The sequence below is a fragment of the Sturnira hondurensis genome, unplaced genomic scaffold (genome assembly GCF_014824575.4).
Source record: "Sturnira hondurensis isolate 20B ecotype Veracruz unplaced genomic scaffold, ASM1482457v3 Scaffold0007406, whole genome shotgun sequence".
NCBI lineage: Eukaryota > Metazoa > Chordata > Mammalia > Chiroptera > Phyllostomidae > Sturnira > Sturnira hondurensis.
In genome coordinates, this window is record NW_028080037.1 from 9415310 (window position 1) to 9703667 (window position 288358).

Below are 288358 nucleotides of genomic sequence, written 5' to 3' on the forward strand. Positions count from 1 at the left end.
AGAAACGTCTCGGCCCTAACAACAAAGGCATGACTAAACAATTCACCACGCCATCACACGAGGCAGTCGTTAAAAAAAAGAAATGGGAGTCATGAGTTCTACGTCTATTGTCAGAAACACGGAAATAAATAAAACTTTGTGGAGGTAGGAAGGTTTGGAACCAAACGAGAGGGTAAACCTGGTGGATCACTAGGTTCTCTTTTGGCTTAACAATTGATCAGCCACAGAGGACCCTCCAAATGTGGAATCTGGCATCCCAAACTCAAAACATGAATGTTCTTCGACCCAGGAACTCCCCTTCTAGGATTTTATCCTAAGGAGAGAAAACAAACAACCAAGTAAGTACTCGTAAGGTGCATGTAAAAGGATACATATTATAGAGATGTTTCCAGAGCATAACAGTGAAAACGCCTTCAGTGTTGCTAAATGGGAGATTGCGTTCGTAAACGAGTCACAATCTACACAACAGAATCCTGTGCAGCCATTAAGAATGTTGCTATGGTGCCCTGGCTGGTGTGGCTCAGTGAGCAGAGTGTCAGTCTGTGAACCAAAAGGTTGCTGGTTCGATCCCCAGTCAGGGTACATATCTGGGTTGTGGGTCAGGTCCCCAGTTGGGGAAGTGATCAATGTTTCTCTCCCTCACTTTCTCCTCTAAAAAAATCAATAACATCTTTTAAAAATATTGCTGTAGTAATTTATTTATAGGTATAACAAGAGGGAGTAAAGAAAGGCAAATTGTACAACATGTATAATTGGACCCAATTTGTACTGAATAGTACCTATTTTCATATATGCATATTCCCATTTATATACATAGAAGGAAATCTGGAAGGAAATACAGCAAGATAGTCATTGCGTCGGGGTGGTAAGCTTATTAAAAGTCTCTATTAGTTAATTTTATGTTTGCTTATTTACATTTATGAGTTTTATACAGTGTGCATGTAATAACAGTAATAGCTTCCCACTTAGAGGTGCCAGGCTGTGCATGAAGCACATCTTCTGTGTTTCATTTGGTGTTCCCAGTGATCATTTCAGGGCTGTTAGTAAACCCATTTTAGAGAGGGGAAAACTGAGGCTGAGGCTCAGGATACGTCATACACTGTATTAGTTTCCTACTGCTGCTGTAACAAATCACCACAAACTCAGTGGCCTAAAACAACACCAATTTATTACCTTAGACTTCCAGAGGCCGGAAGGCTGAAGTGGGTCTCACTGGGCTAAAATTAAGGTGTCGGAGGATCTGCCAGAGTGGCCTTGTACTTACAAGCAGAGCACAGTAGCTGGGGCCCTGCCAGATTTCTCTCTCACCAGTCTGATCTGAGAGGTGCACTCTCAGGGGCGCCACATAGGGTTACCTGGTGACTCACCATTTAACACCATCACTAGTGGAGAGCTTTCTGGAGGGTGGGGCCTGTGTCAGCCTCTATTCCCAGCACTCCTGGCGAGGGTGTGCTTAAGAACTTGGCATCTGGCCTTTGGAGCTAGGCAGACTTTTGTCCTGCTTTGCTACCTATACCTTTCCAAGCCTCAGTTTCTTATTTGTCTATAAAACGGGGATAAAGCAGGACCTCCCCCATTGGGTTGGTGTGAGGACAAAATAAAATGCTCAGTGTCAGGCCTTCGGTCAGCCTGGTGCGTGGCAGCGGTACCAGTGTTAGCTTTCTTCATTGGAGCACTCTGACCTGCACACAGGAGGTGCTCAGTAAATGGTAACGGTTGTCATCGGCACATACATTCACTCAGTAGGCGCTTGGTAAATGGTATGGACGTTATTGGAATGCGTACAGCATGCACTCCGTGAGCAGCAGTGGTCAGAATCGGAGCATGCTGACCCGCACACAGTAGGCACCCAGGAGATAGGGTTTGCTTGTTTCCAACCCTTGTTTTAGCGGAAGTGGTTCCAGTGCTCTCTCCTCACTGGAGACAGCAGAAAGCTGCCCAGGGTTAATAGAGACAGAAAAGGGTGCAGACACAGCCAGACGGTCCCAATCACCCCCTGAGCAGCAAGGAGAATAAATACCGCCTTTCGAGGACAGCAGAGGTGGCTAAACGAGGCAAGTTAGAACTCTGTACCCCATAGGCTCTCCATGAAGCCCCTCCCACCTCCCAAACATCCAATGAGCTTCTGTGCTTAGTCGCAGAGAATAGCTCAAAGCAAGTCTTTAAAACGTTTCTTTCTGAGCATTTTCTATGAAGCTGCAACCATCATTTCTGACCCAATAGTTTTCTTTTTTAACACACAGCTCGTAGGATGGAGTCTACTATCTCACGACCATTTAATGAGAGCTGTTTAATATAAACAGTGAGAGGAAAGGTGTTCTGCTTTCTCCAACCGCTGATAATTAAGGAGGTGCTGTTGACACTGGAATTACAGGTGAAATGGCCTTTTCTGGAAGGTGACATTTTCACCAAAAAGTTAAGCTTTGGTGATATGAACCTAAGATTTCCACCGAATGAAACACACCGACAAGGTGTGTTTAAAAATTCATTTATTTTCTGACATGGATGACACTATCATGTCCCAAGTGTGCCAGGCACTATTTTAAGCGCTAGGGATAAGCCCAGTGAACACGGGAGATAACCCTCATGGAGTTTATATTCAAGTGGGCAGTGGTGTGTTTCAGACAATAAACTTGTAATCCCAGGTGCTCTGAATAGGAGGAAAGAGAAAGGACAGAACAGGTGTGGATGCAGAGAGCAGAGAATTTTCCCAGTCTTGATGGATGGGAGAAGGCGGGAGTGATCTTTGAGATGAGTGCAGGTGAGCTGGGATAAGAGTACAGTGGGGGTTGAGGGGAAAGGGGAATGAGGGGAAGGATGTTCCAGGAAGAGGGAACAGCATGGGCAAAGTCCCAGAGGTAGAAAGACAAATCAGACAGAAGCAAGTTTAGAACCTTGGGAGAAAAGAATGCAAGGGAGGTGGGAGAAGTCCACAGGGCCTTATCAAGGGTCTGGATTTCATGCTGAGGCAATGGGGAGCTGGAGAGGGCTGTAGGAAAATGGGAGGGGTGAGGTATAGACTGATCTGATTTACATGTGAGAAAGATGAATGGACTAGAAAGCAAAACTGGAGGCAGTGGCCAGGGAGAGTACTACCAGAGACAGTACGGGCAACGTGGGGGCTTGGGAGGAAGGACATGGAGAAGTGGGCCCTTTGGAGGGGCGTTAAAGAGGCAGATTTCACAGGCCTGTTGCCCCTTTGTTGGGGTAGGAAAGGGGCAAGATGGTAGCCAGGAGCGGAAACATCTGGAATTTCTTTCCACCTTTCCCAAGAGGTTTTGCATGCATCCCTATCTTCTCGAAGCATCATCCCTGCCCTGAGCCTGAAGGTGGCTTTCCTGAGGTCACATGGGGAGGAGGCTGCAGAGCCCAATCTGGTTGCTCTCCGAGGCTCATCAACAATCTTGGCCTGGGCTCTCTCTCTCCTTGGCGTTTGTCACTTTGTAATTTTACCTCATCGACTGACATTATCTGATCACTCTCTCTCTCTACTGTGAGTCTATACATTTCATGAGGGCAGGAGGTTCACAAGGTTCTCAAAAAATGCATTTATAGAACAAATGATGGAAAGAACCCATAATCATATCAGTGCTTTGTCTGAAAGAAGTTGCTTCCAATTGGGACTTGACTAGACACTGAACAAGCTGTGACTTGTCCCTATAAAATACATATTCTTTTACCTAGCTAGCCCCTATCTAATAAAATTTTCATAAAAACTACTACCCACCCAGTGTTTAAATATAAATGTTCATTTTAGCAATATGTGTTCAAGGAAAAAACAAAACAGTATAAATGTCCAACATGAAGAAGTTTGTTTAGGTCCTAGCTCAGTTGGTTAGAGCATTGTCCTGATAACCCCAAGGCTGTGGACTTGACCTCCAGTCAGGGCACACACAAGAATCAACCCATGAATACATAAATAAGTGGAACAACAAATCCAATGTTTCTCTCTCTAAAAATCAATTTAAAAAAGTATATATCTGGCGATTTAATACACATATGGTAAAATGGTAGAGTATAAGAATTATTTTGTGAATAAACAGAATAGTATCTATACTCCTAGTTTTATTTTTTTAAGATTTTATTTATTTATCTTTAGAGGGGAAGGGAAGGAGAGAGGGAAAGAAATATCAATGTATGATTACCTCTCGCGCACCCCCTGCCGGGAACTGGCCTGTGACCCAGGCATGTGCCCTGACTGGGAATTGAACCACGATCCTCTGGTTCGCAGGCCTGTGCTCAATCCACTGAGCTACACCAGCCAGGGCTCCTAGTTTTATTATTGGAAAGATATATTAAAAATTGTTAATGCTATTTATATCCAAATAGTGGAATAAAAATGACTTTTTTTCACTTCTTTGACTTTTTTCTCTGAATTTTCTACCATGAGCTTGAATTATTTCCTAATAAGAAGCGAAAACAACACTAAGAAAATAGCATTAAAATGAAAAGAGAACCAACCATATGGGAAAATGTATTTGCTGATGATACCTCAGACAAGGGTTTGATCTCCAAAATGTATAAAGAACTCACATGACTCTACTCTAAGAAGACAAGCAACCCGATTAAAAAATGGGCAAAGGACTTGAACAGACACTTCTCCAAGGAGGACATACAGAGGGTCCAGAGACATATGAAAGGATGCTCAGTATCACTAGCCATCAGAAAGATGCAGATTAAAACCACAATGAAATACCACTTTACACCAGTCAGAATGACCATTACAAATAAAGCAACAAGCAACAAATGTTGGAGAGTGTGTGGAGAAAATGGAACCCTAGTGCACTGTTGGTGAGATCGCAGACTTGTGTGACTACTGTGCAAAACAGTATGGAATTTCCTCAGAAAACTAAAAATGGAAATGCCTTTTGACCCGCCCAGCAATTCCATTGTTAGGATTATATCCTAAGAACCCTGAAACACTAATCCAAAATAATTTATGCACCCCAATGATCTTAGCAGCACAATCAACAATAGCCAAGTGTGGGAAGTAATCCAAGCATCCATCAATAAATGAATGGATCAAAAAACTATAGTACATCTACACAATGGAATTCTACGCAGCAGAAAGGAGCTCCTGCCCTCTGAGACAGCAAAGACGGAACTCCAGAGCATTATGCTAAGTGAAATAGGCCAGGCAATGAAAGACAAATACCATATAATCTCACCATTTAACAGGAACCTAATCAACAAAATGAACAAGTAAACAAATTATAGCCAATGACACTGAAATTGAGAACAGGCTGTCAGTGATAAGGGAGAGGGGAGGGGATAAAAAGGGGAAGGGTGAAGGGTTTACAGGAATAATTATAAAGGACATGTGGACAACAAGGGGGGTGGAAATGGGGTCTGGGGTAGGGAAGGCTGGGGTGGTGGGGAGGGGTGGGGGGAAAAGGCAGAAAACTGTACTTGAAAAACAAATTTAAAAATTGTAAAATAAATTAATTAGTTAAAAAAAAAGAAATGAAAACAACAGACAACTTTTTATTCCCTGGGGGGAGTTATCAATGTCAAAGGCTGTCTTAAGATCCAATCGGATGACTATCAACTAGTATCCATTATATTTAGCAAAAAGAAAGCACTCCGTGGCCACAGTGAAAACAGTTTTGGTAGAGACAGAGCCAAGTGTCCACGGAATAGGAATAATAATGGCTTTAAAAAACCATTTCCCAAGAAGGTTACCTGGGCCAAACTATATAATTTAAAATCAAATACCAATGTGTCTATCCCTATAGAAAAATGCTCGAAAGTTCGCTCAGGCCCTTCCACCGGGCAATTACCGAAACAAGTGAGCATGCGCGAAATCACAGGGCGGCTAGGGCAATCCAACTTGTTTTAGGAAATGCAGTAGAAAAGCAAGGCCTTAGCATTTCTGAATTTAGAAACTGGTACAACGAACCACGCAAAAGAGAAAAAGAAAATCAAAGGTGGCTCAACTGCATTTCCTGAAACAACTGCCTTGGAAGCTGAGCCATAGCTTCAGGGGAACTCGAGGACCACGGGTTGCAGATTCCCTCCGGGCAAAAACAAAGGCAAAACCCGCAGCACTGGCCAAGAAGCTCAAGCCACCGCAGGCGTGCAACCAATCAGAGAGCAGAATGCGGGGGATGGGGGGCGGCGGCGGCACCTGCGCATGCGTTTCCCCCTGTAGCGGGGCTCGCGCCGCCTTCAGCCAGTTCTTGGACCGCTCTGAGTCGGTACTGTCGGCCTGGGTCTGGTCTGCAGCGTTTCACCAGTCGTGCTCCCTGCTGCTCGCTCGCAATGCCGGTGGATCTCAGCCAGTGGTCCGGGTCCTTGTCCCTGCAGGAAGTGGAAGAGCGGCCGCAACATCCGCTGCAGGTCAAATACACCGGGGTGGAGGTTGACGAGCTGGGCAAAGTGCTGACGCCCACCCAGGTACTCTAGGGCTGGGTGGGGGTGGGGGGCCCGCAGGCCTTCGGGCCAGGGACTGGGCGGGGGCGGACTTTCCAGCCCGCGTAAGCCCAATCCACAGAGGGAGTGGCGTCCTGGGGCCCACGCTGCCTGCCCAGGGTAACATTGGGAATTCCTCACCTGGAGGCAGGGTAGGGCCTTCGGGAGTAAGTAATCCACTTTCACAGGACTTCTAGGCCTGGTCAGGGTTCTAGGCCTGGAATCGGCCAGAATTGCAGGAGTGAGGGCAGGGGCTAGGAAGGGGACCATGCCCAGGAACCAGTTGGCCTTGGTAGCCCACGCCTCCCCAGAGCCTCCTCTCTAGTCTCGGGATTTTAGGTCTCATTTTCGGGGTCAAACGCCCTACCTGAGGACATATGACGCATTATGTAACAGTGGTTATCAGTGCCCAGCAAGGACTTCTTTGTTTTAGCGGTCAGGGACTTGGTGCTGATTTATGCAGCTGGTCGGCTCCAGGGCCACAGGCCTTGATCGCTGACGCTGGTGGTGGAGGTGGGACCAAGTCCTGGAGGCTGAAATTGGAGAAACCAGAGTGCCTGACATTGAAATTGGAGAAACCAGAGTGCATGACACGGTTGTGAGTTGGTCCGGAAGGAAGCTCGGGGACAGTGGTGTCAATACAAGTGCTATCTGTGACGCTTTTATTGTTTTGGTGGTTTTAATAGGAAGTGCCCGTCTCTCAGCCTCCCTTTTCCCATTTTCACTGTCCAAGTCTGGCCTTTTTGTTTTCTGTGCACTTGAAAGTATCCAGTTAATTACGATTTCACTTTAGCAGGCCCGTGGTGACCTGGTCACCGAATCTGGAGACCCTGTCATTCCAGATCTTGTAAGGTTATTGTTAAGAGGACTAAGTCAGCACCAGGGTTGAAGTACCCCAACTCTTTCTGTGAATAACACACTTGGATACCAAATTTGTAGTATTGTTGGCACTAAAATAAATGATGTAAAGAGCGTACTAAACTTCAGCTCCTGGCTCTTAGTTGCATAGATACACTTTAGCTTTTATTAATAATCTACTCTGTTGGGAACCTGAGTGTTGGTTTCTTTAGCATTTTTGGCTTTTTAACTCAGCTGGTTCCTTCTTGCAGGTTAAGAACCGGCCCACCAGTATTACATGGGATGGCCTCGATGCAAGTAAACTCTATACCTTGGTCTTGACAGACCCGGATGCTCCGAGCCGAAAGGACCCCAAATACAGGCAAGTTGGGGAAAGTTGGGGAACTGCAGGTCATCCAGATAGGAGCTGGTGCTTCTTGCACTTTTTAGTCTTCCACTGGACGTGCTGAGGTGGCACACTTGGTTTGGGACGTTCCCATGCATGCTTTAGCCTGAGCACACGTTTCTGGTCTCTTTACTCCCTAGAGCAGGAGACTAGAAATGTTACCTGAGAGCCAGATCTGCCTGAGGCCCCTTCCTAAGTACAGCCCCATGAACTAAGAATCGTTTTTCCATTTTTTAAGAATTGGGAGGGAAATGGAAAGAAGCATACTTTGTGACAACTGAAAATTGAATGAAATTCATATTTCATTGTCTACAAAACAAGGTTTGCTGGGCCACAGCCACGGTAGCTTGTGTTAAGTCTTGTCTTTGGGTTCGCGCTCCAGCCAGGAAGTGGAGGTGTGGTGACTGTATGGACTGCCAAGCCGAACGCATTGACTGCCTGGCCCTTCGCAGAAAGTTGGCTGGCCCCTGCTCGAGTCTGTTGCAGAGGGAGGGGGTCGCTGGGTCCTCTCTTCTGCAGACACCTGAGGTTTGCGCAACTGAGAAAGCCAACTGTCTGTTTCATCGCTGTGTCCTGGCACAGAACAAGGGCCTTGTGCCCCTTTTCTGGCAGCACAGGGAGTGTTCACTAACTTCCTGTGGTGTTGATGGGCCTGTCTTCTCTCACAGGGAATGGCACCATTTCCTGGTGGTCAACATGAAGGGCAACGACATCGGCAGTGGTACAGTTCTCTCCGATTATGTGGGCTCTGGGCCTCCTAAGGGTACAGGTCAGTAAAGGCTGCTTTTACAGGGTGGTGGGAGGGGAGCCTGGGTGCACATTAGGATTGGCCTAATACCCTGCGAATTTTAGTCTGATTCTTAGAGCTTTATTCTTGTATTTATGAGAGCCCTTACCCTGGTGGAGGTTTCAGGCAGTGGCGTTCACCTCCAAGGCAGTCGTTAGGTGGCTAGAACCTTGGGTTCTGGTTAGATGGACTTGGTTAGTGTTGCCTCTGAGCTCTTAAGCCTTTAGTAAGCAGGGAGGTCTGTGAGGCGACCTATGCTTGAAACAGCTTCCTAGAGAGGGGCTGCACGTGGCGTGAACTCAGTTAAACCACCTAAGTTCCGGGTTCTGCCTTGGCCCTGTGGGATCTTTGAGCCGTTAGTTCCCATTAAAGCTGTTAGAAATGATCATGGTTTCCAAATTAGTTATTAAAAATTGTTTCTTTATCTCGATAGCTTCCTTGTCTCTCAAAAATCTAGCGCAGTGTCTTTCATACATATGGAAGACGTTAAGAACTCTGTTGAAGACACACACACACACACACACACACACACACACACACGTTGTATTGTACTATGTTCTACATGTAGACCAAGTTAGATAAATGTCGCCCAGGCTCATGATGGGACAAGGAGGGAGTGGTTAGTGGAGCGTGGCAGCATTCTTGCTTTTGTGTGCATTGTCCAGCCGTGAGTTGGTTTGCAGAAGTCCAAGAAGGTCCCTGAGGAGGACAGTTGGCCATAGACTCCTGTGTTACCTGTAGATCCCAGAAGCTCCGGGTGGCTTTGGCCTTCTCATGCATTCATAAAGGAACGTAAAGGTGCATCTTTCTCAAGGCCCTATTAAGTTCTCTAGGGCAGTTATGAAATGAGGCAGTTTAATTGGGAGGAGAGTACACATTGGAGAATAAAGCAATTCCCTCAAGTAGGAGCTGTGTTCTCATTAACAAAAAAAGCCTCAGGAACTCACTTTTTTTCTTCCTTTTCCTTCTCATCGTATTCTTTTAGTAAGGTATAACTTACGTGTAATAAAACACAGATTGTAAATGTGTAGCTAGTGGATATTGGTGGATGCACACACCCCTTTAAGTTAACTTTTCCCAGCACTAACCATTTTCTGACACCTGTCTCTGTAGATTACTTTCATATTCATATAAGTGATATACGGTATGCATTTGTTTTTGCTGATTAATCGTTTTCACTCGAGATAATGTCAGGGATTCATCCATGTGTTGTTTGTAGCAGTAATTCATTCCTTTTTATTGCTAGTGGTATTCCGTTGTGCAAATATACTACAATTTGTGTAGCCATTTTCCTGTGAATGGACATTTGGGCTGTTTCCAGTGTTTGGATATTAAGACTAAAGCTGCTATACACATTCTCATCATTTTGTGGGCATAGGTTTTCATTTTTCTTGGGTAAAACCTAGGAGTAGAATTATTGGGTCATAGAAATTACCCAAGAGTTCTCCTAAAGGATGGGAAAATTTTATACTCCCATTAGCAGTATGTGAAAGTTTCAGAAGGTCCGTCTAAGATTCATGTAGTTCCATATCAAACGTCATCCATGTTGTAGCATGTAACAGGATTTTTTAAAAAATATTTTATTTATTTATCTTTAGAGGGGAAGGGAAGGAGAGAGGAAGAGAAACATCAATGTATGATTGCTTCTCATGCATCCCCTGCTGGGGACGCACCCCTGCTGGGAACTGGCCTGCAACCCAGGCATGTGCCCTGACTGGGAATCGAACCGCTATCGTCTGGTTTGCAGGCCCATGCTCAGTCCACTGAGCTACACCAGCCAGGGCCTGTAACAGNAGGATTTTTTAAAAAATATTTTATTTATTTATCTTTAGAGGGGAAGGGAAGGAGAGAGGAAGAGAAACATCAATGTATGATTGCTTCTCATGCATCCCCTGCTGGGGACGCACCCCTGCTGGGAACTGGCCTGCAACCCAGGCATGTGCCCTGACTGGGAATCGAACCGCTATTGTCTGGTTTGCAGGCCCACGCTCAGTCCACTGAGCTACACCAGCCAGGGCCTGTAACAGGAATTTTAAGGCTGAATAACAGTCTGTTGTGTGTGTATACCACGTTTTGTTTATCCATGCATTTATCAATGGATATTTGCGTTACTTCCACCTCTTCACTATTGTAAACGATGCTACAGTAAACGTGGGTGTGCGGATACCTAAATCGCTTAAAAATACAACCCGTGGCACCTGTTTGTGTCCAGTACCTGATGCTGCGAGGTTCATAGGGCACCTGCTGGCTCATTTTCAAACCGTCTTAGCTACTTCGCTAGTTGAAGCGATTTGGGCTGCTTCTTTCCGACCAGGTCTCTTGTCGTCCAGGGAAGTGAGTTCTGGTGGTAGAAAGCTAGTGCTCCCCCTTTAGCCCGTGTAGGTGTGATTGTGGTGGGATGGGTACCTGGTCCGTGATTGGCTGGTGCCCTTCATCCACTTCTCATAGATTTTAGCACCTCCTGTGTGCCAGGCACTGAGTCAGGTAGGTTCTGGGGTGATAATGGTCAAGGAGACAAACACTGGAGCTTTGTGGGGCTCTCTCTCCAATGAGGCGGTGAACTTGAAAAGAGTTTTAGATAGCCATGTCACTGTAATGGAAGTGGAAGGGGCGCTCTTGTGGGAGTGGTGGGAAACGACTGGCGATGAGCTCCCGTCGGAGCTGGGCGGGAGTCGGGGTGCAGTGAGTGGGGAGTGGGTGGGCAAGGGCCGAATCCCACAGGTCTTTAGAGGCTGTAACGCAGGGTGTAGACTTTGTCCTGAGTGCAGTGGAGTGACATCGGGTGATTTTCATCAGGTGAGTGACCCCGAGTCCTTCTGGGTTCTCAGTGTCCTTACGAATGGAGCGGTCCGGGTCCCTCTAAGTCTGCACATTTCTGTGAAGACGGGTCATGTCTCCGCAGATGCCTGGCCGTGGGTATATCTCCCTTCCTCCCTTTCCCTCCAGGCCTCCACCGCTATGTCTGGCTGGTTTACGAGCAGGACAAGCCGCTGAAGTGTGATGAGCCCATTCTCAGCAACCGATCTGGAGACCACCGTGGCAAATTCAAGGTGGCATCTTTCCGCAAAAAGTACCAGCTCGGGTCCCCAGTGGCTGGCACGTGCTACCAGGCGGAATGGGACGACTATGTGCCCAAGCTCTATGAGCAGCTGTCTGGGAAGTAGGGGGAAGCCAGGAGACAGGTACCACCCCAGGGGCCCAAGCAGTGTTCTCAAGTTCAGTGATGCATGTAGATTTCTCCTCTTCCCTGTTCCCATTCTCACAGGCAAGACCTGAGCAGGTAGTGGTGTAGGGTGCCGTTTCCTTCTGCCTGTGCTTTGTAACTGTACAGGGTCACACAGCCTGGTTTATATGTTTTGATCAAATTTGGATTCCGTTTTGGGGCTATTTTGGTACTGGGATGTGGCCATCAGATTGGTCATGTAAGAGCAACCCAGAATTTAAAGGAGAAAAAGTTTTGGTAACAAGAACAGGTCTATAGTAATAGTGCAGAGCATCAAACAATCTTTAAGGGAGACTTAAAAAAAAAGAGAGAGATTCCTTGTGTCTGCCATTGCAAACCCAAATCCAAAATTGTGCATGGTGGCGCATTCTGAGATGTTTTCACAGCCCCGCCTCTCCAGGCAGCCAGAGGCCGGCGTGTCCACTCCCCCCCAGTGTATGCACACCTTGGGTTGGTTGTTAGGTGTCAGCGTTCTGCTCCAGCTCATGTAAGGAGCAGCACTGGAAAGAGCAACAGGGAGCGTCGCTTTCCTGTTGGGGCGCAGCCATCTAGATGAACGGCAGGGCTGCGTGAGAGGTTACCCCAAATCCGTGAGCCTGTGTCTGTTAAATCGACCCCTCTGCGTTGGTGTAACAAAAGCCGGTCTGGAGTTGCTGAATGTTGTGTTAATTCTGCTGTTTGCTTATAGTTGAGTAAAAATAAAAACACTCTGTGGACAAACCGAGCCTCCAGATATTTTGTCCTTTTGAATATGGAGTTTCATAAATGCGGAAAGTCAAGAGACTATACCTCAGAGGGTGAATATCCCCTTTCCTGGACCCACCAAAATGACCGGGACTTGATTTGGGGACCATACACAGGGTCCGCATTTACACAAATGCCAATAAACTATAGCAGGAACGACCATTCTTTTCAATGGGTGGTTTTTAAAAAATCCTAACACTTCAGCCAAGTCTTCTTGCCCAGAAAGCACCTTTGCTTTTTGTAAGAGGTCCCCCGTGGTGTAGTTGGGTACAGACACCATAAAGGTCTGCTAAGAAAGGGCCCACACCTCTCTCCGTTCTGACTTATAATCCACATAGAATCAGTACCAAGGGGAGGGGGATGTGGATGGATCACCCTCCACCACTGATGTACCAAAAGGAAAGGAAGCCGTTGGAAGGTCTGCATCACTGACCTGGTCTATGGTGGAGACGGGAATCCTGGTCAGGGCTGGCAGGTGCTGGGCAAGGCTGGGCTCTGTCCCACCTTTCGCTGCTATACTTCGAAAAACTTGCAAATGTTGCCTCATGGAACCTCTAGGGGCAGATAAGGTAGAAAGTAAATTTTTTTAACTGTAGGGTTATAAAATTCATTTTTAAAATACTATTTTATCCCCGGCTGGTGTAGCTCAGTGGATTGAGCATTGGCCTGCGAACCGAGGGGTTGCAGTTTGATCCCTGGTTAGGACGCTGTGCCTGGGTTGCGGGCCAGGTTCTCAGTTGGGGGTGTTGAAGGAGGCAGCCCGTTGATGTTTTTCTCCCTCTCTCCACCCGCCTCCAGTTCCCCTCTCTCTAAAACTAAGTAATTGTTTTAAATTTAGGAAAATATTTTACGAAACAGTAAAGAAAACAGCTACCCTGTTGACCTTAAAAATAAATGTGAAATGTAATGCCCGTGGTTAGACGAAGCAAACAGTGTAGGAAGACAGTGCTTTTCTCCCTCTCTCCCACCCACAGGGACCAATTTTCTTTCAGAAGAAAATGTAAATACTGATACCGGTATTCATTTATATATTTACCCTTAAAAGTTAGAGTTTGGCTCTGTCTTTCCCCAACTGTTGTACCTCCATGCCGTGTATCTTCAGTTAACAGGTCAGCGCAGTTCATGTCATTTTGAACAAATATTCTTGTTTTATGGGAGTTTTCATAATTAACCAATCCAATCCCCTACTGTGATTATATTATTTCTTGTTACAAATGGTGCTTCAGCAGACTTTGTGTGTGTGTGTGTAAAATGTTTTTTGCAAGTAATTTAGTGGGATAAATTCCTAGCACTGAAATAATCAGTTCAAAGAACATACACATTTTCAATGCTGATGCTGACAAACCACTCTCCAGAAAGGTCATTCTGATTATATTCCTGGCAATGGTGTATCGGAGTAACTCACTCTATACCCTTAGCATTTTCTCCAGCTTTACACATTTGACAATTTTGTGTGTACGTATTTAAAATCATTCACTCTCTCTGTAAACTGTTTTCTTTGAGACTTGTATCTTGCTAACCACAGTACTTTTTTAGTTACGGTCTGAAGATTTATGAGGAATTATAGCAGTCAGTTTCCTTGTCTAAAACGGGTATAGACTCTTAAAGGACTCTGGAAAAGGTCAAGAACCCAACCAAAAAAGATGAAGTGTGTGCACAAGAAGTTCACGTAGAAAGAATACGCCTGGAAAGATATATTCATAGCCTTAGAAACTGGGATACCATGTTTCACCTATTAAATTGGATGTGAAAATGACCTTGCCCAAGGGCACATCACTAGGAAGCAGGTGCTGCAGGTTCAGAATAAATAAGTTTTATTTACTTATTTTAGAGAGAGGGGGAGGGAAGGAGAAAGGGAGAGAAGCACCAATGTGAGAGGGAAACATTGATCTCTTGCCTCCAAAAAAAAAAACCCCACCCAGGGACTAAACCCAAAACCCAGGCATGTGCCCTGACCAGGAATCAAACCAGCAACCTTTCGCTTTGTGAGATGACACCCTACCAGCCGAGCCACACCGGTCAGGGCTCTGTGTATAGTTTTTTATGTAGTTTTATCTCCTCTATTAGGCCGGACCCTTCACAAACGCAAGGACAACTAATCTCTGCCTTTTAATCGACTGTTTATAGAGACTGTTACTATTCAATTGAATACTGGTGAGGTTTAGGTCTACCATTTTATTATGTTTTCTGTTTGCCCTTCTGTTTCTCAATACCCGTTCTTCCTTCCCTGCCTTCTTTTGGAGTAGCTGAATATTTTAATTCATCAGATACTTGGGTATTACCTCTTTTGGTTTTCTTTTGTGGTGGTTGGAGTTACAACACACGACTCATTGTTCAGTCTGCTTACAGTAAAGATTGGACCACTTCATGGGAAATGCAGAAGCTTGACAACCTATGGGTTCTTTAACCCCCAATCTTTCTGCGATCGCTGGCATAGGGGTTCCATTTACATGCGTTGAAACCCTCACCAGACAGGGTGACAGTTTTTGCTTTCAACAATATATATTTCAAGATAGTTCAAAGAATATGAAAGGGAAACTCTATTTATCTAGGGATTTACCATTTGCTGCTCTTCATTCTCAGAAACCCAAGTTTTCTTTTGGAATCTCCCTTTGGCGTGAAGAATTCCCGTAGAGTTTCTCGTAAAGTCTGCTGGCAGTGAACTCTCAATTTTTCTTCACCTCAGAATAGTTTTATTTCACCCTCATTCCTCTGTCTAGGCTGCTTTTCCACAATGCACCTGCTTTTATTCTTCAGTGTCCTCAGTTTGTCTAGCTTTTAAATTGTATTCAGCAGGAAATAAATTTACACTGCTCTGCCAAACTGGAACCACAAAAATGTACTTTTTAAATATCATTTCTACGGCAAACTATATTATGAAATTAGAATTGGAGGGTCACGTGGAGTTCTTACAGGGGCATGTTTTCAGTTGCCCAGGAATATACCCTTTTCCAACTGAGGTATAAACAAATAATTACAGGTAAATGCAAGAAATAAACGTGGCTTCAGTTAGACAGCACCGAGCACTCTCTGACACCCTCTGTGACTGGTTGTTGCAGCTTCTCCCAACTCCCATAGCACCCAGTCCTGGCCTGATCACGGCTCGTCTCGGCCCATCGTTGGTTGACCTCGTCTGCTGCTGCTCTGTGTGTTTCAGTAGAGATTTAAATCGGTGACCCCATCCATCTTATTTACTACTACACCCCCAGGCACACAGTAGGTGCTTGATGCATACTTCTTGAATAAATGTATGCTGATCTGGCAATTCTAATCCCTTTTCCCTATTTTTTCCTTTATCTAGAGCACTTATTACCCTGTAAGATCATTTATTGTAATTTACTACATTTTATCAGATTCCTCCCACCCCTAAGGTAAGCTCCGTTAGAGCAAGGGTCTTTTATCTGAGATACACTGATGTATCTCAGGCATCCGGCCTGGCATCTCACTTACAAGGTACTCAGTAAATATTCACTGAATGAATCATTGCAAATCAAAGGTCAGCAGCCCTTACTACCATGTGTGACAAACTTGTAACGATTCTTTCCTTTTCAAGTTGGGGAGTTGGGTGGATGCTGGGGTTCTCGGACACTGGCTGTCTGCTGCTGCCCGGGTACCTCCTTCATACCTGTTTTCTCACTGCCATTCTGGTCCTGGTCTGTTCTCACTGCCTCCTCATGCAGGTATTAGAGGTTGGAAGACAGTCCCAGGTGTTCAGAGCAGGGACCCTGGCTCCTTCCTTCTGGTAACTCTGCCTTGGAACACACCGCTGACAAACTTGTAGAGAGGGAAATTTTGTAAAGATCAGCACCTGTCATCTCAGACACAAGGCCTTTCCACAAGCTAGCTAGACACTTTTCACTGCAGAGAAATGGATGAGAGCCTTCATGATGTTTTTCTGTCCTACTGAAGATACGATGTTCCGAATGGCCGTTAACTATGCCTAGGAGTGTTTTGAAGTCAGACAGGTTTGGATTCAGTCTCCACCACCACCACTTACCCTGGTTTGTGCTTACTTCCTCACCTATAAAATACTTAGTGTAGTGTCCCATCACATGGGAGGCATAAGGATGAAATACAGGGTACCTGTTTTTCATGGGTAATTGAGTCTTCTTTCCAGCCCTTTGCAACATTATTTTCTGTTGCACCCAACAGAAACTTCAGTGAACTAAGCTGCTTAGGAAACCAGGTGATTACGGTTGGGGTTAGCCCACGTGAATAAATCATTTTGTAGTTTTGGAGTCCACCTCTCTGCTTTAGTCTGTGACAGTGAATGTGACTGGCCAACATGTGTCTGTGATGACTGAATATACCCTGGAGGATACAAAAGTGACCTTCGGGTCCCCCCGCTCAATTAACTTTCAATGTCCAGGACTTAGAACACTAAGAATATGCCATCTTACTGAGATTGTCTTAAACCCAAAGCTACATCCTAGAAGTTAAATATTTTACCACCTCAACGATATGCATGTAAGATTCTAATGGAAGTAGAATGTGTTACAGTGGGATCACTTCAAATATTTGGCTATAACTTCTTTGTAGCCTGCCTTTAAGGATGTCCATCTCCTCTCCTCAGCCATAGACACTACTAAGCACAACTGGCACATTGAGGGGTGCGTGTTTGCGGGTGCGTGTTTGCGTGTGCGTGCACGTGTTCCTTTTTCTATTAAGGGCAAAAAGGAGCTGTTGACCACTTCAAACAGTGCACCACTATCTTCAATCCCATGGAAGAACTTGGAAGACAGCTTTACCTGGAGATGGCGAGTGGCTCTTCCGGGAGCAACTGGCGTGCGGACGGGAGTGTCTGGAGGCGGCTCCGCGTCTGAATTCGGAGCCGGTAAACCTAGAAGGGAAACTTCCTGCTACAATAACACAGCAAGGCGATGTGATGAACACTTTTATTTACAAATATAATTAAAAGCTCTGACAGTTATCATGCTCTTCCTTGGAACCTGAAAAATGTTTTTTTTTTAAAGTGCATGCAAAAGAAGTAAAGCCTTTTTTTTTTCATCATTTTTTATTGTAAGAAAATACACAGTTTGAAAGTGTGAATAATGCAATATTTATGACCAAGATATGGGACTTAGGGAGGGGGAAGGGAAATAAAGAAAAAGATCAAGATGATCTGATTGAGAGACAGTGTTGAACTCCAGATACTGAACTGGAAAAGGAGGGGGGGGGTGGGAGGAAGAGGAGGAGGAAGTAAAAAAATTTGATCAGAGAAACAGTTAAAATACAATATGAAAATAAGTAATACCTCTCCTTAAATTCCTTCTATACACAAAATACACGATTTGCCAAAGCCCAATTTGTGCTACTGGGATTCTGTGAGCTCCTTAAATGTATTCACATCCTCTGCAACAGCAGAAAATGATTATGATACAATCAGAATATGCTGAAGACAAGTTAAACTCTTGCCAGCAGGTTCTTAAAAATCACAAGATCTCTTCACCCCACCCACCCCCCCATCCCCAAAAAAGTAATAATATGTCACCACTGATATGTACATCACAATTAGTTTCTGTAAAATGTATCAAATTTTCAATCTTTAATAAAACTTTGTTTTTTTTAATTCCTGATGAATAAATACCAAAAAAATAAAATAAAATAAAATAATGCAGCAGCTAGTTAAGGTGTAAGGCTGCGGATATTGTGTCTCTCTCCCCCTTGGCATTTATTATTATTATTATTATTTTTTTGCTTTACTTTCACAGATTGGTGGTAATGAGTGATTGCTTAGAGCAACGTACGTCCACGTTTTTGTTGTTGGTTTATTGGTTTTGTTAAAACTGTCTCCAAGTTTTCACTGAAACATTTTGAATCACATCAATACTGTGACGTGTACTGTGAGTAGAAGAGGTGGCCGGGTTTTGGCCAGCACTGAAAGTTGACACGGGGGGAGGAAGGGGGCCCCTGATGGAGTAAGAATAAACAGGCACTAGTCCGACACGATGTCAGTAAGAGTAAGAGAGAGAGAGAGTGAGAGCAACGCCCGTTAAAATGGGGAATGTGGTTTTGCGGGGTCTGAATTTTTTTCTGTTTTATTATTTTTTTTGTAAATGGCAAAAAAATTTAATCTCATCTATAGTCCTCCTTAGGAAAATCTAATGTAACCAAATTCCCAAATCCCATTCTGAGGCTCTCCATGTCAAAAGTTTCAATCTCTCGCTCTTGCCTTTCCAATAGATTCTTTATTCTCTCGCTGCGTTCCTTCTGAAGGGCAGCCAGCTCTTCTTCAATCTGAAATAAGCACAATGAGCAGATCTTAATGGAGAGGGTCTCCCAACGGGTACCCAAGTGCACACATGCGCACCTATAAGTACACATAGACACGAACACAAGAGCTAAGAGTAGACCAGACGGGCGGGTGGGGAGGATGCTGGGATAAATGTCTTGTATCTAACCCATTATATTTAAAATTTGCTCACAAGAAGAAAAATGTCTGGGGCTCACTGGGGCTAGCATTACCACTCCAGTGAGCCAAGCAGCTGGGCTGATCTAGGTCAGTGTCCTGTCTCAGCAGGAGATGGCTCAGGAGAAGGGAGAATACACTGAAGCACAATTAGATTGTGCCGCTATCCCCACTGAGAGCCAGACGCCCCTTGGGTCATTAGCAGTTTAGTTCTAGAACAGGAGCTGGGGCAATAGCCTCGTACTTTGGTATCAGGGAACTACCGGAAGGAAGCACAAATAACTGGTTAAGCAAATAAATGCTTAACAGCTTTGAGATGCTTTATGCAATCTTTTCTACTTCATAGTCCTCGGCAATATTTAAAGCAATGAATATTTCACTTCCGATAACATTTATTATGCATGGCAATATCAACCTCTCTTCATTTCAAATTTTTAAAACAGCCCTGCTGGTGATTTCTTTTCATTTAGAAATAGCTAAAAATAAAAGGCAGATATGCACTTGGCTTCCTCATGCCATTTAGCAGTCATGCTACCAGCCTGTAGTACCTTTCACATGTCATATCAACTACCCAGCAAGCCATGTAAGCCTCTGGCTGTGAAGGTGGAGGGTTTCCCTGCAGAGGCATAGAAAGAGCTTCGGCTCTGGGGTCAGACTTATGCGGGTAACCTAACTGTGCTGAGCCGCAGTCTCCTGCCTGTAGAATGGAGACCATGCCTACCTCTGGGATACTGGGAGTGTAAAAGCAGGTAAGAAGTGAGCAGTGCCTACTGTCATCGCCAGGTACACAGGCAGGGCTGCACAGATGGCGGTTGCCTAGGCTGTGCCCCGTCCTCCACCCAGCTGTACAGGACACACAGGACACACAGGTACACACAGGACGCGTACCTTCTGCTCAAGATGTGCTCTGCGCAGAGACACCCTCTGCTCTAGCTTCTGGAGCTCACGTTCATGTTGTGCCTCTGTTTGCATCTTGATTTTGCTCTGATAGGCATTGAGCAGCTCCATTTCCTGCTGGAGCTGTAGCCTCAAGGCCTGGCATTCTGCTTCTTGAGCCTCATCTAGCCGTAACTGCGGGCACAGAAGACATACACTGTAATTCACTCCTAGCTCACGGCACTCGGGGACGACTGGAAGACGTTTCGGTGTTTGGCCTACAACAGGTTCCTTCAGAAAAGGATGCCCTGGGTACCTCCAGTTAGGAATAAAAACAGATAGTACACTCTGCCCAAGGGGCTACACAACTCTAAAAACATGTTAAAACACTCTTTCCTAAAAAAAAAAAAAAATTCTTAAGAAAAACCATACTAGCAGGAGTCAGAAATGCTACCCACTCCAGTGATTAAACTGGGGATTGTTGAGGCAGACTCTTGAACTTGAACCCTAGCTCCACCATTCACTTAGCTGTGTCACCTTGGCGAGTTACTTAACCTCTCCCAGTCTCATTTTTTTCTTTGTCATCTTAGGAAAATAAGTCTAAACCACCAGTGTCTAAGATTAGTGTGAGGATTAAATAAAATAATTCATATAAAATCCCAGGCATCATTCTTGATATATACCAAGTGTTCAGTAAATAGTAGCTGTTATCATTATTTTGGTTCTCACTAATCATTTCCATATTTAGATGTCTTTAACCACAAATCCATAATACACCTAGATATCCTCAGCTCTAAAAGAAAAAAAAAATGAGCCAATCTCCTAACACTTGAGGGACTCACCACAATACTGTTATATTCCTAGCAAGGAGTGTCCGTCCCTGTTTTTGGCTACATGTTATCCTGCGGGCCAGACAACCTAACACTCAAGAGTCTCCAAATGTCTTCCCACACATAGAAGCTAGCTTTGATAATCGTAAGGGGCGTATTCTGGTTTGAAACAGTAAAGTCCAGATTACAAACCCATCCGATAAAGTTCCACTCGCTTCCCAGCAGCCCCTGAACTTCGTGTTTGTCACACACCAGGATACCGATCCTGCGTGTGGCCGAGCCAGCCAGCAGAAAGGCCGCGCTTTCAGTGAGCGTAGCTGACCGTGTGCCGCCCTGAACAGGAGTGTGTTTAGGGATGACGACGCTCCTGTCCCGGGCTTGGTTTTGTCCAGATTTAGCAGACCCTCAGTTCCACTGGGAATTCTGAGATTAGAACCCTTCAATCAGACAGTACTACCTTGAGTTTATCTGCATGTTTCCACGTATACAGACCACTTTGTCAAGATAGCTATTTACCTATGCTTTCTTCCTTATCTGGACAATACTGAGAATACACAGATGGACAAGGCAACTAACAATCTACCTCAATATGTTGATCGAGAACCGACTTTTTGAAATGTTATTAGAGTAGTTTTTACAAGGTTATTTGCATAGTGTCTTCTTTAGTACTTTCGGGCAAATGCCCTGTAACAAATGAACAAAAATATAACGGAATCACACATCCAAGGTGCTTTCCTGTAAGTGATCTTAACCAGCTTTCAATGAATCCCACTAAGGAGGAGCTCTCTCTTCCCATTTCCCCAGTGAGAAAGGAAGGCGGAAGAAATTTTAGACACAATGAGCAGCTCATCTGCAGCAGGAACAGCAGCCTTACAGATAAATGCCACAGGGTTTGCTGGCTCTCAGTGAGACTGTTCTCAATTTCCTCCTGATATGGGAGGCTCCTTACAACAAAGGGAATGAAAGTCTGCCCGTTTCTACTAGGCCCTGGCCGAGTGGGTGAGGGGCTCATGCTGTGCAGTCTAGACCCCTAAAGCAACTTCATCTCCTCCCATTTCTGGCATTCTATTATCAATGACAGTAACTACGTTATTCCCTATTGGCTCCCACTCTACAAATGTGCCAGTCTAGAAATCCGAAGATATTCCAGTATTCGGTATCGATCCCCCAAAAGCTGCACATACAAAATCCATCCACAAGTTTTAGAAGTAAAAGTAGAGGTCAATATCACATCTGTTTTATGAAGTGGATTAAACTGCAGAGAAGGATGGGACAGGCGGCACAATGTAGCGGGGGCGAACCACCCAGCTTCCTAGCTCCTCTGAAAACAGGCTCCAGTCCTGGCTCCGTCTCTTCGTCATGTGACAACCCAAGCCCGAAGTGGGCACACTACAGCCCCAGGGCTAAATCTGGTTTGCTGCCTATTTCTGCAAATAAATTTCACTGGGACAAAGATATGCTCATTCAGTTGTGCGTTGTCTGTGGCTGCTTTTACAATACTGCAGTGATAGGGTTGAGGGGTTGTGGCATAGACCCTGTGCTCCTCAAAGCCTAGAACACTTATACTGTCTATCTGCCCTTTACAGAAAAAGTTGGCCAACTTCTGCCCTAAGCAAGCAGCTTTACTTCAATATACCTTAAGTTTCCTCATCGGTAAATTAGGGTTGACATAGTAACAACTTCAAAGGGGTTTCACAAGAATGAAATAACACTTAGAAAATACTGAAGACAGTGCCTGGCGCATGGTCAGGAAAGGACAGCTGTAATTATCACACACACTTTCATCTCCTTCCTGCTTCAGAGGAAAGGGCCTCTCTCTCGTTTTATCCACTGGCAATCGTTTTATCCACAGGCAATCGGGAACCTACATTCCTGACCCATTATCGCCCACTTCATGTAACAAATGTTCACCGCACACCTGCTGTTTGCCAGGCATCCATGCGGAGGCTGAGAATGCGGATGAACAAGACAGAAATCCCATCAACGTGTCTGTCCCTACCAACTCCCTCCCCTTCTCCTTGCCTGCACCCCTTCTCTGCACACCGCCCCACCTGGCACTCCTCATTCTGATCCTGCTCCCCTACTTCTTTGCTCCCATTAAGGTCACTGAGGACCACCCTGAAGGGGTCTTCATCTTACCTGACCTCCGAAGAAGGAGGTCTTTCTTCCCGCAATCTTTGTCTTGACTTCTGAGATACCACACACCCTCCTGGTTTTTCCCCTCCCTTTCTCTCCTTTCCCAGCTACTCCCTAACTGGAACATTACATACGGGTGCTTCTCGGGGCATCGTCGTGGGCACTTCCTCTAATCTTGCCTCCTAAGGACTCTCACCTATTTCAAAGGCTTCAGTTACCATCTGCAAGCAGATCGCCCCCACATCTGTACCTGTTTCAGACTTCTCTTCTGAGGTCCCCACTAGCTGATCCAGTCCACTAGAGACACCTTCACCTGGGTGTTTCCCAGGCCTTCAAGCTCAACAGGACTAACACTACTCATCTTTCCCTTCCCGCTTCCCCAATCTGCTCCACTTCCCTTTTATTTATTTTTAACCCTGTAGGTAGACGGTACTACCATCTATCATTTTGTTCAAAGTAGACACTGGGAGTCATCCTTAGTACCTCACTCTCCACCATCAGTCTGTCACTAAACGCTTTCAATTCCATCTCCTGCCTATCTCTCAAATTTAGTCACTTCTCCTTTATCTCAATTGCCCTGTCTCTAGTCTAGCCTCCACTCCCTCCTGCCCTTATCTTTTTATCTCTCCCTCTCTTTATATCCGATCTTGCCATCTCTCAGGCCACTCTCCACGCGTCATTAGTGATCGTTCAAAAATGCAAATCTGACGTCAGTTCCCTCCTTAATACTGGTCAATGCTTGCCACTGCTTAAGATAGAGATAAAAGCCCTGGCTGGTGTAGCTCAGTGGACTGAGTTCGGGCCTTCGAACCAAAAGATTGTAGTTTAATTCCCAGTCAGGGCACATGCCTGGGTTGCAGGCTAGTTCCCAGCGGGGGACGCACCAGAGGCAACCATACATTGGTGTCTCTCCCTCTCTCCTTCCCTTCCCCTCTAAAGATAAATAAATAAAAGTTTTTAAATAATAGAGATAAAATTTCTTAAGAAAGTTTGCAAGCCCCTACACAGTCTAGTCCGTGTACCCTCTAGACTTAGTCTCCTCCAGGTTCTCTTTATTCCAAGCATAATGGACTTTTTGGAGGTCTAGAAAAGTACCACCGTCTTTACAAATGCAGTTACCTCCCCCTGGAATGTGCTCCCTGCAATTCATCTTCAGTGGTCACTGGGCATCTGGGAGCCCTTTCCTGACCCCCAGGTTTACTCGGTAAGCACACTGCACTCGCTCTGCCATCACAAGTAGACTTTTCAACGCCTGTTCCCTCCACTTTTCTAGAAATTCCATGATGGCGTGACTGATGCCTGGGCACCATATATAGACTCCATATTTACTTAGTGGATAAATGAGTGAAAGAAAGAAAGAACGAATGAATGAATACACTGGCTCCCATCCTCAGCCTACGGACATGTGTATTAAGACTTTCCCAGTGAACGAAGTCTTCCTCTACCTGTCCCTTCCTCTAGCTAGAGTTCTCTTTCTCCTTTCCTTCACGGATGGATAGCTGGGAAAAGCGATCTCACTTATGGTTTCCATCTGACTTACACTAACTTCTTCAATGCACTCTCACGCCTTCCATTTCCACCACTCCGGTGATGGTGACAATCACTGGACAAACCCACTGCTGGGTCTGACTGGTCTCTCTGCAGCATCTGAAGTCACCTAGGAACTTGTGTTCTGGCTTCTGCCACATGCTCTTTCAGGTTACCATTCCACGCCGCTAACTATTCATCTTCTCTGGTCTACTTCTACTCAGCCCTCACACAGTGGTGTCCACAACTTTGTCCTTAGTCCCCTCTGATACTATCTCCTGTCCCTAGAAGATCTCAGGTTTTCCTAAAGCTACCACTGCTACCATATAATAATGGTATTGACTTTCTGTCTTTAATCCTGATACTCTCTTGAACTACAGGTTTCCATCTCTGCACTTCTTTACTTGGATACCTGTGAAGCTCAGGTAGCACATACACAACTTAGCTAATTATCTACCAGGCATCCAAACTCACCTCTCCTTTTATTTGTCTTGGTAAAATGATGACCCATTTCACTGTAATCAAACCTATTTTCCAAATGGTCACTAAATTCTATTTCTTAAATATTCCTACCTCCTAAACGTTTCTCAAATCTTCCTCCTCCCTCACTATCTCCATTAGCATGTTCTCTCCTAGTTCTGGCCTTTATTCCTCTTTTTTCCTGGATTATTATAAAGAGACCTTGACAGGTCTCTACCTACATTTGCCGCATTACTGCCGGTATCTTTCTATAACACAAATCTGAGCCTGTCACTTTCCTCCTTATTACAGGCCTCAGAAGCTCTCCTTTGCTTCTTCAATAATGTCCAAACGCCTGGCCTTTGAGGATCTGACCCCTGACCACACTCCTGCTTCCCTTGATATTCCTGTCACATCGCCGACTCGTTGTACCTCAATGTGCTATCTGCTCTCAGAGTTTTGAATCTTTGCATACACAGTATCCTCTGCCAGTAATAACTTTTCCTTCTCTGCCTGCTTGGCAAACTATTACTCTTTAAGACTTATCTCCTTGCGAAATCTTCACAGATTATTAGGCAAGCTCCCATCCCTGGCTGACCAAGACCTTTGTGATCTCTCTATCTGGGGTTCCCACAATCCTCCTCCTTTACATCTGAGCTCATGTCAAAGTTCTCTGGGTCCCCAAATGCACACTTTCCAACTTTTGGATCTTTGCCTCTCTATGTAGGTTCCTTTCCATGGAACCTGTCTACTGAAGTGAGTTTCTTCAAGCTTCTTGGCTCTTGCTGGGAAGCTTTCTCTAGACTAGATTAGTTGTTCCTACTTCTCCTCCACAGCCCTTGGACTCTCACTTCAAAGCACTTACTATGCTTTATTTTTATCGCTTAATTATCTGACCTTCTTGCTTGCCTGCCCGACGTGTGAGGACAGGGACCAACAGTCGTCTCTCTAGCTCACACTACCTCTGAGCCCAGCAGGTGCTGAACGCAGATACTTAGTACAAGTTTATTGAGTGAACGCGTCTGTGCATCTTATTTGTTCATGTGCGACATTAGCTGAGCACTCTTTGACGAATGAAAATATGATATTGTATGTGGAATCTATCACATCTTGCCCTCAAAGCCCCTATGTGCCACAAGTCTGATTTAGAACGGTACTCCTTGAGTTCCAGCTCAGAAGACACACTCCAGCAACTATCCGCATCGGCGTGGCTTTATTCAGCGTCGTCACTTCCTCAGTTCTCTGGGCAGAAAAACACCAACACCCTAAATTTGGGCAAGAATCATCCTGGGAACCAAAGGCTGGATCTTGAGTTTTCTTGATTCCCAAAGCTCTTGAGGCCGTGGCACGGAACCTAACCACTTACCGCTTGAGAGGCCATCATCTCATTTATACTCTGTTCATACTGCTCTGCCAAAATGGCAAGTTTTCTCGTCTGCTCATCTTTCAGTGTCTTTAAGATTGTTTTGTGCTCATTCTTTGGAGTAACTTCCAACTGGTGATTCTTGAGTGCTTTATACTGTTTGGTCTGTACTTTGCAAGTGTCCTGAAACTGTTTTTTAATTTGCATTTCCATGGCCTGTGTGAAAAAGTGACAAAAAAAAAAAAAAGACACATCAGTAAGTACGGAAAGGTTCCCATTGTAATAATGCAATACAGTTGCGGAGACGATCTGTCTTTTGGTGCAGTGACCCACATTACTGGTCAATAATATGGAAAATAATACACATGACACAGACAAGAGTGAAGGCTACCAATACGTTTGGTTTTATGTTGAATGAGTAGAAGTAATTTTGCATTTCTGAGTGGGTTAAAAATATGAATGGTCACCAGGGGACCACGATTCTAAGCAGATTGGGGCACACTATGAAGCTCAGTTTGGTAAAAGTTTGCTCATTCTTTTAAGTTTCCTACTCAAAATCTTCAGTGCCTTCCATTGTTTGTTGTTCTACCCCATGCCCCCCTCAATTTCCAAGTGAGAAAAAGGATGGCAGTGTATGAAGCCAGCTCTCACTGCTTGAAAATTCTGTCTCCTCCTTGAACATTCTATTAAATTTCAGCCTAAATAGGAAGGAAAAGTGATTGTAGCCATGCCCCTCCCATTAAGAGGCTGTACTTGCATGTGATCGTATCAAATATGCACTTTGGCGAGGGGAAGTGGGTGTGTCATGAGTCCAGCAGGCGTTCCACCAGCTCGCCTCACAGTCACATGCACACTTCCCAAGCGCTTGGAGGCGCTGTGATGACGGGGATCACGGAGGACATGGGTTAGGGTTTGGCTAGAAAGGAGCATGCCAGAGTGATGGAGGCTGGCCTGATGTCTGTGTCAACACTGCCAATGTCTCCCTTGACAGAGCGACAGTTCAGTTTGCATAGTGCAGAGCGTCCCTTGGCAGCCAGCTAAAATGACCCGAGGCAGCGAGGGCGAGAGGAGTTCCGGTCCCCGGGGCAGGGGTATAAATGCCCGGCACATCCAGAGTCACGCCTGATCCCCATGCCCAAGACGGATGTCGCTAATAGATCATACTCTTTCTTAAAAGCTTGGCTGCGGCTTTAGAGCCTTTCTCAATACAGTAGCATCCAAGGTAGTGCTACTACCAGTCCTGAGACCGGCAGGACAGATGCAGTTGTCTGCCCTATAACTACCAGGGAACTCTCTCATTGCCTGGTTTTATGTTGTTGGTCCATACATTACAATTTTTAAAAGGGCAGGTCACGAAGGGGTCAGAGAAACTGCCTAAGGCATATAAAGAAAAAGGGAGAGATCATCTCGTATAGAGGCTGTCAAACCAGCTTGCCCAGCGGCGTCTCTTAGGGAGTTTGTGATGTACAGAGTCTTGTGCTTCACCTCTGAAGAGTCTCATTCAGTAGGTGTGGGGCCCAGAAAGTGGTAATTTTGAGAAGTCGCCCAGGGGACTAACACCCATCCATACGTAGGAACCACTGATTTGGTCCAACTCTGTGTGGGAGCACAGACAGGGAAATACTTCAGCGCCCTCTTACCTTTAAGTTTTTTGGCTGTTGCCGAAGTTCCATGACATGCTTTCTGTGCAGTTCCCTTTCTCGCCTCTTATTGTACTCCAGCTGGTTTTCCAGCTCAGTCTGGTGCTGTAGACGGATCAGATCCATGCGTAGCTTCTGTAGCGTGTGCAGCTGCCTGTATTCTAGCTCTCGGGTGGACTCGTCGTGCCGGATAAGCATGGCATGCTCCATCTCCTTCTGGGTCCTCTTCTTATTCAGTTCCTGCGAGCAGGAATAGAAAGAGATAAATGGAGAGAGATGAATGGAGATGGGCTGGATGGAATGCACAGCTGAGGGATGGCAAGGAAGGGCACGACCAACCCTCTTAATTAAACCCGAGAGTTTCTGGCAGCACAACCTAATGAGATTAAGTTAACGATCCCTTGAGATCTAGGTTCTGTATGCGGGTCCACCATTGTTAGAGACGGGCAACCTCACAGCCATTACAAGTACTCTTATCTATGAAATGGGATTACAGTGGTACCTCAGCACTGGTTAATTCATTCTTACGAGTGGTGAGCAAGTGATGACTGATGAAGCACCTTCTCTTGTGGGCTGGCGTTGTGACTCATACAAGTTCTAGCAAGTACAATGAGTGGTAAGCAAGCACTGAGTGCTGAAACATCTTTTCTCGTTAAAATGGGACGAGTGCCGGGTTTGACGAGCTCTAAAGCCAAGGGCTAAGGCACCGCTGTAGTTCTAACTGAGCGCTTCCCACCTTCCAGAGCTGCCGTGACCCTTAATTAAACACTGTGTTATGCACAGGCCTAAATAAGTGTTTCTTCAGGGAAACCAGTGGTTCTCCACCCTGGCCGCCCATTAAAATCACCTGAGGAAGCTCGTAAAACATAAGACGACCAACTCCTACAACGTGAAATTCAGGTAATTATCTGAGGTGGGACCGTGACATCAGTATTTTTAGGGTCCCCAGGTGATTCTAACAGATAGAGCTGAGAATTGCTGAAGCAATGCTCTTACGGGAAAATACCCTGTTTTGTTTTGTTTTGATATGTTTCAGAAGTAGGCCAAGTGTCTATTTTTTAAAACCTCAGAGTTCACAGCATGCTGGGGAAAAGCAGAGACCTCTCTCCTTTCATCTTGTCCATTATAGTCTATTTCATCATCTCTAGTTCTAATCATTCTGCTCTTTCCAGTTCTACTCATGTCTTTCTCTCTCTTTTGTTGAAGGGGGGAAAGGAAGGAAACCAGAGAAAAAAGGGAGGAGGGTGAAGTTGAACGAATTTTTTTTTTCATTCACCACTTCAAGAAGATTTCCTGAATGGCACTGTATTAAAAAATCTGAACCATGTACTCTGGGTGTATAACAATATTTACTAAGCCATGACTTTGTCCTCAAGTAGCTAACACTCCACTAGGGAATTACAACAGACATGTGTTGAAGTATCTGCTCAGCTCACAGGTACATGAATCAATTTACTGTGTCGCTACTAGAAATTTGGAATTGGGATTCAGAGACAGTTAATCTTTACATACAGCTAGAATAGAGGGTCATATAAAACCTACATGTGGTAGCCATTCACTGCTACGAGGGCTGAGTGATTGGAGGAAAGCTGACTTGAGACCAAAAATGAAAAAGAGGGAAGAAAGAAGTGTGGGGGGTATACTGAGGCCCAAGTTCCTGACTGGTTCAAAGCAGCCTGTAGCTTCGTCTGTGTCATTGAAATTGGGTTCTATGAAACATCCTTACATTTCTGTAGCAAATTCCCTGCTGTTGGCTTAAGCTAGCTCAAATCAATTTTAGTAACATGCAAACAAAGAACCTTCATTAACACAGGGAAATAAGCTTTATGTATACATTTTAAAAAGAGAGAGCAAGGTTGGAAGTGTTTGTTGAGTGCTGTGAAAGAGGTAGAGATTTTATGCTGTTAAGAGTTCTCAAAAGGGTGATATTAAAAAGGGTGATATGTGTATTAAAAAGGCCAATGAAAGGAGAAAGCTGTTGAGCTGGGCATTAACTTAGAATAGGGTGCCTCTTCTCTAATGGGATCCACTATGGAAGGAAAACGCAGCCATTCACTCTCATAGGATTACCAGTAACACTTCTATATTGGTATGGATGAGAATATCTCGCATACTTAGGCCTTCTATCCATTTGAAGAGAGGCCCTTTAAACAGACCAGCACCTATTACTAGAGCCAAGTTGTTAATGACTGTGTATTTAGCAAGTCATTGTTAAGCGTGTCCTATTTGCCAGAACTGTTGTAAGCAGAAGGGACAGAGGAGTGAAGAAGTAAACCCCCTCATGGAGGGGTTTTCTAGTGGGAAAATATCAGAAGTGCAATTTACATTTGCCTTAAGGAATAAAAGATAATATCCCAGAGCATCTCCTTCCATCTCCTCCTGCATTTTTCTTTTCTTTGCTTTATTTTTCCTCTTTACCTGGGCCATCAAATGTCTCCTTCTGGAAGTCACTAACTGGCCCCTAGGTGGCACTAAAGGACAATGAGCCCTTCCCAGAGGCTAAAGCTCTTCCGTCCAGTCCAGTGACCAAGGGAAAGCCAAGGAAAGCCCTTGAATTGGGCAAATGTCCTGTTCCTAGGTCACTATATCATTGTGAACCCCTGAGTACCAGGCCTCTCAATAGTGGGCATTTATACATCCCACATTGTCCTAAACTGAGAAGTCCACATGTGTCTGAGCTGCCCAGAGCTTTGAACCTCGGGGAAAAATTAAAAGATCGAAGCAAACAATACTTTCAGAAGAAATCAAATGCTTCTTTTCACACGTAATGGAATGCTACCGGATGTTGTCCATCATAACTACCTGGGTTACAAACCACCCAGCTAATTCTGACATGTACTAAAGTTTGAGAATCAATGGAAAAATATTCAGGGTGTGAGTCAGTTTCAGCTCTTCCATTGACTCATATATGGCTTTGGGCAAGTCTCTTCATCTGTGTTTTAGTTTCCACAGGTGTAAAGTGAGGGTAACTTTTCCACCGTGAGCTACCATTCTTGTGAAGTTGAAATGAAAGGCCATAAGAAAATGCTTCATAATACATAAACATGTCATTATTATGCTTCTGTATTCAGAAGTGAATGTCTAAAAAATAGTTTCTATCAGCTATTAGAAGAGTGAAAAAAATGATATTGAAATGGCTTTTCTGTTATAATAGTAGGCTGTTTCATTTACCTTTAATTCCCACATCTGAGTTGCTAAGATGTAAGTTGGTGAAGCTGCCTATAATATCGTAAACCATGGGAAAAAAAATAACTCAGCTTATTAAGAGCCCAGTGCTGTGCCTACATAATAATGTGAAATGTGCCTTCAAGTTTTAAAAAATGACTTCATATATTTTAATCCTAGTTGCAACCCAATGTAGTGGTAAGATTATAGGAATTTACCCCTTTTATATATGACAGTAAGAAAGTTGGGAATTGCAGAAATGAGGCTAAAACTCAGGTTTATAGATTTTCAACACTTTCCATTAAAAGATGTCTTGGTGAAAGTTTCTATTTTTTCTGTTTTATGCCTTTTCAGTCTGTGATACATTATTCTGAAGAATTCCTCTGCTCTAGGTAGACACTCTCCAATGGTTACTTCATCTGTACAATGAACAATTTATGGTAGAGCCACACCATGTGGCTTATTATCTTATACAAACTCAACAAAGTGAGCTGAGAAAAAAATACAAAAACAGATGCAATGGTACAGGTGATTCTGCCCACCAGTGTACGCTCAGTGTGCCCTGGAAGGGTTGTGAAATGGAGACATTGTGTGCTTTGAGCATCTTGCCAAGCGGAGTGTGAGCTCAGTATCAAAACATAGGTATTTTCACATACCATGGCCACTAAGCACATTACCAAACTTTATGGGGACCTCACCTCCTGTGTAAGCTGTGGATGCAGGGCGTGCCCCCTAATAAACCCGTCCGACTGTGACCCATTCCTTCCATTTCAGTGGAAGTGTTACTGACTTCTTTAAAAGCAGCTGACCTCACTCAAGTCAAGATTTTTGTTCCAGTGCCCACTGAGGTTGAGTAAGAACTAAAATTCAAAGTTTTAAGTGGTGATGTTGTTGGCCTAAAACATTGCATGCTTTCTTAGTTTCAGTTCTTAGTTTCACAATTGCTTAGAAAAGAGTAGGCATCTGTGTGCAGAGATGGGAGTGGAAGAGGCTCAACCCAGTCAATGCTGATCTTTCAAAAATGTTTTTGATTAATTAGAGGATTGCTAATACTCAATTTTGGCAAAGCTATAGGAAAACAGGTACTCCTTGTTGGTGGGAGGATGAATGCTTTTAGAGGTCAATTGGCAGTATCTATTAAAAATCTAGCCCTGGCTGGTGTAGCTCAGTGGATTGAGCACAGGCCTGCGAACCAGAGGATCGCGGTTTGATTCCCAGTCAGGGCACATGCCTGGGTTGCAGGCTGGTTCCCTGCAGGCCAACTCCCAGCAGGGGATGCACAAAAGGCAACCATACATTGATGTTTCTCTCTCTCTCTCCTTCCCCTCTAAAGATACATAAATAAATAAAATCTTTAAAAAAAATCTAGATGCATATGCTCTGAGCCAGAAATTTCACTTGTGAGAAAGATCTCTGTACAAAGATGTTCTCCATAGCATTGTTAGTAATATTGTAAACCTTTAACAAAATATCCACTGAGAAGTATGTCATTAAATAAATAATCTTAGAGCCAAAAATACTATTAATGGTTAAAAAAAGAATGAGGCAGAGCCGCATGTCCTAGATAGATTAAAAAAAAAGTTACAAAACAGTATAGTAGATATCTGGATTTTTTTTTTGTAGGGTCAGTATCCCTTTCCCCTCCTTTTGTTAACAGGCTTCTCTTTTTCTGAGAAAGGACTCCACCCTTTCTGGAATCAGGAATTAAGGGAGTAAGCATGTTACCCAATCACGTTCTATCTCTCCTGACAATTTGGATCCTAAGCAGCAATGACACAAAAATTAAACATGGTTGGAGGAAACACATTCAGAAGCGGTGGCTTGACCAGTGTGCTTTGGCTCTTGCTCTCTGGGTCATGGAAGTTGCTTTTCCAGCTTGATTCTTCATCTTTTCCAGTGTGGTTCTTCAGCTCCGTCATCTATCCTGTTAACCGTCCAATAAATGCCTCTCCATACTAAGTCAGCCAGTTTGTTTCTGTTGCTTACATATCAAATAAACCACTGATACCTTACTTTGTAAAGCTAAAGTTCTACATAATATATAAGCAGTATTATGAATCTATAGAGGGGGGACCCCAAAACCTGGAATCTATTTATAAAATTTTGTGTATTTATTCTTATATGTTTAAACTTCAGTCACCTTCAAAGTACTCTCCATCTGATGCTGTGCACCTATTAAGACATTTTTTCCACTGTTCATAACAGTTTTTGAACTCATTGATTTTGATGCCTTTTAGTGCTTCTGCTGTTTTTTGTTTCACCTGTTCCACATCGGCAAAACATTTTCCTCTGAGGACCCTTTCTTATCCGAGGAAACAACAAAAAGTTGCCCAGGATGAGAGTGTGTGAATAGGAAGAGTAGGGCATGGGAGTCATGCCGTTTTTGGTCAAAAACTGCTCAACACTCAGCATGGTGTGGACAGGTGTGCTTTAAATCACCCACCATGAAATGGGCAAACACTGTGAAAGAGTCTAAAAAAAAATTCTCTGAAGCCGAACACAGCCTCTCACAACAACGCCAGCTGGCACACTGATACACATGAGTTCCTAGAACACTCACCTAGCAGAGGAAGCATGTTCTACATGGGGCCCACCCTTCAAAAATTAATTCTTTTTTTTTTTTGCGGGGGATCTCTCATATCTACAGAAAAAAAGCCTCCTGGAAATATGGAAATAGATGTGCCAAATTAATGGTGACTGTGTCAGGGTAGAGACCGGATGGGATAGGAATATTAAGAACTTTTACTACTGAACTTTGTATTTTTCTCTTTTTGTCTTTTTTCAATGTTCTTTGATTACTTTGGTAAACAGAAAGAAAAACTGCACATTTTCATGAAGAAGGCTCTGGAATAAGACCAAACAAAAGAAAATCTGGATTCTTAAGAAAAATACTCTCACAGAGCTCCTCTTTGCTCATTTGGTTAGGACCAACTGGGTATTAAGTCATGAATGTAGCTTCTCTCATTTTGGGGGAATAATGGTCGCCTAGAGCATTTATGGGCATTAACTGTCCCCGCAGCCTCAGACTTTTTCTAAATATGTGCTGTCAGAGTGACAGTAATAATTGCCAGCTGAAAAGAATCCCAAACGTGTTATTTCTAACTGGCTACTGGGCTTTCTCATTTGGACTTTTTTGTCTTCCAACACACTCACCATGTCTAGTACTGAAGTAACTGGTTTCTTACCAACGCCTCTCTCTAAGCTTCTCTGTTTCTGCCCCAATCTGCATTTCCCCAAGTCTTAAGCCCTGGAAATAACTTTGATTCTGCCTTCATCTTTTCTCTCATATCCTCTCATATGCAAGTCCTGCTTCCTTTCTACTTCAGAGTATGTTTCAAACTCACCATTCTTTTGATAGCTACCACCGCCATCTTTGTTTATGCCTTATTTCCTACCTCCTGATTTCTTTGCTTTTCGTTTCTTCCCTTCAATCCAGTGTTTCTCAACATTTCCCCCCACGAGTGTGCTCATCAGGAGCCCTTTTGGAGTTCCCCCTTCCCTGACCGTCACCCCTGAAATGTAAATACACATACAGACTGTGTCCTGTTTAGCACATGGCCCTTCAGAGGGCCCCCAACTACTGTGATATGTAAGACTCCTCCTCTACAGGAGCCATTTCACCCCCCTGAGAATTCCTGCTCTCTCTAACCCCTGTGTGTGTGGCCACCAAACTGGGCTGATCTCTCTAAAGTAAAATTTTAGCTGTGTCATTGACCGGTTCAAAAATGTTCAGCAGTTTCCCCTTCCAATAAGATGAGATAATATGGATGAAGTCTTAACCTGGCCCATAATTACATGTGGTCAATGAGTGTAATGAATTGGATAGGGAAGATATGTATTGTAATGCAATGAATTGTACCACCCTTTTGCCTTCCCATTTGAACACTGCTCTCCAAAAAAGAATGAGGCATTATACCAATTCACATTCCCATTAAATGTACCTGAAATGCTTGTTTCCCGCATGCAGGAGAACACTGGGTTTTATCAAACGTGGTGTTTTTACCAACATGCTAGCTCATTTGTGAGGCTTCTCTTTCTCTGATTATTCCAAGTTACAGAGATTTCCTGTTGAACTTTGTATCTGAAATTGATTCACATTCCCTATTCCTTAGCTCAGTGACAAACATCCCATTCGTCCAATTTCCCAAGTTAGAAACTTTGAAGTCATTTTTGACTCCTTCCTCTTCTGAAATTCTCGTACCAGTTCTGCTTCAGGAATGTCACTCAGATCTAATCTCCAAAAACTTATATTAATCTTACAGTATTGGGTAGGGACGATATATGCTAATTAAAACAACAACAACAACTAATTTCTCACTACCTTCATTGCCCCTTCCAGGTGGAACTGGGGAAAGAGCATCTGCTGATTTCACTGGACTTGACCTCTCATCACGCCCGCCTACCCCACACGGATGCATGAATCCTCCGAAATAAAGACAACTCATCACTACTCCCCTGCTCGAAAACCTCTGATGGCCACGCAACTGCCTTTGGACTAACATTGAACTGCCTTGGCTAAACAAAAAAGGTTCTCTGCATTCTGCTTCCGACTACTCTTGTGACGCTGCAGTCCCACACCCAGGACACGCAACCTCTCATCAATCACTGAATCCTACAAGCCTTTTCATGACTATAGGCCCATGATACTTAATTTATAGTCTATTATTATTACACCTAATATATTCTATTGTCATTAGTCTGTTACATGTCTGTTTTGCCTCTTAGACTTAGGGCTACTTGAAAGAAGGAGGGCAGCTTCTCGGAAGCTCTGGTGTCTCTACCACGGGGCCTGGCACAAAGGAGGCATCTGTAAGTGTTGGCTGACTGAATGAACGAACTTAACTGTGGGGCACCACATCGTTTTTTAAGTGTTTGATGTGGAATCACAAAAACACAAGTCTTTGAAAAGCAGGCTGAACGCAAAAGTTATTCTACTTCTTTTGGTTCTCCACCGCATGATATGGCTTATGAGTATTCAATAAAACTCCATAACATTTATATGGAAAAAGCTGATTTCTTGTTTTGTAAATGGGCTTTCTCTTATCGGTGGCAAATTCATTCCCTGGCTCTTTGTACACCTATTTTAGGTCAGGCCCTGTGCTTAAGACCATAAAGCCCATTTAAGAATGGGCGAAACAGACGTGGTCATGATCCTCCCAAGAGTTGTCCCATGAGTCAGCGACAACAGTTAGAAACGTAAGTACCTCCCGAATGTTCTGCTGCTCCACCTCGTGCCGCTTGATCATTATTTTCCGCTTGAAGAGACGACAGTTTTTGTCGTAGTACAGTCTCTGCTGAGTGAGAAGGTGGGCTTCCTCTTCAGCCTGTGTGTGCTGCAAGTTCTCTTTATGCTTGGATATCCGCTCCTGCTTTTCTTTCTTAGGTGTGCTATGGTCCTCGTTCATCTCCTTCACAGAAAAGAAAGGAGGAGGGAACCCATGCCAGTCTCATTAGTCAAAGGAACTATTATAGTTTACTACAACGGTAGATTAAATTATTGAGAGAGCAAATGAGAATGTAAAAACAGAAAGGTTTGGTGTTGCACATCCCCTCCCCAACATTTTAAAAAAACCATTAATTGAATATTAAGTGAGAGGGAGACTTGTTAGCTTCCTAGTCTCTGCATTCTCAACTCTCAGACGTTATTTGTTCACCTATTCAATCAAATACACGTTTACTGAGTTTCTATCTTGTGACAGGGACTGTGCAAGGCATAAGGATGCAGTGGTGACCAAAAGAACATGGTATCTACCACTATGGGGCTTTTCAGTCTAGAATAAAAAATTAATCAAAGAACCATTATAAAGGAACTAAAAGTACTGAGATAACGACTCTGAAAGTGAGTTCCTGGTTCTACAAGAATGTTTAATAGAAAACATTGGGCCTTGGTAACAACTAAGCTAAAATTTAAAAAGTCATAGCATTAATCATCAAAAAAGGGAAAGGGAAGAATACTCTGGATAAAGGAAACCACATATGCAAAACACTTAGGGTGGGTTCATTGAAACATGGTGCGCATGCTCCAAGAACTGAAGGGCCAGAGTGTGGTGGAGTGTCGCCTGAGAGGAGGCTGGACAGGACAGGACTATCAGAGGTCTTGTAGGTCAAGGTAAGGACATTGACCTTTAGGACAGGAGAAACGGGTTTTATATGGGGGGGGGGCATCATAACAATGAGATGCATTTCAAAAAGATGCTGGCTGCCTTGTGGAAAACAGAATAAAGAAGGTAAGAGTGTGTCCATGGAGACAGCTAGGAGGCTAGTACAAAGGTCCAGGTGAGAGATGATAGTAGCTTGGACAAAGGAGGAGGCAAAAAGACCAAGAAGTAGACAGATTTTAAAGACAGGAGGTAATTACAAATGTTACTCATCTGAATTTTAGGGGAAAAAACAGTCTTTATTTGGGATTATAAACCGCTTATATTTTCAAAAGGACAAAATTCATAATTGCCCATATGGGTAAAGGGAAGAAAGCAGTGAATTAGAACAGTTAAAATGTTAATCTATGAGGAAAGCGAGATGACTACTTTTAGAGAACGCACAGTGTACTATTCTTTGTCCATACTGTTCCTGTGGATAAGCTTGACCTGTAGTATCTGGTTAACTACTTTCTCCATGAAATCACCTTTAATTACTAACACCTATTTTTAAGAAAGATTTTATTTTATTTTTTTAGAGGGGGAGAAAGAGAAGGTGAGACACATCCATTGGTGGCCTTTCACATACCCCCAATTGAGGGCCTGGCCTGCAGCCCAGGCAAGTGCCCTGACTGGGATTCGAACCAGCGACGTTTTGGTCTGCAGGCTGGCACTCAACCCACTGAACCACACCAGCCAGCGCTAACACCTATTTTATTTAATGTTCTGTAATACAGACATTACACACTATTTTGGTTATTTCTGTACTTGGCCAAGAAGTCCTTGTAAATTATCTTTTCTCTTTCAATAACGTCTTAAGTGAAATACTAGAATCAACAAGAGCGTGAGCTGTTTCCGGCATGGAGGAAGCTGAGTTCACACTAGGAAGGCGGGGTGACTCATTTCTCGATGCCAGGACTCTGCTACTAGGTTTGGCATTAACCACTATACTGCACATCCAACTTCAAATACTATAAAAATTCACACCAAAATCAAGAGCAAATTCTTTCTGGACCATCCATCACTCTGTACTCTCCACACCCTGTTATCTATCAACAGTGAAAATAATGTGTTTTGACTTCTCTAGGACAATGCCTTTCGGTATACCGATACTAAATATACATGGCCCTTTAAATAGTTTCAGAAGGAGTAATATTAGCTTTGCACAGAAAGGCCTACTGAGGCTATCTCAGACTGGGTTTATGCTTGTTTTCCTCCATGAGCGTGTGGAAAGGCTTGTGAGTTTAGGCCTGTAGTCTCTTCCACTCAGAAGTCTGAGTGTGGTGAACCAAAAACAGCCGTATGCCTGAAGTCTGAGTGGGGACTCTTGGATGCTGTTCTGTGGGAGACCCTCCTAAAGGTGGAGTTCATGCAACCTCCCAAAACTTCAGGATCACAAAAGCTCAAAATGGTGGCGGCAGTCCCGTTGTGCGGCCTCCAGAGTGTGAGTAAGCACAGGGCGTTAGAAGTAAGAATGCATTTGCAGCTGAGAAAAATCACAAAATTTCTTCATGAAAAGTTAAGGTTATCTCTGTGATCCAGAAGCACCGTTCTACTGTGATCTAACAATTAGACTCAAGCAGTAATTAAGAGAAAATGGAGAGTGTGTGATTCCTATTCATTGAGCTATTTTTCACTACAGCTTGGTTTTCTAGACCTTTTGGGTGTCAGGCATTCTTACCCTCAGACTGTGCGGAACAAATGCAAATTTCTGCCAGGCCCAACAATTACCAGCGGCGCATTTGGGCAGGGCAAAAGGTCCTGAGACCCCACCCCCAGACACTTGCTTTCACTTCCTAGTTAAAAAAAAGATATGAAGAGGAACCTTGCTAAGTCCCATATTGTTAACTTAGAATCTGAGCCCGAATGAATGATTTCATATACTGGAACAATGCCCCATACTGAATTTTATTAAAACTTAATACACTAGTGGTGGTTAACAAATAAGAAATCCTAGTCTTATGGGAGGGATAGACTAGGGAACCAGGGGCAAAGGCAGTTCACCCGTAAGTACTGGTAAAAGGAGAGCTGAAGAAATTGGAGCTGCTTTCAGGTCAAACTGCAGTTCCCCAGGAGGCATTGCTAAGGCCACGAGTGGTCTTCAACCCAACACTGAAGAATTCATCATTCATTTAGCAACCATTCACATGTACCAGACGCAGGGATCAGTCATGGGCAGACCAAAAAAAAAAAAAAGGAAAGAAAACCCATGCCACACACAAACCACCCCCCAATCCCTGCCCCAAACTATCATGGTCTCTGCATATATTGCTTTTTTGGCCAGCAGGCCAATATGGAAAGTAGGTCAAAGAATCACTAAAATATGTATAATTGAACCCTGGCTGGTGTGGCTCAGTGGATTGAGCGTGGGCCTGCAAACCAAAGGGTGGCCGGTTCGATTTCCAGTCAGGGCACATGCCTGGGTTGCAGGCCAGGTCCCCAGTTGGGGGCACATGACAGCAACCACACATGGATGTTTCTCTCCCTCTCTTCCCCTTTCTCCAAAAATAAATAAATAAAATCTTTAAAAAAATAAAGATTTTATTTTAAAAATGTATCATTGAAAACTAGTATTATGAAATCAGAGGCACCTGTCTTAGTTGAGGCAGTTAGGAAGGCTTCCCTGAGGAAGTGATATTTAAGGTAAAGGACTAACAAACAATGGTAAATCTCACAAGGAGGAGGAGTAGAAACAAACAGCAGAATTGTGGTCAGGAGGGACTGAAGGTGAGGGGTGGGGACAGCATCCTGGTGGAAGAAACTGTACGAGCAACCTTTGGAAAGGGCAGAGCATGATATATTCGAGGACCCAAGAGGTGACAAGTGTGGAAGGAGCGGTGAAGAGTTGGGGGTGGAGTAAGCAGGTGGGGAGAACAGTGACGTGAGGTGAGACTGGAGGGGAGGCCGGCAGCAGACCACGTGGGGACTTCTAATATTTTGATCTATAAGAGCAATGGGAAGCCAGTAAATGTTAAAACCATGAAGCGACAGGACTAGACGTATGGTTTGAAAAGATCACTCTGGTTGAAGTGTGGGGCATAAACTGGAAGTGAGCAAGCATGGCTTAGAGTTAGAACAAATGGTCCCTGAAGCGTGGTGCCTGGACCGCTGGCATCAGCATGACCTGGGGACTTGTTAGAAAGGTCTATCTCAAACTCCACTTCGGACCCACTGAGTCAGAGAGTCTAAGGGTGGCTGAGCAATCTGTTTTAATAAGCATTTCAGGCACCTAATTAGAGTCTGAGAATCAGTGGGTTAGACTACACATTGATCAGAATGTGAGATGAATCAGTTTTAAGTTCCATCCGTCCTAACGGCAAACTACAAATATGGGTACTCTTACCTCTTTTATTTTTTCCTTACAAATCTTATACTGCTTCTTCTGACTCTCTAAGAAAGTTGTCAAATCTTTCTTCTGCTGGGCCAAGATCTGTTGCTGGAACTTCTTCTCATCTGCTGCAGCTACCTTTGCCTGCAAAAACAACACATGTGACCTTGGATGAACTGTTCTTCACACCAAATTCAGCGATATATTCTCCAACGCATTATAAGTGTCCATAAATGCTGAATTAATGTAATTCTTGAGCAAAGAGTTAATTAAAAACAAAATGAGAAAGTGCCTGCTCTGATTTTCCTGTATCTTAAATAAAAAAATCAAAAACTTGACCACTGAAAAATATATTCCCGATTATGGGAAAAATGAGGAGGAAAACCACACACAGACAAAAAAAAAATGACATGGGATGAAATACAATCCACAACAGTTAGACACCAGGCCATTTGGGGGGCTCCTAAGTGGCTTGAACACAGACCAATGAAAATATAACCTGATAAATGTTGGCCCCTGAAAGTGACCAAATCTAAGTTTTAGGGAACCCTTCCATGAAGCGCATATGTAAATGAGGTGCTTAGTGGCTAGAGAGGGAATTATGCTTCGTGGTTCTTTTTTATGTATTTTATCTAACGTTTAGCATCCATTAATAATTCTTCCATCACGAACAACAGTCTTCACATATTTACCAAGTCAAATTCCCAAGACAGAATCTGACTGGTTTATTTAATCGACATCATTCCCCTTTGGGCTAAGGTTTCCACGCCAGACTGCCTCACAGATGGATGGCTGTTGGGGGAACGCTTCTTCCACAGTTCTGAAGTTTCCCCTCATGTGGAGAGAATCTAACTACTGAGACACCTCTGGCGTCCGGTCCCCAGCCACTCCGTCCCCAGGGAGCACACGTTCACCCTGCTTTTCTGCACTACGTGAGTCTGACGGGGAGTGACTGGTGTAGCACTGCCAATGCCTGGGTGGGCAGGTCTGGTTCTGTTCAGTAGGATCAGGCCAATTTTTCTTNGGGAACGCTTCTTCCACAGTTCTGAAGTTTCCCCTCATGTGGAGAGAATCTAACTACTGAGACACCTCTGGCGTCCGGTCCCCAGCCACTCCGTCCCCAGGGAGCACACGTTCACCCTGCTTTTCTGCACTACGTGAGTCTGACGGGGAGTGACTGGTGTAGCACTGCCAGTGCCTGGGCGGGCAGGTCTGGTTCTGTTCAGTAGGATCAGGCCAATTTTTCTTCAGACAGAAATCAGTTCTCCCATCTAACTCTTATCAGTAATAAACGTGGTATTTTGACTCTCCATCTACCTCACCCTCTTGTGTGTTTTGAGTATCAGTTTAGCACCTAAATGGGGAAGAGAAATGTTCTCTAGAATACTCAAGCAACAGCCAGATTAATTACTTGCTGCAAGTGGTCAGGTGACCATCCCTAGTCCAACCAGCTATAGGCAGGGATTGTCCCACTAACAGAGACTATCTGTAGAGCAGTTTTCCTGCGAAGAGGACGGTGGGGGTGGCAGGCACAGTAACAGACCCAGTGTGCGAGTTTTCATCGAATAGAAGCATCTCTAAAAAAAACTGTATTCCCTGGGCAAGGGCTGATGCTTGATAGACAAGAATGTGATCCACACCTTTAGTTACTATTTTAATTTTTAATGATAATTTTAAGCAGCCCCATAAAACCATCCTCATTCCCCCACCAAAGCAAGACTGTTCCTTTATCACCCAAAATCACACTGCTCCGGCCTCCTGCCAATATGGTGCCACTGGCTGGACCAGGCCTGGCATGGCTGAGGCGCGAAGGCACGCGTGCACACACTGACCTCCTTTTCTATGATAGCCACTTGCTTCTTGGCCAGCTTCTCCAGCTCGATGGACGAGTTGTTGGCATGCGTCTCCACCTCCTTCTGTAGCTTGAGGCGGTGCTCGTCCATCTCAGCCTTCAGCTTGTTCTCCAGGGCGATCAGCTGCTTCTGGTGCTGGCGCCGCATCCGCTTATAACCTGACATCTGTTCCCGCAACTCGTTCTCCTGCTCATGCTCATGGATCTGCCGTGTAACCTGGTTGGGGGTGGGGGACAACAGGACTCAGGTAACCAGGTCCACGGAAGGCAAACTTTCAGGCAAAGGAGGAGAATCCTCCGGCACAGTTTCATTTATCGTTGTCGCCATCAATTTACCTTCTATTACCTGAACACCTACCTGTACCAGGTACTGTGTTGGGTACTCTTTATACACTTGATCTTGCATCCTAAAACCCATCTCATTCACTCAGTCATTTTACTCATCCATGAGGTAGGTGTCACCACCCACATTTTGTAGATGAATTGAGACAAGGGAATTAATTTATTCTTTCAGCCAAAATATACTTACATGTTTTTGATATATCATTATATATAGGGGGTGGGCAAAAGTAGGTTTACCATTGTGAGTGACATTGCTTTGAGTTAATAAAGCTATTGTACTAATCATAACCTGCACGTCTTTTTTCATACGAACAACTGTCAACCTACTTTTGCCCACCCTGTACATGCTCAAGGTTACGGAGCTAAATAGCAGTGGAGGCAGGATTCAGGCCCATTTCCATCTGGCTCCAGAGCCACACTATTTCCACTGCGCTGGGGCTTCTCAACCTTGGCACTATCGACAACGAGTCGGATAGTTCTTCGCTGTGGGGGCTGTCCTGTGCAGTGCGGAACATCCGGCAGCATCTCTGACCTACCCCCCCACTAGTGTCCAGCAGCACCTCTCAAGTCAAGGCAACAAGAAGTGTCTGGGGCATTGCCAAATGCCTCCTGGGGGAGGGGCACAATCCCTCTGACTGGGGACCACTGCACTGCATTGTACGACTTGTTTGTTTGTTAAGAATCACGGCTAACAGTCGCAGGAATCTTCAAAATCCTCTTGAAAATAGTTTGAACAAGACTGCTTGTCTATTACTCACATGAATCAAGACAGAAAAAGAACCCTCTCCCTTTAAATCATGTCTCCCTCCTCCCCTTCCTTCCCTGAAGAAGAGATGTTAAAAAATTACAATACATCTAACTCGCTCTCCTAAAGAGGCACAAGACACTTCTGTGATTTCTGGACCGTTATTTTCTTAGTAGTTTGTCCCGTGGCCCATTCTCAAGTGACCAGCCAACAAACTGAAGATTGCAGATGTGAATTTTGATATCTCGTTTCTATCTACTAAACCTTTTCTGATTGTTTCAGTCCTTCCTTCAATTTATCACCCTTCTTTATTTTCCTTTCAGACTCTCTGGTAACCTCCTTCTCATGTTCACTATTTTAGAAAAAATATATAATTACAAAATTATAACTTAGTTTTGTTTGTCTCTTAGAAAGTAATTTAGTCTCTCTTATCTACTCGAAGCCACTTCCCCTCAATCCAAACCTTAAACAAGTTTTACTGGAAATTTGCATGCTGCTATTAATTCTGTCTAACTATTTTCAGTTTACGGGTTAAAGTGTATTTTGCACAAAGGAAAGTTTGTTTCTCTGCTCTTTTTAGAAGGTGACCCCGCATCCTTACTGAGTCCTTAATATCAAGAGAGAGCTGTTCTGTAACTGGATAGTATTATCAAAGTACACCACTAAACATTAGCCGAACTTTGAAACCTTTCCAGATGAAACTAACTCTTGGTTTCATATTCATTTCTCTTTTCCAAAGGACAATCGTCTTTAAAGTATGGTGACTAAGAGTAGACAACATTTCAAGGCCAAAAAGAGATATCACCACCAAAGAGACACCTAACACTTTAAATATTATAAATAATCTATGTTACCATCACAATGATGTGTTTCCTAATGGACTTATTTCATGACAAAAAAGAAAGTAGTCGGAAATATATGTCTATATTTCACTTTCTTATGCTTGTGCCTTCCCAAAGTTCAACTATAGGGATTAAAAACAATTCCAATAAAAAAGGAAGGATACCATTTAGTTCTTCCTGAACTCACTTGTTTTTAGACAAATATGGCAGTAAAGTGTCTGTTTGAGGGTAAGTAGTTTGAGAGATGTTTTTTTATCAGTGGGCTTGTTTTTCCTTATTTTAGTATTCCTTCTTTATTCCGATTCCCAGAGCCGAGGCACGGCACACTCTAAAGCTATCAAAACACATCTAAACTTGCCTACAGAATGTATGACTGGTTCATGGTCAATAACATAAAGCATGGCCATTTCCCTGAACCAGACAGCCTGAAGATAAAACAGAAATGAGTTGTGTCAAGAACAATTTTCTATCTTAATTGGTGGGTGAGTCTCTGGGAAAAGGGTGGTCCTACTGCATACCAGATCATACAATTATGTGGCAAAAAAAAAAATTACAAAGCTCAACACGCTAGCATCGTACATCATTACATTCCAGGAGAGACACTTTGCTTTTAAACGCTTCCCATAATTTGAACAATCACCTTAAATTCCTAATACCACCTTCCATTTATACAACTGAAGTTTCTAAGTTTCGAAGTAATTGTCTTCTTAGATACAGATAGTGATAGTGAGTTTTATATTTCCAAGCTCAAGCTAGATAGACAAACGTGATGTAGAACCAGATGTTTCATTTGTGAAGTCTAACATGAAATTTACTTTGAAAAAACGTTACCTATAGTTATGTGTGCCTCTATTATTTGTTTAAAATTCATGTCTTTATGAATACAATTTTGTCAATAAAAATAAAAAAGAGCTCATAACTTGCACCAGGCTTTATGGTTTACAAAGTACTGTCTCATGTAATTTACCTCTTTAATTTTTATGAAGCCTGGGACTTGAACTAAAGTCCTAGGGTCCTGAAATTGCCTGAGAAAATTCATATTACCAAGGCAGAAATGAACGAAACTTTCTGTTATGAAGTAATGAAGGGAATCAATACCCCAAACAATCAAAACTGAGCAGAGTGCTAAGTCCAAGTTACAAACTGAGTAAATGTGAAAATGAGAGAAAGTTACAGAAATATAGGAATTGTAGTTTTCACAATCATGATCTCAAAAATGCGATCAACTAAAGCAAGCAGTTTATTATCTTGTACAGCCAGTAGTTGCTTGGAGACCAATCTCATTCCACTCCTTACTATATAACTGACATTGGGCAAATTGCTTAGCCTTTGAGTTTTTTCAGTGTTCGAGTGCAAAGAGGAACTACGCCCAGGAGGGCACCACTGATAACACCTGTGCCTAGCAAGGTGTTTGACACGCAGGAAACATGGAATAGATGTCCCTTCCCTTTTTTCCCCTGCCAGGCTCTGAGTAATCTGTCTTTTTCCCTCCACTAAGCATTTCTGCTAATGAGAATGTAAATCAGAAGAAGCGGATCTAGGAGAAAGGGCGGGTTTAAAACAATAAAACTGTACTTGTACCCGCGTTGTGGATTATAAAAATAAGAATGTATCACTTCTAAATTTGAATTATTAACTATTGCCATTCCATTCTACCCGATTTAATTTCAGTAAAATGTGGCCTTAAAACATACCACATCACGCAAAGTGCATTATATGCCTACCAAGGATTTACACAACACTGCACTAGAAGGCTAATAAGCAACTTGCCGAACATAAAAGAGAAGCATCATGGCTGATAATGTTACCCTCTTAAGAGATCAAAGCCAACTTCCAAGATTAATTATATGTATGAATTAAAAAAATACTTATGATAAAACTGGCTACCCTGAGAACTTAGAACAAATAAAATGTATATCAAGTTCTTAAAAAAGAATACAATGAGCCACATTTTGGTGTTAGAGTTTTGACATTCCACTCTTTAGAATACCTAGGGGAAACTGTTTTAAGTTCGCACGAAAAGTATGACTGATAACAGGCAATTCTGCCTTATACAGGAAAACTGACACAAAGAACTCTGAAATGCACACTTATAAATCCAAATTCTGATGTGGTAGCAGGGCCGGAAGAGACTCCATTCATTCATTTGCCCACTCATTCATTCAACACACATTTACTGAGAACCTTGGGTTACGTGGGATGGGCATACAGATTGGGCAACACAAGTGAAAAATGGTATCAGCCATGATCTTCCTAAGATTAAGAAGTTAACAAAAAGGAAAGAGGAAATATGCAATGTTTTGATAAGTACGCTCTGATATGCTATCCAGGAAGAGACCTTGGTCTTATGCATTTGGAAACCAAACAGTAGGGCTCATGGAGGTGAAACAGTCGCATTCATTGCTGAGACTCTAATATCTTTAGGCTTATGTATCAAACTCAGTCAGGCACCCAATTTCACAATTAGCTGAATAATTAGGTTGCATTTTAAAAAATCCAAACGAAGACTCCATTTTTATAGGAGCTTTTCTACTGAATCTGTAAAACCAAAGTCAAAGAGTCTATATTTGCTTAGATAGAACAATAATCATTTTCTCCTACATGCTTTCCTGGAGACTGGAAACGAAGTTTTGTGCCCTTCTCCCTAAGGTGTATTCTAGTATGAATTCACCTGGGTAGCAGCATTCTAATGAGAATTCCTTCATAAGGTGAAAAGCAGAATTGTCGGATAGATATAGTCATGGAGCTCTGTATTTTAACACTTACTATGGGAACAGCCAGTGACACAGGACATTATGAAATTTCAAGAAGAAATGACATCAGCTGTAGTATCAGCTGAAAACACTCTCATGGGTGACTAATCTAAGTAAAATATCAGGATCTCCATCCACCAAAAATAAAAACCCCAAAGGCACATCTCAAAGGCCCAAGAATTCAGTAATTCTGAATAACTGTATGAACAATTCCCTTCTCCAGATAATGAATCAGCCAGATATGAACTTTCTTGTAGAAGAAGAAACAATGAATTTAAAAGGTGTCACAAAATACCCTTACTTTTCCCATGTTTTCAAAATAAGGCCAATAATCTTTCCCTTAAAGGATTATAATTAAATACAGAGTTCTAAAATTTCCCTGGGGTAGCCTCTGGTATCAAGGTTGGCAGTCCCTGCTTCTCCTCTGTTGCAAATGCAATTGTGTAGGGTGCATAATAAACTAAAAACCTCAGTTTTAAGGTGCCACAGTAATCAAAATATCCGGCAGTAACAGCCTATAGCCCACGGGCTTCACAAACTTGCCAATGACCCCATTCAAGCGCACAATATAGAAAAAAAGAAAGAGATGCTAGAGGGGAAAACCACAGAGCTAGGCCTCTTTTAGGCTACGTGGAAGAGACAGGCTGATAAAACAAATTTCAGAAACTATATATATATATATATATATATATATATATATATATATAAACCATAAAAATATATATATATTTTCAGTTTGCAAGTCTATTTAAAACATACATTCCTCACTTATCTAGTACCGTATATTTGCTAAAAGTGAAGAACTCATTTATGAATTCCTCTTTTTGCTGTTCACTTTTGGATCACTCTGTGGCTTGATAGCACTTCTACTAGAAGATTGTAAAGAAAGAGTAAAACAAAAATAGATAAATAAATAAATACGGCACCGCTACCAATTATGAGAAGTGGAGAGAGGTTTCAACGGTAATTTGACTATTACAGTGGCCCTTCATTTTCCCATGGTCTTGCCTTTACTTATTCTTGTGTCATTTAAATAATTTTAGCCCTTAAGATTTCATTTTCAGTGGGGATCCACAAAAAACAGTGAGATTCACAGCATAATTTAAAATAGACAATCCTTCTTGCTACTCCAGTGTCCTGATTTATAGATTCCTAGTGAAATTCGCCTTTCAAATAATGGTTAGTACTTGATAATATTCATTAAAATATTCATCCCAATAGTTAGCTTGTTCACAATGGAATGTGAAATCATACATCATATCACTTTTCTCTTCCATTAATTATTTTTTCCCTAAAAGCCACTAGACACAAATACCACTGAATGCTGATAAACTCCCACTGAATCCCAGTGGGATTCCCAAAACACTGAATTTGGAGAGGGTTTTTCACAAGAAAACAACTTATTTTGTGGCTACAGCAGCAGCCTATCAGCTACTCTGTTTTTAACTTGATAGAGTGGCAGGGGCCTTTTGGCAAATCCAAAGTCCGCCAGAGAGACAGATCCCAGCTGTTCTCAGAATGGGCACTGTGAAGCCTGCAGGATTCAGAGGGTTCCTGAGGACTCTGCCCACAGCCCCGAGGTGGCCTAGTTAGGGAAGCAGCTTTCATTAGCCACAGAGAGGAAGACTGTGATGGCTGATATGCACACACAGGAGCCCTGGGTGAGCTCACAAATGCAAGCGTAAGGTCACTGTGGCATGGTAGTAGTAGAGTATCTTACTTACTAGGAGGCAGGAGAGGTCATGAATATATGATGTGGGAATGAGGGTGTGGCAAGTGAGAAAAGAGGAGAATGTGTCCCAGAGAGGGGAAATCCACGGGGTATGATGTGTGCTGCAAAACCTGCCGTGGTGCTCAGACTCCCGGTGCTTGCTCATCTTTTCTCCCCTCATTTCAACATGGACAGGTCTGAATAGAGGTGACAAGTCTCAAAGGGGTCAGTGGTAAGTAGCAATATTCCATAAATACCGTATTTCTTCTTCTGTCAGATATCATGGCTTGAAGATATTTAGTATTTTATATTTCATGCTTTATTTAGACTCAGAAGCACGTTTTTTAGGTGCTTAACAATCACTAGCAAATACATAGTGGACATTTTAAGGCCTCCATTACACACTATAGCATTCATTTAAAACGAAAAGCTGCCCATTAAAGAAATGACAAAAAACTTCCATACAAAGGAACTTAAAGGCAGGCTTATCATTTGTAAGGAGGCTGTGTTCAATTGCTTGCTTTTGCACACCAGCAGGCACAGCAATAGGTGGGTGCTCTAACTCCCTGCTTCCTCCTATTTGGGGTTTTAAAAATTACAATCCATTATCAATTCCAAAAGGTAACTGAAGCCATCTAAAGACGTGAGGAATAAAAGTGGAAATGGGGTTTAAAAAAATAGGGCAAGAAAAATCATCATTTCTGGGTCGGCCTCGGATGATGTCATCATAGGTTCTAAATGTAACAGCCAGGCAGTGGAACTCTCCCTGAACATGTAACCTCCAACATCAATTTGGGCACACTCACTAATACTGCAATCATTTTTTGGCTGAGAAGTGAGATCCAGAAGCAAAAGATTAAAGAGAGTTTAGAGTGCCAAGGAGGAAACGGTGTGAGTGTGAGTGAGTGTGTGTGTGTGTGTGTGTGTGTGTGAGTGAGTGTGTGAACGCGCACGCGCACGCGTTGGGGACCAAGGGGAGGAGGCATGAAAACTAACTCTTCCAGCACACACCCCTTTTGCTACTACAAGGGCATCCAGCAATCACATTTGCAATAGTAAAAATGCTGAAGGATCCTACAGCATCTTTCCTTCCGCGACCACCCCTACCCTCTCCTACAAAGCCCTTCTTGCTTTACTGGTGGCAGGAAATTCTTCAGGGGTTAAATGGGGAAGTGCAGCCACTACCATTGTTGCAATAAATAAATGAATGAACCAGAACGAACCAGCAATCCATCCCTGGGAAGCAAGTAGCTTATTTTCTACAGTTACATACAGTAGCCGGCAACCATACATTTTAAAAAATTGTGTTTTATCTTTTGATGGGTATGTATACATTACAGATACACATGAATCTATATAAAAGAAGCATAGTGCCCAGCAAACACATACATCAAATACCTTTAAAATATTTTTAGCATTATTATTTTCATGAAAAGACAAAGAGCTTTTAAAAAATTAGATATGTTAGCAACTTCATCCGAAAGGCCTTTTATTTTGCACATACAGCATATATAAATACACACACACACACACACACACACACACACAAAGGTTTTTTCCCCCATGCCGTAGACAATGCTAAAATATCTGAGATCAGGTTGCTATGCCAACAGATTTTTTCTAAAATGAATAAAATTATTAGGAGGGAGAAAACATTCTTGACTCCTTTCCTCCCATCCATGAAGCCGAGAGAGGCTCAGGGAAGGCGAGAGGCTGCCAGATGGGGAGGAGGGGAAGGAAGGGAAGGTGAGTAGAGGGGTGTTTGCTTACCAAAGATGCTGATTTGATCGTGGCAAAGCGCTCTCTGTTCCGGTAGTGGAGGGCCTGGCTCTGAACTGACTGGGTAGGCCGTGGCTCAGGCCTGGGATCGCCGTGGCCCGCCTCATCCCTTATGAATACATGATCCTGCAGAAATGGATAAAAACAAGGAGAAAGTCCAGCTGTGCTCTTTCCTCGCCGGCTGCCTCTCTCTCACCCCTCTTTCTGCACAAGCACTGCTGTTTGAAATGCATAGTTTAGCTCTCTGCTAGTCCCCGCAGCTCCCACGGTACAAAATGAATAAGCAACACATTGCAGCCTTCAGTTAGGAATGTCAGCTGATCGCTAGTGGGATGCCTTCTGAATCCCTGGCAGGCTTTTTCTTTACCTCCAGAATCACATATATGCAAAAGAAAAAAAGAATAGAAAAAACAATGCAATGTACAGACTCCTTAGAACAGTTTGTTTCAGACGCTGTAACCAAATAATTCCTTTAAAAATGTCATGTCCATGTCTAGCCAGGAGGATGCTGGTTGCTTTTAACATAAAAGCGAGCCTCCGCCTCATTCCCTTGAAAGATCTGCTTTCTCAATTTAATTTTATTTGAGATCTGTTCGGAAGGATCATCGTTCTGTCTAGAACCAGTGTAGTCTTGTGCTGAACTGCCTCTCTATCTTGTGCTGGGAAGATTCGGCAGTCACTGAGGGATCCTGCTTTCCAGTCATGATCGTACACAGTTCTAGCACCTTCTCTCTACAGCTTCGGAAAGGATTTTTTTTTAGATTTAAAGAGACAGGCATACAATTTTAACCAAATGATACTTTCACAAATTCTTCCTCAACTCAGTCTCGGTATGCTCACCAGAGTGCGGAAGGCTGGAATTTAATGTCCTTGACTGATTTAATCAAGTATATGCTTCTTGGTAGGCAAAGATGATTAATCTTATTGTAATGCCCAGTGAAAAATAACGCTCCCTGGAAGGATAGTAATGGATGTTCCTTAAATGCAATTGGAATGAATTTAAAGGGGAAAAGGCTTTCAAAGGGTGTTGTGTCTCTCTATAAAAGATGGAGTGGCCGGTCAGTAAGTGGCTCTAACCCTGCAGAAAAGAAGAGACTATGATAATTAATAGCTCAAAAACATGTACAACCATGGGGGATTTTTAAATGGTACATGTTCAGGGCAGTGAAGGAGAAATTAATTCTCATATTTCCCTAGGGTTTTAGGAGATACCATTTGTGAGAAGTCAGTTTTGCATTTTGCCCATGACTATTTGAAATTTTTTATAATTGCCCTTTCCTTCGTCAGCAAACAAAAACTAGAGGTTTAGAAAACATAAGATTTTATTATATAGTCTAAGATTTTTGTAAGTCAAAACACATCTATTTCTTGAGGGATATTAAATTTTACATCCAGGTTTTTATGTTAAAGCCAAAAGCCAAGATTAAATTTATCATTGGGCTGATTTTCTTCTTCCTCTTATAAATTTAGAATGCTTCAGAATGTTGGGATGGTACCTCCCATTGTATCTATATTTAGAGATTTTTTTTTTCAATTTACTGTATTGTGGTCTATTTTTTCAAACAATGAAGAGACCCTACATGCCATTAAGGGCACGTATGTAAAATTTAAGGGATGTTCTACTACTGTATTGTGTCATAAGATAGCCACTAGCCACATGGATATTTAAATTAAATGTAAAATTCAGTCCTTCAGTCACACCAGCTATGTTTCACCGCAGACACGATCATGGCTACCATATTGAACAATGCAGATAAAGATCATTTCCATCATGGCAGAAAGTCCTATTAGACAGTGCTGAAGGTGAAAGATGCATCTCAAGCCATATTTTTCAAACTCGTGAAAAAATAATAGGTCAATTAAAGTTTTTCGACATTATTTTCTGGGCAATATAAACTCTTAGGTCACAGGGCAAAGAAAGATTAGGTGTGGGTCTGGAACTAGCTTTAGGCTCTAGAGATCTGCTACCAGTCACGTTGCTGAATGTTCATTAATAAATTACATGCATCTCCAAAACTGATCTTAATATTACGGTACCAGAAAAGCAAGAAGCTTGTCAATGCCAGCAAGCCCAAGAAATAAGACTAGGTAGAGGCCTGAGGAGTTATAGTTTTGGTGAGAATTAGCTAGCTAATATTAAGATCTCAAATGATGTGGCAGCTGCTAAGTTTGAAATTGTTATAACTTGATTTACAAAGATAACCAGTGCCACTGGAATTCACACTCTTCACATAACAGAATAAATAAAACATATTTATGCAAATACGTATAATTTTAATATTATTACTTTTTCTCTCACATAAAAATGAAAACTTTTGGGTTAGGATTCTGCTCATGAAATTAAAAGCCACATTATATTAGCTAAGTTTTTTTAACATAAAGATCTTAAAATACACAGAAAAATTAAAACTCAAAAGTATAGTGACTTTAGTTGACACATAGTTAATTTTAAAACCCAATAAGGTATATTTTAAAAATAATGCTATTTTAGGAGTTAGTTTGAAGAACAGGTCCAAAACTTTAACCCACTTTGAATATAATATAATCCTAACAGTATAATCTTTGCTTTATACCCTGAATATTTTTCCCTTTTGAAAAGACTTTTTGGTTTTCCATAGCAGCTGCGTAACAGAGATCACCAAGACTAACTTATGTAAGAGAACACAAAATGGGGAAAATTTTAGTCCCATAGTGATACCCATTTCAAGTACACTGGAAAATGAATTTTAAAATTGTTTATTCCTTTGTATAAAACAAGGTCTAAACCCTGAAGACAACTTAAATAACAGAGCCATTTTAAAATGGGGAATGTGACTTGAGAAGTACGAACAAACAAATTAAACCATCAGCGTCCCTGGATATACTGTCTGCTGGTTGTACTGCCCCTTTAAGAAGCAGTCCCTCTGAAAATGACTATACTTGGCTCCCAGAGTTTCTGAACTAAACACATTTGAAGATTAACAGTGGAAAAGGCCAGTTTGCTATTTTATACAGTTGGGCACTTACGAAGATTATGTATGAATAATGAGAGGGCCATCTTCTTTGATGCTGAGGAATGATTTTAGAATATGAAAAACAGTGATCATGTTCTACTTTACCAAGACAAACTATACGACTTGGTTATAATTCATCTTTAAAGCATTAGCATCCAGGAATAAACAAACTAGTTCTTTGAAATACCAATATGATCAGGGACCAGTTTTAAGCAAATCTCTGTGAACCTGGTAAATAAACAACGTCCTGTCCTCATGAGAAGTAAAACTTCAGGTGGAAAAACCAGCTGTAATATTTGTTGCAAATGTTTAGTCAAAAAGAATTGAACTTACATACAATACAGTGAAGTGTGTAAACCATGAGGCACAAACTTTTTACTATTACACTACAGACAAGACGTTTTACTTTTATTTAGACGTTTTTCCTTAAGTGTCTGAATAGTCATGTTCCTAAAATGGAGATTTACGGTATAGCCACTTGTATATAGTTTCTAGCTTAACTTGAAATTAATCCTGGAAATCACTCCTCTGAATTCTGTTAAGTTTTGGATATACCGTTATCATACTACTCATCACACTTACTGGTCTGCCTATGCACGAAATTGTGGGATTTTGGAAGACGGTGACTGTGGTCTGAAAAGTCTCAGTCACTCCGCACTTAGCATAGTGCTTGGTACTTAGTAGGAATTCAGTAAATGTTTGCTGAGTAAATAAGCTCTAGGATATAGGTCTGAGACGCGAGGGTAAGGTCATCTTCTCTTATATTATTATAACGGAATTCAAATCTGTATTTCACAAAAATCCTGCCACTCTGACACACAGGCACCCCTTTCCGTGGGGGGCGAAGGGAATCCACAGTTGGCCCTCATTGGGCTCATCGGGTGATGAGAAACCCTTTTATAGATTCTAACGTTTTTCATGCCATGGAGAAAGGACCAGCAAACTACCATCTCTTTTGTTTTGCTCATTTTGAAATTAGCCAATTATTGCCTAAGCAGGTGTAACTGGCAAAACCTCAGGGTGTCAAACCCATGGCCCTCGGGCCCCATGTGGCCCAGGATGGCTATGAGTGCGGCCCAACACAAAATCATAAACTCACTTTAGTTAGTGTTTGTGTATTTAATGTGTGGCCCAAGACAACACTTCTTCCAGTGTGGCCCAGAGACACTAGAAGGTTGGACACCCCTGGTACTAGAGGAGAAGATGGAAAGGATACCTCAACCTGGAAGGATAGCCATTAGGGAGAAAGAATGACTAGCAGAACACTGAGAATAAAGATATTTCTACAGAGAGGGGGGCTCTGTTTAAGAAACACTACCTTCATACATTAATTTACTTTTACTTTGCCAAATGTAAGCTGAAGAGTCAAAGAACCCGCCCTGCTCTTCAGCAAAAATAATAGGAAAGGCCACTGAAGCAAGTGAAAATTAAACTGGAACATCCTATCCCCTCAAGGACATTTCTTTTTTTTTTCCTCCCCAAAGTTGGCGAAAGCTGTTCTTTTTTTAAAGAAGAAAAAAAATGACTAAATAGTGGGTGCCAAGTTAAGCTTTAGGAGTTAGGATAGAATGATTTTTAAAAACAGTTGCTAAAAGGGGGCCACCATGATGACAGAGTCCTTTAGGGACATCTAAGATAACAAATAAATGAAGAAATAATTTTAAGAAATGAAAGTCTAATGATTTGTATAAATAGATGGCGGCAGCAGGGTAAAAAACACTAATTTTAGACTTCAACAAGATAAAGTATACCTTTTCGTTGACAAATTAATAAAGTAGACTTTGTTGCTTAGGGTGACATTAAAATCTGTTTCCTACCGCTATATATATGCCATGATTTTAAGGAGGCGAGCAGAGGGTCAGAAGCTGGCTAGGGGAGAGGAAGAAAAAATGTACTCTGGATTAAAAGTCGGCACTGGAACCACTTGTGAATAATCAAGNTAGTTAGCCTGCAAGGAACCGGTTTGCAACCCAGGCATGTGCCCTGGCTGGGAATCGAACCGCGATCGTCTGGTTCGCAGGCCCGCGCTCAATCCACTGAGCTACGCCAGCCAGGGCTATATGCCATGATTTTAAAGAGGCGAGCAGAGGGTCAGAAGCTGGCTAGGGGAGAGGAAGAAAAAATGTACTCTGGATTAAAAGTCGGCACTGGAACCACTTGTGAATAATCAAGAATTGGGCTGCAGAGTTGTGTCCTATAAAAGTCCCCAAAACATTTATTGAGCGCTTACTATGTGACAAGACACTACGCTAGGCAGTAGGTGAAGTGAGATGTCGAAGAGCTACACATCGAAAGAAATGTGATATTCTAGTTATTGGAAAAAGCTGTGTGGCAACGCCAGTAAGGGGAAAATAAGTGCTTAAAGTTTATTTTGTCAGAATATACTTTTAGATTTATCAAATCATTCTTGCTCAAAAGGAAGATTAGATCAGGATCCCTTCAGGGCTTGGGAAGGACCAGAGTAGAGGCAAAGATTGGAAAGAAAGAAGTAACCTGAAATTCTGATGTCAAAGGAAAATTTTCAGTGTCCCACTTTACATTTTTGGGGCTTGATCTGTGATAGAACCATCCTGCTAAAATCAGGGCATGTTTATTCTGGATGGAGAGCAGTTAATTGCAAGTCACTCTCTTACTAGTTACACATGGCCTTTAAAAGTTTATTTCCTATATAAAATGGTAATCTGTTCCGTAGCTATGATTGCAATAATTTAGGGTATGTCTGCTTAATTGCAACAATCTAGAGGTGCAAAAAATTCCCCACCATTATTATTATTTTTTATCCTCACTGGTGGAAATTTTTTTTCATTGCTTTCACAGAGAGAGAGAAAGAAAGGGAAAGAAAGAGAATCAATGCAAGAAAGAAACACTGACTGGCTGCCTTCCTGCATATGCCCTGGCCAGGGATTGAACCCACAACCCAGGTACATGCCCTGACTGGGAACTGAACCCACGACCATTTGGTTGACTGGACAACACTCTAACCAACTGAGCTACAGCAGCCAGTACCCGACCCTTAATCTTGTATGTTCATATTTATTAAGCTTGCTCTTATTGTCTAGAGCATTATTATTGCAGAAACTATTTAAGTCTTCCAAACCATCAAGATAATAATATTATTTAACCCCTTTAATCCATTACAGTCAATGAACCAACATAACATGATGCTTAATATCTGGTAATTAATTCATTCCCTGTGGGTTTTTTTTATTCACTCATTCCATAATTATTTACTGAGTAGCTGTGCTGTGCCAGGCACTGTTACAGGTGTTGAAATACAGTGCAGAACAAAGGAGGCATAGTTTTTGCCCTAATAAAATCTACATTTTACTCATAAAATAATAAAAAATTCAAAATGTAATTTTAGATAGCAACAAGTATTAAACAGAATATAAACTAGGACAATGAAGTAATGGGTAGAACATTGTTTATAATATGATACTTTAGTAATATTATAGGCTTTTCTAAAATCCTGGACCTGGACCCATGCAAAAGTGATAAATGTTTGTATGTCAACATTGAATGCTTTCTTTCTAACATGATCTTTGTGGCTGCAAAATGAAGACAGGCTCCGAAAGGCACCACATCCTTTAAGATAAGGCATGCTGCCTTTGGCTGTCATTTGTTAGGAACTGCCTTGGCTGTAGAGGGCAGCCTTGCTCAAGTTCATAACCTTCCCAGGTCGCTCATCTTCACTGCCTGATCTAGTACGGGGATCAAGGCCTGGCTCTTCCGGCCCAACTCCGAAGGACCAGTTTAGCTCCAGAGCTCCCTGGAAGGTTGCTTGAGGCTGCCATTGGGCCTACATCTCAGTTCAGCATTGCCCTCTTATCCATGTTGCTGCCTTCCCTTCCCTTCCATGGGTATTCAACCCAAAGGAAATTCCTAATAATAATAGTAGTGATAATAATAATAATACCTGCTGTGGCAAATCATCTCAACTCCGCTTCCGAGAGAATCCAACCTGCAACACACATGTTACCTACACCTACCTACATGTACTGTATCGCACTTACCATCCCATCCGCATGGAGAAGAGGAGACTGATCAGGGCAGTGACTTTCAGAAAAACAAACAAAAAAACCCCCAACAAAAATCCAACCCTTCTGCAAGTGAAATCTTAACTGGAATTCAAATATATAATGTAAGCAATGAAGCAGACCTTGTCCTGGGGGAGGCATGGGGGAGGCTTGCTCCTGAGGTACCTCCCAAACCAGTTTGAAGGTCATGTTGGAGATTTGCCTCTTTAATTATTACAGTAATAGGAGCACAGAATTTTAGAGCTGGAAGGGATCTTTGAAGTCGCGTTGAACTCCTAATTTTACACAAGGAGGAACTGAGGTTTGTGACTTGTCCAAAGTAAAGTATGACCGTCAGTGGCAGACAGAACTATAAACTGGGTTCCTCATTCCTATAGTCCATTATACAAAAATCTTCCACCGAGACTTTAAGATCCTATTTCATTTATGTTCTTAAGTAGAAAACTTTTTCAAATTCAAGTGAACCAACAATATAAGTATCAAAATATATTTTGTTTGCATTGTGTTTGAAGATGATATTTTAAAGCATAGGTATACCATATTTAACATGAAGTTTTCATATATAATATTTTTATAGTCTGCTTATATTTTTTCCTCTTTGTATTGTCATAAAATACATATAAACGTGCATGTGAATCATTTTTAAGCAGACAGTTCAGTACACTGTACTGAAACTCTGCCTCCACTAAACAACAGCTCCCCACTTCTCCCCTCTCCCTGGCCCCTGGCAACCGCCATTGTCCTTTCTGTCTCCATGATCCCGACTGCTCTAAGTACTCTACATGTAGAGGTGCAATCATACAGTATTTGTGTCTTTGTGACGAACATGTTTCACTTGGCATAATGTCCCCAGGATTCATCTATGTTGGAGCACATGTCAGAATTTCCTTCCTTTTCAAAGCCAAAGAGAATTCCGTAGTACGTATAGACCACATTTTGCTTATCCATTCCTTCGTTGATGGACACTTGGGTTGTTTCTGCATTTTAGCTATGGGGAACAATGCCACTACAGACATGGGTGTGCGGATATTTCTCTGAGACCTGCTTTCAGTTCTTTTGGTATATACCTACAAGCGGAATTGCTGGGTCATAGGGCATTTCTATGGTTAGTTTTTTAAAGAACGTCTGTACTGTTTTTCACAGCAGCTGTATCATTTTAAATGCCTCCCTACAGGGCACAAGTGTTCCAATTTTTTCCACATCCTGGTCAACACTTGTTATTTTCTTTTTTGGCAGTAGACATCTTAATGGGTGTGAGGTGGTATCTCAATGTATGTTTTGATTTCCATCTCTCTAATGATTAGTGTGTCGGACATCTTTTCATGTGCTTATCGGTTATCTGTATATCTTCTCTAGAGAATGTCTGTTCAAGTCCTTTGCTCATTTTTCATTTGGGTGGTTAATTTTTGGTTGTTGAATTTTAGGAATTTTCTATACAGTCTGGATAGTCATCCCTTATTAGATATGTAAATGTTTTATATGCAAATATTACAAATGCAAAACGTTAGATGTATAAATATCATTTACAAACATTTTCTCCCATTGTGGGTTGCCTTTTGACTGTTCGTAGTGTTTTGATTAGCTTGCTTATATCTTAAAGTTAATTTATTCAAAGTTTTTTTTGCAAAGGTTTTTCAATTTTCTTCCAGCACATTTCCTTTATCTCATAATGAAAAAGAAATACATTATATAAGTTAAATTCTTCCCTACAAACAATTTTTTTTGTGTGGATCAAATACAACTACCTTGTACTTCTTAAGTGTTTGCACCAGGGAGGAAAAAAAAAAGTAATGAGAGACCCATCTCATCACAAGAAAGCTCTCCACCCGCATGTCAAAATTAAAATGAAAACTCTCACTAAATCTGAGACCAGGGTCATCTTTCTTGTTGATTATTCTAGCAGCATCTTTCTTGTAATTCTGGGTTCCCATTTGAGAATGCCTGGGATAAAAAGATCCAACAGAATGTGTCTTCTTTTGCTATCTATACCCTTGGAGCCCCAGAGGGAACGGAAAAGAAAGCCAGATGTCAGCATCCGCAAAAGCTCCTTCGAAAAGGGAGCCTTGCAAAACCTTTCCTACCCTTCATATACGTATATGATCACTTGCCTGTATTCAAAGAAGGCCAGCTGGCAATGCTGAACGCAGCACATTGCTGCATCCAACTGATACCACTTCTTTCCATGGCTTTCTGACAATCTGGGTCCTTGCTGTCTTTCTGGTCTCAATTGACTGTCTACATAGCTCACCTCTACACTCTAACCTCTCTGACCTTTCCCCTCTTCCTGAACATACAAATTTCTTTTTGTCTCAGGTTCTTTACACATTGCTTGCTGTGTGAAGAACAGCACACCCACCTTTCGCCCCAAGTTAGCTACCTTCCACTTGTCTTTAAAGTTTTATCTTAAATGTCACTTTATTGGGTAGGCTTTCCACAACTGCCTGCTAGATTAAATCCTCCTTTCACCCAGAGCAAGTTTTGTAACTACATGATATAATTATTAGTGTGATTATTTGTTTAATCTTCCCGACAGATAATAAGCTCCATGAAAACACACCATGTCTGTTTTATTTCTCCGTGTTCACAGGGCCGACCATAGTTCCTGGCACATAACAGAGGTCCCTTCACTAGTATTAGTTGAATAAATACTAAGTTAATCAGTTCAGAAAATAAATATGTATCCTTCCACTATTCACAACCAGGGACCAATATATTTTTTCCTGCCCTTCATCCTTACCTGTTAAATTTCTTTTCTTCTCAAGAAAAATGCACAACCAACAGAAGTCTAAGTGAGAGAAATTCTATTCTTCAACACGATCTCTCACTGGAACTAGAATGTGAGCACTGATATTTACTAAAATAATTACAAATACGCCTCATATATACCTAATAAGGACAAAATTATAAGGGATTTGTTTTCTATAATTCAATTCTACATCTCCTTACCTATGGTCACTCAAGACAATTTTTGGAATTCTCTCAACAAATTATTGACAATTCTGCAAAACACTTATCTTACAGAAATTGCTTTGAAAGAAGCTTAAATTTTTTCATAAAGTATTTCAATTTATAAACCATGATAGGCTTGTAAGAAATGAGGATATTTAATTGGAAAAATTAAGTAAAAATTAAAAACCCCATAATCATTCATCCAAAAGTCAGAATATTTAAGTCAGAATAAAAAAGTCAGAATATCTGGTAACAGAGCCAGTCTTGGAAGAATTAGAAACAGCAAACTCAGGATTCAACAGGAAAGAGTAGAAAGTGTTTCTAAAATAGTACTTTGGGAATATATACTAAGAAACACACTCTGAAAAAGTATACTTCCAAAAGGGCACTCCCAAGGAGTTTTACTCAGGAAGCTTTTAAGGTCTATAGCAGCGATTTTCAACCGGTGTGCTGCAAGAATTTTTAAAAGGTACAGTAAGTGACTGTTTAGTCAGGGGCACTAACTTCTATTCCCTTAGATTATCAAATGAAAAACTGACAGCAGCCAACACAATAGCCATCTGGTGTGAATGAATCAAAATAATTCTGAGCATGGCTCAGCTGGCTGGGTGTTGCACCACAAAGTGAAAGGTTGTAGGTTCAATTCCTGGTCAGGGCATATGCCTGCGTTGGGGGCCAGGTCCCCAATTAGGGCTTTTGGCTGGGGTGGGTGCGAGAGGCAACCGATTTCTATTCCTCTCTTTCATAGTATGTCTAAAAATAAATAAATAAAATACCCTTCTCCTCCCAGTTGTATCTATTTTTTTGTCAGATTGGCAAAAAAATATTATTTTTTGGTGTGCTTCAGAATTTCAGCATTAGTTTATATGTGCTATGACATGAAAAAGGTTGAAAATTGCTGCTCTACAGTATGAAGGTTATTGATTGACAGAAGGACTTACTGGTTTATTTGACTTGGAGATTTATGGATTTTTACCATTTTAACTTATTGATGGCAGTAGACACCAGAGTAACGAGAGAAGAAGATGAAGAAACAGGCACAGATGTGGGTTACACAGTCCTTCATTACCTTTTGGCTGTAAGAGAGTTTACCTAGTGCTAGGTTTAGTCCCATATTTCAGCTATAAAAAGGTAACTAAGTGTCCTGGCTGGTGTAGCTCAGTGGATTGAGTGCGGGCCTGCAAACCAATTACCTATCCCAGACAGTAGAATTAATATCTCTGATTAGATATGAAGTTACTCAATAATGACTTGCAAAGGAGTATATTGCTTGTCAAATCTCTGAAAACTCTTTTTACTTTATTTTAGTTTCAAGCGACCACTGCCGTGTTTGCAGATGTCCTAGAGGTCAGCTGCCCGGTGGCCGGCCGAACCACGATCGCGGTTCGATTCCCAGTCAGGGCACATGCCTGGGTTGCAGGCCAGTTCCCAGCAGGGAGAGGCAACCATACATTGATATTTCTCTCCTTCTCACCTTCCCTTCCTCTCTAAAGATAAACAAATAAAATTAAAAAAAAAACCAGCTTAAAAAAAAAAGGTAACTAAGTGACCTGAGCTGGCTTCACTATGATTGACAAAGGCTTGGGCTCTGAAGGGGATGGCGAAACCTACCTTCTTGTGCACGATAGAGGAACTGGAATTTACTGTGCTTTCGTTATCATGTATCATCACAAGTTCAGCGCTGCTCTCATCCATGACCTCCTGCATGCTATTCACACTGCTGCTCTGGCTGCCTGTGCTCACAGACACGCTTGGGATAGAATGGTTGCTGCCCAGGCTGTCCAGTTCCCTGCGCAGGCTGGTTCCATGTTCGCTGTCCTAGAAAAATGAGACACTTGGGTCAAAACAAAAAAAAAATGACTGGAGATAAAGCGCCAATCCATTGACTAAGCTGTTAAACACACTCAATTTTGCAGTGCCAGGTTGCTTTTCTGACAAATCTGCAAAGGTCAACTTTTTCTGTAGTGGCTCCACTACTCCCTCGCCATTTTCAGACATCTCACATTCCCTTCCACGCCTTCCCCAGGGGCCATTCTGGACGTGAGTCATAAGGCTCCGAGTGCTGCTACCCCAAGGCTTTCCCCTGCCCTGTGCAACTATCAGCTTATTGCATTGCTATTCGGGAAGCCGAATCAGGCCAGGTTGGTGAGAGACCTTCAAGAACATCAAGGTGCCAGAGAAAGATTGCCGGCCACTGGGCAGCTGACCTCTAGGACATCTGCAAACACGGCAGTGGTCGCTTGAAACTAAAATCAAGTAAAAAGAGTTTTCAGAGATTTGACAAGCAATATACTCCTTTGCAAGTCATTATTGAGTAACTTCATATCTAATCAGAGATATTAATTCTACTGTCCGGGATAGGTAATTAAATTCTGCCTCCCTTAAGCAATTCTATCGTGCTCACCTCTGTAATCTCATTAAATATATCTGTTAAATAATACCGTTATTCATCACTACTAGTCTAACGACTACTATTTGAGAAGTGGTAAAATAAGCAGAACATACAATTTATCCATCACGGTGGGCTATCTTTTGATAGAAGATTAAATAATATAATTAAAGCAACTTAGTTGCAAATAAACCTTATTTTCAAAAAATCGTATGTACATATATAACTTCAAAGAACTGTTACTTGGTAATATAAGGAGTCACTGGCATAGGCAATTGGCATATTTTAAAATGCTAGAGGATACATTATATTTTTAACAGACTGATTTTCCCAATTAAAGGGGATCATTGGTATATATGCAATCAAGAGATTTTATAGTCCAGTTCAGCTTTCTAAATTTCATTTTTATAATTATTAATAAAATAATCTTGTTTTATTTTCTTTGATGTAAAAAAGCTAAAATAACATCCATCATTCCTTTCCTCCTTCTTATCGAATTTTAGATAGGCTAATCTGTGCTCAAACACTCTTGTTCCTACCCTAAGCACTTCCTGAAATCTCACTTCTTTAACTGTATCTCTTTCCTCTAACTTTGATAGCTGGCTCCTTCCGCTCTGTACAAAAACCTGAAGAGGTCTGGCCATATTTATATACCTCTCTCCACACTACCTTTTGCCACTTTTCCTTCTTACCCAAATTCATGAATCTTAAAATAACACACTTTTGCTATCTCTATTTTTTCATTTCCCATTTATTCTAAAAGCCACAGTAATCTTACTATTCACCCTAACTATTCCTGTAAAACTGCTTTTACTAAGGTCCCTGAGAACGCCCTCCTTATAAGGCACTTGACATTTCTTTTCTGGTCTAACCTGACTCCTTGGTAGCATCTGACGGTATTGGCTGCCCCCTCCTCGAAACTGCGTACTCTCTTAACATCTGCAATGCCTTTCCCTCACAGGTCTCCCTTTTCTTGCACAGCATTCTCATTCCACGATCAACTCCTTGGTTCATGACCATTGTAGTACTCTTGACCTCCAACCAACTGCCCTTGACTCAGACCTCCTTCCTATGTTCTGGATTTGTACATTCCAACCAATTGCTAGACATCATTCAGGTGTCCCGACTATCACTACCCTTGCCTCAACCAATCCTTCTCAAGTTCTTTGAAAGAGAAACCAGGAAGTCTTCTCTCCTTTGAAACCTCCATCTGTATCCTATGTCAGAGGCATACAATGCTAGGGCCTTGAACCCCATAGGCACCAAACTGAAATCATCTTAGACCAACTCTTTCTCCTTGGGTCTTTTTCTGTTCTTAGTATTGACGTACTCTCGTTGAATCTAGTTGTATTATTGAATCTCCCTCTACAGTGTTTCTGTGAAGTGTTCCTTTCCCCCCCATGCCCACTGACACTGCCCTTTCTACCTCTTGCATAGACTAGTCCCCACCCATCAAATCCATCTTCTATTTTGTTGCTAGGATAATCTCTCTAACGCATACAGCATTTTCCTGAGTCTAAAATGCCCTATGCCCTTCTGTCAAAAATCACCCACGTACTGTCCTGCTTATAACTTTCACGAATCCCCACTATGCACCCCCGCGTGGTGATGTACCTCTGTAGCATTTATCATATTCTGTTTTATGTAAGAGTTATTTCACGAATGTTTCTTTTGCAATTCTCTGTGTTTCTTAAGGCAGAGAGCACCCACTACCCTTTTATCACCCGAAGCATTTTACACAGTGCCCGGTCCAGAGCTCCTTCACGTAGTAGGCACTCTACAAGTGCCTGCTAAAAGAAACTGAACCTACTTCTTCGTCCTCCTGGGACTCATTCAAGGGTCCGTTTCGTGTCTCTTGGAAAAGGATTTTTTTCATTTTTCGGTACTGCAGGTTATCCAGTTCACGAACGGCATCTTTTGTCCTCTGTATGAGGTCAATTAGGACACGTAGTGGCTGGTCTCGTCGGACAAAGTCATGCTAGCGGAAGGAGGAGAAAATAACAAAAACCAATCATGAGAAACATACTCTTAGGTGCAAGATAGATAGAGTAGTAAAGAGACATAACATGGTTGTATGGATTTTTCAGCATTAACAAGATATGATTTTCATACCATGTAGCTTCTCATAGTATATAAATCTCATAATGAAATAACGAAAATGCTTTTCTACCTTCAAGCCCCATTTTGTGGACTTTTTCCTAGGGTTTACATGAGAACTCTAGAGGTTTACCTTACCTTTCAAGTAGTAACGGTGACTACTTGAAAGATGTAATATTAGAAGTTAATATTAGAAGCTAATTATATTAGAAGCTGCGTGGCTCATAACTTCAAAATTGAAACTATATAGTAAAGCAAAAGCAATGCAGAGTATACAGAATATTCCTGCTATAATATGCCTCAATCCTCCTGCTCACCTTACACTATCGTTGTGTATATTTTGTTTTCTATTTTTCTGGTCATATACAGCGAATGACTAAAAATGTTGAGAACTGCTGGCAACTTCATTTTTCCTTATAAGGAAAAATATATATATATATCTTTCTAAGTTTAGAAAGATACAAAAGAGGAACAGGACCATTGTGAGAAAAAAAAGTCTACATGTTTTGTGGTTCTTCATCCTGACAGCAAAGTAGGGGTAACTGTGGCTTTTGCTCCCGCTTTTATAAAATACCGCTTCTTCTGCAAAGACCCCTTTCTGAAGACGAGCTACCATCCCCGGAAGGAAGTGCAAGCCTGCATATTTCAAGATGAGAACGAAAGGGAGAAAGGAACTTATTTGGCGACTCCAGTGCTTACAATTAAACGAGAGCAAATGGGTTTTCAGTAAACTTGCAGTTATAACTTAGGTTCAAACCTAAAACTATGTAACAGCAAAAGCAATGCAAAGTATCCAATATTCTTGTTAGAATCTGCCTCAATCCTCTTATTTTTTCTCTATTCCACACCCAACACTCCTTATCCAATTGCCCTGTCACTCTTTGTCCCTGGGCCTACTTTATTTTTCTGTAAATAACTTAGCACCCCTGACATTACACCATCACCTATTTGTTGGTTTTCACTCTCCTTTATTAAAAATTAGGTTGCATGAGTGCAGGGACTGTCTCTTTCTTGTCTGTGTACTTTTATGTTACTTTTAATGTTTAAAACAGTGTTTTTGCCCACAGCAATCAGCAGATATTTGTTGAATGAATGGTGGGCTCATTTGTGTTGGGTCACCAAATCAAATAAACACTACATCAAATCAACTAAAATAAAGATGCAAACGTGAACTGACAAAAAAAGTTTTCTCCAGGTTTGTCTTTATATAGCTTCTGCTCCGTGTGTTTTGCTTTGCTCCTCGGGGATAATAGGTTGGCCTATGTTAGTTCTCTCTTGTCCTTCTACATGTATCATCTTCTCCATAATCATCTTTAGAATTTTTTTCATTTGCCTTTAACTTTGTTTTACTTCCCTAAGACTATCTACCATGGGAAGCATCCTAAATGGATTGGCTTATTGTATTAAAATGTTGCATACAATTTTTATCTGTTGTCTTAATTTTTGTCTTCCATTTCTTTCTTTACCTCTGCCCGCTTGCTTTTTATAACCTTCTATTGTCTATTGCCCTAAAATTCATCTTTGTATCCTTGTAGTAACATCTTCTTGGAGGTCCCCCCTTAATTTTAATATGGCTAAAATTTATTATTTTTCCCTTTTATAGTTATGCTTTTCATGCCCTTTAACAAATCTTTGCTTCCCTGGCTGGATGGCTCAGCTGGTTGGAGCATCCTCCCACGCACCAGAAGGCTGTGGGTATGACCCCCAGTTGGGGCACATACCTAGGTTGTGGGTTTCAGCCCTGGTTGGATGAAACATCGCCTATGGGAGGCAGCTGATCGATGTTTCTCTCTTGTTGATGTTTCTATCTCTTTCTCCCTTCCTCTCTCTAAACTCAATAAAACACGTCTTTGGGTAAAAATTAAAAAAACAACTTTGCTTACTATAAAGATACTTTATCTTGTATTAGTGTTTTGCTCTGGCTGTCATTTTTCTCTCTAGAAATGTGGAGCTGTTGCTAAGGCATACACATAGTTCACATCTAGAACACGTGACGGCTCCACATCTAATGAGAATTAGGTGGAGTGCTCTTCCCTGTTGATTCTCTCACCATATTCCTGTGGCCTGAAACTCACGACAAGAAAAAACTTACTTTTCGGTGGAAAAATTACTCCGCTTTAGACCTACCTCTTCAAGGACACTAAAAGCCAGAACATGATAGAAAACTGTTTACAGAGTTCTAAGAAAAAGAAAATGGAAACCAAGAATTTTTGACCTAGCCAAAGTACTCTTCAACTACAAAGTTTGCTGACATTTTTAAGTGTCACCAATTTAGGCAATACAATTCTTCAGTGCTTCTTAAACCAAACAAACGAGAGTTAAGAAATATGCATACAAAAGAGAGTTAAAGAAATCTAGACTATTTTGTGCCAAAGAAAAGATCTACATTTTAAAAGATTCCCACATACTTCACTGATATAGATGGAACATATCACTTATGTATAAGTCTACAATAAAATGTAACATGAAAAGAGATGCTCGAGAATATGATGTTTAAATCAAATCAATGCAGTTAACGTGATACTCTTCTCACCAACATGTCTGATGATCTGACAACAACCTAAGGGAAAATCTCCGAGTTGTTATTTTTGGTAGACTCTGCCGGAATGTTCATACAGATACTGGTCATAGGAATATCACAGTAACGGCCAGAGCGAGGAGAATATTTTTTGTCGTAAATCAAAAACAGGGTGGGTGGAAGCAAAAGGAAAAACTACTCACAGGGCACATATGTACAACCCATACATTGGTATCACCGCGCTATTTCTACGCCTTCCTACTGTCTCTGGATGAATGACAAAGCAGTCCATGCTCATCCAGTTTGCCAGGATGAGCCGCTGCAGGAACGATTTACTTTATTTCACTACAACATGACTTTAAATCCCCCTCCTCAAATATAAACTTGAAAAATTATTTTACTGACCAATGTCACCCCGTTAAATAAATAAATGATGGGGGAAGAAAGGAGAATTACCCGTAAGAGCTCTGCTGCTGTTGGCCTTTCCTGGGGTATTTTCTGGAGGCAGTAGTCAACGAACCTCCTGAAAGAGTCTGTCCTATGGTGCAAACAGATCAACAGAAAATAAAATCAGGGTCTACAGAACACATGGATTACTTAAAATAATTTTCGTTTCAGGGAAAAGTTTACATTTTAGGCTTTTAATAAAATATTTTTTGAATACCAGGAGAAACGTGAGCCATTTTCCAGTTTATGGCATCTAGAATTAATTCTTTTGGCTAATGAATGTGAACAGTTTAAATGAGTCAACACATAAACATATCTTAATATATAAGCAAGGTCAAATTATAATATGCATCAGAAAGTAAAAATAATATATTTACATATAATAGTTTAAAGATGATGACTTTCATAGGTCTGAAGCCTATATTGTTCATGACCAGTTGGTGACTCTTCCATCACCCACAACCTGTAACCAGGTACTAAACTTTGAAGCGTATAAGTCAGAGAATCTAGGAATATGCGTCCTGAATGAAAATACTTCCAGTCTTGTAAATTCCATTCTTCTTTAAAATTCTCCTTTTTCTAAAGCTTTTGTGGCCCAAATGTTTATTAGAATGTCATAATGTTCAGCAAGGAACACTACATTTTTTTCATTAGATAAGTATATGTTCTATTTCAAGACATTCAAATATACATATAATTAAAAAATGACACCGGAAAAATGATGACATCAGAGAAGGTACTTCATCTCTTTGTAGAAATGTTAAGAGCTGAGATGGCCACTATAGGACTGTCATGACTTGAGAATAAGCTGTTACAAGGGTGGCAGGGCATGTTGCCTGTACAACTTCAGTTACTGTACATGCTAAGAACACAGTGCAAGCCATAGTGAGAGCTGAAATGAAATGTGTGTGTGTGGACAGTTAATGCTACCATCACTCTTTACATAGTGCACAGTGAAGAAATGGAATGCTTTCCGGGTCAGATACTTCAAATAAAATTTAATGGCAGTGCCAAATACATAGGGTGATTATATTAGAGATTTGAAATTGTAACGGGGTCTTACCATTCATTAGACTGCAATGTTGGAGAGTCATTCTGGGCAATGTGATATAAGGCACTCATTGCATTCATGTTAAAAAGAGGGGGCTTCCGTTCGGCTGAAAGGAAAAGAAACACGATAAAGCCGTTATTAAAAGAAATCAGGCAGACAGAGAAATAAGGAACTATGAGCAAAGCATTGCTCCTAAATCAATAGCTTGTTACTGTCATCATGTCACATAATCCATTTATTTTAATCTCTTAGAGCAGCCCAGAACAGCCATTCAAAAGAAGCTGCTGGTCATCTTAATGTACTTTGGCAAAGCTCCTAATAGACCGATTTCAAGAAAGTGAAAGAAAAATTTCATGTTTTTCATGTATGTTCAAAAGGCTAGTCTTTGCCTATCTTCTCATATGAGGTACGGACACCATGAACCAAAAAGGGGCTATGTGGGAAAATCTGACAAGTTCAGGGGGCTATGTGGCAGGCCTGATAACTCCGTGACCAAAAGTTAGCAGCCACAATGATGATCGGATTGCCCCACGCGGGTGGGGCATGGTAGGTAGTCAGGCCCCAGGCTTGTAGCTGCCTTAGTAAAAGGCTACTTGCCTTCAGTGAGCCCTATTGCCCTGGCTGGTGTGGCTCAGTGGATTGAGCACCGGCCTGCAAACTGGAAGTTTCATTTCTGGTCAGGGCACATGCCTGGGTTGCAGGACAGGTCTCCATTTGGGAGTGTGCGAGAGGTAACTGATACGTGTCTCTCACTGCTTCTCTCCCTCTTTCTTACTCCCTTCCCCTCTCTCTAAAAATAAATCAATCAAATCTTTGTTTTTAAGCGAGCCCTGTCCATTGTTCTTGTGCAACCAGGTTGCTGTCACCTTCACAAGAGTAGGTGCACCAAAGCTCCTCATTGTTATATTGTTGCCCCCACACCATCTTTATTTACCGTAAATGTTAAATATTAACCATCCGATAGCCACCAGTGTAAAAGAAGTACGCGTTTCTCCATTTTGCTTTTTATCCAATCCTAGGGATTTCCCTGCTTTGCTTTCTCCTGCCTCCTTAACCTAACACCCAAGGGATTTCATGTGACCTTCTTTATGTTTTCCCCTTTGATTCTAAACGTATAATAAGAACTGCCAAACTGCCATTCTCTGGAGCATTTTCTTGATCCACTGAGATTTTGCTTCTGGGCACGTCCTCAGTTTGCTTCTAATAAACTCGTAAAATTTTTCTATAGGTTTGGATGTTCTTATGTTAACATCTTCATGTGTATGTGTTTTAACTTAAAAATGTGTATTCATTGAAAAAATTCAGAAAGCACAGAAAGGTAAAGTAAAAAAAAAATTATAAAATGGAACATCTTAGACATCACTGACACAGTATGGGACGTAATTCAGTTTGATAAATACGGAAGGATTCTCCAGGCCAGGGAACAGTACGGGTGGGGGTAGAGGGGAAACGGGAAGGAAGAAGAGGAAAAGTAATAGTCAAGGCTTGGGCCATCCCATTCTAAAGAGAAATTCAGTGAATCGACTATTAATGGAAGATTTACTCCACCCCAGCCCACCACGATCTCTTCTTTGAAGTTCCAATAGCTGTCTTAGTTTACAGCTCATTTGGTATGTGCTCACTACTGTATTTACAGAAACATAGTAATCTTTTCTTTTAAAGACAATCGAAAGTTCTAAGAGTGAGATCTTATAACCCAAATATTCTTAGTATTTATTCTCCAAGAATATGTATTAAGATTCTGTTCACCTATTGGGTGCTCCATTTGTTTACCAAAGGAAAGAAACAAGGTTCTAGCTCTGAGTACAGTTAATTTTATGCTATTTATTAGTTATTATGTCACAGGAGATAAATCACTATCTCATTCTACCATGCTTATCCTAATGGATTCTTTATACAGTCCCAGTTTGTAATTCATAATCTGGTCTCCGGTTTCATCAGAGCATCTTGGTTTTTAAGTAAAGAGTCTTTTATTAAGAACTTTGAAAACGGCAAATTGGGCTTTTTTAATGCAATTCTAAGAAACAGAACAAGAACTAAGAGTGGAACAAAGAAGACATTTTTACACATAGAAGGAAGAACCAGTGAAAAGCCAGAGTAGTACAAAACAAGACACCCTTCTCCTAATTTGACATGAAAACCATCGAGGGGAGTGAACTTGAAGTTAGCGGCAGTGCTCACGCAGAAGGCAACTTCACTTATTCATCTGTGATGCATTGGAGGGGCCTCTTGCAGTCCTGACTAAATGATCTCTGATACCTTTGAAGGTATCTACGGATTCTACAATTATTTATTAACTTCAGGATACATTGTACTCACTAAACAGCCACCAGTATTACAAGCACATGAACTGTTAACAAGGGGACGTTGGAAAGTTGCAGTGTGGACACATGAATTTATATCTGTTTCTAAGGCATAGAAGAAATTCCTGGGTCAGGTTTGTTTTAGTTTTCAGGCGATAGACTCTATAAAGTGTCTGGAGCTTGGCCTTCTGAAAACTTCAAGTATTTAAAGCCATGTGGAACGAGGAGCAGATCATGTGTCCATCAATGGCTTCCCATCATTCTTAGGACAAAGGCTCCTAAACAGAGACTATTGGCCTTTGCTAACATGACCCGGGGAGCTCTAGCACTTCTGTCTGGGAGGCGATCTCCACCCGCCNGCCGGGGGGCGCCCCCCCCCCCCCCCCCCCCCCCCCCCCAGTGTAATCTTTTGCTTCACTGAAAGAACAAAGCTCACAGCCTCTCACACATGCTGCTTTCTCTGTCTGGGCTCCTCTTTCACTTTCATTCCCTAAATTTTATCTGGTTCATTCTTGCCAAGCCTCCAGGCTTTATCTTAAATACAACTTCATTTCTGCATTAATTTAATAAATATTTACTCCAGGCTCGTTATATGCTTAAAATAACTTCCTCAGGAAAGGCGTTCCTGACCTCTCAGACTAGGTCTCCTGTTGGATTTTTGTCATTCCTAATTTTTCTTTCTACCACTATCACAACCATAGTTAATTACTTGTGTAATTCTTGATATAACATGTGTCATCTCTGCTTAATTTCATGAGGGCAGGGACAATGTCTTTTATGTTCATCTCTGCATTTCCAGGGCTGCACACAGCACCTGGTATTTATTTTTAGTGGCTAAAAATAACTATAAAATGAGTAAATGAAGATAAGGCAAACTAAGGCAAAGAAGAAACGTTGTCAGCAAAGGATCTTTGTGTGGCCTAATGCCACAAAGTGACTGAGAAAAGACTGATTTGGGGGGCTTACGTCAGATACTATGGGATGACTTCATTCACTACCAGAAGGAGAGAAGCCCTCTCATTCACTGGCAAAAATATAAAACGTAAGCTGTTCAGAATAACACTGCATTGTATAGAAACAGCAGGAAAAGGGGACTAAAGAGAGAAGAAAACAGAAACTTAGCAAGAGGAAGTAAAAGGACAAAAAACACTACAACCCAGTACAATGTTCCTGAGGTCTGAGGCAGGAATGAGGAGCACATGTAACAGGTACTCTTTCCGTAAATAAGACGGAAGAGAGCTGACCACACGATGGTAGATTAAGTCTAACACAGGGAAGCATGTGACTAAAGGTATAACCAACACACACAATACAGCTCTATGGTCTGGGAAGCTTTTGCTAAATACTAGTTTCTGGGAAGCTCCGGCTAAATATTAATTTCAGATGGTCTCGTGCAGGTTCAAGTCCCTTGCCAGATGCAGTGCATAAATCCTCTGAGCCATGGTGACAGGACTCATTGCTAATCCAGAATACTACAGAGCAAGGGTTGGCAAACGATGGGCCAAATTCACATAGCAGCCTGTTTTCATCAAGTTCCATTGGAACACAGCCACACCCACTCATTAACATATTGCCTAGGACTGCTTCCACGCTTTGCAGCGCAGTTGAATATCTATGATAAATACAATAAAACTCTTTACTCACCCATTTCAATACAGGTGATCCCAAGTGACCAAATATCAACTTTCCCATCATACTGTCCTTCGTCCATAGCTAAGATCACCTCTGGAGCCATCCTGCCCAACATAACACGTAAAAGCCAGGTTGTAAACTAAAAAGCAATCCACCTAATAAAGTGACTCAATGTCATAATTGTTTTTGAGGGTATCATACAATTTTATCTGATCAAGAGATTACTTCCTTACACAAATCATTTGGAAAAAACACTATTCAAAATGGAAACAACATGCTTACTGAGTTAGATGAGACAATATATTATTTTCAATAAACCCTAGTTCCACTATTTAAGTTTGATTTTCAGTAAGTTACTTAACTTTCGTTTACCAGTTTTTTCATCTATAAAAATGGAGAGAATCCCCCCTCAGAGGGATTTATAAAGTATTAATATGTATGAAACACTTAAATGAATTACTTTAAGAAACATGATGGACAGCCATGCTATGGATGTGACGTTGTTAGTTTACAATGGATTTCATTAGGAGGCAGGGGTCCTATCAGTGTAATATTCTTTGTTCTCTATTAGTGTATGTAAGTAGTTGCTTAGAAAATGCTATTTCATAATGATGAAAACATTTCAAATAGCTGATTTTTTTAGTAGGTAAGTAATCTTCCAGGGACATGTCATTCTCCAAGGTATAATAAAATTCCAATGTATCTATGAAGGGAAGGGAAGGAATCATGAATAGAATGGGATAAAACTAAGAATGATAAGCTAGGCAAAGTACCAGAGAACACAACAAAGACAAGAACCTGGATTTCTTTCATTGGAAGACAATATTTATACTCATCGGCTAGAGGAGGTTAAAGAAGTTATGTCCTTGCCTAGAGACTCTGCCTCAAGAGAAAAGCTAAAAAGAAACTTTAAATGAAATCTAAAACCTGAGCTTCGACAGTGTGTTGATAATCCTGCTCAGTTTATACCCAGTGACATCAACCTTATTTGAACAATTTAAAGTCACTGGAAATTTTATACTAAGTCAGGGTATTTCTTTTTGCTACTGAATTTTCTATCCTTCTCTAATAAAATCCCATTTAAAGAGACATGGTGAGACACTGTCAAAATAAAACAAAACCAAACCTTGTTCATGTATGCATATTTTTAAAACTATGTCATGTTTTCTAATTCTACATACCAGTAAGGTGTGCCCACAAAGGAGTTGGCAGGAGAAGCCATTGAGGCAGATCCAAAATCAGCTAGTTTCACCTGACCTGGCTCTGTTAGAAGAATATTTCCTGCTTTAATATCCCTGTAGGAAAAAAAAATAAGAGGGTGAGGAAATTACTTTTCAATTTTGATTATGGAATAAGGTCAGAGCATGCAATTAATAAGACAAAAAGTTTATTTTAAAAAACCTTGCTCAGATAGCCAGAAGGGCATTGAATAATTACTGCATGTTGTAAGGGGGCCCAGATTCCTGGGTGTACTTATAGGCAGGTCATAGTAATTACACTAAAAGGTAGAGATTTCTTTAGAGAGAGGGCAGACAAGGAAACCTGTTCAGCTGCTAAACTTACAAAATCACATTCTTAGGCGCTAAATCCAGTCATCAACAGCATTCTTTTGCTGGGAAAATTCCTTGGGCTGTGTGGAACTGCCCTTTTTTTTTTCTTTTCCAAATGACGCGACATTTTTTGGAGCCTAAACAAACCTTCCATGACTCTGTATTGACTGCCTACCAATAAACCTCTTCTATACACATACCTTTTCTTTTCTTTTTTTTAAATTTTTTTATTGATTTATCTTTAGAGGGGAAGGGAAGGAGAGAGGGAGAGAAATATCAATGTATGGTTGCCTCTCGTGCGCCCCCTGCCAGGAACTGCATCCCCTGCTGGGAACTGGCCTGCAACCCAGGCATGTGCCCTGACTGGGAATGGAACCACGATCCTCTGGTTCGAAGGCCCACGCTTAATCCACTGAGCTACACCAGCCAGGGCCACACACCTTTTCTTTCTTGCCTGTGACCCTTTCTCTCTGCCTTTAATTGTAACTGCAACTCTAAGGCATTTGAGGGTACATGCTATAGAGAAGATGTTATTTTAAAAATGACACCTACAGTAAAAAGAAGAGCCTGAAAGATCAAAACAAACAAGGATTAGGGGTTAGGAAACTGCACGTAATGTATTACTGCAAAGAATCACAAGTGGTTACTGCTACAGCTATTAGATAGTTTATGCAGCAAAAAGATTCAAAAACATGATTTTAAAAATGCATTCTTCAGTATGAGAATTTAAAATGAGGAGATGTGAATGTATTCCTTATTATATTTAAAAAAGGTAGGATGGATAATGAGTACCAGGAACCAAGAATTGCGAGTTGATGGGCAGTGAAAAAATAAAGCAGAGAGAATGAGGCAAATTTATGTCAAATTGAAAATGACAAGGTTCAAATACTTCCAAAACGTTTCCAAAAATCTTCCCTTGAAAATTCAGTTTCTTTCCTCATGATGACATTAGGAATTGGCAGAGAGAACTAAAAAAAAAAGCATTATTTATTTCTTAACAATAAGAAAAAAATCTTTTCTCTATTATCTTCAATTACAACACTGACTAACTATCCTCTCAAATCAAAATAATAAAATCTGAGACCTAGATAGCATTTATTATTAAATAAAGAATATTCTTTAAAAGTTTTTTGGCTTTTCAACTTCTTTTACAAATTAAAAAAGTTAAAGTATAATATAGAGCAACCCATTAAGGTGCAGATTAAGATAATGAAGACATAAAAATTGAACTGTGGCTTTAATAGGAACAGGCAAAAATTATAAAGTTGGTATTCAGTAATGACATCTTGGTGCTAAAGTGACACATTTTTTAAATGGTGTCAAATCCATAGAAATTGTGGCTCAATTTCTTTCATCAATATTTATTATACATGGTTAAGTTTAGTCTTAGTCCTTATAAATAAGCCACGTTCACAGCAGGAATTTTGATCTGCCTATCTTGAGGAAGTTCTTCTTTTTGAGTNAGGCAAAAATTATAAAGTTGGTATTCAGTAATGACATCTTGGTGCTAAAGTGACACATTTTTTAAATGGTGTCAAATCCATAGAAATTGTGGCTCAATTTCTTTCATCAATATTTATTATACATGGTTAAATTTAGTCTTAGTCCTTATAAATAAGCCACGTTCACAGCAGGAATTTTGATCTGCCTATCTTGAGGAAGTTCTTCTTTTTGAGTGCCAGTAACTTGTGATAGCTACTCGTATGTGATTAAAACAGAAGTAAAAGGGGAACCTATGACCTAATAGTTTCATTTCTTCCTAGCAAATGTCCAACTGTTTGTTTTTAAGCCACCTCAGACCCTTTAAACCTAACTCATTCCATTACTTCTGCACCATGAGTTGAAGTAACTGGAAGTTGTTTACAGAGAAAGGGACAACATCATTGTTTAGGAGTTAGAGGTGGGAAGTAGAATGGGGTTGTAGCAGAAAAAAATATAAGGCAGGAGAAAGCCTTGGATTAGGAGTCAGGAAATTTGAGTTTTAATCTTTATTATATAAATGCTGTGAAACTATGGACAAGTTATTTAAATCTTTCTGAGTCCTGGTTCCTTCATCTGCCCAAATAAAGATAATAAAATAAATATTATTCTAAATATCTATACAAGTTACAGAAACAGAAGACACTTCAAAGTGATAAAGCAGCATACCAGTATATTTATAGAAGCTAGATTTGTTATTTGCAATAGGAAGGAGAGAAGAAGCAGAGCTAGGAAATATATATATGCAAGGCTATATATATTCCAATATATTCCAATAAATACAGGAAGGCTAATTTTCTTTCCTTTCCTTTGTGATGCAGTATCAAAAGGTCACTGAGCTGTTCTTCCAATTTCCCTGAAACACCCTGCCTGCAGAATAGTTACCTATAGAATAGAGATGATGTAAGTCTTTATGGGTATATGGTTGCAACCAAGAGATAGGAAATAAATTCTGGCAATTTTACTCCTCACATCCAGAAGTAGCAGCAGTCTATATTTGCTTCCCATAAATCCTTAGGCATCCCAAAATTGGAGCATGCACTAATTTTCTAGCTTCATTGAATGGATAGTCCTATAGCTGAAATGAAAATGCAACCAGTCTCTAGTCTTACCTATGAATCAATGCATGAGAATGCAGGTAGGCTAGCCCCTGCAAGGCACCCTGAGTAATGGCCGCGATCTCTACTTCCTGAAGTGGTTTCTTGTGAACTGAGGAAGGAAAAAAAAGTTCAGAAGTAGATGATCAGTTTCATGTCTCTTTTTCTCTTATACAGCTATACTAGACTGTATACAGCTACATAGACTTTCTCAAATGACAAATTGGGAAATACATAGGATACATCTTTTCTATAGAATAGCAATAAATAACCAGGTATCAGAAAACCAAAGAATAAAAACAAACTAACTAATCCCTCCAAACAAAATTTAAAAAAGCCCGGTCTTCACGGTAATGAGTTGTTAATTTACTTGTCAGTTGCAAGTCACTTGGCCGGGCCCAAATTTACCAGTCTCTTACCAGAGGTTTTAAACCCTGAGCTGTTTTAGGTGGCGTTATTCTCCTCTGCCAGGGGAGAATATTATTATATTACTCCTCTAATTGCAGGTTTCCATTATTTGTGAAACCAGCTAATAAGTACATTTCTATACAAAGATCAAGGATAATATAAGAACAAATTTTAATGTAAATTTTTAACACTGTCTCTGGTTGTAGCAGCACCTGTGGAGAATTGGGTCAGTGAAGATATTTGAAAGGATTAAGTATCAACACTTAATTTAACATCATCTACCTCTTTCATACATAAAGATAAATTTGATGTTTTAGGCTGCACACACCACATGCCACGAGCCAAACATTCCAGTAGTACTTATCCAGGACGCGCCATGAAGGGAACCAAACAGAAGGAGGGTTGCTAATCACTGCTCGGATACTTTCATCGACACTACAAAGCTCGCGTAGCTTCTCCACACAACCCTTAAGTCTAAGTCATCATCCATTTAGCTTGTCCAAACTGCACTTGAATTTAAGAGGAGACAACATTCTGGTCAAGGTACAACAGAAAGGAAGGGCCAGGGTTTTGACTCTTACCTTCTAACAAGTCAGAGGCTGAGCCTAAGCAATACTCCATCACCAGCTGTAAGAGAGTAAAATCATTTTCAGAACAATGAAGGTTGATGAGAAACTGCTAAACCAACTGACCAACCCAGGATTTAAGAATACTAGAAAAATAAATATTGTGACCTACCTCCTCTGGGTTAAATTTTGGTCAATTGGCACTAATTGGCTTTTATCATTTGTTTTTGTTAGCTCCTACTTGGAACTGACATTAATCTAAGATTATAAGGGGACTGGGTTATAAGGGGATTATAAGGGAATACTCCCTGGAAATGGTCAAACTGAGATCTCCAACTTATTTACTACTAAATTCTACATCATCTTGTTTCAAAGGGATTTAAGGTGGCTTAGATTCCACTACAAATTAAATTTTATAACTTGGAGAGTGGCAACCAAATACATAAACCAGTAAAATCTATACTGGAAAATATAAATAAAATAAACCAATAATAAGTAGAAAATTTCTTGTTTTCACATTGAAAGAGTGCTAAACAAAAAAATATTGTTTAGTTTTGCATCAAGATCATGGCAACAAGCTCATTTACTTATGCCTTCATTAAAAAACACGTATAGGTTAGAACTCAATCTGAGGATGTAGCCTCTAGCATTACATTAGTTTGAATTCCTGATATTAAAATTTATACCTTAAAGTAATTTGAAAATAATATCATTAAAATAGTATTGGTATTTATTGGGCTTACAATCTTGAAAGGTTTTTTAAAAGCAGAAATGAGAAAACTCTTTCTTTACTTTCATCTTAGATTTTTTTAGGTGTCCCAGACTACTAATTTGAAGCCAATGCCAGAACTGTGAGTGCTGAGTGACTAGTGTCCACCTGCATACACAAGCACACCCACTCTTACAGATTATGTGGTTGTTCTAAAAAAACCAGATGCTCATTATAAAATACACATTTCCTATAATCACCTAGATATAACCAATATGAATATTTTGATTCCTTCCATTAAAAAATTAGTATGAAAACATATATCTATGTTATTGTGTTATAAAAAACTCAGGAGAATATGATATATATTAATATGTAATAAATAGTACATATCACACTGATATATTATACAATATATAATTACATATAATATGTAACCTACATGTATATTTAATATATTCCATATTTTCCTAAATTATTCCAATAATAATGCAATGCAAGGTACATAATACATACAGGAATATATGTCCTACATAGTATATTATATAATGATCAAGTTATATATTGATATATATAAATTATATACAATATTAAATACATAAATATTAATTTTCTGTATTACTGGAATAATTTAGAACAGTATGAGAAGCTTCAAAGTTTAAAGTTGAGAAACAATTATAGTTTTCTGCTTAACATTAAAAGTAAGCATATTTATGCTCAGGCCTGCGAACCACACGATCGCGGTTTGATTCCCAGTCAGGGCACATGCCTGGGTTGCAGGCCAGTTCCCAGCAGGAGACTCATGAGAAGCAACCATACATTGATATTTATCTCCTTCCCTTCCCCTCTAAAGATAAATAAATAAAATTTTTTAAAAAAGTAAGCAGATTTATAAATGTTAATTTTATTTCTTATTGCACAAGCATTTAACTCCGTATTTTATCACAAACGTTCTTTTCCTTATTATTCCATAAGGTAAGTGCACCGGGAGCCATGGCTGCTGCTTTTAGATTAGATTAGCAGGTCTTTTTGTTTTGCTTTTTTAAAAAGATTTTATTTATTTATCTTAGAGGGGAAGGGAAGGAGAGAGAGAGAGAAACACCAATCTATGGTTGCCTCTCATGTGTCCCCTGTCGGGAACCGGGAACTGGCCCACAACCCAGGCATGTACCCCGACTGGGAATCGAATCGCGATCGTGTGGTTTGTAGGCCCGCGCTCAATCCACTGAGCTACACCAGTCTGGTCAGATTAGCAGGTCTTCATTCTAGCTTTCCACACTTCTTCCTGCGGTCAAATTAGCCTTGAGGCTGTTTGTATGTGTGTCTCCAGCAGCTGAGCTCCCAAAGCTATCAAATCCGTTGTAGACAGAGACCAGGTGACCCAGCTTATTAGCGCTCTGTGTAATCTAAGAATAAATAGGCTTAAAATGAGAGGTGCGAGGGTTTTTCTGAAGACTGGAACACGTGAGATGGAACATTTGATTCTGCAACACTCATGCTACTTGCTCAAAATCCCTTTCTTGACTCCTTCAAGACAACTGAGATTGCCAGAGAACTGATTTTGGATAATAAGATACTCCTCTGATTAATTTATTCTCGAACAGAAACAACAGCTCTAGATACCTTAAGAGTTACTCGATAGGAAGTGTTTAAGTACGCTGTTTGAGAGTCTACCTGGGAAGAAAGATTCAATTCCCTAAGTGCAGATCATGTACAGGAAAAGGACATAGTACCTGGTACGGACTCAATGAATGACAGTTAAATTGGATTTTAAGTTGGAATGTGCAATCTGAGTAAGTATAAAATACAAAGTTGCATGTACTAAACAGTGCCCAACAGAAACACCATCATGTAAAAATATATTAAGAAGATAGGGTAGAACAAAAGATTGTTTCACTTTAATTATTTCTAGGGCCTGTTTGGCACAACTTAAAGACAGGCATCGCAATGCCAACTCTGAACTGTGCAGGGATTGGAATGGAAATGGAAATCATCAAAGATAAAATTCTAGGATGAGAATAGAAGGCCCTGCCCTTCACTTTCATAAATAAATGATTATAAAATCATGTTAACTTTTCAGCATTTCTTCAATGAATGTTTATAGAATGCAACTTCCCATAGGCTAGGTATCATTCTTATGGAATATGCATATACAGTGTATGGCATACTCTGAGGTATTAACAAATATGAAGTGGGACAAAAACGGAACTGATAATTTTATAGGTCAAAGAGATAATAGATAAAAATAGAAAAAAATTAATAGAAAAAACCCACAGATAATAGAGGTCCTTTGACTTACCCAAGCAGTGTGCTCTTTCAAGTAACAACCTTTGTACTCAATGGTATTAGGATGCTTCAACTGTCGTAAAAATTTGACTTCCTTAAGAATATCTTGCCATTTCTATTGAAGTCAGAAAAAAAATGTTATCATTCTAAAGCTGAAAATAGTATATTATTATCAAGTTCACATATATTATGTTTTTATTTTTTAAATGGACAAAGTAAATGTTTAACAAATGAAGAGGTTATTTAGTCCTGTGTTATTTCTTTAGTTTGAATACATGTAATGTAAATCTATCACCAAGTACATATTTAAATATATTATACCGACTCATCTAATCCACGAAATAGTTGATCAAGTTAGACTATCAGGAATGTTTATTGTATGTTCCACAAGGAGGCAAAAACCCCCAAAGAACTATGAAAAATAATGTTCCGAGACCTTTATTTCTCCTGTCAATTTCATATTAATTTGCTTATGTCAGTTTAGGTATGCCACCGTCTTTCACTCACCTCATGTGCCTGCTTCCCATTATAGGACATTTTCTTAACTGCCACCACCTCATTGGTGTGAGCATTGGTGGCCTGTGTTCATTTGGTAAAAGAAAATAAAAAGAATGAATGATGGGTCAGACAGTTTAACTTATATATTGGACTAGAGACTTTACATAACATTCTCACACTTCATTCTCACCCTTTAAAGATATCCCAATTTTTTATAGGCTAGGTAGACATTTCCATCCCACTTTAAAGAACAGCTTCTCTTCGCCCCTTTCTATATATATATGCAAAGTTTACATTATTAAGAAAAGTTTTAACAAAATATATCCAATCAAACAGAAACAGGTCTTATTTCCAAAACACTCATACTGGCTTTATGATAAGGAACACCCATGAACAGAGAATCAGTTATATAAATATGGTACAGTTATAACAATGAAATAACCATTAAAAGAATGAGATAATTTATTTGTATATATAGTAATATAAAAAGACATAAAAATATGATTAAAAAAGCTATATGGCATGATTTTATTTTTCCAGAATAGTAATAGTGTGGGTATATGTGTACAAAAAATTATTAAAAACTTGATTCCAGAATATGTTAGTGACAATCCCTAGAGCACGGATGCCGGACACAAGGCCTGAGGGCCAACCTTGTTTCTACCCGGCCACAGCACCAAGCTCCTTGCCCCTAGTTAAGGAGGAGTTGCATTTATGCATTCCTAAAATTACATTCTGCCTTCTGAAGGCAACCATGAGGCTGATGTGGCCCCCAGTGAAAATGCGTTTGACACCCTGCCCTAGAGCAATGCTGTCTGATGAACTGTGATGTTGGAAATGGTCTATATCAACATCGTATATGGTGTGGTACTACGTGAAATGTGGCTCATGTGACTCAGGGAATGGGTTTTAAATTTTACTTAATTTTAATTAAATTCAAAAAGTGGTGCCTCTATTGAACAGTGAAGCAGAAGGTGAAATTAACCTTAAGATGGACTTTCACTTTCAAAGAATGTGAAAGTTTTTTTAAGAATGTATTATACACATACACACATGTGTGTGTGGTCATCTGTAAAGACTGTCTTGTCTCGTGATTGCGTATTTTCTCCAAACCCTAGATACAAGTTCATTGAAAGCACACATGAAAACCATAAATAACTCAGGTAATATTCATTTTCTCCCAATTTACATGAGACTTAAAACTCGATACTTTTCTAAAATTGTTCACAAAAATAAATGTAAGACATTAAAAGATGATCTAATTCTGATTTCCTTTTAATAACAAGGCTCGCATCCCACCCCAATGTAAGTGAGCTATTTTGGTTCCAGAATATTATTACCATGGACCTAGGAAGCTACAGTGTGGTTCTGAGAGAAAAAATTAGGGTTTACTCATCGATAAAATTAAGTCACCAATTTTTAAGGAAAAAAATGCATAATCATTTTTTAACTACATCTAATTCAAGAAGCTCCTCAGCTATAACAATGATTTCTTTTTGACAAAAAATATTTTAAACTCAAACAATGAACAATAGCTTACTAATGTAAACTGAATTCAACCCCAGATTCTTATTGAATACAAAATGCAGAGAAAAGTAACATATACTAAAAAAAAACTTTTTTACAAGCACTTAGGTAAAAGTGCCTATTATAAAAATAAGGTTTCTACTAGGTATAGTTTTCAAATCAGCAGAACTCTACAAGAGTATATTTTATTCATTTAGGAGGTATAGATTGACTTGTTAAAACCAATAATCTCTCACATTTTGCTGGCTTTTAAAATTGAACACTAAGGCTGTGCTTATAAGACCAATTCACATCAACAAAGAGAAGCTGATGTAAATTCAGCATTACAATAAATGTTAGAGGGACTATACCTGACAGGTGGATGTTTTGGACATGAATCTATGTGTTTGCAGCTAAAGGAGCCTGGGAACAGTTTAGGAAATGCTCAAACAATGAAGAATTTTAACGTCGAGTTGAATTAAAAAAAAAAACAAACTTTTAACCTTTATAAAAAAAAATAAAGGCCCACAGAAATGGAATAAGATCGTATTATCTAATTGCTTATTAAAGTTACTTACAATCAATGCTTATGTGTAACCAGAGACATGAACACAGAATTACCCCCAAATTTAAAAATATGTATATATTTCCTTAGACTTACAGAGTAATTTTTACTTAGAATGTGGGCAGTATACCTGCTTACAGAACCCATCTACTGGGGCAGAGACTTAAAATTTGAAAAACATTTCCATACTGATTTCTTTACAGGTGTGAAATTTTTGATGCAATTTTATACTGGCTAAAATTCAGAGGTGAAACTGAAACTTTAAAAAAAATTAATATTTGATACAGAGAAAGGAAACTATAAATAGGGTCTCAGCTTTCCAGTGCTTCATACTGTATTATGAATTATTACAACCTTACAAGTTTTATTCTTGAAATTTACATTCATACTTAACATTTCCAATAATCTCAATGGTCTCAATATCTCTAAGCAAGCTCATGGATTCAAAAAGTATTTATTGAGAATTTAAACTAGTGTGTTCTGATATTTTATTAACCATTTCCAGCTATATTTAAATTACTGTAGACTTCTTGCTAGTTTATAAAGAAATACAGAAATTAAGCATAAGCTTTTCTTTTTTAATTTTTATTTATTGATTTTTAGAGACAGAGAGTTAGGAAGGGAGAGAAAGGGAGAGAGAGAGACACATACAGACAGAGAGAGGGAGGAACACTGATATGTTGTTCCACTGATTTATGTATTATCAGTTGATTCTTGTCTGTGCCCTGATGGGAGATTGAACTGGCAACCTTGGTACAGTGGAACATCGCTCTCACCAATGCTACCTGGCCAGCCAAAATCTTTTTCTTTTTTTAAAAGTATCTCTGTGAATGAGAAAGACAGAACTTTGGGCCTTAAATACTATTCTAAGTACCCTCTTGAGCAATGGAAGTTCAGTTAATGGTAAAATGTACTTGAATGGAAGCCAAGTGTTGCTTGGGGAGGCGAGGGAGAAGGGGTGCTGATCTTGGACTCGAAGGGAGAAAGACCAGAGAAAACCCAGGCTGAAGACTTGGCTGGAAACAACAGGATGATCTAAAGGGGTAATTAATAAAATCTCATTTGGAAGAACAACTAAGATAAGCCCTACCCAGAGGGCCATACATAAAGGACCACTTACAAGGAAAAGTCAAACATTGTTTAAGAAAAAACAATTTGATAACAGAATTGGGGGAGAAATAGGTAATAATCAGTACTTCAATATTACTTGCTTTCATAGGCTAGTATTCAGAAGGAAATATTTTTGGTAAAGCAAACTTCAAAGGCTATCTGTATACATTAGGTAATGAATTTCAGGTAAATGAGCTATGTTAACATTTCAGTCAGTTCTCATTCTCATTAAAAGGTAATCACATCGTTGGAATACATACTGACTATAGGGGCCTAAGCCTTAGATCTAAAATACTGCCTTGACATGAGTGTTACTAAATATCTTTGTCAATCCATCTGTCTGAATAGCCATTCATTGTCCATCCACCATCCATGTATCCACCTGTCATTTACTGAGTACCTACTACTGTCAGACACTATACCAGTTACTGAGAACACAGCAATGAACAAGACAGACATTCCTGTCTTCATGGAGCTTATTCTTTAAGCGGAGGAATACACAGGAATAAAAAAGGCTCACACATAATTATTAAGTTACAATGGTGGCAAATGCAACAAAATGTAAGCACAGGGGGGTAGGAGATTATAAAAAGTCTTAAATTAGTGCTGGAGGGTTGAACAGGAAAGACTGTCTTGTGGACACAACACTTAAGATGAAATATGTAGGACACGAGTTAGGGGTGGGGATGCAACGTGCAGAGTTTCCGAGGTGGAAGCACATCTCAAGGCCCTAAGGCAGAAAAAGCCTGGGGTACAAGTGGAAATGGACAGGGCTCAACCTCAAGCTCACAACTTTTACATACTATTGATATCGGAGCCAGTTCCCATGGATACCACTGACTTGTATAACGCCTAGAATTCTGGGACTGACTTTTCAGTGATGACTATTTGCTCCTACTGTAAATAACATTTAATTTGTAGAATAAACATTAAAGCTGAGTGTATTTTACAAGTAATCGAATGTGTACAAATCAAACTTTCTTAATCTGATTTAAATGGTTCTTTTCAATTACTTACAAAATAAACTGCTCCAAAACTTCCATGTCCAATCTCATGCAAACCAATAAAAAGTTCCTCAGGATCATCTTTGTAGAACAGGTCAGCAATCTCTGGGTCCTTGGGTAACCCTTTCGGCATGGTGACCAGTATCTGCAAGTGTTTTGCTTTCGATATCCCAGTCGGCTTTATCTGTCATTGACAATTTTGGGGGGTAAATTTTAGTGCCTGTAGAAAAATTAAGTTTGACGGTAACTTATTTCTAACACATTTTGTTTGGTGGCAATACAAACTGATATTTTTAAAAAATCACGGTCTTAAAACTCCATAATGAAGAACAAATAACCCACAAGAAAAACTGGCAAAGGATTTGAACAGACATTTCTTCACAGATATGCAAGTGGCCACTGCGGCATGAAAAACACTCCCCACCATTAGTCATTAGAGAAGTAAAATGAAAACAACGAGATGCCATTTCATACCCGCTAGATGGCTATTTTCAAAAAGTCAGATAATAGCCCTGACTACTGTGGCTCAGCTGGTTGAGCATCGTTCTGCAAAGTGACAATTTGCAGGTTTGATCCCTGGTCAAGGCACACACGTGGGTTGTGGGTTCTGTCCCCGTTCAGGGCATGTGCAAGAGGCAACCAATCGGTGTTTCTCTCCCTCTCATTCCCTCCCCGTTTCTATCTTTCTAAAAAATAAATACATAAAACCTTTTAAAAGTCCTATAATAAGTATCGGTAAGAATGTAGAGAAATCGGAGCTCTCCAACACTGTTCATGGGAATCTAAAATAGTACAGCCATTTTGGGAAACAGATGGGTAGTTCATCAAATACTTAAACACAAGTTGCCATTTGACCCAGAAATCCTGCTTCTTGGTATACAGCTAAGAGAAATGAAAACATATGTCCACATAAAAACTTGTGCATGGATTATTTATAGCAGCATTATTCATTAGAGCCAGAAAATGGAAACACCCCAAATGTCTGTTTGGTGAATGGGTAAACAAAACGTGGTCTATCTATACACTGGGATATTATTCAGCCATAAAAACAAATGAAGTACTAAAACATGCTCCAACATGGATGAGCCCTGTAAACATGCTAAGTGAAAGAAGCCAGTCCCCAAAGATCACATAATGTATAATTCCATCTATAAAATATATCCAGAGTAAGTAAATCTGTAGAGACGAAGCAGATTATTGGTTGCCTAGGGCTGAGGAGAAGAATGGTTTGTGAGGATGACCAGCATACGGGCTTTGGAGGGTGATGACAATGTTCTAAAATTGTGGCAATGGTAGCACAACTGTTAATATACCACAACCCACTTTAAATGGGTAAATTGTATGGCATAAAAATTATATCTCAACCAATCTGTTTAAAAAGCATTTTGGCCTAATTAATATGGAAATAATAACAGCTAACATTAGTTAAGCCTTACTGGGCATCAGGCAACCCTAAATACCACACACATATATTATCTCCTTTAATCCCCACAACAAACCATAATGTAGGACATCATTTTGATTTTATGGAACAAACTATGACTGAGAGGTGAAACTACTTTTCCAATGTCGGGAGGCAAGTATGTGTCAGAACTGGGACTCAAGCCCTGGTCTAACGGCAAAGCCCATGCTCGTCATTAAAATGCAATATATACATATAGTAGAACAGGTCATTAAAGAACTCTTTATGAGCCATTGGAAGAAAGTGCTATAATTTAGACATTTAAATGTTCACTTAAAGGGGCAGGTTACTCTGCTGCTATACAAAATATTCTGAGTTCAGAGTTTCTATTTAAAAGGGCATCATTTTGACTGTTTATATGTTGACTGTAAAAGTTACACTTATTTAGTATAGATACATTTTCTTTACTTTTTGAACAAATATTGAAATGATAACTTTCATCTATATTTTTATTATAAATCCTGCCCCTCAGTTCCTTAGGATCATTCATTCCAATATCTGAACTTATCACAAAATAGTCTGTTTCTTCCTTGACCCACTAAATAACTATGCTAGAAATCTGGCTATTGGTCAACAGAACTGTATTTTTCAAAACATGAGCCAATGGGCTTCACTCAGGAAGAGAAACAGAGGGTCATCAATTGAAGGAGAGCTGAGCTCTGACTGGTATGGCTCAGTTAGTTAGTTGGCTGGGCACCCTCCTGCAAAGCAGAAGTTCCACGGTTTGATTCCGGGTCAGGGGACGTGTCTAGGTTGCAGGTTTAGTCCTAGTTGGGGCGATTTGAGAGGCAGCCGATCTTTGTTTCTCTCATACTAGATGTTTCCCTCTCTCCTTCCTTCCCCCTCTCTTCAAAAATAAATAAATAAAATATTTTTTTTAGCCCTGGCTGGTGTGGCCCAGTGGATTGAGTGCTGGCCTGTGAACCGAAGGGTCGCAGGTTTGATTCCCTGTCAGGGCACATGCCTGGATTTTGGGCCAGATGTAGTCGGGGCAGGGGGCGCTTGAGATGCAACCACACATTAATGTTTCTCTCCCTCTCTTCCTCCTTCCTTTCCCCTCTCTCTAAAAATAAATAAACAAAAAATTTAGAAAAAATTTTAAATGTCTCAACGGAGACATTTAAAAAGTTAAAAAATTTTTTTAAAGAAGCAAAACTGACTGTGCTAAGGGGCACATTTCTCTTGTGACATGATAGTCATAGGTGACAATGTACATTACTTCATATGGTTAGTCTAGTTAAAACAGCATATTTATGTCATCGATCTAACTGTCCATCCACTTTCTCAATTCTTTCCTTGATCCAACAAATATTTATTGCATGCTTAGTTTTACCAGGCATTATAATGAGGGTTAAAGATAGAAAGAGATGTGGTCCCTTGTCCTTCAAGGGTGTACAGTAAAATGGGGTGAGATACCGAAGTGACACAAGTATCAGAATCGTCATAATTGTTATGAGAAAAAAGAAAAATAAATAATGTAAGGGTATAATAGGGTGACCCAGTCTATTTTTATTTGAATATGCAAAAGCATGCCTTTTTAGTGAAAATGAAAGTAGTTCATTCAATATGAATGCATGGGAGAGTTGGAAGGAGAAAATATAAGGCTGATATTAATCCAAGGAAATCATAATAGGCCTTTTAAACCATACTAAGAAATCTGGACTTTATCAAGGCTAATGGGAAGCTCCTGAAGGTTTAAAAAAGGAAAAAGTCCCTCCCTCCTTACAACACTGCAAACCATTAATCCTGGGTAGTCCCCCTGTCAATCAAATTACGCCAATAATTAAGCATAAAGTCAATGTGTCAATAGAACTTTAAACTTAGTCGTTTGTTGGTCAGGTGACTGAAAGTACACAAATAAAGTTCAGAGGGTGCTGTTGCCTTGTTTACCTAGGTTTGAGAGCAGGAAGGAGAAAGAATGGATCAAACCAAAGACATACCATTTAGAACCTAGGCCAAAAGGGGAAAAAAGCATATTAGGAGATTTTCTTTAGGTAAAACAGAAAGACCTATGAACTAGATTTATGAGAACTAAAATCTTTTCAATCACCAAAATGTATTTTAAACTTTTGAATAGTTTGGCTTTGATGTGAATAAAGCTGAGTACTATGGGTAACTGTTTGGTGGAGACAGAACACTGTCATATTATAGACTAAAATGATTTTCCAGAGAAATAAATATTTAAAGGTAAAAAATAAGACCATAAAAACTTCCAGAATACAGGTAAATATTTAATTGCAAAGCAAGGAACCAAAGCAAAAGCCATAAACTAAAATAAATAAGCGATTACATATAATCAATAATTNTGGAAGGAGAAAATATAAGGCTGATATTAATCCAAGGAAATCATAATAGGCCTTTTAAACCATACTAAGAAATCTGGACTTTATCAAGGCTAATGGGAAGCTCCTGAAGGTTTAAAAAAGGAAAAAGTCCCTCCCTCCTTACAACACTGCAAACCATTAATCCTGGGTAGTCCCCCTGTCAATCAAATTACGCCAATAATTAAGCATAAAGTCAATGTGTCAATAGAACTTTAAACTTAGTCGTTTGTTGCTCAGGTGACTGAAAGTACACAAATAAAGTTCAGAGGGTGCTGTTGCCTTGTTTACCTAGGTTTGAGAGCAGGAAGGAGAAAGAATGGATCAAACCAAAGACATACCATTTAGAACCTAGGCCAAAAGGGGAAAAAAGCATATTAGGAGATTTTCTTTGGGTAAAACAGAAAGACCTATGAACTAGATTTATGAGAACTAAAATCTTTTCAATCACCAAAATGTATTTTAAACTTTTGAATAGTTTGGCTTCAATGTGAATAAAACTGAGTACTATGGGTAACTGTTCGGTGGAGACAGAACACTGTCATATTATAGACTAAAATGATTTTCCAGAGAAATAAATATTTAAAGGTCTCATTTAATAAATAATAAAGGTCTCATTTAATAAATATATTAAATGATAAAGGTCTCATTTAATAAATAATAAATTTATTCTCATAAAATAAATATTTTATGGTCTCATTTAAAAAATGAGACCATAAAAACTTCCAGAATAAATATAGGTAAATATTTAATTGCAAAGCAAGAAACCAAAGCAAAAGCCATAAACTAAAAGAAATAAGCAATTACATATAATCAATAATTTCTTTATCTTAAAATTGTAGTGAATGGACTTCTGCTTCCAGTCAAGATGAAGTAAAAGGAACCAAATTTACCACCTGCCACCAGAAACAACTAAAACACTGAAAAAAAAAAACCACGTGTGAAATGATGGTATTTCAAGACACTGGATATCAGGCAGAGGACAGCGATCCCTGACAAATGAGGTGACCCAGAATTGCCCAGCATAATGACCTGGGAGAGTTCCCAGGTCACGGTACAGAGAGGGGGAAACCTAGTTAGAGCCTGGTGGGCTTCCTGGGATGACAATACAGAGATACAAGTCCAGGATAAGCAAGGTGGCTCGGGTTCTCAGGGCACAGTACTGAATAGAACAGAGCAGCACAGAAACAGGCTATGGAGACCCACAGAGGGACGCCCTGAAGTCTTCAGCTGAGTATAGTGCATGCATATGAGGAAACTACCCTGGCCATAAAAAGAACTATATAAAATAAATGAAATAAAACGGTACCTGAAGCTGACAAAGGGCCCTAAACAGCACCTGTTTCCACTGGCCAGTATAGGAAACCCCATAAATTGATGGGGAATGATGAGAGTACCCAGAAGGGTGCCTTAGTAGTAGGGAATAATTCACTCTAGACTAAGTAATGCCTAGCAAATTTTAAAAGTAAGTTCTATAAGGATAAATTATTTCCAAGTAGCTTAACTGTGTCTCAGAGCAAAGCTCATACATACTTGAAGGAATATAAAATATCTAATATCTAAAAGGGTAAAATTCATAATGCCTAACATCCAATAAGATGTCACCAAGAAGGAGGAAAACAAGATACATCATGGTGAGAAAAATCAACTGAAACCGATCCAAGACTGACATTGATGATGACAGATGTTAGAATTAGCAGACAAGGATATTAAAACATTCAATATAACCGTATTCTATACTTTAAAAAACTTAGGAAGTACTGAATACATAAAGTAGAGACAGCTGAGATACAAAGACACCTTATCCAAAGGAATCTCTAGAGGTGAAAGCTATGGTATCCAAGAAGAAGAATACACAGATTGGGATAGGTATCAAATGGGACTGCAGAAAAAAAAAGCTAGTGAACTTGAAGACATAGCAATAGAATGTGTCCAAAATGAAGCACACAGAGAGTAAAGACTCATAAAGTGAAACAACCAAAAAGGGGCCATCAGTGAGCTGTGGAACAACTTCAGATGGCCTCCTATATGTCTAACTGGAGTTCTGAAGAGAGAAGAAAGATATTGGGGCAGATAAAAATTTGAAGAAGTAAGAGTCAAATACTTAAAATTTTGATGAAAGTTATAAACTCACAGGTCCAAAAAGGTCTATGGCTCTCGAGAATAAGAACTATGATGAAAATTACATAAAGGCATATCATAATAAATTATTCAAAACTTGTGATGAAGAGAAAATCATGAAAGTAGTCAAAGAAAAAAGACATGATGTGTATAAAGGAACAAAGACAATAATGACATCAGATTCTTCAATGGAAATAATACGAGTGAGAAGTCTGCAGGTGAACATTTTTAAAGAGGAGAAATGGAAAAAAACCCCATCGAACTAGAATTTTATACCCAGTAAAAATATCGTTGAAAAATAAAGGTATAATAAAGGCTTTTAGACACACAAAAGGTAAAAGAATTTATGACCTGACCATCTGCATTACAGGAAATACTAAAGGATATCCTTTATTTTTTAAAAGAGATTTTATTTACTTATTTTTAGAGAGACGGGAAAGGAGAGAAAAGAGAGGGAGAGAAACATTGATGTGTGGTTGCATCTTGTGCACTCTGCCCAGGGACCTGGCCTACGACCCAGGCATGTGCTCTGACTGGGAATTGAACCTGTGACCCTTTGGTTCACAGGCCAGTGTTCAATCCACTGAACCACACTGGCCAGGAAGGATATCCTTCAGACATAAGAAAAAATCACACCAGATCAAAATATAAAGCTGTACAAAACAATGTCAAGCACTGAAAGTGATAATTATTTGGTTTATAAGATTTTCCCCATGACTTAAATTTAAAAATATATAATTGGTTTAAAAATAATAATGTAATGTGAGGTTCATAACATAAGTGGAAGTATTATGTACGACAACATAAATTCTTAAAGGACAGAAACTGAAGTATAGTGTTACAAAGTTGTTATGCTATGAGTGAAATGGTATAATATCACTTGATATGGACTGTATATTATGCATAAATATATGTGCATATATAAATACACATATATACTTTAAATATAAAGGCAAATAGGTTAAAAGTGGAAAAATACATAGTATTAATTAGGAGAAAGCTTGGCTTACTATATTAATATCAGATAAGGTAGATTTCAAAGCCAAAAGTAATATGAGGTTTATTTCATAATGATAAAGGGACCAATCTATTCATCAAGAGAATGTAACATTCTGAAATGTTTATGCACCAAATAATAGAGCTTCAGTAAAGTAATTTAAAACTGTTTTAACTTCAAGGAGAAATAGACAAATGCACAATTATAGTGGGAGGTTTTAACATTCTTTTCTCAATAATTGATAGAATGAATAGACAGAACATCAATAAGGATACAGAAGGCTTGAACAACATCATCAACCAATCTGAATATTCACATTTACAGATCACTCTTCCCAACACCTCATGACACACATTTTCAAGTACACATAGAACATTCACCAAGATAGACCATATTCCGGGCCAAAAAACAAGACTCGATAAATTAAAAGGATTTAAATCATACATAGTATAGTATATTCTCAAACACAACACAATTAAATTAAAGGCATTGAGATGCTGCAGACAGACACATTCAAATTGCACCTCATCCAGCAAACGACAGGGTTCTAGTTTGTGATCCTAGGTGAGCTGGAATAGATTCTCTTCTCTGAAAGATTTAGGAATTTACTAAGATTTTGCCCTCAAGGATCCACTCTACTCCCTGAAATGCCCATCAAGTGTGGACTGTTTGACCAGAACCTGGAGTGAGCCCTGGAGATAGCAAAGAGGCTGGAACTTTTGGATCTGGGTCACAGGCTGAATCTGCAATGGAATCCCCAAATTCTGAGAGTTCTTGAAGCAACAATCCTGCTGTTTCCACTTTGGTGGCAACCCCATTGACACTGTTGGTGTGCTTGAAAACAGGGCAATCCTGAGCCTAAGGACTTGGACTGATCCCTGAGTCTAAACATAATGCTCTCTTTCCATCAGTATCTATCATGGTCTTATTTCCCAGCTTAATACAGATTTGTTTATGGAGGATGTACGTCCATAAATTCTGTAATAAACATTTCTTTGATTTGCTGTCTGTCACTAGCAGACAGATATCTGAAAAAAGAACCCAAATATATGGAAACCAAATAACACACTTTTATATAACCCATGGTTACCAAATAAGTCAAACAGAAACTGGAAAAGACTTTTATCTTAATTAAAATGAAAGCACGACACATCAAAATATATGGGTGTTGCTAAAGCAGTACTCACAGGGGGCACTGTTTTAAGAAAGAAAAAAATCTCAAGTCAGCAACCTCAGCTTCTACTTTTAAAAATTAGGAGCCAAAGTAAGTAGAGAAAGAAAATAATAAATATTAAAGCAGAAATCAATGAAACAGAAAACAGAAAAACAAAAGATCAATTAAAATGAAGCTGATTCTTTGAGAAACAATTAAATGTATAAACCTCTTGCCAGACTGATCAGGAAAAAACATCATAAGACACAATTTCTAACGGCAGGAATGAGAGAGATGACATCAATATAGATTTTATAGATATAGAAGGCTAGTCAGAAGTTATCATGGAATTATAAAAATAAATTCATTGAACAACAATTAAAAAAAAGAAAAGAAATTCAACAACTTAGATCATAGAGACAAATTCTTTGAAAGACAAACCATCAAAGTTTACTCCAGAAGAGATAACCTAAATACCTCTGTATATCTATTAAAATAATTGAATTTGTAATTAAAAATCTTAGTACAAAGGAGACTCCAGGCTCAAATGGCTTCACTCATAAATTCTACCAAACATCTAAGGATAATTCAGTACTAATTCTATACATGTCTTCCAGAAAAAGGAAATGAGAAATATTTCCTAAAACTCATTTGATGAAGCCTTCATTACCCTGATTTTAAAGCCAGACAAAAATATCGAAGATAGAAAACAACAGACTAAGATTCATCATGAATATATACACAAAAATTTACAACAAAATCTTAGCAAATAAAATACAATACTGTATAAAATGAATAATACATCCTAAGTGGGGTTTATCCCAGCAATGCAAGATTGGTTTAACACTCAAGAATCAATGTAACACACCATAGTAACAATCTAAAACGAAAGCTATATGGTCACCTCTAAAGATGCTAAAAACGAATTTGACCAAATCCAAAATTCATTCCTGATTCAAAACTCTGAGCCACCTAGGAATAAAGGGGAATATCCCACAACAAAGGGTACTCATCTATAGCTGATGTCAAATGTAACAGCATAAGACAAAACACTTTGTTCCTAAATTAGGAATAAGGCAAGGATGTCTGCTCTCAACAGTTCTTTTCAACCTTGTGCTGGGTGTTTAATAAGTGCAACAAGGCAAGAAAAAAATGCATCAAGAATGGAAAAAATGAAGTAAGATGTTGACAAACAACATAATCATCTAGGTAGAAAATTCAATGGAATCTACAGAAAACTACTAGAACTAATAAGTGAGTTTATCAAAGGTGCAGAATACAAGATCAATACGTAAAATAATTATATTTCTATAAAGGAACAAGTGGAATAAACATTATAAATATCACAATAGCATAAAAATATGAAATTTGTAGGGATACATATAACAAAGGATGTGAAAGACTTGTACTTGGAAAGCTAAAAAATAATGGTGAAAGAAATGAGAGACATAATGAATTATAGCTATGGATCAAAAGACTCAATATTGAGTTTTCCTTAGGAGTAGAAATTGAGAAGCTGATTCTAAAATTCACATGAAAATGCAAAGGGTTTGGAACTACCAAAACGACTTTGAAAAAGGAAGACAAATTTGTGGGGCTAACACAATCTAATTGCAAGATTTATCATAAGGCTATAGTTATCAAGGAACTAGAGACAAGTGAATCAATGCAACAGAAAAGAAAGTCCAGAAATAGAACCACACATTTATGGACAAATGAATTTTGATAAAGTGCAAAAGCAATTTAGTAGAGAAAGTCTTCAACAAATGGTGTTGGAACAACTGCCTATACAAATGGAAAAAATTATCCATACTAACACCATATGCAAAAATTAATCCCAAATGGATCATAGAACTAAATGTGAAACCTACAAGTAAAGGCATCCTTGAAAAAAAACACAAGAGAAAACCTTTGTGTAATTGGACTAGGGAAGGAGTTCTTGGTTATAAAAACAAAAGCACAATCCATAAAGGAAAAAACTGATAAACTACACTTGATCAGGATTAAAGACATATACTTTCTAAAACTGTTAAGAGAATAAAAAGATACAGATTAGGAGAAAATATTTGCAAACCATATCTCATAGGGGACTTATATCTACCAAGTATAAAAAATCTTCAGGTCAACAAAATGAACAACCTAGTGTGAAAAATGGGGAAAAGATTAGAACAGCCATTTCACTAAGTAAGATATATGAATGGCAAATAAACAAAAGAAAAAATACTTAATAATATCACTATTTACCAAAGAGATGTTAATTAGAACCCCAAAGAGATACTACTACATCCCTATTAGAATGGCTACCATTAAAGAGACAGAGTATACGAGGTGTAGGCAAGGATGTGAAGGAACCATCTCTCATATACTGCTGGCAAGAACGTAAAAGGAGTACAGACACTTTGGAAAGCAGTTTGGCAGTTTCTTAAATAGTTAACCACGCACCTACCGTCTGATGTAGCCATTCCACTCCTAGGTATTTAGCCAAGAAAAATGAAAGCATATGTCCAAACAAAGCCCTGTATACAAATGTTCACAGCAGCTTTATTTTTAATAGCCCAAACTGGAACCAACCCAAATGTCCATCGACACATGAATGGATAAACAGTCTGCGGTAGATGCAGAGAATGGAATGCAACTCAGCACTGAAACGGACTAGACTGACACATGCTACAACATGGATGACTCTCAGAATAATTATGCCAAGTGGAAGAAGCCAGATAAACAAGGGGCACATATGATTTCATTTATTATATGAAATTCTGGAAAATTCAAATGAACCTAACAAGGCAGAAAGCACATCACTGGTTGCCTGGGGGTAGGGTTGGGGATAGGGCTGGCATAAGAGAAGGGAGGGGTTACAAAGGGGCATGAGAAAGCTTTTGGGAGAGTTGGATATACATATTCATCATGATGATGGCTTCATATATATATTCACTTATTANAGCAGTTTGGCAGTTTCTTAAATAGTTAACCACGCACCTACCGTCTGATGTAGCCATTCCACTCCTAGGTATTTAGCCAAGAAAAATGAAAGCATATGTCCAAACAAAGCCCTGTATACAAATGTTCACAGCAGCTTTATTTTTAATAGCCCAAACTGGAACCAACCCAAATGTCCATCGACACATGAATGGATAAACAGTCTGCGGTAGATGCAGAGAATGGAATGCAACTCAGCACTGAAACGGACTAGACTGACACATGCTACAACATGGATGACTCTCAGAATAATTGTGCCAAGTGGAAGAAGCCAGATAAACAAGGGGCACATATGATTTCATTTACTCTATGAAATTCTAGAAAATTCAAATGAACCTAACAAGGCAGAAAGCACATCACTGGTTGCCTGGGGGTAGGGTTGGGGATAGGACTGGCATAAGAGAAGGGAGGGGGTACAAAGGGGCATGAGAAAGCTTTTGGGAGTGTTGGCTATACATATTCATCATGATGATGGCTTCATATATATATTCACTTATTAATATGACTATATTGATGCATATTAATAAGTATATCAATAAATATCACATTATATTAATAATATAATGTAATAAACCCACATTGATGAATGATTAACAGAAATATAAATAAATTAGTGAATATATTGATGATGTGTGATATATGGATAAATATATTTATAGATATGTTAAACATATGTTCTTTAAATATATTCAATTATCATATGTTCATTATACACCAATAATATTGTTTTAAAAGGACACAAAAACTGAAAGGCAAACAAAGTAGAGATAGTTCTTACAAAATATTTGCCAGTTACTCTTAATATCAGGGAGGTGAACACATACAAATACATACACCCACCCATACACTTGAAGGACACAAACAGGAAATTTAAAAATGAAATGGCAGTGGGAATTCATGATATAAAACATACAGAATTCCACTAGCAATTACAGAAGTAAAAACTAAAATAATAAGACACCTCATTTTGCCCACCAAATGGGCACAGTAATAGAAAAAAGATGCATTTTTTTGGGTGAGGGCATAAGGTTACGTAACTGGAAGAACAGAATGGGTGCAGTCTTTGACCCAGTGATACCCTAATAGGAACTTTATACGAGGCCATTCTTTTATTGCTTGTTTTGTTTTGTTCTGGTGAAAGGCAGGTATAAGCAGGCAGAGTAGGAGAGCTGTGATCCTGAAGATGGTAAATGTGGCTTCTTTCACCTGCAAGTTTAGATTTCTTTGGAGGCTTGTGTTTTATCTAAAATAAGTGTTGGGATTTCAGGTAATTTTTTTTATTTTCTTCTTTTTGGTAATGTGCATTACTACAACAAAAAATAATTTGACAACAGAAAACAACTTTAGCTCATTTCTTTTAGCTAAGTAATTCGCTACATTGTAAGCTATAGCTGAGAATAATAAAAATCTATAAGGGAATAACCTGAACCTACCAGGTTTTATAACATAATATTTATCCCAACTTAATGAATGTTTTTCTTTCCTTTTAATGTATTTTTCTTACAAATATAAAAATTAATTGTAGAAAAACCAAACTGTACAATTGGTTCCTATTTTATATGAGAAAGCTTGGATCTACGGACAATACCTTTTTGTGTACGGCACAAAATATACTGTGTTGCTCAAATTCATTTTAGCAGCAACCTTTTCTCCTCTTTTATAATTTCGGTCTTCTGTATTTATGGTGCACCTATGGAAAGAGAAGAATAAAATACATAAGTACAGGAGCAAAATTAAAGAAGCAACGATCAATAACAAGGCAGCTCTAAATATTTACAAATAATATTACAAAGTTAGAATTTTATCTTCATCTGTTGGTGGACGACAAAGGTAAAAGCTAAGGTCTTGCCAACAGAGACACAGGCCACCCCTTCACAGGCAATACCAGGGAAACAAAGGTGTCATTAGATTTTGGAATCTATACTAAGGCTTCCACTGGTTTGCTTGAGTCCAGGGAAACTCAATAGCGGCTACCAGTAGACAGGACTAATCTGACAGCACACACTGATGCTACTGACTGTCTGTCAGAAAGGCTGACATTCTGAATTGCTTTTCCGATAGGCATGACGATTCACACTGACTCATCTATTTTCCCTTTCCGAGGCTCTCCTATAACCAATCCCCTACACTTTGGGAGTAATGATCATTCTTTATTATCTATTAAAGAACTACATGCCCAATGTAGAAAATCTGGGAAATATATAGTACTGTATGAAAAAAAAATCCATAATGCTACCCAGGAAAAACTCCATTACCAATTTGGCATACGTTTCTCTAAGCACATATTTATTTCTTCATGCCCATATATATCTTGTTATACAGCTGAGATCACATTTACACATATAATTTCGCAGACTACCTCTTTTATCTAACTATACTATAAGCATTTTGCCACGTCATCAAACACTATTCACAAAGATCATTTAATGACTACTCAACTCTTATGGAAGAGCCATATTTCATTCATAACTGTTTCCCCACAATTTGAAAACAACGCCATAGCCAACCCTTTGTTCAATTATTAAAATTTATTACATTTTGAAGATCTTTGTGCATATTATCTATCTATATCTTAAGGCTTTCTTTGGAATGGATTTCTAGAACGGTATTTGTTGGATCAAACAATGTAACAATTTAAAACTTATGCTATTGAAATAATTTTTAGACACTTGACTAGCTTTGGAGATGAAGGCCTCTCTGGTGCAGGGGGTGGGGGGGCAGTGCTAGAAAAGACACCAGCCTCCACCTTCACCTTTTTCCTGCTGAAGATATCCCAATCTCCACTCACGTCTGCACTCACAAACTAGTCTTCTTTATTTTTGTTATTCCCTCATTCTGTGGCTATGAGACGCCTTAGATTAATTGGTACCTACAACTTGCCAGAATTCAGCATCGCATTTTACGGAATCACTAACTAATCAATAATTGTTATGTCTGACTACAGCTTCAATGAATGAAAATATTTCCTTCGCTCTTATATTAATACTACTTGCAAAATTTCTAAGACAGTAGATTTAAAGAAGGCATTTACTAACATCTTCATGTCCTGACAAATTTCAAATGCAGGAGACGTTCACTTTTAGAAATTATTCTCATGCTATGAACATCCAAAGCTTAGTATTTTCTTCTCTGTAAATACTCATTTTTACATTATGTTCTTAAAATATGTAGACTCCCCATCTTCAGGTGCATGCCTCTATCAATGTTCTAAAACTCTCTATGGCTTGTAGGAATTAAACTTTCTGAGTTTGACCATTTTTTTTCCTGCTAGAACACGGCACATGTTATTGAGCTTGAAAACTATACTCTGAGGTTTATCCCTTACACCTAAAGGATGTTCTCAGCTTCCTTCCATTCCACCACCCCTCTTCTTTCTCTACAAATGTCTCTTTGGATTCCATGAGACCGTCTTTTCTTGTTTTTCCAAATTATTCCTTCTTTAGTTTATCTGCTCTATGATCTCTAAGAAAAATGTGGTCCTCGAAGGATTCGCCCGAAGCACTCTGTGTGACTGCAAGCTGCTCTCCTAATTTTTGCCCGTGTCATGGTTTCATGTAACACAGTGTCACGAGTCAGAGCTAAACTCCGTTCTAAGGTCCACCCCATGTTTTCAAGGATCTATGTGGCTTCTCCCCTAAATGGTTCACACACACCTCACATTAACTTTGACTCTTCCCTTTCCCTTGCCCCAATTAATTCATGATTCTACTTCACATATTTCTTTTCTGTGTTCTCGACTTTCCATTTCTGTTAGGATTCTTTATCCCTTTCCTCTGCTTCTGCTTTCAGCCGCTTATCTTTTCTGGAGTTCCTCTTAAAAACACTGTTACCATAATCATCTTCCTGAAGCACAGCTCAGATAACATCCTATCTTTGCTCAAAAACCCTTCGATCTCTCCCTATGGCCTACTTTAGCTGACAGTCAAAGCTGGCCTCAAAGCGTCACTCTAACCTAAATTCTAAACTCTGTAATCAGGACAAAACGAATTATTGTACAGTTGCATTTTCATAACTTTGTCTTCGCTTACGCTGTTGCCTCTGCCTAGAACATCCGAGTCCCAGCCACCCTCCCAGTTCAGCCAAGTGTCATCTTTTCTATAACACCTACTGTTTTCTCTCTTTGCTTTAGTTTATTTTTATTTTTATTTTTTAAAATTTTATTTAGTTATTTTTCAAGTATAGTTTTCTGTCTATTACTCCCATCCCACCCCCCCATGCTCCCCCCTCCCATTTCCACCCTTCTTAGTTGTCCATGTATCCTTTATATTTGTTCCTCTACATCCCTCCCCTATTTCCCCTGAAATTCCCTCCCCTCTCCCCTCTGGTCACTGTCCCCCTGTTCTCTATTTCAGTGTCTTTGGTTATATTTTGCTCGCTTGTTTGCTTTGTTGTTTAGCTTCCTGTTAAAGGTGAGATCATATGGTATTTGTCCTTCTACACCTGGCTTTTTTCACTCAGCATAATGCTTTCCAGTTCCATCCATGCTGTTGCAGTTTTAAATACACACATATTAGTACTCCCAGTGAGTGACAAGTGCCTCTTTAGAGTAGGATCCATGTCTAAACATGTTTTGATTAAACATTGTATCTTCATGCCATGGCTTTTAAAAACCAGTTTTTACTACAACTCACCCTTTGAAAGTATACAACTCAATGCATGGTTTTTAGCATATTCACAGATACGTGCAACCATCCTAGTCAATTTCAGAACATTTTCATCACCACAAAAAGAAGTCCCATACCTCGTAGCCATCACCCCTTTGTCCCACCCCTCCATTCCTAAGCAACACTAACCTACTTTGACTGTAGATGTTCCTGTTCTGAACATGTTAGATGAAAGGACTTATATAATGATATTATTACAATCATTTGTGTACAAATTTTTGAGTGGACATACATTTTTGTTTCTCTAGATTCAATGCCTAGGAGTTGAACTGCTGGGCCCATGGCATCTTTATGCAGCAGACAGACACACTATAAAAGTCTGCTGAAACTTCATTCGTTTTTTCATCCCAGTTTTACACGAAAAATTCTCTTTCAATTCATCCTCCCCTCAAAACATGAGGAACATTTTTCCTTCCAAGAGGACAGCATTTGAATAATTAACTGAAGATGAAATAATATGCATGAAATGATTTTTCCCTCTTCCTTGACCTCCTGCAAACTCAGGTATTGCATTTATAGTGAGAATGCAGAACTGTGCCAAGAATGTAGTATTTCAGGTCTTGGGCCCTTAGGCCGACCGAACGATCCAAATCCAGCTAGCTTATAATAGAAGATTTTATCAGAGACATGCAACTGAAATAATTTTTTTCATTCTTTAGTGTAAGAAAGGGAAATCTTCCAACAATGATAATCCAGTCAATTATTTTTCACAGACATTATGACTTAGGATAAGAAAAAATGCTTGTTGCCCTGGCTGGTGTGGCTTATTTGGCTGAAGTATTATCTTGTACTGAAAGCCTGTGGGTTCAATGCCTGATCAGGGCACCTGCCTAGGTTGTGGGTTTGGTCCAAGGCCAGGGGATGTGCAACCAACTGATGTTTCTCTCTCTTTTTCTCACCCCTCTTCTCCTCTCTGTAATAACAAATAAATAAATCTTTAAAACAATAGCAAAAATTTCTCTAATTTTGCTATATCTTACAGGGTAATCAAGAAAAGTTTAATTAATGTAAGGTCAGACTCTATGTCATAATTTCTCTAAAGGCCTTTATAACACTTCAATAAATAGTGGTGGATTTAGTTTTTAAGGGGATGAAAGAGTAAACAAATTTGGGGATCTCTTTAAGAAAAAACTTTTTACGTAATTCCCACACAAGTAGGTATAGTTCCTTAAAAGGGCTGGTATAAATGAGGGACGCTCGAACTTAAGCTTCATTTGTGTAAATTCCTATTATTTCATTCATTATCTTGCTCCCAGAAAGCAGGTAAAATGTTCATTTTACAGCAATAAAAAATGAAGTAAAACTAAGTGATAGGGCTCTGGCTGATGTAGCTCAGTGGATTGAGCACAGGCCTGTGAACCAAAGGATCGTGGTTCGATTCCCAGTCAGGGCACATGCCTGGCTTGCAGGCTGGTTCCCAACAGGGGATGCATGAGAGGCAACCACACATTGATGTTTCTCTCCCTCTCTCCTTCCCTTCCCCTCTAAAGATAAATAAATACAATCTTTTAAAAATAAGTGATAGGACTTTTTCAAAGTCAAGATTAAGTCCAGTGTCCTTTCTAATCCAGCTACAATACAATCTCCCAGACAGGCTTGAACATAACTGTCTTTAAAGAAAGAAACGACTGTTTTGGTTAGCTGTTGCTACAGTCAGCCTCTAACACTGACCTGTTGTTCTGAGATAAGAAACCCCTTTTATGGTACTTTCACTTTGAAAAGGAAACTAGAGGACACTTGCTTTTTACGCCCGTAACTATATATGTCCATTGTGATCATTCGTTATTACTCCAGTTGAGAACTGGAAGGGAACCTTAGCAATCATCTCATTTCTACTTAGCCAATAATGCAGAAGTGGCTGGGGGTTACTGATTATCATAACAATGATAACCTTTAGACTACTCCTGGGTCAACTGACATTAAATATTATGAAGAGTACTCTTCCAAGTCACCTTTTTAAGACTTTATGTGTGCTAAAAAGCAAAAAAAAAAATCAATTATTTTGGTTTCTTAAAGACTCTTATTTCCTCCCACCCCTTATAAAATAGATGTTTAAGTTGAGAGACAGATGGGAAAGAAAAAGCTCTTTTAAAAATAAAAGATTTTATTTATTTATTTTTAGAGCGAGGGGGAGGGAGGGAGAGGGAGAGAAACATTGATTGGTTGCCTCTTGCCCGCTCCCAGCCAAGGACCTGGCCCCCAAGGCAGGCATGTGCCCTGACTGGGAACTGAACCTGTGACATTTTGGTTTGTGGGACAGCACCTAATCCACTGAGCCACACCAGTCAGGGCAGGAAAGCTCCTTTGGATTTCTTGAATTTAACACTGAAAAATTTAGTTTTGTGTGATACGTTAATATGAGGGTCGCAACTTGAAATCAATTATTCATTCATTGTGGGAAAACGGTACTTCACCTGAGTTAAGACCAGTACAAAAATGGTGCTGATTTGTCTATGTAAATTCCAAACTATTCCAATAGATTTAACCAGGCTTTTGAAATCTTCACTTCTTACTGTAACTTACTCATATGTACAGTATGAAAATTGAAATGATAATTTACTCATTAAAATAGGGTTTCTTAAACTTGATGAATATTTAGATTGCTTATAAAAAATTCTCACAGATCCCTAAGACTTTAACTTTTTTAGTAACTCACTTTATTTATTCATGTATTCATTCAGCAAATATTTATTAAGTGTCTAATGTGTGTCTAGTACTGAACAAGGCTTTAGGTTGTTCCCGGCTTTCATAGAATTTATATGTGTCCTAACGGAAAGAAACACATAAGTATTGATATGTCAGGTATTAACATTTATAATAAAGAAAGATAAAATGAAGCGGGGTCAGAGGTCAAGATAGATCTCTCTGATGATTTGATAGCTGAGCAGACACCTGAAGGCTAAATGAACTGAAGGAGAAGCCCTGAAGATACCTGGCAAGGAAGAGTGGTCCAGGCAGAGAAAACAGCCAGATGCTTGGCGTATTCCAGGAAAAGCCAGGCCAGAGTGGGTAGTACGGAGTGAGCAATGGGGAGGATAGCAGGGGAGGAGACAGGGCCTTACATAGCACCATTAAGACTTTGGATTTTATTGTTAAGTCAGCTGGGAAGCCATCGAAGAATTTTGGGAGAGAAGTGATTTAAGTATTTTGAAAAATCACTCTGACTACTATGTGAACAACAAATTGTATGAGTGGGAAGTTTAAAAACAGGGAAACCTGGAGTTAGCCATTACAAAAGTTCAGGCAAGAAATGACGGTAGCCAGTGCTGCCATGGTGGTGGGGGTGGAGATAGTAAGAAGTTAAATTCTGGAAGAGCTGGAAAGGAACAGCCAACGGGCTTTGCCCTTTTGATTGAACATGAAGGAGTCGTGTCAAGGATGACGTGAAGGTTGTGGCCCGAGCCACTACTGAGGATGAAACTTATCCATAAAACTGTAGTAAACTTCTTATAGCTTTTCTATAACTGATACACAACCAATTCACAACTCCTCCTCAAATCAAAGTTAACAACACTGATTTCACATAAGATGCTATTAATTCTGTTGATACAATAACCCCCAAAGCAATTATGTCCCTATCCACCATGTTTCAGCTTTTGTTGTAAGGTGTGATTACTTGTCATGTGATGGCTTATTCCTCCCACCACTTTTCTCTGCTCGCATTCCTGGGGAAACTTCATTCATACAGCCTGACTTGACGTCCTCTGGCCTTGAGTCCCACATCTAGGCATTAATTCCACTCCTACTTCTATACTTTCCTTATCACTTCAAGACAAGTAGAGTGCTACCACTTGGCTCTGGGCTGTGGTAAACACAAACTCAGGCCCTTTAATGACAGCAAGCCACAGAACTGCCTGGCAGTCATCTAGACAATCTGCTATGTATTTTTGGTAAGGAGATAATTATCACAATGCATACATCACATTTAAACAACTTATAGAGGACGTTCAGACCTATTTTCATGTCTTCATATTCCCAAGAGTCTTTGGATCTACTTGAAAACACTCTGGAATGGAGTCATATCTTACACAAGGTGGCTGGGTTACAAAGATCAACACTCGAGGCAGAAACTGCAGACAGTTCAAGTTATCCTTGAAAATCCCAGGCAGTGCACCTGGTTTTATTTATAAAATCCTTTCAAGTAATTCTCATGCACAGTTAAGTTTGGGAACCACTGAGATGATCTAAGGGAAAAAAGTCTGTCTATAAAAGGATTCTTAACCTGTTTTGTGACATGAACCTCTTTGTGAGGTGAAGCCTGTGGCTGCCTTCTCAGAATAATGTTGTAAGTGAAAAAAAACAAACACACAACCACTCAGAATTACAAGGGAAACTAATTACACTGAAATAAAATGATCAAAATATTAAACAAATTTATGATATAGCAATATATGTGTTTCTCTATTAGTTTATTTAGTAATAACAGCTAATGGGAGGTCTAATATTTATAACTTCAACAATAAACATAAACAGTATTTTGAGATTTCTGTAATTGTTACATATTATAAAATATCTGTGACTGTTGACAAAGTCTCAGATATGGCCCATCCTTGTGTGGCTTGTTGTCAAACATTCATGAATTATAGAAAGTGCTAAATTTCAGTTAGAGTTTAGTAAACAAAAACGTATTTTCTAACATAGTCTGTGATCTACAAAAATATGGGCATTTCCACTACTTTTAGTTCCAGATAACCAGTGTAAATAGATAAGGCATTCTCAAGAGTTTATTCTGTTTTCTATCAAGCCTCTATAACCTCTCTTTAAAAAAATATTTAATTGACTTTATTGGGTTGACATTGGTTAATAAAATCATATAGGTTTCTTTTCTTTTTTTTAAAGATTTTATTTATTTATTTATCTTTAGAGGGGAAGGAGAGGGAGAGAAACATCAATGTATGGTTGCCTTTCGTGCGTCCCCTGCTGGGAGTTGGCCTGCAGGGAACCGGCCTGCAACCCAGGCATGTGCCCTGACTGGGAATTGAACAGCGATCCTCTGGTTCGCAGGCCTGCGCTCAATCCACTGAGCTACACCAGTCAGGGCCAAAATCTTATAGGTTTCAAGTGTACCATTCTATAATACATCGCCTGTATATTGTACGGTGGGTCCATCATCCAAAGTCAAGTCCTTTCCCATCACCATTTATCCCTCCTTTACCCTCTTCGGTCTCCTCTCACCCACCCTTTCCCTCCTATAATTGCCAACCTATTGTCTGTGTCTATGAGTTTTGTTTTTGTTTTTTTTTTGCTTAATCCTTTCACCATTTCCCCCCAGTTTCCCAAATCCCCTCCCCTCTGCAGCTGTCGGTCTGTTTCCTGAATCTGAGTCTATTTCTATTTTGTTCATGTGTTTATTTTATTCATTAGACTCCACATGTAAGCGAAATCATATGGTATTTGTCTTTCTCTGACTGGCTTATTTCATGGAGCATAATACTCTCTTAATAAAAATTAACAGACTGTTTTGAGGACTAAATGAGATGATATACATCAAGTAGGTAGCAGGTGCAGAACAAAGGTTTGCAAGATGTGGATGTAATTCTTACTTGATCACACCCATATAATATTCATTGTTATTGCAAAGTTGTAGGGAATAATTAGGCATTCCCCAAAGTGGTTCTACTGAACAGCTTTCACTATGTTCTTTGTCACTGGTAGTCTCCTTACTATAGAATTTTATCCTACATGGTGGGAGTTAGTTGAAATGCACGTATGAGCTGTTCCACTGCAAGTATTAAAGATAACAGCCACTGCCAGGGTTTTTAGTTGCAAATGATAGAAACCAATTCTGGTTAACTTAGGCAGAAAAAAAGGTTGTTTATAGGCGATAGTATGATTTACAACAAGAAATACGTATTTGGTCTCCATCCTGATTGTGGTGCAGAACTCCTAAAAGAGAATTTCCTATGTGAGAAGAGCAATAAAGGTGAGCCTTTTGTTATTCATAACTAACCCCTGTCAACTACACCTGAGCTTATGCTAATGAGGTGACTTCTGGAAAGCCTCTAAGGATGGGGGCTGGTTGCCAATGGAACCAGAACAGATTAGAGGGCTGGAATTTTCAGCTCCACCTCCTGACCGCTGGGTAGCAGGGCAGAACTGGAGATAATCACCAATGGCCAATGATTTAATCAACCATGCATGTGTAATGAAACCTCTATAAAAAACAAAAGGATGGGGTCTCGAGAGCTTCTGGGTTGGGAAATACATCCACACGCCCGGAAGGAGGCACACTCCACTTCCGTAGGAATAGAAGCTCCTGTGCTCAGCCACTCTGGACTGCATCCAATGCACCTCTTCAGCTGGCTGTTCAGCTGTATCCTTTATAACAAACTGGTAAACCTAAGTAAGTGTTTCTCTGAGTTCTGTGAGCTGCTCTAGAAAATAAATCAAACCTGAGGGACTGTTGTGGGAACTTCTGTTCTAAGTAGCTGATCAGTCATAAAGGCACAGGTAACTTGGACTGGAGGATGTGGAAGGCAATTTGTGGGACTGAGCACTTAGCCTGTGGGGTCTCACTCTACCTCCAGGGACACAGTGTCAGAACTGAGTTCATTGTCTGGTGGTGTTAGACAACACACGCAAGGAGCCTCTCTCGCAGAATGGAACAGGGAGCTCAGAAAATGGGCAGGCCTCTAGAAGGGCAAAAGTGCAATCAGGATCACGCACAGTACTGCCCGCTGCTGCTGCTGCCGCCACTTACTTCTGCTCCACGGGACTCTTAGCATCTCCACACCTGCCGCAGATTGTCTCTGTTGTGCCCTGAGCCCTCAAGATTCAACGACCTGGGTCGGAGCATCTGATTGACCAAAGTCAGGTGCCAGTTGCCAGGCAACTGAGAAAGAAGTATCTACCTACACTTGTTCATATCCATAGCAGACAGAGGACACGACACTGCCACCCTCCTACGAAAGCACCGGGCAGCCCGCACTCTCGATATTTACTCATTAATGATGAAGACCCACATCCCAGCTCAGAAGATAAGGGCAAACTCGGATTTGGAGTGTTCTGGTGTTCAATTCTGTCTCCCTAAATCAACTCCTTCTAACCTGAGCAAGTTTTATTTGTTTACATTTCTTCTACACCTACAAAAGCTTTAATAAGAGGTATAGTGACCCTGAAGCAGTGCTCAACTATTCATTCAATCATTCACTAATTCAGCATTTACTTGACACCTGCTGTGCTTAAGACATCGTGCTAGGTGCCAAAATATATATAACACAGGTACATGTTCACATGGAACTTATTATCGAGAATCAGTGAGTGTTGCAACAACTACAGAAGTTCCAAAGAGAAAGAGAGGACTTCTAACTCTCTGAGAGGCTGGGGATGAGAACGATTAGGTGATTGGTAGCTTCATGCAAGGGATGGCATTTGGACTGCTCTGTGAAGATCATGCTGAGTTGTAACAGGAAACGGTGTGAGCCAACGACTGGAGGTGGCAGCACGTTTGGAGAGGCAAGGAACTTAAGAAGTCGTTCTGAAGATCTGGCACAGGGTCTTTTGCAAACAAAGCAGAAAGATCAAAGAGCTTGAATATCAAACAAAAGATGATTTAAAGCTTTTTTTCCCCTGTAAATGACAAACATAGATTAAGTTAGAATCAGGCCTCAAGAATAATACTCTAACCACAATGAGTTACCACCTCACACTTGCTAGAGTGGCTATTAGCAAAAGGACAAGAAATCAGTGTTGGCAAAAACATGGAGCCCTGGCTGGTGTAGCTCAGTGGATTGAGCGCGGGCCTGCGAACCACATGATCACGGTTCGATTCCCAGTCAGGGCACATGCCTGGGATGCAGGTCAGTTCCCAGCAGGGGACTCACGAGAGGCAACCATACATTGATACTTCCCTCTTTCCCTTCCCCTCTAAAGATAAATAAATAAAATCTTTAAAAAAATGTGGAGAAAAGGGAACTCTATGAGCTGTTGGGAGAAATGTAAATTGGTGCAGCCACTATGGAAAACATTATGGAAGTTCCTCAGAAAATTACAAATAGAACTGCCATATGACCCAGCAATTCCACTTCTAGGGAGTCACCCGAAGGAAATGCAAGCGCTTGAAAAGATACAGACATCCCCATGTCCACTGCAGCATTAATTCCAACAGCCAAGACATGAAAGCAACATAAGCATCCAGCGAGGGTGGAATGCGGAAAGAAAATGTGGTATACATGTACGCAGTGGAGTATCATTCAACCACAAAAAGGAAGGAACTCTTGCCATTTGCGACAACATGGATGGACCTTGAAGGCATTATCCTAAGTGAAATAAGTCACAAAGAGAAGGACAAACATCATATAATCCCACTTATATGTGGAATCTAAGACAAAACAAAACAAACAGAAAACACTCCAAACTCATACATACAGAAGACACATTGGTGGTTGCCAGGTTGGGGAAATGGTGAACAAATTGAGTGAAGGTGGTTAAAATGTACAAAGTTTTGGTTATAAAATAATTAAGTCCTGGGGATGATGTATGGTACAGCATGGTGACTACAGTTAACAATACTGCATTACATATTTAAAAATTGCTAAGAAAGTAAATCTTGAAAGTTCTTATCACAAGAAAAATTTTTTAGCTATGTGTGGTAAAGGAACTTAGCTAAACTTATTGTGGTGATCATTTAGCAATATATACACACACTGAATGACTATTTTGTACATCGGAAGTGAATATAATGTTATATGTCAAATAACGTTACGTATCAATTATATCTCAGTAAGAAAAAAATAATGTATTTGTCTGGCAGTACTATACAGGCTGGGCTGGAAGCATTTTGTTTAAAAACATTATGTGTACATCATAGAGAAAGAATTTGAAAGAATCATATAATGTTACTAGTGATTATCTTTAGATATTGGGAACATAGGCATTTTCTACTTCCTTTTTACTTTCTGTACCTTCTATATTTTCCCCACTGAACATATGTCACTTTGTAATGAAAGAAGTTAAAATATTTTTAAAAGATGGACTTGGAATAGAAGGCGACTAGAGCATAGAGGTCGGGCTAGAGCTACCCAACAGGAATGACGGTCTTATTCTAGCAGGCTGGCAATGAAGTTGAAGGCACAGGGCAGATACTGCGCCGGCTTCAAGAATCTGGATGCAAGAATAACATGGTGATAATGTCGCAGAGCCAGCAATGGGCTTTATAGCCTGGAAAAGACACGGGAGTCAAAGTTAGTGCTGAGGCTCTAAGAACGAGCGACAGAGAAGACAAATATTCTATGAACAAAAACAGGAAATTTAGTAAAAAGGAATAAACTTAATAGGAGAAGATGATGACTGTTTTCTAGCCAAATTGACTTTTAAGGGCTAGGTGAGCATCTAGGTAGAGATGTATAGCAAATAGAAAGAGAGGTTAGAATTCTGAGAAAATAACACAGCTAGAAATTTAGATCTACAAATATTTGTACAAGGTAGATAAGAAAGTCAAGAAAGAATGAAGGTAACTCAAGTAAAGAATGCAGAGAGGAGAAAGCTGAGAATAAAATCTTGAAGAAATATTCCAAAATTGAATATGTGATAAGAGTGCATGTTAGGTAAGTGCTAAGTATAATATTATATTTCTATAATTAAACATTCACTCAATTTTATAGATAATCAAAAGGTTAAAATGACTTCCATAGGTCTAAGAAACTGAGATGAATAGTCAAAATAATACTATCAGAAATAAAATTAAAAATTTTATATAACTTTGGCTTTTGCCTTGTGTCAATTAAACAACACCAACAAAAAAAAGTCCTCTGTCTTTCTGCCTTTGGAAATGTATTTTTAAACAAGTGCATGCACTACAGTAATAAAATGAACCAGCTGACTTTTTTCCTGGCCTTGTGGCTACTCAAAGCAATTTCTAAGGTTCCATTTCAACTCTAAGAGTCTATGATCCTGGCACGCTGCTTGGTTTTAAAATCTTTCATTCCAGTTCACACACACACACATCCTGAGTTCAACATAACTTAAATTCCCAAACAATCAATTTCACTTTAATTGTCCCAAAGTCAAATTAAAGAAAAACCCAAGGTGCAGTAAAGACCTTTAGCTTCTGCAAATTTTACCTCTCACTGGTCAGTGGATACATGAAGGCACTGTGAGAGTCCTGTATTTATAACTTTTGACTGCCTGCTACAGGCTCTGGAAATAATAGAACATGCAGAAATAAGAGCTTTGAAGATAAACCTTCTTACAGCTAATGAATGATTATCTGACACACAATTTTTCTAAAGTGTCACAGCTATTAACAAGTTCTTTTTTGTCGTTTGTTAGGGACCATTTCTCTCCTGTCTCCACTTTGTTGCCCTGAAAATAAAATTTTTTTCTTAAGCACATTCAGATTCAAGAAGCCCAAAACTTCAAAATTAAATTATATATACTTATTTCTAGATTTACTTTTTTTAAAAAAGGTCTACTTGGCCTTCGCTATGAATTGAAATATGTTCCCCCAGAATTCAGATTTTGAAACTCTAACCCCTGGGTGTGACTGACTGCATTTGGAGAGAGAGGAGGTAATTGAGGTTAAATGAGGTCCTTAAGGGCTGGGCCCTAATTCAATAGGATTAGTGCTATTACAGAAGTGAAAGAGAAAAGTTCTCTCCCCACTCCCACCTACTTATGCAAGGCCCTGAGTATGCACAGCTCCAGAAGGCATGCCATTCTGTAAGCCAGGGAGACCTCACCAGAAACCCGATCTGTTGGCATCTTGGTCTTGGACTTCCCAGCCTCCAGAAAAGTGAGAGAATACATTTTTGGGTTTGAGCCATCTAGTGTCTGATATTTTGTTATAGTGCTTAGGAGACTAAGAAAGAGCCTCCTTAAATTTTTGGACTAAGATTTGGACAATATTCAAATGGCTACTAAATTAGTAGCCAAAATGGTTCCTTTTTCAGGCAGTTTAAAAATAAAAATAAAAACTAGACCCTTTGATAATTATTCTCCTTTCCAATACATATCTTGCTAATGCAAAGAACTGGGTAGAAACAGTATTCTTTGAAATAAGAAAAAGGTTATAATTTTTTCATTAGACTCCACCTAATAACTTAAATACACACAAATAACTAGAATACACATACTAAACTGTAACATCTTGACATAAAATCTGTTTTCAAAGACACTTTACGTTTCTTTGATCTTTCAACAATACTGCCTGCCTCTTAGTATGAACCTCAAATGTCTAAATTCCACAAAATATAAGTGATGACAAGTACTGTCTTCTTCGGGTATTTAAAACCATTTCTTTATCCTTGAGTAGTTTACTTTAAATTTAGAAGCTGAATGAACCCTAATAGTTCCCTATAGTACTACCTGAGTTTAAAAACCTTTTAGAGCTGCTTATGAATGAAATCCATCCTCTAGACTTCTGACAGCATTATCAACCTGAGAATAAAATCTGACCCTGCCGTTCTCCAGCTTAAAGCCCTTTAATCCTGCCAAGTACAGGAATATCACATCCAAACTCCTTGTAGATAGATGGCAAAGGAAATCCTCTGTGATCTGCTCCTTATCTGCTCTTGAACCCTGTCCCGAGGAACTCTGAGGCCTCACACAGGGTGGGTGCACTAGCTATCTCAAACTACTTCCTTGGGATATGAAGAAGCACCTGTTGGCAACTTCTTGCTTCTTCCCAGCTAACTAGAATTTGCTCAAGAGTCTGCTTGGACAGTACCGCTTTGGGGAAACTTTCCTGCCACTGGCTTTCTTTTCATTCCTCAGAGCTTCACAGGGCTCCTTGACTGGGAGATCTCAGTGCAAGTGTTATCTCCTGCAGAGGCCCTCCCAGGCCACCCTCAGCAAAGTACTTTATCTCCCCTCACTGACCGGCTTCACTCTGTTTACTCTACCACGTAGAACTTAAACTTATCTGAAGTTATTTTATTTCCATGTTTGTCTTCTTATTGTTTCTCCCCTGCCTTTCCTATTCACTGCTCTTATTCTCTCAGCAAATATTTTTTAAAAGAATAAAAGGAGATGGCCAAATTATGTCTTTATAGTAGAATCAATCGGATGGTAAAAAGGGACGTGCGAAATCCTACTAAGAGTCTAAAAGAACTAGTGTCTATTCAGATAAAGCACACTGTTTAAAGTGCAACAAAAATGTAATCATATTCAGGAAGGTAGATAACACAATTGGCAATGTCAAATTATAGGGCCAAATATAAGGTGCTTCTTATTTTAACAAACTATTTCTCAGAATCAGGGAGTCACTCCATATTTCAATCCTTCCTTACAAAGTTTCTCAAAGTCCAAGATACTCTCACACTTTCTTTTGAACAATAATAGATTATTAATTGGTCAAGATATATTAGTCTGAAATGACCGAATTAATGGTACTTCGAATGCTTACAGAGGTCCCGAAAAATAAAAGGGAAGTTTATCATCTATTCTTGAAGGTATGGGACTGAAGAACTACGGTGATTCTCAGTGATTCACTGAGATTCTCAAACTTTGATGTGCATCGATCACCTGGGTACCTTGTTGACATGCAGATTCTGAGTGTCAGTAGGTCAGAGCCAGAGATTCTGTGTTTCTAACAAGCTCCCAGGCCATTGCTAATGGTCCATGGACTTCACTTTGAATTGCAAGGCATACAGATGAAGTTGTAAACAGGGTTCTTCTGTCACTGCATTTTTATGATTTTAAAATGTATATGTTTACATCCATAGAAAAGGAGAAGGGCGTGCTAGGCAATTGAAAGCTGCAAAGAATACGAGAAACTTTTTTAAGAAAGGTTTTATTTATTTTTAGAGAGGGGAATGGAGGGAGAAAGGGAGTGAAACTCCAATGGGAGGAGAGGGAAACGTCAGTCAGTTACTTGTATGCACCCTGACAGGGAATTGAACTTGCAACCTTTCAGTTCCTGGGATGATGCCCAACCAACTAAGACAGACTAGTCAGTGTGAGATGGAAACTTTTTATAAAGCTATTATGAATGGACCCTCATCCACCCCATAAATTCAAGTCCATGTTTATAAAACCAGATTTTTTCAAAGAAACACCTTTATCAAAATCAACTATTTCAACTTAAATAAAAAAACCCACAATTTAAAATTCCATGTTCTACCTCCTATGTTCTAAATAGTTTTATTTAATCAGTATACATAGAAGTGTTGAAGTTAGAAAGGGAACACTAATTTTGGTAATAAAAGTTGGGCAATTTTACTAGTTAAAAACGAGGTTTTCCTCTTTTCTTTTTAAAATTTTTATTTATCGCTTTTTTTAGAGAGAGAGGAAAGGAGGGAAGGAGAGAGAGAGAGCAAGAGAAACATTGATTATTTGTTCCACTAATTTATTCATTCATTGCTTGATTCTTATCTGTGCCCTGACAGGGAATCGAACCCTCAACCTCTGGGTATCGGAATTATGTTCTAACCAACTGAGCTACCCCACCAGGGTATTTTTCTTTTTTTTAAATCTTGCCATTTCTCGGGTCATTTAACTTGTACTATATTTTTTAAATATATAGTTTACATTGGTCTTACTTTTTAAAAAATACTAAATTAGTTAGAGATTACATAAGATTAAATTCAAAGAATAATTAAACAAGTTAAAATAAACAAAAAATAGGATCCCTAAATATATAAAACATTAAAATCAGCCCAAACCTTTGAAAAACATTCACTTGCCTCACTCAGCACTGTTTTTCCCCTCTTCATAGAGGTAAACTTTCTCAATGTAATACAAAACACTTAACAGATTCAAAACCTTTTACCTTTTACAGCTATCCTGAAATAAGAACACAGTACCCATTAAAACAAAGATAATAGCTCAGAATGGCAAATCAGAACAGGTTCAGAATGTGTTTTGAGATGCTTTTTATAGGTCTAAGGTACCAACGGCTTCTCACAATTTTGTGAACTATTATTAACAGAAGTCTAATGGTGCTCAGTTTAAATTACCAAAGGTTATTTTTCTTAAATTTAGGTGTTTATTCTTTGTGGCTAAGAACTAGGAAAACAACCCTGTTACAATGTAAATGTATTCCTGCAAGTCTCTGTGGAGGGAGTCAAGCTGGTTTGACAGAGCTCAATTGAAGGGCAGTGGGTATTTTTTGCTTTCTTTTCCATCCATCTCCTTTACTCCGCAATTAAAGCCTAATAAGTACAAATGGAGCAGGATTTCTGGGCCAGAGCCATTTCAGGGGGGTATGAATCGCTGCTGTGCTAGTTCAAGAATATCAGTTGGGAAACATCCTCAAAGGAAATCATGGCGATTCCTTCGCTGATAAGGAAATTGTAAAGACTCTCTTTCGAACTAGAAACAGCAAGCTCAGTAATAATGCCCTCCTGTTCCTCTGAACAACAACAATCTCCCCATTTACTATTTAGCGAAGATTGAAAAGAACAGGACGGAAAGCTCCAGCGATGGAAGGTGTAAAAGGAAGCCTGGCTTCTCCTCAGCACTTTGGCACGCATGATAATGAATTTGCATCCGTCTGAGTGGTCCCTTCCAAAAGTCTGAGAAAGTAAATGTGAGCTGAATATCAGGCGATAAAAGAGATAACTCTGAGAGACTGTGTGGTTGGCAGTTGAGTGCCCAAGAGGTGAGGATTAAGTTCAGTGAACCCAGGTCACAAATCTAAGACTCACCCTAAATGAAGATGAATTCAAGTTAGTTTTCTAAATAGTCTTGCCACATTACATGGGGGGTTAGCAATAGGGGAGTGGGAGAAGGAGGAGGGGGGAGAAGGTACAAAAAATAGCACAGACAGTAGGTAGAAAACAGGGGGAGGGCAATAATAGTATGGGAAATATAGAATTTAAAGAACTTGAGACACGTGGTCATAAACTAAAGGGGGGAAATGGTGGGGGGGTGTGCAGGGTGGAGGGGAATGAAGAGGGGAATAGAACAACTGTAATGGTATAATCAATAAAATATATTTAAAAAAACAAAAAAATAAATAATCTTGCCACATTAAACACACACACACACACACTGAAAAAGCCTTTAGTAAATTCAAGGATGTTTTGCAAATTGTTCTTTTCTTCCTGAATTCTGCTATTTCTGTTCCCCAACAATTATGTGTATCCATGTTCTAATCATTTCCTCAGTCTTTGCTCATCTTTCTCCTTCCCTAGGACGCTCCCTTGGTCTTTTTTTTGCCTGTCTTCTACAGCCAGAAATGACCAAGACCAGTTCTTCATCCAGGACTGATGTTTTGGGCCGTTTTACATTTCTGTGCCCTCTTCACTACTATTCACACCTGCCTGAGTTTCCTAGGTTGCTTGATAAATGTCGCATAGCACAATGCCACCAGTAGCTGCAAATGTCACCATCAGGAAGGCTTGATGATAGTGGCAAAGGAGTGGAAACACCAAAGTGAAGTAGCTGATGGAAGCTAAAAACAAAGCAAAACAAACAAACAAACACACACCCTCTAGCACTTAGCGGAGTGCCTGACACACAGGAAGCTCCATAAGAAAAGTTTGCTTAAGTGTTTTGTTGAAATGTTAAGGACCTTTCTCACCACAAACAACCTGGGACTTTGTAGCTAGACTCCTTCCCAAAGCTAGGAGAATTTATGTAGCCAAGATACTTTTCCCCCCACTTAAATGGGTCCTTATTAAAGCTTGAAGTTGTGGGCAGACTATGTCAGAGTTCAAGGCGTAACAAGACTCAGGGCACGAAAAGAAAGGCTGGAGATGATCGTATTGTAATCGTATTTTTTCTTCTCAGACTATCTATATCCTTTTAACTTTCACAGAACTACACATTACATATGAACAAAATTTAAATTCAAAATGCCTCCTTTAGAACATTACTGTGCTTTCGGATATTTTTCTAGTTGATGTCTTTTGTCATCCTCTGTTCCTACTTACTCATCTTGAAGTGGGGAAATGAAAGCAAAGCGTGACTTTTTTGCAGAGATCAAGGGAGAAAATTAAAGTGGCCTGTGGTATCCTCCACATACTAATCATACCCGCATCCTGTTGGAGGGCACGGGAGGCAGGGGGCAAATGTCAGCAAGAGGAAGACAAGAACGGGTCGACAGCCCCAGGGCTCAGAATGAATGACAGCGCAGGCTGTATCACACTGTCTTCTTACCTCTCTTACCAACCACTGCAGGAAGTCTAGCGTGCTGGTTGCGGACATTCAGTCTGATGTAAGATCACCTGTGTTTCAGTAGTGGTGCTTCTGTCTCTGACTCACAGTGTTGTCAGGTAACTGAACCGCTCAGCGCCTCATCTTTTCCACGGGTAAGTAGGGATAATGAAAATGCCAATGCCTTATAGGGTTGGTATACGGGTTATATGAATAGGCTGCTATCCCGTATTAAATTACTCTTAGTAAATTTTCCAGCTGTTATTGTTAATACAATGAAATGACGGTTCCTGTTTTCTCGGTATATTGATACTCCTATAAATGACAAGTTTTAAAGAAATAGGAAGGATACCCTTCAAACTCCTCAAAGTATGTCTTATATTAAATATTGCCTATGTTGTAGGCCATTCTTGAAGAAGACAACCACAATATTTACTTTCTGATAGATGGCTCGATGGCTCGCCAACATGGCAGATGCCTTGCACTGGACAAATCCAAAATAAAGACTACTGTGGCAGACCCTCCCTGTTGGTTACTTCCCAACAGCCCTTTCTTCCCATTATTCTGCCCACAGAACAGTTTCCAGCCTTGTGATACAAGATAAACCTTAACTGGTATAAGCTAGTTATAGTCATCTGAATCGTCGTTGCCAGCATCTGACCTAGGGGTAAGCACATGACCCAGTTCTGCCCAGTGGAACCAAAGAGGACTTCAGCCTGGGGCTTCCAAATCAGCACCTAGCAAAACCAAAATCTTCCCCTCTCTGCGGGAAGAATTGGTAAGTTAGCCATATTTGTCATTTACCCAGTCTATAAGATTCTCGAAAAAATAGTTTCAAATTAGTATTGAATTCCCAACAGCTATCAGTTTTTTCATGTATTTAACAAGATAAGACAATAAGTGAGTTATTAACTAAAGAGGAGCAACACAGACACTTCCCAGATTGACTTTTCTACCTGTGACTAACGGGTTATAGTGACCGACACGTAAGGGTTAGTCATCTAGCTGTGGATCCTTTGGGAATAACACTGTTTCAGTTGCTGCAAGTTAGGGTAAGGAAATGGAAAAGAGAAGTTAAAGATGGTTTCGTTTTGAGTGATCTGGGTGATGAGACTGCCACAAACTCAATGGCTGAAAACACAAGTTAAAGTCATACTGAAGAGGTCTGTTCCACACAGGTTGATTTCAACATGATAGGATCTCCCAGTGCAAACAGTTGGAGAAACGGAATAGAATGCCAATTCTTTTTTATTTTTATTTCTAAAAAGATTTTATTTATCTATTTTTAGACAGAGGGCAAGTGAAGGAGAAAGAGAGGGGAAGAAACAGAAATGTGTGCTTGTCTCGTAGGTGCCCCTTACTGGGTACCTGGCTCACAACCCAGGCATACGCCCTGACTGGGAATTGAACAGGTGACCCTTTGGTTTGCAGGCCAGCGCTCAATCCACTGAGCCACAGCAGCCAAGGCAGAATGTCAGTTCTTGAAGGCGTGGATTTCAGTGTCATTACCATACAACTGCCAATTGAAATCAAGAGAATGGATGGCCTCTAGAAGGGAGAGGAGAGTTCAAACAAAGGACAGAAAGCTAATATCCAGGTCCTCTAGAAAAATCTCAATTAGTTTAATAGGTGGCTTCACCTAATAAGTCATTCAAAAGTTCTAAGGACTTATTTTCCTTATCTGTAAAAGAGAAATAAGAATAACTACCATATCAAATGGGTTGTGAAAAATAAATGATGTAATGAATATAAAGCCTTTAGCCAGTGACTAATATTTAAGTTCTTAAGCATATATGTGAGTTTAGAAAGAGGAAGAACCATGAAGACAGACAGAGAAGAAGTGCCAATTCACGCATTCACTCAAATATAAAACAAACCCAGGCACACTGAGTATCTCCAACGTATAAGGCATTCGGCTAGAATAAACAAGAGAGTATAAAGGCATATTCAGTTCAGAGTCAGCCAGCATTTGTTGAGTACTTCCTTGTGTCAGGCATTATGATACACTTTCACTTGTCTCCTTAAGGGACATAACGCAAGGTGGGAGACCGTCCAAAAAGATCAAGTGGGCAAATCAACTGAGGATTTAGAAAAGACCATTAAAGTTGGCAAAATGAAAATTACTGTCGATCTTTGAGAAAACTGTTGTATTAATAGTATCACTGAGATGGGGCTGGGATAAGATTGGGATGGAAGGAAATGAAATCAGGGGGAAAGTTTTATAGGCACATTAGAGCAAAACAAAAAGAGGAGGGAGCAGGGTCAAGTACAGGTTTCCGGAGGCAGAGATCCGTGTTTGCCTGAAGGAGAGAGGGAAGAAGTCAGTGAAAAGGAAGAGACAGGGACAGCTTTACTCAGTCATTTCTTTTTTTTAAGCAATGGCAAGGGAGGAAATCCTTAAGATACACTTGGAAAAGAAAACATCTTCTGTACTTACTGGTCACTTAATGAGTAAACAAGTATTCAATGCTAATATCTTGATAGAACTGGTTTTATAAAGAGACATGGGGAGAGCAGACGGATTTTTAAAACTAGGATGACTTCTCGAGATTTTATGAGGCTAGAGCGCAAAGTTTCTCTACAAGTGAAAGTCTCACTATCCCACAAATACCACTCTGTGAAAAGCAGTCTTCCTCACTGCACTCAGTGTATGCTGAGACTTCAGGGAAAGCTTATCTGTATGAGTGGGACTGTGCTCTGCTGTGTGTGGTAGTATCTTCCATATCACCATTCCACTTTATCTCAAAGGACAACTGATCCTACCAAAAACACCAAGCGCACTTAAATTTTTTTTTTCAGTTACACAGGACATTTAATATTATTTTAGGTTAGTTTCAGGTATACTGCACAGTGGTTAGACATTGATATAATTTACTAAGTGATCCCCTCTAGTGCCCACCTGGTACCATATATAGTTATTACAATATTATTGACTGTATTCCCTATGCTGTAACAAATGTACTTTTAAATATATTTTTTAAGATTTTATTTATTTAGCTTTAGAGGGGGAGGGAAGGAGAGAAGGAGAGAAATATCAATGTACGGTTGCCTCTTGTGAGTTCCCTCCTGGGAACTGGCCTGCAACCCAGGCATGTGCCCTGACTGGGAATCGAACCATGATCCTCTGGTTCGCAGGCCCGCGAGCAGTTCACTGAGCTACACCAGCCAGGGCCACAAATGTACTTTTAAAACATCTACTAAAACAAGAGGCTCTCTCTCAAACACTCCCATGCCTTTCCCTACCCTTTCTTTTCCCCAGTGCGAGCCCCAAGCCTGTTCCTCCTCTTGTTCTCTGAAGTGTGTATACTCTTGTTTCTTTCTCCTAAGTTCCAAGGGCCCTTCTTTTGCCTCTGTAACTTGTTTCCAAAGCCCACGCAGCCCAGCTGGTTCACTTCTTCCAGGGCTCACTTATTCTACCTCTGTGACTTTATAAATAAACTCTTGCTTGTATTTGAGTCTTGGCTCTGAATTCATTCTTAGCGAGAACTCCAAACCCAAGGTTGCTGAACTGAGGTCCAGTAGGCAGCAACATTCTGGTGCTGCTTCTCTGCCAACAGTTCTACGCAGCTCTCTGTACGAATACTTTGATAAAGTGGATATGTTTCTATGAAAATAAAGCTTACTATGTTTGTCCCCAGAGGAAAAAAAAGAAACAGCAACCCGCCCCCCCACCCGCCAAACCCCCCCTACCCCACATCCAGGACTTTGAAAGAGATAAAGTACCTAACACTATTCTTACTCCTTTATTGAATTCTTTTCACTTATTCCTTCACTAAAGAGAAGGGCGTGGTCCTGTTTCAACTTCAACTTCTTCAAACTAATATGATTTTAATAAAAAAGTGTATTATATACTCTAACCACTCTTCTTAAAATTGCAACCTCTTGCCGGTCCCTGCCCATCTCCTGTTTTTCTTTTTGCTCTATAGCATTTATCATCTTCTAATACACTCTACATTTTTACTTAATTTGTATATTTTCTGTCTTGCCCTTCTAAAATGTAGATTCTATAAGCTCTGGTCTTTAGTATGTTTGTTCATTGTTGCATCTCCAATGTCTAAAATGACAGTTGACAGATAGTACGCATGCAAAAAACAGTTCATGGAAGACCAAATTAATTAACTCCAATACAACAAAAAATGTTAGAATTTTCTTTTGCACTAACTTTGATCTATGTACCATTCTTCCTATGTTAATATTCCTTTACAGATCTCATATTACATCATATGAATTTGTTTATCTCAATGATATTGCAACTTTCTCGAAGATGACTCCACATATTAGTTCTTAATTATTTCCTTATTGCTCTCATATTTTACATGTCAGCTAATAAATGAAGTACAGTGAATTCTTCTTTATGTTCCCGGTTCTGCCCTTCCCTTTTGCTGCCTCCTATCAGTCCCACTTAGCAAAGAGAGTTTGGCACTGTTTCAGCCAAGTCACTCTCCACACGGGCTTGTTACGAAGTGATTGAATAGACCATGGTTTTAAGTTGTTGAAATGGCAAGCAGTGTTTTTTAAACAAAATTCTTTTATGAGTTCCAGTGCAATAAAATAGTTCAGGGATTCAACTGGCTGAATTACATTTCATTCACTTAGGAGGAAAGTTCACTAAAGCAAACTTAGTACTTCTCTTATTTTCAGCCTCCAGAAACGTCACATTTGGTGATACTTCTCACACTGAGCACTAGAGGCCTTCCTGGTCTCAGGGAGGGTCTCGACGAGGTTAACTGAAATATATTAACCAAAACGAGGTCTTCACTACTTGATCTTGAATTATTATTTGTCTCTCCTTAGACTTCTTGGTATAATATTTTATATTCCTAAAGCAGTTTAGGAAAACTATCATAACTTATCTTTACAAGGAAGGAACTCCTTAAATATTGTGCAACAAATGTGCACGGTTGCAATGTTTCTAAAAATGAATGTAATCAGAAATCAAGACAACGAACGCTTAGAGAGGCCTCTGATGGACATCATCTCCGCTGCTCTATGGCTTTTGAGTGTTAAAAGTGACATGAATGCAACCTGTATTTCAATTTCTGGAAATTTGGGGCATTTTTAAAAAACAATTTGTTCAGACAATGTTCTCAAATCTTGACGTGTAATAACTTTAGGAAAACTAAATTTATTATATAAACCTTAAGAATTTCTATTCAAAGGTATAAAATTATGGCTGTTTCCTCCTTATTTTCAGTTGATATGAGAGGCACATGGCAAACTAGGAAGAACATGACGCTTGGAGTTAGAAAAGCCTATGTTTTGCCCTGGCTGGTGTGGCTCAGTGGATTGAGTGCTGGCCTGCAAACCAACAGGTTGCTGGTTCGATTCCCAGTCAGGGCACATGCCTGGGTTGCAGGCCAGGCCCCCAGTAGGGGGCGCGCAAGAGTCAACAACACACAGATGTTTCTATCCCTCTCTTCCTTTTCTAAAAATAAATACATAACATCTTTAAAAAGAAATGCGTGTTTAAATCTTACTCTGCTACTTACTAGTATGGTCTTCAGCCAGCTCTTGAAAAGGCAATCGCAACAAAAAGCACGGGGTTTCATTAAAGTAGGACTCCATCCAAACCCCACCCGGGGCCTATTCCTAACCAGGTATACGATCCTCGTCAAGTTTCAAAACTCTCCAAGGTTAAGCTTCTTCATCTTTAAAATAGATATAACAAACATACCTAACTCATAGGATTGTTGATTGTGAGGGTTAGATAAGATAGTGCATACAAAGTGCTAAGCACTTTAAGGTGCCTAGCACAGAATAAGCATTCAACAAACTTCATCCATTACTACTAATAAAAGAATTAAATGTACAAGTCTGTGTAGAGCACACATGTGTATGAAGTATTTAGCTGTTAAATTTCACTCTTCTTTGCATGTCAAAAAATAGACTCAATTGCCCGTAATTCAATTATTCTACCCTGATGTTCTGAATATAATAATAATATTCATTATTATATTCGAACTTAAAATTAGGTCTTTGGCTGATGTTTAAATTTTATTACAGGAATTGCTTTTAAGTGATTTTATGTCCTCTTTTGTTCAATAGGACATCATGTTTTTCATAAATAATACAGAATGTACAAAGGAACCTATGCCACTATTTCAATTTTTCATGTTCTATCATTTACCAATAATTTTATATCAAATTCAGTCTAAGTTTTTTTCTTTGACTTATTTTATCGTTAAGGATTTTGAATGAAGTGGTTTTTCATTTTTTAAAAACCCATACACCTTTTTCCTCCAGTTTTTGAGTCCCAAATTAACATGAAACTGAACTTTTATTTAGTGGACACTAACGTTCATTTTAAAAATATTATTGATGCCTAGAATAACCAAGCCACAATGGTAGGCTCCATCTCTAAAAGGTAATTCTACATACTATACTTTGGACTTTAATAATTTGATTGTATACCAAACGTGCTTAAAATCCAACCTTTGCTCTCAGAGTTTGTTCTACATCGGTGCTTTCAGAAGGGATGTTTGATGATGACGGAAACAGTCTATATTTGCACTCTCCAACATGGTAGCCACTAACCACATGTGGCTATTCAGCACTTGCAATGTGGCTGATGTGAATGGGGAACTATTTTTCAATTTTCTTAAATCTTCATTAAATTTTAATTGAAATAGCTGCATGGCTAGCAGCTATACTGGATGCACCATTTTAGACGGTTCAAAATATTGCTAATTATGTTGGAAATGGATAATAATGATTCTTATAACGAAACTATAGAGGCCGTGTCAGTGCCTCAGGAATTGCTGACACACCACTTGACTAGCTGTGCAAGAAGCACTGAGGGTTTCAGCAGTTTTTACCACTTTGTGAATCAACCTTCCGCCAGCCACCTCCTCCCCGCCAGCACTGGTGGCCTTGTACTCTCTTTGTAGTCATTCATAAAACAAAAAGCTAAGATCTAAAACATCTAACTAGTAGTCTGTCTCTGACCTTAAGCTCCTCTGGGAATTCAATTGTTTTTGCGGGCCTAACCTCTGAAGGTATTGCTATCTATGTCATTCATCTCTCTCTCTCTCCCCTTCTTCTCAGATCTAGTCACATACAGTTAGCTCCTTGACCAGCTGTCTTTGTTCTAAACAGGAATGAGAGAGAACCACATATGAAACAGGAACTGTTGTGTTTAGTTCTCATGTAGCAATTGGAAGGATGAGAGTGTAATGAAGTATTGCTAACACAATATTCCTTCAGAGCAGGGCTATAAGGTAATGAAATAGATGGGGAGCTGAAAGGGGAAGAACTAATGAATTGGCAGACGTCAAGAGAAATGTCAAAAACAAACAAGTAAACAAATAAACACCTCGATTGAAGTGAAGTCTGCACTGGAAGCAGGACAAAGAAGAGCCGGTAATGTTGAAGAATGCATGGTAAGGGACATAGAGTATATAATTGGTAAAGCTAACAAAAAGGCTCTGAACAAAGTAAAAAAGGGGGGAATTATAGATATGAACAATGAACATATTCATAGCCAGTATCCTTGAAGAATGGAAATAAAATAACAATTTTTATTTATTTATCTATTTTTAGAGAGGGGAAGGAAGGGAGGGAGAGGGAGAAAAACATCGGTGTGCGAGAGGAACAGATTGGTTGGTTGCCTCTCGCATGCCCCCAACTGGGGACCTGGCCCACAACCCAGGCATGTGCCCTGACTGGGAATCGAACCAGCAACTCCTTGGTACTCAGGCTGGTGCTCAATCCACTGAGCCACACCAGCCAGGGCCAACAATTTTTTAATTAATGCAATTTTTAAAACTTTCTGGGAACTAGAAAAGACTTCAAGCTACAGACTGATAGGGCACACAGTAGCCCAGGAGTTGCTGGTCATAGGATAATTAAACACTGAAACATGTCCTAATTAAGCTATTAAATTCCAAGGATTAAAAAAATATATTCCTCAGGCAGTTGGGCAAAGAACAAATCTGAGAACTTTGAATGAAACCTGAAGACTACCATGAATCCAATATTCTTCTACTTGAGGAGAATTACTGGCTTAAAAATTAGTATTCATCTTCAAAACAGTTGTTCATGTGGTATTACTTATAAAAAACACTAGGCAAAAATATAGCTATAGAAAATCAAAATAGATGAGTTGAATAAAACTATAAAACCCAAGTGATTCCCCAGTATTAAGAATTTAAAATGTTAAGAAAATCTAGTCCCTTAATTTATAATTTAATATTTATCCAGGCTACTTAAAAGTCCATGGAAGAAATATAATTAAATTACGTAAGCAATTGTGACTTTTTAAAATAAGCAACAATATTATAACTGTTATCCATAATTATAATTATGGATAACAGTTACCCTTATTTCTAAAATCTACAACTAGTCATGCCTTTGACAATTTCAATAATGTAAGATATTTTTCTTGAGGTAGGGAAATGAATAGTAGTGAGGGGACAGCTCCTTAAAATTATTTATTTATTAAAGATTTATGTCCTGACCTACAATTCAATAGGCATCACCCCTTATAAATGCCTAATAACTGAACTACTCACAAAGCCCACAGGACAGCCTCGGTTAGCCTCATTGTACAAATGAAGAAATGAAAGCAAAGCTAGAGGAAACTAATTGCCCAAAGTTGCATATTGAATCAACAGAAAAAGAAGAGCATCACTTCTACTATGAGTTTTTTTGTTTGTCTCAAACTGCTTTTGTCACAACCCTGCGCTGTTACAGGGTCTTTGGCTACTGGGTAACATTGACCTTAACCAGAGGCCTGTAGCACCATGATGTAGCAGAGCAAACCGGGAAAGTGGTGAAAGACTGGAGGAAAAGTCACCAGGGGGAAATGCTAGGTAGGGATGTGAATCCCATCAGTCAGAAGTGTGTATCTGTTGAGGCCCTGGTCTGCAAAACTGGAGTGAAAATTAAACTGACAAAAAATTCCTATCATTAAAGAAGGGAAATGCAGAGAAGAGGCCAACAGCAATTTAAAAAGTGTTAAGAGCAAAACAAAACTAGAAATCTTTAAAAAAAAATGACAGTTTAAAACTCCTAAGGGGAGTGAAGCAATTAGGAATGATGCTGGATCCTAGCAGAAAGGTCAGGCCAGGCACTGCAGAGCGAAGGTGTTTCCTTCTGTATTACAAAGGAAGAAAGGCTCTCTCCTATAACCTCCCCCAAGACTGGGCCACAGTAACATTTTAAAGGTCATTGGCAATAGTAAACCGATTATGAGGTTGTATCAGATACTTCGATAGTAAATTTTTAACAGAGAAATGACTCAACTGTCCAGTAATCTAAGGCCAAAGGTTTAGAGAAATGAAACTTTTACATTGTTTTTTTTTTACAAACTTTTACAAAACGTTTACATTCAAGGAAAACCAGGACAACTTATGAAGACCTCAAACTGGAATAAGTTACTATGGCTCTATCTTATTTAGTGATTCAGCCAAAGAAGTTATTTACCACTATTACCCTTGAAGTTGTCTTTGCCCTTTTGTAAAGTATTTGTTAAAACTTCTCACCATGACTTGAATCGTGCCTGCCTTTCTCCAGAAGTAGTGAAATGAATGGTACTGCTGGTGGGGAAAACACAAGCTAAGAAGGAAGTTCTAGGCCCTTCAAAGCCCACAAAATGCAAATTTTGGGGCAGTGACATTTTAATGTCCAGCACAGTACACACTATCTATGTATCTTCTAGAGTAATAACTGTAGGTTTGCCTAGGATTTCCTGAAATTGACGTTACAGGAAGTCTCCAACTTGCAAAAGTGCTGAGTTCCAAATGTTCACTTCCAAGTGAGTGGTCTGTAACTAAATATATTTGTGTCCACAAATCAATTATTTTATAGGGAACTTAGGTTTTTATTTATTTATTTACTTTTAAAATTTAGGTTTTTAGATTAGTTCACAGAGTTTATTAACTATACTGCAAATCTAATATCTTATTTTACATTTAAAAAGTGAATCTTTAAAAAGCTCTGGCCTAGTAGCTCAGTTAGTTTGAGCATTGTCCTTATACACCAAGGTTGTGGGTTTGATACCTGATCAGAGCATATATGAGAAGCAACCAATGAATGGATAAATAAGAGGAACAAATCAACGTTTCTCTCTCTCTCTTTCCCCTTTACTCCTCTCCTTCTGTCTCCTCGTCCTTCTCTCTCTTTCAGATTAATTTTTTTAAAGTAAACTTTATTTAAAAAATAAAGCAAAATATCTCTTAAAAGTACTGTTGGAAAACAACTAATGATGCAAATCAGAAAACACTTCATTGAGTCATAATTTTAAAGCAATATCTTGAATTAAAATAGAGTGCATAAAAATGACTGTAAATGGAGAATTGAGGATATTTTGAATTGAACTTGTGGATTCCTGCAGGACTTCAGGGGCTGCTACCATTAGCTCTTTATTAGATCTAATTTCATTTAAAAAATCTATGGCTCTTCTGTCTCTTAACATACAATGTATCACTAGCACTAAACCCACAGAATATCAAGGTAGGAAAAGATTTAAGAGATTATATTCAGTCTGATCTTAATTAGGAAATGGAGAAACTGAGACTTGGATAGATGGAATACACTAACACAAATGATTATCCAGCCAATTAGTTTGGGAGCTGAAATCCCATCTAAATTTTTTATCCAGTGTCTTTCCCATGATAACAATGTTTGCCAGTCATAATCAACACCATATTTTTTTCTCAGAAATAAATTAAAAACAAGGTATTATAATAACAATTTTATCTGTGTAACTGAACAATATCTAATCAAGTTGGAGGTAGGCATACCCCATGGCTCACACATGGTCACATGGTCAGTTATTCATTATGCTATCATTTGTAACCATAAAAAATAAGCAACCAAAACAGTTATCAATAGGTCAAAAGATAATTGTGGTATAATTGTCCAATATAAAGACCATACTGTTATTGAAACCAGTGAGTGTGACCTAAAGGAGTGAGGCTGGGAAGAGGTATAAAGGAGACCTCAATGACACAATAATGTATTTCTTTTAAAAATTAAGTCTGAGCCCTGGCTGGCGTAGCTCAGTGGATTGAGCGCGGGCCTGTGAACCAGACGATCGAGGTTCGATTCCCAGTCAGGGCACATGCTTGGGTTGCAGGCCAGTTTCCGGCAGGGGTCAGTTCCCTGCAGGGGATGCACCAGAAGCAACCATACATTGATGTTTCCTTCCTCTCTCCTTCCTTTCCCCTCTAAAGATAAATAAATAAAATATTAAAAAAAAATAAAATAAAATAAAAATTAAGTCTGAGATAGGTTTCTAGACGTCACTGACACTCTGCATGTGTGATGTAATTTAACTTTTTTTAAAAAAAGATAATCTTCCTCTCCACAAAGAGGAAGATTTAAAAGTGAAAGAGACTAGACTGAACAATTATTTGAGGTAATTATGAGTCTACATGCACTTGACAGAAACATCTGTTTGGGGTAAAATGAACTCAATTGTAAATGTAAATGACAAAGGAAAATTGATGGAAGAAATAGTAAATAAAGGGGATTGTGAATTCTGGATTGTATAGTTCTCCAAGCGCACCATGAGTTGCTGGTATTGATAAAGGCAGTTTGGCTGCTGCTGGGATACTTCAGAATGGTGAGAAGAGGAGGGAGGGTACCATGAGGTATTGATGCTAACAAAGGCATCGATCGGCAAAGGCTGCAAAGGGGGTCGGATGGGAGACATCCTTTATCTATTACAAACTATTTCTAATTAGTTGATTTCTTAGATCTCCCCTGAATTTATTCCTAATGTTAATAGGTGACTGAGTCTTATTTTCATCCCCCAGCTTTATTGACATAACTGGCATATCACATGGTATAATTTAAGGTGTACAATGCGATGATTTGATGCATTTGTATGTTGCAAAATGATTACCACAATAAGGTTAGTTAACACACATTCATTACCCCACCTAATTAAAAAATTTTTTGTGTGTACGTGCATGTGTGATGAGAATGTGTGAGATCTACTTTCTTAGGAACTTTCAAGTATACAATATCATATTGTAATAATAAGTATAGGTACCACCTATATTATAATGGTACCATATTATAGTATGGTACCATTATTACAATATAGGTGGTACCTATACTATTATTATTTCTCAGTATATGTGAGCACTGTTCTTTCAAACTGATATGTGCTTACATTATATAAACAAATGGTTCAAACTTGTTTGAACTTTCCCCAGTCTTGGCTCTTCAACTTTTCAGAACCTCAGCTTCCTCACTTACAAAATAGGGATAATAGTGTTTATCTCTTAGGATTCTTGTGGGAATCAATGAATATAACATATATATGTATATATAAAACCTCCAGTACAAAGTATGTCACAGATAGATGATGAGGGAGTGGAGTAAATAGTTTTCATTACTAAAGCCAGATGCAGGGATTGAATTAGGTGTGTTGCTTGCTTGTTTCTTTTTGATCACGAGGGTCCCTAAGTAGCCCAAATGTGTCTTTTCAATAAGAAACACCACAAGGAGTATTTTTTCAGTAATGGTCTGTTTAATTTGCTATGTGAAGATCAGTATTATAGTATGACTCCATTTGTATAATAAAAAGAGGATGTTCACTGTACGTATTTATAGAAAAAAATTAGAAGAATACAGTAGTTTCTTAGGATGAATTACCTTTGAGGAGTAAGAATGAGGAAGCCAAGTAAAGAGGGAAAATTTTTCTTCTCTTTCCACCCCTTTGCATTTCTAGAATGTCAAACATGTATTGCTTTCAAAACAGAAAACAAAAATAAAGACATCTCGAATGTCTTGGCAACAGTTAGTAGAGTGGTACCATATTGTAGTATAGGTACCATATTGTAATAATAAGTATAGGTACCATATTGGGTCTTAGAGCCCCAGAACTTACTCACCTTATAACTAGAAGACAGTGCCCTTTAACCAACATCTCCCACTTCCCCTACTCCCAACCTCTGGTAACCACCATTCTATTCTCTGTTTCTATGAGTTGGGGGTTTGGGGATTTTTTTTTTGGATTCCACATATTAGTAAAATCATACAGTATTTGCCTGCCTCTGACTTACTTCACTAAGCGTAATGCCCTCAATGTCCATCCAAGTTGCTATTTTGATGTGCTTTTTTTAATGGGTGAATAATACTCTATTGCCTCTGTGTATATTATTTCACATTTTCTTTTTCCATTCACCCAATGATGAACACTTAGGCTCTTTCTATGTCGGGGCTACTGGGAATAATGCTACTATAAACATGGGGGGCGCAGGTAACTGTGCTTTCTTCTTTCATTTTTTTAAACCTCAACCAAGGATATTTTTAACGATTCTGGGGAGGGAAGAATGGAGAGTGTCACTGATGTGAGAGAGAAAAACCATCAATCGATTGCCTCCCGTATGTACTTGACCTGGGATTGAACCCACAACCTAGGTATGTGCCCTAACTGGGGACTGAATCCTGAACCTTTTTGGTATATGAGATGATGCTCCAACCAAATGAGCCACCTGGCCAGGGCTGTGCCTTCTTCTTAATGCATTTGTACACAGTGTCGGGTTTTAAAGTATTCAATTAAAGAAATCTACAAAAGGCATACAGATCACGGATTTATCCATATAAATTTTATCTTTTAACTTCTCTTTTAATCTTCCCTTTAGCCACAGCAGACCCACTATTCAAAAGGGTCTGGTTAAATGCACTAGTAATTTACTTGTATTCCTTCAGAAATTTGATTGTGTTTATTGCAAATGTTCCTTTTTTGAATATATAATAGAAAGAAATGGTTCCCCATACAAAACACAGAACTGAAAGAGATCCTACTCATTTGGCATAAATTATGTTCTTGGTCTTATTCAGAAAATAATGATGGTAAAAAAATATTCTGCCTCGATGACATATATTTTAAAAACTGCAAAGAATTTACTAAAAAAACCGTTAGGGATAATAAACAGATGCAAAGTCACAGGATACAAAATCAACACACAAAATCAGTTGTATTTCTGCATACTAGCAAGGAATAATATAAAAGTGTATAAGAAAGCTCAATTCTCATCTTTCATCTAAAACTGAAATACTGAGATAGCAGTATAAATATGTTCTTTAGGAATATGTAGAAAAAAAAACAGAGAAAATATCTATAAAACTTTAAAGTGATTGCTTCTCAAAGAGTGGGAATGGATCTGTAAGGCATGAGACAACTGTTTTTCATTATAAGCTTTGAAAAAACTTTAAAAACTGTATAGTACCGATAAAAACAAAATTACATAAAAATTAATGCTTCTTTGGCATAAGACACTATTAAAAGAGAAAGGCAACAGATGGGGAAAATATTTGTTTCATATACTATGAAGATAACCAGTATCTGAAGTATATAAAAAGCGCCTACAAATCAAAAAGATAAAGTAAAAAAAAGGTATGAAAAGGAAGTGAATAGCCAACTTATAGAACTATAAAAAGCTCATGGACAGGTGAAGAGACTTTCAACCTCAGTAATAAAAGAAATGTAAGTTACATGTTATCAGTTTCTTCATACCTGAGCAGCAAAGGATGAATAGGCACTCCTGTATCAGACCCTGTGGGGGGGTGGTATGCAGGTTGATATAACAGAACTTCACTGGTGGGCAAACTGGCAATGCCTATCATAGTTTAGAATGGATGTACCTTGTCATCCAGCCATTCTACTTCTAGGTCTTCATTCTGTTGAAATACCCAAGTGGAACAGGCATGTTTAATGCAGCAAGCTAATGCAAATGACTTCAACTTTCATCAATAACAATGATTAGATGATTTATGGTATAACAGGCTAGTGGTGGGAAAAGAACAAGTATACATGTCCTGATCTTACACAAATATATTAAGTGAAAAAAAAAGCATGTTGCAGAACACTGCATATAATAAAATACCATTTTTATTTAGAAATATATGCATATAATGGCATGTGGGTTTATGTATGCCCATAGGAAAAATTCCAGAATGCTACATACCAAATCATTAACAATAAATAAACTTCAGTGGTGGTGTTACTATAGAGAAATTTCATTTTCAGCTTTTTTGTGTTGTTTTCATTTTTTACAGAAAAGAAATTGTTCGGAATTAAAACGATCAAAGACACATCTTTAAGGTATCCAGCGTTATGTCAGGTATTTTGGATTAAGTAGCTATAATTTTAACAGCAACCTTTGAATATCACTTTATTTTTAAAAGCATGGGTATAATTGTACTGATGTTATCAATTATGATAAAAATAACTTACTCTTAGATTTCACCAGCTCATTAGGCAGTTTGTTAGTTCTGCTTACAATCTTCACTCTACCAACTGTTGCCAAGACATTCGATGTCTTTATTTTTGTTTTCTATTTTGAAAGCAATACATGTTTGACATTCTAGAAATGCAAAGGGGTGGAAAGAGAAGAAAAATTTTCCCTCTTTACTTGGCTTCCTCATTCTTACTCCTCAAAGGTAATTCATCCTAAGAAACTACTGTATTCTTCATTTTTTTTCTATAAATACATACAGTGAACATCCTCTTTTTATTATACAAATGGAGTCATACTACAATACTGATCTTCACATAGCAAATTAAACAGACCATTACTGAAAAAATACTCCTTGTGGTGTTTCTTATTGAAAAGACACATTTGGGCTACTTAGGGACCCTCGTGATCAAAAAGAAACAAACAAGCAACACACCTAATTCAATCCCTGCATCTGGCTTTAGTAATGAAAACTATTTACTCCACCCTCTCATCATCTATCTGTGACATACTTTGTACTGGAGGTTTTATATATACATATATATGTTATATTCATTGATTCCCACAAGAATCCTAAGAGATAAACACTATTATCCCTATTTTATAAGTGAGGAAGCTGAGGTTCTGAAAAGTTGAAGAGCCAAGACTGGGGAAAGTTCAAACAAGTTTGAACCATTTGTTTATATAATGTAAGCACATATCAGTTTGAAAGAACAGTGCTCACATATACTGAGAAATAATAATAGTGAAGGAAAATGTTGCAAACATTCGTAGAAATGCTATGTCTAAGCTATTTGATCTCGTGCCATGAATAATGAAATCAATCTGTGTTAGACAAAGAGTTAAGTTCATTCAATATCAAGTCCTTAGAGACTAGTTCTCAAACTCAAGTTTCCTTTCTGGCAGGAGATGAACTTTTATAAAACTCCGAAAATAAAATGTTCACATATAAGCCTCAGGATAATTGGTATTTAGCGATTCCATCTTGTGTCTTCCTGAATGAAGATTTACTTACAGAGCACAAACACTGTCCTTCTCAATTTCTGTTGCTAGATAAGATATGAAAAGCCCATTTGCTCTTTCCAGATTAATTTTAGACCACCTTTTTTCTGAAAGAGGGACAATATCATATAAAACCAACCCCACAGTTGTGATATACCTAATCACAATAAGACATTTTTGCTTATTTCAGAAAGTGTATTGCATTTACATAGTAAATTCTACTTTTAAAATTGGCCATATATGTATTCCACCACACAGGGTTCCCACGACAACCCCAAGATCTCCTCTGTAATGTTCCCTCTTTCTAAGTTCCTAAAATGATCAGCTGTCTAGGTACCAGATAGAAATATGATAGAGACAAACCCCACTTTCAGGAAGCTTGAGTCTATGGAAGAAACATTTGATAAATTTAATGCACTGCCCTTACCTGGGGATGGAGAACCTGAGCTACTCCCTATTCAAGCTCAAAGAGTACAGCAAACTCTGTCACTTACATTTAAAATCCCCAAACAACCCAGCTATTTCAGAAATTCACATTAATGGGTAACATGCTGAACTCATTATTTCCTTTGAGTAGGTGAGCTTCAAGTTTTGTCTTCAAGGGAGGCTGGAGATCCCCAATTTTTTATATCTTCACCCAAGGACATTTTTTTTCATTGCTTTTAGAGAGGGAGGGAGAGAGAAGCATTGGTGTAATAGAGAAGCATTGACTAGAAGCATTGATTAGTTGCTCTGGTATGTGCCCAGACGAGATTGTATATGCTCAAAATGGAGATTGAACTGGCAACCTAGGTATGTGCCCTGACCAGGAATTGAACCCACAGCCAACCGACTGAGCCACACTGACCAAGGCCCCAAATTTTTAATGTCACCAAATAACTGAAACTTTCCACTTGTGTAAAGAAGTGTAGTGTTTATCAAGATAACATCTTACATAAGTCTCATAGAAGAGATTTATAATGGCTTTTAAATCTAAAAATTAAGTGACTTTTTCTTGTAATTTTATTCATTTATTCAGCAAATATTTATTTAATATCTATTATGTGCCAGGCTTCATGCTAGGTAGTAAGGCTATAATCATCAACATGTTAAGATCTCTGTCCTGGAAGAGATTTTATTTACCGAGAAAGCAACCCTCAAGTACAGGCATTAACAAATCAGAACGCATAAAGGGTCTCTAACCAGTTTTTTGAGGAAAGGGGGTAAAGAAGTCCCAAAGAACCCAAAATTGGTGCTGGGGTAGTCAACACAAAGGCCTAGAGGCCAAAGAGCTCATGACTAATAAACATAATCAACACACTAGATAACAGAATATGGATCTTTGGACCTTGAAACTTGAGACAGGAAAACAAAAAAGCAATTCTGAGACGTCCTAAATTAAATTACAGCGGCTGGAGAGTGAGAAGACCACAGAGCAGTCAGGTGGTTAATAGCTGGGGGCCAGCTAACAAGACTGCCCACATTCCTGAGTGTATATTGGAACTTGGAATTAACTTCCAGGTGGCTATTTCCGTGATTATCTAAAAGAGAGACTAGCCTGGTGCTCATGGAACCCCAGGAGCCTCTGCTTCTTGCTTACACTTGAACGTTCCCTACGGTGGCCGGCAACCGACCTAAAGGAGCAAATACTTCTTCCTTGGGGACTCTGCCTATTTCAGAATTAGCCCAGCTTCAACTTCTCCCAGCTCCTTCACTTTAGCCAGTGCAACTTCTTTCAAAACAACCTACATCTTTTCCCCCCAACCCCCACTGGATGTATAAAAAACACTCGCCAGCTCCAGGGTGGTGGGCCTGTTGCCTTTTCCACTTGGCATTGCTGCTACAGGTTTAGACTTCACGTGCCAGGACACGGCTTTGTTTCTTGCAAGCAATGGCCCAATAAACCCTCTCTTTTAAAAAACGTCCAGCCATGGAAATGAAAATTTTTGTTGAACACTGACTTTAAATGCCATGTGATGTTTCCCAAAAGAAATGGTGGAGTAGCCCCTACCAGGAATGGTGACTTGGTGTTATTTTGTCCAGACTTAACATGGGAACATACCAGGATTCTGTGGCCTGAGAGACTCAAATTCCAAAGCAATTCAAATTGATTACCAACCTTTTAAAATCCAGCAGAATATCAAAAATACTGTCATTTATTTCAGAGTATAATGAGAAAAGTAAAAAGCAGAAAAGGAAGATAATATAAGAGTAATGTTAAACATCAGCCAGAATTATAAACAGCACAAGAACTATATTCTATACACTGAGTCATTTTGTATACATTCCACACTTACAAGGGTCAGAGGAGCAAGATTTTTATATGTAGACATAAAGCTGGCTATACTCTCTGAATATTACACCAGGAAGGTCAGTCTCTCTGCCCTTTTTAAATGGGAATAGGACTCAATTAACTACCACAGAGCTAAATGAAAACCAAAAGACATGGAAACACAAAAATTCCCTCAATTCCGATCTTTCCCATGTGGATCTGAGATGACTTCTCTGACATGATTGTGGTCAAAACTTAATCAGGATTTGCATAAAGTGGCTATATAAAGCCACTTCTGCAATGACTTAAAAATGGAACTCTGGTACATAACTGACCAGAAACACATGACAGAAAAATAGCTATTTGCCTTTTGTCATAAATTATGACAGAAGAATGACAATACACTATCGCTCTTTGCCATTAAGTTAGAGCTTTGTGCCAACGACAACACAGTAGAATATTTAGATAGCTTCGATATTTAAGGGGTGTAATACATTGGGTGCTCAATGGTATTGACTCCCTAGAAAATGACAGAAGTCCTCAAATTCAGTCTGAACTCTCATTTCCCTTCTTTCTTCCCCTCCCAAATTATTTATATCTAGAGATGTGAGGATGGAAAACAAATAAAACCCTCATCATCCGAAGTCAAAATGAAAGTTAAGAAAATAAAGGTAAAGATTATATTCATATCTATGAATTAAATGGTTTCTAAAGTGATTTGCTTAAGTGATATTAGAATTGTGAGAACTGCTGAGTCTTTATTCACTTCTTTTGTCTGCAAAGAATAAGCTACATGCACTTTTAGATGTGCCAATATAAATCATAAATCTAGCTATTGATGATAAAAAGAGTCCTGTTTCTAAATGAATTTTGAAATATGTCAAAGCAACTTTGTGAATGCTAGGCAGTGTTCAGATTCTGGACCCAAAGTCCACTGACATTAACTCAGGCCTTAGCCTGTCTCCAAACAGTCAAGGTACCACATCTGTGTGTATCTTGTGCCACTTGAGAGCAGGGCAAAGGGAAAGCATCACAGAGAGGAAGTACACTACTACACTGCAGCTCCTTTAGATGACAGAATGAGGCAGTCGCTAATTAAACTTTAAATGTGTTGGCTCTTAAGAAGGAAAGAAAAAAAAAAGAAACTAAGAAAAAAAGAAACCAAAAAGGAGAAGGGGGAAAGAGGAAAGAAGAAAAAGAAAAAACAAAGTAAAAGAGAGGAAGAAAGAGCCAGAAACGGGTGGAAAGGTACAGAAGGTGATCTAAACAAGGTCCTCTAGTCTGACAGTGTTCTTTATTCTTATGAGGTTCCTAAGGCAGAAACTGCCGTAAACCTTGCAAAAATGTGAGACATCTGAGGCTTTTGGGGGGGGGTGTGAAAAAGAAGAATATGGAGTTTACCTCATTTATCCCTAACTGTCACCTACTAAAAACAATCAAAAGACAGACAAGTAATACAAAACTCTAGCTAGGGTACGCACAGGTCTGGGGTCTCAATTTTACACTGGGTGGGGAGGGGCCTTCTTGAAACATCTATTATATATAATGTGTATTATATCTAGTATACAGAAAATTAGTATTTTTAAGAGAGTATTTACTACAGAATATAAATGTAACTTTGAACTCAATTCCATTTCCTTTACAATGAAGTCTGTAACATTTCAACCTTTCATTACTAAATTGCTATAAGAGAGGGAAAGAATATAAGAGGTAGCCAGCGTGGAGACCCAGAAAACGATTCCACCGCGCTAAATTAGAAACCAAAGAGCTCTCTTTTGTTCACAAAATTTGAAATTTAGAATAAATGGGCCACATTCTCAGAAACCACAAACCATCAGAAACCCACAAACATTAAACGGTAACACTGAATAGGTCTATAACCAGGGGGGAAAAATAATGTAAATGCTCCAGAAAAAGTAATTCCTAGGCTCAGATGACTTCATAGGAAAATTTTACCAAATAACTTCAAGAAGAATTAACAACAGTTTTATACAATGTCTTCCAGAAAAAAGAGGAAGGGATATTTCCCAACTCATTTTATGAGGCCATTATCACCAAGACACCAAAATCAGACAAAGTTTTTCTTTAAAAAAAAAGAAAACTATAAACCACTATGTCTCATGGACTTAGACACAAAAATCCTCAATAAAATATTACCAAACTGTGTCCAACAATATAGGAAAAGAATTATACACCATGATCAAAAAGGATTTATTTAAGGTACGCAAGGGTGGTTCAACATTTGAACATAATCTATCTTATCAACAGACTAAAGAAAAACCATATGATCATATCAATTGATGCAGAAAAGGCACCTGACAAAATCCAACATTCATTTATGACAGAAACTCTTAGCAAGTTAGGAAGAGAGGAAAATTACCTCATTTGATAAAGAGCATCTATAATGAAAAACACAACAAGCATCATACTTAAAGGTGAAAGACTGCATGTTTTCTCCCTAAGTTCAGAAACAAGATAAAGATATCTGCTCTTACCAATTCTATTCAGCATTGTATTGATGGTTCAGCCTGAGCAATAAAGCAAGAGAAAGAAATAAAAGTCATACAGATTAAAAAGAAAAGAAGTAAAACAGTCACTATTTGCAGAAAAAGTGTCTATGCAGAAAATTCCAAGGAATCTATAGGAAACACTACAACTAATCAGCAAGTTAAACAAGGTCACAAACAGATGAGATGAGTCCAAAGGATTTAATTTCATTTCTGGAAGCTGACATTAAAAACAGTATCATTCACAATCATGCCAGAGAAAATCAAATGCTGAGGTAGAAACTTAAAATATATGTATAATCTGCATGCTGAAGAGTACAAAATGTTGACCAAAAAAATCAAAGCTAAATAAATGAGGAGACATCCCATGTGTAAGGACTGGAAGGTTCAACATAGAAAAGATGTCAATTCTTTCCAAATTGATGTGTAGTTGTAATGTAATTCCTCTCAAAATCCCAGAAAGGTATTTTTGCAGATATAGACAAACTTATTTTAACATTTATGTGGAAAGGCAAAAGAACTAGAATAGCTAAACAATCTTGAAAAAGAATACTGGTAAATACTAGTATATAGCTACAGTAATGAAGACAGTTTGGTACTGGTGGAAAGACAGACATATAGATTAATTGAGCAGGATAGAGAACCCAGAAATAGATACACACAAATATGCCCAACGGATTTTTGACAAATGGGCAAAAGTAGTTCAATAGAGAAAAGATGCCTTTACAAAAAATGGTGTTGGAGCAACTGGACATCCATCGGCTACAAAATAAATCTTGACCTAAAACTCACACCTCATACAAAACTGAACTCAAAATGTATTATAGGTTTAATATAAACATAATGCAATAAAATGTTTAGAAAAAAGCCCTGGCTGGTGTAGCTCAGTGGATTGAGCGCGGGCCTGCGAACCACACGATTGCAGTTCGATTCCCAGTCAGGGCACATGCCTGGGTTGCAGGCCAGTTCCCAGCAGGGAACTCACGAGAAGCAACCATACATTGATAGTTCTCTCCTTCTCTCCTTCCCTTCCTCTCTAAAGATAAATAAATAAAATGTTTAAAAAAATGTTTAGAAAAAAAGCATGGGGAAAACTCTTTGGGATCTAGCAATAGTCCAAGAGTTCTTAGAATTCTCACTAAGATGCATAAAAAGAAGTATTAATAAATTGTACCTAATCAAATTTAAAATCTTTGCTCAGCAAATGACCCCTTTAAAGGGGTCAAGCTATGCACTGAGAGAGAATATTTGCAAACTCCATACCCAACAAAAAAGTAGTATGCAGAATATAAGTTGTATCAAGAACTCTCGAAAGTCAAAAGTAAAAGAAATCCGAATTAGAAATTGTACAAAAGACATAAACAGAAATTTCACTGAAGAGGATACTGAATGCCAGATAAGCACATGAAAAGATGTTTCATTTTACTAGTCAATGAAAATTAAAAGCACAGTGAGATATTATTACACACCTATCAGAAAGGCTGAAATAAGAAATAGTGACATAATCAAATGTTGGTGAGAATATGGAGAAACTGGATCTCTCCTATGCTGCTCTTTCACATATAAAATAGAATAGCTCTCCGCAAAATAGTGTGGCACTTACAAAACTAAACAATTACCATACAGCCCAGCAACTAAATTCCTAGGCATTTATTCTGGAAAAATGAACATTTATGTTCATGTAAAAGCCTATACATGACTGTTCACAGCATCATTATTCATAATAGCCCCTAAACTGGAAACAAGTCAGATATCCTTCCACGGAAAAATGATTAAATAAACTATAATACACCCATGCTGTGGAATACTATTTATCAATAAAAAGGAACTACCTATATGCACAACAACTTGAAAGAAACCCCAGAGAATTATACAGAATGGAAGGAAAGGCCAGTGCCCAAACCTTACATTCTGTGTGATTCCATTTGCGTGACAAAATTATAGAAATACAGAACAAATTAGTGGTTGCTAGGGGTTGAGGATGGGGGTTGGGGAGAAAGGGATGAGGGCAGGCTCCTGGTGATGGAACTGCTTTCTGTCCCGACCGTGGTGGTAGATGAACAAAGCTAACATGGGAAAAACTGCACAGATCTAAATACGCATAAACATACACACGTGCACACACCAGCACCAGTAAAACCAACTGGGGGAAATCTGAACAACACCAATTTTCCAGTTGTGATACTGTACTATATTTTGTAAGATGTTATCATTGGGGGAAACTAGGTAAAGAGTATGTGAGGTATCTCTATGATATATCTTACAACTGTGTCTGAATCTACAAAATCTCAAATAAAGTTTAATCTAAAAAATGCATGTGGGCTCATTAGGCGTGGAGCTGGTACCTCTTTTGCGGTGGCAGCCACGGATAACGAAAAGCCCAAGGAAGGAGTCAAAACTGAGAACAATGATCATATTAATTTGAAGGTGGCAGGGCAGGATGGTTCTGAGGTGCAGTCTAAGATTAAGAAGCATACACTACTTAGTCAGCTAATGGGAGCCCATTGTGAAGGACAGGGTTTGTCAAGGGGCGGATCAGATTCTGATTTGACGGGCAGCCAATCAGTGAAACAGACACACCTGCACAGTTGGACAAGGAGGACACGGAGACCGACGTGTTCCAGCAGCCGACACAGGCGTCTCCTGAAAAGGAAACCTGCTACTTCCCTTCGGTACTCCGTTCCTCCAGACCAGGGAGACAATCTCCACTGGAAATCTGCAATTTGGACCCACCGCATCTGGACTACTACAGTATATTTCTCTCCATTCTTTCATCTTCCCTTTCCACATTTCTTTACGGTACAATACATAAAGTAACTGATGTATATGCACAACCAGTTGCATTTTTAAAAACTAAGTGGCTAATGGTATGTTTTAATTGACATCAAATGGAGATGGGATGAAGAAAAATACAGGTTCTATGAAAATATCCTCTTTCTCCATTAGTGGCATGCTCATTCAGCTCTTCTCTTTATATCCCAGTAAGTTATTTTGCTCTCGATGTTTAACCAAAAAACAAAACCAAAACCAAAAACAAACCACACACACACATGCACAAAACCAAAAAACCAACCCCCCAAACAAACAAACACACAAAAATCCTTGCATATCTTGTTTGATTGGAGAAATTTAATGTTTTTCATTCATCATTGTAAAACCAAGGACAATTTTATAACTCTCTTTGTACGTAGCTATTACATGTAGGGCAATCTGTCTTTAGGTGGGGATAAACTACTCTAAAAGAAATGAATCCTAGTTTCCCTTTCAAGTCAAGCATCTTGTTTAAATAAACTTCTTGTTTAAAATGAAAAACAAAATCCATGTAGTTCATGCTTGGTTATGTATTTATCATTTATTTCTGTGAGCACTTACTGACTTGCCTCTGTGTGAAAGGCATTCCTTGTATGGTGGTGGGGTGGAAGTGGGAAGTTGGGGGGTCAGCAGTCCAAAAAAGGGTTTTGAAGAGAGACCCTACCTTCACGGATGCCACAAATGTAAGTATATAGATGTTTTTGTGGTTATTTTCTAAAATGTATGTGTCCTCCACTAGAAGAGAACAGAGACTGTGGCTGCTTTAATTACCTTCTATCTCCAGTGCCAAACAGTATCTGGAACATAGTAACTTCTCAATTAATGAACACAGTAACATTTCAATAAATGAAACAATCAACCAATAGGAAGGGTGATAAATACCACCAAATAGAACATAGTACAAAAAATAATGACATAATGAAAAGTGCCTATGAAAACAGAGAAGGGAATAATTAGCATGGTTGGGGGAATTGGAGAAAAGCTTCGAAGATGTGATCTTTCAGCTGCGATGAGATGGGGCAAGAGGAGAAATACCATTCCAAGCGGAGGGAATAGAGAATTCAAAAGCCCAGTGGTATAGGAAACACACAGGATTCCATGGGACCAGCAAAGAGTTTGTCGTGTTTGAGCCTATAGTCCTCAACTAGAAGAGCCAAAAAAAAAAAAAGGACGAAGCTGGAAGTCTCACTGTGGATGCTTCACTAAGGCAGTTTGGACTTTTCGCAGGAACAGTGTGGGGGCACTGGAGTTTTTCAAGCTAGTGAATGAAGATCAGATTTGTCTCTTAGAAAGTTAACTCTGATGACAGCGAGGAGTATAAACAGCAGGGAGGAAAAAGAAAAGCTGAGAAACCAAGACAAGGGCTTGAAGAGAATGAAACATCTGGTCCTCACAATATTCAATTTGCCAGGAAACTCATTTCCCAAACGTACTGCATTCGTGGAAGTTAGGTGTTACAACTACTGGCCTGAATGGTTTATAATGCTGTTATCTTTAAAAATGTGTGTGATGAATCATATCATAGGGCTGTGAAGTATAGACATTTATTAGGTATTTATTGCTCTTTTCTGCAGTCTTCCAATACAAGCATGCTATTTTAGGTTGGCTTTTAATTTGAAATTCTCCTTTTGTCAATTTTTTAAATTTTGAAATAATAACTATTCTTTATACTTCACAAAATCTTGGATGTTGTGGCCAATTTATTAATATTTTGACCATCAAAAACGAGTACTTCCACACACTGCTCACGCTATTAAGGAATTGAACTCATGTCTCTTAAAACACAAAATAACCATTTTAACAAGTCAGAGCTTCAGTAACTGAAACATTCATCTTCGGAGAAAATATATTATAAATATGAATTATGGACAATAACTACAGTACTTTCCATACATCTTTTGTGCACCTATACAGGTATTATGTGATAAACTACAGATACAACCGAACAGCATCTCTCTAATGTAATGATAGCTTGGCCGAATCCTCCCTCCCCTCTTTCCAAAACAGAGAAAATTCTCTGCCAGGTTAAAGAAGGAAGAAGAGCAAAAGAGGTAAATGTAATCATTCTGGGCACAATGAAGTAACTTTATTCCCCTCGTTTTCTTTTTATACCGTGTGACAATTTTAACAGGTCTTTTCTAACACCAAAGTGAGAATTAGGATATGGATTATGAGAAGAGAATGGCAAGGTGTGGCAATTATTTTAGGTAATGGTTTTCTTCCATTTTATAAGGAATCCAAATATTTAAATTGTTTTGTATATAAAAGCCCATAGATGAGTATTCAATGTAATCTTTTGAATTTTCTATTATGGAAAATGCCAAACATAAAGAAAAGTTGATACAACAGTATAATGAACCCCCTCGTGTTCAGCTTTAACTGATCCATTCATGGGCCATCACTTCCCCATTCCACCCTCCATTATTTTGAAACATATACCATTTCATCTATAAATATTTCAGACTGCATGTCTACAATAACTGTTTAAAAATCTATAATAATGCCATGACTGGTGTGGCTCAGTGGACTAAATGCCAGCAAAGGTTCGCTGGTTCGATTCTCAGTCAGGACACACGCCTGGGTTGCAGACCAGGTCCCCAGCAGTGGGTGTTGTGAGAGGCAACCACACACTGATGTTTCCCCTCCTTTCCTCTCTCTCTAAAAAAACAAATAAAAATTTAAAAAATGTCTGTATATAATAACTATACCATTAGTACACCTAAAAGGTAATCAAACAACTTTAATGTCCTTGAATATAAGGTCAAATTTTCAAATTTCACCAATTACCTCATGAACTTTCTAAATGTTGTGGTTAGTTATCTGTCCACAATTTACTTCAGTGGAAATAATTTAATATGCTAACAAGTTAAACTTACCAGTTTCAATGAATTTAAATAATTAAATTTAATATAAAAGAAGTGAATACCCAGCCCTGGCTGGTGTAGCTCAGTGGATTGAGTGCAGGCCTGCGAACCACAGGATCGTGGTTCGATTCCCAGTCAGGGAATCCCTGGGTTGCAGGCCAGTTCCCAGCAGGGGATGCACAAGAAGCAACCATACATTGATATTTCTCTCCTTCCTTTTCCTCTCTAAAAGATAAATAAATAAAATCTTAAAAAAAAAAAAGAAGTGAATAACCAGAGTGAGTCACCCTAGCAGGGAAATGTTGATACATACGGTCAAATTATGAAAATCTAGGAAAAAAAGTCGGGGAAGAGGCTTGATTTTATGTTCGTCTGTTTTCAAAACACTTCCCTCTTTTCTCACAGTTTTAACTATAAAACTGCCCATAATAATAACCCTATAATAAGAGTTTATCAAAGAAATCCACTAAACCATGCTAACAAAACTCTTTTATAATCTTTCACTTGCTTGTTTTAACATTTTCACTATTTTACTTTGGCTGACTACTTCCTCCTTCATTTGAAATTAGCTTGACATCATAGGATTCCGGAGTTGGGAGGGGCATGTGGCTTCCTCATCTCAGAGACTAGGCAGCTTTGGCAACATTGTAACACTGGGTGTCTAGCCAGTTAGCAGGAGGACTCAATCTGTTGACAGTTACACACTATATTCTAATTTGTTAATAGACACTACTATGTAAATATGATCAGTGAAAGTTTTATTAGCACGACATCAAAGAACTTTGAATTTTATCCTTTATAAAGCTTGGTAAAGTTAGTATTTTCTCTGAGTTTGAAAGATCTTGTTACACAAGTAAGAAAGAGGCACGTTTAGTTCAAGATTCGAAATAATAAAAGTTTGAACTTATCACCTACTGTATTTGGTAGAAACTAACAAAGTAAATGCCAGACGCTTTACAAAGAGTTATAAACTTGTGTACTAGCAATAAGTGAAACGTGCAATATGAAATGCCTGACGGTACTCTGTTGTGAGAAATCACAAATTAGAAATTATTAGGTCTTCTGAAATTTGCATATTAAGTTCTAATAGTGTTTCTCAGATTTAGAAAAAATTAAACAATTAAAAATTAAACAATGTCTTTCCATAGACATTGGTGAAGTCTAGACAGCCCTCAATGTGCAGTAAAGTTACTAATCAAAAGCAAAAATTTGTTCTGGAAACTTAGGAGTCTCAATGAACTTCATACATATGACATTTTACATTATACCTAGAACTTCCTAGAACCTAAATGGCCAGTAAAATAATTTAAAATATTTATAGACTGTTTGATATAAGTACTCTATAGTGTCAGGGAACTATATTAGCAAGCAGTAGAATAAAGTGGCAGAACGATACCAAATGAAATCATTAATACACTTAGTTTAAAAGAAGTACTTAAAGACAATAATTTGAAGATGGAAATTGCTGAGATTTAGTGTTTTCTTTTAAACTCAGAGAGTCTTATAAAAATGTGCCAGAACTTAATTGTTCCAAGTTCTACAACATAAGAAACCCTTTCAAATTTAGAGTATTGACAATGGACTGACTTCTACTCCTGTTTATTTTTTTAAAGGTTTTATTTATTTATTTTTAGAGAGAGGAAGGAGAGAGAAAGAGAAGAAGAGAAACATCAATGTGTGGTTGCCTCTCGGGCACGTCCTATTGGGGACCTGGCCTGCAAAGCAGGCATGTGCCCTGACTGGGAATCGAACCAGCAACACTTTGGGTCACAGGCCAGCATGCAATCCTCTGAGCCACACCAGCCAGGGCTATTTTTATTATTTATATTGACTTTACTCACTTTCCCTCGGGGTCCCTAATGTACCCACTGCCCTTTATCTCGTGTACATTCCAAATTTTCTTCTGATTTACCAAAATACAAAAATTCCAGCTCTTGGGTCTTTTAAAACAAAGTAAGAGGAGGTGTCATAATAAATATAATCTGCTAGATTCAGAAGGTGTCATAATAAATATAATCCGCTAGACCCAGAAAGGCAATTACAGAGTTGATTTGTTCCGTTCTATAGAAATGCAGGTGTGAATCTCTGTTAATATACAGAAGAGACGGAATACCTCATTCTAACACAACCATCCATCTTAACCTGGTTTGCAAGAGAACAGCGTTCACATCAGCAGTATCTACTCACTCCTTGACAGAGACGGAGATCCCATCCAAGCAGTGTGGTGTGGGCACTACCGCTTCACCATTTGTTCCATAATATGAAAGATACGTGGCGATTAGAACGGTTTGACCTCACAGTGTCCTGTTGTTTTTTTTAATCATCTCTCCCTCCTCTCTTCTCTCCTCCTCTCTCAATACATATTAGAAACTAATGGAAGGAATTCAGTTAAAAGTAATAAAAATAAATAAGTCTCCTTCTTAACTGAGAAATAAATTATGATCAATTAAAAATACTATTAATACTATTAACAGTATTATAGCTTTAAAAATAACAGTAGTTTACTTTCCCATCCTTAATACGATTTATTTCTCTTTCTGTCATACTATGTCTAAAAAGTCCGAAGCCCCTGTTATATTTACATTTTATTATTTTAGTCCTTCTTTGAATCACTCAGTATGTATCCCCTAGTCAACTTGCTCTTGTTAATATCCCTTCACCTTGTCAAGGATAATTAGAATTTTAATTTGTTTTTGTAAGATGTGAGCCAGTAAAGGATCACTTAGAAAATTTTATAAGCTTAGCTTACTCAATCACCTAGTCATTAAATGATTTAAGCCTACTAAATCATATCTGCTTTTTGAAAGCAGCTTCTAAACTTGTACCAATTCATATTTACTGCAGTGGTATAAATGTGAAGGACAATTTTTACTAAGATGAGAATGAAACCACGTATTTTTTAAGGTCAGATCAGGATAAAAATTTTTAAAATAATACAAAATAGAAAAAAATAAATTAAGGAGGCTGAAATATAACCTTTATAATAGTGGATAAGAAATAGTCATGCATTAAACTACTGTAGTAATTAGTCACTTGGGACAAATCCAAAGTCTCTCCCCTCCTAATGGTGAGTTTAAAAAGCTCAAAACTAAGAAGTGAAGTGCAAAACTTGAACCGAAGAATCTTGAATAGGCAGGCATAGAAGAGGAAGGAAGGCTGAGGGTAGTCTGGGGGGAGAAGGGGGGCTGGGGTTCCTCCGGAGCTGATGGAGGCCAAGGGAAAGAGCCATGTGTTTATGAAGATAAGTGTGCATCCTTTTTAGCTCGTCATTTGACAGAATTGTCAGACACTACTAACTTGTGTTTCTGGTTGATGGGGGAGAGGGGGACCTATCCTTAAGCAAATGGAAGGCTTTGTTGGGACACACAGTATAATAATGCTATTCACTTAGCTGATTTGAAAGAAAAAAACTAAACCATGTTTTTGGAAACCAAGTTCTTATGCTTTATCTGTTGTAGAATCTCCTAGGATGGGAAAGAAACCTGGAGCTGTGCTGGATATAAAATAACTAAGGAGCTATTTAGAATAATTTCTAAGAATAAAAACTAAGAAAAAAATCTACTTCGAATATAACAATGCTGGCCTGAAAAGGATGTGGAAGCAAGTATATTCAGAAATAGAAATATGGGTATTTCTTAATATGGTATAATGGTATATGGCTAAAGTTACAAAACACCTTATAAAATAACACATGCACTATAGCCTTCCTAATTACTATTTCTTAAAAAGACCTAAAAAATGTCTGCCTTGGCTGGTGTGGCTCAGTGAATTGAGTGCCGGCCTATGAACCAAAAAGTTGCCTGTTCGATTCCCAGGTGGGGCACATGCCTGGGTTGCAGGCCAGGTCGAAAGTAGGGGCCACGTGAGAGGCAACCACACATTGATGTTCTCTCCCCCTCTTTCTCCCTTCCTTCCCCTCTCTCTAAAAGTAAATAAAATCTTAAAAATATATCAGAGTATATTGGGTATAGAACAGTGATTTTCAACTGGTGTTGAAATGCTTGTGAATTTTCAAAACATGAAATACCTGACCATTTAGTCAGGGACACTGACCTCTTTCCTCTCAAACTGTCAAAGAAAATGATCATAGCCAATACAAGAACAGCCATCCGGTGTGAATGAATCAAAATTATACCTATTTTTTGTCAGTTTGGCAAGAATATATATATTTTTTGGTGTGCTGCAGAATTTTAGTAATTAGTTTCTGTGTGCCATGAGATGAAAAAGGTTGAAAAGTGCTAGTATAGAAACTTTTATTTTCTTCTAATTACTTGTATTTTCTATCAGTTAAAACAAAAAGCATGTATTACTTAACAGTGGTTAAGCATTATATAAGAGCTATCTTGGGTCAAGGGCTTCCTACCATTTTGTGTGGGTGAGGAGAAAACATTAAAAGGAATGAAGGCTGCTGCCAGGTGGTTCAGTTGGTTGGAGTGTTGTCCTGTAACCAGATGGCTGTGTCTCTGATTCCTGGGCAGGGCATATACCTGGGTTGCGGGTTGGATCCCTGGCCAGAGCGCATCAGAGGCACTGATCGCTGTTTCTCTCTCTCTCTCTCTCTCTCTTTCTCTCTCTCTCAAAATCAATAAACATATCTTCAAGGTGAGGATTAAAAAAAAAGGAACGAAGGAGATCTTTGCTTCCATATCTTCTTATTTATCAACAAGTGTTCTTGCTAGGGACTAGCAACATCAGAACAAATAAAGAACTGATTTTGCCACATCTTAGAAATGGGAATTTATAATTTCCCAGTCACAGGTATTCACGATGATTACTTTTAACTAAATAAATATTTTGCAGAATAAAATGTGTCCACAGTGCTTGCTATACTACAGGATGGATCAGTAAAAAAATTCCTATTCTATAGAAAACATATTAATATTAGTTTTGGGCATCTTTTAGAGAGAATAAAACAATTACATAAAAATTTCAAACTAAGGATTATAGGCTACTTTTTAAAGAAAACACTGTACTTGAGTTTCTACTATTATTCGCACTCAAAATACACAGTTTGAATAGATAGCAAGAATAAAATGGACTCAACAGGCCTAACCAGAAGTCTGTGTACTGCATCATGTAATATGCTTTCGGAAGGAAAATGTACTTAAAGCATACACAAAGATATGTCCAATACACAGCTAAAATAAAAACATTTATATAAGCTAGAAAGAATTCAATCTTTCTACATACACCCGAGATAATTCCAGGTGTCTTCTAATTCAAACGAGTCATTTACAGTACTACTAATAAACAATAATGCTATAAATTCTAGATGGAGGCCACTCAGTGTAAGCTTCCTCTATTTTGCTCCGTCCCACTTGACAATTTCTCTGTGCACTCAACTGTCTTCATCTTCCAGTCTTCCTTCATCAGGTTCACCACCTCTCCCCGACACCCCCCAAAAATGTCCTCTTCTCTATCCTACTACCTTCCCAGTTCACTATTTCACTTCTTTTGTTTTTCTTACATTTCCCATTGCCATTCACTGATTTCCCCCCCACCCCACCTACAGTATGCGCCAGGTATCACTTACTGAGAGGAGGAGGGGGAAGCTTCCCTAACAGGAAGAGGCCCAAGGACTACTAACCTCACTAGCTCCAACCTCCTAATCTCCAAATCCAAAAGGGTTCTTCTCAGGCTGTATCCTTCCATAACCCATACAGAGCGTCTCCTTACTTACATGGCTCTCATTTCTTGGTCTGTGTGGTTTCTTGGTTGGTATGAGTTCCTATCCCATCCGCATCTCCTGGCTTATTCTCCTTCTCTCACCACTTAAAGCAAGGGCCTGTGCTGGGCTTCTCTTTCCTCTACACTTGCTCTTATTTATCTGATTCACTCTTGTGTTTTCAGCTACCTCTTCCAAGCTGCTCATGCCCTCAATAAACCTCTCACAAGCTGCTTTTCTTCTTTCCCTTGAAACTGTACTAGTTCCAGAACCTCATTACCAGTCCAAGTTCTCCTCCCCTATCTCTTTCTTCCTTTAAGTCATTATACAAACTATTGATAGAATAATCTTTTCAAACGCTCTGATGACATCAGTCTCTTCTATTCAAACACCTTAAATGGGACACCACCATCTACTGCTTCAAGTTCAAACCTCTTGTTCTGTGACTTGAGGGCCTCTGATTTGCCACTAACCCTTACTATCCTGTACTTTATTTACAATGTCTGAGTCAGGCTAAGAAACACATTGATTACATCCCACCATACCCACTGAAAAGTTTCCCAGGATTCAAGACTCAGGTCAAATCCTATCTCCAAGTTACCCCACCTTCCTGGTACAGAAGTAATCTCGTCCTTCTTCATGTACAGAGAGCATTTAACAACATGTTATAGGACTGATGCCATTCCACCTTGCTTAAGGACATGACATTTCTTAACTCCATTAACTGAAAATGACTAGCAGTAGGAATATCATTTTTTGGTCCTCTATAGTGTCTTGACTGTAGTAAGCAGTGTGGAACTCAGATGACATTCATTTAAAATTAGAGGCTACTTGTCTAGGAGCTGAGTTAAAGTTTGTCTCTGCCTTATTTCTGAAGAAAAACCCTGGGAAGCAAATCAGGTAAATAAATAATAGTGTAGGGGGGAGCTGAGTAAATGACTAAAAAATCCCTCCAAAACTCCTGGATTTGGCCCTGGCTGGCATAGCTCAGTGGATTGAGCAGGGGCCTGCGAACCAAAGGATCGAGGTTCAATCCCCAGTCAGGGCACATGCCTGGGTTGCAGGCCAGTTTCCAGCAGGGGATGCACAAAAGGGAACCATCCATGGATATTTCTCTCCCTCTCTCTTTACTTTCCCCTCTAAAGATAAATAAACAAAATATTTAAAAAAACCAAACTCCTGGATTTGAATTATTTTATGAGAATAATTATAAGCAATTCGACTCCTAGCTGTATACCTGGGAGAACTGAAAACATATGTTCACATGGAAACTTGTACGTGAATGTTAAAAGCAATATTATTCCTAACAGCCAAAAAGTGGAAACAAGTCAAATGCTCATCAACTGATAAATGTATAAACAAAATGTGAAATGTCCATAGAGTGAAATGTTATTCATAAAGAAGAATAAAGTAATAATACATGCTAATAAGACCTGAAAATTTCAAACACTAGACATCTATTCACAAAGTATAAATGTTTTACAAGTATCATACATTTTATCGTTTTGTTTAGTGAATTTAAGGCAGATGCCCCCCGATTTCATTATCTGCTTGGCTAACACAGCCCTATGAATATCTGCTCATGTAAAAATTAATTGTTTTTCAATATATGAACAAGGTTAACTGACCCATTATAGGAGATGAGCCCTCCAGAGGCTAAGATAATGAACACAGAAAAATATTCTTTATATTCAAACATATATTCTTTATTGCCTAGTTCCGCAGGGGGGTGAAAAACCCCTTCTAAAAACCCAGCTTGTTATTTTTTTTTAGCTGATCTAAAATCTTGAGGTACAGTCCTGACTATATCTGATAGTGATGCAGTCGGAAGAAAGCAAACTCTATAGAGGAAATGAATTAAGAAACCAGAACCCTGCCACCTTGCTTTCCTGAGCTGTGCTATCAAATTGGGAGGAAATTCTCTGAAGTAAAAAAGAAAGAGAAAAATGCTGCCAAAGCTAAATTTGGCAGATGAATTTTTTGACTAATAATCATTTCAATCTAGAGTCAATTTGTCCCCTGCTTCCCTGCTCCCTTTACGATGGGTGGCAAGTATACTGTGTGGTAAGGGAAGTGCCCCCATGGTATTTTCTAAATACTTCTATTATTATAATAACTGTTCTATTATTTATAAGTGATTGTGTGTATGGTTCTATATCTCTTTCTGTGACCATTTCCTGATAGAGCTGTGAATAAACTGAAATGTCCAAAAATAGCAAAAATAGACGTATCGCTCACTGAACTGTTCCTTTACAATGCATGGCCAAATTTGCGCTTTGTCTACGTAATCTCACTGAATCCCCACAATAATCTTTTGAGGTAGGTATGCCCATTTTATAGGCGAAGAAACTGAAGCTTCAGGAGTTAACGGATTTGTACAAGGTTGCAAGGCCAGTGAGCTAGTAGGTGGCAGACATGTCCATCTAACATGCTCTTGGTAATCATTAGATTATACTGCCAACCCTAAACATATGTGACTGAAATGAAAACTAAAAGATAGAAGGGACCTGGACACGCTACTCACTGTGTGAAATGGTAAGTGGAGCATAAATTCTAAGAACTGTGTCAGCGATACAAATGGGTGGATCCCTGGACTACGTCTGACCTCTCCTTATAGTTCTGAAAACATTGGGCTCTGTTCCTGGAGGAGAATGGGATACCACTGTGAAATGACAATGAACGGTCTCCTCCTTCAGTAGGGATACTTACATTACATGACTATTGGATGGTATTGACAGGATCTCAATGTGGTCCCATTTGAAAAAGTGTTCCTACTTAGGCACATCAGCCAGGTCAAGAACAACTAGGCTGGTTGGTGACATCAAAATGTCTTAAGAAGTCATTTTTGTAGTAGAATATCCAGTGGTCTGAGCAAACTATGTAACTCCCACCAGTGACCCTGAAATAGAAACTAACCTCTGAAAGCTATTTCTCAGTACATAAAATACATTCGTAAGACACTTCTAAAAATAACTCTCCACTGCAATTCCCTCCTTATGCATCTGGGCAGAGATGTCATATTCCCTCCACAAAGCTTCCTTTTATGTTGCAACAGTAAAAAATTTCAATTTCAAACTGAACCAGAACAATCGAGAATTACCAACTCCTCCACAAGGCATGATTATTTTTATTAGTATTTTATATAAACTGTCTAAAGATGATGGGATACTCTGCATTGCAACTGCAACATTTTCAACTGGAAAATAAAGCAATTATAGTTGAGAGTTCTGTCTCGGCTCACCCCTTTTATTTCTGCTAACACGTGGTCTGCCACGAAAGGGTCAGTGTGATCTTTGCAGACTGCAGATAAGGAATAGGACCATGGGAAACTAAAGAACAGAGCATTAACCACATGTCAAGTAATTCGGAAGTTTAAAATCTGTCATCTGTATATGAAACCAGCAAACGGTTATATAATTGGCTTAGTTATAACTGGCTAAATAAACATCCTATGAAACAAACGAATAGGCTGTAGCTGGTAACTTCCACTTTTCCCTCCGACTGGTGGTGTTCTGGCAGGCAGCCACATAATCTGCAATAATCTGTCACTGCTCTGAAGTCCCACCCACTTCCTCTGCCCCACCCCATTCAAACTGTGACTGGGATACAAACGGCATGCTCACAGAACACTCAGACGATCATAAAAGGCCTCCTGTCTATAAACACTAAAGTTTGCATAATTTGTACTTTTAAGTATTTAACATTCATCAATTTTAAGGAAAAACACACTGTGTAATATCGTATGTCAAAGATTATTTGAACAATTTAATTTCCTTCTTTATATATTAGAAAGAGTACAGCCCCCGAATCAGTAAGATCCTCTACATGCTTCTAGAATGATAATGCATCCTAGGTACAGCGATAAGACTTTAATTTACACATTAGCATGTAGAGTGCTAGGGGTTTGGAAGTCAGAGTTACACACATTTCATTCAAACCTTGTTCCAAGAGCCTAGTCTTGTAAAGAAACTATTAAGGCAGTTTGGTAAAGAAACTATTGGTAAAGAAACTATTAAGGTAGCTTTCCTGGTTTTCAAAATATTTTGCATTAACTTTTTAACATACAAACCACGACATGTTAAATTTAAAAAGCTATTTACTTTCCTACTTCATCTAATTCCACATGGTCTAGAGTAGTCCCATAATTCTTTACCTTATGGCTAACATATTTTTTTCTATTTTAATAAGTAACTAAGCTCATGAACTAAAACAAAAAAATTACAAAACAAAGTCAATGTGATCAAGTCTTCTGACTTTTCTGTCTCTAAATTTGGTATTATGTTCAAGAAATTACTCTGGTGTCTCTCCTATCTTTCCTTCTATAAAAGAAGAAAAATAGGAGGTAATTTTGTCAGATTTCTAGGATGGATAGTATGGCATTTTGAATTGCTTAATTTTGAAATATTGTTTTACAGTAATACTATAATCATTAGAATAAACTGTATCCATTTAATAAACGTGGCCTTTAGTATATTTAACATTTAAAAGACTTCTGACAAGATTTGGGTATTTTATTTGCAGCTCAGTATTTACCTTGCTTATCCAGGAGAAAGAAAAAAAAATCAAACAATTTTTGAAAAACAATTCCATCGTTATTTATCTGTAGAGTATCAGACTACAAATTAAAATAAATAGAGCATATGAATCCAGTGACTTTTGAGGTTGATTACTCTCAGCTGGACTTGGAGCTAAGGCCATAAATATTCACATGAAATTCTACAAAGAGTTCACTAGTAATATTTAGACATAAACCATATTTATAATAAAATACTAAATGTAAAACAAAACATCAAGCTTCCAGTAGATCTTCTCAAACGCATGTCCGACATTTCCAACCCAACATACAAAAGACTCAACAAATTCTTTATTTAGCTACAGCAATAATAAGATTGCCCCAGAGGTGGCTTTCTTTAAAAGCTGCCTCTTAACCACTTAGAGAAGTTAAAACTGAACTCGAGTGGTAAGAACAACACCATGCTATCAGCACCTTCATCCCGAGAAAGGAAGTTATTACAGACAGTTTTATAAAGGCGGCTCACAGAGAGTACTTCCTGGTCAGGCAGTTCAGGGCAACAGCATTTTATACAGCTTTACATTTCGACATTTTGAAAAGAATGTTCTAAACACTTTATTCTGATTCTTCCCCACCAGTTCGTACAAAAAAGGAAAACTTGCTCAAGCTAAACAAATGTCTTGTAAAACACTGCAGACCTCCACCAGTGCCTACCATTATGGAATCAGGTTAAGTATTAGAACTGATTATTATTACTGACAATAATACAGCTTAAATTTTAATTTTACATTCATTTTACAGTTATGTCCCCCCTCTAGGGCCCCTCACTTCCACCCTGTGGGCTAGAACGAGGTTTCCCAGGACACATTCGAAGGTAAAAGAAAGAACTTAGTTAAAAGAGGATAACTTACCAATTCCTTGATACCGAAGAAAATGCAAATAATTCACATTTTAATTTTCACATTTACAGTTAATTCTCTTTTAAACATATGTATCTATACATGTAAAAAAAAAACCCAAGAAACTGTACAATCCCTGGTAAGTAACTGCAGATAAAAACAGCGTGACCTGGCTGCGGCACGCGACCATCGGTATTGCAAGCTTAAGTATTTCCTGTTACAACTCCTATTGGTTCCCACAGGTACAAGTGGCTATGGGTGTTGCCAATTCACTCCTCCTTTTTTAAGTGAACCATTAAAGAAAATTTCAGGTTGGCACAATCAATGCTAAGCACTATTAGGGCAAAACGACCTTGGGCTAATACCAAGAGGCTCCCAAACTAGGATGATTGTTATTTAATAATTACCTAATTCAAAGGGGCTGGAGAAAGTGTATTTTGACGGACTTTCATGATTTTTTCTAAGATGCACTGCCATCAAGAATGAATGTGACTTCCCTCAGCAAATATGTATCCATTGCTTTCTCAGTCTAAAGCATTGTGCTAGGCACTAGGAATATAGTAATGAACACAACAGGTCAAGTCCCTGTGGTCATTCACACACTAGCAGACTTTTGATGATTTCATATACATATAATGAAAAAAAAACGTCCACGAGGGCAGAGACCAAGGAAATCTGTATGGGATTTTGGAAGGTGAATTGTAGCTGAAAAGCACTGTAAAGGATACCACCTTAAACCGAAAAGAACTTTTCCAGAACATAGTACATAAAACTAGGTGCCTTTATGTTTTTAATGTTTCAAGAAGGCTATGTTGGAGGCAATGGCGTATGTTCCAGCAGGGAAAAGGAAAAACTTCTCACTATGAGTCACCAGTGACTAAGTTCTTTTAATTCAGGCTTAAACACATTTCAAACCCAATTACTTGAACATGCAGAAGAATGATAACCCCAAATGAACAGCTGAAGGTTGATGTGGCCCATTTTCAGGGTTAATATCAGCATCTAAGAAAAGCAAGTGAAGTGCTTTGAATGGGATAATGCTCCTCTACTAAATTTTATTATAATTTTGGTCTTATTAGTCTTTAATGCCTACGGGGCCAAGTCAGCAAGCTTCCATCAGATTTTGTTACAATGGACAGTTTTCTTAGATTTTAGCTAGAGTGAGACACAATCATCTTTGGATATATGGTGTGGTGGCAGGAATGGCTTTTAAATGCATTCAGTAAAAGCAAATATATAGTCCATTCAAGGCTGCTCAAAGAAAAATGTGAAACCCAGAGAGTAAAATGTACAGATAAACTCTGCTCTTCCAGTTCTTCTATACTTGACCTCCTTAGGATTTTACTTTCTTCTGTTTAAAATAAAACCTTTTTAGCCAACAAAATAAAGAAATTCCAAAGGCCAAATTTATCTAGCTAGTCATTCAACAAATATTTATTGAGCACCTACTACACTACACGTTAGGCATTGTTCTAGGAGCTGGGGATACAGCAATCAATAAAACAAAAATCTCTGCTTTCATAGACCCTAAATTCTAACATAGGGATATAAGACAACCAAATGCATAAAATATAAGTTATTCGTTGTGTCAGAAGGTAGTAAGCACTATAGAAAAGAATATAACATGAGAGGGGGGATAACAATAAGTTTATCTGTTCACAGCTGCCAATTGCTTATATCACAAAGAAACTTTGCTTTGAAGGCCAGAGTGTGAGAGCTCTCCCAGACTCTACCTCTAACTCAAGGGAATAACCACCTCTGTTGCAAATAACAGAGACTCTTATTTCCTTTGTTGCTAATACCTGCAGAAAAGAAAACAAACTTTCCAAGACCCGAAGTTAGAGCCCATTCCTTATTGATAAAACCATCACATAAGGAAACAAAACTAATCCCGAACACTCAGAGCCAAAGGTCACTTTAGGAAATATTATCATTCTGACTTTAGCCTATGTGCTGCCAAAAGAAGCATAGGAAATACTATGATTTTGAAGAAGAACGTACTGATTTCCATATACTTCTTACCACTAGCATTGAACTGACCAACTGTGAGGTTCAGAAGTGAATTTTTAAAAAATCCTCATGAGAAGATATGTTTACTGATTTGAGAGAGGGAAGGAAGGAGAGAAAGAGAAGGAGGGGAAGGGGGAGAAGGAGGGGGGAGGGGGGAGGGGAAGGAGAAGGAGAAGGAGAAGGAGGAGATGAGACGGCGATGTGAGAGAACAACATCAATTGGTTGCCTCAAATATGTGCCCCCCCCCCCTCCGCTGGGGATCAAATCCGAAACAAAGGTACGTGCCCTGACTGGGGATGGAACATGCAAGCCTTTAGTGGTGTACGTGAGGATGCTTCGACTCCATCCAATGGAGTCAACCGGCCCTGGCCAGAAGTGACTTCTTCACTTTGGAATTATCCCTGTTGTCTGTACTAGCAGCAATAATTATATTGAAATATTATCTTTGCACCTAAAATAAGCATTTAAATTTAACATAATTCAACAACTATTTGTTGAGCAGATACTAGCTGCAAGACACTTGATCAGATATATAAGACGATGTCCTTTTAAAACCAAGAAGATGGACATCTGGGAAGCATAAGACAAGGATAAACCCTATAATGTTACATCAGAGAGAATATTAGTGCAGTAAGAAAACATACAAAGCAAACACTGAGGGAATTCAAAGGAGAGAGTTGGCAGGAGAATGAGAGAAGGCCTTTGGAAAGATATCATTGGAGGTAGGTCTGACAAATGAGGAACAGAAGGCATTCTACAGGGAAAAATGGCAGGAACAAAGAAATAGACATGTGCGATCTAATTATTTATTTATCCAGATTATGGGCAATAGGAACCTAAAAACAGGTTGCTAAATCTGTACTGACTCAATAGGGCCATGGGGGATTATTAAGGGTTTTAAACATGCGAGTGGCAAATGCAGAGTTGTAGCTAAGGGAGCGACTGCACATACGTAGGGAAGATGAAAAAGGAGACTGAAAAACTGTCACTGTACTTCTTCCCCAGCAGCTTATTAAGGTCCTCATTAGCTCCTTCTTGGACCATTGAGAGGTATACAGCAGAAAGGATACTGAGTTGAAAACCCAAACTCAGTTGGACGGAGTGATCCATGCCATTGTCTACATGACCTTGGGAAGTCACTTACTCTCACTTCTCAATTTACCTGTGTGTGAATCTACTCATTATCCCCCTTTTTTTTTTGAGTCAGGAGCCATGCATTTCAGCAAACGATTAGATACTGGGCATAGGAAAAAAACCCAGCAATAAAAAAAGTGTTTCAAGTGATGACAATAATAAGCAGCTACCATTTGTTACACACGCATTTGTCACTGTGCTTGGCACTTCACATAGATTGCTTCATTTATTCCTCAGGAGAATCCCATGAGGTATGTATGATTACTTTACAGATAAGAGAATTGAGAACTTTACGACTTAAGTAATATACCCAGTGCCAGCCAGCTGGCATACTGACAAGGCCAAAATAGGTGCTTAGGGTTATCTCTGAGGCTAAGGCCCTTCCCCCTTCCTATAATACGGTATTCCGTTTCTTATACGGCAGATAAATACGGCCAACATTTGTCCTTGTGTTCCAAACAAATCGTTCTCTCTTTTGCCACCCTTTTGATATACAAAAAGGTCTCAGTGAGGATCGGAACAAAGTGTGGACATAACCTACTTATTTGCTGATCATTAATTCATTCACTCTTTCGACTCACATTTATTGAGCATCTTTCAGACTTCATGCCTGATACTATACCGGGCCGGGAAAATGCAAAGATATACGAGACCCATCTCTGCCTCAAAGTGCATACAAGCTAGTAAAAGGCAAACATATGAAAATAAGGAACTGGTATACAGCGGAAGACGCAATTTTTTTTGCACAAGAGACAATGGAAGCATAAAGGTGTATGGAGCAAAATGTTGTGATTTTGTATTTCAGCTATTAAATCTTGAGCTGGATCATTTAATGAAATTAATATTTATGTGGTTTGGGGAAATATTTGTATATTTACACACACCCCCCCTTCAATAAGTAAAGGCCAGTGTTCACAATAGAAGGAAAATTAGCCGTGAACTATGATTCTGTTTTGTGTGCCTAGCACCAAGACTAATTGGGTGATTAATTTATGTAAGAGAGCATTCTGCGTTGATTAGTGTCATATATTGTAATGCGTAAATAAAATGTGTTTGGACTGTCACAGCCTTGATTGCTATGGATACAAGCCAGTGTCATTGGACAGAAAGTGAAACGTACTCCACAAAAAATAAATATATACGCGTCCTGGTTTGATATAGAAATCAAAAGTTATACCATTGTCCATCAAAGAAAGTAAAATCCCATTGTCCATGGAAGAAAGCAAAATTGAACTCTTTCCATGAGTACTTTGATAATTGACTAATTAAATATTAAGCATATCAAAGCATACAATGTGGGGTTGATTTTGCTATCCATCATTTCTCTGAGGGCAAGGGTGAAGTGTAAGGGCCCAAAACACTAGACTCCGGCTTACAAATTCCAGCTTGGAAGCTAAAGACATGTGGGCCACATCGCTTTGTTTAATGGGAGTAGGTTTTGCTAGGTATACAATGTTTATTCCAAGCCATCTTCTTTTTCTCGCTCACTCTGGGGATGAAAAATGTGTATTTGTAAGCTGGCTGACAATGATTAGGGGACTGTCCTGTGTTAACCAATCAAGAAACTGATGCTTCAGTCTTTCTGTTGGAATACAGAAATACCTTAAGACTTAAAATATATTTCAATGCCTCTAACAAATCTCAAGCAGGAAAAAAATTATGTTGATTTACACAGTATTAGGTAACTTTAACAACATATGTATACCTGAAATCATAACATTTATCAGTTTGGTTCCTACTGGTTATCATAAAAATTCCAAATAGTTGTTTTTAATTTGGGCACCATAGCTTAGAAATGAGTTAGATCACAGTTTGGCCTATAAATGAAAATATATAATCTATTATTATAAGTAGCTGGATATCACTTATTTTTTTTACTAAGCTGAGTCTGAGTTTATGAAACAGTAACAAAATTTTAATATAGCCCCATAATTAATGAAGCAACCAATCAAATTGCTAAATATAAGGCTGAATAACTACAACCTAAACTCCCTATGGTGAAATTCAATTAATGACACTACTTTGCAACTCAAAACTACTAATTCAAAACGATTCTCTGATTGACAGGAATCTCTCACTGAAAAATGAAAAGAAATCTGAAAATGTCAGATTTCTCTCAGGAGGGTCACACAACACCTTCAGATGGACTTTATTTTCTTTTTTGGGGGGAGGGAAGGAACAAAGAGGGGAGGAAAAGATTATAGAGGAAAAAAGGCTTTAAAACAAAGACTTTAAAATAAGAGCACTGATAGTTTTCATTCATTCTCCTATACTACTGAAACCACCAAATCTGAACACTGGCAAGAGATGAGAACTGTTTTCCAAATTGGCTTAAACATTAAACCAAATTAGATACCAAGGTAGACTCTGACATTACAATGGTTTGACTGTATAGGACTCAATGGGTTGTACATATAAAATGGGTTATTGTATTACTGGGCAGTACTTGCATCCTTCTAAACTATTAGTTTGAGAACTGCCAACCAAAATGACTTATATTCTGTGGTTGCCGAAACGATTCATATGGAAGTGTAAGGCTCCTTCTTAATCTCTACTTTTGATTATATTTTTATTGGAAAAGAAACAGTTTAAATGAGCATAAGTGTAATAAGGTCCCATATTTATAGTTCTAGTGTTTTATTTTATGAAACAAATGAAAATAAATTGTCACAGGATTCCTACCCTCCTACACCCCTCCTTTCCTTCAGGAATAAACCGTTATTTTAGGCCTTTCCTATCACTAAAAATTCTATTACAATGAATCTCTCTTCAATGTCTCTGGATCAATATCATGACGTAATGTGGTTGAAATGACTGCATCAGTAATCACTCAGGGGAGTATCAGAACACTTTCTTTTCTTACAAGAAAATAAAGTCAGAGTTTTATCTTCAGGAACCGCCATTTGTATGAGTCACAAATGGGCTAACAAGTATGATAAAAGAGTTTATCTGCTCAAACAGTTCCATTACTTTGTAGAATTAGTGGTACTGAGATTCCCAACCCTTCCACAGACCATTTCAGATGCTTACATGCACTACAGAGTGAATATATGCCCCTTGCAAATAATCTTTAGTGTTAACTGACCTTGCTTCTACTTGCATTCCACCTAGGGCTCTGGAAAAAATAAAATTTAATCTCAAAAATGACACTGAATATATCTTAAATAAATGATCGTTGACCCAGATTTAGAATTTGTATTTGCTGTTGTTGTTTCTCTTGTCTCCATGACTTCCATTTCTTAGAGGAGGATTTTGGGTTGGTGGGTTTTTCATAACCACACGGGGTTCCACACTTTCTGAAGCCAGATAACAAGTGTTCTGGATCAGGCAGTATCAAATAAAATCCCCAGATGTCCTCCACTATCACCCTGATGAAGATGACTTCTGGAATTTTTATCTTGGGTTTAAACAGGCGGTTCTATGTAAGCCTTCTACATTTTGTCTCTGGAAAATAACTCAGTATGTTTTGCTTCCCTCTCAGTCTGAAGCTGCCCTTTGCTAAATGTGGGCAAAGGGCAAAGGCTTCTAATAAGACACATTCTAAACCGGAAACAAAGAGGATATCTAAATAGTTGTGAAATGACCTACTAATTACATTCACCATTATTTCCCCAACACCATAATTTTCCACATTTGCTTCTATTAGAAAGAAACCTGTTGTAAAGAGAAGGGGTAAAGAGAAGCAACACCCAGAGAAAAACAGGTAAAAAAAAAAGCACCTGCAAAACTGCTGGATGCAACAGTAACCAAGCACGTGCGCTGCGCAGAGCCTTTGAAAGGTAGCCAGGGCAGTACTTTGAATCACGAGCCTGGTCGTTAGATTAATTTTCACATCCCTCAAAGTAGGAGTCTGCCCCCCCCCCCAAATTCCGACCCCCCAATCCCTTTCCTCTGTTTATCTTTGCATTTTAACAGACACACACTGGCCTCCCACCACGGCACACTTCGCCTCCTTAAAACGGGCTCTCTCTCTTCTCGGTCCGCCCTGGAACTACACCTAAAGCTAAAGCTCAGCCCCGGTGGCTCGTCCGACGAGAAGTCTAATTGGAAAGTGCTGTTAGTTTAGCAACTCCAAGAGCTCTTTTCAAAATTCAGTCTGACCTTCCAACTACCTCCAACGTATCCTAGTTTAACAGTCACGTTCAGCATACATTCCTCTCAATCTGCATTGTGGACATCGGTACTGAGGTGCCGCCAGATCTGAAAAAGTTTCTTAGGTCCTTCCGGACTTAGAATGAAAAATACAGGGTCTACGAAAAGAACCATCCTAGTCGATCCCAGCCGCGGGCGTCCAAAAGGGTCCCTGTCTCGTCCAACTTGTTTGTGACGGGCTGAAGAAGCCCGCCCCAACTTTCCACGTTCCGACCACGCGTTGGAGGCCAGGAAGCCCCCTCGCTTTCTAGGCATCCACGCCCAGCGCTGAGCCACGCACGGGAAGGGCCGGCGAGCAGGTCCCGCCGGCCCTCTCGAGGTTGCAAGATCTCTGTGCTCCTGCCAGACCCTCCAGCCCGCGCGGTCTACTTAGACGTTTCATTACATAACCCGCGCTCCACAGTCACCCACGGAGTCACGGGGGCCCGCGCTGTCCCACGCCTCGCACACTCCCCCGGGGAAGGGCGGCCGGCTGTGGACCCCGCGAGCGGCGCGGCCCCTCGGCCCCGCGCAGGGACCCCGATCCACGCAGGGCCCCGGCGAGCTCCGAGCCCCGCCCGGCCGCCCACCCCTCGGACCGGCTGGCCCGGTCACTCTCGGGGAGGCTAGCCCCCCGAGATCTGCCCTCTCGAGGTCCCCTCCTCGCTCAGACTTTCTCCTTCGACCCCATCCGACCTGCCGTCCCTGCCGCTCTCGGGGACGCCCCTCAAACTCGCTGTCCCGCCCCTCGCGGGGACCCTCTCTCACACCTGTCCCGGCCCTTCCAGGAAACTCCCCTCGGACGTGCTGCCCCCCTCTCTCTCTCTCGGGGTCCCTTCTTTTCAGACACGCTGTCCAGGACCCCCTCAGAGTTCGCTCTCTTCGAGCCGCTGTCCCGGACCCTCCGGGCGCCCCCTCTCAGACACACTGTCCCCCTGCTCCTCCTTAAGGTTTCCCCTCAGCCCGTCTGCCCCAGCTCTTCTGGGGGGTCTGCTCTGCGCAGTCTGGATTGTCAAACCCGCTCCCGGAACTCCCCTCACTCCTCGCCGATCTCAAACCGCCCAAGGTCCCCTCGCCTAGGCTCACGCTGTCACAGTCCTGCACCCCGACGCTCTCACCTCAGACCTGCTGTCACCACCCCGGCCCGGCGTCGCCGCCGCCGCTTCCTCTCCCACACTTGTTCCCGAGTCACTCTTGTGTCGCTCGTCCTCTGGAGGATCCCTAAGTCCGGTCGCTGAGTGCCCGGGCCGGCCTCGCGGAGCCGCCACCCGCGATCTCTGTGTCGCGTCCCACTCTCTCACGCAGGACCCCACTGCCGCCGCCACCACTGCCGGGTGCCACCGAGACCCTCCCGCGGCCGCCGCTTGCTGCTGTCCGAGGTGCGGCTCTTGCCAGGGGTGGCCAATCGCACCCGACTGGGCCGAGCGTGCTCCGCCCCACGGTTTCAGTCCGCCCGCCCCCCGCCTCCGACCACGCCCCCAGCTCGACTCTGATAGGCTCTCTACTGACGTTCCTTGATCGCGGGGCACAAGCCGGCGCCCGGATATAGGTACTTGATTGAGGGTGCCTGAGAAGCTGAGCTGTCGATGGCGCCTGAGGATTGGCGGAGTTGACGGTGGGCGGAATGAAAGGGGGCGGGGTTTTTTCGGACACGGAAGACCTTGCAACTTTAGTTACCCAAGGGCCAGCTTGGGGTGCGGTCTTTCTTGTTTGTGCTGCGCTGTGGTCAAAGTTCATGGCACTCTTCCCCGCTCCTTTACTTTTCTTGGGAAACTCCCAGAGACTAGGGCCCTCCTGGGACTCCCCTGGACCACCATGTTAGAGCCTTTGAGGAGGACCCCATTCTCCCGCCAGACCTTGCACAGCTTTCTAAGTAATTCTGCCAGAAAATAATGTAGCATTTATTCACTCAGTATTTGTTAATATTTTATGAATTAAGCTCTTTTTGTAGCTCTGTCAAGGGAGTTGCCCTACGTTGTATTCCGTTCCAAAGATGTCAGTTTAATAAATGAATGCTCTTGGAAGAAGAAATCTGTATACTAGCTGTATGCTCTGCACAACTATTCAACAGTGATGGGGCACATTTTGATAGGTGCGAGGACAGAGCTTTAGAAATGATCAGTTTGTGGGTTTGGGTAAATATTGCATGTGGAACAGGAACTGTGTGGTAGGGGAAACTTTATTAGCTTTAGCAAGGTTTCAGCAAAACTATTGAACATACTCTTTTTCAGGGCCACATGTTTTAATGGTTCTGTGTTAACTAATGACCAAAGTAGAATAAACTCTGACCCAGGCGCAACCTGTGATAACCAGAGACCCATCTTGACCCAAGGTGAGAGATGATGCCAGGGGTGAAAGTGCATCATGTTCCCCAGAGCCATTCTTTCTATTTTTGGGAAATGCGATATGTTGATTAAACAATACATGAAACTGAAAACTGCTACTCTCGTCCCCAAACCCCAAAGTTTAGGGACTTTGACCAATTGTTTATGAAGAAATTGTTTCATTTTACAAACGAGTTGATCCCAAGCCTTGTCAGATTTGTTTGTAGGACTTCACTCCCCCAAATTTTCTATTTTTTTTTGTTCACTCCTACTGACAAAATGTGTCTCCTAAACACTATGTTTTCCCTACTGTTTTAAAATCATGCCTTGTTCCAGTTACATTTCTCCCCTGTGAAGTTTGAGTGTCAGGGTAGGCAGAGAAGGCCTCTCTATAAATGAGATTGGCAGGACTTTAAGACTACTTCCAAAGTAGATGTCTTCCGAAGTAGATGTCTTCTGAGCAGTGTGACTTCTGCCATTTGGGGAAGGGACGCAGAGACATTTCAAGATGGTAAAAACTTACTTTTGAAGGAACTTGATTTTTATAGACCTAGAAAAACTGTCCAAAACCATTATGTTAAAATAGCTAGATCCACCTTATAGATAAATAAAAGAGAATATCAAGAGCTCATCCTACCAATTCTAAGGTCAGCAATATGTATTGGAAAAAATGGGGTAAGTTTTTACCACTCAAGTGTTCAGCTGTGTCTATTCATATAAAAAAAGAAACTCATGACCATTGACAGATGTTATTTGCAATCAAGAAAATAGAAATAAAACATAAGCGAGATGAAAAAAAATCAAGTGTCTTGAAAAGAAACCAATTGGCAAAGAAATCAACTCTTTTTCTTTTTGATTCATTAAATCAATGAACTGTAATTTCTAAAATGTTGGTGCTTTTTCTGATCTATAATTACTGCTACTGATAGCAACTCAAGTTGCTCAATACGGTTGATTACAAATAATTAAATGTGATCTAACAGCTTAAAAAAAGAAAATGATGTCATTCTTTGGACAACAGACAGTTCTGAAATCTTTGTTTATACATAGACAGTGGACCTACAGTGAGCCCTGAGAATGACTTATTTAGAAGGGGCTTCAGAAGACCTCTCCACTGCTGGAAGGACATTGTAGCATTCCTTTCTGGAAATTCTTGACTTTTGTTGGGAGGAAGAATCACAAATATAGCCAAGATTTTAATGAAGACAAAGTACAAAATAAGAAATGGTAAAATAAATGGGAGGAGAATAAGTTTCTGTACTTTGAGAAGACTCTACGGGGGCCTGTTCAGAGAGAGATTTAGTCACTGAGGACCTGAGAATCATACTATTGGATTCCGCCCTATAGTTTTACAGTGCGTTGAACTTTACTACTTGTAAGTTACTTTTTCTCTGGAGACTTGGTACAACGCCCGCCAGTAGGGCAACTTTGGGCAAACCATCTTACAGTTCTGTGTCTTTTTTTCTTATCCCTTTTCTTGCTCCATGTAGTGAGAGAAGGGACATCCTAAATTTGTTCATTATGCAAAAGCTTGTAACACTGTGTCCCCTTCTGCTCAGAGGGGATCACACAAATCAACTCAGGCAGAGATTCCCCTCTTCTGTTTTTTCATTCTCATTTTGTTTCCACATATACTGTCTTTAAGTTAGCCTAATTAACTTCCTGTAGGCAAATGTGCCAGTTGAGAGCTGGTTAGAAAGTTATTAGATTGGGGGGAGACCACTTTTTCAAAAAACTAATATTCTAACAAATATGAAGAAGCTGTACTGTAGAGGGCCTGGCTCTTAGTCTAAACCAGGCTGACTGGACGCTATCATTTTTTAGGGCAAGTCACAGCTCTTTCTCATCTGTAAAATCGGGATAACAGCTTACTGAGTAAACCTATACAAACAGAAAGGACTCCCAGAGAGCGGGAAAATTCCGTTTTGCTGACACCAGGATGGAATACCAGCATCCTTATCTTTATTTTAGTTTTCAGTTAGGCGAGGAGCCAAGATCCTTTTCCACGAGCCACGGCGGAGCCAGGCTCCTCTTCTTCAGGATAATCACGCAAACTCTAGATGTCTAGGTTTAATGTCGTTCACCTGTTTAAGAAGAGACCACCTCCACCTGCCCAAAGCCCTTCTAACCCTCCTCGACCCTCAAATCGCTAATGAAGCTCGCTTGAGCTCTGGCTCCAGGCGCCGCCTGGCGGCTATTTCCGGGAGTCGTCTCGGAGCTTCGGGGTCCTGGCCGCGGCCAGGCTAGCCCGTGGACTTGCCTAAAACTAGAGATCCAGACACCGTCTCTACCAACTACTCATTGAGGATTTTAAGGCGGCGATTAAGCAGCTGGGGTTAAGGCAAAGGAGGCATCCGGGGGCCCCTGTACTCCCTGAAAGATGGCGGAGACAGGCGGTCCTCGGACAGCTCGCGACCCGGAAGTTGCCACCGGCGCAAAGCCCCCGTTGCCGAGCGCGGGCGAGAGGGGCGGAGCTTGTTCGAGACTCGCAAGAGGACGCCGCGGCTCTCGCTTTTTAAGTTGGGTGATCCCTCGGGCGCTGCTCCGCGGTCGTCGAGTCCGCAGGGCGCTTAGCCGCGGTTCTCCGGTGGCTCTCTGAGCTACGGTCACAGGCGACATGAGTGCCGCGGGGCTGTTGGCTCCGGCCCCGGCTGGAGCACCGCCGGCTCCGGAGTATTACCCCGAGGAAGACGAAGAGCTGGAGAGCGCCGAGGACGACGAACGCAGCTGCCGGGGCCGCGAGTCGGATGAAGGTGCGTCCTTTAGCTGGCTGGGTAGCCCGGGGCGGGGGCGGGACCGCTGCTGGAAGAGTTGGGGCTGCGTGGGAGAGGGGCGGTGCGACCTCCGAGGCTCCAGGCAGGCTGGAGGGGCAGCTGGAGGGAGCGCGGCTCCGGGAAGTTAACCCCACCTGTTCAGGGGGAGGGGGAGCTGTGGGTTCGCTGTACCCTACCGTTTTGGGAGGAAGGGACTTAGGGAGCTGTTGTCACAGCCAGAGGAGGTCCCTTTAAGATTCTGCTTCTCATTTCCCAACCGTCTTTGGTTGAACCTCAGGTTTTCACTGTTTGGAATGAGAAAGCCTTCCATTGGGTGCTCCTCCCCTTTTAGTTTCTGAGAAGATTCGAGCAAAGCAGTTTTTGGCTTCTTAGTTCTCTGGTTGCTCCCTCGCCCCCACCCTTTACTCCGGGTTATTGCTTTAGTCAGACTTAGCTTGAGGCAGTGCAGTACGGTTTGGTTAAAGGAATGAGACCTGGAATCAGATATAGATCTAAATTTGGCTCACTTAACTCCTCGTTTGACTTAAGACAAGCTATAAGCTTAGGAGCCTCAATTTCTCCAGCAAATGGGGCTTCCTAGTATTGGTGTGAGGACTGAATGAGATATGCACACACAAAAAAGTGTTGTATTGGTACTTTAAAGCCTGGTACTCAGGAAATACCCAGTGCTTTTTTTAATCTTTGGGGCAACGGACATAGAGGGAAGGTAGGATTTGGATTTGTTTAATAGTGCTCAGGTGTTGTGTTTTTAAGTTTTAATGCTCTTTGTATTATCATTACTGTCTCTCAGAGTCTTGTTTTTCACACTGGGTTTTACACTTCGACAAGTGTGAGGAACACTATTTTGGAGGGATGGAAGGAGCTGGGTGGAGGAAAAAGGTGAAGAAGCCAAAGACGAGGGAGAGGAGAGAGGCAATAGAGACCAATATATGGGTAGAATATTCTGGCACGAAATAGGGCCGTGGAGCAAAAGGCTAGACCAGCTGTCTGAAATGAGGATTATGTTTTATTCATCTCAGTTCCCCAAGTGCCAAGTGCCGTGGCTGGCACATGGCAGGAACTCAGGGCAGAAAGGTTGGCGAATTGGACCTGTAACAGCCTTTAAAAAGGCAGCTGCATGTGCAGATATAAATAAAGGTGAAGGAACTAATTGATTTGGTTAAACCCTATTTGAAGACAAGGCTTAACCAGAGATTTTGAATGTCAGTCACTTGTTACTTGTACTGCTTTTAGTGCCCACAAGGGGGAGTGGTGGAGCCAAAATTGATTTTTTTTTCCTCCCCTTAGGTAGGGCTGTTGAAATATGTAGACATTCCAGCGGTTTGCGTAGTCTAAGAACAACGTTAAAAATGTTCTGGAAGTTTCTGTGTGATCATCTTGTCCCTTTGAAAACCTTTTAGTTACTAGAATTTAGTTCATTGATTTGAATTCTCCTTCGTATACATAGGATGTAAAATCTGTTAGGGTTCAAACTGGACATATTCTGAAAGAGAAAGTACATGCCAGATTGTCTCAGAGTGATCAAGGCTTGCCTGCCTGTCGTTTTCCAGTCTTACACCAACACCTCCTTTTCCTGCTCTGCCAGTGTTCTGTGGAAGAAGTGCCCTTGACTCTGACCATCTGTGTCTGATACACCTTATTCTGTAGTTTCACTTCAGATAAATACAAGCTGTCTGACTATTTAAGAGTTGGAAATAACATTTTCTTTTATGAAGCAACTGTAATATTTTTTCACTGATGGCTTCACTCAGGCCTGCACTGACTAGAATTCATTTCAAAAAATTAGTTTATTAAGTGGGTCAGGTAATAGCAACTCTGTGAACTGTGATTTTTAACGAGCCCTTCTCTGATTTTATGTAGACACTGAGGACGCTAGCGAGACTGACCTGGCAAAGCATGATGAAGAGGATTATGTAGAAATGAAGGAGCAGTGAGTATGACTTTCAGGTTGCTTGTGTGGAATACACAGTTGACAAGGAATCTCTGTCATAACCCTGTGTGCACAGCTTGACCGCAGTGCCTCCAGAGACCCCGCGTGTGTGTGTAGTTTCCTGTCTTTACATTTGCCCCAGTTGATCGGTCCTCCTGTTACCATTTTTTGAGCGTAGGCTAGAAAGAACCTTGAGGGAATGATCCCAGGGGAATAAGGCCAAACAACAGAACCCCCCCCCCTATTTTTTAGCTAATAAGTTATATTTTATTAATTTTGTTTGTTTAGCATCATATGGTACATATGACCGTATAATACCAGGAGGTTGTGAACTTGCAGCCCAGTGCCGAACCTCCGCGGTTTTGGTGTGTGTCTTCACCAGGGTGATCTCCTGTTTGCAAAAGCTCAAAATGCCTTGATCCATGTTCGTTACCACTTTCTTCAGTAACAAATCTGTCTACTGCAGCCAACAATTAGCATCAAATTTTTATGAGGTTCCGTCTGTAGCGTCTTATTTGTATAGACTATTATTATTTTTTATATTAGGGGTTTTTCGTTGGAGCCTAAGCTTATGTACGAGACAGTAATGTCTGATGTTGCTTGCCAGTTGTAGGTAAAAATTCGTGGGAGGGTGCAACTGTCCAGTGAATCCAACTGCAGTGAATCACAGCATCAAATCCTCGTGAACTTCCTGCCCCAGTGTCTCACTCATGTAGACTATTTTCTTTCTTCTTTTAAAAAGATTTTGTTTATTTTTATAGGGGAAGTGAGGGTGAAAGGGAGAGAAACTGCAATGTGTGGTTGTCTCTTGTGCGCCCCCTGCTGGAGACCTGGCTTGCAGCTCAGGCATGTGCCCTGATTGGGAATCAAACCTTTGACCCTTTGGTTCGAAGTCTGGCGCTCAATCCATTGAACTATACCAGCCAGGGCAAGAGGCTCTTTATTTCATCATTTCCTTTGGTAAAATGTATCTGTGGGTTGCTTTTTTATACAGAAGAATGAAGAATATCTTGACTGATTAAATAACTATAATGTTTACTTTTTAAAGTTTACTATTTTTTTTATTGACTTTACTGGGGTGATATTGGTTAATAAGACTATATAGGTTTCAGGTGTACACTCACTTTTGTTGAGATGTGAAAACCATCAGAAGGATAAATGGTGTTTCACAGCTGCTGACTCACAGATGGGTGTGACCCCACTGAGCGTTGACTGTACACTAGGTGGTGTGCTGGAGTCCAGAGAGCTCGGAGACCAGGATTGGAGAGCAGGACTCCCGCCTCAGTGCCCTTTCCATCATCACACGTTCTCACCCAGGCCTTCTCTTTGTCCTCAACAGAGCCACAACTAAGCGTGCTCAGAGAAACTAAAACCGCTCACTTTTATTGAGGACACAGATGCAAGCCAGTATTAAAAAAATTTGTTGAATGTATTTTGAAGCTCTTGATTTGACTTATCTCTAAATTAGGTGGTCTACTTTCCTCTCATTATAGGTCTTTTAAAAAAGATTTTATTTATTTACTTTTAGAGAGGAGGACGGGAGAGAGAAAGAGAGGGAGAGAAACATCAATGTGCATGAGATACATGGATCAGTTGCCTCTCACACGCCCCCCCCACTGGGGACCTGGCCTGTAGCCCAGGCATGTGTCCTGACTGGGAATAGAACTGGCAATTTTTTGGTTTGCAGGCCGGCACTCAATCCACTGAGCCACATCAGCTAGGGGTATAGGTCTTATTTGCAAATGTTTTGTGACCGCCCTTTGGGTTCTGCCATCCTTTTCAACTGTTGCTACCCAAAGGGGTCCTTCAGCAGAAGTCTGACTAGTGCTAAATAAAGGAGGATTACTTCCTGTGATTTTTCTCATAGCTTCATCCCTGAAACTATGCATGCTCTTTAATAAAAATTTAATTTCACTTTCTTCAGGCATTTTACCAATCAACCTTTACCCATTTGAAATGCATTCTCATATACCTGTTCTTTTCCCGAGTCTGAATTTGTTGTTACCTACTTCTTCAATGTGTTGATACTCCCTTTCCGAGACAGACTCAGAATTGAAAGGCGTTGTATGGTGCACTCAGTGTGGTGGGAAATTCAGTGTACTGGGTTCCAAATACTGACTTCTTGTGTACAGTTTACACACCTGTTCCCTCCTGTACTTGACATGTTTAAACATGCTTTAGAGATAGTCTTTTTAAAAAGATTTTATTTATTTATCTTCAGAGGGGAAGGGAGGAGAGAGGGGGAGAGAAATATCAATGTATGGTTTCCTCTCATGCATTCTCTGCTGGGAACTGGCCTGCAACCCAGGCATGTGCCCTGACTGGGAATCGAACCATGATCCTCTGGTACGAAGGCCCGTGCTCAATCCACTGAGCTACACCAGCCAGGCTAGAGACAGTCTTTTAATTTGAATGTGCCCCATAATATTTGATGATATAGAAAATAATTTTGATGGAAATTGAATGCCTTCCTCTGAAACCTATATAATTTTATTAACCAATGTCATTCCAATAAATTCAATTAAAAGTAAATAAATAAATGAATTGCAAGTAAAAACAAACTGGAATGCCTGTATAGTTCAAGGTGAACACTGGGAGTACATCAGAATTTTCCTGACAGAATCAGGCATCTTGAATAATTCTTGGATTCTGCCTCCTTGGATGCTTCCTCAACCTTTAGGTAGTTGGGCTGTATTTGCAGGCTGTGTTAACCAATCAAAAGTCTGTTGTGCTTGTTGCCCATTGGGTAGTGGGTTATTTTTTCCCCCCAGTTGCAAATCTTGTTTTTGAAACTGGGGCTGTTTTTCAGGTAGAAGCAAAAACATTGTGGACATGTGATTTACCTGTGGAATCTGCCATTCATGCAGATTTGCCAGGGTATATGATTGCCTGTGATCCATTCGGCGTTCGGGGGGCGGGCTAGAACTCGGCGGTGCTTTTCCTGTGTGTGCTGTGTGTTCTCGTCTGGCTGGGGCTGTGGGTCAATCGTGCATTGTAACTGTTGTTGCTGAATTACTGTTTCTCTGATCCTAAAAAAGTGGTGCTTTAAAAAATGACGTGAAGGTTTATTAACTTAGTGCTTACACAGCTAAACAGGCAATATAGAAAGAAATGTGCTGAGGGCATACTCTTACTCCTTTGGAATCTATAAGCTCATCGCAGAGTTGATAGAAGGGATGTGTTCAGTGCCTTTCCTATGTGTTTGTGTGTGTGTGTGTGTGTGTGTGTGAGTGTGTGTGAGAGTGTGAGAGAGAGAGACTAATGCTTATAAGGCTAGAAAAAAATGGCCTCACCATTTTCTTTCAGGTTTTTTGTGTAGTCTTGCCTGTTTATCGTTGTCACTTGTTTATTAAAATCTGCATGTGCTCATATCTGTAGATTTTTAGACCGATTTCTAAAGGTGGGTGACAGGAGAATGTACAAAATTGGGGTGGGATCAAGAGCACAGAATCTGTGTCCCTTTCTGGTCCCTTTGGCGGCCGCAGCATTTCGGACCAGCTCGCACACTTGAGTTTTCTCTCTGTCCTACGGGACACCGATGACACTCCGGTGACAGCCCAGGTAGTTTCTGCGTGTAGACTGTTTGGAATCGAGTGTGGGACGTTGCGTCTCTCAGCGTGGCTTTCTTCTCTTTGCAGGATGTATCAGGATAAACTGGCTTCTCTCAAGAGACAGTTGCAGCAGCTGCAGGAAGGTGGGTGTGTGACCTCACCCTTCGTTTCCAGATGTACTCCTGTGTTACAGACCTTTGACCTGTGTGTTCACTTCTCTGTTGGGGAGATTGCAGATTTGGTGGGGCTGACTTTAGCTAGCTCGGTGTACATTTTCCTGTCTTCTGTCAGTGAAACATGACTTTCAAACTATTGTGGGATTTCACGTCGGGCTTCTGAAGAGCACCAACTGAAGATCAGGCTGCCTACTGCTAGACGCTTAAACATTTTTATTTATGTATTTATTTTTAGAGAAGGGAGGGGAGGAATAAAGAGGGAAACATCAGTGCGTGGTTGCCTCTCGCGTGAGACCTCCTACTGGGGACCTGGCCTGTCACCCAGGCAGGTGCCCAGACTGGGAATTGAACCGGCCACCCTTTGGTTCTCGGGCCACTGAGCCACGCCAGCCAGGGCTGTTAGACACTTTTCAGGGGACATGTTTTCAGAACAACAAATAAAATTATACTGTGCTTTCCAAACTAAATGCTAATGAGCTGTGAATTATCCTCCTGTGTTTTCTCTCTTTAGCATGGTAAATTAAAAATGGATTGTTGCTTGGCCCTGCTCGCTTAGTTGGTTGGAAGGTTGTCCCAATATACCAGGGTTGTAGGTTTGATCCCTGGTCCGGGTACATTCAAGAAACAACCAACCAATGAATGTTCCCACTGATAATGTGGAACAACAAAGAGATACTTCTCTCAAATCAATAAATTAAAATTATTTTTCAAAAGTGGGTTGTATCTTGTTGAATATTGTTTTCTGCTAAAGGTAGTTCAGGCTCTCGAGTCTCATTATGGGGCCGAATCCCATTGGTTTCTAGGGATTTGACTTTGGGCACATCACTTTCTCTTTCTTAAACGAAGAAAAAGGAAGTACATGGATTATGTACAGAAGTGGCTGGTCCTCTCGGGCACACTGAGAACTCGGGGATGGGGGGCTGCTGCCCTGCGCTCCCAGACTTCCCTTTGTGGGGTGCCTGCCTCGGTGAGACTGCTTTCCCTCCAGGTACTTTCATTGCTCGGACTAGTCCATCCTGCACTTATATCTGCTTGCTCTCCTTTTTTTCATGGCACTACGGTAATACAGTAATACAGAGAAAGAAATGCATTGCACTCTGGCGAGTCTGTAAGGCATGGTTGAGTGAAGAGTTTTGAAAAAGATGCCTATCATACAGGGTAGGGCAAAAGTAGGTTTACAGTTCATATGGAAACGAATACAGTGGTTAATAATACAGGAATAAAGTGCGTTTCCTGCACTCACAACTGTAAACCTACTTTTGCCCCACACGCAATATCGTAACTGAAGCATTAGGATTAGGAAACACTTCCACATGAATTGGGACGCTCATAATGAGCAGCTTTTGGGAAGAGCGATGAAAAGAGTAGAGATTTGGTCAGAATCTAAACCCGAGCTGTCCAGTATTATTACTAGTCATGTGTGGCTGTTTATGTTTAACTAAATAAAATTAATAACTCAGTTTGTCAGTTGCATTAGCCACATTTCAAATACGTAGGAACCCCATGAGACCAGTGGCTGCCATATTGGACAGTGCAACGTAAAACGTTTCCGCCATCGCAGAGAAAGTTCTAGATAGCTTTGAGTGAGACCTGACCTCACTGGAGGAGAAGGAAGTTCCCCCAGGAAAGGAAAGCCCATTGGCTGGAACTGTAGCAGTGATCAGAGTCTCCTGAGACTGCTGCCTTTCTGTAACTGCTTACTTGCTAGAGAGTCGTAACCCACTGGGCTGGGGTGACTTCCGCTGTGTGTGGGCTGGGGGCCAGTGTCCAGTTAGTTCTGTGTGTGTCTCTCCTTAGTTTGCGTTTCATCCTGATGTGACTAAGGCAGCCAGCCATCGGTGGTGCTAGGAAGTAATTTTAGGAACCAGAACAGAGAGCACATCCTCAAAGTGACTTTTTATTTTTTAAATCTCAACGTTACAGGCACGTTACAGGAATATCAGAAGAGGATGAAAAAGCTAGATCAGCAATACAAAGAGAGGATACGGAATGCAGGTAAGTGCCGTCTTAAACGGAAATAAATCGTCTTCAAATCTGCCTGTTTTCGCTCATCATCAGTGTAATGTGGCCGTAAGAGCTGTTCTCCAAAGAGGGGGAACGTGTATCTCAAACATCCCCTTGTGGGGAGAGGTTTAGGGAAGAGAGATTTTAAAGGTCCAGTTATGTTAAACTGGGTCATCTGTTTTCCAGTGACCAACCACAGTCCATAGCTGAGGTGGTTCGTTGTGGCTTCTTGCAGTCAGGATATTCCCCCTGCACCCCCAGCCACCACTGGTGCCCTGAGAATTGCACGTCCTTTCTTGGGTCTGCGTGGCCGGCTTCCTGGACCGTCCGAGGGGCCGACATGTCAGAGGATGGAGGTGGTTCCCCTGCTGATTTCAGTTTGCTGCTCCTGGTGTTCTTGCTCGGGAGGAAAGAGCGACCCCTTGGTTTTTCCCCGTCAAGTTATAAACGCATTTGGAGGAAAGTACACTTTGTTATACACAGTAAATGTATTCATTTAACAAATTTGTTGAGCGTCTGCTGCATCTAACCTCTGTGAGCAGTATAAAGTGGTGTTAGACATTGCCCTTGACTTAGGGAAACTTGCTGTTCCATTGACGAAAGGTATCTGAAGGTGTAAATGAAAGAACGTTGTAAGGTAAGTAGAGAATTGCGCACCAGCCAAGATGGGGTGACTGTTTAAAGTGTGCAAACACAAACTCCCGTGTTTACAGGGAGTCTGTGTGTTAAATTCTGAAGCTCCCCATCAGCCGGCATTTCGATTGCAGGCGCCGTGTTCGTCCCCGCAGTGGTGAAAGCAATGTTGGGTTTTAAAAGGAGGTCTGGGTGCCCGTCCGCGGGCTGCTGTCCTCTGCTTTCCCTTCCCGGGACTTCGCAGCTTCCTGTTGCTGGGTCCGTCCTTCTCTCCCACAGTGAGTAGATGATCTGTGGACACCAACGGGTAGAGGAGGAGCTGAAGGGCGTAGGGGGTGCGGAACAGTGGAGGTGTGGCTGGGAGCCTTCTGCCCATCTGCACCCCCTCTGCACCCTCTCCGCACCCCCTCTGCACCCTCTCCGCACCCCCTCCCTTCCTGTGATTACCCCCCACCCCTCACCCGCACTGAGTTCCTGAGGCACGTCCTTGGAACACCTTTAAAAGCGGTCCTTTTCTTGGAGTGCCCTTTTGGCAGGGCGAGGAGGTGGTGCGGTGGAGAGAGGCCCTAGGTCTAGGTTTTCCATTGCTTTAGGTCGTGTGCTTTTAAGCAGGTTTTACTCTTGGTTCCTCAGTTTCCCCACCGGAGAGGGGAACTTACCTCATGGGATTGGTTTAAGGTGTAAGTAAGGAAGGAAGAGTGACATGAGCCGTTTTTCTTAAGCTAGAACTGCAGGGCGAGGACTGAGTTGTCCCTCCTGTCCTCGCGTAACCTTTCCTGAAGTCCCCACACTTGTAGAAATGCAGAATAGCACCTGGATTAGTCCTGTCTGGAGCTCCAGAAAGCACATTCCGTGCAGAGACAATCCACCTGCTTCGGTTGTGTCTGTTTGGCTGCTTTAACTAAGACCACCGCCACCAACTCTAAGTGCTAATTGTCATCGTGACTTGTTGGTGCGGGTGTGACTTCTCAGAATGGCACAGACTTCAGCTGTCTGGCTTGTTCCCGACGGTCTAAGTATGCAGTAACCGTAGGAGTGAGCACGTTGGACTGGGTGTGCCTGTGCTCGAGTGCCCATAGCTTCCCAGTGAGCAGGGCTTTTGGGGAGGGGAGGAGGTTAGAAAATAATAGATGGCTTGTCCCTTGGCTTGGTTAATTTTCTCATTCAATAACTGTTATTTGACACATGAATTTTTAGTCTGGAGTCCCTGAAACTCAAAATCTTATGATGTATGGGAAAGTGCATATGTGGTTTTTTAAAAAGATTGTATTTAATTTTAGAGAGAGGGGAAGGAATGGAGAAAGAGAGGGAGAGAAACATTGGTCAGTTGTGTCTTGCACGCCCCCAACTGAGGACCTGGCCCGCAGTCCAGGCATGTGCCCTGGCTGGGAATCGAACCTGTGACCCTTTGTTTCACAGGATGGTGCTCAATCCTCTGAGCCACTCCAGCTAGGCGTGCGTGATTTTTAATGGGGTGATGGATCCGTGGGATTTATCTGATTTGCAAAGGAGACCTTGGTGGATGTGAATAGCACCCGCTGGAGTTGTCGGGCTACCAGCAATCTCCGCGCTCCCTTGTCACCCAGGGAAGGTTAGAAGCCAGGCATCCGTTTTGTTCCAAGTCCTAGGTTTGCAGAGGGCCCTCCTGTCTAGTGGTCTAGTGGTCTAGTGGTGGGGGAAACGGCTGGGTTAACATCCGCTAATTGCCTGGCACACAGTGGGTGCGAAATAAGCTGTTGAGTACTATGGGGGAGATACTTTCAGGTGTCTGAGAAGGGGTGGCTCTGCAGAGGGTTCTCGGGAAGGGCCTGGTGGAGGAGGCTGCATTAGATCTGAAATTGCTGGCGGAGGTCTGGCCCTGAGCAGAGAGGCCTGAAGGCCCGAGAGGAAAGCCCAGGAGGGCCCAGAACCTCTGCCCTCTGAAATCTTGAGGACCGTCCTTCCTTCCGCCACACAGAGCCCTTCACACAGCGCTGTACAGACATCAGGGTTGACTCTGCTGCTGGAGTGAGTGCATTGCTTCCTCCTGACCCCTCCTGCCCTGCAGGACTGTTGTGGGGTGTGTACTGAGTGAAAGAAGGGATAACTTTTATTTTTATTTTGTCAGGGTAGTTTGGTTCCTGCTGCTTGTTTTTGCCCTTGGGCAGAGCTGCCGGAGCGGATGCTGTGCAGGGCCACCTTTTAAGTTGACACAAGTGCTTCTTGCTTCCTTCCCCTTCGTGTGTATCAGCACTTTACTGATGAAAACATTTGCTCTGGGTAATCGTGCCTTCAGAAAGCAATTACTGCTTCTAAATGAATCCTAACACACTGTCTAGGAAGGTGACAGCCTAGCGAATCTAATTGCACGTTTTATCTCTTTCAGAACTCTTCCTCCAGCTGGAAGTAAGTACCATGGATCTTCTGGGTTTGCAGGCTCTTTCTCCGTCTGGAATCTTGCTCTTGCTTTCTCAATTGGGGGCCTTCCTTCTCTCACCAAATAGGTGGTTGGGAAGCCTCCAGCCAGAAGCCTTTGTCACTGTTCTGTTTGACAGAAGGACATTTGGTCTCATTTCAGAAATTCCGTCCACTCATTTGTTGGGCGGCCTCTGCATGCGTAGGGGACTAGGGGACACTCACCTCTCACGGCTTTCTTGTTGACTTGGATCTCTCAGTAAAGCCACTTGGGAGTATGTCTAAACTCTAAGGGCCTAATAATTTGTTACATTGCTTTGAAGGAGCCCGGTTTCTGAATTGGCTCAGTAGTTGAATTTTACAGCTGAGACTCTGGATCAGCAGGAAAGACGGATTAAAAATTTCCTTCCGTTCAGCAGCCCTCTAGTGCTGGTTGTGTGTGGGGCACAGCACAGTGCTTGGGTGCAGGGCTGCGGGCCTGCACCTTGACCGACGTACTGCTCCTGGGGTGGCTTGTGTGCATGTGTGTCTGGGGGGGTGGTTGGGAGGGTCGTAAGTGTATCAGAGCCACATGAGTGTGAGAAGATCATGATTTATCAGAGCCACATTATTGGAAACCACTTTAGTAAAGAAGCCAGCGCAGCACACGCAGTCACAGCCTGAAGGATTGCACGGTCCGCAGCCGTCGCCTCCGTGAGCCCCCTGGAGAGATTCAGAAAGCAAATGTTGGTGCAGTTTTTACTTAGCAGACTTTCAGCTTTTGAGTGCTGTGTGTGTAGCCACCTAATAAACGATCTGCTCTAGTTGATCTTTATCTTGCTGAGCCATCTTGATTCAGTTAATTTTGAATATAGATATTTCATCTGGAATGTACTATTTTCCTTCGATATTGTGTCCTTAAAGGACCCACGAGCTATAAAATACAAGATGTGGAACAGAGGAAGTACCTGAGTAGCAAGCGAGATTTACTCATAAGAATGAGCAGAAGTCGTGTGGTTTGAATTGAGGCACTCATTGGAAAACTGGCTTTCAGAGACCCCGCTGCTGCAGCTGTGTGTGTGGGTGCAGCTCGTTCTCATGTTTCCGGTAAAGGTCTTTTCTGTGCTCCAGGGTGCAGGGCCACTGCAAGGTGGAGCCCTGGATGCCAGGTGCATGCAGCCCTATTCTGTGTTCTCTTTTGCTCAGACTGAACAAGTGGAAAGAAATTACATTAAAGAAAAGAAGGCAGCAGTGAAAGAATTTGAAGACAAGAAGGTGGAGCTGAAAGAGAACCTGATTGCTGAGCTGGAAGAGAAGAAGAAAATGATTGAAAATGAAAAGCTAACGATGGAACTGACTGGAGGTATGAAAGCACCAGCAGGGTCCTGGGAGCCCTGAGACAGGGGCGGCTGGGGGTGGGGGGGGCAGTCTGCATCCCAGTTAGCTTCTTTTGTCGTCCATCATCTCATCAGAGCTGAGCAAACGAGAGTGGGCTTTGACTTGACAGGTCAGATTTCTAATTTTGTCTTGTAATGGCTGTGTGACTTCATTCAAGCCATTTAACATCTCTGAGTCTGTTTCCCCCTCTGTAAAATGGGTTGATCACACCCTGTCTCACATGATTGTGGTTAGAAATGTGAGTGTCTAGTCAGTGTCCTAAACATAGCGGGTGTTCATCAAATTGGTAGACCTTTCATAGTAACTGTGACCTCTGGCTTATGCTTTATTTAATTTAATTCTTGGGTCGGCTGGCATTTGTGTCTTGTATATATTCATAGATTACCTACCTGAGTCTCTGTGCTTTTTTTTTTCTTTTCTCCAGTCTACCTTAGTTACAGGAAGAACTTTGTCATCCCTCAACCTAGATGTGAGAACAAAGGCTTTGGGCTCTATCATCTATGCTGTTAGATCGCTTCTCCCTTCCTGATTGTGAACCTTTCCGAAGGAGTTGATAGGATTCAGCAGGGGTGGCCACACTGAGCTCCTTTCCTGAAAAGGCAGTAAAGTTACATCACTCAGAGCCAGCCCCTCCCTTGCCTTCCAGGATTTAGTAATCTGCATACGGAAACTCGGCAGGTTTAAGGGTGAAGCAGTATGGGCTGTCTCTTCTGTTGCCATATGCAGACTGATGAATCCTGGAATACTGGGTAGGAATTGGCTTAAATTAGCTGTTTCGGGTAGCTGATTTTCGAATTAGCAAAATTTCCATCAGCAGATAGCACGAGGAAAGTCAGTGGTGAGTTGGCCACCTGGGTGTGTAAGTGGCGTGCCTCCACGCACCTCAGAACTTAACCTTTACAGTCATATTCTGAAGGTACTGCGGCTCTGGCACGCCTGAGTTCAGTAGGGCTCCACGGCAGTGCACTGTGCGTGTGTAAGTCCTCACGCTTAACTAAAGTAACTCCTGAGGCCCGTGTCTCCCCATCTGTGTTTATGGTGCTGGGAGCCAGTGGCACAGAATGGCCTCCCACTTGACCCCGTGATGCACCAGTGAGGATGTGTATTGTGGAAAGTGGGAGCCTCGTTCTTGAAAAATGTCTCCTGTGATAGCTTCCTCATGGAGAGGGGTAGCAAAAGGAGTGAATTCTCGAAGATCTGAAAGTAGCAGAAATGATTTGGGGTGAGAATGGACGCTGAAGTAGCATCTTCAGAGAGCACCGTCTCGTTCCCATGCAGTGCCTTTTTAGTTGGCCCGTGAGCACTGCAGTACCTACTTCGGTACCAGCCTGCCTGCCTGTCTTCTGGCGTGCACACCGTTTTCTCCAGTGGTGGCCGTGGCCAGTATTGCCACCTCAGCACTCTCTGCTAAAGCCACCAGAAGTTCGGGAGCCTTTATCAGGCTCGTGGGAAATGCTGTTTGTTCGTAGCTGCTTCCTTTTCATCTGCAGGGAAGGACATCGTCACCGCACCTGGGGTTTGGCACCCTAATTACTGACGAGCGGTACACATTGTCTGGCCAGGCAGTTTTACAGCCGGAACATTAACCAGGACAGGAGGCATCCTCAGTGACTCGAGGCCAAGACTAGCGGAGTAGAAAGACAAATGCAGGGGACTGTTTGGAATGCAGTGCAGGAAATGACAGAGGTGTCACGCCTAGCCAGGGGCATAAAGGTGCTGACGTCCGTCCTTAAGCCATTTGGTGCCCTGGGTTTGGCGAGCACTGCCAGGGTAATGATAGAGTGTCGGAAGAAGAGGCAGTGGAGCCAGAAGGATAATTAGCATTTCTACAGATGGTGCAGCGATGGTTTTGGATTAAAGGCCTGATTTCATTCCTCTCATTGAGTGACTTATTTGGCCTTTGTGCTCTGATGCTCAGTGTCAGTGCTGCCCAGTTCTGCCCGGAAGAGAGAGTTCTTCAAAACTCCTTTTCTGGTTCAACACGAAGATCTGTTGAAAAACAAAATGAAATAAGACTGATGAGGTGCTTAGCCCAAGTAACCCATTGGAAAAGGCTAGCTCTGATGACCTGCTCTGTCCAAACAGGACTGAAAGCATCTTTAGACCTCCGTGGGAGTTAGGAAGGTTCTCTTCTCTGCCCCAACCTCTGTGGAGAGCTGCTGTCGACAGCTGGGTGGTGTGGGTGGAAGGTGCGTCATCAGTAAAGCACCCAGGGTAAGTTCTAGGCCACTGCTCCTTCAGCTTGAATGCGTAGGAGTCACCTAGGGTTTTGGTAAAGCGCAGATTATGGTTCGGGGGCTCTAGCGTGGAGCCCGAGACCCTGCATTTCTCAGTACCTCCCAGGGGCTGCTGGTCATGCTGGTTGGACCTCACTTTGAGCAGTGATGTTACAGGTAGAAATTACCCCAGTGAGTTCCTCTGTAGTTGAGGTGAGGTTATTAATGAGGAACCAAAATAATGGAGAATTTAACGAGCTTGAAAATGTGGGGAGCTTTATCATTTTTAGTTCGTCTGTCCTCTACCTATCTTCAGGGCAGCTGTCATTTTTCCTTTCTTCCGACAGCTTACTAACCGCCACTTCATTTTCTTTTGTAAGTTCTTGCCCCACCAGGTGCGCCCTCCCATCCTCAGGCCCCTGGTGAAGCTACTCATGACCTCAGCAAAAGCTGTTAGTTTCCTTCAGAAGATCCTGGATTCACAGCTGGAGCCATGAGTAATTACAATATCAAACTAGGAGCTCTGTTTCCCGAGTACTTACGTTGAGCTGCCTCTCCAGGCTGACAGATGCCGGTGAACCATAGTCCTGTTGTGAGCTTCTGTGATGGGGTTTTCTCGTTTGGCGTGGAGAAGACAACCTCGCTTTGAGGGTTGGTGCAAAGATTCCCTGAGATAGTGCCTCTCAGGCGCTTGGAAGAGCGGCCAGTGTGCAGAGTGAGCGTGTAGGGGCCGGGGAGTTGTGACCTGCTTCTGTTCCTGCAGCTCCCTATGACTCGACTTGGCAAGGTCGGCTCAGAGGCAGAGCTGTTTGCCCCCAGCGAAATAGTCGGTCAGCCAGAATTGGTCTGACTCCCAGCCTGGTTTCTTCACTGCCACGTTCTTTGGACTCCCTGCGTATACCGTGGATTCGTGTGGCACTAAGTGACTCATGGAATGAGGCTCCTAGCCGAGGGCTGTGTCCTCGAGGAACTGGGGTTCCGATAGAAGACTGACCGAGTTCCCCTGTCTTTCCCACATACGGCAGGCAGTGTCGAGAGAGGGAGGGCTCCTAAACAGAAGTGTTCGGTGGGCTTGTTGTTACTATTGTACAACCTTCAAGGCACTGTATTTTTGGACTATAAGACATCTCCCCACCCCCCATTTGGGAGGAATAATGGTTTTTAATGCTGCTGTTGAGTTCTGTTTACATTTATATTGGTGAAATGTTATTTATGTTATTAAATACTTTACCACATTTTTTGCTTCACAATTTTTTTTTCCTATTTTCCTCCTCTAAAACCTAGGTACTTCTTATGGTCTGAAAAATACGGGTGTATGTGGTTGTGTTGATGTAGGAGCAGTAAGTTTCACCCAATCGGTAACAGATGCCAGTGAGTCGGGAACCTTAGAAGTCAAGTTCAGAAGAAGGGGCCCCACACAAATACCTAGGGGAGGAGAATGGAGGAGGTGACCTGGATTTCAGGTGGAGTGGGTTCGTGCCCAGGATATTCTTTACTGATGTTTAAAGTGGTGGAGTGTACAGAGGGGGGCTTGGTTGGTTCACTCTTTAAATGCCACCCCTGAATTCTGGGCAACTTTGACCTAGTGAAGATTGGTTCCTCCCTGGTTTGGCCTCCAGCAAGCTGGCCTTGATTTGTGCAGCCCTCCCCCGACCTATATCCTGTAGGCACCCATTTGTGGTTGTTACTGCAGCACTAATAGATGCCATTGGTGAGCCTGCCGCCCCGCTGGAAGGTGGCGTGGGTGTGCCGGGGTTGCTCTGGGTCTGTAGTCTAATTCCGTGTCACTCTGCCCCTGCTGTGGGGGTAGTTTCCAGTCTCCTACACTGTTTATTCTGTCATAGCTTTTCTTGCACTTTCATCCTTTTTCCTATAACTAATTTTTTTTCCAACAGCTAGACAGGTGTAAGTTTGTTTTAGTGGTATGAGCATGTTAGAACGAAGCTTTTACGGTAGTGGTGCATCGTAGGCAGGTGAGCTGTTGGAGTGAGTCAGTAGGCCTAGGGAAGTGCAGGACAAAAGGCCCGCCAGTAAGTGGTAATTGTACGTTAATTGTGGGTCAGTAATGTTTTAGAAATATTTCTGCATGGGGACCATGCTGAAATGACCGTGTAACGCAAGTTCAACCCGCGCTCCCATTTCTTAGCTGGCATAGCCATTGCTACCTGGGGAACACCTGTGTCTGCTGGGTTTGGCCATCCCACTCTCCTTCCTAGTCAGAAAAGCATTAGGGTTTCCACGATTAGAGGTCACTTACACGAGATGGTTTGGAGAGGCGCTGTGTACCTAGTTTTGTGGCTTGTTCAGTGTGTTCTGTCCCTTGTACACTCTGGTGTAACTGTCCGATACTCGGGTAGATTCTGCAATAGTATCCCAGTGAAGCGAACCTACAAGAAGCACTCTGCATCTGGGGGGCTTTCTGATTTGAGGTGCTCTGTGCCGGTGGAGCTTGTCTGAGAGGAAGACTGATTTCCTTCTCCAGCCTCAGGCTTTCCAAGGTCTGAGCTTCAGCTCTGGAAGTTTGATTTTGGTCAGTGGACCCAGACTGAGCCCCTCTGGGACTCTTACTGGCCAGACTCACGGGAGGCTGATGCTGCAAATGCCAGCCTGTTGCTTCCAGTGAGTGACAGGCCCCTGCAGCAGACCCAGCCCCGGGTGGTCAGGTTGCCCATCCCTCTGTAAAGTCTCCCTTAAAGTCAGGCAGGCAGAGCTGGGATTGGAACAGAGTGAGTGAGTGTGTGGTTTGGGGCCGTGATACTCAGATGTTGCTCTGACCCTCGAATCGCATCTTCCACCTGGACCAGTGGCCAGGTGTGCCTCCTGCTCTGTCGTCTGCCCTGGGTGGTGGGGGGGGCGTGCCCGTAAATTGTATTGGCTTCTTCAGAGCACCTTCCTTCCACTGAAGTAGTCCTTGGGAGTTAATTAATTAGGTTATTGTTGTGAGTAGGCTAAAATAATAATAGATTTTCACCATTTCCTAGGAAGAATTTGATTATGTTTTTGGATTCGTGAATGATGCAGTGACAGTTTTCTGGGCTTATTGGCCATGATTGGACTGGGTTATTACCAGGTCTTCAGCTACACTTGTACTTTGCTTACTTCCGTCATGCGTTGCCCAGCCCTAGAGGGGACGGCCGAGGGGTAGGGCACGTTGGGCACTCTCTGTTGTGGACAGGACTTACCATAGTGTTCACGAGTGAGCCGCTTTTTCTCTGGTGCCCCCTAGGGGTGGGGTGGGTGAGCTCCCTTTCCACCATTTTCTGAGTTAGGTCTGAACATTGCCAAGCCACGCAGTTGACATTGATTGCCTTCAGGTTTGTAACTTCTACTTCAGCTTTTTGTTCTTTGACCTTTTATTTTTTTACTTTTAAAAAATGTCTTTATGTGTTTATTTTTAGAGAGAGGGGAAGGGAAGGAGAAAGAGTGGGAGAGAACCATCAATGTGTAGTTGCCTCTCACGTGTCCCCTACTGGGGACCTGGCCTGCAACCCAGGTATGTGCCCTGGCTGGGAATCGAACCAGTGACCCTTTGCTTCACAGGTGCTCAATCCACTGAGCTACACCAGCCAGGGCTTATTTTTATTTTAAAGGAGATTTTATTCATTTATTTTTAGAGAAGAGGGGGAGAGAAACATCGATGTTAGAGAGAAACATTGATCGGTTGCCTCTTGTACGCACCCCAAGTGGGGACTGAACCTGCAGCCTGGGCGTGTGTCCTCACTGGGAATCGAACCAGTGACCTGTTGCTTTGTGGGTGCTACCCAACCAGGCCACGTTGGTCAGGGCTGCACCTTGACTTTTTAAAAAGACCTTTGTATAGTTATTTTCACGACTGAAAATATGACAGTAGAAACTAGTGTTGATCGAACTCCTATTATGGAAGGCGCTGTACTGAGAGCTCCGCATGTATCATCTCCTGTAACCCTCACAACATCACGTGAGGGCGGTTTCATTGGTATTTTTGTTTCATACACGAGGAAACAAAATACGTGAGACACACGGCATTTACATAGCCTGCCTCAGGGCCCACAGCTGCAGCCGGGATTCAGACCACTGGCCAGTAAGCAACTGGAGAGGGGCGGCATCTCGGCAGAGGGTGAGAGAGTTCTAGGCTGAAGCCTCCCCCCCTTCCCCTTAAAGGTGCGTGTATGCTTTTCCTTCTACTCTCACTTTCAAGTGCGCTTTTATGAATATTCATTAGGTCTGCAGTTCTCACCACTTTACCTCCATTCCTCCGTGTGGGCTTTGCCCATTTCTGTTCTTAAGAGCGGTGTGCAGAAACGTTATTTGACTCCGTACGCATATTTGTGATGGACCCTTACATCCCACGCTTTGCCATGTGGAGGGGCTACATTTGAGTTCTGCAAGGCTGACCTGTCTGCTCTGTTAATCTCGAGTTCCTCTATCTCATCGTCAGGCTGGGGTGGAATTGAGCGTCTGTTGGGGGAAATGTCCCATACTTTGTGGCTTTGGCAGTAGAGGTTGGTACAAAAGCCTTGGTTACTGTCACACAGGGGGACTGGGGAACTGTCAGGGGGTGTTGTGTAGTTTACTGGGCAGGAAAGAGGCGCCTAGGAAGAGAGGACAGTGTGCAGAGTCTTGAAGACCTAAGAAGTACAGTGTCTTTGGGTAACAGATAAGCTAAAAGCTCACATAGAGGGTATGTGTGAAGGAAGGAGAAGGGAGGAAGACCAGACATGGGGCTTGGCCTTTATTCCATAGAGCGAGCGGCAAGTCATTGAAGTATTTGAGCAAGGTGCGAAACGATCTGGTGTGTGTCCCAGGAAGACCACTTTGAAGGAGGTGAGGGTATGGTGAGGGGTTGGAGTCGAGAGGCAGCTCAGCGGCAGAACTGCCATTAACTGGTGGATTTGATGCCTAGATGAAGGAATGCAAGTCACAGATGATAGACTTTGTTCTGGCTTGGAAGGATGGGGAGAGGCGACGCCCCAGTGGCAGAGGAGAGGAGGCAGCTTTGGGAGGAGATGCACAGGAGCTGCACTATTTTGCAGGCTGAGACTGACTGGTTCCCGAGATCACCAGTTTTTAAAGGGAAGACCAGCAAAAAGGATCCCAGGAGGCAAATCAGGAGAGGAGGAGAGATTCCAGTGACAGTGGCTAGGGGAGGAGCGAGTTTAAGGCCAGAGAAGTCTGCAGCCAGTGTCAGAGTGCAGAGAGAAGTCGAGAACAGCGACAAGAGGCCTTTGTAATGGGCTTTCATTGTATCATTCTTGATAGTCACGTAGCTGCAGAAGGTTACTAGATAAAATTAAGAGGTTGCGTTTATAAATGAAGATCTCATATAAAATTGTTGGCGCTGCGGTCCCTGGCCTCTGACAGGGCCTCCTGTGCAGGGGCGTCAGTTCCCTGTCCTCCATGGGAACAGCTCAATGACCCCAAGGTTCCTTTCAGTGACTCCGTGGCCTCTTTGAAGCTGAGGGAGGAGGAGGGAAATGCCTGGTGTTCAGGGTACTGGAGAGATGCCCGAAGCCGTTTCTGCCTTACACTGCAGGTTGGGCCGCATTTCTGAGAGGGATGTGCGTGCGCTGAGGTCAGCAGGCAGAAACCTAAGCACAGTCTCTCTCTCTCTCTCTACCATGTGATACGGGTGTCTGGCTTGGGCAGTGTGTGGGCCCGCTGTCTCCAGTACAAAGGTTCTGATTGCGTGGCTCTGGGGCAGGTATTCTTCCGTTGCAGAAATTCTCACTGCAGTGAGGGCTGGGTAGATTTACACATTCCGTTCTTGCCACAGATTCTATGGAGGTGAAACCCATCATGACCAGAAAGTTGCGGAGGCGACCGAATGACCCTGTCCCCATTCCAGACAAGAGGAGAAAGCCTGCGCCTGATATCCGTTTGCATCAGCTTCAATCGCTCCCCCCCCTTAAGACTACCGAGTCCTTTGTGTGCCCCTTTGGTAGAACACACGTGGTTATTGTCCTACAGGAGAGAGTCAGGTCTGATCGCAGAGCGGGGCCGGCCATTGTTGGAGCCCCCAATGGCTGCTGCTGTTAGGAGGATTGAGGGGGAGTGGTTGCTGGAAAAGGAGCTTTGTGTCGGACGTTCAGCCTGGTTTTAGTACTCCCTTGGAGATTCAGGGACAACTGAAAATTCATATGCCTTTATTTTTTCACCTGCAAAATAAGGACAGTGACAATCGTCATTTTCTACCTCGGTTATCTCTATTCCTGGATTGCACACTGTTGTTAAGTTAAAGCAGATGAGTTTGGTCAGACATAAAGAAGCCCCTTCAACCGTAAAAATGGGAACGGGGACAGGGCCTGCGGGGTGTATTGTTTCTGTCCCTTTTGAGGAGGTGAAGCCATTTGCACAGAGTTGTTGAGTCATTTGTCTGCCACCAGGAAAGGGCCAAACTCCAGGTCCCTCTATCTTCACAACCGAGAGTGGAAGTTGCTAGGGAAGATTAACCCCGTGTGTGTATGTGGAAGTTGCCAGATCTTCAGAACAAAAGCCCTTCATAAACTCAGGATGAAGTTCTTTTATTGTGTGCTGTGCTCACTATTATTGCAGTTACCTATTGAAGCTCATTCCACTTTTGCATCATTGAAGTTTGTAAGATTGGGGGAGGGGCGGGCATGAATCCTTCTATATACCTGGCACCATGACATTTCGTAAGAGAAACAAAAGCTTCCAGGAGACAAGCTATTATTGTAAAAATGTCATGCAGCATGATTACATTCTGTAAACTGGAAAGCCTGGTACCATTTTGTTGAATTCTGTTTGCTTGGGAACTGCTTTTCATCCGCCTTTCTTTAACTCACAACACCCCAGCTGAACTATTTGTTAACAGATGAACAGATCATGGAGGATCTGAGAACGTTAAATAAGGTATGGTTCAGTGTTTTGATTTATTTGAAAGCTTAGTAGGCTTGATACGATTTTCTGCTTTACTTTGTTCACATATTACTGTTAAATCAATTTGATACCTTTGACATCGTAAGTTGCATCTGGAATGATTTTTTCTCTAAGATTTTTTATTGTTCTTTCTACAGCTTAAGTCACCCAAGAGACCAGGTAAGTGCATGACATTATTGGCGTTTGTGGATTTTTTTATCGCGTATTTGGAGAAGCGTGCACGTACCCGGCAGGGGATTGCTGCCATTCTCAAATACAGAGTGTTCGTCATTTGCCTGAAAGTAATCACCGTGAAAGCTGAGAGAACCTGAAGTGCACCCCTGCCCGATTTTTTTAACCCCGTTATGTTAAAGCTATTTTGGGCTTTTCCTTAGGATTTATTGTAAAAGAGACATTTGATTGATTGGCTGGTAAAGGTTTCCTTTCTGTGTGGGCATCAGCCATAAGATTTAAGTACACGTTCATTTCTGAAAGTGGAACCGGAAGGACTTGTCAGTGTCACCCTCTCTGTGGAGTTCAGTGCGAGGCGCTGCTGCTGCAGCGGCTTTTCGAGGCCCAGGTGCGGGCCTGGCCCTGCAGGCCGCTCCCAGCCCCAGCCCGTGGCAGAGGCCAGCCCAGCGTCCACGGCGGTTCCTTGTGGAGCAGCACTCGAGGCTCTGGGGTGGAATTCTCACGGGCAGGGTGTCGTTCTGTTTGAAGCACTGTAATTACTCACACATCCCTCTATTCACCGAGTCTTGGGGAAGAAAACCAGATTCTTCTTTCTTTAAATAATTTCCTCCTGAGGGCTGCTGTGGGCCGCACAGAGGGCCCGTGGGTCTGGAGGCGTGATGAGGAAAGGGGGGATTTGAGTAAGTGTGGGAGTTTGAATCCCCGACACCACTGTAGCTGCTGGCACTGTTAGCCGGACTCCACACATACCCAGTAGCCTGCTCCACCTGGAAGTTTCTTTGTTAACGTCTAGAAATAAATGTAAAGAGGTTGACCAAATTCTCCTCCGTTTGGGCTACTGATGGTCACTGGGACTGTAGTTCTGCTCCAGTGACGTGGGGCAGATCCCTTAGCCTGAGCCTGGGTTTCACTGCTGCTCGGCGAGGCTACTCTTGCTGCCCTCACAAGTTTGCCTGAGGGTGGTTAGGTGTGCATACAAGAATGTTGTTGAATTCCCATTGACTACCACTGTAAGGGCTCCATGATTATGACTGTTAGCCCCGGTGAGCAGCGTTTCAGCTAAAGCGTGTTACTGGTGGACTCACATGTTTGTCTCGTGCTCAGTTGCTGAAATGTTTCTTCGGTGTCTCCAGCATCCCCGTCCTCTCCCGAACACTTGCCTGCCACACCTGCTGAGTCTCCAGCCCAGAGATTTGAAGCCCGGATAGAAGATGGCAAATTGTACTATGATAAAAGATGGTACGTTGTCGGAGAAAAGCATAGATTACTCGTAAGAGTCTCGAAAGAACCACTTGGAAAGGGGGCTGGGCTAACCTGTAGCTGTCGTTTCGGAGCATGGCTGCTGCTGAACTCACGGAGCACTGACAGCGGAGTGACATTCAGACGGGTGTCAGGAGTTGTTCGGTTGTTGCCACTTGTTAGATCTCTGAAGGCAGTGTTTTTCCAGAACGGGTTCTTCTCATGGTGCCCCCCGCTTCCTTGCTGTGTTAGGATTTGCAGACTTACATCTTTTGTGTTGCTTCTGTAGACCCGGGCCAGGGTTTATGCCCTCCTCTGCCCCCTCTTCACTCTGCCCCGTGTGCTAAAATGAACAGGTCTTCTGTGGAGGAAAAGATTTTGTGGTCCGATGAGTTTGGGAGACAACCACGTTCATTTAGATAAGTGGGTTTCCCCATTGTAGCCCCTGTTGGGTCCTCCGATGTGCCCCTGTGCACTGGGAATGTCTGGGGTGTTGCTAGGTGGTACGGATTTGGTGAGGGACCCCTTTGCGTGCTCGTCCAGGAACATACTTGGGGGAATTGTATTCAAAACCATTACCAGGTTAGATGGCAGAGGGGTTGAGACCTTCAGACCACCTCTATTTCTATTGGGAAGGAAATGGCAAAATAATATGAAAGAACCATGAAAGCTCATAAATGTGTTCATTTGGCAGACAGTCTACTTTGTAACTAGGCATTCTACAAGGCATTGAGTTACCTGGATCCTGCCACCTTTTCCCAGCTATTTTAATTTAGATATATGTCTTTACTCATTGTCCGTATGTGGCTACTCCTAACTCAGTTTAATTCACGGTGGGCATATATTTGCATTCTTTTGCCTCCCTACTTGGTTATGTGCAGAATGTTTTTCTGGGTTATTGTATGCCCTCTAATGATTTATAATGGCTATACAACGACCTTTTGAGTTTCAGTACATTTATTTAACCAAAGATTCCACAATTTGACTAATGCTACTTTGACCTTTTTTGAGCTTTCTTAACAACAAAACCTACCCCCTAACATTGTCTGTCAGTTACCTTGTCATACTGTCCTCTAAAATGGACAAAAAATGCTTAGTGACCTGGTTATACCTGAGATAAAGCAGTTCCACCTCTTAGGTTACAGTGGTTAGTTCCCCGGTGGGTGATGAAGGGTGATGAAGGCCTGCTCTATTCGGAAGCCTGATCTTAGTGCCTTCTGCCCAGCTCATCCGGCTGTTTGGTGGCTGCCTTCTATTTTAATATTGCTATGAGAGCAAGTCACCACTAGGTGGCAGGCTCTAACAGCTCAACACACTGGGGACAAAGTAAGATGAAAAATGTTTCAAATCATGAAAACCAAATAACCTTTAAAGATCAAGCCCACACATAAGAAACATCTTCAAAAATGATGAGATTTATAACTAACATTTTTATGGATCTTGAGTCCTAAAGCCATGTGATATTTCAAATAATACTCACTTTGTAATTGCGTTGCTTTAGGTCTTCCTCTTTCTGAGGCTTAATCCTTTGGCTTTATGAGACGTGTCTTGCGGGTGAAAATGCTGTAACATAAAATTGTCGTTTTCCTAAAGAAAGGATCCACAATGGCTGGTGTTTGAGGGTGTGAGCAGAGAGGTCAGGTTTGCTGTGCTAGACCCCTTCAGCCTTGGGAAGGGAGTTCCCCGTCTTTCTCACAATTTAAAACGGTCTTTAAAAGAAGGTCTGTGGGAGCACTTTACTTTTTCAGTGAATTTAAAGCTGCTTTTATTTTATTGTTAAATATCGAGACTTTTTTCCCCTCTGTATTCTGCGTGTTTCTCTTCTTTGGCATCGGCCGTCGAAGCTCATGACACATCTGTTGAAAGGCAGGTCGGGTCCCTCCCTCCTGTATTTGGGTGGTGCTCATCGGTCGGACCCCTGGCCGACACGTTTTGCCGGTACTGACCCAGCCTCTCCTGTCTCCCCAGCTCTGGTGTTTGCCTTTCGTGTCCTGGTCAGTTGGAGGCTGTCATTGTTCCTCCTCTTTCAGCATTCATAGCCTGTGGCTGAGAGGTCAGCCGAACTGCTTTATGTTCTTGCCAGTAGTGTGGCGTATTTTGGCGAAACAGTATTTCTGGCAAAACACGTTCCCCTGAGTTTTAAATGACTTCAGCAAAATGACTGTGGTTCAGGCTTCCCGTCTTGGCAGGAGCACTTATCAGGCTGCGTTTCATTTTGAAAGATAAGCATCTTCCCTTTGCTTTGGTCTCATACTGCTTTTAAGGCGTTTTACATCCGGCTGTAACTTTTCCTCACATTTTGATTTGGACTAATGACCCTTCTTAGAAAGTACTGTGAAAGTAGCTGGTATTTAAATTTAAAGTAACTAACGGATGGTGCCAGCAGACTGTTTATTCTCTCCTCAAGGTCCATCTGGGGCTGCTAGCGTGAGTCGGAAAAGAAGTCACCCACCTGCTCCAGTGGATTTAACCCTCTAGCCCTCTCCTGGCACAGAAGGCTGCTAACTCAAAACAGTGAATATTTACACCTAGAATTGGGACTCCTTGAGGCCATAACTGTGATGAGGTCTTCTCTTTTGAAGAGAAACATAAATATCAGGGCTCCCAGTAAGGCACAAAACGAAATGGTTCTACCCCCTGCGCGCCCCACTTTCTGACCCAGCTTCTACAGAAAGTGCTTCCTTCCATCATAGTAGTGGTGACTCCAGTTCATTGGGTTTGATAGCAGAGCCAAAGCTTTAAGAGCTTAATTGTAGGGATTCCCAGGTCAGAATTTCCATTAGTAATAAAGTTAGCTTGACATGTAGGGCTTGTCCTCTGAGGCTATTTAAAGGGTTTTTTTTTTTTCAGCAGAGATGAGTTATATCTTGTAAAATGGGTTAATTAGTAAAAAAGTGATAATGTACAGTTTTACTAATTTAGCTCAATTGATGTTGCTTTTTAAAACATCTCTTATGTTCTAACTATATTTTGAAAATTTCCCTGCTCTTTTATTAGCCCTTCGAAATTAGAAGATATATTTGTTTTAAGGTTGTCATGTACTTTTTGGCTTCATTTTATTTTATTTAAAATTTTTAAGACTTTATTTTTTAGGGAGAGGGGAAGGGAAGGAGAAAGAGAGGGAGAGAAATATTGGCCTACAACCCAGGCATGCGCTCTGACTGGGAATCGAACCCGTGACCTTTTGGTTTGCAGGCCAGCACTCCATCCACTGAGCTACACCAGCCAGGGCACTTTGTGGCCTCATTTAAAAAACACCCCTTATATGAGCTCTGAGGACTTAATCGTATTTTGTGGTGTATAATGCACACTTTTTTGCCCAAATTTTTTAGGGAAAAATAAAAATGCAGTATACATGGGCCTAATGATTATACACCGCGGGTATGGCAATGGATACAATAACTTCGTGTGTAATGCACACAAAATGGGGTGCCCATTATACATGAGAGCGCATTATGCATGGTGAAGTACGGTATTTTTTCCCAGAGAATTCAGATAATTCATGTGGTTTTTTATTGTTTTATTTTATACTTTATCAGAGAGAAGGGAGAGAGAAAGAAAGGGAAAGAAACATTGGTTGCTTCTTGTATGTGCCCCCATCAAGAACTGAACCTGTAGCCCAGGCATGTGCTCCAGGGGTCAAACCATGACCTTTGTGGGATGACAGGCAACCCACGGAGCCACACCTGTCAGAGCGGGAATTCAGACGCTTCAGTAGATCTCATGTCCAGGGGCGATGGTTCCCCAAGGCCACAGTGTGGCATGTGAGTGTCTCCTGCAGGTTCCAGAGACTGCTTCAGGAACAGGTGGGAATCAGTTGGGTTGGAAGCGGGCCGCTTTGAGAAACACGCTGGCCAGCTCTCCCGGGGAACAAACCGTCACCAGTGGTGGTCATTGGAGATACCTCCATTTGGGGGTCCCAGAGCCGGCACTTTGGGGAGGTGGCCAGGTGCTTAATTCCCAGACTGCTTCTTAGGGGTGGGAGACGGATTGCACTGTTTATCGCTGGTGTCCACGCCTAAGCCAGTCAGGTGTGTGGGGTTCGGACTCTGAGCACATCTGAACAAAAACGCAACACATCTCACGAGAATGGGGTGAGAATTGAATACTCTTCCAGGGGTAACTGATGTCTTTAACGGGCATTGAGATAAAATTTGTGACATTAGGTTTTCTTTCTACACCGTCTTATTTAGATATTGTCCAGTATCATGATTTTAGGAAATATTATTTACTTTTTAATATAAGTAGCACCTGTTTATTCTAGAAAAAAGAAAGTTATGCAGTAAAAGGAATACCATTCTAAATTTACATTTCATATTTTTATAAAATTTTAATATACATTTTAATACATAAATTTTACCAGTTATTTCTGTGTGTGTGATACACATGTGACATTCATGTTTTGTTACACAGGAACATAATGGACACATTTATTTAGCAGCGTATTGAGCGTGTTACCACAGTAATAATACACTTCTGTGCCACATCAGTGACCTTCCTTTATTAAAGGATTTAGAATGTAGTATCAGAGTGGCTGTAGGCTAGTTGCCTATTGTTTTGTGTTTTTTATCTATTTAATAAGTCACAATCCCTGTAGAATAACTGAGTGTTCTCTCTATATTTGTATTCCAACCATTTAGATAGGGCAGTTGAATTAGATGTGGGGGGGAAACTCAAGTCTGAGTTTTGCCGTGAACTAATTCAGCCATCCCTCATGCCCTGTACAATTCCGAGCTTGCGATATTACATATTTAGCGTTATTGAAGGTCCCCTAACCCAGTTTACCAACTGATCTCTGGCCAAAAGCAATTTGAAGCTGGATGGAAACCAATCTTGCTTTTCTAATTGTGTTTATGATTCGATTTTTTTAACTGTTTTCAGGAAGTAAATTGACTTGGAAACCTTAGTTTTCAGTTCCTAAGTAGCAGATTAAAGAGTGCTTAGAACCTAGATTGGAAAAAGCTTATTGTGGGAGTGAAGTACATCCTTTACTGTAATGTCTTGGCAGCGGATTATTTCATTATACAGGAGACAGTCTGCTCTCTTTTCCCACGGAAATAATGATATAAATGCAGTGCTTTGCTGGGAGGGGAATTTTGGTTTTAGTGGAATTTACATGAGTTAGTGGGTCTGTTACATCAGACCCTTGCAGCCAGAATGAACCAAAGGTTATGTTCTAGACTGAACAGGTGCTGGCCCAGGCCAGGGCTGCCAGCAGCAGCCCAGCTGGTTTCCAGCTCCTGTAATCCAGCCGCTGCTGCTTCATCCTGTGGCAGCTGTTGCTGGCCGTTTGGCTTTTCTTTGGCTCCCTCACTTTCATCCTTGGCCTTGGCCCTGAACTTATAAAAGTTGAGGGTAGTTCTGCATTATAGGTCAAGAGAATAGATATAAGGGCTGAAAGGGCAGTACCTGTCATGTCTGCTCCCTTTAAAGCAGCATGCCTGACTCCCCAGGCCCCACTAGACGCTCTTTGGCGCATGTTGTGACGCTCAGTGTCACCCAGATCCTGTGTGCCAGCTGAGAGCGTTTCACAGCCTTCANTGTTGCTGGCCGTTTGGCTTTTCTTTGGCTCCCTCACTTTCATCCTTGGCCTTGGCCCTGAACTTATAAAAGTTGAGGGTAGTTCTGCATTATAGGTCAAGAGAATAGATATAAGGGCTGAAAGGGCAGTACCTGTCATGTCTGCTCCCTTTAAAGCAGCGTGCCTGACTCCCCAGGCCCCACTAGACGCTCTTTGGCGCATGTTGTGATGCTCAGTGTCACCCAGATCCTGTGTGCCAGCTGAGAGCGTTTCACAGCCTTCACTGCCGCTGCCTGAAGTTCCAAGACAGCGGGGGCTTGTGGCCTTGTTCACTGTCTGCCTCCAGCCTTCAGCCTAGTCAGTGGTGCACAGTACGCGGTTAATGAGTATTTGTTGAATGAGTGACCAAGATAAGGGTTGAATTTGGCCTTCTTGTTAGTGACTTACTGGGTGAATGGGAAATAAATGACAGGACAAACAGTTTTTAAGCCCTTCTGTTCATTTTTGTCTGCGCAGCCTTCTTCAGTGTTTGGGGTAAAAACAGGTTTTAGCTGAACAATGATAATTTACTTTTTGAATTGAGTCATGTAGTCCAAATAAAAAAGTAAAGATAGAGTTAATTTCCTGTCCCTTTTCTTGGCCTTCCCCTTCCGTCTTTGCAGAGGAACCGGGGAATGTAAGTTTTAGATTTAGAAGATTAGGAGATCATCATCTAATCTAATCTGAGGATGGAGGCCTTTAAATTAAACCTGAAATTCAGACTCTTTCTCAAATACCAATTAAGACTCTTTTAATTACACTTTTTGCTGTGGTCTTCTCTTTTTTCCCTTTACTTTCATTCCTTTCTTCCTAAAAAGTCTGTGCTTTTAACAATACTAAATTGTATACCTCAATTTTTTTAAGAAGGTAGATCTTAGGTTGAGTGTTTTTACCCCCCCAAAACACCAACAAAAAACAATAATCATAATAAAGAGGGTAGGTGGAAACGCTGGGAGGTGATACATACAAGGGTGGGCAAAAGCAGGTTAATAATAAATAATACAATAATTAGTAAATTATTAGTAATGCAAGAATAAACTCTGTCTCATGTGCTCACAATGTAAACCTCCTTTTGCCCACTACTGTATGTCTGTGGCCTTGATGGTGGTGTGGTTTCACAGGTGTATACTTTATCCCCGTAGCTTTGTATACATTAAACATGTACAGTTTTTTTACATTTCAATCATATTTCAGTAAAGTGGTTTAAACAGTGAACTTGTGTTCTGTCTTTGGCAGGTACCACAAGAGCCAGGCCATCTACCTGGAGTCCAAGGACAACCAGAAACTGAGCTGTGTGATCAGCTCTGTTGGAGCCAACGAGGTAGGGACCAAACCCCCTCTCCCTTTGGGAAAGTGAAAGATGACCCACCTGCAGTGTGAGGGCCACTAGGAAAATACAGTGGAGTCATGTGTTGTCTATGGGTTGGAGTCTAACATCAGCACTTTCAGGCAGAAATTGCATGTGGGAAAAATCACCTTTGAAAACCCCTCACTCTGCCTGACCGCAGCATATGTGGGTTTGTGTGTTCCTTGTACCTGTGCACTCTCTGTACAGTAATTGAGTTGGGAACCATTGGCTAGCGACAACAGAAAAGAGCAAGAGGCAGGTCTGTTTGGTATCTGTGCTTCCAAATCCTACTGTTTTTTAAAGGTAACCAGCTACTGAGAATGGGACCTGCCTGTGGAGTACACTGCCTCTTTGTCATTTCTCTAGAACTTTCTTGTGTACTAATAGATTTGTTTCATGCTGTTGAGGTTTGTATTAAGGCACCAGGCACAGGGTCTGGCACACAGTAAGTGCTCAATAAACGGGCTGGCCTGGTCTGACCCACACACTGCTCCTCGCCTGCTGCCCTCCCAGTCTGACACGCCCTGCCGTGCCTCTGAACACTGAGCTTCCTGGCTCGGGCCCTTAGTTGTTGGGCTCCTCCAGTCACTGCTGAGGGGAGGGGACTGGGTTGTAAAGTCAGCCCAGAGGGGTATGCTCAAGGATGGCCCGGCCCGCCTGTGAGTTCTCTGACTGGCCCTTCGTTAGGAGGCTGTCAGCAGAGTGTGACCTGTATTGTTAGTAGTTTAAAAAAAAAAAAAAAGTTTAGAACTTTAATATCTGGATTGGCTTGATTTTTTTTTTATCAGTCCAAAAATGTCTGCAGTGAAATTGATTATTGCGTGTCTGCCCTCTAACTTATTTGTGCCAGAGCACAGTAAATCTAATGAAACCGGTTTACGGAATGACTGGAGCCTCTTCTATTCCCCCAGCTTCCTGAATTGAAAATGCTCTTAAATGTGACTAGTTTGCAAAATGATTGTTTCCTTAACGGTTAGGCAGAGCCTTCCAGGTAAATGAATGTGATTCTTCTCTGCGCTCAGGATCTGTGTGTCACCGTAAGCCAAGTCCAGGCCAGAGCAGGGGACCTCATAGAGACGCTTGCTGCTTCCCAGCAAGAAGTGTTGTGATCTCACAAAAGAGCTTTGGTGCCTGGCTGCACAAAGCGCGTGTTGCCCCCTGGTACCTAAACCTAACTTCAGATCCATTGCACTGTTCTCCCTGACACCTCAAGATTTTTTGGGAAAACAGAAATGCAAGCTGGGTTTTTCTGTCTCTCTGTTGAGGAGAGTTGCCTTTTGACACAGTAGAGTGTCAACGAGGTCTGACAAGGAAACAGTGGCACTGAGACATGTCCCCTGGAGGGGAGACACCTCACTGCATCAGAGGCATGCAACTCTGGAAACAGGAAACCGTTTCTCACTCCTTGGAGGTATTCCAGCTCATTTTTCAGGTCACATCCTAAGTGACACTGGAGCTATTTGGCCTTTGCATAATTTGATTCTGGGCAGAATTGGTGGGTGCATCTGAGAGCATGTTCGTGACTTCCCAGTTCAGCCCTCCTGGGGGTCAGTTTGTACTTGAAAATGATTCTACAAGGTCCTTTGGAGGTTCAGCTTCATGTGAGGTCTTTAACTTTATTTTTAAACCAGTGTGTTAGACTTCAAAGTCTCTCTGCTGCTAAATAATCACAATAAAGAAATTGAGATGAAACTGATGATAAGCTTTTTTTAAAACCTGAAAACTTGGTGGGGGAGGGAGAAGATAGATTTGTAAATTTGTACTTGCGTAGAGGTGTTGCAGATTTTAAAAAATATTGTGTTAATTAAACACAGGAGAGAAGTGATGAGAAGAATCAGGGCCTGGTTTAATGCAGGGGGCAAAGGCTGTGACGTCAGGCGCCAGGGCTTACATCGGGCACGCCACTCAGCCTTGCTCTTCTGTGAAAGGGCGGCCATGCTGACACTTCATGTCGGGCACAGGGTGGGGAGCCCTGGGGATGAGAAGGCGCAGCTTGATCAGCGTAGTCTCTGGCACACAGTAGGCCCTTGCTTGGGTGTGACCCCTCTCCTTCCCATTCCTGGCTGCAGGGGCGCCCCTCACTGAGCACGCTGGTCGGCTCTGGCAGTCTGCCCGCTGCGGGAGTTCATTCTCAGTTCTGCGGAAGGATGTGTCTGCCTGTCAAGTGCAAGGCGTGAGCCCCTCTGTGGGAGAACACTGGTCAGGAGGGAAGGCCTGTCTGAAGCTGATTTAACCTTTGCATGATCCCAATTGGGCCTTAGTTCACTCCTCGGCATTTTCTTTTGTTATTATTTTTTCCTTTTTTTCCTGTCACAACCATTATCCTTAATTATCAGGAAACCAGTATTGAAAGGCTATAATATTGAAGTCCCTTGAGGTTAGGAAAATATTTCGTATATGTATCTTGAATGTTGGTAATACTGTAGTCAAACCAAATCTAAAAGAATCCTTAAGATCAAGGCCAGCGTGGAACCCAATATTTTTGTGCTTTCCATTAAAAATTTTTTATTTGTTTTCAGAGAGTGGGGGCAGGGAAAGAGAAAGAGAAGGAGAGAAACTTCGATGTACCTGAGAAACATCTATGGGGTTGCCTCTTGCAGCCCCCAACTGGGGATCTGGCCTCCAACCCAGGCATGGGCCCTGGCTGGAAACTGAACCAGTAACATTTTAGTTCACAGGATGGTGCTCAGTCCACTGAGCCACACTGAGCCACACCGGCCAGGGCTCTTTCCATTTTCTTTGTCAGAGATGTGAGAGAGATGGCGGGGAGAAATGAGATCAAGGGCCGATGCCTGCTGTCTGCACTAGAGGTGTGCCTTCAGGAGGGCTGGAGGTCAAGGACGTGCTTCCCAAGGCCTGGCAGGTTGATGGGAAGAGGTTGCCAGTTCTCTGCCTACCCATAACTTACGCAACTATTTCCATGCTCTGGAAGACTTCCTCCTCGGTCTTGGCCTCTTTCACCTTGCTCCCCCCCTTGTCCCTGCAGATCTGGGTGAGAAAGACGAGCGACAGCACCAAGATGCGGATCTACCTGGGCCAGCTTCAGCGTGGGCTCTTTGTGATCCGCCGGAGGTCCGCGGCTTGACGTCTCTGCAGTGCTCGCCTTCCCTTGACCTTTTCTCTGAATTGTTTTTTGATGTTTGGTTTGGTTTTGTTTTCTTCTTAATCGAAAGTTTTTAACTTGGGAGTTGCTCCTTGGCCTTGGAAAATGGAGAACACTGTTGTGGGTCCTGCAAGGCACTTTCGTGGCCAGTCACTTCCATCTTTGTTTCATTCTTTGCTGCCTCGACTTCTTCCAGCCAGCAGTCACCATGAGACAATTTTACTTTCAGGAGTATCAGGAGTTTGATCTACTCACTTGTTTTTTGTGTCCCCCCCCCCCCAAGCTTCCTTTGAGTTTGAAGGCACATTTCTTTTTATTATCTTTGGGTCTTACTACCATGAAGAAGAGCAGGGAGGGGTACACTGTACAGTGCGTTTTCATGTTTTGAATCTGAGTAGGGTATCACATAGCTACTTCCCTTGTTGAGCCCAATTTGCTGTTTCCCCAGGAGCTTGGGGGAGAGGTCCTAGCAGAAGGAGATTAATTCTCCTGGCTCTCAGCTTTCTCAGAGAAGTAAATGCCTCGCGTAACATCTGGCACATGCCATCCTCTTCGCTGGCTGATCGACGGAAGCATTTGCCTCGGGGACTACGTGCACTGGAGTAATTGGGGCTGCGGGGAGGGGGTGTGTCATATTCATAATGCGCTGAAGGTACCGTGTTTTGAATGTTATTTAATGCAAGTGGTTTATTCACACACCGTTGTTCAAGCTCGAGCTGGAACAGGAAGTGGTCATTTCAGATGGTTTCATGTGTAATTCATTTCCCCTGCTCCTGAGTAGGTGAAGTGGTACCTGCCACAGGCTGATTATCTGGGTTATTTATTGAAGGTGGGGAAGCGAGGTTGATAGTGCAATAACCAGTGATCTATAGACTCTCACTCGTAATTCAGATTGCACTCTCGTCACCGATGCCATTATTGCGCATTGGCCATTTCAAACCAGTGGAACCTGGTCGGTGCTCGCAGCCTCCAGATCTCCCAGGAGGTGTGGCCCAGGGCGAAGACGGAAGGCTGTGCCGTGGCTGCCGCTGAACCTACCCTCTTACTCGTGAATCCTGATGAAACAGCCTCCCCTGCTCTCCCTACTTCCTTTCCCTCATTCCTGCACCTAGAGAAATGATTCGTTGGGTGATGGGGTTTTTTATACAGTAGTTGCCACTTTATGATGCTTACAAAGTTTTGGGGGTTAGAGCAAATGTTAGCATCTCTGTAGGCAATCAGTAGACTTTACACATCCTAGGAAACCTTTGTAAATAATTCCCCTGGTCTCAAGCGATCCCCCTCGTGTTGTCTCTCGATCTGCACACCTCAAAGCAAGTTGTGGGGCCGAGTGACAAGGCAGTCACCTTCTCCAAAGTCTTGGCTTCAACGGAGACCAAACCCTACAGACTCAGAGTAAAGACTTGTAAAGATTTATTTTTGTTTTAATTTAAAATTTATTTTTTCTTCCTTTTTCTTTTCTTTCTTTCTTTTTGTGTGTGTGTTTTGGAGTCTTATTGAAAAACAGGATAAACAATGCTGTTCATCAAACATTGTCTGGACCCTTTGTGTTCACTCTGCCCCCCGACCCCATCGCTAGGATGCTGACTACACCGAACCCAGTCCACAGTGAACAGGGACTTTAACTTTTGTTTTTTGGTGGCCTTTGCTCTTTGGGAGATCTCTCGCTTGCATCGTCACCGTGGTGTGTGTGACGTTGCATGATATATCAGGTAGCTGTTGGTTGTTATCCAGCGCCCTGTAAAGGAAATTCTTTAGGTATGTTCAGTGTGTGTTGTTGCCACTGAAGGTTTTTTTTTTGTTGTTGTTCTCCTAAAGTACACCAAAGTTTGTTTTTTTTGGTGAAAAGATTGTATTGATAACTGTTGAAGGTCTAGCATTGAGGTAGCCAGTTGCTTTTTTTCCTTGCCTTGTCTGATAGCACCCTTGTCTTTTTTTTTTTTAAGATTTTATTTATTTATCTTTAGAGGGGAAGGGAAGGAGAGAAGGAGAGAACTATCAATGTATGGTTGACTCCCGTGAATCCCCCGCTGGGAACTGGCCTGCAACCCAGGCATGTGCCCTGACTGGGAATCGAACCGTGATCATGTGGTTCGCAGGCCTGCGCTCAATCCACTGAGCTACACCAGCCAGGGCACACCCTTGTCTTTTGTGAACTAACTTTATTTGAAGAGCAGGGTCTGGCACTTTGGCCTCTTCTGTAAATTTGAGGGTGTTTGAGGCCACGGTTAGGCCCACCGTCTGCCCCATCACTACCTTCTGTGCTCCAGGGTCCGCACAACTCGTAAAATCATGATCTGGGGGAAATGGAGGGAAGTGTTTTTTAGCTGTGAGGCACGGCACAGTGAGTTACAGTCCTCACCCTGGATATTTATTAATTTTTTAATGTAATCACTCCAGAGATGAGGAAATCGGCATTTCAGCCAGTCAGGCCCCCGCAGTGACCCGGGGTGGAAGAGCCCCATTGTTAGGAGATGGAGGAGCTTGTGTGATGGGCAGCATGACCTGGGGGGAGAAACAGACTTCGTGATTCCCGGAGTAAGAGGGGCTGGCTTTTAGCCCAGGTGGCCCTTCTTATTCCAAAAGGTCTGTCTCTCGCCAGATGAGTTCCCAAATTCCAACTGGTTCCTTAAGTGGTACTTTACTAAAGGTCAGTCCAGACACTTCTAATCATGAACCTGTGTGTGTGTCATTGCGATCGAGAAGCTGTATGTGTGTTATTCTGATGAAGAACCTGCAGGCGTGTTTGGCTCAAGGCGTCTGCCTCAAGGACACCATGATCGCTGTTGGTGTGTCCCAGTATTTATTTCACCTCTTCTCGGAGGTTTCGTGTATTTCCCCAGCTCCCTCTCTCCCGAAGCCAGTGTCCTCTTGAACAGTTTCCGTTTTGCTGTAGCCAAACCAAAGCCGGGATATTTGTATTTGTCTGGATACTAGTATTTATGGATGTCTAACTACCTAATGTAACTGAGTTAAGAAACAACAACAGACTTCTAACTGGGGCCCGTGTGAGATCCCAGAGGCCGATCTGCAAATCAAGCTTCCTACGTTTGTGTGGGAGATGCTGCGTCAGGACTGGGTGACTTTTCTAAGAGAAGTATGGGGGAGGGTTGGTTGCATTTTTAATCTAACTTGGGGGAAAAGCCTATTTTTTACAATGTTGTCAGTTTTGTTTTTTATTAACATTTCTTTTAGCCTTGAATTTTTACTAAATTTCATCCTCATTTGAAGATCTTGTTTCTAACCTGGGAATTTGAAATCTTGGTACTTACTTAAATGTTACACCAATTTTTCCAGAATTCAAACCACTTTACTATCAGAACATGATAAAAAAAAATTGCAGCCATTTCAAGCAGCTGGTGGGCTTTTTATACAATAACATCATTAACTGGTACCATTAAATGTTCTGAGAGGTGAATGTAAAATGTAAGAAGTACAGCTTTTTAAAAAAAAATAACAATAAACTTTCAAAGAGAAAACCAGCGTGTAGTCTGTGTTATGTCCATCGACTTGATAAATGATTGAAATTTATTTCACATTTTTCCTCCATTGACATTGGGGAAGGAATTTGGGAGGAGGGAACGGTGTGCTAGACATTTGCTCGTTTTTTTTTTTAAAGAGTCAGATAAGGAGTGATGTCAAAGACTAACTCTCAGTTTTATGAAGAACAGTCCAGGGGTGCTGACCCTTAAATAAAGTGTCCTCTTCTTGTTGGAGAGTCTTACATGATCTGATTAAAAATTGAGTAAATAAAATTAACTTTAGATAGAAAGCCATGTATTCCCAATTACTATGTATGGGTGCGAAAATCGGATAGGGGAAAAAATGGATTCATTTGAAAGATAGTGCCGAGGAGAGCTCCGTGGATGCCTGGGCAGCAAGAAAGACGAATGCACGAGTGAGTCCTAGAGCCAATTAAGCCTGAAACATCGCCAGAGGCAAAAATGACAAAACTGAAGCTGTCCTACTTCCGCATATCACGAGAAGGCAGAGTTCTTTGGAAAAGACAGTGATGCTGGGGAAAATAGAAGCCAGCAGGAAAAGAGGAAGACCAAATATGAGATGGATGAATTCCACGAAAGAAGCCCTAATTGTGAGTCTGCAGCTGAGCAGAGCTGTGGCAGACAGGACATTGAGGACACCCCTTGTGCATAGGGTTACCAGGAGTGTGGCCGGCTCAACCGCACGTAACCCAGGAGGAACCTCGAGGTAAACTCTGGGAGGGTGCTGTTTGCATGGTGCGCTAGGGCAGTGTCTCCCAGCCTTTCCAAAAAGCCATAGTATTCCCACAGCTCCCGTGGGGCAAACCGAGGAGGTTGCTTGCTGCCTCAGGTGACTGGCCTGTTGTGCTTGTAACCCGCCTGCAGCACACTCATTGGCAAGGACTGCTTTTATGCTTCGAATGATGGAGAGGGGAGGCCACTACTTAAAATTTTTCGTTGTAACATAACATGCAGAAAAGTGCACAATTCATTCTTAATTGCAGAAGTTGAGTTTTCTCAAAGTGATTGCATCCGTGTAACCAAGAAATAGCACTATCCTTTGGGTTACTTCTCCTTGCTCAGGTTAACTGCGCATCTGAGTAGTGTTCTCGGTTTAAATCACTCTAACCTTCAAGCTCTTGAGCTGCTGGGTCCTTCCATAGTTGCACTAGAAGAGTCAAGTCCCTGGTGTGGGGGATGTGAGAGCTGGCAGCAAAGGATGTGGCCAAATGGAGGAAGAAACAGATTCAGGTCAATCCTTTCACCATCCTGTGGTTTTCAAGGCTAATGGGGCTTGCCCTCGACGTCAGTGTCTATCTGCCTTTTGCGGAGCACTTCGTATATGTTTGACGCTACTAAACCGTTCCTACTAAAGATTTTCCCAGCCTTTACAGTAAACTGAAAAAAGTGCCAACAACCCCAAACTTAAGGCTGACTTACTGATAATCAACCCAAGATTTAATTTTATGAAACCCAGAGCTCAGCGCTGTGGGTAGTCAAAGGAAGTGCTCTGTGAATGTTAATTGTTAAGTGGTGTTGGTGCAAAGGTCGTGCAAAGAAAGGCAGCTGGTTAATAATAGTGCCAGTTGCAGGTGTGGTGCCCTACACTTGTGTTTTCCCGTTTCAAACCTCATAACAACCCCGGAGACACTATTCTCACCGGTTTTTGGAGAAGGCAACAGACTCTTTAGTCACAGAAGATGGTTTGGTAACTTAGACCCACTAAGTGGCCGAGTCCAGAACTTTTGTAGTCTCAGCCAGGTTCCCTCTAACCACTACCTTCTCTGGTCCCTTCCCCAGACTCCTAATGTTGGAAATAACAGTCAACATTTTCACCTTTTTTCTTCAGTGCTTTCCTGGGCGGGAGGCGGGGGCGGGGGCGGGTGTGTGTGTGTGTGTGTGTAAATCTGTTCTCGCCTCTTGTATATATGGAGGAAATTCTAGAAAATTTAAAACATTGGCTAGGACCCTTTCTCCTGCTGGATAACTGGGGGCTTTCCACTGAGCAGGAGTATTGAAAGTCATAGTTACTGGGCAAGAGGTTGCTTTCCTTTGAAAAAGCCAGAGTAACATCTGCAAAGGAAGGAACTGTTTGGAGTGTGAAGAGTAATTGGTTTTGATGAAGCTTATTTTATCCAATAAGCAACGGGAACCTCTGGAGGAAATGAGTCTGTAGATTTCCAGGTTGCTTTCCTCTGGTCATCCATGAAGTGAGGAGGAGGTGAGGAGCCATTGAAGTGGGTTCTGAAACATAGACGGAGAGCTGGGTATTGTACGCATTGCAGCTCTTGGGATGTCAGTGGACCTTTTCGTCTCACGTCCTACAGTGGAGTCACCAACAAGAACACACCATTCATTCTGTGTCACCTGCTTGGCCCCACCCGGCAGCCCACATCTGTGTCTTTGGCAGAGGAAGGCATGGAGCCAGCCCCAAGCCCTGTGTTGAGTAAGCACCTTTCCTGCTTTTAAAAACAAGGCACTGGATGGGATGAACTAGAAACATGGGCACCAGCTCACTGTCTTTGGACATAATAGCGTGCTAAGAAATACATTAGCTCTAGGAAATTTAGTGTTAACTCAAATAGCCATTTTTGTGAGCAATTGAGTATTAAGACAAAAAGATACATGCAGTGTGTTTAGGAGAATGTCCTAGGAGAGTAAGGTAAGATAGAGCATAGGGACCTAGGTGGTTAATCCCTCTACCCATTTTCTCTAATTTCTATTTGCTCAATTCGCGGAAAGATACAGATCTAGAAAATAACAAAATTCACTTTGCTGATGGGGGAAGACTGATAATCAGACCGATAAAGTTTCTCTGCTCAAAAGTGGAGACTCAGCAGAGTGCTCTAGTTTTCTGGAGGCTGATGCTGGTCTCTGTATGCTGATGGCCTGGATGGGCCAGGGGTTCAAGTAGGTGATGTCCCAGATTCACCAGGGAAGCAGTGCCTGCAGGGACCAGGCAGGGACCAGGCACAGTGGCCCAGGGGTGGCAGGCCCCTGCATATCATCAAGAATCGCTTTTATTTCACCAAGATTCTTCAAAGTAAGTATTTGCGCATTGGCTGAGATGCAGTGTGGCAAGGCGAAGGCTTTAGAATCTGCCTTTGCTGCTTTACTAGTTGTGTTACCTTGGGCAACTGAATCTCTCTGAACCTCAGTGTCTGTGGGGCGGCTCTGTCCTGCAGAGCTCCCCCCGGCTGCCGCAGATGAGAATAAATCTACCAAGACATGATCTGCATGGGGACGAAAGGCTGACCAGTCAGTGTCTCAGAGGAGAAAGGTCTCGAGTCTCTTTCTCAATGGGCTTTTATTGCATTTAGCTTGCATAGGGCTGCATATCAGAGAAGGGGGGTATGGTTTAAAGATAACATTTCTGGGATCATGGGGGTTCTTTTGAGTCAGGGTCTAGTAGATAGAGTGACACCAGTCAGCTATAAAACCTTGGGAAACAAATATTTGGTGCTTGGACCCTTAACATTTAGATTGAGGACATTCTTAGCAAAGCAGGTTTCACAGGATTTAATGCATTCTTTCTTAGGCCTGATCATCCCTCCCCACCCCCCACGCCCCCCATCAGGAACCACCAGTTCCGGCACAGGGCTGCACCGCTCTTCAGCATTGTTTCGGGCCTGAAGCAGGTGAGGGAAGCAAGGCATCCAAGCGATTAGGAGACTTTTTACAGATAGAATGAGGACTCAGGCTATGATAAAGCCGAGGGGTGAGGGTCTTTTGCATAATCCCTCCTGCATAATCCCCTAAATTTTCCCCTGATGGCCCCTTCACAACTGTGCCTGTCTTAGGTTGTTCCTTCCTGGAGGCATCTTACCCATCAATGACTAGCCAGCCATCTTCCAGGGGCCAAGCAGGATGAAGCAAAGGAGACAGAGGTTGCACTCCTGCCAGGAGGATAACTTTTGTCTCCTAACTAGTGGCTTATGGTCCCAAGGTCCCCTAGCCGTGGGACCTTTTGACCTGTCAGCGGGGTTACAGCTCCTGAAACCAGGCAGGACGGTTCCCAACAAGTGTCTCCATCTGTTAATTAATAGTATCTACCTCAGAGAGTGGTTTATATTCTAATACTATTAACACATATAGCATGATGTGCTAAGGGTTCTATACACACATACATAAAAGCCTGGTACACATACATGTACATACTATACACTTAGCCTTTTAATTACCCAATGAGGTACTATTATCACCCTCTTTTTGAAGTTAAGGAAATTGAGAAACAGGTTAAGTAACTTGCTCAAGATCACAAAGGCAGTAGCTGGCCAGCCAGGATTCTAAGTCTAGGCCAGGGGTGTCAAACTCATTTTCATCAGTGGCCGCATCAGCCTTGTGGTTGCCTTCAGAGGGCCAAATGTAATTTTAGGACTGTATAAATGTAACTACTCCATAACTAGGGGTAAGGAGCTCTACAGTTGGCCCTTCGGAGGCTGATTAGGCCCCTGGTGAAAGCGAGTTTGACACCTCTGGTGGAGGCGGTCTCCAGAGTCCCCGCTCTCTCATTCTCCACACTGCACTGTGGGACATACACAGCACAGGACTGCTCACAGGTAGTGCCCAGTCTATAGAGACTGGCCCTTCTGTTGACATTGCTGCTGCCATCTGACTGCTTCCTATCCTCGAATTGTTAGGCTGAGTGCCAAGTCCAGAGACCAGGACAGTTTTGGGAAGCTAGTTTGGTGCAAACGGATAATTAAGGTAAAGCTGCTGGCTTATGAGAGCATGCTGAAGCTCTAACGAATAGGTTGTGAGTGCCCAGTGTGCTGGGCTGGGAAGGGGTCTGAGGCCCCAGTTCTGATAGAGTGGGGTGGAGTGGCCTAGTGACGTTTACCATGGGCCAGGGAACCCATTTACTTGCCATCCTTGATTTAATTTGACCCCTCATTTTGAAGATGAAAACTGAGGCCCAGAGATATGAAATGGCTTTCCCAAGGTCACATTGGTAGCTACAGGCAGGGCACGGCTGGAACACGGTCGGGATAGTCGTCTGAGTTCCAACTGGCATTGGACTCTGTGCGGGAAAGTGGGGCGGGCAGCTCACTTTATAACTGGGCTGGAACAATCCTGAGGAACAATCCCCAGTTCATGGTTCATCTTTGCCTTTGTGCCCGCAGTACAGGGGATTGGGGTCCGGGTTCATAATCCCGGTTCTGCCACCACTTACCCTTGGGACGATGCTTAACATCTGTGTGCTTCAGTGGTAAGGTGCCAGTCATCGCAGTGTGCCTGCTTTTAGCCCGAAAACCTTGCCTCCTGGGAACCCCCTCAAACCCAGGCAAACGGCAACAGTTGCTCACCCTCCTGGGCTTCTTCCTCTCTAAAACAGGGTTGAGAATCACCCCTTTTCTGTGGAACCCCTTTGAAGGTTTAACTAACTTATTACAGGTAAAACACTTAGAAATAGTGTTTGGAACATAGCAGGTCCTCAATACATGTCAGTTGTCTGTTCTTGTTGTCATTATTATTGGAGCCAAAGGGTCCCCTCCCCACCCTGGGGGCCCCACTCTCATCCCAAGCAAGACAGGACACCTTGTGTGATCATCTGGGCACCTGTAGCTTGTAGCTGGTGTTTTTTCTTCTACTGGAAACAGTAATGATGAGCGTGAGAATGCTATCGTCATTGCACTCTATTCAAATGACATTTATTGAGCACCTATTGCGTGACAGGATCTTTTTAGGGATTCAGAGATAGATAAAAGCCTGGTTCCTTCCCTCTGGGACCATGAGAATGGGCAGTCAGGGTTGTCAGTAATAATTCTAGTTCAGTGCCACAGAATGTACACGGGCGGCAGGGAGGAAATGACCAGAATGTGGGTGGGGAAGAAAAAAGAATAGCAACTGACGTTTATGGGGCCGATGGTTAAACACTGTATGGGCGTGATCTCATTTATTGTTGCAACTTCGGAGGTTGGGATTACATTCCTGCACTTCGCAGATGGGGAAACCGAGGGTCAGAGACGTTAAGAAACTTGCCTTGATTTCCCCCAAGCTGGGCTTGCTGACCCAAAGTCTGTGTTGTAATTAACCACGAATGCTTTACCAGTTCTGAAAGGAAATAGAACTCAAGGCTGACTGGAAAGCTAGGCAGACCTTCAGTAGTGTCCCTAGCTAGGAATGGGAATTTCACCCAGAGGAAATGGCTTGAGTGAAAGCCCAGAGGCAGGGGGATGGGGGGCACGTTTAAAAAGTCAGATAAGGGTGTTCGAGAGTCAATCTGGATGAGTGAGTTTTGGACTTTAAAATCAGTTTGTTCCCCAGCCCTGATGCCTTTTGTCCTTGCGCACCTCGGGCTCACCTTCCTTTCCTTTCGCCCTTCTTCTTCCTTTCCCTGGCCCACCCCACTCCCCCCCCAACCCCCGCCCCCGCTTCCCCTTTTTCCGTCGCCAGAGTGGTGCTCCTGGCAGTGCCGCGGTGATGCTTTCCAATTTCACACTCACATGCTCCTGAAAGTATTTGTAAACTAACTTGTATGTAAAACCAGTAAAGGGCAACAGCACACATCCCTGTTCCTAATTTTGTCTGACTCCCTTTCTTCTGCTTTGATTATTCTTCTTTCCTGCAAACACGGGGCTTTGACCTTACCATAAGTGCAGGCTTTCAGGAACCCACACACGGGGGGGCCTCTGAAAGCATATTAATAGCAGGAATAGATCAGGGATGGTGTTTACTGAGCATGTGCCCTGTGCCTGGGTGAGTGCTAGGTCCTTTATAGACATTACCTCCCTGAACACAACTCAGCGACTTGGTGATGTGGGTTTTAAGGATTTACATTTCACAGATGAGGAAACTGAGGCTCAGAGGAGGAATGCGTGGTTGTCTCTGCACCACATCCCCATGTTTCCTTTTCTCGTTGGCTTCCCCCATCCTAACACAGAGTGCTGAAGGATGAAGGAGACTTAGTTGTCAGCCAAGCCAGCCCCTCCATGGAACCCACATTGAGAAGGTAGGGACTTGCTGTTAAGCACAGCTGGTTAATGGTGAAGTGAGAACTAGTATCCAGGTCTTGCAACCACTAACCCAGTGATTGAGAATTCCGATCTTGAGTCTGAAGGACATGAGTTGGAGTCTAAATTCTGCAGCTTCCAAGTGGTGTGACCTTAAGCAGGTCGTGTAACATCTCTGGGCTCCAGTTTCCTCATTTAGAAAGGTGGGGGGTGGATAATAAGGAGCCACCTCAGAGGCGTATTATGAGGATTAAATAAGGTCACACAAAGCAGCCAGAGCAGTGACCCTCGTGCTTGAGAGACAAGCCTTAGGTCCCTCTGGAGCTTTAGAAAACCTAGGGCTGCCCATTGTCTGCCCTACTTGCTCAGTTCCCGTCATGCCTTGAGGCTAAGCCCACAGCAAAGTCCCAAGACTCCCTCTGCCCAGGGCAAGCGAACAGGAGCCACTAGCTGCACACCTTGAAATTCAAGACAGGCAGATGTCCCAGCATCTGTCTTTATTAATAATACCTCACTAAGAAGAGTTCGAATTGCTGTACCTGCCCCCCCCCACTCCCCTGCTGTGTTGAGAAACTCACAGAAGAGAGGGTTTCTCAGGGAGTGGGTCTGCNGGGCTGCCCATTGTCTGCCCTACTTGCTCAGTTCCCGTCATGCCTTGAGGCTAAGCCCACAGCAAAGTCCCAAGACTCCCTCTGCCCAGGGCAAGCGAACAGGAGCCACTAACTACACACCTTGAAATCCAAGACAGGCAGATGTCCCAGCATCTGTCTTTATTAATAATACCTCACTAAGAAGAGTTCGAATTGCTGTACCTGCCCCCCCCCTCCCCTGCTGTGTTGAGAAACTCACAGAAGAGAGGGTTTCTCAGGGAGTGGGTCTGCCCCTCCCCCAAGTCCCCAGGGAGTGGTGTGCTGTATGACACCCGAAATGCTTATCTCCTGAATGGATGGTCGGCCATTGCCTCCTCACTTCTCATTGCAGCATAAAATCAAAGTGATATATGTGGAATTTAGGAAGCCGAAAGATTCTATACGGTGGCCACAAAATACAGTAGTCCCCTGCTTTCTCCCTCATTTCCCCTTCCAGAAGCCACCGTTGCATCTCTATTAGCTGATTATTTTGGTATTTAGCTACTTCTTACTAACGCTAGACAGTCCAGTTCTAGGCATCTCTATTAAGCTCCCACCGTGGAAGCCATCGCCTACTCACCCAATATTTTTATTTTGTCATTTTGATTAGGTTAGTGTCGAGTGTTGACATTATGATGACGGTAAACACTGGCCACACCCGAACCACGATGCTAAGTATGATTGCTTTTCTTTCCTTGACAGTGGTTCTCCAGGAGTTTATCATGATCCTGTGTGCTTTTTCTCATTTTTGTTTTTGTTTTTCTCTGTGCTTAGTATGAATTCGACCTCAAACTCTCTACCATGTGTTTAAATCCTTTCTAAGACATTCCGATGCACAGACATCCCATTGATCTCAACCCTCCGAGAAAGCCTCCTCCCTGTGGACCTCTGACCTGTTCCCCTGGGCACTGGTTGCTGCCCACCCACTTTTCACCCCCACAGCCTGGCCCACAGCTGTCTAGCTTCCAGTGGTGCCCTTGAGAAGTCTGAAGCCATTTGGATGATCGCTTCTTTGATTTGAATGAGAAAGTTTTTCCCTGGCTTTACTGGGATGTAATTGATATATAATGTTGTATAAGTTCGAGGTGCACAGCAGGATTTGGTATATGTATATGTGGTGAAGTGATTACCACAATAAGGTTAGTTAACGTCTCCGTCACCTCGACAATGACCATTGTCTGAGTGTGGCCAGGCTGTGTGAGAGCCACTCTCAGCGACTTCCTAGTGTACGCTCTAGTATGGCCAGCTATGGTCACCACCCTGCCCATTACATCCCCAGCACTGATTTGTCCGGGAACCGCAAGTTTGAACTTTCTGCCCAGTTTTACCCATTTCCCCCCTTCCTCTGCCCCTGGGAACCACCAATCCACTCTTGGTCTCAATGAGCTTGGTTTTTTTAGATTCCATATCTAAGTGAGATCAATGTAGTATTTGTTTTTCTCTGTTATTTCACTTAGCTCAGTGCCCTCGTGGCTTATTTATATTGTTGCAAATAGTAGGATTTTGGTTTTTTGTGTGTGTCTGAATAATATTCCGTTGTATATATGTGTACCACATCGTTTTTAACCCATCCATCCATCAGTGGGTGCTTAAGTTGTTTCCGTGGCCCGGCCCCTGGGAATAATGCTGCTTTGAACGTGGGGGCACATGTTGGTGATGACGGTTTCACCTCCTGTGCATGTGTACCCAGAACTGGGACTGCTGAGTCGTATGGTAGTTTTATTTTTAGTATTCGGAGGCCTCTGCATACTGTTATTTGTAGCGGTGGTTCTAATTTACCTTCCCACCAGCGGGGCCCCAGGGTTCCATTTTCTTCCCCAACACCTACCTCTTGCCTTTTCGATAATGGCCACTCGAACAGGTGTGAGGTTATCCCTCACTGTGGTTTTGGTTTGCGTCTCCCCGGTGGTGATGTCGAGCCCCTTCCCTTGTAGTCCGTGGTCACTCGTGTATCTTCTTCGGTGATCTGACTTGGGCAGCTCTGGGAGCTGGTAGGACCCTTGGCGTTTTGGGCGTTTATGATGATAGACCTTTGTGGGTACCCCCTGTAAAAAGCAGTTGGTGGACTTCTTCAGTTCCAGAACCTTACGCCCTTTCTGAGAATTAAAGTGCCTATATATACATAAATATGAACACATGTTTCATGGATGTGATGGCTAGCCTCCAAGATGGCCCTAACGATCCTTGCCTCCTCACAGTCATATCCTTACGCATTCTGCTCTCACTATTGGACCAGGGCTGGTCTCGGACCAGGGCTGGTCTCCAACCAGTTGTGTACAGCAAAACGCATGGTAAGTTTGCTACTGAGACTGGGGTATTAAAGTCATTGTCAGTTCTGTCTTGGTCTTGCTCTTGCTCTCCCTCTTGGATCACTTCCCTTGGGGGAAAGCTAGCTGCCGTGTGAAGGAGTCGCACGGGGAGGCCCGCGTGGCAAGAAACTGAGACGTCCTGCCAATAGCCAGCTAGCCATGGAGGCTTCTGCCCGTAAATATGTGACTGTGTCACCTTGGAAGCAAATGCGTCAGCCCAAATAGAGTCTTCAGATGAGGCTGCAGCCCCTGTTGACAGCTTGACAGATGGGAGACGCTGAGCCAGGACCAGACAACTGAGCTGCTCAGAGGCTCCTGACTCTCAGAAACTGGGCAAGAGAGTAAGTGTTGGTTGAGCTTTTGGGACAGTTTGTTACCCATCAGGAGGTAACTAATACAGTGAATGATGCCCTCCCCTCCATTTTCTCTGTTCTGTCACTCAGGGATCCCTGTTACTTAAGCAGACTTCCTATAACAGTCTTTAAATGTCTTTTATTTCCTATCTCGGTTTTTTTTTCTTTTCTGTTCTGGGAGGCTTTTTTTAAACGTTATTTTCTAATCTTTCTATGGAGTTTCACTTTTGCTCTTTCATTAAAAGTGAATTTTTCAAGAGCTTTTTTCTTTTCTTTTTTTTATTTTCCATCCCGTCTTTCTTCAAAATAAAAAAGCGGTGCCTGGTCCAGTGGTCCTTGCACTCAGAGACCCTTTGCGTCACCTTCTCTGGAGGAGAAATCTCCCGTCTTTGACCGGGCTGGGATCTGGGTGGTTGTGCCGCATGACGCAGGGGTGCAGATCTGGGGAACTGACAGTTGCGTGAACTGAATGCCGACCAGTCCCACTGCCCTCACCTTCATTTCTAGACATACCTTTACTTCTGATGTTGTGCAGCTAATTCACAATTCTTAGCTTGGCTTAAAATTTTATTGTGTGTTTTTCCCTTGACATTGAGTTTCCATAATTTAGTTTCTCCTTACCTATTTTCTCCATTCTGGTGGGTTTAAGTTCTAAAACAAATAAGTAGTTGTTTTAGTTGGGTTTCATGGAAAAAAGAAAAACAGATATGTCTGTTTCACCACCCCTCTTCACTTCAACCCTGTGTGCTTTGCCTGCCCTCACCTCTCTCTGGGACTTCCTGTGACTCCATTCAGCCTCTTGCTCATCAGTGAAGGGGACATTGGCTGACTCATAGTCACTGTGGTTCTGAGGTCATAGTCTATGAATAACTGCAGTGGGAACATTGGAAGGTCAGTTCCAAACAGTCAGTACATCCTTATTTATTGCGAAGCTGCTGGTTTGTGCCTAAAGCCATGTCCATGGCCTTCAACTGCACTCTTGGTCTTCAGTGCCGAGTGTCAATATTTAAGAGGGAGAATTTACATACACACACCTTGAAGGTCCGAGTGTGTGTATATAACACAATGACTGTGGGTTTATATATGTGTGTGCACAAACTCACATCTCCAAAATGAGCCCTCTTGCCAAACAAAACCTACCTTCGGACCATGGGTGAATTGAGAAGCATGAAAAATGTTTAGCCTGAAGTATGTTTAAATATTCATGATGTCTTCAAAACAAAGCTGTTGGGAAGATGAAGCCACCTGAAACGCAGCTGTCATAGGACAATGAGGCATCTTAAAAATCAGAGGCTCAAGCAGGGCTGGGGAGAGTATTCAGAGGCGTTCGGCTCCCTGCTGCCCACTATAATAAACACTGTTTTGCATGTGTCATGTCCATTGTTAACAAGACGAGGTTTAATATTTAGAAAGTCTAGTGCTATCCTGCCAGTTTGAGGATGACGATATTTGGGGTTATGTCACGTTTGGGGGGTAATAAATTCCCATGTATTAACTGCCTATTGACCCTCATGCGAGATGGTTTTAGAGGTGGCAATTATGTGGCACACTCATCAGTTCTCTCCTCGCTTTGTACCCATGGCAGACATTACTAATCAATCGTGGCCCTCAATCTCTAGGCCCAGATGTGAGGTCTCCAAATCCTTTTCCCCACAGTGCCCCTTGCAGCCACTAGCAATTGACTGGGGGTTCAGTGGGGAGGGTTGGCCGATGCACCGCGTGAGACATAGAAGCCACCTCTGCTTGGGTGTTTTATCACCGTTTGCAGTTGAACATGCTTCAGTTCACATTACTTCACCCAGAACTCGCCTAGGCATGGTCCTTCCAGAACCGACTAGGGTAGAATTTTGGCTTTTGTGGCCTAAAATCGCTTCAGCAATTTTGTTTTTATATGACCTGCCAACAATCATGTCCTGAGTTTTGGTTTAAATTCTCAGGGTTTCAGTGCTTGTGCAATCGGTTTCTTGAACTTCAGAGCACACTGTATCTTATTTCATGTCATCATCTTTTGGTTCTAAACCAGGGGTCAGCAAACCAGGGCTCACAGGCCAAGTCCAGCCTGCTGACTCTGTGTGTGTAAATAAAATTTCATTGTACCAGCACCACACCCTTAAGTTTATGTATGGTGACTTACTGTGGTCACTTATGTATGGTCACCTCTTACCGTGACTGCTGTCACAGTAAAAGGCCAGAGGTGAGTAGTTGTGACAGAGACTGGCCCCCAAAGACAAAAATATTTACTATTAACTCTTTTAAAAATATTTTATTTATTTATTTTTAGAGAGGGGGAAGGAAGGGAGAAAGAGAGAAACATCAATGTGTGGTTGCCTCTCACGTGGCCCCCACTGGGGACCTGGCCTGCAACCCAGACATGTGCCCTGACTGGGAATCGAACTGATGACCCTTTGGTTCACAGCTCACACTCAATCCACTTAGCTACCCCAGCCAGGGCACTATTCACTCTTTAAAAAAAAAAAGACTTTCCTGACCCCGTTCTAAATGATCATGTAAGCCTCTTTGGCTCTCAACTCTTAATCCAACATCTTCTCAATGGTCTGCATATTCAGCTCTTTTACCGACTACTTTAACTACACTTGTAGCCAGCCCACATTCCTCCACTATACTCCCAAAGCTGCCCTGGGCCATGTTAAGTGTCCCACTGATCCTCAGAGGTGCTGACAATGACACACCCTGCTATTTGTTGAGCACTGACTACAGTCACTCTGCATAGAGCAGGGGAACAAAAGTAAGCAATGGCTTGGCCTAGTGCCTGGTGTAGAGTAAGAGCTCTATTATTTTTAGTTTCTATAGGAGCCCTATGAAGCAGAAGGTATTATTCAACAGCTTAAGTAACTTCTTCAGGGTAGCCAAGCTGGTGAGTGGCAGAACTAGATTCTAACTCAATTTGGACTCAGTCTAAAACCTGTGGCCTTTCCATTAAACCATATTCATTTCTACTACATTGAACTGATTTACCAGTCTAATAATCTGTATGTAATTAGAATAACAGGCATTATATGTGATGCATAATGCATATTTTTAATGTGTGTGTGTGTGTACGGTGTGGTGTATCATGTCAGATCCTTCTCACGTGCAGGTTAGACATTGTTCCCATTTTATAGAGGGAGAAACTGAGGTCAAAAGAATGTTGTTCAGATTGACAGTAAGCTGTTTGTTGGCACATTTTAAAGTTGGTATGATTGAGCCCTGGCTGGTGTAGCTCAGTGGATTGAGCGCGGGCCTGTGAAGCAAAGGGTCGCCGGTTCGATTCCCAGTCAGGGCACATACCTGGGTTGCAGGCTAGGTCCCCAGCAGGGGACACATGAGAGGCAACCACACATTGATGTTTCTTCTCCCACTCTTTCTCCTTCCCTTCCCCTCTCTCTAAAAATAAATAAATAAAATATATTTTTAAAAGTTGGTATAATTCAAAACACTTCATTCTGCACTGCTGTGATGCACAGCCGTGGATATGATCTGTGGCTGAGTTGACATTCATTCAGTCAGCAGTTGCTACAATACCCGTGGATAGGCTACCTGCCCTGTGCCAGGTGCTGTGCTCTGTCCATGACATATTTCTGTACTGAATTCCTTTTCTAAGTGCTCGCAAAGTGTCGAATTGTCTAATGCTTGTTTTTAATTTAGTGTGCTTGGTCACGTGTTTGGGGTTGCATTCTCTTCCTCCAAAATGGAAATTTAAGGTGTTGTTTTGTGCCTCAATTTTCCCATCTGTGAAATGGTCAAGAAGAGACCTGTTTTTACATCTGTCAATTTTCTAAATTTGTGAGATTGCAAACAAGAGAAGTGTGTGGGTAGGAGTCGATCCAAAGATGTTCTCTTTGGCTTCCAGAGTGAATTGTAAGAAATCGAATTAATTAAAAAACTTTAAACTGAGAGATTTTTTCAGCGTCTCCTAAGGGATCAGATAACTTTGTACGACTGACTTTGATGTCCTCTCTGGGCATGTGGCTGGAGCGGAGTACAAGCTTCTCTCTTTAAACCGAGTCCCTGGCGTGTCCACTGTCTCCCCAGCACCGAAGCTATGGAAGTTGCTATTTAAAATGTCCCATTTTAGTCATTTCCTCTGCCCGCTGGTCTTTGAATTTGCGCCTTCCCCATTCAAGCAGGGTATAAGAAAGAATATCGTCTACAAGATGAAATGTGCTTTCAGGCGTTTGAACTCAGTGGCTAGAAGACCTGAGCTCTCTGATTCTATGTATTGCAAAGGAACTTACCTTTCAGTCAGAACAGGGCATTTGAAATAAGGATAAAGGGAGGAAAAGCTATTTTTAATACACACGTATATAATTATTGACTGTAACTCCCACCCACATATTGAGGGCAAAGCGTTAACCTCCATAAAGCTAAGGGGGAGTTATAATCATGTCCAAAGCCCAGCTTAGGCTCACTGAGAAACCAGCCGGTCGTATCCTGGACAGCAATATCCCATGCCCGTTCTGTAGCGTGGGTTTGTTGTTCTGCAGGGGAAATACTGCATTTAGCACACTCTCTTAAATTTTAACTAACTCCGGACTCTTACTTTTAAATAGATGTCATTTCTCTCTATCATATAAAGGGGAACAGTAAATAAGAGAATAATGAACTCTACCAAAATGTCTGTTCTGCAGGACATTTAATTATTTCCTTTATGTAGTTTTTGGGGCTTGTTTACTGCTTATTTTAAAGGACTGAATGGTGGCAGGGGGTACTTCTTCCTGGAAGCTGCGAAGCATTTGCTCTTTGCCTTCTATGCCGCCGTTTCAGCGGTGCCTGGTACCTAGTGAGTGGTCAGCAACGCTCACAGAATGAATGCTTGCCCCTCCTATGGTGGCATTATAATTGCTCATCCCTGTCACAAAAATCATGGTGCTAATGGGCAAGGGGAGTGTTTGATCCCTTTCTGGAAAGTGTGCTTTGTTTGGGCTTTCTGAAATAGGATGCATTACCTTCCCCTGCCAGCTTTGTTCACAAGGGGAAATGAGTGAAATAAGAGAATCAGATTTAGCATCCCTTCCCAATGTCCCCTTTCCCTGCTCCCAATACACATAGACACACAGTGCAATCCACAATGTTGGCCCTGGCTGGGGAGCTCAGTTGGTTAGAGCATTGTCTCGATACTCCAAGGTTGTGGGTTCGATACCTGATCGGGATACACTCAAGAATCCACCAGTGAATACACAAATAAATGGAACGATAGATTGATCTCCCCGTCTCCAATCGATAAATAAAAAAAAAATACTCCCACAAAATACATAGCACATGTCATCAGCCCCAAAGTCATCCCTGGAGTCTAGGTCCTTGCTCACACTCCGCATACCACAGCCCCTTCTTTGGCAGCAAACTGAGCCATTAGAGCTCATGAATAGAAATCTCTGTCCCCGACCACAGCACTTAGCCACGCCACTCCATGCCAGTACCGTTTCTCTGTGAAGCTCTTAGCACTTGCCTGTCTGCACGAATGGCATGGCAGGTAGTCATACCCATCTCTTGTTTCGGTGCTTAGATCTGGTATTGAACCTTTCATGTGCTGGTTTCTTCATCTCTCCGCTGGGTCATAGGCAAGCTGAGCATGTAAGCAATGAGAAAAGGTAGTTACTAGCATGGTTCCTTGTAAGTAGTCTGAGTTTCAGTTTACCCCCAAAGCATGCTTTGACACAAGATTTGGGTCCAGTTGATTTATTTGGAAGGTTGATCCCGTGTAACTTGGTGAGGGAGTAGGAAAGTGAGACAGGCAAAGGCAGAAAGGCAGAAAGGATGTGACAGAGAACAGGTTACCACGCAGTACCTGGGACAGTCCTGCTGGGGACCTTTTAAGATAGTGTGGTCCAATAGAAATATAATGCAAGCCCCAAATGTAATTGTAAATTTTCTAGTAGCACATTTTAAAAAAGTAAAGAGAAACAGATGACATGAAAAGCACATTTCATTCACCTCTGTATATCCAAAATATCACTCCAGTATATAATCAATACAAAGAGCATGTGTTATTGGATCGAAAATCTCTGGGTTGCTGTCATGGCGGCCTTTCCACCTTGGATTTGGTTGCGCAGGTTGAGCACTGCATACTCTAGAGGGCGCTACTTACCTAGGCTTCCGTGGACTGCAGCCTGACCGGTGCCCTTAAGTCATGCCGTGCCCAACCCGCACGCCTCCTTCTGTGATGGCTGTCAGCCTCTTACCTCTTGATTATTACTATGTTCATCACTTTAGGGAAAGAATAAAGGATTATTAGAGCAGACATATTCGCTTGGGCTGGCCTACTAGATGTTCTGTCCTTTAAGGGTCACTAAACATTTCGAGTGCCTGACACCGTTCAGTAGCAAGCCAGCATCACAGCCAAAGCCAGCACCTCCAGGGCCCTGCAGTCACTCGGAAGGAGTCAGCTTCACTCTGCTAATTCTAGCTTGCAATCCGCGGAGGGCACCCACGAGTTTTTGCTAAGCACCCTGGCTGATGTGGAAGTGGCTTGCCCAGGCTGGAGCTGGGAGCTGGCAAAGAGCAATGTCTGTGGCCCAGAGCTTCCCTCCCCTACAGTGATGGGCTGCCCCGCACCCCCTTACTGAGACCCCTTTTTCTCTGCTGGCCTTCCTCACCTTGGTCACCCACAAGGTGTCTGGCTGCAAGTCAGTGAACACAGGGTGCCTAAGCTCTGTTGCTCCGTCACAGCGGGGCTCGGAGTTCATTGTGTTCCTTTTTTCAGTTGTTCCTCTGTGGTGGGCAACAAACCGCACAAGTAGAATCAAGTTGGTCTGATTGGTAGCATCTAGAAAAAAAATATTCAAAGCAGTTTCCACGAAAGGAAGTCAGGGAATGAATGAATTGAATGTAGAATTGGAAAACAACTCAAAAGTCAAACACCCCAACCATTTCCTATTGTAGATGATGAGCAGGAGATTCTGAGAGGCTGAGGAGCTCATTCGGGGCCCCACAGCGGGCTAGTGGCAGAGGGCTAGCTTCTTTTGTGGAAGAGACTGTCTTCCGTACCTTCCCAATGCATTGTGCCTGATACATTGCTTCATTCCAAAACTGTTGGTGTGATAGACTGATGCGCTTTTAAAATATCCAGTTTACCTAGAGGCCAAAAGACATACTCCCCCCGCCCCGTCCAATGTATCTATATAGTGTGCATAGTGTATATAGTGTATCTATATAGTGTGCATTTGTTGAGTTGTAAATCCAGCATCCATTACCCTTCCTGCCTGTGTTGATCCTTCCCCTCCACGGGAGAAGTCACATGGTCCACATATGGCCAGTCAGAGCGTTCCATTCCCCTAGCCCCAGTGATTTATTTGTTCAACAACTGACACATGACCCAGGCCGGACCAATTGTGAGAACTCAGCTTTGGGACCTTCTTTCGGTCGTGCTGTCGCCAACAGGGGAGAGCCAGCCTGAGAGTGAACCCGGTACAGCGGAAAGAAGAGCTGAGAGCTGGAGAGAGCAAGGCCTTTGACCACCAGTGTCCGTGTATATCCGAAGCTCGTGTCTGTCCCTGGATTTTTTTTCCCATTATGCACACTGATCATCTCTTCTTATTAAAAAAACAGTTAGGTGTTTATTGCTTGCATTTGAAAGTAAATGGCATCAGCACCAATGAAACAACCTACGGATTCGTTAGTACCTTCAACATCTACTGTTTGGATGTTCACTCTCCCCCGAGCTCAGGCAGGGTAGTCCCTTTCCCCGCATTCTGTTTTGCACAGCCAAAAGCATCTTGATTAAAACAACTCTTTAAAATGCACATTAAAGTAAACAACAGAAGTAAGACCTTTGCATGAAATATTGCTGGGAAGCTCAATTTGTAAAGGAGTTCAATGAGGGGTTGCCTGAGTAGACGTGGAGATGGGGCGCTGAGACCTTGGTGTTGTCCCTTGGGACAGCCCCACGCCTCCGCTGTGGTCCTGTGATTCTGCAGAGCCTCGTTTGAAGACTGGCCTCGGGGCTGACTTTTGAGCTAGAACACGGTTTCTCAGCCTTGGCGTTACTGGTATTTGGGGACATAATTCTCTGTGGGGGGGTCGTCCTGTGCCTGGAGGGTGCTGAGCAGCCTCCACCCACCGCATGCCAGTGGCACCCTGTCCCCAGTCATGACAGCTAAAAACCTTTGCAGACGTTGTCACATGTTCCTTCAGGGTGCCAAATAATCTCTAGTTGAGAACCATTAAATCAGAGTTCCTCGCTTCTCAACTGTTTTAGAACAGCAAGTGTGTCCAATTGTTGGGACAGTGTTGAGAGATCATTAAAAAGAAATGAGTTACAGAAAACAACAGGCGGTGGAGAGGATGTGGAGAAATTGGACCTCTGTACGCTGCCACTGGGAAGGTAAAATGGTACAGACTCTGGAAAGCAGTTTGATGTTTCTTTAAAAAGTCAAACATAGAATTACCATGTGATCCAATGACTCCATTCCTAGGTCTATACACCAAAGAACTGAAAAAGGACTCAAATAGACACTTGTACATTAATGTTCGCAGCAGCATTATTTACAGGAACCAATAGGTGGAAGTAACCCATATGTCCATTGACACATGAAGGGATAAGTAAAACGTGGTCCCCACATACAGCAGAATATTATTCTGCTATAAAAAGAAATGAAGTTACAAATCCATACTGCAATGTGGAGGAACCTCAGAAACATTATGCTAAGTAAAGTCAGGCAGATGCAAAAGGCCAAGTATTACATGATTCCACTTACGTAAAATATCTAGAGTAGGAAATTTATAGAGACAGAGTGTAGTGGTTACCCGGGCCCACGAGAAGGGAGTAGGGGAGGTTACGGTTTAATGGGTACAGAGTTTCAGTATGGGGTGATGGCAAATTTTGGAACTAAATAGTGGTGATGGTTGCACAACATTTTGAGGGTAATTAATGCCATCAAATTGTACGCTAAAATCTGGTTAAAATAGCCCATTTTGTGTTTGTTTTTTTTTTACCACGTTAAAAAAGAAACAGAAAATCCCAAATGAGTTAGACTCATACACTTTTGCCAAGTCTGGTAGCATTTGGTCAGTGCATTTCCCGGATACCGTGGCGTATGACAGAACATCTGAGGGGACTCTGTGTTCTGGTCACCGAGGCTGGAGTCTGCAGAGCTCTCAGACATCCACGTCAGAGGTACAGGTTCCATCGAGTCCTCGCCATGTACCAGGCGCTGTCCTGAGGTCTTCACAGACGTCATCTCATTTAATCCTCACTACCACCCTACAAACGAGGCGCTCATCTTGCCCTACTCTGTATGTGAATAAACCAGGGCTCAGGGAGAGGGGTAGTGCCAGTGTACAATCGGACCCAGGTACTCAAATCCCGCCTGGGTCCTGTGACTTTAACCACTGGACTCTGGTTCTTTTTCTTCCCAAGGTTTGGAGCCAAAATACTTAACTTGGGAGTAAAAAGACCCATTTTGAGTATTTACTTAAAGAGCAATGAAAGAGAAAGAAAGTTGTTCATGGCTCCCAAATAACTCTGGACTACACAGTTAAAACAAAAAGCCATCACATCCTGCACATGTGTTTTCCTCAGGACAAGGTCAAGGAGCTCAGAGGAGCACTTTTCCCAGGAGGAAGGCCAAGTGCATGGGCTTTGCAGCAGGCAAGGGTGCTTCTGAGATGTGAGCTTCCGGTTCCCAGTTTCCTGCTGGGTTTCACAGCTGTCTCCAGGTTTTCTCATCTCTCTTCCCGCCTTGTGGGAAGGTGGATTATGGCACTTGACGATTTAATCTGTGTAATCTCTAGACAAAACATGTCTCCACTTTGCTGCCAGGAAAATGTTAATTTATTCTTCTGGATCTGGAGAAAATGAATGATTGATGATGCTCTGGGTGTATGTGTGTGAGTGTGTGTGTGTGTGTGTGTGTACCCAAGGATCTGTGTGGAAAGAAGCCAATGGGCCTTAAACCTAGGGATTTTAAGTGGAAGTTTCTTGAGCCTCCTTTAAGGTGCAGTCCCCACCTTACCAAAATTGTATGCAAAGCGTTGTGTCTGTGGCATGATTATTGTTATTTTTGTTGGAGGGAATGCAACCTAACGTTCACCAGAATTTTGAAGGGGTTTTGGAGCGTATCAGTCTGTAATTGCGTGATGCCTGTTCCCTGGTACGTCTTCCTCTGAAGAGCCACAATCATCTAAGGGGCGAGAGGTCCTTGATGTTTTAGAAGCACCTTTATTTAGGGAAAGGGGCTGAGCACAGACAGCAGCCATGGGAATTGTTATTCTTTCGAGCTTGTTCAGTTTGAAGCTTGAAGAAGCCCATCCAGATGGAGATAAACTCTGGCCAAACGAGTCTGAGCACACCAGTCTGCTCCTTCAGCCGTCCCCTCTGCTTCCAGCCCCTTCTCCTTCTGCTCTGCTGTTTCCACCCCAGCCCACCTTATGTGCCTCAGGCCCGGGACCAGCACGGGGACCGTAAAGACTAGATACTTTCACTTTATTTAACTTGCTCCCAGCACAGAGTAGGAATCAATAAATGGTAGCTTAAAGGCACACCCATCCAGCTCTCTGTGAAATGGGAATTTGCTCCAGACATAGACCAGGGGAGAGATTCCCATTCTTCTCCCGTAGTAGAACCCACAGAGAGCTCTGAGATTACACATTCACGGCAAATGGGAAGCCATCTGCACGTGAGCTTCTTCACTTAAAAAACAAACGCTTTTCTGAGTATTATCTCCATCAGTCATCACAGCAGTTGGAGAGGTTGGTTTATTCAAACCCACGTTAGAGAAAAAGGAACAGGTTTATCACAGAGGTGAAGCAATTTGCCCGAGGTCAGAAAGCAAGCAAGCATCCAGCGTCAGGACTGGAAAACCTGCTGTTTCCACGATGCTGTGTCTTTCACGTGGGTTTTGCGTTTTCTTGTTGGATAAGACAAGACTTCCTGTGAGAGAAGGCCCATGCGCTGAATGTTGCCAAACGGGATGGGTAACATTTGGATGTGCCTGTTGGTAATTCACTTGGGATTGAGCGGCCCTTCTCACATTTCACTCCATATGCAAGTCACCTAGGCTTCTTATTAAAATGCAGATTCTGATTCATCAGGTGGGTGGAGCCTGGAGCAGAGCCTGAAATCCACATTTCCAGCCAGCTCCGAGGTGATGTGTGGACATTTGGAGTGGCCAGGGGACGGATGTTAAGTTTATAAAGGACTTGCTCGTATAGGATCTCATTCGCTCTTCACCCAAGTCCTGTAAAGTATCTATTATTATTCTACCTGAGAGAGAAGAAGATTGAGAGTCTTATTAGAAATAGCCACCATTTTCAAGTGTAAGGCATTTCTTTTTTTTTAGGTGTATTTTATGCTATTACAGTTGTCCCAGTTTTTCCTCTCTTGCCCCTCTCCACTTGGTACCCCCCTTCCCGCCAGCAATCCTTCCCCCTTAGTTCACATCCATGGGTCGTGCATGTAAGTTCTTAGGCTTCTCCATTTCCCATGCTATTCTTAACATCTCCCTGTCTGTTTTGTACCTACCAATGTGCTTCTTGACGGTGGCCATCCGCATGTCGCCTGTACCGGCTGCAGGAAGTCTGTTCAGTGGATTATGCTTCTTAATCCCTGTATCTTTTCCCCCATTCTCCCCCTCCTCTCTCCCCGCTGATGACCCTCCAAACGACCACTGTATCTGTGATTCTGTTCCCGTTCTGGTTGTTGGCTTAGTTTGTTTTGTTTTTGTTTGTTTTGTTTTAGATTCAATTGTTGACAGTTGTGAGTTTGTTGTCATTTTATTGTTCATAGCTTTCATCTTCTTTTTCTTACATAAGTCCCTCTAACATTTCATGTAATATGAGCTTGATGGTGACGAGCTCCTGTAGCCTTACCATGACTGGGAAGTACTTTATCTGTCCTTTGATTCTAAATGATAGCTTTGCTGGATAGAGTAATCTAGGTTGTAGGTCCTTGCTTTTCATAGCTTTGAATACTTCTTGCCAGTTCCTTCTTGCCTGCAAAGGTTCTTTTGAGAACTCAGCTTATAGTCTTATGGGAACTCCTTTGTAGGTAACTCTGTACTTTTCTCTTACTGCTTTTAAGATTCTCTCTTTATCTCTAACCTTTGGCAATTTAATTATATTGTGTCTTGGTGTGATCCTCTTTGGGTCCTACTTGTTTGGGACTCTATGTTCTTCCTGGACTTGTATGTCTATTTTCCTTGGCCAAATTAGGGAATTTTTCCTTCATTATTTTTTCAAATAAGTTTTCGATGTCTTCCTCTTCCTCTTTTCCTTCTGGCATCCTTATGATTTGGATGTTGGCATTTTGGGGGTTAACATCACCCCACCTCCTCCCCCTTCTTTGAAATTATTCAATGAATTTTATAATTCAGGAGAAAATGCCAAGATCTTTTTTAAGAAATCCTCAACCAAGTATATGTTTATTGATTTTTAGAAAGGGGGGGGGCGTGGAGAGAGAAACATCAATGGGGAAGAGAAACATTGATCAATTGCTCCCGTATGCGCCCAGACCAGAGATTGAATCTGAAGCCTAGGTATGTGCCCTGACTGGGAATCAAACAGCAGCCTTTTTGTGCATGAGACAATGCTCCGACCAACCGGGCCACACTGGCCAGGGCAAAAATGCCAAGATCTTTAACATGGGCTGTCAGGTCCTCTGTGTTCTAGCTTCTGTCTTTTTACCCAGTCATCCCTGGTCCCATCTTCCTCCTCTTTCCTCAGTTCCAGACAAACCAGTTTACTGGGTTTTCAGCTGTTTGATAGGCTGAAACTCTTGTCGGACTCCAAGTCTTTGCCCTTTCTTGCTCTTCTCTCTGCATCTGTCTTCCTCACCCCAGTCCTTTACCTGCTTAACCTTGGTGTGAGTTAGCTAAGGCTGCTGTCACAAAGTGCCACAGCAGATCGGGTGGCTTAAGCAACACAAATTAATTTCCTTACCGTTCTGGAGGCTACAAGTTTGAGATCAAGGTGGCTTTGTTCTGAGGCCTCCCTCCGTGACTTCTGGATGGCTGCCTCCTTCCATGTCCTCATGCAGTCTTTCCTGTGTATGTGTCTGTCTGTGTCTAAATTTCTTCTTGTGACGACACCAGTAATATTGGATAAGGATCTACCCAGATGACTTCATTTCCACCTAGTTACTCTTTAAAGACCCTGTCTGTAAATTACTCTTTAAAGAAACTGTCTGTAAATACTGCCAGTTTCTGAGGTCCTGGAGGGTAGAGCTTCAACATGGGAATTTTCGGAGGACATAACTCAGCCCAACACTGTTCTTTTCAATGTGTAGGTCGCAGCCTAAAGGTTATTTCCTCGGAAAGCATTCTCTCACTCTACTCAATCCAATCCAAATTAGATATGATTCCAATCCAAATTAGAATATGATTAAATATTCTTGTACAGACCACCCAGTCTACCTCCCATACCTATTCCATTTTGTAATTGCTTATGCATTTATGGGTCTCCATCTAGAATGTAAGTGCCACAGATCCAAGGACCATATCTTTTCTGGTCACTGCTGTATCCCTAGCACCTAGCACAGGTCCTGGCCCATAGTAAGCAGTCAACACAAATTTGTTGAATGAATGAATGAATGAAAAGTCCAAAGACTGCACTAAATCTAGCAACTTTGCATCAAGTTAAAATGAGACCAGAACCACTGAAAGGAGAGATGGTTCTTACCCATGTTTAAAAACCTGCAGAACAGGTGATTTCACACTAACCCTTAGTATCCCCTCTGTAGCCTTTTGGCATGAAATGTGCAAACTGTGACTGGAAATCGATTCAAGCTCAGAGGTAGGCAGCCGGGGAAAACCCATTTATAAAATTATTGCTGATGTGTGCTGTGACACAGCCCAGCGTGGCACCACGGGCCAGTGTTCGACCAGAACTAACGACACTGAGCTTTTTGCTTAAAAGATAAGAAAATTCAACCTTAAGCGGGGACTCAGAACAAATTTCATTCTTGGCCACTTGTTTTAGAGGTTTAGATTTAGACTTGATTTGAATTGGTTTTCTGGGTGGATCCATTTTCAAAATTAAATTTTGGGTTTGGGGAAGGTGTAGCGCTCATGCACTTGCTTGCAGTTTTCCTCTGGCTTCTGGTTCATAGACAGTCTCCGGAAGATCTCTGAGGCTCAGCCACTCTCAGGCGAGATCATAAATTCCAAGGATCCTCTGGCCAGAAGGTTCTGGGCAGTTATTTTGTCCAATCCCCTGTCTGCAAAATGTGGATTTGTTCAGGGCCGACCATTAATTTATTTTTATTTACTTAGCAAACATTTATTGAGCGTTTGCTGTCTGCCAGCATCAGGATGTAACAAAGAAAGTAAGATAAGTTAATCCTTGAGGGCAAAGGCCAAATCTTGGTCTTCTTTTCCCTTCTACTGTGCTGCTTGGGCTGTTCTCTCTTCTACTGTGCTTGGCCCAATTGCTGTGGCAAGAACAACTGTGTGGTGACATTGATCATTTTCGGTGCCCAGTGTTACAATCTCCATCCTGTCTTTGGTAAATTTCCCATTATACGAGTCTTGGGGGGCGGGGGGGAGGGCTTCTTCTCCCATGATAGGGCTGCCAAAGATGAGGTAATTGTCTTTTCTGAATCCTTTGCAGGTCAGGTGTGAGCATGTGACCGAGACGAGGCCAATCAGATGCACGCATGTGAGACCTGGAACTGGGAGTCAGGAGTGGCAGGAGCCCCACTGGGTTTCTAGGGCCCTGGTGATGGTGGCCTTGGTGCCCCGGCCAGCAGGGCTCGGGGCTGGGCTGCAGTGCCCTCCATTCAGTGCTTTCTTACTTTTGCATAATTCAATGTAATTTTTATTCTTCTCCCCACCCATCTTTTTTTAGGGTAATATCTGAAAGTGATATTTAGCGTTACGAAAACACAGGATGAACCATAGAGGGACATGCCGCAGATGGTCCGACCGTCCTAATTCAATGACTACTCCCACCTCCTTCCTCTTTTTCGTGTGTGTTTGTACAGCTCTGTGCATGGACTTAATGCAGACTATTCTTTGTGCTGCTGAAAGCATTTTAAATGAGTACTATAGGACTAACATTTTCTTCTTGTGATTTTATACAATATTAAAATTTTATTTGAAAGGTTTGTGCTATTAAAAAATTAAGACCTGTAGAAGTGTTGAAATAACAGTACGGTGGGCACCCATATACTCCCCTCTAGATCAATTGCTAACATTTTGCTGAATTTGCTTTCTTTCTCTCTCATGTACCCGTATGTTTCCCCTGTTGAATTATTTGAAAATAAGTTGCAGAAATTATGGTGTTTCACCTCTGAATAGTTCAGATTGCATTTTCCTCAGTAAAAGGACTTTCTCCTACATAATTATAATACCATTATCATAGTTAAGAATAACAGTAATTTTATAATATCATCTAAAATCTAGTCTATATTCAACATTCCCCAGTGGTCCCAAGAATCATCTCCTGTAGCTGGGTTTTGCAAAGCGGACTCTTATTTAAATTCTAGGAAGCTTAAATAATGTCAGTGTTGGGGGCGGGGTGGGTGAAGCATGCAGTTCTCTGAGGGGGAAGTCTTTGAGACGGGTTCATGTGCCCGGATCTTAGTCAGTCCCTTTTCACTTCTTGTTGCCTTCTTGGGTGAGGCACTGACCACAGACCCCTGGCACTTGGATTTCCAACTGAGGGGTCTGTTGATAGCGCCCCCTTGTGGGGCAGGGCAGATAATCCCCAGTGGCGAAACGCTCTCCTCCTCTTTCATGTCATCTTGAAAGCCCAAAGCCCTGATCTGTCTCTTTGTGATTATTTTCATCTGGCTCAAGCCCCTTCAAGGTTCAGGCTTTTGAAACTTGAAAGTCTTTTCTCTGCTTTCATGGTCTGACCGTGGCCTGACCCCTTAAACAGAGAGTAGTCTTGGGAGAACAGGACATAAGTTCATATTTGCTGATATTATCCTTGCTTCGTCGTCGTGTGCAGAAATTAGCATGTATATTTAGCTGTTAGGCCCCAGGACGGCCATACTGATTGTTAAACCATTAAAATTCCTCTGACCTAGACCACTAATCCTATCATCCGAAAAGACAACTTTTGCCGGTGTATGTTTTCTTCATCTTTCTCATATATATTTTTAGATGTTTATGAATATCATGAATGCAGCGGCAAATTAGTACCGCACAGTGATAAAAAGCCACTGTCCTGAGCCTCCTGTGCCCCAGACAGCGTCAGCCTCTTTTGCAGGACGACGCTCCAGACCTCCGGCGGCCAATGGGCGACTGCCGAGCCGAGCAGGTGGCACTGGGGATCTGTGACTCCATCCTGCTGGGTCCGGGCCAAGACTGCCAGCCTGCTGAACGTTTGGAATAGCCCCACCGAGCACGTGTAAATTGGGTCATATCACCCTCCTGCTTAAAACCCTTCCTTGGCTCCCCGTTTCACTCAGAATTTAAGCGCCAACTGTTTTAGAGACACTAAGGTTTGGCTCAGCATATGGCTGGATTTAGGGACAAGGGGGAGAGAGGAGGGAAAACGATGTGAGATCCAGGATGCGGATTTGGAGGTAGGTGAATATGGGGAAGAGGTACAGAAAACGGGACAGATTTTAAAATACTTTTTAAAAGTAAAAGCAATATGACAAGATTTTTGAACCCGGTAGATGGAGTGAAATTCTCTAATCCCTATCACCACAAGTAACCCACTTTTATCTAAGGTATAAAAATATGTTTTTATCAAAATGTTCATTTGTATAATATACGGAGTTCATTCTGCAAATTTTCTACACAGTATATGATGTACATTTTCCCCAACCAATTCATTAATATTTTCAACATCATTCTTTTTTTTTAAGGTATGGAAGAAAATTTATTGAGCTCTGTGAGACTACTTTCACAGTAATATACACTCTTCACACAGGGAGACATTTTTAGAGTTTCATAAATTACCTTAAAATAAATATTTAGGTTGATTTTATGAAGCTTTCGGACATTCGGTTTGAGACAGTTAATGGTTACCAGGATTCACACACATTATTACAATCAAAACAGCAACATAAACCAAAGAACAACACTTTCTTAACATTCCTAAAAATATAAGAAACTGCAATTTTTGGTCAAACATTTATACCTATGCTATATTTATTTTGATCTCTGACTTTATACTGTCATTTTCCCCCTAAAAATAGTTGACAAATAATCTTTTGTGTTAACTCCCCAGTCTTCATACCACAAAGTCATGGGTTCAACTTTGGCTGTATTTTTATTTTTCAGAGTAGGATGTGCTTCTTAAGCCAGTTATCCTCCAGTAACTTTGTGAATGAAAAAAAAAAGAGTAAGAGAATTAAGAATAAATAAGGGAGCCATTATTTCACTGTTCTTCAGCCAATTTCAGGAAAATCACTTCCAAAAAGCAGCAATTCTGCCTGACAAGTTCATGTCTAAGCATAAATGGAAAGAAAAGTAAAATTATGGGAAACCTCTGATGGTTTACTAGACGTCGTGGGCTTTTCATGGTTCAGCACTGGTAACACTGGACGATTAAGAGCAAAGGAATAGGCTTGCACTTTTAAATGTGTACTTTAATAAGCATAAAGTTTAGGAACAATTAGGTAAGCTTGTGGAGGAGCTGACCGAGATACCTAAATTATGAGACGTAAGTTTCCATCTAAATTTTCTATGTAGTTTTTGTTTGCTTACAGAATATTTATTAAGGTTGTTTAGTGTACACTTTCTCACTCATTGATTTGGAAGCCCTTCGCTGTCAAGACTGTTCTTTTGTCTGGTGACAGACGGTAGCCAGTGCCACTGATTATTCTGGACCTCCACGTTGGATAAATTCGATTTCTTCTTGAGACATAGGTTTCCTTCTATATCTCTGAGGTCACGTGTTTATTGTTTCTGCAGTGTCTGGTGGACTCCGATGCATCAGCCAATCTGGCAGTTTATTTCCCTTAAAATGCTGTGAAATTGAAGAGTGAGATGGCAGTCCTGCTGATCCCAAAACTTCTGATACGTTGGGTTTCCGATGGTCTCTACTGCTAGGAAGCCTTGTTAATGGAGCACGTGGCTGGGCTACAGGAGCGACCCTGCTCGCAGACGCCATCTTACCGCCCATCATGACCTCTGAGAAGGGCTACAACCTTGTTCTCATTGGCTGCATAGTATCCCACTGGGTAGGTGTATTAAGATTCATTTAGCCCTGGCTGGTGTAGCTCAGTGGATTGAGCACAGGCCTGCGAACCAATTGGTCATGGTTCGATTCCCAGTCAGGGCACATGCCTGGGTTGCAGGCCAGTTCCCAGCAGGGGACCCCCAAGAGGCAACCATACATTGATATTTCTCTCCTTCTCTTCTTCTCTCCTTCCCTTCCCCTCTAAAGACAAATAAGTAAAATCTTAAAAAAAAAAAGATTCATTTAGCCAGCTCACTATGGATGGGAAATTGTGTTGTTTTCCAGTTTTGGGGGTTTTGTTTGTTGTCGTTATCAATAAAGACATTTTCGTATATCTTTGGATTTCTGTGCCAGTGAATTTATAGGGTAAAACTTTCAGGGTAGAATTGCTGAGTCAAAGTTAAAACACATTTAAATTTTTAATCAGTTCTTCTAAATTGCCAGATAACCAGGTTTTTAGGAGAGGTTATTGACTTCTTCTCTGGTCAAGTTAAGGTCAGGGTGCCAAAGGACAGAGGTCACTCTGAATGCCCCTTCTCTCCCCGAATCAATTAGTAACACAGGTTAGGACTGTGAAGAAAAGCTACCACCAGAGATGTGTCAAAAGCAGAGCTGTGAGAAGTCTAAGCCTTCATAATGATTTAGGATGATCAATTATGCCTCTAATTGAAATAAAGATATACAACATACATTAATTATAAAAAGTTCCCTATGTATTGTGAAAGTATATATACAGCACATTAAAAACACAATTCTGGTCCCTGGCTGGTGTAGCTCAGTGGGTTGAGTGCGGGCCTGCAAACCAGACAATCGCGGTTCGATTCCCAGTCAGGGCACATGCTTGGGTTGCAGGTCAGTTTCCAGCAGGAGCCAGTTCCCTGCAGGGGATGCACGAGAAGCAACCATACATTGATGTTTCCTTCCTCTCCTTCCCTTCCCCTCTAAAGATAAATAAATAAAATATTTATTAAAAAAACACAATTCTGTCTTAACTTTACCATGAAACTAATATATTAGCTATGATAAATATTAATTAAACATCCAAATAATAATCTTTCTTGCCTCTTTCAATGTATGAGTGCTTTTGGAGGATGGTTTGGATTCCTTCGATCCCTTCATAGCATTTACCAAGGTCAATGCCTTTCAGCTGAAGACCAGCAGGAATACACTTGCAGGAGATCAAGTTGAGGTTACTCACTGCAGGGAGAGCGGGACGTGCAGGAGGGAATTACGGGGCATCCTTGTAAGTGGGTGTTAGAAAGGACTCAGTATGGGGTTTGGGCTTGGGTTTGGTGACTTGGGGGGAGCTTAGGGAACTGGGTCTTTGCTGTGGCAGGACGTGGACATACTTCTGTGACTGGGCATCTCGAGAAATCTCCTGTAAAGGAGAAAAGACAAGAGTGAGGCTCAAGTTGTAATTGATAAAGCTGCAGCTGCCCCTCCTATTGGACTGGGTGGAGGAATTTGGCTCCTTTGTGTGGTTTGGACAGCGTTCATAATTTGTCTGTGTTCAGCCATGCTTGCTTTTGCCTTGCTCCAGTGTGGGCTCAGGGTGGCTTTGTCTGATGATGCAGCCTTTTCCCCCTGGGCAGGAGAGCGTCAAGACCTGGCTGGGAGGACCAGCAATTGGCTCTTAGTAACACCAATGCCAAGCGGGTCGTAAGTGCAGGCCAGCTCCTAGAGAGAGGTCAGGATGGCTTCTTTTCTCTTTCTCAGAAGGAAGTTTCCACTGTGTTTGCCTGACACATCCCTACTGATCCTTCAGTTCTCACCTTAAACCTCATTTCTTAAAGGTAGTCTTTCCTAATTCACAACCCCAAAAGAAGTAGTTCAGGTCATTTTGTTACACAGGCCTTTAACAACTTCTGCTTTCCTTTGCAGCGCTTATCACAGTTGTGGCTGCTTAATGGTGACATGAATTATCCAAAATCTGTCTCATTGGCTCACCTGTAAAGTCCCTAAGGGCAGGGACCACATTTGTCTTGTTCATTGAAGTATCCTCAGTGACTCATACAGCAATGAACACTCAGTTGAGTGCTCAAAAGTAAAATTTGGCGAGTGAGTACTGAATGAACTGTCTCAACAGTGAGATTCTTGTGTCTGTATTCCAGGGCTTGGCACGTAGTATGTCCTGAATAAATATTTGTGTAATGGGTGGTGATGATTAATTTTATGTGTCAACTTGACTGGGCCATGGGATGCTCAGATAGCTGGTTAAGAACTATTTGGGGGAAGAGGCAGTTTCTGGAGGAGATTAGCATTTGAATGAGTGAACTGAGGAAAGCAGTTGGCCCTCCCCAATGCAGGCAGGCATTATCCAGTCTGTGGAGGGTCGGTAAAGGACAGAATGCTAGAGGGTGATTGGATTAAGTCCATCTGACCCTCTGAGCTGGGACATTGATTTCACTTCTAGTGTTGAAGCCCTCGGGCCTGGGCTGGAATCTGTGCCCTCAGCTCTGTTGCTCTGGGGCCTCCGACTGCAGCGCCAGCTTTCCTGGTGCCCAGCTTCCGAACAGCAGACCCCGGGACTTCTCAGCCTCCATGATCACGTGAGCCACCACCTACAATAAATCTCTTTATCTGCCTATCTGTCTGCCTGCCCACTCACCTACCTGCCTGTCTCCTATTGGTTATATTTGTCTGCAGAACTTTGACCAATACTTGAGTCAGCGACCTAATTCTTTTCCATTCATTTTATTCTGTCCAAGAAGTCATTTCAGCGGCTTCAAGGTTATGCCAAATAATTATGTCCAATGCAAATGTAAGCAGTGGCCCAAGTGTGTAAAGTGGGTAGCTGAAAACCATTTTCAAAGTCTTTGACCTGAATTTCCTCCTCTTTGCCTCCCACACCATTTTGTTTTTGGAAGAAATCTCTCTGAAGCTCTGCGTAGTCCCAGATCCAATAAAGGCCCTCAAGAAACCAGTGGCGGCCATCGAAGCTCCGCACACTTCATTGGAAAGCCATAAACACAATTACTAGGTCATTAAGGACTGTAAAACAGAGGCTTTGAAGCAGCACGCACCGAGTTGCCTAGTTGGGCATGAGCAGTGTCTTGCACGTACCGGTGCCTCCCTCCCCGTTGGAAGCCACCTAAGAAAAGACAAGGGACTGTGAACTGAAATGTCTTAGGGGCAGGTATCAGGGAATCTGATTTTTTTTTTTAAAAAAAAGACCTGCATTGTACTCACTATTCTGATGCCTCCTGAGCAATACACTGGCTGGACTCTGGGAACCTCAATTTCCATGCTGTCAAATAGGGTACGGAGGGTTCATTGCATCATTGCTTAATTCTTTACCCTGGTATTAGTTTGCTGTGGCTGCCTTAACAGTGTCATGAGCTGGGTAGCTTAATCAACAAAAATGTATTGTCTTACAATGCGGGGGGCTAAAATTCTAGATCAAGGCGTTTGCAAAGTTGGTTTGTTCTGAGGCTTGTAAGGGAGGGTCTGTTCTGTGCGCCTCTCTCCTCGGCTTGTAGGTGGCCTTCTCCCCGTGTCTTCACATCGTCCTTCCTCTGTGCATGTCTGTGTTCAGATTTCCTCTACCTGTAAGGACACTAGTCATACAGGACTAGGGCCCGCTCTAACGACTTCATTTTAACGTTGTTACCTCTGTGCAGACCTGTCTCCAAATGTCCCGTTCTGAGAGACTGAGGGTTAAAACTTCAACATACACGGATTTTGGGGAGACGCAGTTCAACTCATGACACCCCTTGCGTACCCACAGCCTCTGCAGTTCCTCTCATAAGAGAGATGGGGTGTTTTTACCCACCCTTTGAATCTGTGCTGGCCTTGTGACTTGCTTTGCCCAGTGTGGCGTTAGCAGAGGAAATGCAAGCAGAAGTGTGCAGAAGTGTGCAGAAATGTGCATCTCCACTTTCACCCGAGTTTCTCTGGAAGTTGCCATGGGAAAATTCCCACCTGGCCGGGTGAAGGATGAGAGGGCCGTATTGTGGAGCCAGGTCATCCCAGGAGCCCAGCTGCGGCCATCCTACATTGGCCAACAGCCAGCCGAACTCCAGGCATGTGAGCGAGTCTAGCCAAGGTCAGCAGAACTGCCTAGATGGCCTGCAGTTAGCCACAGACACGTGAGCAAGGTGGCACACTCAGACGAGCCGAGTCCAAGGCAGCTGAATCCCACTAAGTGTTTATTGCTCTATGCCCTGGGTTTTTGTGGGTTTTGTTACATAGCTTTATCGGGGGAGTATATGACTTGTGAGGACTTCTGAGAGAGGGCATAATTGTTCAATGAATTGTAGCCCTGGTATTACAGTGTTTTACAAACTCCTGAGTGCTATATAGAAATAGTCACCAATTTACGATAAGATGCTATGTAATAATGATGGTAAGAAGGTTGGAATGAACAAAACCAACCAGTTGGGCACTGGCTGTGTTCTACAAGTGTGAGCCTACATTCATGCACATAGCATTGTATGATACCTGCTCTGTGTGGGTTCTCAGGGACCACTGATGAGAACACTGAGGCTCAGAGAATCAGTCTGACTCACTCTGGGTCGCAGAGCTAGTAAGTGGCAAAGCAGTCACCAGAATTTGAGATATTTATGATTTGTCTTTTGGGGTAACGTGGTATCTTCAACACTCCTCCTTAGGAAGCTATTGACTTTAAAAATGAACGGAGATGATCACTTCATCTCTGGAAATCACCTGACTTGATTTGTAGGTTGAAATGGCCGCAGGAAAGATTAGGCACTCATTCATTCATTCACGCATTCATTCATACATTCATACATTCATTCAGTTACCCACTTGTTGAACAAATGATTGAGGGTCCACGGTGCATCAGCCGCCATATGAGGCATTCTGCTTCTGTCCGCTTTCTTTATCCTGTTATTCCATTCTTTTTCTCATCAGTGCCTCCTCTTTCATTTTGCTCTGCAAATGTTGACAAGAATGGGTGAAAGAAAAAAAGCAAAACTCTGCTTGTCAGGGAAAGTCCGTGCAAGACTGATGCTGATGGCCTCTCTCCGTGTAGGGTGTTAACTGCGGAGAGTGCACCTCCACTCACCTCAGTTCTGTTTTTTTTTTTACGTTTTTGAAACACCGTATAGTATAGTGGTCGAGCGCATGCTGATAGGCGTAAATACCCTATTGCAGCATTCCAGGTGCCCAAATTGGAAGCTGAAAATGATGTGTTTTCCAAGTTCACAATTGTTTCCACCTCTGCTCCATCCATTCATCGTTCCTTTGGCCCCTTTTTATCATCTACTATGGGCCAGGCTCTGTGTGCCTTCACTGAACCTGTGGGTGGACGCCAACCATTCTGTCCCAATAATAATGACAATAGCACACAATTATATAGAGCTTATTATATGCCAACACTGCCCTAAGGGCTTACATATATTAACCCATTTAGTCTTCACGACAAGTCTGTGAGCTAGGTCCTAGCCTTACCCCCTTTTACAGGTGAGGAAACCTTGGCACAGGGGAGTTCAGTAATTTTCCCAAGGTCACATGGATGTGTGAACGGTGCAGGAGCGGGGATTTGAACTCTGGCATCTGCATCCAGGATCTGCCTTCTGCTCTGACTCTCAGATCTCACCTGGTGTCACCGTGGAAGGCCGCACCCCCCTCGGGACCACGGCTGGTGTGCCTCCCCTGCCACCGCTTGGGAGCACGCTGAGGGGCCGTGCTGGTGCGAATGTGAAAGAGGTGATTTCTTCTGAGTTAAATGCCCAGAATTTGAATCCCGCTCTGCCCCCCGCTCATGGACTCACCTGTCTCTCCCAAACCTTTCTAGTCTCACCTTTGTGTTGACGCCAACCCTCAGCAGAACATCAGTTATTGCCCATCTTCAGACCAGGAGAGCGGAGAGAGGGGGAGGGAAGGATATCCAAAGACATCAAGCCTGTTTCCTCATCTGTGAAATGGGAATAAGTTCAGTGAACAGTGTGAGCTCAGGTGCCGCCTTCCACGGAGCACAGTCATTGTGTTCACTCAGTGCCTGGCCATCTGCACGCTCTCACTTGACCCTTAAAGCAACATTATGAGTGAGGGAGGCCGAGGGCAGTTCAGTAACTTGTCTGAAGTCACACTCCTAGTGAGTAGGAGGCAGAGTCTGGATTCAAAGTCAGGCTGTAGAACATCAAGTATTTCCCTCTGATACCACACCAGCGGTTCTCGCAGGGTCAGTACAGCCCCATGGGATTCCTTCCAGAAATCTATAGGGACGATTTTTTTTTGTAGTTACAGTGATGGGGAGTTACAAAATTATGACATTGGCATGAGTTGCTTTAGGGGACCAGGCAAACTAGACACTCAGCAATGTGTGGGGAAGACCTCTCCCGTGTCCTGCTCGACTCTCTGCTGTCCAGCCAGACCTTCATGTAGGCAAATAACCCATTTTTTTATCATCAGAGACTATTTTACATGTAAACATAGAGTATATTGTGCATGCTTTTAGCATGATCTGATTTTTCTAGGAAAGCAACTTGCAGTATTCTTCAAGGGATGGTTGTAGCTTATGTTGCTCAAAACTTTATCCATACCTGTGTGCCATTTCGGAACACTGACATTACCTATGGCAATGCCGTTCAAGGTATCGGAGGGGCCAGCACCTCACCCCCGAATCGGCTTCACTTGTGGTGGTTACGCACCCTCTGGTCCTTTGTGTGCTAGGATCAACTGCCTCACTCTGTCTTCTAGCATTTACACGGGAAATGATTTTTTAAAATGTGCATTTATGGGGGTGACATTGGTGAATAAAATCATATGGGTTTCAGGTATACAGTTCTACAGTATGTCACCTGTGTATTGTATTGTGTTCACCACCCCAAGTCAAGTCTCCTTCCATCACCTTTTATCCCCTGCAATACCTTCTCCATCCCCCAAACCCCCATGAAATTGATTTTTGAAAAGTATATATGCGTACGAGTTGTATTACCTCCGAATTTCATTTCATGAGAGCGAAGAGCACACCACAGTATGTTTGTTATAAAAGTATGGGTAGTGGATCATGGCTCCCAATTTTTCATTCTCTCCCTTAGTGGAATTGCACAGCAACACCTTTGCCAGGAGACTGCAGTACCTCTCGCTGGAGTGGGGCGTGGCCATGAGATTTGTTTTGGCCAATGAAAGGTCAGCGGAAGTGGAAACGTGTGAGTTCTGAACCTGGCACTCAGACGGCACGCATTCTGACTGGTCATCTTGCGCTTCTGCCCTTCGCTGGGAGGAAACCTGCCTCAGGCGGCCGTTGGTCTGAGGAGAATGGGGAGACTCTTAACACAGAGCTGACCCCAGCCTGAAGTCTGGAGCCAAGCTGATGGGCTCCAAGATGAGCTCAGCAGAACCACAGCCATAGGCAAGCTCATGAGTTAAAAAAATAAGCATTTTCTTCCTTATAAATCATTGAGATTTTTGAGATTGTTTGTTATATACCAGAAACGGACTGCTCCAAGGAGGCCTTGGGTTTGGTGGGATTGATTACCGTGGCGTTCTTCCATTCATTGCTCCTGGAAACAAGGCCAGGCCTGGGCCTTAGCTCAGGTCTTGGCGCACACAGAGTGGGTGCTTTTTGAGTAGGATTTCAAGTAGTGTTAGCAAATGGCCAAACCATAGTCCGATGCCTTGTTAAGGGAATTACAGATAGACAACTTTCTATTCCTTAGGGTTAGGAGCTCTGCAGTTACTATTAAGCCTTCTGACCACCAGGGTAAGTGCTGGTGCTTTGGGAGGGTGTGAATTTGCAGAGTGAGCAGGTCAGAGATAATTGATGAGTTTTCTTCTTTAAAAGGGCGTCTGGCACCGTGGAAATGACAAGCATGATCAGCTTTGCGACTGTAGATTATAATTAGCAAGTTAATAACTGGAGCGTTATGTGAAAGATTGATGGTGCTTGCTCAATGTAATGTGTCCTTTAAATGCTAAATAATAAGTTAAATGCAAGAAATACATAAGTTCGATGGCTTATTTATGGGGTAATTATGGGATGTTTTTAGCCTGTGAACTAGGGCATCTGTAGAAACCCAATGCTATGGAGAAGAAAGATCCCTGATTTAGAAATCAGGAGACCTGGATTCTCTGCCACCTGCCAGCTAGTGACCTTGAACAGGTTATGCCATTGCTCTGCACCCGGTTTCTTCATTTGGAAGACTGGGGAAGGGCATAAAAATATCCATCTCATGGAGTGGTCATGAGGGGTCAGTGTCGACGACACAGCTTTGCCCAGTGCCAGGCGCAGCGTCTGAGACACAATCAGCGGTTACAGATGTTACCTGTCATAGCGTCATCATTTTCCAAAGAAGAGGTCTGGCCCCTCTGGTAAGAGAGTTCCTGCTTTATTGTTTTAGTGAGTAAGTAATTGGTGCAATGGGCAATAGAATCTCCATGAATTCTCACTATAAAAACACTTCAGTTGTCCCTCATTGCTTAAAAATAATCAGAAACTTGGGAAAATACAAGCAAGATTAAGGAAGAAAATACAAATCTTCCATCCAACCCACCACTGTTAACATTTTAATGTGGACTCCCAGTCATTTTTTTTACCCAGGTATAGAATTTCTTTTTAAAATCTGAAATTGGAATCGTGCTGCACGTGCTGGTTTGCCACCTGCTTTTGAGATGTTTCCAATGTCATTAAATATTCTTCCGAAACACACTTTTTAATGGCTGCAGAGTGGGGCGTTCTCGCGAACACTGTCTAAATGGAAGACTTATTCACAGAAGCCTACTTAGCCCATTCACTTAAATTATACTTTCAGACGTTCTGAAATCTTGATTTCAAATTGATCCTAAATGGGCCAGGGCTTGGCGTTGAGAGTCCTCTCCGCCTCCTCCTTCCTCTCCCAGTTCCCCCAGGTTCTCGGTCAAGGAGTTACTCCCGACTGCCCCCAGGTTCTCTGTCAAGGAGTTAATGATTGTGCTGGGCACTTATCCAGTAGGGGGGCACTTGGTTGAAAGGGTCTCTGTGGCGAGCCACTTTGTAAAAGGGAAGAATGTCATTCAAATACCCTCTAATTTTCTCCGCTGGCTCTGAGGTGTGTGTGTGGTTTTTTCAATTGGATTCTCTCTTCAAGTAAAGGCCCATCTGCAGGTGAGAACTTGCCTGCTGGCCTTAAACCCCCTTACTTGATGCCAGTGGACACTTTTACTGTAAACAACAAGAACGCTTCCTCTGTCCCCGTGCCAGCCACAGGCCTGGCTTATTGTCGCCTGCTGGTAGCCTTCGGTTGAGCTTCAGTAATTTGTGTGTAAACATTTAAGCATTAATAGTTACGTGCTTATTATAAGGTGGATTACAATAGATGACATGATGTGTTTTCCATGTGTGATCTGGAATATCTATGACATATCCACTCTCTATCAACCTGGAGATTTCATAGAGATTATTGCTTAAGATGAGGCAGAATTTATTTAAACACAAAAATCATTTATGGGAAAAACATGGCAAAAAGTCAGGGGTGGAACAGGAGTTTTGATCAGTTTGGCAGTTGCCATTTTGGAACTGACATCTGGTGGCTGCCATTGGGTAAAGGTCCCGGTTTAAGCCTCCACCGTCTTCCTGGACCCCCTCCCACCAGGCCGCTCTGCTTGCACGCTTGCCTTCCTCCAACCCCTTCTCTGTGCAACGGCCAGAGTGATTTTTTTTCAAAATGAATCAAAGAACTCTCCTCATTAACACCTGTCAAGGGCTTCCCATTGCTCTGCAAGAAAATACATTTCTGTTGTTCAAGCCTTCCAGTCTGTGGTGCTTGGCTACAGCAACTTTAGCAAAGGAATATACTGGCTAATTGAAACAATTGCAGACTAGGAAAAGTTCCCGTGGGGATATATTGACCCCTGCTAGTCCAGCCTGTGGGACAATTGAGTATTATTTTAAAAGAGATCATCAGGTCATACGAGAGCAATGTCTATCACAGAAGAATGTATTGCTCATGGGTGAATTTCATGGGGAATGTGCGGCTTTGGGGGCGGGGCTTTCCCGTAAATTACATTGATGTGTTTCATGTACTCTGGTCCCGAACACGGCAGCGATTGAGTGTGTGGGTTTTCAAGACACAGAGAGAGGGTGGGATGGTGAGGACCGAAAAAAAAAGTACAGAGCAGACTCCCTCCTGTCCATGTGTTGCCTTTAATAGGGGAGAGCGACCCAACAGATTTTTTTGTGACTGGATGTCTGTTTGAACTTGACTGGCCGGGAATCATCCTTCAAAGCCGTTCTGGGTTGCCTTTAACACTCCCCCTGGAATAGCAACATCATCAGCAGGAGTTTTGCAGGTCAGACCAACTGTGTTTCCCTTGACCCCACGAGCCTCCTGTCTGGACCCAGGCACTGCCTAACCAAGTTAGCTGTAGAATAATTTAAAGCCCCAGCACGCTGGATTTGGAAATCAGCTAAGAAAATGGCAGTCAGGGGCTGATTTATGCCTTATTCCTCTTGGAGGGGTAAAGGGAAGAATAATTGAGCACGAGTGTTGGATAAAATTGGTATGAAGGCATACCGGAGAGGATTGTTTTATTTCCTGAATCTCATACATACTCTTCCCTCATCATCTGGATAATGTGTTGATATCCATTCTGGTTACTGTTAGTAAAAATTTTTTATTCTGTGTGTAAAATGCCTCATGCAAGGGCATTAGGGGCCTCCGAAGAGCTATTTATTTACCCATCCATAAGCAGCCCACCAATGTACTCACCCACCCATCTATCAATTTACCCACCCATCCATTCACCCACAAATCCACTTATCCACCCTCCTACCCATCTACCCACCTACTCATCCACCTTTTAACATCTTTCACGTTGAGTAATTTCTGTCCAACCCAACCCAGTTTTTTTCCCCCTTTGTGTCTGTAATAACTCTTCCCCGGGCTCTTGCCTCCAGCCCTCACCATTTTGCATCTTTCGTCCATAAGGAAGCCTGACTGATCTTTCTATACTTTAGTTTCCTCATTTGCACACATGAAGGCAGCCTTTATTTTTCTGGACTGCCGTGAACGGGATCATCACCATGCAACAGCGGTTTTGCAGGGCTCCTGCTCCGTGTGTCAGTCCCCATGGTGGGCACAGGGACGGGAGGGGCAGCGGCAGACAAGGCAGGCAGGACAAGGCAGGCAGGACCCTGCCCTCACGGGGCTCTCAGGCCGGTGGGAGAGACAGGCAGTAAGCGCACCGTTCAGTAAACACAGGTCACAGTTCCAGGGAGCGGCACGTGCAGAGGAGTGAAGTAGTGGTGCACTCAAAGGGCGTGAGGTGTTGGATGGGTGGTCATTGGCATGTGACCGGTAATTAGGACGGTCATGTCGGTTTCTCTAAAACTTTTCACTGGCCATGTATACGGAGCGCTAAGAGGCACCAGCAGTGATGCTAAGCACTTCAGTCTTACAGCAGCCCTATGAGGTAGGACTGTTTTGCACTGTAGATGTGGAAACGGAGGCACCATCTGTCATTGTCTTCGAGGAAATGCCTGAACTCCTCACTCAGGTGCTCAAAGGCCTTTCGTAACCCGGCCCCGCCCATCTCTCCGGCATCACGTTATGCTGACCTTCTGTCTCCCGCCTTTTACCCTCATTCTTCAACACGCCTCTCAGATGTCACCTTGCCCCTGCGCTCCCACCGTTTCCCCGGTGTGGCTTTCATCATGTGGTACCATTTTTGGCCACTCGTGTCTGCTGCCTCTGAGAGAATGTGAGTTCTCTGAGGGTGGGGGTGTTGGCTGTTTACTCTTTAACCTCAGCATCCAGCCCAGTGCTGGGCACATAATAGGTGCTGACTAAATGCATTCCTGAAGATGTTCTGTTTTAATCCTTTGTCTCTCTCTAGGGCAAAGGCTTCTTCTCTGGGAGGTTGTATAGATCAGAGAGGGCTCTCTTTGGGACCCGGTGTGGATTGGGGGCCCCAGACAGGGGTTCTAACTGTGACCTGCCATGGGCTGTGTGATCCTTAGCCAGTTCCTCCCTGCGCCTCTGCTGGAGAGTGCGGAGAGATACAAGGTCGGTAGGGAAGGATTGTGCAAGGACAACAGAGCTGCTTTGTAACACTGATAAAAGCATATTTGGTTAGGGCTGAATTTAATGTCTGGATGCGACATGTTTGCCACAGGGGGAGGAAAAAAACCCCAGTTTTTCAGAATCTGAAATTAGAAGCCAGAAAGAGATGAAAGATTCAAAGAAATAAAGTCTTCTCGCTTTGAAAGGGACCCACCCGCCTGACCTTTCTAAATAACCACCTCTCGGCACCAATCAAGCGTGCTGAGAGCATGGACTCTGGAACAAACCATCAGTTTACATTTTTGTGCTGCTCAGCAGTGTGAGACCCCGAGCACAGTTTTAACCTATCTGGGCCTCAGCGTTACCATCTGTAAAATGAGATTTATTAGTTCTTGGTTCATATGCTTGTTGCGACGATTAAATTAGAAAGCGGTATATGCAAGTACCCAGCAGCACCTGCTTCTGTGTTCTTTTAATGAGGTCACTAGACACTTTCGCATCACACACGTGGGCTGTGATGCTGGGTAGGACTGCTGAGCCTGGTTTCTTGGAGGGTGTGGCCTGTGCCTTTCCTCGTCTGATCTGTCGGATGCCCAGGGTGCTCGTGCTGCCTATGTTCACCTCAAGTGCGTGGTTTCTCTGGGATCTTGCTGAGAGGCCATGGGTTTAACTCAGAATCGGCATTCGACTGAGCTTGCCTTGGTGGTGTTTCAAATGGAGGGACCCCTTTTCCAAAACGTCCATCTGAGGGGCGTGGGTTGGAAACTGGGAGGCAAAAAGCTTAGCTCCACTGTCCCCCACTCCACAAGGGCTGCCCAGAAACCCAGATGGTGACCCCCAGAGGGACACCTCCAGGACACATTTGCCTCTCAGAGGCAAATGGTTCTTCTGGCTTCAGGAAAGAGAATCTATTCCAGAGGAAGCCAGAGAGAGTAGATTTTGTTCCTTGGAGGAGTGTTGCCCCAGGCGCTCCCAGAAAAAAGACAGAAGCAGCAGATGGGGAATGAATATTGGCCAGGATATGCCGGCTCTCATTCAATTAAAATATCAAATAGGGAAGCAATAGGAACAGGGCATTTAGTGGTGGGCTTCTGATAAAGACCAGGCGGAATGAGCAGAAAGATGAAAGCAACATTATCATCACACACACAGGAAAGAAATGGCCATGGATTTTTCCTCCACTTCGCAGTTCATTTTATGAGTTGATACTGACTTACTTATGTTTGACAAGTCCAGTAACCACTTACGGTTGCTAATAAAAGAAACCTTTAAATAACTATAAAACATTAGGTACCATTTTCCCTCCTGGGTAGGAATTGGATGGGAAAAAATTAGCTTTTTTTTGGTGGTTGTAGTGTTGCCAGTGGAAACAAAGCTCTTCCACAGGACCACGAGGAAAGCATTCCCAGGACCCGTGCACGGGAGCCTGCGGCGTGGCTGGGTTTATTTGGGTGGAAATGGAAGTTGCCCCCTGGGTTTTCAATTTCCCATCTCTGTCCATCCCACCATGGAAAAAGTCCAGCCTTGTCCTCAGCAAGGCCAAGGCCCAGAGTTTCTGCTTCATATTAAATTCCAGTCCAGTCCAGTGTCTGACCAGCTCAGTGTGTGTTTCCAGCTGCAGTCCACTGTGTGGTGATATTCAGGCTCCCTCCTGGAGCCTCGTGAGTGAACCATGGGAGTGCAGGGAACGAGAAAGAGAGAGAGAGAGAGAGATTTTTTATTCCCTTGGGATTATATTAGTTTGAGCTTGGGGTGGACGAGGTGGCTTTGCAAAAGGACCAATCAACCTCCCAAGCTTTTGCGGAATTTGGATGGGTCTACACCCCCTACTTAGACTGACAGGCCTCTTTGGCCCAGCACCTCCCCTGCACCCCCACCAATCCAGGTACCAGTTCCAAGGGGGAAGGGAAGTGTGTTAATCCCCCTGGTGGAGCAATGCTTTAGTCTCCTAGACTGTGACACTGTAGCTTCCCGGTGGAGCGAGCAGGCTTATGCTCCCTGCATTATATTAAGCTCAGTGTCTAATAAGTCCCTTTGCTTCCCTTTTCTAGCTAAATACCAACGGCAACAGCAGGGGGGTTCGATGCTTCACGCCTTCCACCAGCTTTAAAATTGTGCAAGACTTCAGTCTGTAGTTTTTGTAATGTGTCCTTTATGTGGAAATAAATTGACATTGGGAACGCTGTTGAGAGCTCTGCTTTGCAGAGTGACCTTCAGAAATAGACTTACCATCAGTAGTGGTGACTGATTACTTCTTCCCATACCCATTTTACTCCTCCTTCCTCATTTTATTTATATATTCTTCTCTCCTCCAGCTTTAAGGGTCGATCTAGATTAGGGATCAGCAAGCTTTTTCAGGAAAAAAAAAGCCAGAGAGTAAATAATTTTAGCTTTAGGGGGCATATGGTCTCTGTCACAACTAGCTGTGTGACAACTCTCTGTTGTATGGGGAAGGCAGCCACAGGCAATATGTAAATGAGCGAGTGTGGCTGTGTTCCAATAAAACTTTAAAAAACCAGGTAGGATCTAGATTCATCTGAGCCACGGTTTCTTGTCTCAGTACTGTTGGCATTTTGGACCAGTTCATTCTTTGTTGTAGGGGCTTGTCTTGTGCATTATAATATGTTTAGCGTCATCCTTGGCCTCTACCCCCTAGATTCCAGCAGCATCCCATCCCCAGAGTGACAACTGAAAATGCTTCCAGACATGGCCAGATGTTCCTGGTGGTCATTTCCTTAGTGACTTGGTCGTGTGACTTGAGCTGGTCCAAACAGACTAATGGGAAGGTCTTTTCTTTTCTTTCTTTCTTTTTTTAATGGGAAGGTCTTATAGTCCACCATTTGAAAGAGGGTCTGTCTCCTTCCTCTTAGATTTAGGGAAGAAAACATTAGCACCAAGTGCCACCCACAGCCACCTTCTAACCATGATGTTAGACAGGACAAAGGTTGCAAGGTCTGGGCAGTTCTTACCAAACGCTATCTCACAAAACATTAAAATGTAGCACGGTGCCCTGACTGACGTGGCTCACTTGGTTGGTCATCGTCCAGCAAAGCAAAAGGCCACCGGTTTGCTTCTCGGTCAGGACACATGCCTGGGTTGCAGGTTCGGTCCCCCGTTGAGCGTACGAGAGGCCACTGATGGATGTAGCACAGCATTTTGCAGATGCAGCTATAAGCAAGATAAGCTTGACAGGAGCCCAACGGAGTGAGTGTAGCCAACTGCAAAGAAGAAATCAACGTGCATTTGACTAAATAGTGTATATAAGCAGTGGTTCAGCCGCCCTGTAGGAAAACCAGAGTTTTGATGAATCCCCTGTCTCCTTTAGCTGCCGCAGATAAATAAAACTACCTGGTAGCAGTCACTTCTCGTTTTTGAATAAAACAATGCAAGCAGCGAACTGCTTGAGTTTGGTACCAGAGACAGGAATCAGACTTGGGAGGGAGTCTGTCCCGTGGATGGTACAGCAAAGGGACAGCCAGGGTCTGGGACCTCGCTGAGTAGCTGAGATGACCAGACTGGAAACCCTCCTTACTTATGGTCTTGTTGCTGGATGAGATGACGCGTTTCCTTGCTGTTTTAGATAGGGTTTCTGGGGGGCACCCGGGGAGGTGATTTATTGGTGTGCACAGGGTTTCAGCATCTGGACCTTGAGCATGCGTATCTGTTTGTAATGGCTGGACATGTCATGATGCAAACAGGGCAGCAGTGGATGTGTCTGGGGACAGATTGGCTTAGCAAGGGTTTGGTGTGGGGGGGCACTGACTGGTGTCTCAGCACCTTTCTGTTTCCTTCGGCTCCATGAAAGCCATTGTGACTTTATCTTATTCCCGGGTCCCCTGAAATGTAGCGGTGCGTGGCTTTCTTTTCTGGCTGGAGTGGGGTTGGACTCCTTTGTGAACTCGCTCAGTGATACGGGCCTTTGAGGGGAGTTTAAATTGCCTGATTGGTTACAAAGACTTTTTTTAATGGTGTCTTCCTGGGAAAGAGATTCAATCAGAAAACAGTGGCTGTGTTTGGCCTGATACAGGGGCATTGGGCCCTGAATGGCAGGCGTAGTGGCTGCAGAGATAACCAGAAACCAATTTCTACTCCATTCAAATCACAGTTTCTCTGAAGATCATGTCCTTGTTGCTTCCAAGCCTCCCCTGTCTCCCCTTCCCCTTTCCCACCCTCCCCCTCCAGTTCTTGGCTGAAGCTGACATGGTAAAAATGCACGTAGAACAAAAATCAATAAACAGCAAACTTCTAAGATGATTTTTTACAGCATGTCACCGAGTGGTGTTGGAAAGGCTGCTGGACTTTGGCCAGCCAGCATCTGCTTGTGAGCTGTTGTGAAAGATTACGGCCTCCATCCTTTGGGGGGTCACTGTGGGGTTTTCAGCTGAAGTGAGGCATGATGAGACCCGCAGCTTAGACAGATCGCTGTGGTTGTTGAGGGAAGAATGAACTGCTGTGGTCAAAGACCAAATACAGAGACAGAGAGTTCCGGGAATCCGTCGAAGCCCTCCGGGCAAGAGACACTGGTGGCTTGGAGCAGGTGGGGTGGGGATGGCGAGCAAGCTGGAGAGAGATTTAGGAGACAGAAAAGAGCAGATTTAGTGCGAGTCTGCATCTGGGGAGGTGGCAGCCCTTTTCCATAACATCTTCCTTATGGTAAATTAGATGCAGGTGTCTCTGAGTCTTGGCAAGTGGGGCTGTCATTTTCCCATGTCCCTCACCCGCCACCCCTTACCTGATAAGGCTCTGTCATCTGCTCTGGTCTGGCTGCCCACTTTTCATATTACTTTCCAGGCTGCTGGGGCCAGCACAAAATAAATAGCTCCTATTTCCCACCTTGCCAGCTTTCCTTCTGCCTTGCCCACCCTGCTGTGCCTAGTGAGGGTTGGCTCCAGTGCCAGCTTCTGAACCAGCGTTATTGTCAAGGAACGTGGAGGCAGCCAGGCCAGGGAGCAGGGGGCGGGGATGTACGTTCCATTTGCCATCTGCGGCTCCAGCGAGAGCGGTGCTGATGAGCGCCAGGACCATTTCTCTGTGATTCCGGGAAATGCGTGTCAGCTGAGCTGGCAACAGGATGTCATCTGTCGGCTCATGTGGGTGTCCTGGAGGGTCACCGTCTTTTCTGAGAGTGGATTGGGAGACTGTTTGGGATGAAGGGCCAGTGATGAGTGCTGTAGAGGTCTGTTCTGTCCCCCAAACCTAACTCCGCTGCTGGGCCTCAATGGACACAAATTATTGCTGTTACTGTCCTTGCAACTCAAGAATGGTGCCAGGCTTTGGCCACACATGTCGTCGTTGTTAAAAATCACTCTGTTGGGCATTTTAACCGAAAGGGCTTTATCTGAAGTTTGGATCTTAAGATTTCCAAAAATTTAGAAATTGTAAGGGTCATTTATTTGACAATTCTTTATTTCCAGAAAATTCCTCTTTTTCTCTGAGTAAAGCCCACCCCATCCCAATTTCGTACCTTCGATCACCTTGAGCCTCGCACATATGAAAAACTCAACAAAGGCTTGGAGAGCCTTTTGGAGAGCTGTGGGTGCAATGAGACTCAGCCTTTGGTCTTAAACAGTTGGTCCAGGTGTGCACTGCAGACCCACACCGGACCCACTGGGATGCTTTCCTGGGACTCTGGACTGAGAATAGAGAAGAGTTCGTCTCTAGGGCCTGAGATTGTAACATACAGAAGATGGTGGATGACTGTTTTTCTCCCACGAAAACAGGGGAAAGAGAGAAAACTGGTCAGCGGGGAGAGAGAGGGAGACAGAGACTGTTCCTGGTCCAGCTATTTCCTATTCTTTTAGTTCCAGGAGCCCCCTCCCCATTCTCATAATAAACTTGCCCTTTTTGCTTATGCTTGGTCAAGGTGAATGTCTTTTCTGTGGATGAGAGGGAAAATAAATCTCTGCCTGCAGACTGCCAACCTTTGAAGGGTGAAAAAAAGTTTGTCTCAATTCTTGATGCTAGAAGTTCTTTTGGCGTTTACAGGGTCACCCTGAAAAGAAACCGTGCGTGCATGAGCCACTGCACGCCACTCTTCCATGGAGTCGCTTTAGCAACTGCCAGTCTAGCTTCTGCACCTGTAGACCTGCCTATTTCTTTCATACACACGGAATCATACATCATGTGGTCTTCTGTGTTCGCCCATGGTGTTAGCAGGTGTCAGTATTTCATTCCCTTTATGGCTGAATCGTATTCCACTGAATGGATAGACCACAGTGTGTTTTATCCATTCATCAGTTGATGGACATCGGGTTTGTTTCCACTTTTTGGTTATTGTGACTAGTGCTGCTCTGAACGTTTAAAATACCAGGTCAAAGCCTGCCGCTCCTATGCTCAGACTCTCCCGTGGCTTCTAAGCTCTGAATAAAATCATAAGCTCTCTCTTGCTGTGGCCCAGGGAGAGGTGCCCACCCTGGCTCCTGCCTCCTTTTGACTCCCCTGGCCTTGCTCTTCTTTGGACACCCTGTGCTCGGAATGTTCTTTCCCCAGGCGTTTCCAGGACCCTCTCCCTTACTGCACTAACACCTCTGATCACACGCCTCCTTCTCAGAGAAGCTCCCTCCTCCCTCACTCCTGACCCTGATGTGTCCTTCTTCATAGGGTTTTCTGTAAGCGACGCTGTATCACCCATGTGTTCGTCTTGTTCTCTTTCACTCCTAGAATGTAAATTCTATGCCAGACGAGACTTTCCTACTGATGTATCCCCTTGTGCCTCGCACATATGAGAAACTCAACAAACGTTTGTTGGATGAATGAATGCACAGATGAAAAAACAGGACCTTGTTGGTCATCGTGTCAACTCCTTTGTGTGACAGATGAGAAGCTGAGGCCTGGGGAGCGAAAGGGCCTGCTCAACATGGCCAATTAGGCCTCCCAATTCCAGTCCAGTGTTTGGGTGCTGGGTAATTTATATCAATTCTAGCTGACCCTGCTCGGGACTGCTTTCTGCTAAACAAACAAGCAAATCAAAATCTCAAACAACTTCAAATCGGGCACCTCTCATATTTTACTTACCTCTCCAGCCACCTCTCCCATCATTTCCAAACACACACCTTCCCTTTCCATTTTTCCTGACGGACTTGCAGGGGCTTGAGCACTAGATGTTCCCTCAGCCTCTGTACCTTTGCTTATGCTGTTCCCTCGGTCTGAAACACTCTTCCCGACACCACCTTCTATAGATCGTCAACTTGTGCTCATTTTTTAAAATTTTTTTAAAAATTATTGATTTTGAAAAGAGAGAAAGAGAAATATCAGTTTTGTTGTTCCACTTATTTATGCATTTATTGGTTGATTCTTGCATGTGCCCTGACTGAGGATCAATCCCGTGACCTTGGTCCATTGGGATGGCACTCCAACCAACTGAGCTGCCTGGCCAGGGCAACTTGTACTCCTTTTCATGACCCAGGCAGCCTTCTAGTCCCTTAGGAATCCTTCCCTGCCAGTCTCTTTCAGCCAGACTGAATGAGATGCCTCTCCATGATGTTCTCAGAGCCCTTGTTATAACCACATCACTCTGTTGGGGTGGACTGGGTCTCCTCTAGATTGTAGACTCCATAAAGTCTACATGACAGGGTTACTCCTCTCACCCTCAGGGCTTTGTCCCCAGCACCCTGCACAGTGTCCTGCACAACAAAAGCGCTCAACAATTACATTACTCTGCTTTGATTGAAGGGGGTCAGTTTGGTGCAGCAGACACCCGTAGCTCTGGCCAACTTCCAATATCTGTGTTAGTGCCAGAACTGCCAGCATTCAAACTGCCCACGAGTGGCAGGCCAGAGTGTCGAGGAGTTAGAACTGACTCCTGCTGGAGCCCTTGACCCATGACTCAGGAGTGGCTGTATAAATATTCCAGCTCCTTGTTCCTGGGGTGGGTTATTCCAGCTGAGAGTTTCCTCGTGGGATTAAGCTCCTGTCGCCCTTGTGATGGCTTGCTTAATAGCGCACCCATTACTCGCTACATCTTCCTTGCTTCTCTGTACTGGTGTTTCCTCCACTCCCTAAATGCACCAATTTCACTCAATCCCTCACCCTATCCGGTGGAATTGTCAGAATGCCAATGCGCCAGCCAGAGACTCCAGCTTGTGTGGGTTCCTTTATTCTCCAAGACCACAATGGCAACAGCCTGAATGAGTCAGCCTACCAAACAAACTCATAAATGCCAATTAGTCATATTGATGAGCAATGTTTATAGGTTCCTGCAGATCAATTCATAAATGTTATAAACTGCAACAGTTTCTGAATAATGCCCTGTGACTAATGGTTCTGTGGTAGTGGATTTTGTCACTTTGTTGAGTGCCTAATCGTCCTCAGCCGTACTGAGTGTTTCTGTGACCTGCAACAACATGACAATGACTCGGAGCTCTGCAGCTTCAAGGTCAAAGAGCCGGGATTTCTAGCTTCTATTCTAGGTGATGGGGATGCTGGTATTTCACTTTTGGAACTAACTAGTGGTCTAGTCTTTTTTGGGGTAGTGAAGAGTTGTCCTTTTTTCACTGACTTGGGAAATCCCATGTAGTCGAACACTCTAACCATTGTTTCAGAGGCTCATTCATTCATTCACTCAACAAATATTTATGGAGCACTTTCTGTGTGCCCAACACTGTGTGAATCCTGGGGATATAGTGGTGTACTGGTCAGGGTGGGCTAGGTTGCGCTGCAGTAACAAGTTAAATGTGAAATCCCAGATGCTTACCAAAGGTTCTTCTTATTCCTCATTCACACTATGTATCCAGTGTGGATCAAGAGAGGGTATTCCTTCATTCAGCCACTCAGGGCCTCAGGCTCATGGACCATTGCCGAGCACTGCAGTAGGGGAATTGGTGCCTGGAGAATTGCTGTGCCAGTTTTGCTCTACTTCAGCCCCAAAGTGACCTATATCACTTCTGTACCTCAGCCCATGAGCCATAATTAGTCACATGGGCCCAGTTAGCGGCAAAAGAGGCTGAGCAATGTGGAGGGAGCACATGGAATATTTGGTATGCTTACCTGTCCTGAGAGAAGTTGTATTGCAGCTTGCATTGAAGGAGAAGGCAGCCATCAAACAAATTGTCGCATCAATAATCATTTAACAATTGGAATGAAGGCTGCAAAAGAGAAACTGGAAAGCTACGAGAGTGTAAAACAGGGGACCTTCTTGGTGTTCTCGGTTGACTTCCCCAGAGAAGGGTTTTTTCAGCTGAGCCCTTGGGGGTGAATAGGAGCTGGAAAGAGAGGTAGTGAGGCCCCCAGCTGTCTCTCAGAGACAGATGACCTCAGGTGATACTCAAGGAATTTACAGCGTAGCTTGAGAGATAAGAAATATGGAGAGATGATGGTACCCGTTAGCAGCCAATGCCAGCCTANAGCTTGCATTGAAGGAGAAGGCAGCCATCAAACAAATTGTCACATCAATAATCATTTAACAATTGGAATGAAGGCTGCAAAAGAGAAACTGGAAAGCTACGAGAGTGTAAAACAGGGGACCTTCTTGGTGTTCTCGGTTGACTTCCCCAGAGAAGGGTTTTTTCAGCTGAGCCCTTGGGGGTGAATAGGAGCTGGAAAGAGAGGTAGTGAGGCCCCCAGCTGTCTCTCAGAGACAGATCACCTCAGGTGATACTCAAGGAATTTACAGCATAGCTTGAGAGATAAGAAATATGGAGAGATGATGGTACCCGCTAGCAGCCAATGCCAGCCTACGTGGTTGAGCATGTGCTGTGATGAGTGCTTTCTGTGCATTATCACCCTTAATTCACCCTCACAACAGGTTTAGAAACACTCTGCCCAGGACGTGTCTGGGCAAGACTTGAACTGTGAAGTTCATGCTCTTTACCACCATGTGCTGCTCCCTGTGGGTGGTGGGTCAGTGACTGACCAGCTTAGCTCAGAGCTCAGTGACTGCCGGGGTGTTGGAGAAAGAGCCCTCCCTCCTAGGCTGATCTTCCCCTGCCTCTCTAGTAAGTTGCTGAATCTCCCAGGACCTCACCTCACCATTAAATCAAGAGCATTTGGCTGGATTAGAGCTTTCCAGAAATGTTTTAATGTGTGGAATATGTTTAAAATGTACTCAGCGAGAGAGGATGAGAATTCATTGTCCAGAAGAAGGGATTTGCTTTCTTTGGATCGTGTGTCCAGCTCTGGTCCAATCAGCTGTGATCGTGGAGACAGGAGCCCTTGAACCAAGTATGTCGGCCTAGAACTGCCCTCCCAAATCAGGGCTTCCTTCTCAGGTGAGGGGTGTGTGGCAAGAGAGGAGCCTTAAAGTGTGCCTGCTACTGCCAACCCTTGGGAGAGTTAAGCACGGACGGGGAACAGCAGCCAAGGCAACAGAGGGCTGAGTAGAGGCAAAGTGGAGGCCTGAGATGGACTAGAGTCTTCGAAACATCCTTTAGTCAGAAGGGTTGAACTTGAAAGGAACCTTAGTAATCCCTCAGGTGAGGCCACTCCCTTTTGGGGAAAGAGGCCTGGTCAGGAAGCTGTTTGGTAGCAAATGTCGGAGTAGAAAGCAGGAGCCCCTGGCTGTTGATTTACCGCACGACTCTCTTCTTTTGTTTTTGCTGCCCTTCCTGACTCCTTTTAAAAAGGGAGCCCTTAAAGAAATTCCCCTGAAATCAACTCTGCTTTGGGGGACTCCAGGAAGACTCTGGCCATTTCCTGTAGGGCCATCTTAGATGCCGGTTTGAGCCACATTGCTTTTTTCTTTTCTTTGTTATCTTCCTCTTTTTCCTTCTTCTCTCTTTCCCTTCTTCCTTCTCTTCCAATGGAAGCCTACTGCACACATTGACTTTTTATTTTAATAATACATTAGCCATGTCAATACATGCTGACAGGAACAGTTGTGTATCATAGCATTATTTTAAGCGATTACATTTCCTGGCATGTCAGACCGTGATCTATACAACAGATCCCCTTCAGGTGGACACTTAGGTTGTTCCCATTCCCTCAACTTTATTTTAAAAAGTGCTTTGATGCATATCCTTGGGGCTAATTCATCACGAGAATATGTTTTTATAACAGGAATTGCTGGTCAAAGGGTTGATGCTTGTGTATAGGCATACTTTCTAAAAGAAGACACTCAGTATCATGACTTCGTTACCCAGAGCCGGTAAATTCTTCAGCATTTGGACAGAGCCGTTGGTTGCTGCTCCCACTGTGGTCGACCGGCTGTGGCCTTATCCCAGGCAGATGTTGTGAAAAGGTCAGGGGTCAGTGGATCCACGTCCTTCTCAACAGGCAGGAACCAGAACTTAGTCACTCACAACCTTACACCATTAATCTTATACAGAGGGACCTAGGTCCAGGGAAAACGGGTTATTTATAGCTCGATGCTTCTCCTGGCCCTAGGGACATTCTGCAATGCGTTTCATCTTCTGGACCCACACCTGGGCTCTTTTCTAAACTGTCTGAACCATGAGCTGGAGGTCAAGTGCAACACAGATTTTATTTCTCTGGGCTTGAGATGTTCACAGACTAGGTTGGCTTTTGCTGTTGTAGCCTGGGGTTTGCGGCTCCTAGAAGGTAAAAAGCCCGTGAAAGGTGAACCGTGAAATGCTGTCTCCACACCCAGGCCCCTGGGAGTCACGGTTTGCAGTCATATGTCCAGACTCCAAAATTGTGGAGAGATGCTGGTAACAGGTAGAAGGGAGACTTCTGATGTCACAGTTGAGACTGGTAGCTTTTGTGGAGAGCCCCCCACCTCCTAATTAATGACTGGATCAAAATTCGATGAATTCAACAAGTACCTATTGAGTGCTCAGGAGCCAGGCACTGTCTAGGCACTGAGAATGCAGCTGTCGGGAAGTGCTTCAGAGACGTTTCCACAGGAAATGGACTCTGAAACAGCCGTGCACGTGCAGCAGGTTAGTAGGGAGTGTGCTCTGAGATCAGTCTCTTCCGGGGGAAGGGGCTGCAGCAGGAATAGGCAGAGGGGGAAGTTGAGCCGTGATGCAGTTGAAATGGGGCCCTCAGCCATCCCATGGGAGTGTTCTGAAACCAGGTGATCCTTTCGGGCTGTCCCCAGTTGGGAGTGGGAGGACCATCAGTCACTGGACATGGGCAGCCCTGGGAAGTGCCTCTGAATGAAACAGCTCTTTTCAGCTGAGGCTGTCCCCGTAGGGACCTAGCAGTGGGGGGAATGAGTCCTCCAGTCCTAATGGAGACGCTGGGTGGTGTACCTGCATCTAACAGCCCTCACGGAGCTCCCAGGATAGTGAAGGGTGGGTGTCTTGGCTGGGGTTCACCACCAAGCAGGGCCTGAGACAAGACTTGGGCAGAGGTGGTTTATTCGGGAGATGACCTCAGGGAGTAAGAACGAGAGAATGAGAAGAATGAGGCAGAGATGGGCAAAGATGCAGGGCATGTTTCTGAGCAGGTCAGCATTGTAGGCAACCCTAGAGGAGCCGTGGAGGACACACTTCAGAACGTCTTCTGGAAGGACAGGAGATGGGTGGCCCCTGCCTTCTAGCCCCCCCTGGTTGAGGGGTGCCTCTGGGGGTGTGAGCCCCTCTGTACTTCTAGAATGCAACCGTGAAGGCTCTTCCGTGGTTTTGAGGGGGCATTTAGTGTGTGATGTTGCTTGTGGATATGGGCTCATGCCCAATAGATACAGCTGGAATCTGAGGTGGGTCACGGCCATGTGGCCTGGGTTGTTAGGGAAAGAGGAGTCTACAACAGAGGTAATGAGGAAATGAGTCTTGTTTGTGGTGCTAGCTCTTAAAAGCTTATCTAATCCAGTCTGATCCCTCTGTAACCCTTTCATGAAGATACCCACCTTAGAAAATTACAGCCTCTCCTCTTAGAACTAACCAACTGGCTAGCTAGCTAGCTAACTAACTAACTAACTAACTGTGTATTGAGCACAAACTTGTGTCAGGCATTGCACTAAGGGCTATCCAAGTCCTTCCCAGAGTTCCTCCTCTCTCTCCCCACTTTCCTCAAGTCCCCCAGTCCCATCTGGCTTCTAACTTTTCTTCTCAGGTTCCGGTAGGTGACCTCGGCTTCTACTTTGCTGCACAGGTAGGGGCCATCATGCCCGAATTCCTTCAGGTGACGCCCTTCACTTTTAAAGCATGTCCTCACTGCCATTCCTTCTGTCCTTCTGGCCTCGGAGGTAGAATTCTTTTTCTTTTTTTCTGCAAGCAACCCCACCTCTGTTCATCACCCCTCTAGGCACTGCCTTCCCAGGAAGCCTTCCCCTCTATAGCGTCTGTGGTCTCCGCCTCTTCACAGATTCTCACCTTGTCCACAATCATGTATGTGTGTGGTGGGGCAAAAGTAGGTTTGTCCACAGAAACAGCTGCTGACCTGCTTCTGCCCCACCCTGTATGCATATCTGTAATATATAAGAAATTGAGAGTGAGAGAAGGAGAGAGAGAGAGAGAGAGAGAGAGAGGGAGGGAGGGAGGAAGGGAGGGCAGGAAGGAGGGGGGAAGGAAGCTCTTTCCCTGGAACCAGCTCTCCATTTGGGCTGCCTAACCCTCATTCTTCTTTTCTTCTTCTTCAAACATATTTGCAGCCTCAGTGTCACCACCCATTCACCCCATCTCCCTGTAGGCGTGCCTCCACGCCCCACCCTGCCCGCATGCTCTGCTGAGTCCAACCCCGCTGGGGCTTACAGACACAGCCCTGCCTTGTCCTCCTCGCCTCTCGATTTTCTTCCCGCCTGCAGCGCGCTCTCTCTTCTCCTTTTCAACATCCGTCCTTCCCCTGGTTTTCACGACACCGTCTGTTATCTCCACAACCTTTCTCTGTGCATCTTCTCATTCAGAGCTCGTTCTCCCTCTCCCCCGAGAGCAAGTGCCCTTCCAGATTTGGTGTTTGTCACTCTCTCCTTGCGACTACAGCAGCGGCCCTCCAGCTTGGCTGTGCCTTACAATCGTGGGGGTAGTTTGAGACAACACTGAGTCCCACAGCGGAGTCTTTGGCGGGGGGGACTGTTCTGACGGGCACTGTAATGGTGGCTACGTGCCACTGTGTATTTGTCAGAGCCACAGAGTGTCCAACACCAAGGTGAACCCGGGTGTAGACTGGGCTTGGGTGACAATGACACGTCAGTGTTGGTTCATCAGTTGTAACAAATGTACCACTCTGTCGGGGGATGCTGATGGTGGAGGTGATCCTGTATGTGTGTGTTGCGGGTGCGGGGGTGGGGAGGTTGTATTTGGGAACTTTTTATACTTTTTGTTCAGTGTTCCTGTGAACTTAAAGTAAAGTCCAGCCCTAGCCAGTGAGGCACAGTTGGAGTGTGGTCCCATAAACTGGGAGGTCGTGGGTTCGGTTCCCAGTCAGGGCACTTGCCTGTGCTGTGGGTTTGGTCCCTGTTCAGGGTGCATAGGAGAGGCGATCAATCCATGTGTCTCTCTCATATTGACATTTCTCTCCCTCCCTTCCCCACTCTCTAAAATCAATAAGCATGCCCTAGGGTGAGGGTAAAAAAGTCACTTTTCCAATTTCTAGACTTATATTAAAAAATAAAAATAAAATAAAGTCCACTTATTTACAGATGCTGATGCCCAGGCCCCGCGACTAGAGGTTCTCACTTCTTGGCTCAGTTGATTCTGAGGCGCCGCTGGGTAAGCTGTCTCCCTGAGGGTCTTCCTCTCCGTGTCGCTTCGAGGCCCCCCTCGCAGCAGGATATCCCCAGATTTTACTCCCCAACTCTGCCCTTTGACAGGCACCCCCTCCGGGGTTACCCCTCCACCTGCAGGGACGTGTCTGCGGTCATATCGGACTTGCCATCTGTTTCATTTTCTGGGCGCCTTTTCTGTCACTTCTGTGTTCGATCAACACACCCGTCGTTGGCTTGGCTGTTCAGGGTTTATAAGCCTCAGATTCCAGCGTCAGAGATTTTTTTGAGCTCCAACCTCTGACCCCTCCTTGAAGCTGGGGCCCCCTCACACCCCCTTGAGCCTTGAGCCTTGAGCCTTGAGCCTTGAGCCTTTCTAGCCACGAAGCTGAGTCCTTGGCAAAGATCCTCTCCTTCCCCCAAACACCTTTATTTTTTCTTAGCTGATGCATGTGAATTATAGAAAAAAATGAACATAAATATTGGAAAGCATAACTGAGAAAATCACCCATAACACCATGACCCACCAACCTCTATTAATGTTTAGGTATAGAAAAATGACCGTAAAGAAAAAGGTTTCATTGTGAAACATTTTTGTGTCATTTTTTCACTGTGTAGATAATGCTGACTCTTCCCCTGTTAATAATACTCTTTCAAAGTGTTTAAAGCAAAATTGTTATTTTGTCTGTAACAGTGGCTCATGTTCATTGTCCAGAAGTCAAACAACGAGGAAATCTATGGAATAGCAAATAAGTTTCCCCACTTTTTTCTGCTGGATTATACAAAGAATCGTCTAAGGTGGAGGGTTCCCATTTTTCTTATTAGGACAAAGAGTGTGCTATTTCACAGAAAGTTTTTGTTGGCATTCCTGACGTTTATTTTCTGGATTTTAAAAAATGGCTCAAAAAATTGGGTTATGTAACCTTCTCAGAGCTCAGGGCATCTAGAAGTTTTAGCCTACTTTTGGGGGCTAGTTCGCCCCCCTCTGCCACCACCCCCTGGGGGCTAAGTGCCCTTACTCATTGCAACAAGCTGCTTAATGGCCAAGGCGGCCTTTCTTCTTAGGGGCACTTCTGATGGTTGGGGGGCTCTTTATGTTGTGTGAAAACTGCTTCTTATCCCTTTTACTCATGGCCCCGGGCTTTCTGTATGGAGCTACGAAAAGCAAAATGAAACGAAATAAAATAAAACAAGCAAACAATAAAGCAAAACCCAACCAAACAAGAACCGAGAGAACCCTATTTGTGTCCTTTTGACTTGCATCCTTGCCTCCCTCTCCACGGGGCACTGGCCTTTGGCTGCCTTTAATGCAGGTTAAGAGCAGGGCTGTGTAGCCAGACCTGCTGGGTTCCCTGGACGAGTTCTGAATTCTCTGTCCTCATCTGCGAAATGGGGAAACTCGGGACTTACCTCGCGCGGTTGCTGTGGGGATGAAATGAGGAAAAGAGCGAAGCGTAGGCTGGGCATGTGCCCAGGTACCCACGGAGAAGAGGGAGGGGGCGAGACTGTCCGGCTCTGAGACCCACACCTGGAGGACGCTGCTGGATGCGGGGGCCTGGCTTTGTTGGGTCTTTGACTCGGAGCCCTGCTCAGTGATTAGTGTTACTCATCTGCCTGTGGCTGCTGGGCCCCGACACTGAAGTCGTGACCAAGGCGGGAAGAGCACAGGGGACAAGCACAGGACCAGGGAGAGGCAAGGCACCCAGCCAGAGTGTGGAACGTGGCGGGAGGGCAGCAGATAGATGCAAGTGATTTCTGACTGGACCGCTGCTGGCCCCCGTGATTAGTAACTGGGTGACCTGGGACCCTCTCTGTAAGCTCCAGTCTGCTCATCTGCAGACTGGGTTCACCTTGAACCCATTCACGAAGCCATCTTACAAGTGAGGAAATTACTCAGCTCTTATTCAGTGCTACCAACCTTCATTCCTCTGATTCTCAGAGGACCTCATGAAGCAGATATTAATGTCCTTCTTTTTATAGATGAGGACGTTGAGGCATTGAAAAGTGAGTGGCTTTCTCAAAGCCACAGCCTTAGGAAGGAGTGGGACTGGGATTCGAATCCAGGCAGACCTTATAGTCTGGACTCCAAGCCACCTTGTTATGCAGATTAAACAAAGAATCATAAACCTACCCCTTATTGAACTTCTTGTTTCTTGACACCTTCTCACCTTTAATCCTCATAGCAGCCTTGCTTGAATGGCTGGCTCCCGAAAGTCACTTAGTAGGTGTGCAAGGACTCTCTCCCCTTGGGTGGGAGCCTGCTTAGTTTCAGAGCAGGGGTCCTCATTCCTGCCTGAATGCTGGGTTCCCACAGGGCACTCGTCAAAAATAATGCCAGGCCCCACGCCAGAGCTTCTGATTCCATTAGTCTGGGGGCGGGGTGAGCTCCCTGCACGGGGAGATTTCAAAAGCGCCCTGGGTGATTCCAATTGGCAACCCAAAGAATTGTGGTGTAGAGGGATTTAAACCCCTCTAGCCGTGGTTCTCAGCCTCAGCGGCACGTTAGAATCATCTGGATTCTGAGCTCATTGGTTTGTTCATCAGCCTTGCTCACTAGCTGACTAATGCTTATTGGCGCTTACGAGGTGCTAGACACTGCATTTGCCAGACACAGCATGAACCCACTGGGTCCTGCAGTGCCCAGCTTGTCCTGGGGTGCTGGGGATTTCCCGTCCGGAGAACCTCCTTCCTTCCCCACTCCGGTCAGATGCGACGAAGCAGGATGCTCGGTCACCCCCCTTATCCTTCCCTGAACCTGTTTCTTATTGGCCTCACTCACCTGTTTCATAACAGATCTCTGCGGAAAGTTCCACCAGGAAGTCCATGCTGCCCATGAAGAAACCGAGGCACAGTATTCCGTTCTCTTCAAACAAGAGCAGTGCTGCCCACCCTTCTCACGACTTCAGTTTCCAGGCCCCGAGGCCGCAGTGGAGAATTAGTTACACAGTAGACAGTGATTACAAAATACTGTCTCGACCATTATTCGATTTCCTCTCAGGGCACCCGCTAACATCAGGAGGGATGTTTGTGGTCTCCATTCTACAGAACAGGAAGCAAGGTTCAGGAAGGGTGATGATGTTTCCATGGTCAGTGGCCACCGCCTTCGATGGGAAATCTGATCGCATGCCCAGGCCGTGGCACAGTGTGTGTTACGCTGTGTGGAGGAGGAAGAACGACCCCGTGAAGTTCATTGCCTCTGATACTCTTTGTCTCTTCGTCCCTGTCTGCAGGGAATTAGAAAGTGCCAAGATGGTTCCTGGCAGTCAGGGGCTGTCCTTTTAGAACATCTGCCCTCAGACCCCCCAGGCCTGCTCCATCGGAGGATGGGCACCCGTGCCAGCGACTGCCAGCCTCTTCAAACAGTCTGGTGCCCTCTGCGGAGAGCTCTGGACAGGGCTGACCAGCTGCTGAAATGTCACTGGGGGTGTGGAGTAATGGGGACATGCAGGCAGAGAGACTAGCTTGTGCAAAGGGTTATTTTCACCATAATGTGTTTCTGGGAGAAGGAGACAGAGAAATGTGAGATGGGGCGCCGAGTTAGCTAGAGGCAGTTAGAATTTTTTCTTTCCCCTGGAGCAGTGACCGGCTGAGTGCTCCGGGGAGAGGGGTGGGGACCTCCTTGCCCCGGAGCAGTTCAGCAGCCTGTTTTGCAGAAAGATTTGCGTATTTGAAACATTCTTTGCGACAGCATGGATGGAACTGGAGAGCATTAGGCTGAGTGAAATAAGCCAGACGATGAAAGACAAATACCATATGATCTCACGTTTAAGTGGAACCTAATCAACAAGACAAACAAGCAAGCAAAATAATTTCAGAGACACTGACATTAAGAACAAACTGCAGTAACCGGAGGGGTAGTGGGAGGGGATAATGGGGGGAAAAGGATGAAGGGTTTTCAGGAACAACTATAAAGGACACGTGGACAAAACCCAGGGGGTGTGGAATCAGGGGAGGGAGGTGGGGATGGCTGAATAGGGGGAAAGGAGAGGGAAAAGGCAGAAAACTGTACTTGAACAATAAAATGTTTTAAAAATGGAAAAGAAACATTCTCATAGTACCCGAGCTGGTTGTAAGAGGTACAAGGACATGCTTTAAAAGTGTTCTGGAGTTACAGTACTATAGTTAGAGAAACTATGCCATAAGTACGCACTAAAATGCAAGTTCACGAGGGCAGGGACTCTTGTCTCTCTTGTTCACAGCGGTGGACTCGGAACCTATGTCAGCTCCTGGCACGTAGTACTGCTAGGTGCCCACTGAATGAGGGAATCTCCCAGACGTGTGGTTTTACCGGAAAATCGAATTCGAACTAAGGCATAGAGGAGAGATAGGACTTCATTTGGAGGAGATCAGTGAGATTGGTGGGAGGGGACGGTCTCACACGTGGAAACTGGGCGGCAGGGTGAACCAGGCCCACAGCAGTGTAAGCTAACGCTGCCGCAAGCTCGCTGTCCACCAGGCATTTTGGGGAGCGCTTTCATGTATTAACTGATTAAATCCTCGTAACGACCCGTGCAATATTTCCACCTTAAAGATGGGGAAACTGAGGCCCAGAACAGTGAAGTACCTTGCCAAGGGTAGGCCGCATCCCTTGGCTTGGGTGTTTCTAAGAGTCCTGCACGGGTGTGGGGTCTCAGGCCCGTCTGGAGGTCTGTAGCAGGTGTGGTGTGTCTCGGTGTCCCAGCCTGCACCAGGCCTGCTGCTGCCTCAGCTCGGTGACAGCCGGCCTGACTGACGTCTTTTCTGCTCTCTGGCCTGTAGCAGCCTGCTCGTCGCGCACCAGGCCTGCTCCCCTTCCAACCCAGCTGCTGCTTTCACGGGTTTCCATTTTTAGCTCCGCAGACTGGAACGCAGTGTTCAATGCACTGTAAACTTCAATGTCAGTTTGATTATAAGAGAGGCGCGTGTGGACTCCCGCTCTCTCTTTTCCATGTCCAATAATAACCCTCTGAATCTTCTCGCCCCTTTTCTTCTGAGGCCCTCAAAGCGTTTCCTGGGCAGTGTCCCATTTAAGCCTCCAGTTCCTAGGGAGGCAGCTGGCGGCTAGCGTGTGAAAGGTTTCAGCAGTTATTCTGTTCTCTTCAAACAGAGAACGTTACAGCATCTCTATCTTAAATGTGGGGAACTGAGTCATGGGAGAGGAGAGAGAACTGCTAAAGGGAGCTGGTGTTTAATGATTGCTCACCATGTACATCTTATTTTATTAACCCTGCGAGATGCATCTATGAATTTTCTGTTCATGGATGAGAAAAATGGCCCACAGAGGCCAAGTGACTTGTTCAAGGTCACACAGCTGATAATTGGTGGACCAAGTAGCTGACCTTGGACTTACCTTCAAGCCCTTTGGTTTTTCCATTGTATCATTGAGTGGGATGTCATGGAAATAAATGCACAGTAACATCTGAGTTCTCTGGGCTCCCAGATGAAGCCAGTTCCGTTTCTTCCCTTAGAGCTTCATGTGAGGAAACTATATGTAAGGATTATTGTTCATCGGTCATGGTCATTTCTTACCTTCTAACAGAGTATTGAAAGTGGGAAATTACTTGTTTGCTTTCCCTTCCATCCTGATCAGCCATTCATTCATTCATTCATTCATTGGTTCATGTATGCATGTATTCAGCGAACATTGGCTGCTCCCCTCTCTGTGAACGTGAATGGATGGAAGACACAGTCCCACTGGGTCTTTTCCTCCAGGGTCTTGATTTCGACTAGAGCCCTTGTGTGATCTGCAACAAGTGATCTTTACCTCCCTGAGCCCGTGTCCTCATCTGAAGAATGGGAACATTAAGATTCCTGTTTTACAGGGTGTGGGGAGCAAAAAGTATTTGAGAGCCAAGGAATGGGCAAACTCCCAGGGCAGACGTGAGAGTCTGCGAGGAGCGTGCGGGGAGATGTGCTGGGGGCAGAAGGCTGTGCTTAGCTCAGTGTTGCTGGCAAGGTTCTATGAAGAGAGTGGCTTCCACTGTTAGGCTTAACACTGACTGCCTCCTTGTCCCACACACTGGCTGTTTTGGGGAGGTTGGAAAGTTGAATTGACTTAAGTAAAAAAGTGTTGATAGAGCACTTACTTGGTAGAGAGGCCGTGGGGAGCTGGATTCAAGTTCCAGTTCTGCCACATGACAGCTGCGTGACTTTGGGAGAGTTGATTCTCCTCGACTTTGGTTTTTGCTTCTTCAAGTGGGAAATGATAATGCCTGCAGTGTTCTTGTGATAATTAAAAGTGATATTTAGCAAGTATTTAGCACAGTGCCTGGTGCTGTTGGTGCCAGCTAATGGATGTTATTATTAATGCAGGTAGGTGCTGACTGAGATTCTGCAGTATCAAAAAACTTAACTTAAAATCCATGGTTTAGGTCTTCAGGTACAGCTGGATCCAGGTGATCTGATGTCATGATCTGGGTCCTCTTCATGCTTCTCAGCTCAGCTTTTGGCTTTGCGCTCAGAAAGGACCTCTCCTCCTATTGGCAAGATAGCCCCCAATAGCTCAAGACTTATATACAATACTATCCACAACCCAGTAGAACAAGATCTTCTTTTTCCCATGGCCTTGAGTCCCATTGGGCCAGCTTGGGTCATGTCCCATCCTTGAATATCACACTGATTGTCCAGGTTTGGGGCATGTCCCTCCTTCATGCCAGGGGGTAGAATCATCAGCTTTCAACAAATCACAGGAACTAAGAGTGGGAGAGGGCAGTTTTTCCGAAGGAAAATCTGGGTTCTTTTACTAGCAATGGGGAGTGGATTCTGGACAGGTGTGTTTAGGCTGGTTTTTCCCAGAAGCAGCCTAGAATGAAGATTTGTGTGCAGATAACTTATTAGAAAGGGCTTATGGGAGAAACTAGCAAGGGAGTAGGGGAAATAGGTAAGGGGAGGGGAGGAAACGAGGTAAGGGTGGGTGGGACCCAGGTGAGGTCCCAGCCACAGCCTTCTCCTGCGGGCTCGAGTGTAAATTACCCCTCAGAGTGTGTCCTACCTTGACGCACCGGAACTGGGTATTTGAACCCATGAGCCAGTCACTGGCAATGGGCTTCCCTGGGTGTAGAATTCCCAGGGGCTTCTGGGTCTCCAAACAGGGGACATAGCACAAACAGCTCAAGGACAGTGCCCTGGAGGTCCCAGGTGTGAGGCTTTAGTAGCAAGTACACAGAAGCTCAGGGGTATGAAAGGAATGGAAGGGGATCTGGTGCCCACTGTTTTGGGGGAAATCACAGCTTCTTGGAACAGAAGGAGATGAAGGAGAAGTCAAGGAACAGAGGCAAGAGAAAGGGAAAGAACAGTCTCCAGTGAGAAGATAGGTGATGAGATGGTCAGGGTGGAGGAGAAACCAAGAAGCAGCCCCCCACCCTGTTTTTTTTTTTGCCACACTCACTACCACCAACAGTAGCCATTGTCACAGTGTCCCTTAGCGTCCTCAGCAACATGCTGAGACCTCACTCTACAGGAACAAGTGAGGAGGTGACTCAGCGAAGGGCACCAGCAGCAGAGAAGCCAGAAGGGCACCTCAGTCCTCCACTGGATGTATGAGGCTGGCGCAAGGTCACTGGGCCCAGGGTGCCCTGGGTACTGCCCATGCCAAGGCTGACTCTCCAGCAGCTGGAGGTCTGGAGGTTCAGAAGTCCCTGGAGCTCGTTTAGTCTCTAACTGCCTCCTTCCTGCCCACCTCTCACCCCTCCAGTGGCCTCTCTATCCATCAGGAGCACCTACTGCCTTTGCCGCACCAGCCTTCATCTGTCACCATTTCCCCAAGCCATCTGGCGTCGGAGCTTTCTGCAGAGGGAGCTGGGAGGCAGTGAGGGAGAAGACGTAAGTGAATGTGTCAGGCCAAGTCAGCAGCTCTGTCCTCAGGGGCACGGCCACTGCTGTAATCATTGCATTCTGCAAGTTTCAGTGCTGGTGCCTCCTTGGTCTTACCAGAAAGTACCAAAGGAAGGTTCTCCAACAACCACAAGGACTCGTGGTCCTTGCTCACATGGTCCTGATGGGATCTGATGATTGCATTGTCGAGAAGGTGCGGCTGTCTGCTCAGACCGTGAGGCAAACCGACCAAGTTCTCCCCTCTGCGGGGGATGCCTGCTGGCCTCACAACTGCTGTCTGGTCACATGAGATGCCATTGATTCCAGGACTCACTCCTGTCCTGTCAGTGTGGAATGATGATCTCAGCCATCAAATGTGGATAATAGTGTCTTCCTGGCATGTGCACGTGTGTGTAGGGAAGCCCCCAGCACAGCTCCAGGCTCCGTGCAGACTCCTGGTAATTGGCGTCAGAGAAATATTATTACAGCAACTCTTCATTCCGAAGTGGATGCAGGGTAGTGAGTCAGGTATCAGAACCTCGGGGAAGGGAATTGCAGAGAGGAGAGGCGCAGGGAGATGGTCAGCTAATGCAGTGCCAGTAGCTCGTGAAAAGCAATGCGTCAGAAATGCTTTGGTTACTCAAGTGAAAAAATCAGCTTAAAATTGCGTCTGGGGCTGGAGCTGCTCTAGCAGGGAGCAATGTCAGCCTCACGGGAAAGGGGCCTGTTGTGGTCTCTCTCCAGGACAAGGTGTGTCAGCTTCTCAGGTGGTTCCCCGTGATGACAACTGTCCCTTGCTCTCTCTCTGGGTGAAGCCCTGCTCTCCCAGAAAGGGGCCTTGCTTATACCAGGTTTCCTTCCTCAGAGAAAGCCAGGGAGGGGTGGAGGATGAGGAAGGTGCAGGAAAGCAGCAAAGAAGGATTGTGATTTAAATTTAAAAAAAGTCTGTAACTGCAGGATTCTTTGTTCAAATGAAATCTTCCCATGAACTCTAACACGAAAAGCAGATTTTAAAAGGTGCTTCCTGATGTCATCACTCTGGGTAGCACTTTTGCAATATCTAGTAGAGCTAACTAAACATGGGCAAGGTTCTGTGACCCAGCAATTCCACTTGTCGGTGTATCCCAGGGGACCACTTCTCAGATTTCAATGGGCAGATGACCCTGGGGATCTTACTCAAAGGCAGATTCAACCCTGTCAGGTGTGGCTCAGTTGGTTGGAGTGTCGTCCAGTCCTGTACGAGGCTGCGGGTTCAGTCCCAGTCAAGGCACATACATGCCTAGGTTGCGGGTTCACTCCCTGGTCGGGGCATGCATGAGAGGCATCAATTGATGTCTGTCTGTCTGTCTGTTGGTCTCCTTTCCTCTCCAAAAGCAATGACAAAATGTCCTCAGGTGAGGACAAACATTACTTTTCAAGCAGATTCAGGTTCAATCGATTCCGAATAGAGCCCGAAACTCAGTTTGTGGCCAGCTCCCACGCGCTGCTGATGCTCAGTCCACAGTTCCCAGGGGACTATTTTCTGAACTTTCTTTTGGCTCTGGCTGCCAGGAAGAAATACATTCCAGATTGAAAGCCGGTATATACTTATCTATAATTGAAACACAAGTTTTATGAAGCAATACTCACCCTTGCTGTTTGATGTACTCTAATAGTTTCTCTTCTCTTTGGGGGAAAAAGAGAAGAAAAAAAGGGATTGTTGACCACAAAGCCACTGAAATGATTTCATTATTCACCAGTGGGTCTCGAGCTACGTTGTGAGAAATAGAACCTTAGAGAAATTCTTATACACACAGACCGGGAAACAGGAAGGCTAGGTGATGCATTGTTTGTAATAACAAAAAATGGGGGGAAACGAAATAAAACAAAAGAAACAACCACCCAAAAGGGTCTGTCCACAGGAGCATGTATCAGTGCGTTTGTGATGCGTGCACACAGTGGAACAGAGAAAATCAATGAACTAGCATGTATGTGGAAAACAATGTTAAGTAGAACTATCAGGTGAAGGATACATGTCATAGGGGAACATTTAACTACAGTTTAGAAACAGGCCAAAATTTCTATTTGTTATTTAGGAATCCATACATATGTGGTAAAGGTATAAAAACTCACACGGGAACGATGAACACCAAGTTCAGGAGAGTGATCGCCTCTTGGAGAGGGTGGGGGTGGCTTTGGGGCTTCATTAGGATACATAAGGCTTCCTCGCCCAAGGTGGGTGATGAATCATTAGTCTTTATCCTTTTTTATAGGCTCGAGGCACTTGGTAATGATGAAAATTTAAGAAAGAAAAAGAGGTTCTTGGGTTGAAATTTGTAGAGGGTTGTGCTAATTTCCGAGGGGTCGCCAGACACATGACTAAAAACCTGGTGGCTGAAGAGCGCAGGCCTTGCCTCTCACACAGTTCTGAGGGCCACAATCCCCAAATCGCGGTGTCACCGGATTTGACCTCTCTGGGGGCACTGAGGGAGGGTCTGCTCCACGCCTGTCTCCTGGCTGCTGCCGGCCAGCCTTGGCATTCCTTTCCTGGGGCCCCCATTGCACCAGCATCCGTGTCTGTCTCCACATGGCCTTCTCTGTGTCTCAGGTCTCCTCTCTGTTCTCTTACAAGGACACCAGCCGTGGGGTTGGGGCCCAGCCCAAATCCAGGATGGTCCCGTCTGGAGACCCTTCAGTTCTTTCTGCGAAGACGCTGTTTCTAAATAAGCTCATGTTCACAGGGCTGGGGGTTAGGGCTTGGACCTGTCTTTGGTGGGGGGCAAAAATCAACTTACTGTGGGGGGTATAAACCCTGCCCTTTTGAACCCTTTCCACTCAGTATTATTACGACTATATTGTTTATTTCTCAGCCTCAGCACGAGTCCCATTTGGGGTTAGATAATTCTTTGTCCCGGTGTGGGGCTTTTTAATACTCTGAAGGGTGTTTAGTAGAACCTCTGGCCTCTGCCCACTAGATGCCAGTAACACCCCCACCAGCTGTAGCAACTGGAAATGTCTCCTGGAGATAAAAAACAGGGCCCCAGCTGAATATGAATTTCACATAATTTTTGGTATATCTCAAGTATTTCGTGGGATGTACTTATATTTAACAATTATTTATTGTTTATGCAAGGCATCTGTGCCCCTCCCCTCCAACCCCCTCCCCCCAAATCTGGCAACCCTGCCCAGGGTGAAAAATCGCCTCTGGTTTAGCACCACTAGTTGAGAACCATCACTACACACTCATATCCATCAAGTGTCTGCTCTGTGTCCAGCATGGCTCCAAGTCCTGCTCGCTTTATTGCACGCAGTCCCTGAAACAGCCCTGAGAAACAGGCGCTATGATTACTTCCAGCAAGTACACAGAGGGTGGAGTTTGAACTCTGTTTCAAACTCCATCCATGTTTTCAAAACCCAGACCCACGTTTTCATGGGTACTGTGCGTTGGGTATGGGCCCGGGGTGGTGGCTCCTGGCAGAGGTGAAGAAATGTCCAGACTGTCACAGCTCAGAGGGGCACTGGGTCAGAGAAAACGAGGACGGCAGAAGGGGCACTGCGGGAGGAGAAGGGGTGAGAGTCTAGGAGGGGTTCCTTGTTGAAGGTGGGATTTTAGAGATGATCCTGGGACGCGGGATTGTTTGCCACGAGAAGCAGCCGAGCTCGGGGCTGCAGTGGGGAGATGACAGTGTTTGGCAGACCTGGGTTTGAATGTCAGTCCCCACCTGGCATGGCCTTGGGTAGACATGGCAGTGACAGCAATATCTGACATGTACTGGGCACTGGTGTGTGCTGGGTGTTGCTCCGAGTGCCAGCTCTGTATGATCTCATTTCATCCTCAATGACCCTCTTAGGGCAGGTCACGTACCAGCCAAGGAGGCTGAGGGTTAAGAGAGGTTAAGAAACTTACCGTGAATCCTGAGCCTAGTGAGGGGCAGAGCTGGGGGTCCCACCAGGGGCTGCTGTCCTCCAGAGTCCATGTTTTGAAGTCATTGTTCTCTGGTGTCTTCCATCAACACCTCTTCGAGTCTTAGTTTCCTCTTCCCTCCAATGGGAATAACTTTCCCAGCCTCTTAAGGTCGTTCTTAGGATTAAATGAGTTAATGTGCCTAAAACACTTAGCATAGGGCCTGGCACAGGGTCACTTGAGGTTACTATTATTAGGGGAGGGGAGTGAGGCAGGAAGCAGGGGTCCCTCCCACCCTCCGCGCAGGGCTGTGTGTGTTTCCCAGGGACTGTGTCTCCCTCATCTTTGTCCATTTGAACATCAACGTGCAATGAGCTCTTTCACTGTGCCAGGCGCAGCCTCTGTTCCCCAAGGCGACCATTTCCCCATCAAGCCCACGGCCCACAGTTGGCCCTCAAGAAATGCCCGCTGAATGAATGACTGCACGGATAAAGAAATGCAGAGAGCAAGTGGGTCCTGCCTCCCCAGCAAAGGGGTCAATTCATCTGCGAGGCTTGTCAAGGCTGGTCCTGGGATAATGGATTAGCACTGTCTTCCAATAAGGGTGGTTTCATCCATCTGAAGGATGGAGATAATATATTCCTTGCAAAGCTGTTGGGTGGATTAATTAACTAATATTTATAAACTGCCTCCAAAGCCACAGATCAAAAGCAAGGTAAAAGCACCTCGAGCTGTGGGTGTTAATTTACTGCTCCCCTGCCCTGGCCCTTTCGAATGTGCTTCTTAGAACTGGAAGAGGTAGCGCCTGGTTTTAAGATAATTAAATTCTAGATAAAGATCTTCCACTCCTCGATTAGAGCCAAAACAAGCCCCTTTTCCTCTTTGCTGAATCTCTCCATTTTTCTTATACTCAGGTGAGTTGTCTTGTTTTGGGAATATCTGCTGTTGAAACAGTAACGTTCTCTCTTTTTGTCTATCATTTAAGGCAGGTATTTCCACTAAAGTCTTCCTGGGGCCTTATGTGGGCTTATATAATTGTTAGAAGGGCCAGGAGATCATTTGCATAACCAACTATTGATTTGCATTTAATTTGTATAAGCTGCCATGGTCTGCACAGTTATACCTTGATTTCCAGAAGCTTTGTCTTTTCGGTTTATGTAATTGTAAAAGTGGGCCCTGATTAGTGTGGCTCTGTGGGTTGAGTGTTGTCCCACAAACCAAAAGGTCACTGGTTCGATTTCTGGTTAAGGCAGATGCCTGAGTTGCAGGCCAGGTCTCTGGTTGGCGGTACCTGGGAGGCCACTGACTGATGTTTCTCTCTCACATTGATATTTCCTTCCCTCTCTTTCTCCCTTCCTCTCTCTCTCTAAAAATAAATGACATATTTTTTTATAATGAAGTAAAGGTCTCAACCCTGGCTGTTGTGGCTCAGTGGCTTGAGTGCTGGCCTGTGAACCAAGGAGTTGCTGGTTTGATTCCCAATCAGGGCACATGCCTGGGTTGTGGGCCAGGTCCCAGTGAGGGGCATGTGAGAGGCAATCACACATTGATGTTTCTCTTCCTCTCTTTCTCTCCCTTCCCTGCTCTCTAAAAATAAATAAATAAAATCTTTTTTTTTAAAAGTAAAGATCTCAGACCATACAAGGGGCCTATTCTCCCAGAGTCATTTGAGTGGTAGAAGGAAGGGACGTTACTCTGTGTTTACAAAGGTAGTTTTATTTAGTACGCCGGTTCTCAAATTTGGCTGCACATGGGAATCAGCTGGGGAGGAGAATAATGCTGATGCCTTATCCCCACCCTCAGCAATTAGGATGCACTTGTACTTGGGCGTAACTTTGGTGGGGGGCAGGCGTCCTGTCAGGAGCTTTAAAACCTCCCCAGGTGATTCTAAGATGCAACCCAGATTGAGAGCTACTTATTAATCCTCAGAAAAATATGCACCTCTGCCCCTCTCTCCTGTTAAAGATGTGAAAACTGAGGCTTGGAGACCTAGGGGAGGGAAATTCATAAAAATATTATTAATGTTAATAGCACATGGGTGTGTGAGTTTGTACTTAATTCTGACAGTGACCCTTTGGGGCAGGGATTACTATCCCCCTTTTATAGGTGAACAAATTGAGGCTCAGAAAGTATGTAATTCACTGAAGGCCCCCACACTAGTGAGAAATCACCCACAGGGGAGAGAAGACTGTTTGGATGAGGGTTAGACTGTGTTGGGATTTGGGTCTTGGTTCCAACCTCTGGCTTGTGCGAGATCCAATTTGTGTGTCCCTCGAAGATCCCCTCTTTGTCTTCTCCTGTGTCCCTCTGGGCTTAGCACAGTGCCGGGATCTGAACGGGCACCCGGGAACACTGAGGGTGGGCATGGGACAAGTGGGGCCAAGGAGTGCATTTCCCGAGCAACACAGGCCACGAGTCTTTGACCTGGTGGACCGGCGCTTCCTGTCTTCCTTCCTCCCTCGAGTATATATTGAGCTCTGTGCCAAAGACACAGGACAGACAAGGGCTGTTACGTAGCATCCATTTGTCAGCCAATATTGGAGCTTTGAATTAACCTGCGGAAGTAGGGCTTTGCTTTGTTGCTCCCTGTAAAATGAACTGAAGCTGATGTGAGGAAATAGTTTTAGCACAAGAGAGGGGCGGATGGTGACTGGTTTTTATTTATTTGGAGCATTTTATTTTTTTCTCATCTGGGAAGTGGTGAGAGAAAAGGGATTTTATCCCACTCATCCAGCCAAATGTGCTTCTGAACAGTGAGTCGTTTGGTGTCGTGCTATTCAACTATACATCCCCTCGTTCAGTACTTTTTCAGCTCCTGCCACATGCCTGGTGCTGTTCTAGATGATGGGGACACTTTTAAAAATGAGGCCACATCCCTCTGTCCATGGTGACCTCAATGGTGGGAAGAAGCAAGTCACGTATGGATCAGTGGGAATAGTATTCTGCGCATAGGAATCAGAAAATGTAGGACCCCAAGATGGGCATGATCTCAGTGGGTTTAAGGAAGAGCAGATGGATTGCGGCTTACGGTGCCTGAAATGGGGAGAGGATCAACAAATGGGCAGGGGCCAGGTCGCTCAGTGCCCTGTAGCCACGGAAAGACATTTGAATGGTACTCTGAGTGAAGTAGGAAGCCGGTCACTGGATGGTTTTAAGCAGGAAAGTGACACAATCCAACTTACAGTTCCAGAGGATCACTCTGGCTGCTGTTGGGAGAACAGACTGTTGGGGGCCTGCCAGGAGTGGGAGGCTGGCGCTGAATTGGGAGGCATTGAAGTGAGTTCCCCTTGGTCGAGGTTTGGACCAGGGGGCAGCAACGGAAGTGGAAGTGGTTGCATTTGGCACTTATTTGGGGGTTGAGCCGATAGGGCTTGCCGATTTGGGTGAGTAAAATTAGGAACTTTGGCCTGAGTGAATTAAGGTACTATCATCTCCCGAGATGGGAAAGGCTGAAGGAGGAGCAATTCATACTCAACTAAATTTGAAAAACATCATCTGTTGTATTTTCTTTTTGCAAATTTACAGTAGCATAGTAAAGGTTTGGAGATGGCCTACAATGAAGGCATCTGCTTACATTTAGTTAACCCGGCATTTCTCAGACTTACTTGGTTAAGTAAATTTAGCCTCTCTTCCCCCCACAGAACATATGATAAGATTCTTCAGACTTTCTCTGAATAACCCGGTGTTAGAATGTAGAATCCTCTCTCTCTCTCTCTCTCTCTCTCTCTCTCTCTCTCTCTGCCCGGGTTGGGAAAGTGACCTGCAGCCGTGCGGTGTTCTAAATTCTGATGTATGTGCTTTGTGCTTCCGTTCTTTCCACCTCCGAGTACTTCACTACCGTCCTCTGTCATCTAACCAGTATTCCTGCCTCCAGTCTAACCGAAGCACATCTCCAAACCAACTCCAAGAGAGCTTTAGGAAAATCTGTGCCACTCCCTCGCCTAAAACTTTAGGTGGCTCCCGTTGCTTCAGGATGAGTCCCCAATGCTTTACTGTGCCTTCTCCATAAGCTTCACTGCATGAATTTCTGCCCACTTTCCCAGCTACCTTTTCCCTCTGTGTTCTGGCTAAACCGAGCTTTCCCCATTTTACATCCAAGGAGCATGGGGTAAGAAAACTGAAGTCACTTGCTGCCATCATAGAGCTAGGGAGTGGCAGGGTCTGACACCGGTCTGGGTGTATGCGACTCGAAAGCCTGCCTTTTAAACCATTACGCCATACTGCCTCCTTTAAAACCAAGTTCTGGCCAGACTTCACATCCGGGGTATAGTTTATGGATATCCTGAAGTGCGAACATTGATGGACCGCCCCCCAGTGCAGGGGAAGAGATGAGAGTGTGCTTGCTTTGCAAACAGGATGCACCTCGAAGATCATGATGCCTTTGAAGAGTCTGGTGTATAGGCAGATGTGGCATTTTCACTGATCCATAGAACACGCTCCCTGCCTGGCCTCCTTCTGGAAGCTGCTCATGTTCTTTGGACAAAGTGTGGTGTGTGTACCACTGGTTTTGTACAAGACGGCTTTAGGTAGCACTGAGCATTGCATTCAGTTGGATCACATAGTTGTTCTCCTTTCCAGTGCTTTGCCTGCTGGTTACGGCAGGGAGGAAGTATTGGTTTGGTGGTAATGTGTTTCTAATAGCTCTCTAATGTTGGCTAATCTGCCTCTGAACGAGAAAAGAAAGCAAATCTTAGCCTGAGAGTCTCCAGTGGGCAACGGTACCTGTAGAGAATTTAGTAGCATCGGGGACCATGTATTTATTTTTTTGCAGTTGCCTTTAATAATGGCAAGGAATACTGGTTTTCCACTTATATGCTATGTGCTAGACTTTATATGTTACAGTTTTTCTTAGTAAAAAGATGCAAGTCAATTTAATGAAATACATAATAGTGCTTGTGGGTTTTTTTTTTGGTGAAAACTGTTTGGGTGGTAAGTGGACTGAAGTCTGTGAAACAATGTTGGATCAACATGGAGAACCAACTATTCAGTATAACTTCCATCGTTCTGGTCCTGTGGATGCATCTGGGCCCAGTGCAAAGTCGTCCTAGTAGTTACTCAATAAATATGTTGGATGAATGAATAAGTTCTTTTTTTAATATTTTATTTATTTATCTTTAGAGAGGAAGGGAAGGAGAGAGGGAGAGAAATATCAATGTATGGTTGCCTCTCGTGCACCCCCTGCCAGGAACTACATCCCCTGCTGGGAACTGGCCTACAACCCAGGCATGTGCCCTGACTGGGAATCGAACCGCCATCCTCTGGTTCACAGGCCCGCACTCAATCCACTGAGCTACACCAGCCAGGGCCTGGATAGGTTCTTTAAGGAGTCTTCTTAGCTCCCTCCACCTGGAAAACTCATTGGACTGATTGGATGAGCACTTGTTCAATAAGCATTCTTGATACCTACTGTGTGCCTGATACCCAAAATGCAGCAACCAACCAGAGGCCAGATATCAGGCAATTAAATGAGTGCATCACGTGACAACACTTACATTTTTGTTGTGAAATTTGTATGGGCATACAGAATTTTTCATGCGCAGCCCCATTTTCCATGTTAATTCTAACCTTAAAAACAGGGTCCAAGTGACATACTGAGAACATTAGAGAAAATAAAATTAAAAAAATGAGATGGTGATGCAGCTAGATGTGTACTGTCCAATAGGGCAGCCTCTAGTCGCATGGGCTCTTATGGGTGTGAGTCTGAATTGAGATACGTACGCCTCCAGTGTGAATTACTCACCCTGTCTTCCCGCCTCCCTGCGGTATGTCCAGCATCTAACCTGATGCTGGACATGCAGCCAGTGCTCAGTAAGTCTTCATTAAACCACATTGGACATGTGAGTACTTACAAAGGCCTAGAGGGTTCTTTAACAGTTGGTCCAGTATCCAGGGTCATTTCTATTTCTTGGATTTTACTGATATTTCTTCTGTGCAGCTTTAAGAACCCTATCTTTTATTTTAAGTGCCTCAGGTAGTGATTTAATTTAGATGTTATAAGCCAGTTATTGCAGGTCAATTAAGTGCCATTTTATAACATAAAACCTGTTTTTCAGAGTGGCAGCCATTAAATATTTTATCACATTTTTGTTAATATTTTTCTTTTTGTTTATTTTTGTTCAGTTACAGTTGTAACTCTTTCCCCATTGCTTAGCCATGGCCCATCCCCCCGATTTCCACAGTCAGTCCCCCAATTGTCTGTGCCCACGAGTCCTCTGCTCGTGTCATTGATGTTATTTAAACTACTTTTCATTGTCTGAAACTTCATTTTACATCCATAGACACTTAAAATAAATCTTTCAGAGTCAAGATGACCTGTTTTTTAAACATCTCTCTAGTCACCCAGGCTGGTGTGGCTCAGTTGGTTGGAGCATCACCCATAGACCAGTAGATTGGTTTGCTCATTTGCTTTGTTCTTTAGATTCTACATATAAATGAAATCACAATGGTATGTGTCTTTCTCTGATTGACCTATTTCACTGAGCAAGATGACCTCTAGGTCCATCCCTGCTGTTGCAAAAGGCAAGGTTCCATTCTTTGTAAAAGGTAAGCTTATAACTGAAGTGTAACGTACAAGAAGGAAGTGCCCACATATGGGTACAGACTGATGGATTCATGAACACGGCTGGCCAATGTCCTCCCAAATTAGGGAGCAGAACCTTGCCAGAGCCCTCCTCCCATTGCAGTCTCTTCCGGGGAACCTCATTTCTGTCTCTCCGGGCTAATTTGGCCTGTTTTTGAATTTTACTCATGCAGCTGTAGTTTATTCTTATTTATTGCTCTTTACTATTCCATGCTAAAATATATCACAGTGGATTGATGATGAATACCTGGGTTGTTTTCCTCAACCATTTTGAGGAGTGGAATTGTTGGGTGATAGGGTCTGTGCGCGAGCGGGCGCACGCGCGTGCGCGCGTGTGTGTGTGTGTTCGTAGTTGATGCCAAATACTTTTTTACAGTGAACATATCAGTTTTCATTTCACTCCCAGTATATGGGAGTCGCAGTTGCTCTAAGCCTGTAACAACACTTGATACAGTCATTTAAAAAGAATTAAGCTCTTTGGGTACGTGTCCAGTGGTGTCTCCTGAAAATAGGAGCACGTGGGCTTCAGCAGACCTGTGGGCGTGGCCTACTAATGGGAGGAGAGGAAGTGAGAGGGCGCAGGCTGAATGGCAGGACTTCCCATGTGGTGGATAGATGTGGTGGTGATAAGCATCCTTAACTCATCTTCCACCTTCAGCATTTCTTTTATTGACTATAGAGGGTGGGGGTGGGGAGGAAGGGAAGGGAGCTGAGAGAGCGAGACAGAGAGAGAAAACACTGACTTCTTGTTCACTTACTTAGGATCACGGGTTGATTCTTGTACCTGTGCCCTCCTACCCACAACCTTGGGGAATCAGGAAGTTGCTCTAACCAAACCCGCAGAGGTCCTTTCACCATTATGTGTGACGTTTTTTTTAGCTACACTTTATCAAAACTGTTTCAGTTTGCTAAAATTAAACCATAAATGGGTATTTGACTTTTTCATATCATTTTCTCCATCTATTCAGATGATTCTATGCTTTTTATATTTCTTTGGTCTTTTATTCCTCTAGTGTGGAGAATTATAGTGATTTCTTTTTAAATGTGAAACCAACTTTGTACTCTTGGAATAAACCAAACTTGTTCACGATATAATATTCGTTTTATGTATTACTGCATTTGATTTGGTAATATTTTGCTTAGGAGTTTTGCATCTGGGTCTGTGAAAGAGATTGGACTATAATTTTCTTTTCCTATAATTTTCTTGTCAGTTTTGGTATCTGGGTGTTTGAGGGTTATGTTGACCTCAAAAAATGAATTGAGAAGTGTTTCATCTTTTCATGTTTGCTAGTTAGAGGTTGTATAAGCTCAGTATTATATCTTTTTTAAAACCTTGGATGAATTCACCAGTGAATATCTAGGCCTGGAGATTTCTTTGTGGGAATATTAATTATAGATTCTATTTCTTTAATAGATAGGGATGTATTCAGATGTTTTATTTGTTCTAATTCTGGTAAGCTATGTTTTTCTAGTTTGTATATTTAATCAAATTGTCAATTTCTATTGCCATAAATTTGTTTATAACATTCTGTTGGTATCCTTTAAGTGCCCATAAGATCTCGCTTGGTGCTTAATAATTTTATTAGCTTTTTCAAAGAACAATTTTGGGCTTTGTTGATTTTCTTTATTGCAAATTTGCTTTCCATTCCATCGATTTTTGTTTTTATGGTTATTATTTTCTTCCTTGTGCTTTCTTTGATTTGTTCTTTTTCTAACTTTTTGAAATGGATATTTGTGTTATTGATTTCCACTCTCTCTTCTTTTCTGATAATACCCATTTTAAGTTGTAGTAGGCTTGTCTAATCAGAGTTTTTCCTGCTTATCACACTTGATTCTTCTTAATTTTAAAGTATGTTTTAAAAGATTTTTAGTTATTATTGGTTAGTAGCATAATTATATGTATATTAATAATATAGTTCTTGAAATTTATTTAAATTTGTTTTATGACTTAGTGTTTCATCAGTTTAGGTAAATGTTCCAGGTACACTTTAAAGCATGTGTATTGTGTTATTTATTTTGGCGGGCAATGTGTGATTTCTGCTGACTTACTCCTGTTCCACTAATCCGTTTTTTTGTTCTTTTTTTAGCTGTGTTCAGTCTGTTGCTAAACATTCTCATATCAAACAAGTCAAATTCATTGTGTTCTTTAGGTCTTTATACTCCTACCACTTCGTCTGCTTGTTTTCTGAGCTTCTAAAAAAGGGTGTTAAAATATTCTATGATTATGGATTTATCTACTCTTCTTGTTAGTTTTTTGATTTGTGCATTATGCTATTATGTGCATACGAATGTAAAATTGTTATTTTTTGATGGATTAACCTTTCTATTGAAATTCCCCTTTTTATAGCTCATTATACATCTTGCCTTCAAGTTTACTTGGCTTGTTCACATTTACCGCCTTTCTTTTGGATAGTGGTTTTTTTCATTTGCTTACTCCCACTTTCTTTAGTTGTTCATCTTTTGGGTGCATCTCATCTAAGCAACATGTATAACTTTCATTCTAGTGTAGTCTGATAAGCTAGGTCTGTTCATTCGTGAGTTTTGTCTATTTACATGTAATGTAGTAACTGATACATTTGCTTTTATATCTATGACTATTTTTCCTATTTGTCCCACTTTCCCCCTCTTTCTTGCCTTAATTTGAGCCAACGGATTTTAAAAATGGAACTAGTTTTTATCATTAACCTTGTAGTTATACCTTCTTCTAGTAATTACCTTAGATATGAAGACATAACCTCTTTATTTTCAGACGATCCAGGGCCTATTACACTGTAAGTTACTGAAAGCTTTCTTCAGCCCTTTGTGTTTTTAATAGTTAATTAAATCTGCATATAATTAGTGCCATAAGAAATTGTTGCTGTTGTTTTCAATATTCATTTAGAGATACTCATTTCCTTGTTGGTTGTTTTTCAGTCTTCCCTGCATTGAGACTGGGATAGTTTTCTTTCCGCCTTTTAAAGGGCCCCCCCTTTAGTATTTGTTCCAGTTGCATCTGCTAGTGACAAATTCTCTGTTTTGATCTGTTTCACAATATCTTTATTTTATTTCACCTTTAAAGAATATACAAGAGTGGGCAAACAGAGGTTTACAGTTACGAGCCTGTGAAACAGAGTTTATTCTTGTGTTATTACTTATTGTTGTGTTATTTATTTGTATTGCAACTGTCAACCTACGCTTTCCCACTGCTGGGTTCAGGATGTATAGAATTCTAACTTGGACAGCCTCTCCCTTCATTGTTTCTGTGCTTCCATCATGTCTACTGAGAGATCAGCTCTCATATAGTTGCTTCTTTGAAGTTAATGCTCTTTCCTTTTTTGTGTGTGCTTTTTTTTTTCTGTGTGCTTTTAAAAGTTTTTATATTTCCCTTAAAAGCTTTTCTATTTCATTTATTTTCAGGTTTCATTATACTGCGATGTACTTAGCTGTGCTTTTCTTTGTATTTATCTTACCGAGGTTCTCAAAACTTCTTGAATCTCTGTCTTGATGTTTTTACTCAGTTTCAAAAACTTTGTGGCTGTGATTTCTCCATACCACTTTTTCTAATTGCTCTATATTTTTCATTTTGGGGCTCAAATTATACATAGGAGGTCTGTCAATATAAAGAGAGTGGTTTGTGGGACATTGATGTAACCTGGCAACCAAGGAGAGTGGACTGGAATGCGCATGTGTGAACAGTGATGACTTCACTGTACTAGTCAGTGGGGGTGGTAGATGCCACTGAGTGAGCACATGTACTGTGTGGTCATCGCATTCAAAATGACTGAGTGAGTAGAGTGATGAATCTGCATCACATTTTGTATTAAACTTGAACATTTTTCTGTGGAAACTATTTGGATGATTCAGAAGACTGTGGGGGATGATGCAATGAGTGCAGCACAAATAAGAGTGTGGCACAAACACTTCCATGATGGTCGAGAATCTGTTGAGAGTGATCCGCGTTCGGGAAGGCCTGCAGCAAGCAGCGCACCCGAGAGTGTTGAACGTGTACAGGCTGCGATCAACAAAGACTGGTGACCCAGGGGACACAGCCCCGCTCCAGCCCAGATGTGGCGCCTTGCGACTTCTGGCTTTTCCCCAGAGCAAAATCACCTTCAAGAGAGATGAGATTCAGACCGTTGACGAGATTCAGGAAAATACAATGGGGCAGCTGACAGCGATTCTGACAAAGGATTTTGCAGAGTGTTTTAAACCGTGGAAGAGATGCTGGGAGAACTGCGTGAGGTCCCAAGGTGACTGCTTTGAAGGGGACTGAGGTGTCACTGTCCTCCGTACAGTGCTTCTTGTACCTTGTATCTTCAATAAATTCCTCTTTTTCATAGTATGTGGCTGGGTACTCTCTGGACAGGTGTCCTATATTGGAACTTTTTACTGTATCTCTGAGGCATTTCTTTTCTGATTTTTTATGTCATTTATTCTCTAGCGACAGCCTGGATATTTCCTCCTGACTTATCTCTTGTTACGCTAATACTTTCTTAGGCTGTGTCTTATCTACTGATAAACATTCTCCCAGATTCTTCATTTCAGCTTTTGTGTTTTCAGGTTCTGGTATTTCTATTTTTGTTTTTGTAAATTTTAAATTCTCTGGTGAAATTCTCTATTTTCTTAATTATATTAACCATGTCCTTTCCATGCCCCCCCCCCTTTGGGTGGGCTTTTGCATGCTTAGTAAGTTTTGCTGGGATGTCAGACATTGTGTATAAAAGTTAGAATTCTGGATGATGTAGTGTCTTCTTCCAGGGGGTGTCTCCGGGAGGGGGCTTCCGTAGGGGCCGGTCCCCTCTATTGGCTCAGGGACTCACTTGGCCAAGGGTCGGACTGTGATCTCTGGAAAGCTCCGCAGGCTTCTAATTCACACCTACTGCTTGGAGCCAGGGCTCCCAGAAGGGAACCTGCTGTTCACTAGAGCATTTCCTAGGGTTGGGTGGCCTTGACCTCCATCCAGTTTTGCGCCCCAGTATTAGGAGAACACCAAAAACTTCACTCAGCTTTTTAACTGCTTTTTGCTTATGCAGCATAAATAAAGGGAAAATCGGTACAGTGTTTTTGGATTACTTCTCAGTGCCTCCTGTTTTAGGGGGAGGTATGTGGGCCCCTCTACTCAACCATGTTGACCTCAAAAATCAGGGTCTGTCTGTCTCTCTCCTTTCTTCTCTTTCTCTCTGAAATCAATAAACATATCCTTGGACGAGGATTTGAAAAATTTTTACAATTTATCATCTGATTTAGTTTTTTATATTGCCTCTTTGAGGCAGCTAGAGTTGCTGTTTTGCAGAGAGTAAGCAATAGCTCAGAGAAATTATTTTCTCAAAGTCGCACAGTGACCAAGTGCTCAGTCAATTCAGTCGCAGGCCTCACTGGTCAAAAGTAACCCCAATTCTCGGGCTTTATAAACATTTCTTACTCTCCTGTGATTTTTGTATCTTCCTCCTTTCTCTATTAACTTTTCAGTCTTTATCTGATACTCATAGAATGCTAGGTTACATCAAGGGCTTTTCCTGGAAAAAATAAAGAAGAGAAGCTGACAGTTTCTTTTCCAAAACGAAATGACATGCCTTTTCTCTTTGTGTGGGAGCGTTATGTGGGTCAACCTAACCTGGATTGATGGGTAAACTTTTTTCTCTTCAAATGGCCCAGTGAGGAGGAGACATTAATTTGATTAGTGAACAGTTTTGAACATCATTTAGAAAGGTGTGCTTAGCCTTGGCTGGTGTGGCTCAGTGGATTGAGTGCCAGCCTGTGAATCAAAGGGTCACTGGTTCGATTCCTGGTCAGGGCACATGCCTGGGTTGTGGGGCAGCTCTTCAGTAGGTGGCACTTGGGAGGCAACCACACACTGATGTTTCTCTCTCTTGTTTCCCCTCTGTCTAAAAATAAATAAATATATAATATATATAAAAGATGTTCTTAAAGTCATAGCAACAGCTGCTATTTATCGAGCACCTACTATGCACCATGCACTAAGCCGGGGACTTTACATACTTTCTCTTCAATCATCAAAACATCCTGGGAAGTAGGATATTATTAATTATTAATTCCACTGTACAGATTTGGAAATTGAGACTCAGAGAAGCAACAAAGTTTGCCAAGGGCCAGATCCAGAATTTGAACTGTGTGGACTCTCCTAAAGACTGCTTATTTCTGCAAAAATTGCTGAAGGCATGAAGCCTGAAACACAAAAGGGGCTTAATAAATGTTATTTGCTTTTTCCAGGTTAGCGATAATATGTCGAGCTTCCCAGGAAAGAGTCCCAAAGTAATGCAGTGAGGCTTTTCTGTGTCTTGCCAGGTAATACGAACAGTAACTCCAAATTGACCCCTTGGGAAATCCCAAAGTTACGACAGCTTCCAAGTGTCAGGTAAGGATCACGTGGGTCTCTGTTGCAGGCTGTACTCTGGGATTTGCTCCAGATATTTTCTGGTTGCACATGTTACTGATCTGGCTGTTTATTTCCTGAGACACATCAGTTCCAAACGGCTGTGATATGAGAACCTCATCTGAGGAAATTGGCCTTGTGAATGGCTATCCCCTGGGAAGAGCGTGCTGCACTTACCGCTTTACTAATATAATGAAAATGCCGCAAATGCAATTAGCAGGCCTGGTTGGTGATTTTCCAATAATGAGGTTTGGGGTATATTATTGGTGTATCTGTGATTGAGTTTAAGATGATCTGAAGATGCTACACTGGCGTGAAAGTCATTCACGGCTTTGGCCCTGGTGTGGATACTCATGAACCAGGTGGGCTGATGACACTTAGACATGCCGAGACGGGGGGATGTGTTCCTGGACAGCTGTGGCTTGTCCCTCCCACTCTGTTTCCTTCTGCTCTGTCACTGGTAAGGTGTGGCTTCTTCATAATCTCCTGCCCTCTCCCAAAGTCCACCCCAGTCTTTATCTGTATATTGGCTAGCTCTCATTTCTCATACAACTGCAATTTGTTTGAGGTATGTTAAAGTCATCTTCCTTAGTCAGGATAATTAGCATCTGCTGGCATGCTAAACAAGACCTTGTATCTCAGTGGTTGAGCATCACAGAAGTTTGTGTAAAATCTCAGGTGGGTCGGCAAAGGGTCTCCTGCACCCGGTGACTCAGGGATCCAGGTTCCCTCCGTCCCGTGGCCTCATCCTCTGAACACTTACCTGTTGGGAGACAATTTTCCCTGGATTTCTCAGGTTCTTGTATGGTCTGGGCCTTCCCAGGAAAGGGCGATGACAGGCTGTGTTCAGGGATGATTGTATAACAGGCTACAGATAGAGAACCTCTTTCTTCCTGGAGAGATTCCATGATAAAAAAGTTACCTTCTCTTCCTGGAGGGTATTTGCTTACATTCTAAGGCAGTAAACCTAGAGACACCTTCCCCGTGTGCCAGATACTTTTTCTTACTTTCCAGGGTAAGAAGTAATCTCTCTTCCGAGGGGAAGATGGGCAGTTTACCAGCAGCTTGATAGACACTCAGCATCTCCCAAGTTTAAGGTTCTTCTTCAATGGTGCAATAATCCAGGCAGAGCAAGGCCAGACCCCTCTCACTCTATGCTGTTATCCAATGTCATTAACGTACATTCTTCCGGTTTCCCATCCAAACTGCTTCTGAAGGGGCTCTGATGGGTCTCGGGCAAAGCAGTTCCAGAATGCAACAGAGAGTTATAATGAGCTTTACAGGGTAAGGAAAGGACCAGTTACAGGTCAGGTAATGGTGAGAGGACACGCTTGACACTTTCAGAGTTACTAGGTCTCATTAAAATTAATGGTCGGCCACTGCATGATTATCAGTGTAATTCTTCAACAGTGAGTGTCCTGGGAACTTGCAAATATTATACTGTGGCAAATTTATTATTTTAAGGATGTCTGTGTTGTATTGTAAAATGCAGAAGATTTCTTAGTAAGCCCAGTCAAGTCCACAAATGGTTTTTGGTGCCCATTTCATGCTGGGCACTAGGGACACATTGCCTCTGAACAAGACGCTGTTGCTGCGTCTGAGAAGCTCGCGGTTTCGTGAAGAACTGCTTAACTGCTCTGTGGCATCACATTTTCTTGTATTAGGCGAAGTTAAAGGAATGGACATTCGTTCTTAAATCCACCCTGACTCCTGGAGTATATGCTCATGATTACCCACCTGCTTGGTCTTGTAAACATTCCTCCCACTCTCCAGTGCTGTTCCTCAGTCCTCTCCGTTTCCTTCCACTTCTTTGGGATCTACGAGCTCCTCACTAACTGAGTGGGGACTGTGCTATTTAAGGCGTCTTTGGTTCCAACTGACAGACACCCAATTCGAGCTGGCTCAAGCCACAAAAGGGGTGTTTAGTGGGTTGTATGAGTGGATGTCAATGTGAGCTTTAGGCTCAGCTGGATCAAGGGGCTCAGATGATGACACCAGGACTCTCCCTTTTCCATCTGTCGTTTTCTCCTATTTTGGCTTTTCCCACTTATTGACCCCGGAAGCTCCATTCTTCATTATCTTTGCAACACAAATCTTGCAGATGAAGAAATTCTGGGTACTAGAGCTTTAGAAAAATGTCCAGGGTTGAATTAATCACTGTGACTGGGGCCGGGGGAAGATTTTGTCCAGATTGGGGTCATACCGTATTTTGCCATGTATAATGTGCACTTTTTCGCCCAAATTGTTGAGGGGAAAATGAGGATGCATATTAGTCATGAGTATAATGATCACATGCCATGGGGTATAATAATCCCATGCATAAGCGCATAAAAACTGTGGGGGCGCATTATACAGGACAAAAATATGGTAAGTTATGGGCCGAATTGCATCTCCTTCAAACTCTTTTGTTGAAGTCCTAACCCCAGTGTCTCATAATGTGATTCTTTGGAGAGAGGGTCTTTAAAGAGGTCATTGAGGTCAAATGAGGTCATATGGGTGGGCCCTGATCCAATGTGCCTGGCGTTCTCACAAGAAGAGGAGCTTACACACTCACACACACACACACACACAGAAGATAAGGACACAGAGATAAGATGGACACCTGCAAGCCAAGGACAGGGACCTCAGGTGCAGCCAACTCTGCCGGCACCTCCATCTCCACTAACCGCCTCCCGAACCGTGAGAGAACTTCTGTTGCGACCCTGCCAGACTAACGCATGGATTCAGTCTTGGAACTGGGGTGGGTTTATTCAGTGCCCCTTCAAACTGTTCGCAGAGAAGAAGTGGCCACTCAGGGGAGACCCCAAGAGTGTTACCACAAGGAAGAATAAGGGCCTGGTAGGGAAAAACAGGACAGAGTGTCTACCACTGGGTCAGATTCATAATTACTGGACACTCATTATGTGTTAGGTCTTGAAAGCATTTTATACGCATTAACTCCCCTATGAAGTATATACTATTATTTTCCTCATTTTACAGATGAGAAAACTGAGGCATACACAGCTCGACTTATCCAAGACTATGTAGTAAGCAGCAGAGCCAAGATTTATATCCACACCCATCTGGCTGCAGAACTGCAGCCTTTTACCACTCTGCCCTTTCAGAAATAATGACTGCTAGTTTTAGATGCTCTGGCTTTTCTATTCCCAAGATTGAGAAGGCTCGGAGACCTGGGAAGAACGTATGTTAATATGCTAATTAAGGAAAACTCACAGTCTGCAGAATTCACAAGTTCCTCTTCAGAACTGTTTCTGATCTGGGCACGTCACTGACCTATTTGAGTTAATTAACGTTGAGGAATAGTGAAGTATTTGCTGTTATTCCTCAAAATTGGGGGTGGGGAGACCCCCAGTGACCTGTAACCACTCCAGCCCCGACTCCTAAGTCCAAAGACTGAACTCAAAAGCCTTAGCAAGAAGAGAAGATGGAGAAATTCACCAATTCATCCGCTTCCGCCTCTCTAAACATGTGTTGACTGAGATTTCTGTCCTGTGATTAGCATGGCAAGCGTCACTTTGATCTGAATCAGGACAGTGAGAGCTGCAGCTGACCACGGGAACGGCCCTGGGTTTTTACAAACAGGGTTTCTAGTTTGAACCGTGCAAGCTGATGTCCAAAGGGTTTCACCTGGGAAGCAAATTCAGAAAATATCAGATCCACACATGGCCATTGTATTTTTTTCCAAGCAGGTCCAATATTTTTGTTGAAACTGTCTGGAGACCTTATGCATAAACCCTGCTTGTGTTGGGCAAGACTCACTGGTTATAAGAAAGGGCAATCCATTCAACTAGTCCACAAACAAAATTCCAGAAGCCCTTGTTATTGAATATTTATCATTTGGGTCTTTGAGGTGATGGAGTTGTCTGGGAACTCCAATGATTAAAAATGTAAACAATGAAGCAATTCTCCTTGTTTAACACTAGCGTGAATCTGTTCTTCTTCTTCTGCTTTTTTAACCATGTCAACTTCCTTGTGGCTCCATCTCTCAAAGAGCCCCTGAAGTTTGAATGCCCTTGAATGGACCAGTGAGTCCCGTAAAGAGAGCTCATTTCACCCCCACACCCTGACGCTGGTACATATACAACATAATCCCACTGCTGGTGTGTCCTTGAAGATCTTTCCCAAGATGCCATGGAGTTGATGAGAGTGGTGTTGAAAGAACAGAACGATCACAGGCGACCCCTGAGTATCTGGGGGTCTCCGAAAAGTCCCTACCGGGTCCACCTGAACCGAAGCTTCGGGCACACGGGCTGTCGTGGCGGCTGTTCTGATTGGCCGATGCCTGTTTCAAACCAGTTCTGCAACATTTTGCATATCCCCCCAAAGAGTGAACGGTTGAAGGAAAAAAATGACAGACAAAGTGACACGGTGAACACTTCAAAGGAAAGATTTAAATATCAAAAGGTTCGAGAGGGCCTTGGGAATTGTGGTGGAGTCCTGGAATGTATTTTTAATGACCTTTGTGCTGCCATGCTATGAAAGCCAAGCTGACCGCAGGGTTTTGTCAGAAAAATTACACCACAAAATTTACTGCTTCATTCATTTTACTCCTTCATTCATTTTTCATTCTTCCTGAGAATTCTTGCATAGTTGAAATGGTAACCTAAATTTTATGCTGGCAAGCTTTAGTGTCATGTTTCAGGATGCAGTTCCAAGTCAGTCCCCTTCCCCCCACCCATGATTTGCTATGAAAATTAGGCTCAGTATTAAGTGACTTACTTTAATCAATGGCCTCCACCAGGACTGACCGGGGAGGTCAGTCCCTCCCTCTTTTTCTTAGGGAGCTGCACAGCCATACCTGTCGACTTGTTGCTGTGATCGTTCCCCGCTTCTCTCGCCATGTCTGTGTTCTGTGCTCGTTCACGGCGCACCTCCCGAAACATCTATGTTGTCTGCATGTGTCTGCCCTTCCCAGCCATAGTTTTTGGACCACGGGTCCATGATCCAAGGGCAGCTATAGGATGGCCAAGGACCTAGAGTTTATAAAAAGGACATGAGCTGGGTCAATCAGATGCGCCCTTAGGAATCTCTAAGAAATATGGGTAGACTTAGGTATCATGCTGATGTAATAGTAGATGGACACAAACAACATAGAGATCACCCTGGGCCAAGTGTAAGCTTCAGGAGCGAGAGGGATTAATCCAGCAGGACCAAGACGGCAACTCAGGCTCCCAAGTCCCCACCCAGTGCAATTCTACCATGTCAGTCACAGCAGGCGGCTTCTCCCCCTTCTCCTGGTGACAATACCCCAGTGCTTCTCGATCCATACCATTTGGGTGGAACTGACCCTCCCCTTAGATCTAGGGTTAGCATGCGTCCCAGGCCTAGTCAGTCAGCTCACGAATGTGCCCTTGGCCGTAAGGGCTGGTGAGGGGACAGGCGTGCTGCCCAACTTGGGCTGTAACAGTCAGGAGAAGGACTTTTGTTTAAAGAGTTAAGGAAAGAGAACCCAGCAGGACGTGCGTCTGAAGCTGTTTACACTCATCCTGTTGAGAAACGAAGCCGCCTGAGGAGAGCAGGACCAAGAGGCAGAGAGAAAGTAGGTCCTGCTGATGATGTT

General features: G+C 42.4%; 3 protein-coding genes and 1 pseudogene across 5 annotated transcripts; 2 read left to right on the forward strand and 2 right to left on the reverse strand.

The window, feature by feature from the left end:
* The first annotated feature begins 6151 nt into the window (after nucleotides 1-6151).
* On the forward strand, nucleotides 6152-12384 carry PEBP1 (phosphatidylethanolamine binding protein 1). The gene is made up of 4 exons (XM_037052209.1): nucleotides 6152-6396; nucleotides 7521-7630; nucleotides 8323-8423; nucleotides 11388-12384. Exons 1-4 carry the CDS (start codon nucleotides 6262-6264, stop codon nucleotides 11603-11605), a joined length of 564 nt encoding a protein of 187 aa, XP_036908104.1. The 5' UTR covers nucleotides 6152-6261; the 3' UTR covers nucleotides 11606-12384.
* A 4997-nt stretch (nucleotides 12385-17381) lies between these two features.
* On the reverse strand, nucleotides 17382-163613 carry TAOK3 (TAO kinase 3). 3 transcript variants are annotated; one of them, XM_037052212.1, is made up of 21 exons: nucleotides 163332-163613; nucleotides 98118-98219; nucleotides 85510-85680; nucleotides 81321-81392; nucleotides 80827-80928; nucleotides 77834-77879; nucleotides 76860-76956; nucleotides 73900-74013; nucleotides 72731-72822; nucleotides 68796-68889; nucleotides 67742-67823; nucleotides 64481-64648; nucleotides 61893-62099; nucleotides 50294-50428; nucleotides 42111-42347; nucleotides 40294-40422; nucleotides 36018-36221; nucleotides 27649-27888; nucleotides 26012-26224; nucleotides 19706-19888; nucleotides 17382-18645 (listed from the first exon to the last, which is right to left on the reverse strand). In XM_037052212.1, the coding sequence occupies exons 3-21, from the start codon at nucleotides 85627-85629 to the stop codon at nucleotides 18484-18486; spliced, it is 2697 nt and encodes an 898-aa protein (XP_036908107.1). In that variant the 5' UTR covers nucleotides 85630-85680; nucleotides 98118-98219; nucleotides 163332-163613; the 3' UTR covers nucleotides 17382-18483. The 3 variants fall into 3 exon arrangements, with proteins under 3 accessions (XP_036908107.1, XP_036908105.1, XP_036908106.1); XM_037052210.1 differs by having other exon boundaries at nucleotides 85510-85716; XM_037052211.1 differs by lacking the exon at nucleotides 163332-163613 and adding an exon at nucleotides 117584-117657 and having other exon boundaries at nucleotides 85510-85716.
* Nucleotides 163614-167002: 3389 nt separating this feature from the next.
* On the forward strand, nucleotides 167003-201809 carry SUDS3 (SIN3A corepressor complex component SDS3). Its single transcript, XM_037052213.1, has 12 exons — nucleotides 167003-167290; nucleotides 169172-169241; nucleotides 172880-172935; nucleotides 174892-174963; nucleotides 177971-177990; nucleotides 179185-179341; nucleotides 187345-187440; nucleotides 188380-188441; nucleotides 188606-188627; nucleotides 189773-189878; nucleotides 196675-196759; nucleotides 199773-201809. The coding sequence occupies exons 1-12, from the start codon at nucleotides 167155-167157 to the stop codon at nucleotides 199869-199871; spliced, it is 981 nt and encodes a 326-aa protein (XP_036908108.1). The 5' UTR covers nucleotides 167003-167154; the 3' UTR covers nucleotides 199872-201809.
* Nucleotides 201810-231324: 29515 nt separating this feature from the next.
* Nucleotides 231325-231633, reverse strand: LOC118991353 (28S ribosomal protein S36, mitochondrial-like; annotated as a pseudogene).
* Between the last annotated feature and the right edge of the window lie 56725 nt (nucleotides 231634-288358).

Excerpts from the sequence above, each read along its gene's own strand:
- SUDS3 (XM_037052213.1), top strand. The coding sequence starts at position 167,155 with ATGAGTGCCGCGGGGCTGTTGGCTCCGGCCCCGGCTGGAGCACCGCCG. Across the intron at positions 174,964-177,970 it reads AGAGAGGATACGGAATGCAG|AACTCTTCCTCCAGCTGGAA; the intron begins GTAAGTGCCGTC and ends TATCTCTTTCAG. Across the intron at positions 188,442-188,605 it reads ATCTGAGAACGTTAAATAAG|CTTAAGTCACCCAAGAGACC; the intron begins GTATGGTTCAGT and ends TTCTTTCTACAG.
- PEBP1 (XM_037052209.1), top strand. The coding sequence starts at position 6,262 with ATGCCGGTGGATCTCAGCCAGTGGTCCGGGTCCTTGTCCCTGCAGGAA. Across the intron at positions 7,631-8,322 it reads CGAAAGGACCCCAAATACAG|GGAATGGCACCATTTCCTGG; the intron begins GCAAGTTGGGGA and ends CTTCTCTCACAG. Across the intron at positions 8,424-11,387 it reads TGGGCCTCCTAAGGGTACAG|GCCTCCACCGCTATGTCTGG; the intron begins GTCAGTAAAGGC and ends CTTTCCCTCCAG.
- TAOK3 (XM_037052212.1), bottom strand. The coding sequence starts at position 85,629 with ATGCCGAAAGGGTTACCCAAGGACCCAGAGATTGCTGACCTGTTCTAC. Across the intron at positions 80,929-81,320 it reads ATGGGAAGCAGGCACATGAG|AAATGGCAAGATATTCTTAA; the intron begins GTGAGTGAAAGA and ends TGACTTCAATAG. Across the intron at positions 36,222-40,293 it reads GTAAGGAAAAAATAAAAGAG|GAGATGAACGAGGACCATAG; the intron begins GTAAGAGTACCC and ends TTTTCTGTGAAG.